Source organism: Perissodus microlepis, chromosome 3, assembly GCF_051167445.1.
Source record: "Perissodus microlepis isolate ML-2025 ecotype Zambia chromosome 3, ASM5116744v1, whole genome shotgun sequence".
Lineage (NCBI taxonomy): Eukaryota > Metazoa > Chordata > Actinopteri > Cichliformes > Cichlidae > Perissodus > Perissodus microlepis.
Genome location: NC_140463.1, coordinates 12,857,955 through 13,115,801, shown reverse-complemented (window position 1 = coordinate 13,115,801; position 257,847 = coordinate 12,857,955). Strand labels below are relative to the sequence as shown.

Sequence of the window (257,847 nt, the reverse complement as noted above, 5' to 3'; positions counted from 1 at the left end):
CTATTCTAACAGTCTATTCGGGCACGGATGGACTGGGACTGGCCCGTATAATTATATCGACAAAGAAATAAATTACATTCAACTATTAGTCCACAGGCTCGCCAGCCCAATAGGGGAAATGCACAATATGCAAGACTACCAGTCCAGGCCTGTAACCCTTTCACACATAGTGGTCACTACAGTGAACAGCTATTCAAAGGCTGTTTTCTGTATTTGTGTCAGTGTTGATGGTACACTTACACATGAACCACTACATTGGACGCTGATGTGTCACTCTATACCCTGTCACCCACTGGTCATTTAATGTTACTATAAGTGTATGACGTGATACATTGTAATTATTGTTATTTAACCCTGTCATGCATGAATTATGACAACCTCAATCAGGATCTTTTTTCATCTTTTCATGCCTAAATATGAATAAAAATACTTAAGAAAAAAAATCCTGATTCAGGTTTTCATTTGGTTTTATGTAAAAAGTAGAGTGTCATCTGTCAACTGTTTGACATTGTGTTTGTAAATGTTTTGCTTTTACATACAAGCCAGCAATTCAAACAGTTGTGTTTGTTAGGGGATCTTTATCTTTATAGGGTGGTATACTTGCTAATATTTCATTAACAGCCTTTAAAAAGGACACACTGTTTCATTGACCTTTAAACAAAATAACTCAACATTTCTTTTTCAGTTTTTAATTCACCTTGAAATGGCTTCATCGCCTTTCATAGGCACTCTGTCACTGTGTGTTAAAGGTTTATCACTTGTGGGTAACAGGTGAAGTTCTTCCTCCTCATCTTCCTCTCCTGTCTGTAAGATAAAAAAAACAACTTTACAAAAATTCAGAAAGTACTAACGTCATTTAAATCAGTTATTCTTCAAAAGTTTGTATTTGTTTTAGTTTGTTTGCATTTTACTCAATCAGAAAATGGTTTTAACGCAGGTCAAAGCCATTTGTTTTGGCTCATCTGACTTATCTCAGACAGACACAGTGGGAAAAGCTTATTTTAGGACATATTTCATCACCATTTTTGCCAAATAAACACAAACTTCCATGAAGATATCTCAATACTAACAGAACCAAGTTCAGAGCAGCAATTCAAGTTACAGTTGATCTGTTATTACAGTGGAAATGTTCTGCTCTGTTCAGTGGTGTGTTTGTGCTGTCATTTGTTTTGTTTCCTAAAAAGTCAGCTGGAAGCAGAAGAAATCAAACACACCATAAGAGGTATTTAGTTTTGAACACTTATTTATCATTTTTCCTTTAATGTTTTACCTGTAAACAGACTTTTCATGACTATAACTATATCTGTGGCAGCAGTGAGGAAAACTACTCTAGTGTTGACCTTAAGTTTGACATAGAGGACAGCCTTTTCAAGCCCGGTGGGCTTCATGGTCCTGTAGATCTCTTCCGGTGTCAGGGTCTTCAGCATGAGCCTCTGGAGTCTCTTACTGTGGTCAGACTTGAAGATGTTCAGCGGTTTGTCCCCGGCCAGCTGAGGGAACGTGGACTTGATCATGTCCAAGAAGTCACCCTCCTTTAGATCACGGGGACACTTCAGGTCCTCAAACAGAGTTTTTTTAAACCCTGAAAAAGAAGAAACCATCGTGAGATCAAGACTTTGCAAGCAGTGAGGAAGCAATTGTTATTCTGGGTGGCAGCATCTCAGAACTCTCCAAGTCCATCTGCAAATCTGCAAGTCCTTGAACATTTAAGGTTTTTAGTATTGTTAGGTCTGGCTATTTGGTTCAGGTGCTAACACAGGAACTTAAAATGTACCCATGTTTGAGAGCATACCACCTTGAGAGTCCTCCAGGAAACAAATCCTGAAATGTAGATGTCTCTGTGTGTCACTGAGCCAATGTTTGCTGGACTTCTTCCTGTCAGGAGAAATGGTAGTTGTGTTAGAGCGCTACATTCAGGCCAGTGCTGGCAAAGGTGACGCCTTGGTGTAAATGCAAAGTTCTTTGTTAAAACACGAGGCGTCACAATGTAAACTAACTGTAACATCCAAACTGTTGACATGGCATTTGTAACCTTGGCATTTCATAATCTGGGTGCATCAGATTTTCTCTTTTCCGCCTGGAACTCGTCGACATTTGGGCCATCCGCTGCTCATCTTCATCACGACGTAGCAGACTTGGACTTCCAGCACCCTCCATACCTGGAAACATTACACACCCTATTTTACTATTTACTACCATATGTAAGCCTGAACATCTTCTTTAGTGTTGCAGCAAAAACGTATTGTCCTTAGAGTCGTTCATTCACTCATTCCTCCTTTTTCTCAACATTTAAGAAAACAAGCTTCGACAGAAAACAAACCCGGCAGATGTGTGTGCTGCTGATCCTCTTTGTCTCCGGTCATGACCACCACCTCATGGATGTCCAGATCTGTGACAAGAGATTACTTTTGTCAGTCAGATCTGATCAGTTACTTCATGTATGGCCAAACACAATATTGCTATGAACAGCTGAAAGCAACATGTATTTTTAAAGAGCAGCTTTAAAGTTGGGATTTAGTCCTGTTTATCACTCAAATAACTGCAGACTGTGGAAAATCTGACATCCTAAATTCTTAAAACTGATAGAGCAGGCTCCATGTGAACTGTGAAAACTTCACCTTTATGTTTTATATGTAAGCTCATTTCCAACATTGAAAAATAAAAATTGCTGATCAGAGCCAAGTCCAAATTTCAAATCAGTATCTCAAAATTGCGACTAACTCCTGAAAAACTGGAAATTATGAGTCATTAAGTCAAAAATGTTTATAATCAACTCAAGTTTTGGGTTAATTAAAAATGTTGACAAGCCGACTTGAAAATGCAACTTACTTCTGAATAACTAGAAATTTCAGTTATATTCAATTCAATTTTATTTATTCAGTATCAAATTACAACATTTGCCTCAAGGCGCTTTATAATGTATGAAAAAGACCCTACAATAATACATAGAAACCACAATAATCACACGCACTTTGGTGACAGTGGGGAGGGAAAAGCTGCAAGTTATTAAGTCAAAATTTAAGAAACACAAGTGAAAATTTTGAGTTTTAGTAGAATTAATTTTTTATTAGCTTCAGGGGGTGGGCTGCCCATAAAGTTAAAGGAACCCCAAAAGCGTTGATTGTCTCACATTATCCTGTGAAAGCTGACTAAACGCATGCCGACTTGTTAATCCCATTCTAAACAATTGACTATGTGCACGTTAGCATATGCTACTTCCGGTGCGGAAACTCCTGTGGGGAGCTTTGTTTCCGGTGTCCTATTTGCGCCCTGTTTACGGTCCAAAACAAGTTAAGCAAATGAATGAATCAAGCGGCGATTTACATTTCTATAGATGTCTTGGGCATTTACCCAATATATCTGTAAATGATGTTCATTGACTTGTCGATATTTTTTCCCTGCGCCTCAGAGCAAAAGAGAAAAGGGATTCAAATGTTATATTTCTCAGCTGTCCCTCGTTTATCGCGGGTGTTATGTTCTAAAAATAACCAGCGATAGGTGAAATCAAGTAGCCAATTTTATTTTTTGACGGTGCAAAATGTTTCGTGGACATCGTGGACATACAGTACTGCACTTCAGAGTCACACTGCTAGCGATCGATGCAGCGATTCTGTACTGTACAGGAGAGACGTCACGGAGGAGATCGTCTGCAGCGATCAGGACGCAGGACACAATGTGATGTAAAAAAAAGCATGCAAACTTGCACTAAAAAATCCGCAAAACAGCGAGGTGAAAGGTGAACCGCATTATAGTGAGGGACCGCTGTAATTTTGAAGGTAAGTCACAACATACTCTTCGTAAATACTAATGTATAGAAACCGTTACCAACAATCATTCATTTTTTGTGTGGCTTTTTTCACAGTTTGTTAACATGCTGTGTAGGTGTGTACCTGACTAGCTGATATCGACATAACGGGAAACATCTGGTTTGACTATTCTTCACCTGTAGTTTGAATGCTGAACATTTGCCTGTTTAAATCATAAGAACTGTCACTATACAGAGATGTGCTTCTGAATGTGGACGATGTGTCTTCTGCTGCAGTGATGCAGTTCTGCTTGTGTTGAGTGATGTAAACAACTGATCGATCTAAACTCTTTAAACGTCAAAATTGATCATTAGATTTTTTATGACACAACAGTGGTGAGTGTTCCCACCTTCTGCTCTTTGTAACTTAACGCGATCTTTCCGTTTTCGATGTTTGGACATGATTTTGGAGTATATCTTCGCAGTAGTGATTGACCGCAAAGTAAAGCTACCGGAAATGTACAACCCCACATCCGGTCTCAAACCAGGAAGTTAGCATTTTCTCGTGCACAGGGTCAATTGTGCGGACATTTTCTTCTTGCACTGTGAAGTCACTATTGTGGTGTAATCTATATTGATGTACATCATGCGCCACTAGGCGGCAGTACTTACCCTTTAGTTAGGGAATGGTGGCATGTAATCGGTACGAGAGTAAGCTAAAATAAAAGATGGTTGTTGCTCCATGATATCGCTTGAGCGGGGAGTTTTATTCAAGAGCCCAACACAACATGGTGTCAGAAGTGCACTCGCTCTAAGCGGTGAACTGAGAAAATTGAAAAGAAAGTCAGCTTGGCGAACGGCTAGCGACAAACATGACGGAGCAAGCAGCAGCTCTACCGGCGGCAACTGGCCCGGTTATGGCAGCTCCATCAGCGGCTACTTTCACCATCAAGCCACCGGAACCGTTCAACTTCGCAAAGCCCCAAGAATGGGAGAAGTGGATCAGACGTTTCGAGCGTTTTAGAATGGCAAGTAATCTGAACGGTTCAACAGATGCTAACCAAGTGAACACATTAGTTTACTGCATGGGAGACTAGGCTGACGACGTGCTACGGGGACTTGACCTAACAGACGGGCAGCGCCAGCAGTACGATGCGGTCAGAAACGCTTTTGATAGACATTTTGTCCCCAGAAAGAATGTGATTTATGAAAGAGCAAAGTTTAATAAGCGAGTACAACAGCCAGCAGAAACAGTTGACTCCTTCATAACAGCTCCATATGCTCTCGCTGAAAACTGTGAATATGGTGAACTTCACGATGAACTTTTGAGGGATAGGCTCGTTGTGGGTCTTAAAGATTCATCACTGTCGGAGAGAATGCAGCTCAACAAAGATTTGACCCTAACCAAAGCTATCACAATGGCGAGACAATCTGAGGAAATAAAAAGACAGCAAACTGACCTAAGAGGTGAAAGCAGCACTGGCAAAACAGCCGTGGATGCCGTGCATGTCAGAAAATCACAGCCAAATAAATTCAGAAGCAGAGAGCAAAAGCAGTTCAAGCCACAAAAACCACAAATAACAAAACAAGAGAATAAAACATGTTCTAAATGTGGAAAAGCACAGATGCACCCAGCAGCACAGTGCCCAGCTAAAAATGCAGAATGCCACAACTGTGGGAAACGTGGACACTACGGGAGAGTTTGTAGGTCTACAACTGTGCATGAGGTGGCAGACAGTGCAGATGGACTTTTCCTAGGTGAACTGGATTCAGGAGAAGACCCGTGGCTTGCTAACATCTGCGTGAGAGGCAAAAGCATGACATTTAAATTAGACTCGGGGGCAGATGTCACAGCTATCTCAGAGGAGACATTCAAAGACATTAAGCAGCCAGATGAGCATTTGCAAAAAGCTGAAAAGCCACTGTATGGACCAGGAGGGGCAGCACTGACCGTACTTGGGTCCACGAAGGAGGACATTTCCTACAGTGACAGGAGCACTACAGAGACAATCTATGTAGTCAGAAATCTGCGTGTAGCTCTCTTAAGCAGGACAGCTTCTGTGAGACTGAAACTAATTGCCCGAATGGACAATGTTGACCTTGAGACAGTGAAGAAAGCGTACCCGAAACTATGTGATGGGCTCGGGCTTGTTCAAAAACCATACACGATTAAGCTGAAGCCCGACGCTAAACCTTATTCACTAAAAGTGCCAAGGCGTGTTCCGCTGCCACTACTGGGCAAAGTCAAAACAGAGCTGGAGAGGATGGAACAGTTGGGAGTAATCAGTCGTGTGGAAGAGCCCACAGACTGGTGTTGCGGCATGGTCGTAGCCCCCAAAAAGGACAAAGAGAAAGTCCGCATCTGTGTGGACATGACACCGTTAAATGGGTCAGTGTGTCGTGAAAGATATATCCTTCCCTCTGTAGACCAAACGCTAGGCATGCTCACAGGTGCGCAGTATTTCTCCAAGCTCGATGCTAACATGGGCTTTTGGCAAATACCGCTGTCCAAAGAATCTGCTCTCCTCACCACATTTATTACGCCATTTGGTAGGTACCATTTCAATCGTTTGCCATTTGGTATTTCCAGTTCACCAGAGCATTTCCAAAACATGATGGTGACGGAAGTGACAGCCGGCCTCGCGGGAGTCGTGTGCCACATGGACGACATCCTGGTCTGGGGATCCAAGAGAGAGGAGCACGACATGAGACTCCACGCTGTCCTCGACCGTGCAGAGAAGGCGGGCGTCACCCTGAACATGTCAAAATGTGAGTTTGGCAAAAGAGCAGTGAAATTCTTAGGATTCATTGTGTCATCTGAAGGCATGAGTCCTGACCCTGACAAAACTAGCACGGTGCAGAATATGAAAGAGCCAAGCACCGTGAGTGTGCTTAGGAGCTTCTTAGGAATGGTGAATCAGCTGGGGAAATTCATCCCAAACCTCTCCAAAAAAGACAAACCACTGAGAGACTTGCTTTCAACTAAAAACATGTGGTACTGGGGGCATGAGCAACAAAACGCGTTTAACAGTTTAAAACAAGAACTGTCATCTGCACCAGTACTACAGCTTTACAACCCAAACAAACCCCAAAAGATCTCAGCAGATGCCTCTTCATACGGGTTGGGGGCAGTTTTGCTACAGAAAGACAATGACGTGTGGTCACCAGTCGCGTATGCCTCGCGATCATTGACAGCCACAGAGCAGCGCTATGCTCAGCTGGAAAAAGAAGCGCTGGCGCTCACCTGGGCCTGTGAAAGATTCAGTGACTTTATTCTAGGGCTACACTTTGAGCTTGAGACCGACCATAAGCCACTTGTGAGCCTACTTGGAGGACAAGCCCTGGATTTGCTTCCACCGCGGATACAGAGATTCCGCATGCGCCTAATGAGGTATTCTTACACTATAAAGCACATTCCAGGCAAAAGCCTCACCACAGCCGACACGCTGTCACGGTTACCGCTGGCAGGCAGCGCGATGCCCAGAGACAATTATCTTATGGAGGACACCGATATTTACGTTGACGCAGTGCTGGAGGGCCTTCCTACTAGCAGCAAATACCTTACAGATCTCCGTGAGCAGCTACAGTCTGACAGCGTCTGTTCCCTAGTCATGAAGTTCTGTGCAGAGGGCTGGCCGGACAGGAACCAGCTGCAGGGAGTGGTGAAACACTACTGGTCTGAAAGAGCAGTTTTGAGTGTACACAATGGACTACTACTGCGAGGCACGAGGTTGGTCATACCTGCAAACATGCGAAATACAGTTTTGGACAAAATACACGAGGGACACCAAGGGGTAGTTAAGTGTAGAGAACGTGCGCGACAAGCAGTGTGGTGGCCAGGCTTGAGTAATCAGATCAGTGAACTTGTCCTTAAGTGCAGGCTGTGCATACAGGAGAGGGTTAATGTGAGGGAACCTCTTATGCCCACACGTTTACCTGAGAGGCCATGGCAGAATTTAGGAGCTGATTTGGCCAGGTTTCACAATGAACACACCCGAAACTCTGGCTGATTGGGACCCACACCCGCTTTCACACCTTGGCTCAGGCGATTAGAGGATCATCAGGGGGTCCTTTTGTCCCTCTGTGGGGGGATACTCCCACTAGGTTTATATCTGGGACTCTCCACCATTTGACCTTAGAACTGAAGAAGCTTCTCGGATGAGAGGTGAAACGTCTTCAAGTAACTTAAAGAAGTCCAGACGCTTTTCTTTGCAAGCTCCTTTGACTACGATGACCTGGATGACTGAGAACCTTCACAGACACTTAGGAGCTGATTTGTTCACACTAAAAGACAAAAACTATCTGTTGGTAGTAGATTATTTCTCGAGATATGTCGAGATTGCTCAACTCAGCCCAACTCGTTCAGCCAATGTGATTGTGCATTTAAAGTCAATATTTGCACGCCATGGAATACCTGAAGCATTGATTACCGATAATGGCCCATAATTTGCATGTCAAGAAATGAGAGACTTTGCAAAGGACTACTGTTTTGAGCATGTCACCAGTAGTCCCAGGTACCCGCAGAGCAACGGTGAGGCGGAGAGGGGCGTCCAGACCATCAAGAATCTCCTCAAAAAAGCTAGCGATCCATACAAGGCATTGCTGGCATACAGAACAACAGCACTAGCGAATGGCTACAGCCCAGCTCAACTTCTCATGGGGCGCAGGCTTCGTACTACCTTGCCAATGCTTCCTGAAACCTTACAGCCCCGTCTGCCTGATTTTCAGCAGGTTTGTTGTTCAGAGAGAGAGAAACGGCTGAGACAAACCGAATGTTTTAACAAAAGGCATAGAACAAGAGAACTGGATAAATTGTTGCCAGGGCAACCAGTCTGGATCACGGATGCAAAAGCACAGGGCACAGTGACATCAGTCCACCCAACTCCACGATCGTACATCATCAGTGGACCCCAAGGGACAATCAGAAGGAACCGCAGTCATCTTGTGCCGATCCCACAAACAGAGACTCAAACCGAAGCAAAACAGATCCAGTCCACTCCTACAGAGACTGTTTCTGAGCCTAGCGCACCCCATACACCAGGTGTGGTTAGAACCCGGTCTGGTAGGGAAGTGATTAAACCGAAAAGACTTGATCTGTGAAGCTAATTGTTTGGAAAGGGTAAAGTTGTATTTCAAATGCTAAGTTGTGGTTTTGAGAGTAGCATGTTTAAAAGGGAAAATGGTTGGACATCTGTTACACGAGAAAAGAAAGTGTTTATGAAAATACCGAGTTTATGTTTCCTGAAATGCTGGGGTATGTCTGTATTGAAAAAAATATTATGCAGTTATGTTTTGTTTGAAGAGCAAAAGAATGTACCAGCCTAACTTCAGTAAGGGGGATGTGGTGTAATCTATATTGTACATCATGCGCCACTAGGCGGCAGTACTTACCCTTTAGTCAGGGAATGATGGCATGTAATCGGTACGAGAGTAAGCTAAAATAAAAGATGGTTGTTGCTCCATGATATCGCTTGAGCGGGGAGTTTTATTCAAGAACCCAACACAACAACTATATTCACCAGCTAGCGAGGAAATATTAAATGAGTCATTTTTAAATGAAGTTCGGCAAATCCGCCTCTGTCACTGACCTGTCCTCTCAAGCTTAACCCGAGGCTGCAGGAGCTCCAGCAGTCTCCTCTGCCGGTCGATCTCCTGCCTGAAGCCCGCAGCCTCCTCCTCATAGTCTGTTACAGTCCTCTCCACCACCGCTAAGATCTCCCGGGCGGCTGTGCTCAGTTTCTCAGTGATGATTCCTCTCAGTATGTCGCTCTTGGACATGTTAGCGACGCTGTCGGGGGACTCCAAGTTGCCGCTCTTCTCGAGATAAAACATGTGTGTGTTTTCACGGGTCCGTCTCAGGGGCGAACGATACTGACCGGACCGTGTTCCTATCGTGCTGTCGCAAAATGTGTCCGGGGAGAAACGTTATAAAGAAAGCAGACTCAAACACTATATACACACACATTTACTATATAAAAAAACCCCGTAATGTTTGGAGCATGACAGTATCTATCTATCTATCTATCTATCTATCTATATAGATATAGATAGTGTATGTGTATATAGAAGTGTATGTATAGATATACATACACTTTTTTTTCGTTCCACTAAGATCCTCAGTTTGAATCCACTGGCTGACTTGGCATGCTTGCATCACTGTCGTGTTGTACAAACCCTTCTGAGAGGATTTGAACTTTGTGACATACTGAATAAACATAGTACTAAACATAGTACTGCATAGTAAATAAACATAGTACTGCAGATGGCCCTTTATGCAGTCAGTGTGTAAACAATGAACTAAGATAAACAGGAAATGTAAAACAATGCCCAAATCTTACCCCAGAAATGTAACTTTAATTACAGTAATTAAAAAAAGGTGTACAGTAAACAAAATATAGTACTTCAGAGTTTCTGCTAGAAAACAGCAACTTGCATTGGGGAACATAAGTCAACCCGAACAAAGAAAACAGCATAAAGTTGTATTTGTTCCTTGTTTCTTTCACACTTTGAATTTGCACATTTCAAAGTCTTAAGTAAGGCAAAGGGTGATCTGTATAAACAGTCTGCAGAATCTGTGGCACCAGAAACTTTTCTGGTACTTGGTGCATGCAGCAAGTCCGAATGAAGAATGAAAGACAAATGCACTAGTCAAAGTGCACTCTCAAAACAATCTGACGACATCATACCTCTTTAAAACCGACAATGTAGACTATGACCAGTGCATGGGACCCAAAGCTCTGGTCACTGCAAGCTCCAAAGTGTCGGCCGTTGCTCCAAGAGGTTCTTCAGACCCCAGAAATTTGGATTTCTCCATGAAAATAAACATGAATGTCAGTTTGATGTCCCCTGAAGTGATGGAAACATGGTTGTGTGGGTGTAAACAGCTGGGTTCACATTCATTAGTTCCTTTAACAGTTTTAAAACTTGGGGGTTGACTGGCGAAGTCTTTTCCTGTGTGAACTTCCCAGTCTCCTTTGACAGGAATTTGCCTTGTGGAACTTTGGTGCCTCTGTCGGGATTTATCCCAATCAATCGCCTGGAAAAAACAAATGTGTGGTCAGATCCAAAGTGACACAGGAACGGGTTCTTGCAAGCCCTTTAGCACAAAGACCTCACATCACAAATTAATAGCTGGAAAATGTACTCATCTAACCTTTGAATGAATTCCAGTGTGCATGCAGCATCGTCTTGATACTGAAGATTGAAGATGTAGTAAGTAGAAAAGACAGCAGCGAGGCCGGACAGAAAAGTCGGCTGGATGCCCTCGCAAATGATGTGCCCCTCAAGACTGATCATCCAGCGGCGAATGGAGCTTTCCGGTGATTTGGCTTAAAATCCAAATAAAATCCCACCATTAGTACTGAAATGGTAATGAGCTTATTTATTCAATATACTTCTGCAGTGCAAATGTGTTAATAAACACACAGAAGCATCAAGTACATCACTCAGTCCCTGTCAAGAACATTTAACATCTGTATCTGACCAGAATTTCGCAGTTAGGCATGAAAATTTTCCAGTCACACAGCGTGACTTCAGCTTCCGGAGTCGCGCCCATAAAATAATATTTTAATATGCCGATGATTGTGTAGTGTATACGACTGGGCAATATATAAAACATTGTTCATGTTGACTGAACATATATTTACAGGGAACTTTGGGCATACAACTTGCAAAAGCAAGCTAGATAAGCTTTGTTTTTGTGTTGTGTTTGTTTTCTTTGGGGTGCTGAAGAGTAGCTTGTTGCAGAAGCTGTTTTTTAAAACATGATTTTCTTCTAATTTATTGACTTTGACAATTTTTTGATTTGCAAGTTATACAAAGTCTGCTGGTGTTTTTTTCATCATAATAAAATAGAAAATGGAAATGGAGAATCTTCACCACTTGAAGGTGCTAAAACTTCTACTGCCCAGACAGAGTCCTCCAATATCAGAGGAGCTATGGAGAAAATTATGAGCTGGGGTCTTCCAGTGATCATCATATTGAATGTGAGTTGTGCCACATTTATGCTTTACAGCAGACAAACAGGTGAGGGTAACATTTTCTAATTCAAGATCAGGAACAACCTGCAATCTGTGAAGGTGCCAAAAAACGCCAGCATGACTCTGCCTTTTGTTTTAAGCTTCAGTCTCTGGAGACCAGTTGGTGACTTCCTAACTGGATGACGATTACTGCAGTTTGCATGGAAAATGTGCAAAAGAGACAAGGCAAGTGAAAGAAGCCAACAGCCAACAGTGAAACCGGGTGAAAAATATGGGGGGGGGGGAAGGCAACCGGTAATTAAAATTTGACCTCCTCTAGGGAGATGTTGTCGACCGAAGACTCATTAACTCATCTCGGTTCAAGTTGAACTAAATTTCTTGTGACTTTTAGCATTTGGCAACGGGTGAAAGTTCACTGTTGTAACAGGATTCTTGGGTAATAAGAGGGTAATAAAATCTTTGTTATGACATTATAAGTCATGAGTTATGAAATTATAGTGAGGCTATTTTTCTTCTCAAGAAGCACTTAATGCTTAACCCTGTTGGCTTTTGCAATCATAACAACAAAAAATAAATATGTATGTCATACCGAGGAGTATCAGTCGAGGAGTTGCAGGTAGTTGGAGTGTCGTCTGTAATTCAGCTGCTGTGGCATTTTCCTAGGACACAGAGTTATGACTAAATTAATTAACAAAAACATGAAACAAATAAAACTGCTGTCTTCCACAATAACAGAGACAACAGATACAGGTGTCACCTTTGAAGAAATCAAAAACCCCAAAATAACTCACATTTGCAAAAAGAATCAGTCCTCCGAGGGGTTCGGAGAAGTGAGACATCAGAAGTTGCAGGATGCAGAAGGATAGTTCAAGTTTTGGACCCACTGAGAGGATGGATTGGATATCTGGATTAGTGGACTTGCTGAAGACCTCCAGGATGGTTGGTCCACACTCCTCCATTGCAACCTCGAGAGTGCGAAGCACTTTGATATCAGTGAGTAGCTCAAAATGAGTATAAAGTCCATTGTGTGTGAAAAGATAAGGCCATCGGCCCCTTAAATCTCTAATAGCCGGTACTGGGAGTGCATTTATTTGGCGGCGCTGCAGGTAGAAGGTTACTTTCATGAGTTCTTTTACTTCGTCTTTTTCTACCATGCTTGAGCCATCCTGATGGTAAATTTCTTCCAGTCGCTGCCGTTTTCGCTCCACTGTTTCATTTGTCTCCTCCGGCAGCAGGCCAGGCTCAAGTCTGGCGCAGCCATAATTGTTGGTGGATTCTCTTTTCATTCCAGACAAACGGCTGTGGCGAAAGTTGCTGGTCCGTTTCAGGTTATCAATTCGGTTTTTGATTTGAATCACAAGTGAGATGTAATCCTCTTCCAGCAACTGACCGTTGTCACACAGATCAGCAAAGCTCTGAGGGTACTTACGGACAATGTTTCGGCAGATGGTTACACACTGAGCACGTGTTGGGTTTAGCTCGTGTTTCCTCATCTCATCTGCTAAAATCCTAACCATCTGTCTCCTTGCTGCAGGGGATGGTCTCTTGCCCTCAGCAACCGCTGCTTGAATTTCCATTGGCATGAGGTCCCAGGGCACCTGGAACGTCTCTGCCCACTGTTTTCTGAAAAGGGTGGTTTGCCCACAGCTTTCTGAGTTGTCATGTTCTTGATTCGAGAGTGGGAGTACACCGGATGGAGTGGAGCAAGGTGGTGCTGCAGGACTGCTGAGCAGTGAGCTAGAGGAAGGAATCACTGGCAGGTCCAAAGTAACCAGGTCTGTCTCTGAAAAGGAAAGGAAAAAAAACACACAGTGAGCTCAATTGTCTCTTATACAAGGGTGCGCTTAAAATAAGTTAATGAGTTAATAATATATATATATTTTTAAATACTGCTGACCGTCAGTGCGACCCCTGAGCCTCCCAGTATCCTCCTCCTATGGTATAATTTTCTAAACCCTACATCTACTTGTTCTTGAGTTATGGATTCTTAAGGTTTTCAGAAAACTTGACCTCTAACGGTGAGTTCAATTTAACTGGAAATTGAACTAATCCAGGATTTTTAGTAGATGCGCCTATGTCACCCTGTTTCCAAGTTATCATATTCACAAACTTTGGTGTCCAGAATGAAGACAATACCCCACCAGCCTTTTATCAACAACCAAACCAGGAACATGAGAATACAAATACTAGCAAAAATCTCACCAGAAGGTTCTGATTTTCCCCAGGATCTGAGGCTCCATAGACATAATGAATCCCCCTTAACTGTTTTTTTTTAACGGAGTAGCACCTCCATCCAGATAGATACCCCTCTGAATAGCCAAGTTACTCATTATATCTCTAAGGCCTTGGTCAGAAAGACCTAGACATCTATCTAACAGTCAACAGGGTGGTTGTCAGTAGTCTCTGGAAGTCGCTGGCAGTCGCTGTGAAAAGCTCCCTCAGCCACAGAGGGTCACCACACAGGTAGTTGATGTTTGATTTGGCAGATTTTTCATCCTGATCCTATTCCTGGAGCTCCCAAGGGATTTGTGTCTCTTTCTGGGATTGAATCAAGGATCGTTTGCTTGTTAGATAAATGTCTAAACACTACTAAAGACCCATTCATGCAGGTCCGGTTCAGACTGCTGCCCCTGATGTGAACCCAGATAAACATCACATAATGGATGGATCAAGAGCTGCATCATATTAAAAGGTTTTGGTAAAAAACACAGACACTTGGCTGTAGCACTCAGTGGGGAAACCAGCAGAGTGTTAGAATGACAAAATAAGTTAACAGAAGTAAAAAACAGTTTTAAAAACTTTCAGTACAATTTTACCATTTCGCTGTACTGACGGATTTAGAGTTCAGGGAATATATATTTTAAGAAAAAGGCTGTTAGAAATGATCAGATATACTACTATAACATTGTATAGAAAAAATAGTGTATTTACGTCAACATTACCATTTTTAAATGCTTCCAGGAGTGTCTGTAATTGAAGGGGAGGCAGCAAGTCAGCAATATCATCTTCAATGACAAATTTTAGGTCCTGGGTAGACTCCACTCCATCACTTAACAGCTTATGAATCAATGACTGTTGAGTGTCTTCAGAAATTAATGGCAAAGCTCTGAGGATGATATCCTTCAGGTCTTCATCCAAGGGTTTCATTTCATTACTGTGAGAAAAAAGATCCACGACACTCATGAAAATGTTTTCCTCCAAGACAAAATAGACTGAACATTTAAACACACATTTCCATGAAATGATTCTTCAGTAGCTAAGTTGGTAGTCAGTGTTGAATAAAAGTCAATGTAATCTGGAACAATCTTGGTTCACATTCAGCATCTCGTTTAGAAACAGGAGTTTTAATAGTGGGTTAGCAATCCAGCTATTAAGAATAAATGGAATAACTAATGCTTCCTGCATAAAGGTTATCATTAGCAGCTGTGCAGTTTGGTATTTTTTGTTAACTAACCAAACCTGACTCTCTTTCTCAAATCAGATTCGCAAATTAGCTTGAGAACAATTGACCAAGGGTCAATACATACTTTAAGATCAAAACACGCAAAAATTAACTTATAATATAATCAATAATATCAACAGAATGTTAAAAATAGAAATATTAAACATGTCTACATTTTACATCCACTGCTGATTAGCATGCTAGCTGGCATGCTAATCAGCAGTGTTTAGACCATCATGTCTTAAAATACACCTTTGTATCTTAAACAGCTACCTATCATCCATATAGCCATAGTCTAGTATAAGAGGAAAAGAAGTGATGACGCCACATCTTGCCAGTGATGCCATACCTGATAAATGGAGCGGTAATCATAATGTTTCATTACACTCTGGGCAAAGATCAGGTTGCGTTCAATAGCAATGAAAAGAAACAATAGCAGCAAAACTCTGCTAACATAACATCTGCCATCCAGCACTGGAGCTGCTCAAAGTCTTCAATCAATCATTTAATCAATCTTTTTAAGGAAGCCTGTATTTCAAGGTTTGTTATGATATGAGTGAACAATAACTTCCAGATAGTTCATTTTTAATTCTGTACATCACTTTAAGTTGCAGATCACCACTGCTGAGGAGTCACGCTTATGTTGACTATCAAAATCATCGACAAGTAATTTAAAAGTCGACACGTCATTGGAAGTTTTTTAAGATTCTGAAAGACGCAGAAGTAAGTAGTAGGTAAGTAGTTTAACGCGACGAAGGCTGTCCAAATTCGAAGACTCCTCGAAATATGGCCAAAAAATCCACCCTCTTTTTCCCTAGATTTGATTGATGGGTCGGGTGTATCCTTCGTGGTCCAACCTATCCCAGAATTCATAGCGCGGCCCAGTTTCCAACAACGGCAGCAGCTACTTAGTTTTAATGTTACTCTTTCTGGGTCGCAAAACTACATTCTCGCCTAAAAATATCTTAAAGGTTTATTTTGCAACCCAGAAAATCTGGGAATCCCCACCATTTGACCTTAGAACTGAAGAAGCTTCTCGGATGAGAGGTGAAACATCTTCAAGCAACTTAAAGAAGTCCAGACGCTTTTCTTTGCAAGCCTCTTTGACTACGATGACCTGGATGACTGAGAACCTTCACAGACAACCCAGAAAGAGTGTAAGAGTAACAAACTTTTAAGATATTTTCAGGCGAGAATGTAGCTGTGTAAGCTTCAAATATCTGCTCAATTTATCAAGACATCACATATTTGCAAAAGTGCTCCGACGTTTTCGGAGACGCCTGTTACGCACCAGCTCGATAGCTGACCAGGAGGTCAAGGCTCACTAGAGCCGGCGAGAACAGTCAACCCCCGGCACATCATTTTCGACTCCCCCGCGGTCTTTCGCTACTCAGCTTAAACATATATAAGTCACTTAGATAACTTACAAATGTCATTGTTTGGATTTTTTCAGTGTTTTATTTGTTCCTGAGTAAATCAGTTTGGTTGAGATTAAAGTTATAGTCTTCACACAGCTGAATAAACGTCAAACAGAAAACTGATTAAACAGAAGTGTGAGATGGTCGAGAATTTACTCCAATGCCCTGTTATATTTTAGGGAGCGAGAAGCAGACGGCTGAGTTTATTAAACTCCACTGAGACAATCTGCAAATTTCATTAAAAGTTTAATAAACTATCATCTTGTCTTTATTTTAAGTTAGCACATACCTTAAACACTTCAAGCTATAAGCTAATGATAGTTATATAAGAGCAGACACATGCTGATGCAATAAGCTGTACGTTATACATCCAATAGATGCACGATCTGATTAGTCGACTAATTGCAAAAATAATCCTTGGCTAGTCGACTATCAAAATAATAGTTTTGGCAGCCCTAGTCTACCCCTACAACAGGAAATATCAAACAGCTCAAAATATTAAAGCCAGAAGACAGCACACCAGGTAGGAGTGCAACCAGGAGAAAGCTTATTGTGTTTTTTGACCTTTACTGTTTCTGAACACCTTTGAGACCAGAGGTAAGCCGGTTTTCTACAGCAATGTCTCAAGGGAGAACATTGCAGAATATGTTTTTTGGCCACACCAATGCAGCCCTCTTCATTCTTTCTCCAAGATGTAACTTCTTTCATCTTCATCTTCAAAACGGTTTCTAACCCATAAGATTGAAGATGGGTCAAAGTACCATCTTTCGGGCAGGGCAGGGTGGGGAAGTGGTAGTAGAGCAGATCAGCTACTGATTGGAAGGTTGGTGGTTCGAGCCTTTGCTTCCCCAGTCTGTATGCCAAATATCCTTGGGCAAGATACTAACCCCAAGTTGCCCTCCGATGCGTCAACTGGAGTGTGAATGTTGGTTAGATTGCACTTGAGGTTAGAAGTCCTTGTGTGAGTGGGTGAATGAGGCATGTTGTAAACAGCGCTTTGAGTACTCCAGGAGAGAAGAAAAGCGCTATATAGGAATCAGTCCATTTACCACTGTCCATTCCCAAAATGCAACATAATAAATGCTATGAAACTGCGTTTTCATTCTCCACTTTTACCGTTTTTTATTAATCACTTACCTCCTGTGCAGTCTGGTTTGTTCAGAAAAGGATGAAGAGTCTTCAGCACCATCAAGCTTATTCACATCATCCTGAACATCCTCTGATGCCTGGAAAGTTTTATAGTTTTTATTTAGTATGGGTTTTGTAATTAATGGTTTCTGACAATGCCATGTGGAGGGATTAAGAAGGACAAAAGAAAAATCTACAAAGGCAGAAATGCTGAATCTGACACAGTACCTTCAGTCGAACAAAGAGGGTAGCACTCCCAGTTGACTGGACAGCCTCTTTGATCTCCTCAGTTGTCAGTGACTCCACATTTAGAGGCTCTAGTATCTTGTCGTCATTAGATATCAGGAGCTCCAGAGGTTCAGCAGCAGCCAGCTGAGGGAAGGTTGACCTCAGCTGAGCTAGGAAGTCAGCCTCCTGAAGACCTCGAGGAACCTGCAGCTGATGAGGCAGGTAATTCTGAAAAACTGAGATAAAACAGGAAAGAGTGCTAAGTTGCCACCTAACAGGGAGCATCACACCAAAACCTGACAATTTCATTCAAAGAACAAGAGCTCAGACGTCTTAGACAGTCTGTTATCAGCTGCACAGCAACTACAATATTTATCAGATATTTGCATTGAAATGGTCCAAAAGGCTCCAAGAGCACAAACACAATCCAGAGGTCCAGTTGAGGTTCAGGAAGCAGCTACAGCCACCTGTCAGTCAAAGAGACCATGTCCCCAACATTAAGCCTTACCACTGACACCCTTGCTTGAAGTCCTCTATCACGGTACCACTACCAAAAAATGACCACCATCAGCATTCTGAATGACTGCTGTGTAGTGGCTCGTGCTCCAGTAATCATGAAGTGCTTTGACAAACTGGTCCAAACTCAGGTCATCACAAGCTTCCCAAAGCATGATACACACACAGCAGCATACCTACAGAGCTCTACAGAGGACTTCATAGTCACAACTGTGTCCTGACCACCCTAGGAGCTATGCTCGGCTACTCTTTATTATTTCATCTCAGCATGTGATCACAGTGATGATAACTGAATATTGTACTGGACAGATAAATTAAAAGGCTTTGAACTTACGATTGGGCGAGATCGTATCCATCTGAGGGTCCTCCACAATGTGGACCTTGAGATGCACGTGAGTGTCTGATTGACTGATCTGAGGTTTCTCAGACTCAACTCTGGGGAAAAAAAACAAAATTGGATTGAACTGTTGACATAAATAACAAACTCTAACAGCAGCAGCTTACTCTTTTCTTTGACTCACTCAGTGGTCAGTGTGGTTGGATCCAGGCTGGGTGGAGGAAGTTCAGCAGCAGTAGCATCTTCTCTCTGTAGAGACGTTTTCTCTGGACCCTAAATTTCCACCAAAAAGTAAAAGAATAGTTTTTTTTCTGATTTTTCATTCAGAACAACATGCTCCACATTTATTAACAATGTTTTCACCCTGATGTTAAATTGGTTCTTGCAGTACCTTCAGTCGGATGTAAATACCAGGATTCCCGGTCCCGTTCTTGCAGATCTCTTCTGCAGTCATACTCTCCACTCTTGGAGGAATTAGATTGTGGTTGCGACCAATTAAGATGGTAAAAGGTTCACCAGCAGCCAGCTGAGGGAAAGTGGACCTCAGCAGAGCCAGGAAGTCAGCCTCCTGAAGACCACGAGGAACATTCAGCTCATGAGACGGGTGATTCTGACACACTGAGAGAAAACAGAGAAGCTCACAAAGTCAGAATCAGAGTGTCTTTATTGTCATTGTCACAGGTAGAACAGAATTAGAATTGATCTCTGATCAATGCATCATCCATACAAATGTAAAATTTAAATAAAATTTGTAAAATAAAATCCATCCCCACACACATGCCTCAGTCAGTGCATAGATCACTTCAGGAGTAGCGTGATGGACATTTTTTAGTAGCAGCATTAAGACATATTTTTGTGATTTGGTAAAAGCTGTGTTTGGGTCTGTTTGTCCTTACGCTGATTGCTTTGTACCGTCAGCCCGAGGGCAACAGTTCAAACGGGGAGTGGCCAGGGTGTGAGGTATCTTTTATAATGTTATGAGGTTTTTTAAGACAGCGGGTAGTGTGACTACAGTCAGAGCAGTTTCAGTCATCGACAAGTTAGAAGACATGTTTTCCTGAATCAACTAATAAACAGGTAACTCAGCAAACCTGCACAGAGAGCTGGATGACTAGTACGTTGGACTCTTGAGACATGCAAAGCCTCTAAATCAAGTTAAGGATCTAATAAGAGGCAGAAAACGTTAACGGCATCAAATCCTTCCAAATATCTTTGAAGGTTAAAAGCTTTAAACTTACTTATATATGTGATCTTATCAATCTTAGGGTCCTCAAGGATGCGGATCTTAAGTCTTAAATCTTCTTGACACAGTGACTGTTGTATGTAGAGGGTAGATCCCCGAGAAAGTCTGATGATTTCCTCTGGTGTCACAGAGTCTCCTTTCAGAGGTTTAAGTTTGTTGTGCTTGGCCCTTAAAAAAAGGTCAAAAGGTTCATCTCCAGCCAGCTGAGGGAAGGTAGACCTGAGTAGTTTCAGGAAGTCAGCTTCCTGCAAACCACGATGAACCTTCAGCTTGTGAAGCGGGCACGTCTGAAACACTAGAACACAGAGGAACGCTGAGAGATCAGTTCAATTTTTCCAGTATTAGGAGAAAGAAATCATCACTTTCCTGTTGTACTTTCACTAAATGGTCATCTGATACTACTTTCCAATTGAATCTGGAATCTGCTTTCACAGTTTGGAGGTACCAGTGGTGACATGGGCTCCTAATGTTCCAATCATCACAGTGAAATCTTCCACATCTGCTCCAGAGTTTCATGTGTACTGAGGTGTTTTCATTGTGTTTTATTTCTTCTTTTTCTAAAGGATTTTTTTTTTTTGAAAAATTCCACCACAACTTGTCATTTTCATCAAATGAAAATATTCTTGGTAATATAGTAGATATTTCTTTATTAATATGTTACAATTCTTAGACCAGGGAGGAGTGCAGAAAAATGAAGATGTCCATGTAGAGTGCAGGGAGGCAGCAAATGGTATACGTGTCCTGACCAATGTTCCCTCTAATTTTTCATGTGTCTGAGCGAACACACAAACTCCCTGAGCGATCCCTTGGACCACTGTGAGCGACATCAGACGTGTGCACTGTGGTCATGCCAGCATCAAATCCATCCAAGTTACATGGTTTATTAAAATAATCAAATTACAGCATTTACATTTACATACAAGCTCTGACTTGTATTATGGGTATGAGTCTGGTCTGGGAGATAGTCCTGTAACTCTCTGTCTGCAAAATACAGATGATGTTGGGCAATTAATTATATAGTTACTTCTTCAAAAAAGTTACTGAGTTTTGCCAACAACAAAGTTTTTTGCAGCTGATTACCTAAAGATGCAACTAAGGCATTTTTTTAAATAAACATTTCAAACTATTTACAGAACAGCCGGCTGTTATGCATCAAATTTGATGCCCCCCCATTCCTAAACCACTAAATGCCATATTGCCATATCATGTTTTGATTGGTCGACATGGTACATTTTTCGACGAATAGGAGGAGATAAGGAGGAGATAAGCACTTCAGAACTTACTTAGTAGGTAACAAGGTGATATACGGCTTACATGTGATGCATTTTTATAGCAGAAACATCTAAATTTCACATCATGTTTGCTTTAGACTTACCTTGGTTTGACAAAACATTAATCTTTCGCTTTTCCAGGATGCGGATTCTGAGATTTATATGGGTGTCTGTCTCAGTGGATGGAAGATCTTCATCAGCATCTTCTTTCTGTTTTACAGAAGGTCAGAATTTTTTTCTTAAATCAAGTTGTCAATGTGTTGTAATCTTTGGTAGCACTGCTGAGATCAGTTAAATCTTCTCAGCACAGTACCTGCAGTCGTATGTAGAGGGTAGATCCCCGAGAAACTCTGATGATTTCCTCTGGTGTCACAGAGTCTACTTGCAGAGGTTTCAGTTTCTTGAGGTTGCAATATAAGAAAAGGTCAAAAGGTTCATCTCCAGCCAGCTGAGGGAAGGTAGACCTGAGTAGTTTCAGGAAGTCAGCTTCCTTCAAACCACGACGAACCTTCAGCTTGTGAAGCCGGTACATCCGAAACACTAGAACACAGAGGAACACTGAATCAATCACAGTGAAATCTTCCACATCTGCTCCACAGTTTCATGTGTACTGAGGTGTTTTCATTCTGTTCTTAACATTTAAATTTCACATCACGTTTAATAATAATAATAATAATAATAATACATTTTATTTAAAAATAGCGCCTTTCAAAGCACCCAAGGACACTGTACAACAGATAAAAACACAGAACTGGAAATATACACAATAATAAGAATAACAGATAAAAGTTAAGAGCATACAGAGGTTTAAACATAAGCAATTTTAAACAGATGAGTTTTGAGGGTGGACTTAAAAAGAGTGAATGAACTAATATTTCTGAGGTCGGGGGTAAGGAATTCCAAAGTCGAGGGGCAGAGCAGCTAAAAGCCCTGCCCCCCATTGTAATCAGACGAGCGGAAGGAACAGAGAGAGAAAGAGAAGATGAAGATCTGAGGCACCGGGATGGGAAGTTCATCTGTACTAAATCGGAGAGGTATGGTGGAGAGAGAGAATGAATAGCCTTAAATGTATAGAGGATTATTTTAAAATGGATGCCAAATTTAACCGGGAGCCAGTGAAGCTGCTTCAGGATTGGGGAGATGTGGTGGGTAGAGGAAGTCCTAGTAATAATACGGGCAGCAGAGTTCTGGACACGTTGGAGCTTGTTAATAGATTTTTGTGTAAGGCCAAATAATAGTGAGTTACAGTAGTCAATTCAAGAGATAACAAGATTATGGACGAGAATGGCAGTGGCATGAGGAGTGAGGAAAGGGCGGAGGTGATTGATATTACGGAGTTGGAAATATGCTGCACGTGTGACATTATTGATATGTGAATTAAAGGATAATGTGCTATCAAGAATGACACCCAAGCTTTTCACAGAGGGAGAGATAGGGACCAGCGAATTATTGATGGTGAGAGAGAAATTGTTAATTCTGGATAGCAATCGTTTAGTGCCGACCAGGAGAAGTTCTGATTTATTGCTGTTGAGTTTAAGAAAGTTGGAGGAGAAACCGGAATTGAGTTCAGCTAAGCAGAGGGTAAGGGAGGGTGGCGGAAGAGTAGAATCGGGTTTGGTAGAGAGGTAAAGCTGGGTGTCATCAGCATAGCAGTGGAACTGAATATTATATTTACGAAAAATATGTCCGAGTGGAAGAAGGTAAATGATGAAAAGAAGGGGCCCGAGGACAGATCCCTGGGGCACCCCAGTAGATAGAGGAGAAGGCTGAGAAGTGAAGGATTTTAATTGAATGAACTGAGTGCGGTCAGACAGGTATGATTTAAACCAGGCTAATGGAGTATGAGAGAGACCAATAGAAGCTAATCTGCTAAGAAGAATGGGATGAGAGATGGTGTCAAATGCTGCACTCAGATCAAGGAGAATAAGGATGGAGAGGAGACCAGAATCAGCTGCCATAAGAAGGTCGTTTGTTATTTTTTATAAGAGCAGTTTCGGTGCTATGCAGAGGACGGAAGCCAGACTGGAACTGTTCGTAAAGGTTATTATCAGTTAGGTGTAGATGGACTTGTGAAGCAACTATTTGCTTTAGACTTACCAGTATTTGAAAGCACTTCAATGTTTGGGTTTTCCAAGATGCGGATTTTGAGATCTATGCAATTTTGTGATTTGCTGATTCGACGTTTGCCATGTTTTTTTCTCCTCTTAGACTGAACTGTTTGAGTCAAGAACCTAAGGAAGACATGGAAAAACGGGAGCTGGGATACAAAAAGATAACACATATACTTTTATCCACATAGTAGACATTTATGCACTTGTCTTTTAACCTTGATGTTGTTACATAATCCAGCTCTGTCGTGTATCCTTCCTCCTGCTCTAAATATTCATACTCTTCATCCTCTATCGGTGCCTGAAATCCCAGGCTCCTACTGTCCTCCACCCCTAGGAACAAATAAATTCTCATGTTAGTCACAATTATGTGTTGCCCAGCTCAACAAGAACTTGACCATTTACATAACCGAAAGGGAGCATGCTGCTACTATCTACTGTTTGTGCTTTAAGAGGACATGAGCTAATGTATCTTTTCCATTACAACCTTCTCGGCTCGACCCAACTCAGTTAAATTGTTTTTCATTCCAATCAAGTACTGCCTATGTGCGCAAGGTCATTACAGCAATGCTACTAAAAGTCCCATTTTGCATACAACAAAAGCACAACATCACACTGAAGAAACTTGAGGCGATGGTAGACCTGCTGTGTGGTCTATAGCTTTTTGTCAGATTTGGAGACAGGCTTTGAGGATTTGATTTTTGTGAATGACATGCTCTCATGAGTCATCGAGTGACAAAACTGACTAGCCAATCGGTGGAATGCAATCTGTTGACGTTACATTTTCAGATTGACTGAATTGCTGAATTGCTTTGGCTGAGTAGGTACTAAAAAAAGTACCTGGCACGAGAAAGGACCCAATGGAAAACCATATAAACTGAGTCGAGCCAGGCAAGCAGAGTACATACTAGTGGTGTAACACGCATGTGTTACACCATATATATATATATATATATATATATACATACATAGATATGTATATATACATATATATATACATACATAGATATGGTGTAACACGTGTGAAATGTGGGAAAGTTCAAGGGGTCGAATACTTTTGCAAGCCACTGTATATGTCGGATGACAATATAAAAACGTCTATCGCTTCATTTTACACTATCGTTTGTTTCGTGGTGTCGCAAAATAAACTGTTCACAGCAATATTTTTTCATTGTTTTGATGGCCACTGAAGTGGCTATATTTAATTTCTTAAAATTCTCTCTTTCTCTTATATTTAATATTACCACACTACAGACAGGCAAGCGAGTGATTTTATGCGTTGCCGTTAGCAACAATGACAGTAAAACCACTGCGTGGCTCCACCGTATGCCGTATGTTTATTTTCCACATCAACCTTTCACAATAAAGCTCAAGATCCTGTTGAGACTTTTCAAAATAAACCGAATCACTTGAAAGAGTATGCAGATTATTTACGGATGAGAAGCAACAAAGAGCCGTTAGGTGCTAAAAAATAAACCTTAGACTCAAACGTTAGAACAGGCTTTTCCCCGTACCATGCTGTGTAATAAATACGCACAAAGAAAACGGCGGCTGTTACAACTTATGTCTAAAAACGTATTGTTTCATGCATCGGTTAAAACATTCGACTCCAGGTACACGATGCCTAGCTGGAAACACTCATCGCAAGTCGAGCTGCTTGAGATTCACACAATTTACAGAAAATGTTAAATTTTTGTAATTTATATCGTTAGCTGGATGATAGATGTCTTATATCAGGATATGAGATTTTGGTCATATCGCAAGCTCTAATATAATATAACGCGGCAAATCTCCATTAACGAGTTACCGCGGATCGCCCAATTTGGATACGAGTATTGTTGCACCCCGCTCACCCATGCGGGCAGTCAATCCTTCAAGCTCTGGTCCTCTACCAGAGGCCTAGTTGCTTGAGGGTCCTACGCAGTATCTTAGCTGTTCCTGGGTCTGCGCTCTTCTGGACAGAGATCTCCGATGTTGTTCCCGGGATCTGCTGGAGCCACTCGCCTAGTTTAGAAGTCACCGCACCTAGTGCTCCGATTACCACCGTTACCTTCACCCTCCACATCATCTCGAGCTCCTCTCTGAGCCCTTGGTATTTCTCGAGCTTCTCGTGTTCCTTCTTCCTGATGTTGCTGTCATCCAGAACTGCTAGATCTATCACTACAGCCGCCTTCTTCTTTTTGTCTACCACCACAATGTCTGGTTGGCTAGCCACCACCATTTTGCCCATCTGAATCTGGAAGTCCCACAGGATCTTAGCTTGGTCATTCTCCACCACCCTTGGGGGCATCTCTCATTTTGACCTCTGGACTTCCAGGTCATACTTGGCACAGATGTTTCTGTACACTATGCTGGCCACTTGTTTATGGCATTCCATATATGCCTTGCCTGCAAGCCTCTTGCACCGTGCTGTTATGTGTTGGATTGTCTGAGGGGCATCTTTACACAGCCTGCACCTGGGGTCTTGCCTGGTGTAACAGACCCCAGCCACTATGAATCTTCAATCATTCTTCTATCAAGATTGGAACATGTTGTTGTTCTGAAAGGTACGGTTTTAACTTTGTTTAAATCCTACCTCTGAGAGAGGTCGTTCTTTTTTGCTATGGGGCAACACTCCTCGGCTTCTGCCCCTATTTATTGTGGTGTGCCTCAAGGGTCCGTGCTCGGTCCTGCTCTTTTCTCTTTGTACATGTTGCCGTTGGGATTAATAATTAGAAAATACAACATCTCCTTTCACTGTTATGCTGATCATATCCAGATTTATTCATCTTTGAAATCCGACGTGTCTGCTTCTTTGCAACCTCTGTTCAACTGTTTGCATGACGTTAAAATTTGGTTATCACATAATTTTCCTACATTGAACGAGAATAAGACCAAAATCATAGTCTTTGGTAGAGATACTCCGCTAGACCAGTTAGCTGATGCCCTAGGCCAGGGGTCAGCAACCTTTAACACCCAAAGAGCCATTTGGACCTGGTTTCCACGCAAAAGAAAACACTGGGAGCCGCAAATACTTGTTGACATCTAAAATGAAGATAACACTGTATATATTGTTTTTTTACTTTTATGCTTTGTGTGGACAACTAAAGTGTGTTGCTACAGAGAAAATTGCATTTTATTTATGTAGTTAACACATTTTGAACTCTTAAAGAAATATAACAAAAGGAAAGACACCCAGCTGAACTAAAATGATCAATGTAGCAAACAAAAACTGCTGTGAGCCGCCACCCTTATTATCGCCTTTGGGCTTTTGGAGCTTTGACCTGACTTTTAAAAAATAATTGGAAAAAAAGCACTATGCTGCTAAAAAAATGAAAAATTGATATTTGTAAATTCTGCCTAAATATGTATTTTACCTGGTTAATGTGTGTGGCGGGGCGTGGTCTGCAGCGTCGCTGCAGGGGAGTCGGACGCACCTGAGTGGCACCCGCAATCACGCCTCGCTGTCTTAAAGTCTGTGCTCTCTCTGCTCTTGTGTTGTCGGGCTGTGAGCTGAAAACCTACAGCCCGTTGTATGCGTACAGCAACCGTGTGTGAAAAGTGGTCAATAAAGAGATGCTGAAAAGCGTGTTCATGGAAACATCGTCAGGTTTGCCCTGGTACAATGGGACTTCTGCTCCTGAACCTCTGCACACAGCGTCTGCAAAAGCTGTCGTCTGTGAGGCATGAGTAGTGTTTGTTTTTAACATAGTTCATGGTGGAGAATAGCTGCTGACATAATGTGGATCCGAAGATCCATAACTGGCCTACCTGGGGTTGAAAGTCTTGATATACGCACGGCGTTTGGCGGGTATTCCGGCTTCCGCGAGTGTGACGCTTATTTTGAGCGATGAAAAAATAATAAAATATAATTGTATTTTTATATTTAAATATCACAATAATCTTCCAATTTAGAACTACAAGTTGAAAAAAAGAACTAAACACAAATAAAATACACTAAAGCTACATACTTCTAATTTATTTTCCCAAACCACCCGGAGCCGCAGTATAAGGACGAAAGAGCCGCTTACGGCTCCGGAGCCGCAGGTTGCCGACCCCTGCCCTAGGCCCCCTCGCTAGCCATCTCTCGCGCACTGTAAGAAACCTTGGAGTGTTTCTGGATAGCTCTTTTAAACTTGAGAAACAGGTCTCCACTGTGGTAAAAAACAGCTTTTGCCAGTTGCGTCAGATATCTAGAGCAAAGTCATTCCTTCCTTTAAAGGACCTTGAAAAGCTTATCCACGCATTTATCAAATCCAGATTGGACTACTGTAACTCCCTCTACTCGGGCCCCCAACACTCTTCTCTTTACCGGCTTCAGTTAATTCAAAATGCAGCTGCACGTCTTTTAACAGGTACGAGAATCTATGAACGCATAACTCCAATTTTAGCCAAATTACATTGGCTCCCTGTTAAATATCGCATAGATTTTAAAATTCTTTTGTTCACTTTTAAAATTCAGAATAATTTAGCGCCCAGCTATCTTTCTGAACTACTCCACTTGTACAATCCCAACAGAGCACTTAGATCGTCCAATCACAGGCTCCTAGCACAACCTAGGTCTCGAATTAAGTCAAGAGGTGACCAGACCTTTGCAACCGTGGCACCTAAACTCTGGAATAACCTCCCTGTTCATATTCGTACTGCCGAGTCTATCCAGTCTTTTAAATCACGTCTTAAAACTTATCTTTTTACTTTGGCTTTTGATTCTAACTAGTTGGCTGTTCTAGCTTGTTGTGTTGTTACCTATTGTTTGTTGTCCTGTTTTATTGTTTGTTTTAATTGTCTCATGCATTTACTGACTGTGAAGCACTATGGTCAAGACTGTTGTTTTAATATGTGCTATATAAATAAATTTTGATTTGATTTGAACTCAGAGCTTGTTCCTGTGCTGCCATGACTAGTGCCTCTAAATATTTTGAAAGATGAAGCCAATACCCTGTATGTTTATTGTCTGGAAGATTTCCAAGAGAGTTTTAAGCAAAACTACCGTGTAACCGTGTGGCCTGTCCTGCCATGATGGTTCCTCACCTTCCTCCTCTTTCTTGGGTCTCTGCTGCCTGAGGTATTCATTGAGCACGCTGTCAGTTGGGGCCATCTTCCTGATGTATTCGTGGATGTTCCTTGTCTCATCCTGGACTGTGGTGCTGACACTCACCAGTCCATGGCCTACTTCCTTCCACTTAGCGTACAGCCTCAGGGTGCTGGACTTGAAATGAACTTGCAAAGAAAAGCATCTGGACTTCTTTAAGTTACTTGAAGACGTTTCACCTCTCATCCGAGAAGCTTCTTCAGTTCTAAGGTCAAATGGTGGAGAGTCCCAGATATAAACCTAGTGGGAGTATCCCCCCACAGAGGGACAAAAGGACCCCCTGATGATCCTCTAATCGCCTGAGCCAAGGTGTGAAACTGGGTGTGGGTCCCAATCAGCCAGAGTTTCGGGTGTGTTCATTATGAAACCTGGCCCCACCTTATCATGCGAATTCCTGAGGTCAGATGGCCCAGGATGTGAGTGGGCGTTAAGGCGTCTGGGAAGGGATCTCAAAACTGGATTATAGATGGCAGAGAGTTGGTGTCGTAAACCCCCGCCTCTGTTCAAAGATGGTCGCTCACAGTGGACATAGATGGCTTCTTTCACTCCTCTTTCAAACCATCTGTCCTCTCTGTCCAAAATGTGAACATTGGCATCCTCGAAAGAGTGTCTTTTATCCTTAAGATGCAGATGGACTGGCTCTTCTGTGTTGTGCCATGCGCTTATGAAGTCTTCACAAGCACATGGCACAACACAGAAGAGCCACCTCCACAGGACAAGACTCAGCAGTCCATCTGCATCTTAAGGGTTAGGGTTAGGGTAACTTAAAGAAGTCCAGACGCTTTTCTTTGCAAGCTCCTTTGACGACTGCTCCAAGAGCACAAACACAAATCAGAGGTCCAGTTGAGGTCCAGGAAGCAGCTACAGCCACCTGTCAGTCAAAGAGACCATGTCCCCAACTTTAAGCCTTACCACTGACACCCTTGCTTGAAGTCCTCTATCACGGTACCACTACCAAAAAATGACCACCATCAGCATTCTGAATGACTGCTGTGTAGTGGCTCGTGCTCCAGTAATCATGAAGTGCTTTGACAAACTGGTCCAAACTCAGGTCATCACAAGCTTCCCAAACCATGATACACACACAGCAGCATACCTACAGAGCTCTACAGAGGACTTCATAGTCACAACTGTGTCCTGACCACCCTAGGAGCTATGCTCGGCTACTCTTTATTATTTCATCTCAGCATGTGATCACAGTGATGATAACTGAATATTGTACTGGACAGATAAATTAAAAGGCTTTGAACTTACGATTGGGCGAGATCGTATCCATCTGAGGGTCCTCCACAATGTGGACCTTGAGATGCACGTGAGTGTCTGATTGACTGATCTGAGGTTTCTCAGACTCAACTCTGGGGAAAAAAAACAAAATTGGATTGAACTGTTGACATAAATAACAAACTCTAACAGCAGCAGCTTACTCTTTTCTTTGACTCACTCAGTGGTCAGTGTGGTTGGATCCAGGCTGGGTGGAGGAAGTTCAGCAGCAGTAGCATCTTCTCTCTGTAGAGACGTTTTCTCTGGACCCTAAATTTCCACCAAAAAGTAAAAGAATAGTTTTTTTTCTGATTTTTCATTCAGAACAACATGCTCCACATTTATTAACAATGTTTTCACCCTGATGTTAAATTGGTTCTTGCAGTACCTTCAGTCGGATGTAAATACCAGGATTCCCGGTCCCGTTCTTGCAGATCTCTTCTGCAGTCATACTCTCCACTCTTGGAGGAATTAGATTGTGGTTGCGACCAATTAAGATGGTAAAAGGTTCACCAGCAGCCAGCTGAGGGAAAGTGGACCTCAGCAGAGCCAGGAAGTCAGCCTCCTGAAGACCACGAGGAACATTCAGCTCATGAGACGGGTGATTCTGACACACTGAGAGAAAACAGAGAAGCTCACAAAGTCAGAATCAGAGTGTCTTTATTGTCATTGTCACAGGTAGAACGGAATTAGAATTGATCTCTGATCAATGCATCATCCATACAAATGTAAAATTTAAATAAAATTTGTAAAATAAAATCCATCCCCACACACATGCCTCAGTCAGTGCATAGATCACTTCAGGAGTAGCGTGATGGACATTTTTTAGTAGCAGCATTAAGACATATTTTTGTGATTTGGTAAAAGCTGTGTTTGGGTCTGTTTGTCCTTACGCTGATTGCTTTGTACCGTCGGCCCGAGGGCAACAGTTCAAACGGGGAGTGGCCAGGGTGTGAGGTATCTTTTATAATGTTATGAGGTTTTTTAAGACAGCGGGTAGTGTGACTACAGTCAGAGCAGTTTCAGTCATCGACAAGTTAGAAGACATGTTTTCCTGAATCAACTAATAAACAGGTAACTCAGCAAACCTGCACAGAGAGCTGGATGACCAGTACGTTGGACTCTTGAGACATGCAAAGCCTCTAAATCAAGTTAAGGATCTAATAAGAGGCAGAAAACGTTAACGGCATCAAATCCTTCCAAATATCTTTGAAGGTTAAAAGCTTTAAACTTACTTATATATGTGATCTTATCAATCTTAGGGTCCTCAAGGATGCGGATCTTAAGTCTTAAATCTTCTTGACACAGTGACTGTTGTATGTAGAGGGTAGATCCCCGAGAAAGTCTGATGATTTCCTCTGGTGTCACAGAGTCTCCTTTCAGAGGTTTAAGTTTGTTGTGCTTGGCCCTTAAAAAAAGGTCAAAAGGTTCATCTCCAGCCAGCTGAGGGAAGGTAGACCTGAGTAGTTTCAGGAAGTCAGCTTCCTGCAAACCACGATGAACCTTCAGCTTGTGAAGCGGGCACGTCTGAAACACTAGAACACAGAGGAACGCTGAGAGATCAGTTCAATTTTTCCAGTATTAGGAGAAAGAAATCATCACTTTCCTGTTGTACTTTCACTAAATGTTCATCTGATACTACTTTCCAATTGAATCTGGAATCTGCTTTCACAGTTTGGAGGTACCAGTGGTGGCATGGGCTCCTAATGTTCCAATCATCACAGTGAAATCTTCCACATCTGCTCCAGAGTTTCATGTGTACTGAGGTGTTTTCATTGTGTTTTATTTCTTCTTTTTCTAAAGGATTTTTTTTTTTGAAAAATTCCACCACAACTTGTCATTTTCATCAAATGAAAATATTCTTGGTAATATAGTAGATATTTCTTTATTAATATGTTACAATTCCTAGACCAGGGAGGAGTGCAGAAAAATGAAGATGTCCATGTAGAGTGCAGGGAGGCAGCACAAATGGTATACGTGTCCTGACCAATGTTCCCTCTAATTTTTCATGTGTCTGAGCGAACACACAAACTCCCTGAGCGATCCCTTGGACCACTGTGAGCGACATCAGACGTGTGCACTGTGGTCATGCCAGCATCGAATCCATCCAAGTTACATGGTTTATTAAAATAATCAAATTACAGCATTTACATTTACATACAAGCTCTGACTTGTATTATGGGTATGAGTCTGGTCTGGGAGATAGTCCTGTAACTCTCTGTCTGCAAAATACAGATGATGTTGGGCAATTAATTATATAGTTACTTCTTCAAAAAAGTTACTGAGTTTTGCAAACAACAAAGTTTTTTGCAGCTGTTTACCTAAAAATGCAACTAAGGCATTTTTTTTAAATAAACATTTCAAACTATTTACAGAACAGCCGGCTGTTATGCATCAAATTTGATGCCCCCCCATTCCTAAACCACTAAATGCCATATTGCCATATCATGTCTTGATTGGTCGACATGGTACATTTTTCGACGAATAGGAAAGGGTGGGGGCTTTTTGGTTTTGTCTTTGCTCACAGGTGGAGAGTGCTTTCGAGCGTTTTCCTTATAAAACGCAGTTTTTACCATTTCTTCCCGCAGTAAATATAAACAACGATAATATTCAGGAAGAAAACCAAACATTGCAGATATTTTTGTCATAACTCTGGTTTTACGTGGCCTATCAACACAATTTAAAAACTGGTATAAAGTCCACACTTATTCCGTCAATTGTTCTGTCTGTCCTGCTCACATCTCCAATGGTTATACACTAACGTGGCTTCACGCCACATCAGTCACGCCGCTTTGCTAGCTAAAACACCGGTGTCGGCACATAAGGACGCTGTCATAGCCTGTCAGCGACGTTGATTAGCTGCTTATATACGAATGTGAATAGCATTATTGGCTGGACTATGGGATAAGGTGGCATCGTTCTAATCCCATACGGGAGCAGCCAGTCACTTACTAACACTGCAAAAAACAGGATTGTTAAAGTATTTACTTTAATTTCAATTCAGGTTAGATTTTTTTTTACGCGCGCAACATAGATTTTCTGTGCGCAGTGCGCACGCGCGCAGCTTAGAGGGAACATTGGTCCTGACCAGGGTTTCAGCTCTAGAGCATTACTGGCATCAACAATTGTGATTTACAAGGTGCAAATGACTGTTTTTGGTATAGAGGTGTGGTGGAGACCATCAGCTTCACCTGTGTTTAATAGACCGATCTCCGAGCAGGTAAAAGGGTGAAAAGCACTTCAGAACTTACCTAGTAGGTAACAAGGTGATATACGGCTTACATGTGATGCATTTTTATAGCAGAAAAATCTAAATTTCACATCATGTTTGCTTTAGACTTACCTTGGTTTGACAAAACATTAATCTTTCGCTTTTCCAGGATGCGGATTCTGAGATTTATATGGGTGTCTGTCTCAGTGGATGGAAGATCTTCATCAGCATCTTCTTTCTGTTTTACAGAAGGTCAGAATTTTTTTCTCAAATCAAGTTGTCAATGTGTTGTAATCTTTGGTAGCGCTGCTGAGATCAGTTAAATCTTCTCAGCACAGTACCTGCAGTCGTATGTAGAGGGTAGATCCCCGAGAAACTCTGATGATTTCCTCTGGTGTCACAGAGTCTACTTGCAGAGGTTTCAGTTTCTTGAGGTTGCAATATAAGAAAAGGTCAAAAGGTTCATCTCCAGCCAGCTGAGGGAAGGTAGACCTGAGTAGTTTCAGGAAGTCAGCTTCCTTCAAACCACGACGAACCTTCAGCTTGTGAAGCCGGTACATCCGAAACACTAGAACACAGAGGAACACTGAATCAATCACAGTGAAATCTTCCACATCTGCTCCACAGTTTCATGTGTACTGAGGTGTTTTCATTCTGTTTTTAACATTTAAATTTCACATCATGTTTGCTTTAGACTTACCAGTATTTGAAAGCACTTCAATGTTTGGGTTTTCCAAGATGCGGATTTTGAGATCTATACAATTTTGTGATTTGCTGATTCGACGTTTGCCATGTTTTTTTCTCCTCTTAGACTGAACTGTTTGAGTCAAGAACCTAAGGAAGACACGGAAAAACGGGAGCTGGGATACAAAAAGATAACACATATACTTTTGTCCACATAGTAGACATTTATGCACTTGTCTTATAACCTTGATGTTGTTACATAATCCAGCTCTGTCGTGTATCCTTCCTCCTGCTCTAAATATTCATACTCTTCATCCTCTATCGGTGCCTGAAATCCCAGGCTCCTACTGTCCTCCACCCCTAGGAACAAATAAATTCTCATGTTAGTCACAATTATGTGTTGCCCAGCTCAACAAGAACTTGACCATTTACATAACCGAAAGGGAGCATGCTGCTACTATCTACTGTTTGTGCTTTAAGAGGACATGAGCTAATGTATCTTTTCCATTACAACCTTCTCGGCTCGACCCAACTCAGTTAAATTGTTTTTCATATATATATTTCATATACATATTTCATATATATTTCATATACATACATACATACATATATATATATATATATATATATATATATAACGTATATGTAAATATATATATGTATAAAAAATTCCCCGCTCGCCCCTGCGGGCAGTCAATCCTTGTAGCTCTGGTCTTCTACCAGAGGCTTAGGAGCTTGAGGGTCCTAAGCAGTATCTTAGCTGTTCCTGGGTCTGCGCTCATCTGGACAGAGATCTCCAATGTTGTTCCCGGGATCTGCTGGAGCCACTCGCGTAGTTTGGAAGTCACCGCACCTAGTGCTCCGATTACCACTGTTACCTTCACCCTTCACATCATCTCGAGCTCCTCTCTGAGCCCTTTCTCGAGCTCCTTCCTTCTTTTTCTTTTGTTCCTTCTTCCTGATGTTGCTGTCATCCAGAACTGGTACATCTATCACTACAGCCGTCTTCTTCCGTTTGTCTACCACCACAACGTCTGGTTGGTTAGCCACCACCATTTTGCCCATCTGAATCTGGAAGTCCCACAGGATCTTAGCTTGGTCATTCTCCACCACCCTTGGGGGCATCTCTCATTTTGACCTCTGGACTTCTAGGTCATACTTGGCACAGATGTTTCTGTACACTAAACAGAAAGTGTTTAGTGTACACTTGTTTATGGCCACTTGTTTATGGCATTCCATGTATGCCTTGCCTGCTAGCCTCTTGCACCGTGCTGTTATGTGTTGGATTGTCTGAAGGGCATCTTTATACAGCCTGCACCTGGGGTCTTGCCTGGTGTGATAGACCCCAGCCTCTATGGATCTTGTGCTCAGAGCTTGTTCCTGTGCTGCCATGACTAGTGCCTCTGAATATTTTGACAGATGAAGCCAATACCCTGTATGTTTATTGTGTGGCAGATTTCTAATAGAGTTTAAGCAAAACTTCCCATCTGTGTAAAAATGTGGTCTTTCAGACCAGCTTTGTCCAGCCACTGGTAGGATTTCTGGATATCAGTCACCTCTGCTATCTGCCGGTGGTACATACCGTGCAGGGGCCTGTCCTTCCATGATGGTTCCTCACCTTCCTCCTCTTTCTTGGGTCTCTGCTGCCTGAGGTATTCATTGAGCACGCTGTCAGTTGGGGCCATCTTCCTGATGTATTAGTGGATGTTCCTTGTCTCATCCTGGACAGAGCGTCTCCTTGGTAGATGCTCTTGATAGTGACATGTGTTATGTACTTGAAATAGGCCTCTAGTGTTATACACCACATCTCCATTGAGTTCCTGATGAAGGCTCTTAGGGTCCTGTTGATCCAGGCAGTGCACACGTTATCCAGTCTGGTCTTGCAGTCTCAGCTGATTGTTCGGTCTACCGGTAGCTGGTGTTTTGCCCCTCGCGTATTCTTGCCCATCCCTTTCTGTGCCCCACTTATGTATTGACCAATGTGCCTGTTTATCTTAGCCGCTATGATGCCTAACAAGAGCTTCCACATGGTTCTGAAGCAGGTTATTGGCCAGTAGTTAGATGGGACTGGTCCCTTATGGAGGTCCTTGAGGATCAGGACTGCCCGGCCCTAAGTTAGCCATTCCGGGTGTCTCTCGTCAACTAGCAGTTGGTTAATTTGTATTGCCAGACGCTTTTGGAGTGGTCAGCTTTGTCAGCCAGTAGGCGTGAACCATGTCGGGGCCTGGTGCTGTCCAACTCTTCATATTGGAGACTCTTTCTTGGATGTCTGCCACCGTGATGGTTACTGGACTTTGTTCAGAGAGGGTGCTGTGATCTCCTCTTTCCCGGCTTCAGAGATAATTTTTTTAATCCAATTTTGCATGCTTTTTTTTTTTTTCCAGGGTATTGTGTATGTTGACAAAACGTTTTGCACAGCCAAAGACACGTGCAGTAGGACCCAAAAGGCAGAGGAATATGCTAACCATAGCACAAAAACTTGGACTTTGAAAGGAAGGTGGAAAGGTAGAAGTTACCATATTTTTCGGATCATGAGGCACACCAAATTATAAGTCCCATTAAGCGAAACAAAACCATCAGATAAGTCAAATTTTACTCAACCCATTCTTCTCATTCTTCCGTGATCACTGCTGCCATGGTGTAGATCAGCTTGTTAGTCTTGGTAATGATGGCGGTAGGTATCATCAGTAGTGTTCCCTGGTCCATTGGTTTAAAAACACCCCCAAAGCATTAGGTTCCCACCAACCTTTTTTGACAGTGGGGATGGTGTTCTTTGGGTTGAAGGCTTCTCCTTTTTTTTACGCCAAATGAAGGAAACGTCATTGTGACCAAACAATTCATTCAGAAGACCAGAAGTCTTGTTCTTTGTCCAGATGAACAGTTCCCAATTAATCAGGGTATTTAGGATGCTTTAGAACCGCTTGGATTCTTTGGAATGGTATGGAACTTTGGATTTTCCCAAAGACTGTGACAGTTTGTGAAGGGTATGCATAATTCTGGACATAACACTTTTTGCTCAAATGTAAATAAAAGCTGAGAATTTTTTTTTCCACAAAAATGCCTCGTGCACATCGTCTTATTATCTTTTGGGAAACACTGGTGTCATTTCCCATCAAAAAATAACTTGCTAGTTGAATAAAACTATATTATGGGCTAGACTGTATGCTTTCTGGCTGATGTTTTGGTCACTTTTCAATGCTGGCAGTGATTTCACTCTAGCGGTAGCATGAGACGAAGTCTACAACCCACACAAGTAGCTCAGGTAATGGAGCAATCCAGGATTGCACATCAATGCAGAGACTGTTCTCACTCCCGAGGCGTAACATCCCGACGTTTTGTCACGTCCCGCGGGGATCCTAAGGAACGCAAAAGGGGACCTTCAGCATTCTTATGGTACGCGCCGGGTTATGGATGAAATCCAGTGGAAGAACGCTCCCGCGGTACTAGACGTTCCAGCCCTATATTCCAGTCCTAAATCTAACCTTATTCCTAAAGAGGTCATAAGAGAAAACAAGTTACGTAAGACAAGAGAAAGTCACGAAAAACAAACAGAGAGAAAAGTAGTAAACAACTTAAGACAAATAGGTCACAATTAAAGGGAAACAAGCAAAGTAAGACAAGAAAGTCACGCAAAGAGAAAAACAGAAACAAAAGCAAGAAGGAATTTTTAAGAAACACAAGTTTGAAACCCAAGAGTGGGAGGAGCAAAGAAAGAGTATAAAAACCAAGAGAGGGACAGACAAGACAGAAGTCAAACAGACACAAGACAACACACAGCCGCCAGCCTGAAGAAGGCAAAGAAATGCCGAAACGTTGCGATGCCCCAATGATGTAAAATGTGCATACATCCAAGATGGATAATTTTTTGAAACAGGGCAGGGACATCACCACCCGGCCCCAATGATGGCCCGTTGTTGGCTCTTAGGTGACGGTTTCCTCGTGGCTGTGTGCAGCGGGGCTAGGGGAGGGTCTGTGCTGACGGACGTGGGTTACTGACTTGGTAGCCTGTCTGCCCCTGAGTAGTTCCGGGACAGGCGTGAGGTTCTGGGGGTGCTCTGTCTCTGGGCTGGGGCCCTGGCTGGGCCTTGGGTCCTGGTTAGTGTGTTGCCGGGGTTGTGGGCGGGTAGGCGTATGGGGGCCCAGCCCTGGCGCAGGGTGCCGCCAGTGCATCGAGCCACCTGGGGGGCTCTTCAACTGATGGGGGAGGCTGTTACATCTTGCAGGAGGTCTCCTCTCTTCAGGAACTCACTCTGCAGGAGGGGGAGATATAGGAGAGGTATATGAGCAGGCGGAGGGAGGTTTGGAGTCCTCACACACCCCCGTTCTCTGTGGCCTGTTGGAGCGGGGGGGCTAGGAGGAGGAGTTGGCCGTCCAATGGGGGTCTGGAACGTGGGGCCTCCCTGCTGCTGCCGAGTCGGGGCAGTCTGCTTCTCTCCACCCCAGGGAAAAGGGTAACACTACCTGGGTCTGGGTGCAGTTTCCCCCTCCAGGGGCCTGGGGCTCGGTCACTCTGGCACAGCTGGCTGTCGGCAGAGCTCACGGGCACATCACTGCAACCCCCCCTGGCTTCTGCTCCGCGGCTGCTGAGTGACCCCTCATCTGGGGCTCTCCTCAGCTCTTTCTGGGATAGTGGCGCGGCTGCCCCTCTGTTGGTCTTCCTTGGTCTCTTGTGCTCTGAGGGCCTCTGGATGTCTGGAGTTTTGATCTCCTCCATACCTGCTTCATGCCCTGGAGGACTGGGCTGTTTCTCCCCACACCCTCTAGCAGATCATTACATGAAGGAACCTTTTAAATACAAGCGTGCTCATGCTCACAGGTGTACACACAGGTGCTCACAGAGGAGAAAAGAAAAAAAAAGAAAAAGAAAGGAGAAAAAAAAGAAAAAAACAATACCTCCTAAATTACTTCCTCAACATGTCTCTAAGTTCTCCACAGGCCTGGTAATAAACTAATTATCTGATTCAGGTGTATTGACCCAGGGTGATATCTAAAACCTGCAGGACACTCGCACTTGAGGACTGCAGTTGCCTACCCCTGGTTTATCACATAATTATCAATGAAATGTTTTTATTAGACTTGTCTACTGATAATACATCAGAGACATGAAACAGCAGCCCTGTCTAGAACTGAACTTTATTCATGTATGTCAAAGTAGCTTCTTACTCAGCTCATATTTGTCCTGCTCCTGATCATCCAGTAATGGACCACCTCCATCTTCACAGACGGAAAACAGCTGCTGGTCGTCTGCAAAAGTATGTTTAATGTTCAATTTTTAGAAAAACCAAATGTGACATGATAGAAGATAAATGAAAAAAAAGTTTCTAGCAATGTTAAGATCTGCATCAAGTTGATGAGTATCCTGTACGTTTTATACACTGACCAGACACTTTATTAGGTACACCTTACTAGTACCTAATTGCTTTAATTCTTTGTGGCACATATCCTTTGAGCTTGGGTCCTATACCAGACGCTTTGGAGCTTGAGGGTCCTAAGCAGTATCTTAGCTGTTTCTAGGACTGCAGTCTTCTGGACAGAGATCTCCAACGTTTTTCCTGGGATCTGCTGGAGCCAGTCGAGCCACACTAGGTGCGGAGTCACCGATACATGAAGCTATACATTTTTAGACATAAGTTGTTGCGTAGGTGGTAAAAGTGGTTTTCTGTGTTTGATTCCGTGGTGGGGACCAGTTTGCATCATAATTTGCATAGTACAATTTTCTGGTCCGTGTCAGCCTGTTCATAACCAACCATGTTAATGCTACAGATGTAGTCCCTCGTTTAGGAATAAGGTGCTCAATGTGTTTTGACTGGTCCTTGTGTTTGGAGCTACCTGGTTTTGGCTCATCTTCACTGGCCATGCTGGCATTCTCTTTGTCTGGATCCTCTATTCCTTTGACTGTAAGTGCCATTTATAAGTAGTTCATGTTTTTATTTGAGGCAATTTGTTTAATGCAGCGGTCCCCAAACCCCGGGCCTCGGACCGGTACCGGTCCGTGAGTCGTTTGGTACCGGGCCGCGACAGTTGAGGCTCAGGTGTGAAATGTATGGTTTTCAGGGTTTTTATCAGTTTTCAGCGTTATTTTGTTATCGTTTTTATCATTAACTCGGTTTTCCTGGGTCTTTTCACGTGTGTTATGAATAAATCTTCTTTTTTTCGGTACCGGTACTAGTTTTATTTTGTTGTATTTATCCGCGACACCTTAAAGGCCGGTCCGTGAAAAAACCGGTCCGCGGCGCAAAAAAGGTTGGGGACCGCTGGTTTAATGTATTATCTGAAATTTGATGTTTGACAATAATGTATATCATTTGAGTTTATTTTTGAGTCTCGACAGAATATTGAGCTTTATTGCGAAAGTTTTATGTGGAATATAAACAAGCGGACGGCGGAGCCACACAATGGTTTTACCGTCGTTGTTGCTAACGAAAGTACGCATAAACAGTCGGTTGTCGGTCCGGTGTGTGATCATATTAATCATAAGAGAAAGAGAAAATTCTAAGGAATTAACATAGCCACTACAGTGACCATCAAAACCATGAAAAAATATTGGCGTACACAGTTTATTTTGCGACCCTACGAAACAAACGATAGGTACAAAAAAAACGACGTATCGTCAGTTTCAGGCCAATCTCTGTAAACCCTAGATATGGTTGCGTGGGAAAATCCCAGCAGACAGGCCCGTCTGGCACCAAAGACCTTTCTTTCTCACTCGGATTCTCATTTTGAGCTACTGTAGGTCGTCTTGGCCATTTGAAGACATCAAGTTGCCGCTATGTGATTGGCTCATTTGTTGTTTGCATTAACGAGAAGAAGAAAGAGTGTACCTAATATAGTGGCCGCTGAGTGTTTCAAAGCACTTCAATAAATGTTACAGGGGCTAAAACACCGACCTGCCTCCTGCTTTATCTCGGGCTGCAGGAGCTCCAGCAGTCTCCTCTGCCGGTCGAGCTCCTGCCTGAAGCCCGCAGCCTCCTCCTCATAGTCGGCTACAGTCCGCTCCACCACCGATAAGATCTCCCGAACGGCTGTGCTCAGTTTGTCGGTGATGATTCCTCTCAGTATATCGCTCTTGGACATATTAGCGATGTCTGGCTCGCTGTCCCAGCTCTGCACCATCGTCATCATCATCGAGTCGCTCGTGAAATAATTTCTTTTTTCCCGCGTGGGAAAATGTTTCTGTCGGATGTTTAACCCTAGAAGTTTTTTACCGAGCTAGTGAACGCGCAAATGTTGTCCGGCTGGAAACATCAAAGGAAATACCATCCTAGGAGAAAATGACACATAGCACAGTAATAGACTATCACACTTATAATTATATCAGTATTTATTAAAAAAGAAGACCCCCCCGCCGCCGCCGCCGCCCAAAAAACCCATTTAGGTTTATTTGGCACTCTAACTGCATTTCCATCACAATAACAGCAGGTTTTAATACATATAATAGGGAGAAATCATGATACATGTAGATTGTGCTCTGAGGGTTACTTAAAAAAGTGTCGCCCCTGTGTGTTCCTGTAGCCTAATTGTAACTTTATTGTAATTATATTGCTCCACTTTCTGTAGAGTATGCAGGAATATTATTTATAAAAAAAAAAAATTTTTAAAATTAAAAAAAAATTAGTATGGTCTTTTTCTCGTTTGTCGTTCATGTTTCCAGCCGGGCAGCATTTGCTGTTGTACGTCGCCTGTAGTGTAACATCCGTACCGCACGTTCCCCCACGCGCGTTAATTGTTTCATCTCCGGTAAAGAAGTGAGCGGGACCCACGGAGCCCCACCATGGAGCCGGACTCATCCGACCCCAATACGTCCAAAACTGACATGCTGAGAGGAGTCATCGCCGAGAAGCTCACCTTGGCCGCCCGGGAGATCTTAGCGGTGGTGGAGAAGACTGTAGCCGACTACGAGGAGGAGGCTGTGGGTTTCAGGCAGGAGATTGACCGGCAGAGGAGACTGCTGGAGCTCCTGCAGCCTGAAGTCAAGTTAGAGGCTTTAGGTCTGTGTGTGTGGATAACAGAACAGTGTGTTGTTTCCTGCGGAGAGAGCGAGAGCTCGCGTAATGACGAACCCCGTTTACAAATCACTAATTTAATATTTCTTTGCTTGACGTGAAGCCCATTGACATTCGAGTATTCATCTCAAAACCTGATTATAACACTCCTTAATTTGGTATACATGTAACACCCCTGAGCCATGTCATATTTCAGAATTGTAAGTTTTTATTGGCTCGTGGTAATGTCACAAAGCTAGCCTTTGCTTTCTCTTTAAGTGAAATCCGATGGGCTTTTAAAACCTTGAAATGTCGTTTAAAGTCAGCTACAGCTGCTATAAAACTCTCTCTAGAATCATGACAGAGTCACAGAGTCGTCGGGACTTAAAAAACCCATCCTAGTGACTGATTTAAATAAACATTTTAAATCGTTTCCCAAGTTGCGCCGCTGTTCCCGAATCAAAACAAAGATGGCGGTCTGCCGGCTACATGGACACACAACGGTGTTTGTTCAAGCGCTGTGGTGCGATTTTACAGCGCTTGCCATGACTGTTTCTATTGAAATTTATTTAAATCAACTATAAAAAATACTGTGCTACAGTTAACACACAGCTGTGCAACCAGCCGTTTTAAGCTCCCAACGTATATAATGTTTAGATATTAACCGTAACCTTTTTTTTTTTTTTTTTTTGGGGGGGGGGGGGGGGGGGGGTGTTTGTTTTGACTTCGTCGTTCATCTTCACATTAATGTCTTTGTGAACCTTCAAATAAGCATTGACTTCTCTTGCTAATAATCACAGTCCTTTATTTATTTTTTTGTAGACACCCATTTTTTTAGAACATATCCCATCCATCCATCCATTCGCTTCCGCTTATCCTTTTCAGGGTCGCGGGGGGCGCTGGAGCCTATCCCAGCTGTCATAGGGCGAGAGGCGGGGTACACCCTGGACAGGTCGCCAGTCTGTCGCAGGGCCAACACACAGGGACAGACAACCATTCGCACTCACATTCACACCTAGTGGCAATTTGGATTATCCAATTAACCTATCCCCACAAGCTGCATGTCTTTGGACGGTGGGAGGAAGCCGGAGTACCCGGAGGGAACCCACGCAAACACGGGGAGAACATGCAAACTCCACACAGAAAGACCCCGGCCTGATGGTGGAATTGAACTCAGGACCTTCTTGCTGTGCGGCAACAGTGCTAGCCACCGTGCTGCCTTATAAATATATCCCTTATATATTTAATTTTTTACAGCTGTCTATGTTTGGATCTGGCCTATGTCATGAAACGGGATATCCTTATATGTGCTCTCTAGCCTTCAAGTCTCTGCGAGGGGCAGCCAATAAGAAACAACTTGGTTAAAAAGGACTTGTGTCACTCAAGAACCTCTAGCAACCTGCCGAGGAACAGTCATGTTTCCCTAGGAACCAGTTGTTGCTAAGTGGTTGTCAGCTGGCCTGTGTCCAAGGGTTGTTCTGTGTATGTAGTTTGTGTAATAGTGTAATAAGTTTTGTCCACGCATTTGCTAAAAACAGTTCCACTTACCCTCTGACAATAAAATGTATGTAAGTTGGACCTGACCATTCTGGCTTATATCCACAAGGGGTTGAAACAACAGGTAGCTCCATGTGCTTTGATTTAGCAGATTTGACACAAATATAAAGAGACTTTTGTCTCCTCCTGGGATCATACTGGGAATCTTTGGCGTATTAGGCCGATGTAGACACCACTACACTACTGGGGACACCTGCAAGTGTAAGAAAAGGACTTTCCCCTGGAAACACCTGCAGGCACGCAAAAGCCTTTATGGACACCAAATAGCTGCCATATGTGAGAGCTATTTGAATGTGGGAATCCTGGAGTCTGCAGTTTGTTTACATGTAAATCAGGTGAATCTAAAGCTTAACTCATCTACTGCTGTGACTCAAGAGAATGAAACAGGTTGCTCGTTAATCAGCAGTATCATCTGCGCTCATAAGAATAAGAATAATTCTGACGTGAAATCTTTTTTTTGATTGTTTTGTTTTATTACTTAATAACACTAAAATGCTTCTATGGTGCAGATGACCAGCAGCAGTTTTCCCTTTGTGAGGCTGGAGGAGGTCGACTACCAGAAGATCAGGAGCAGCACAAATATGAGCCGAGTATGACTTTTAACCTACTTTGATATATGTAAACAAAGTCGTCATATTTATATTTGTAATGGCTCAAGATACACAGAAACATAAGAGATGTTATTATCTTTTCTTTCTTTCTTTCTTTCTTTCTTTCTTTCTTTCTTTCTTTAAAAACACTGATGTTCGTTTGTATAAATGCAGTTCAAATTAGATGTGGTGTACTGCAGGGATCCACTCTGGGACCCCTGTTGTTTCTGTTTATATCATTTGGTACTTTTTATTTGACTTTGTCAAATGCATTGCTGTAATGATCAGTTTGTTGGGCATTATAACCTCCCAGTATTTTTCTCTTAGTAATAAGTTGAATTAACTGAGCTTAATTTGAAGCTGAATTTCAAAAACAACATACCTTCCCAAATTTGAGACATAAAAGACCGATAGAGTCAAACATTTGGAGTTTTTTAGCGTTCAGGTGAAAAATATTTGACTGCAATTTGACCCCAGTCAATGGACAGTTTCAGTTGTAATCACATGTTCACGCACCGAAGGGGAGAGTGTAATTAACCGTCCTACAGAACTGCTTTAATGTTCAGATAATGGTTGGTTCAAAGCTCTTAAAACTGCTGTTCTGTGACCCTTGTAGGTTGTTTTTTTTTTTTTGAGAAGTGTTGCTGTTGTTGCTGATAAACTCAGACAAATGTGGACATTATCTTAAGTACAGCTTGAAAACGTTAAATATCAGAAAGATTGGCAGACTAAGTAGTGATAGAAGTGTTCGTTGGAGCCTCATATAATTATTGTTTTTTTAACAGCAAACAAAATTTGAAGACGAGAATTTAAGTAATAGTGTTTCTTCCTCTTCCTGACGTGGCATGTTAACTGTTGTTTATTCATGGTTGCACATTTGTATGATTAATGCTGTCATGTGGGAAAACTAAATAAATAAACTTTGAATTTGTTTCCAGGGGTGGAGGACAGCCAAAGCCTGGGATTCTCAGGCTACAGTGAGGAACAAATAGAGGAAGACGAACATGAAGATGAGGATGAGGCGGAGGAGGAGATGGCACAGCAATGTTATGAAGCAGCACCACGGTTACAAGATACAGACACACTGTAAGTGTACAGACACCGCTCTGTGTGTGCGTGTGCTGTTGTAACATTTGTGACTCATCTGCTGATCTTGAGGTTATTTTGTTCTTTTCCTTTTTTAGGCTCGTGCCTTCCACGGTTCAGACTGACAGACGGAGAGCAGACAGACCTTGGATCAGTGAAACGCAGAGTTTCGTGGACCTCAGGATCCGCATCCTGGACTCGATGATCGACGTGCTTTCAAAGAGGGGTGAGTGTGAGAAAAATGTAAATAAATAAACCATTACTGTTGCATCTTTAAGGGTTTGGATTTTACTCTGGATGTTTTTTCCCATATGATTTTAAACTGAGGACATGGAGTTTTATGGGCAATGTGACTGCTGCAGATACCTCATAATGTATTTCAGCTTATTTGGAGCATTTGTAAAATACAGCTAAAGCACAGGAATGAATAAAAAGTCACGTTTTTTTGTTTTTAATCAAAGCCTGTAGTCTGTGGGTGAAGCTTTTCCTGCAGTCTAGATAAAAACTTGTCTATCCCTCTGCATCACAGTGTTTCAGAAGTACCCACTTCATGAGCTGCAGTGTCGTCGTGGCCTTCAGGAGGCCGACTTCCTGCATCTGCTTAGGTCAACCTTCCCCCAGCTGGCTGCTGATGAACCTTTTGACGTTTTTATAACTGACAACACCAGAAAGCTGCAGCCTCTGAAAATAGACTTGTGGACTCCGGAGGCGATCGAGAGGACCATCAGGGCAAATGGGAATTCTGCCCTCTACATCCGCCTGAAGGTAAGGTGCCTAATGTGTGACGCCCTCGCTGGAGTTAACTTCCTGTAAACTATGTTCTTGACTTTGCTCGTTGCTCTGATGGTGTCTTTTGGAGAATGAATCATTCAAGCATAAAAAGGCTCAAACTCAAGGGATGAACCAGTGTTGTGTCTACACAGAACAGAGGACTTGGCGTAGAATCAGTTTTAAAATAGATCTGCAGGCTATTCATTACCAGCAGCCTGTTTCAAAAACACAGTTTGTTTTCATTTCTTTAGTTTTATTAAATGAATCTATGAAAAATGCCAAAAGTAAAGCATTTTTGCGCCAACAAGGTGATTCCTGAAGAGCTATTATGGTAAAAAAGTGTCATATCTCAGCATGGTGAGATACAACAGTGAGCATCCACAGCCGTCTGAAGAACACAGTGGAGGCTCTGTCATGATGTGGGGCTGCAATCCAGCCAGTCTAGTTGGGATCTTCTCATAAGGAAAGAATCGTGAACAGTCCTGCAGTCTGACTTGTTTTTGTGCAATTTTTCTAAAAAAAAAACTGTCAAAACATCTTTATTTCAGAATCAGCAGAGTTTAGAAGCTGAAGAGGAGCTTCAGCCATTGCACGGAAATAAAGCTGCTGCTGAGCACATGAGGTACCTCAAGTATTCAAACGCTGCTGTAAATAACCAGTACCGTCAATATAGAGGACAAAAACAAACAGATACGTCGTATATAAAAGGCTAAATTATTTGTTATAATGTTGTTTTTGACTTCTTTACTCTTTCAGGAAGAGGGTGGGCAGACCTGGGTTCAGGAAAACACAGACGCATGTAATGATCAGAATCCGCATCCTGGGTAAAATGAAGTCTGACGTCCTCTCAGCCAGAGGTGCGCCCAATAAAACCTCCAGTTTGGTGTCTCTTTGGCAAACTGTGTCTCTTTGTGACTGTGAAGTTAAATAATAAAAGCCTGTCCATGTGTGTTCATTGTTTTTCAGTGTATCAGATGTGCCCGCTTCATGAGCTAATGTGCCCTCGGGGTCTACAGGAGGCTGACTTCGTGGACCTGCTGAGGTCCACCTTCCCTCAGCTGACTGCCGATGAACCTTTTGACCTCTTTGTGAGTGACAAAAGCAGAAAACTGAAGCCTCTGAAAGTACGGTCACTGACGACGGAGGAGGTTGAGAGGGCTACGAGGACTTCTACGCTCTACATCCGACTGAAGGTGCTGATTCATAAAGACCTTTGTCTGCTACTAAAAAATCTTAGCAGACAAAGAAATAATCTGGTTTATTGTCTGTCTTTGTGTTTTCTGAGAATCTTGAGCATTTAAATAGGTTGTAAAACTCCATGTGTGACCAGTCAGGAGTGCCATTTTTACGGTGGCCCTGAGAGGCCAAACGGACTGCAACTTAAGAAAACACCAGCAATAAGAAAAACGCTGCAAAAGCACACAAAACACACAGAAATAGAAAAAACTAAAACAGAAATAGGAAAAATCAAATTTCCAAAAGCACAAGGGAAGTGTTTCTGGGGAGACAATAACCCGACGGACCAGTTGCAGGAACCAAAATATGCTAAGAACTGCACTGGGAGACACTTAAAAGAAGTGGAGGATCTATCGGTTTGTGAGGAAAGAAAAGATGAGAGTTAAGTGTGTTAGCCTAACTATTAGCCTAAAAATCCATCATCAGTATTAAATGAATCATGATAAAACACACCTAGCATGTTTTGGGTTCCTGCAACTGGTCCGTCGGGTTATTGTCTCCCCAGAAACACTTCCCTTGTGCTTTTGGAAATCTGTTTCTTCCTATTTGTGTTTTGTGTGCTTTTGCAACGTTTTTCTTATTGCTGGTGTTTTCTTAAATTGAAGTCCGTTTGTCCTCTCAGTATATTTGCATTTAACTACACAGACCAACAGTACACCACTAAATCTTTTCTTTCTTCTGTAGCCGTCGGAGGAGCTTCAAGCCTCAGCAAAACAGTTCCTGAGTGTAGGAGATGTTTTAGCTGAAACTCTTCCATTGACCCTAAAACCAACCAGAAAGAAACCCAGGTAAGTCGAAACCTGACTATAATAAATATTGGCTAGTCAGCCATAGCAAACAGATCTGTAAAAGCCTAATTTTAAGGTTTTGCATATCAAGACAGGATGAAAAACAAATTCAGTCAGGCTGTGGTCTGCACTTGACTTTGGTGACTGCAAAGTGGCCAAATCATCACCCCACTGTGCCGACTCTTGGTATGAGGTGTGTGTGAACTTTAACATGCTGACTGAGGCCCTTGGAGTCTGAGATGGAACTTTTTGGTTTCCTGTAGTTTCTCCGAGCATTGCACAGTCTGACCTTGTGGTGAATTTGCTGGGGCATTCACTCCTGAGAAGATCGGCAGCTGCTTTGAATGTTTCCACTGTAGAAAATGAAGCAGAATGATGGATGTTAGATTCTTTGGTAATTATTTTTTTCTCGCAGATACAGTTTCTTCTCTAAGATCGTTGCTGATGTTTTTCCTCCTCAGCATTCTGTTAACACACACCTGAATGCTGCGAACCATCAAACTGCCAAAACCTCTGCTTTCCTTTAAGTAAAATGCATAACGAGACAGTAGGGCTGTGCGATATGACCAAAATCTCATATCCCGATATTAGACATCTATCGTCCCGATAACGATATAAATCACAAAAATTTTACATTTTCTGTAAATTCTGTGAATCTCGGGCAGCTCGACTTGCGTGAAGTGTTTCCAGCTGGGCGTTGTGTACCTGGAGTCGAGTGTTTTAACTGATGCATGAAACGATATATTTTCAGACATAAGTTGTAACGGGCGCCGTTTTTATTACACAGCGTGCTGCGGGGAAAAGCCTGTTCTGACGTTTGAGTCTAAGGTTTATTTTTTAGCACCTCGCGGCTCTTTTTTAATTCTCATCCGTAAATAATCTGCTCTTTCACGTGATTCAGTTTATTTTGAAAAGTCTCAACAGGATCTTGAGCTTTATTGTGAAAGGTTTATGTGGAAAATAAACATGCGGATATGCGGTGGTTTTACCGTCATTGTTGCTAACGACAACGCATAAAAACAGGCGCTTGTCCGTCCATAGTGTGGTTATATTAAATATAAGAGAAAGAGAGAACTTTAAGAAAGTAATATAGCCACTACAGTGACCATCAAAACGATGAAAAAATATCGCCGTAAACAGTTTATTTTGCGACACCTCGAAACAAACGATAGCCTAAAATGAAACGATAGACGTTTTTATATCGTCATCCGATATATATCGTTATATCGAACAGCCCTACGAGACAGTGTGATATGTCATGTCTAGTAGTTCATCTCAGGTTGTTAAACCATAACGACCCCGTCATTTCCTCTTCATAATTAAACACAAGTATCCAGTAATCATCAGCAGCCACATGTGAAAACTTTTCGGTTTAAGCTTCTCTTTCATCTCCTTTCCTTCTCCTTTTTCATCTCTGTGTGTTGTGTCTCAGAGTACAGTCTGCTAGGAGGAAACCTACCAAATCTGAGCTCAGTGAGCCATTCACACATGTGGATTTCAGGGTCCGGATCCTGGAGGACCCTCTGATGGAGGTGCTCACACCCCAAGGTAAATTTAAAGCTTTTAGCTCTGAGGTCACATCTCCAGTTCCTGTATGAGGTGAGACAGTTTGTGTCTCTCTGGAAGCTTTTCTGCTGAGACTCTGAAATGTTAACAGTCTGTCTATAAAGAGGCTCTGTGAGTGCCTGCAGGCTTGTACAAAATCAACACACGGGTCTGAGTCATGTTAACGTATTAATCATATTTAAAGAAATTTCGCCTCAAATAACATTGGGTTATGACTGTAACTGATATATAACTGTGTACCTTTTAGATTGTTCTCGGTAATCGCCGGCTGTGACTGTGACCAGCACAAGCTACAGCAGCAGTATATCCTCTGTAACTCGTGTTATTAGTTCAGACTCTTACCTACTTGACTCTGTGCACGAGAAAATGCTAACTTCCTGGTTTGAGACCGGATGTGGGGTTGTACATTTCCAGTAGCTTTACTTTGCGGTCAATCGCTACTGCGAAGATATACTCCAAAATCATGTCCAAAACTCGAAAACGGAAAGATCGCGTTAAGTTACAAAGAGCAGAAGGTGGGAACACTCACCACTGTTGTGTCATAAAAAATCTAATGATCAATTTTGACGTTTAAAGAGTTTAGATCGATCAGTTGTTTACATCACTCAACACAAGCAGAACTGCATCACTGCAGCAGAAGACACAACGTCCACATTCAGAAGCACATCTCTGTATAGTGACTGGTCTTATGATTTAAACAGGCAAATGTTCAGCATTCAAACTACAGGTGAAGAATAGTCAAACCAGATGTTTCCCCATTATGTCGAGATCAGCTAGTCAGGTACACACCTACACAGCATGTTAACAAACTGTGAAAAAAGCCACACAAAAAATGAATGATTGCTGGTAAGGGTTTCTATACATTAGTATGTACGAAGGGTATGTTGTGACCTTAAAAATTACAGTGGTCCCTCGCGGTTCACCTTTCACCTCGCTGTTTCGCAGATTTTTTAGTGCAAGTTTGCATGCTTTTTTTTTTTTTACGTCACATTGTGTCCTGCGCCCTGATCGCTGCAAACGATCTCCTCCGTGCCGTCTCTCCTGTACAGTACACAATCGCTACATCGATCGCTAGCAGTGTGACTCTGAAGTGCAGTACTGTATGTCCACGATGTCCACGAAACATTTTGCACCGTCAAAAAATAAAATTGCCTACTTGAGTTCCCCTATCGCTGGTTATTTTTAGAATATAACACCCGCGATAAACAAGGGACAGCTGAGAAATATAACATTTGAATCCCTTTTCTCTTTTGCCCTGAGGCGCGGGGAAAAAATATCGACAAGTCAATGAACATAATTTACAGATATATTGGGTAAATGCCCAAGACATCTATAGAAATGTAAATCGCCGCTTGATTCATTCATTTGCTTAACTTGTTTTGGACCGTAAACCAGGCGCAAATAGGACACCGGAAACAAAGCTCCCCACAGGAGTTTCCGCACCGGAAGTAGCATATGCTAATGTGCACATAGTCACTTGGCTTTTGTGTTCCCAGTGTTTCTGAAAAGCCGCATTCAGGAGCTGCGGTGTCCTTATGATCTACAAGAGGCTGATTTCCTGGACCAACTGAGGTCTTCCATCCCTCAGCTGGCTGCAGGTAAACCTTTTGACATCCTCACTGCTGACAAAAGCCGGGTACTGCAGCCGCTGAGTGTGGACACGCTGACACCGGCGGAGATCCACAGAGCCATCACCTTAAGGAGAAACACTACTCTCTTCGTCCGACTGAAGGTACCGTGTAAACTTGAGACCAAGTATTTGATCTGTCGGTCATAAAAATAAGGACAGTGTTGCTGTTTTTGGTGGAAACACTTAAGATACAAACCTTTTTTGTTTTTACCTTCTGGGGGAACAGGGAGCCAGTCCGTCCACCCCAAATCCAACCAGACTGGACACCAGGTGAGTTAATGTTAACAAGCCTCAGTTGCTCATTAAGCAATTTAATCTCTCGTTTTATCGCCTGATCTCCATCACTAACGTTATTGTGTCCCAGAGTTCAGTCTGACAAGAAGAACCTGGGCAAGCCTCAGCTCAGTCGATCAGACTCCCACTTAGATCTGAAGATCCGCATCCTGGAGGACTCTCAGATGGAGGTGGTCGCACCCCAAGGTAAATGCACAGCTGCTACTTGTGTGTCCAGAAACGGCTTCAGTTGCCATCCATACACAGCAAGCTTGTGGATGCTAGCAGACAGCAGAGCTATTGTCCTCTGCCCGTCCTTAAAAATGTAAATGTAAATAATTAACTTTATTCCTTGTGCTGTGGTGACACGGCATGGTGTGGTCTATGACAAGTACTGCATATTGTATATTATTCGAAATGGTTTTGTGAAATTTTCTTTCAATGTCAACTCTGACTTTGGGCAGTAACCATGAAGGTCTAATGGTTAGCCACCCTAGGTACTAGAGGTGGGAATCACCATACATCCCACGATACGATATTATCACAATACTTAACTCACGATGCGATATTATTGCAATTTTTAGAAATATTTTTGCGATATTCAGATTCTGTACATAAAGGTAAACTTTATCAATATTCATTTTATCTAATATCAAAGTCTCGCACTCAGTCTTTCTCTCATTTCAGTCAGTTTTATTGTTGACAAACTGAACGGTTTGTATTACAGTCTAGTCCAACTTAACTGAATGCAACCATCTGGTACAATTATAGCTATTCTGAACTATGCAATTTATGAAAACTATGCAGCCCATTCAGCAACTGAAGAATTTGAAAGTAAATTAAAACAAAATATAATTTTACATTAAATAAAAAAGTTTTAAACTTAATTAAACTAAAACATGTCTTAAATTAAAATAAGTAAACTGTCATGTTTATTGCTGCCATAAAAAAAGTTAAACACATTTGGACAGTGTCAGGATTCTTGCTCAGAAAAAGGATCAACATGCTTTGAAGTCAGAGCACGAAAACTTTTTTGTAACAAAATATCGATTTCTGCTGTCCCTGTATCGATACATTATTAGCAAACAAAATATCACGATACTACACAGTATCGATTTTTTCCCCCACCCCTACTAGGTACTCATGGGTCTACTGTGGATGCTAGACTGCTAACAGACAGGCAGACGAACTGAGCCGATTACATACTCCTTCCCTGCGGGGCAGGAATTACCGTGGTCTTGACTTGTCTAGTCTTTGGAAATGAAACAGTCTTTAGAGACCAGCAGAGTGGGTTGAAGCTGTAAAACATGAATGAGAAATAAAAAAGTCTGATTTAACATTTTCATAAGAGCCCTGACTATGGTTGTTTGCTTCAGTTCAATAACAGTAAAGCAGCCAAAAAGCTTCCCAGCATCTTTACTGTTTTTAGTTATGTGTTGTACACGTCATGGATAACTGAACAAGCTGTGACTGAGTGGATTCATTTTTCCCTTTCCTCTTAGTATTTCAGAACTACCCACTTCACAAACTGCGGTGTCACCGCAGCCTGCAGGAGGACGACTTTCTGGAACTGCTGAGGTCCACCTTCCCTCAGCTGGCTGCTAACGTACCTTTTGACATCCTCACGGTTGACAAAAACAGGAAACTGCAACCTCTGAATGTGGAGTCACTGACTCCAGAGCAGGTCTACAAGGCCATTGATTCATCAAGGATCAATACCCTCTTCATTCGACTGAAGGTACTGTGACTCACTACATTTTAAAATACTCCTACTCGACATTATCCGGAAACCTTTAAAGAAACTACACAAACAACATGTACAGCAAGTACAACATTGCTATCTGGTACAAAAGTGAAACTAAATGTGGATGCCCTTATCATGCATTGAAGACTGTTTTCTGCTGAAGCAAAGACATTTTGTGATTTTTTTTTTTCTCTTTTTTTTTTTTTTTATTATTTTTTTATTTTATTTTTATTTTTTTTAATACGAAACTCTTTCAGGCACCAGAGAAAGTCCAGGTTGGTGCGAGGAAGCTTGAACACCTGCAGAAAAAAGTGGACACAGCTACAGAGTCGTCATTTTTACCTGAACAAACTGTGATGCATGGGAGGTGAGTCGGTCAAACTATCAGTCTTAGCCATTCAATAGAAATCTATAAAGAGGCAGGAACATACGTGTGATGATGCTTGAACCTTCAAACTCGCATGTGGTCGTAAGTGTTAGGTAGTAACTGAAGAAACAAGACTGTCACTGAAAGCTGCTGCACTTCAAGGCACCAGCATACAGCCAGGTTGGTCGCTGCAAGTGCCGCCCGTGATGTCGTCACCCAGCCGAATCCATTTATGCTCACTGTTACGGCACAGGAGGCGGCTGTTTTGTTTTGGTGTCCTCACTCAGATAATGTCAGCACTGTGTTGCAGGATCTCGTTCTGTATAATCTGTGACTTTGAGCTTCACTATTGATTTATCATTAAAACAAAAGTAAAAACCAACATTTCAACCCTGGAGCGGCAGCAGTACAGCTAGACCTAGTGACAGCAGCTGGTATATCAATTTGATGTCAGCTTTGTCATAATTTTGCATAAATTCCTTAGGGGTTAATAACATATCCTGATTCCAGTCTACCACACAGCAGGTATAAAAAGGCCCCTAGATTTCAAAGTTGAGGTGGTATCTTCACATGGAGGTTCCCTGGACCTTGGTGTTACCCAGTAGGCCATAGAAAACATACCTGTGGAAGGGTGCACTTTATAGTCTCCAGTTCTGTCATGTTTAGAAAAGTTGTGGTATTCACGCATGTACAATCACTGACAGTGAGTTGGAAAAATATTGTCAGTATTCCTGTGCATCAACTTTGTTGGGGTACTTTAATGCTCCAGTCAACACGACCTTGTTCCTTGGTGTCCTCCACCACACCGGCCAAAATGGACTAAATAATGTGGGGGGTTCATTGAGCCAGTCAGTTGCTGAAGATGGTGTGGATGAAAATTAAAACGTGCTCTATCCAGCTTTTTTGTGGGTTGTTCTTGGTGTGCAGTGGTTGGTAGATACGAAGACTGTTCCAAGGTGGTTCAACAATGGGCCCAGTTCAGGAGCTCAAGGACCTGCTACTGAAGTCTTGGGATCTTGATGGTTGTAAAGGCAATCTCTGCCTTTGTCACATGACCATCTGCTGGTTTGGGAACACCCTGGCATCCCCCAGAAGACGTCGAGAAGGTAGCCAGGGAGCTCTGCTTAGACAGCTATTCCAGCTTCTCAAACTCAGTTCAGTGGTAGAAGATGTATGATGGATGGAGGAAACCTCGCTTAATCTAAGGAGCTTGGAAAGAGACTACGATGACCTGGATGGCTGAGAACCTTCAGAGACACTCGCTTTTCCAACTTTTTTGGTCTAAGAAAAAAGTATTTTTTTGCAGATTAAAAAAACTTACTGAACATTGTCTTACTCTGCTGCAGTGACAGGACTTAAATTTGAAGCTAATCTTTAGTGGTTCCGGAAATATTTCTCACATTTGTTCAACTTATTAAAATAAATAAAGGTAATAACTGTAAAGGGGCCAGTGTAACGCTGTGGTGTCTGTCTTTAATGTTATTGTTTCCCAGGGATCAGTCCGACAGGAGGAAGCCTGGTAGGCCTCGGATTAGTCAATCAAGCTCCCATGTAGATCTCAGGATCCGCTTTGTGCAGGACTGGGATGTCAATGTGATTTCACCTAAAGGTAAATTTAAAACTGCTCATTCTGTGTTCAGATTTGTAACAAATGTGCACTGGTATGTATTTTTAGGGCCATACCTAAAAATTAGATTATTTAGATATGTGTTTGTTTAGGTTTTCAACTTTCATTGTCAGGATTTGGAAAATTAGGCAAAGTTGGACAAAATTGCCTTTAGGATTGCTGTCACTAGGGTTTTATATCAAATTTATTTTAAAAAAAAATCTGTAGGAGCCTAATGCAGCAGTAGCTTGTAAGGTGAGCTGTCTCTTTTTTTCTTGTTAATGTTAGTACAGTCAGCATACTGTTTGTTGTGTTTGTCTCATGGATAACTACCTGCCTGATTATTGGAGCTTCTCTGTTTTTTCTCAGTGTATAATAAGTACCCGCTTCATTACCTGAAGTGTCCTCGAGGCCTGCAGGAGGCCGACTTTGTGGAACTGCTGAAGTCCACCTTCCCTCAGCTGGCTGCTGATAAACCTTTTGACGTCCTCACAGCTGACAGGAACAGAAGACTGCAGCCTCTAAAAGTAGAGCCATTGACTCCAGAGGAGCTGTACAGAGCCATCAAGGCGAGTGGGAACATTGTCCTCTTCGTTCGACTCAAGGTACTGCATCTGACTGGGTAGATATTTGTGTTGTCCTTCAGAATGTCTGTGAAAGATCTAGATAGATTAATTGACCAAAATCAGAGCTTGAAGTCTAATAAGTCCAACAAAAACTGTGAAGTAACACTGCTCTCTGCTTTAAATGTGTGTCCTTCATTCTACAAAGGTAGTGCAAATCAAGATGCAAACTGTAAATTAATAACATTCACCTCCAAAGGAAAGGTTCCATCTTAATGCTGCAGTCAGCAAAAAATTTCATAAGGTGCAACTTTGAAGGCACATGTTCTCCAGTTCTTTGCATCACATCTTTCACAATTTTACTACCACTTAGCAAATATTTGGCAAGCGTTTGCAGACAAGTTGGCTCCTTCTGTGAGGTCTACTGGCAATCAAATCAATCGTAGGACATTTTTGTTCCAGTATTCATTTCGCAAATGTCGCCCGCTAAACAGCAAGTACCCTCTAGCAACCACTAACCAACCAACTGAGGTAAAGTACACTTTTCCCTAGCAACCAGTGATTACTAGTCTCTACGCCTCTGTGACTGATGCGTTTTATATTTGCCTCAGAAGTCAGATGTCTTGGACTGTGAAGTCAGGGCTAGTTCAACTTGAGATGTACATTCCAGTTCAAAATTCTGACTGGGAGCTCTAAAATTCTTACTTCTAGGTTCAAATGGAAATAAACATGGGGCCTTAACCCTCTGGGGTCCAGGGTATAATTGGCCGTTTTTGACTACTTTTGATTTTACCTCTATATTTCATCTTTAAAATATGTTTTTCTTACCTTGTTTGGTATCATTATTTTCAGCACAACCTCAAATATCTGAAATTTGAGTTATTTTTTCATTTTGGTATACTATATTAGCACAGTTGATCTAAATTCAGACAAAAAATTCTAAATCCGAGTAGAAAAAAGTTATATTTTTTACTGTAAAACCCACAAACACGTTTAACGAATCATTTTCATAACTTGAAATGCAAATAGAAAGTGTACATTTCTAAAAATTATGCACAAGTTTTGCAAACAACAAAGTTATCAGGTACTATTTACCTAAAAATGCAGCCAAGGCCTCAGGCGTTTTTTATATAACCATTTAAATCTATTTACAGAACAATCAGGTGTGCTGCATCAAATAAGAAGGCACACAAATTATTTGTGTCAGTCCAAAAAATGTAGTTTGTGTTCAGTATAAGACAGAGGAGAACACCACAGGCCTAAACCCTGCAGGTCTGACAGCAGGAGGTGCATCAGTCCAGTTTTCCATGTGGGAACAGCGTTTACACTGGAATCTGCCTTTGACGGCTTTTTTAGAGCAAATATGAAATTCAGCAGTATAACTGACACACAATACAAAACAATAACTACACAACACACTAACTATGGCCTCCAAACACGCTAAACGTCACTAATGTCTCACATAGGAAAACTCTCTCTCTCTGTCTTTCGCTCTCCCGCTTTCCTTTGTGGGTGTCACTCCTAAAAACTTCCCCTTCTCCCTAAACAACCAAGTGTCACATGTCGCCTTATCTTTTTTTTGATTGGCTGACATGGTAAACTCTAACACCAATAGGGAAGGGGTGTTTTTTCTTTTTTCACTCGCAAAGGGAGAGTGTTTGCTAACGCTGTCTGTAGAAAACGCTGTTTTTACCGTTCTTCCCACTGTAAACGCCACTGTTTTGTTCAGAAAAAAACATCGCGTGTATTTTTTATCATAACTCTGGTTTTACGTGGCCCATCAACACAATTCAAAAACTGGTATATAGTTTGAGTCCGCACTTTCGAGCCAAGTTGAAATGGAGACTCTGACATGCTGCATCTTGTAGCTGTGTCATCTTAAATTGGTCATGTGATTTTGACGCGCCGGCGCGTCCGGCGACCCCAGAGGGTTAAAAGTTATTTTGATGTATGCTCACGTACCAGAGGTTAATGTTTTCTAATTCGACTTTATGTTTTGGATATTCACGCAGGCACCTGAGGGAGTCCAGACTAGTGCGAAAAAGCTTGACCTACAGAGAAAAGTTGACGGCACTGAAGAGTCTCCGTCCTTTACCGAGCAAACTGGGCTGCACATGGGGTAAGCACCACCTGTTAGATCCAATTGTTAAAAAGTCTGAGGTTTGCTGAAAAAGTCTAACTGGACAGATGGCTTTTTATGAAACATTCACTCCCAATCAATTCATGCTCTTTGGTGAAGATGCTACACAGACACCACTTTGAATATCTCAACTCACCAGTAAACTGTTTGTCATTAATAACAACAATAAACCCTAAACTTTAAATTTCTGTTCCCACAGAAGCCCTCATCACCTGGAAGAAAATCCAGTGAACATTTTCTCCAACAGCTCAACATCACGTCACAAGGATGTGGAGCTGAAGGAATCTGAGGGTGGTTTGGAGTACACTGGTCTCTCGACCTTGCAATCTTTAATACTTTATGAACACAACGAGTTGAGTGATGGGCTTCCCAATGGGAAACCAAACATAACCAATGATCATCTGGTGAACGGTGAACCCGAGAAGACGAAAGGGAATCGACGAGTCAAACATTCAGTCATCCGAATAAAGAAGGCAAAGCAGAAAATGTTGATTCATAACAGCGAGGCTCTGCTGTCCTGTAAAGTCTGCCAGATTTTACGTGGGTCGACAAACATGCTGATCAAACACGCCTGGAGTCATGTGGATGAGCGAGAAAGGCTCTGTGGAGTGTGTGGAGAGCAGTCAGTGTCTGCAGAGCAGCTCAGGAGTCATCTTCAGACTCACCAGAAAACGCACACCTGCAACATCTGCGGGAAGTCCTTCCTCACCGTCGTCGGCTACAGGGGTCACCTCGCTCGACACAAGGGAAACACGCCGTACAAATGTAGAATCTGCCACAAAGCGTTCCCTGAGAAGTGGGTGCTGAAGAACCATGAGTCCCGGGTCCATGCAGTGGATAAGCCACACAGAAAAAACTTTTCCAAGTTGAAGCTCAAACTTCATCGGCCGACCAATCATGCGGGGGGGAAGCCACACAGCTGCAATGTGTGTGGGAAGCGCTTCCGCCACCTGGATACTTTGTCTCAACATGTGGCACTTCACTCGGGTAGCACGGCAGCCACAGACAGACGGATCCATACAAAGAACCACAGCAGGGAGAGGTTGTTCGCTTGCGATAAATGCAACAAGAAGTTCTTTCACAAGTCAAACGTGGTGACTCACATGAGAGTCCATACTGGAGAGAAGCCTTACAAGTGCACACACTGTGGGAAAGGTTTCAGCCAGGGCCACTGTGTGAGAAGACACCTCCTGATCCACCAGAAGAAGAAGTACCACCAACAAACAGAGCAGCTTAGTAGGGTTGAAACTGAAGACAGTTATGCTAAGGTGGACGGCATGCCCTCTCCCCAAAAATGAAACTAAAATGTGGTGGGTGTGTACAGTAGTGACCCAGAGGGGGAAAGATGTGCCTCACCCTCAATATCAACCGATCTCTGGGGAAAGTTAGCTTATAGGTTTCTAGATAGTTAGAAGGTGAGTGTTCAAGACGGCCCAGACGGTAGCGGCTGAAGTTCAAGGGATGACAGTGGTTCCTGATAACGTCACCAATGTAAGAGGGTACCATCCATTTATTCCATGTTTTCTTTCACTTTTTAACAGTGGGCTGCTTTTTTTATTCTTACTTAAACTAATGGTTACGTTCAGTGTTCTTTACAATGTCAGAAAGGCAACTTCTCAGGATCAGCTGAGGCCTTCGAATGCCTTGATTTGTTCAGACCAAAACTCTGAGACCCAAAGGTTATTCAGTTTACAAACAAAGTAAATATTGAGTATTTTTTGTGTTTACCAATAAAACTAGTGTTCTTAAAACAGGTTATCTTTTTTGGCCAGTATTAGATATTTGCCAGTAAATGAAAATTTAAAATAAAGAAATAAGTACATTAGTAAGTACACATAACAAATGTTATGTTTTGTGTTTCAAGTGAAAAATAAAAAATATCACCTGAGATATTAGAATATCAGTTACCGGTATCATTCTTAAAACTCCAATATTGGTCAGGTTCTAAAAGTAACTTTTTGGATGTAGTGTCCACGAATTTTCCAAGTTCCTTCACTATGGTTTTTTGTTTTCGACAAAGATTCAGCATATTAAGGCGTGTTTATGCTGCTATATGCTAGCAGCAATGTGGCAAAGGAATATCAAGGAAAACAAAATAATGGTTAGCGACTCAAAGGTTAGAAGAACTAAAATGTAAGGTTACTATGGTAAACAAAGCCTAGCTTCCCTTTTTTGGGATATAATTTGAGCTGGAGGAACCTTTTAGTCCTTGGAAAGATCCCGGACATTGAAGCTTAATTAGCAGTACTGCGCTGAACCTGCGCTGGCATTTACCTGCACTTGTGAAACTGAGTTGATTGTGATAAACCTGGAGCTGTTAAATCTTGACCAGCAGTTACTTTGAAACTGGGGAAGGACAAAAAGACTTCAAAACTGACTGAGTCTACACATGAACTGCCAGAGCTGTGAAAATGGGAGAAAAAAGGTACATTTCCACCTATTGTGTCAGCATAACTAGCGTTTACGGAAGTCATGCTAATCAGTACTCCACCAAATGTTATTAGTTACTTTTCTTGAGAATGAACATGGTGCAGATTTAACTCAGTACTACAAACAAAGCATAATGGTACAGGGAAATTAGTGTTTCTGTGACTTTTGGAGGGAAGTAATGGATTGATGCTAATCTGTAGGAAATGTTAAATATTTTTCATACACATTCAGATGATCTTGTACTCTGTTTGCACTTTTTTTAGATTTACATATTCTTTTAAAAAAAGTACCTCTGTGCCCTAAAGATTACATTATCTCATTGTCAACAACCCCCCTGAAAAAAATCATAGTTGTAACTCTAGCTGTCCTGTTTTTACTACATGTAGACCCCAGGATTAATGATAACTATAGTATCACAATAGATTACAAGTTTAGGGAATGATACTTTACAAAAAGCACTATCCATATAGTGTTCCTTAGCAGTCTAAATGGTAAATGGACTGGTTCTTATGTAGCGCTTTTCTATTCTGAGCACTCAAAGCGCTTTACACAACTTGTACATTCACCCAAGCACTTTTTTTTTTCTTTCAAACGCTGTATGCGAAGTGCTTTCTATCTAACATTCATACTCCGATGGATGCATCGGAATATGAACGTGGGGTTAGTATATTTCCAAGGATATTTGGCATGCAGATGGGAGAAGACTGGGATCAAACCATTAACCTTCCAGTTAATGGTTTGTGGTCACCTGCACCATTTGAGCTACAGCCATCTCAGCCAGTCTAGTGTCTACAGTTTTCAAATGTTGTGTGATGGTAGATACCAATAACAGCTCAACATCAGATCAAGGTCACACCAAACTTGAAAATCAGTTAATAAAAAAAGAAATAAAGCGCTATGTTACCCACGTTTTTTTTTTGTTTGTTTTTTTTAAGATGGTCTTCAAGCCTTGCAACAATATACTAGGTCTTGAAGGTTAGCAAACCCTTTTACCTTGACCTTCATGGTTAGCGCTCAAGGTCAAAGTCTTCTTAAAAAATTTCTTCAAGAAACCATACCGAGTATGATTGTATGATTTATGTTTTGTTTTCTTTTTTCCATTATGACGCCATAGCAGACTGACACCAGCGTGTTTTAATAAAAACATCAAACATAAACATTGTAGTATATAGTCCTCACTTTTTGGGAGGAGTTGCGCTCTCTGAGTGCTTTGTTAAAAAAAATTAAAAATTACATTTTTTAAATGTCACACATGTTGTTGATACCAGTAAAGAAAACATTGCTGCATTGAATACTTTCCAAATCCAAAAGTTTAATTTCCTTATACCACTGCTCATTTTCTATGGGCTCAAGTTGTTTTCAAAAATATTTTGTGCTTGTAAATCAAATGCGTAGTTGTGAACTGAATTTTGTAACCTTGTAAACCAAAATTTCTGAAAATGTTATGGTTGTGCGTCTATACAGGGTGGGACATTTATATGGATACACCGTAATAAAATGGGAATGGTTGGTGATATTAAAGTCCTGTTTGTGGCACATTAGTATATGTGAGGGGGCAAACTCCTCAAGATGGGTGATGACCATGGTGGCCATTTAGAAGTCGGTCATCTTGGATACAACTTTTGTTTTTTCAATACGAAGAGGGCTATGTGACACATCAAATTTATTGGTAATGTCACAAGAAAAACAATGGTGTGCTTGGTTTCAACATAACTTTATTCTTTCATGAGTTATTTACAAGTTTCTGACCACTTATAAGATGTGTTCAGTGTGCTGCCCATTGTGTTGGATTGTCAATGCAACCCTCTTCTCCCACTCTTCACACACTGATAGCAACACCGCAGGAGAAATGCCAGCACAGGCATCCAGTATCCGTAGTTTCAGGTGCTGCACATCTCGTATCATCACACCATAGACAATTGCCTTCAGATGACCCCAAAGATAAAAGTCTAAGGGGTCAGATCGGGAGACCTTGGGGGCCATTCAATTGGCCCACGACGACCAATCCACTTTCCAGGAAACTGTTCATCTAGGAATGCTCGGACCTGGCACCCATAATGTGGTGGTGCACCATCTTGCTGGAAAAACTCAGGGAACGTGCCATCTGCAGTGCATAAAGAGGGAAACACATCATCATGTAGCAATTTCAAATATCCAGTGGCCTTGAGGTTTCCATTGATGAAGAATGGACCCACTATCGTTGTACCCCATATACCACACCAAACCATAACTTTTGTTGTTCCAGCAGTCTTGGAGGGATCCATCCAATGTGGGTTAGTGTCAGACCAATAGCGGTGGTTTTGTTTGTTAACTTCACCATTCACATAAAAGTTTGCCTCATCACTGAACAAAATCGTCTGCGTGAACTGAGGGTCCTGTTCCAATTTTTGTTTTGCCCATTCTGCAAATTCTGTGCTGCAGTAGCTGGAGTTTGTAAGGGTGCCATTTGTGAGTAGCTAATATCAGCCGAAGGGATGTTCGACTAATGCCACTCTCCAGTGACATGTGGCGAGTGCTACGCTGTGGGCTCTTGCTGAATGAAGCTAGGACAGCCACTGATGTTTCTTCATTAGTCACAGTTTTCTTGCGTCCACATTTTGGCAAATCCAACACTGAACCAGTTTCACAAAACTTAGCAAGCAGTTTGCTAACTGTAGCATGGGACATGGGTGGTCTCGTAGGGTGTCTTGCATTGAAATCTGCTGCAATGACCCGGTTACTGCGTTCACCAGATATCAACACAATTTCGATCCGCTCCTCACGTGTTAACCTCTTTGACATGTCAATGGCTGTGAACAAAGAGAAACTTGTAAATGACTCATGTAAGAATAAAGTTACGTTGAAACAAAGCACACCATTGTTTTTCTTGTGACATTACCAATAAGTTGATGTGTCGCATGGCCCTCTTCCTATTGAAAAAACAAAAGTTGTATCCAAGGTGGCTGACTTCTAAATGGCCACCATGGTCACCACCCATCTTGAGGAGTTTGCCCCCTCACATATACTAATGTGCCACAAACAGGACTTTAATATCACCAACCATTCCCATTTTATTACGGTGTATCCATATAAATGTCCCACCCTGTAGATTAGAATGTGTGTTTGTATAAAAAAAAAAAATTACACAAGTTACACTTGTTATTAAGGTCTAATTACAGATACACAGCAATAAACAAAGTGTAAAACTTTGTGCCCAAGTTGCCTTGCTGTGTGTAAGTTTCAACTTACAAATATGAATTTTCACCCAATTGTTCTTCCTTTCAGCTAATTGGTCAATGTCATGTCAATCACAAATTTAACAATCCAATCAGAGAACAGATGGATGTGGTTGTCGGAGGGGTACCTTACTGAGCCTCAGGTCCTGGAAGGGTGATGGTCCTTTCACGTGCCAGCCCAGCGTTGTCCTTCATCACCACGAAGGAAAACATTCTGTGCGTGTCAGAGTTCGGTGAAATTCTATAGATGCACCAACCTAAAATGTTCAGATATTTTGGTTTACAAGGTTACAAAACTCAGTTCACAACTATGCAAAATATGTATGAGCACAATTTGAGCCCATAGTTTTCATTGAAAATAAATATTTAGTTCATATTTGGGAGAGTTGTTGACAATAAGAGAAATACAGATGATCACCAGATGCCATCAGAAGACTTTTCTATGGGAAGTTTAACAAAGTAAATGTGATTCCGTTCATTAGAGGTCCCTCAAAGTTAAAAGTCCTGTTTATGTTATTTCATCTTATTTTTATAAGAAAATGTGAGTTTGTTGTTACCCGTTTCAGATCTGAACCTTTATTTATTTATCTTTAGTATTTCAGAGTAATTTGTTTATGGAGGTAAAAATAATTTTGCTGGATGAGTTCTTAGCTGTTTACGTACTAGTCTCAAGAACAAAAACTATTTTTATGTTTACAGGAGATGTTTGATAAGTTTTGACCAGCTCTAATTGACGCCGGTTGTATGAAGGTTAGTTTTATATTTGATCATTTTACAGTAAATGTTGTTTTGGTGGGTTGTTTCCTATGTTGGACCTCGGTAAAGCAGGCCTACAGATCGGCCTGCACCTCTTTGGCAATCAGCGGTAAGTAGTGCAACCCGACTGTTTGCTGGAGGTTTCTGGCTGTTGATGGGTGAAATTGTTTGTAAAGAGCGCTGCACCGAAAACCTCCTTGTGAGATTTCTTTTGGTGACACTCAGGTTGCCACAGTCTCACCAATTAATATGGGAGACAACGGTTGTAAACTACTTGCAGAGTTGTTTTAAAACTGAAAAGTTTGCCTCTAAAGAAAAAGCTAACTGTTCCTGTAAGGTGCAACTTTTATTTTGAAGATGAATGGTCTCTGTCTCAGTACAGCTTGGGACTTAGTTAGCAAGTGTTTGCAGACCCGTCTGTATCTTCCATGCAACCTGAGGGAAACAGCAGAAATCTGCTAGTGACCAAAGCAATCACAAGCAGGTTTTTGGTGCATCACTGTGCAGTCTTTCCAATGAGTTTTAGGCAGACAACTCCCAGCGTCCTCCACGAACCACACAGCAATTGACTTGGGATTACATATGTTGGTTGGCAACCAGTCTGTATGCCTGTGTGACTGAGGTCTTAGTTATAGTTGTTTTGAATTAATTCAGAGGCCTGTATCACAAAGTTCGCTGTACTAACAATGAACAAGAACAAAGTGCCCAAATGCAAAGAAAGAAGTGAAAAAAAAAATTCAATAATGAAAAGACAACATTGTTTCATTTGTGTTATTTAAAGGTTCATCAACTACAGTTGACCCCCAGTAACCACATGTGAATAGTTTAAATCCACAAATACCTGAGATCCCTCTAAAAACACCTATAACTGCCTATTTTAATAGTTCAAACACCAAATATAACTTAAACTGTCATCCTAATGAAGATAACCTGATAATACTGAACTGTGAATAGGTGGGGGTCGACTACACTACTTTGTAAGTATGGCAGATTATTTGACAGTAAGGAGGCATATAACTGATGATTCCTCTGACTCCACATTAGATTGACAGTTCAGACTCTCATGGTGTGATTCACACTTAAGAACTCAAAAGCTGTTTGCTGCTGCAACATGCCGTGAAAAGTTGTTTGACATTTTTACTAACTGCAAAGCCATCCGGTGGGCCGGATCGGACACTTCGGAAAGCCGGTTCTGGTCCACAGGCGGTGTGTTTGACATACTCGCTACAGATATTCTACAGGGAACGTCAAATTGTTTCCAGAGTCTGTGAACACCCTTGCACCGCTCCCGCAATCTGTGGGACTTTTATCAGCACACAGTCATTTTAAAACTCTTCGGGGTTAATCATTGTGAATGTCATCCTGCTTGGATTGTCTTGACTTTTGTTTAATGTGTAATGTCTTGTTGGTTTGTTGTTGAAATTTGGATTAAAGTTGTTATTTTTCCACTTCATTATTTTACCCTGTGTGCACAATTGTTTTTTCTTCTATTAAACATTTTATTGGAAAATATTCTAGTTGGATCAATATTGTGACAGTGTTTGAGTTTACTGCAGTAATCCCACCTGTGCAGAATCTATCAAAAGATTGTGTTAGGGGGTTAGGGTGAAAAGTAACTTCATGAGAAGCCAAATTTAGATCAGTGCGTTGAGCGGGTGACCACATGCCACAGCTGAGAGCGGCCTGCCCGGGTTTGAGTCTGACCCGCAGCTCCTTGCCGCATGCTTTCCCCTACTTTACTCTCCTTTCTTCACTGAGTCTATCAATTTTAGCTGAAGAAGTCCAGAAAGAAAAATCTGTTAGACAGTTTTCAGAGATTTTATGTAATAAAATGACCTCCCTGTTTACTCTTAATTCCTCTCTATAATTTCTAATTAAATGGAAGTTTCTTGTATTAAATCCTAGATTTATATGTCAATGTGAATTTAAAAGTACAACTTACACTATACCCATTTCTTAACATTTTGAAAAATCATTTACATTAAACACCTTTTTGTTCAAAATTATACTTTCAAAATACCTTAAAATGTGAAATTTAATTTAAATAAAGTTATTAATATTTTAAAATTTAAATATAAAATGCAATTTATAAAATAATAATTAGAAAATACCTATGTTAAGAGTATTTTTGTGTTATATATTAGCTTATGTGATATAGTGTTAACTTTTCATTTTATTGAATTATTGAAATAATTTTTAACTGTTTAATGGAGAACATAAAAATAATGACAAATATGTTAATTTGTTTATTTGTTATATTACTTTTAATATAGCCAATTTAGTCTAAACCATTGGTTGTTAATAGTACTAAACTGAAATTTTAATGTTTGTTTTAATTATTTTTTATATTTAGTAATGTATATATGTATAACAATATGAATTAATCTAGAGGCTTTAGTGAATTAAAGTCAGAATATTAACAGACAACATTTTATTAGTAGATTTGATTTTTTTTTTCTTTATATTTTTTTTCCTTATGATTTTAAGCTAAATACCTGAATGTAACCATTTTAATAAAAGGGCAATAAGTTAAAGTAACCAAATAACAGAAATGACCATTTTTGTCATACTTGAATGTCACCTGTCATTTTGCTTTCGAGCAGCCAGACTTTCTTGTAATTTTTCTTATTATGTGTAGACAACGTCACAAAGCACCAATTTTAAATTATATCTTTAGTCACTTTGTTACTATCACCCTGTCACAAAAACACATATTTGCTTCAATTTCTATGTAAAATGACAAAAATCTAAGTTTAATAGATATAAAACTGTATTTTCTTATATTCGACTGTGCAATAATCACTGTGTAAAATCACTCAAATGTGCAATCCACTGGTATTCCTATATATCCATATTATATATTCTGTATTTATATATGTGTATATATGGTATATTTATGCCTATATCCTTACTCTCATTCCCCTTTATTGTATCTGTAACATGCTGTGCTTCTGTCGGTGCTGTGCTACTGGACAGAAGCCCCTAATGTAAAGGTCCCCGAGGTCACTGCAGACTCTGCATCATCCAATGCTGAGGGCTAAAAGAGGAGATAGAGCTTTTGAAGCTTGAGATCTATGAATTTGGTGATTTGTTTTAAAAGCAGCTAAAAATATAATCTTTTTAAGCTTGCTTTTGGGTAACTTTTTGTTCTAACATTTAACCATTTTTGTTATGATGTTTGTCCTTAAAGGTGCTACATTAAAAATGCTTTTCACTTACTTTACTATAATGCCATGATTTTCACCAGCATCTTAAATGTACAGCAGACATCAGTCTTACTGGGGTTTAGTGATGCGCGAATCATGAACGAATCGTTCAATACTCGAGAATCACTTTACTGACTCATGAATCATGATTCATAAGCCCAACTGACTCACTGACTCATCCCTGTTGCTGTTAGCAGCAATGTATCTAGCTTATAATTAAAATTGTGGAGAAAAACACATCATCCAGTATCGTAACAAAAAAATTTCTGCTCTGAACTGGAAGAAAAAACCCTGAGTAGAAGCTCACATCAAGAAAATAGCTCCTCGGTTCACAGTAGCATCGCTCTGCTAACATGCTAACAGCACATTTGAGCTACTCACCCCCTCCCTTCCTGTGCTGAATCGTAAGCGTAAGCGAATCACTCAGGACTCGCTCACCCCCTCCCTCCTGGCTCACAGCGTCTTCTTCTTCTTGGTTGGCAACCGATGTTAAGGCGCATTACCGCCCCCTGGCTCACAGCTCAGTGGACATTTAGATGAGAAAATATATATTTAACACATTTAAGGAAAATACTAATAAAATAAAATAAAATAAAATAAATGTTTATTAAGCAATGTTGATAGGAAATTGCTTAATTTTAGAAATGTTTTTGCTCTTTTTTGCTCTATAAAATAGTTGTTTTCTTTTAGAATCATTCATCTTAGCAGTAGGATTTACATGAAAAGAGAAACAAATTAAGTTTGAGTGAAAATGTACATTTTTTTGCACTCTCTGGTCAACTGACTCAGTGAATCAAATGACTCAAAAAACGCGATTCACTTTGGTGAGTGACTCATTAAAACTCGATTCAGTAAAAAGAATCAAATTTACCATCACTACTGGGGTTAGCTAGTAAAAGTCACACCAGCAGGGGAACTTAATAACGCCTGATTTTCTTTTCCGGACACAATTTGTAGCTGCACCAGAATCCGCCGGAAACGCACCCTGCGCTGTAGCGTGTGGATGTGTTCTGCGTCAAAACACAGCTGAGAAAACAAACAAACATGTTTTACTGGATGAAGAGCGGCAGCAGCGGCGGCCCCGAGCCGGTCGACAGCGTCGGTAACATGTCTAAGAGCGACATACTGAGAGGAATCGTCACCGAGAAAATGAGCACAGCCGCCCGCGAGATCTTAGCGGTGGTGGAGAGGACTGTAGCCGACTACGAGGAGGAGGCTGCGGGCTTTAGGCGAGAGATCGGCCGTCAGAGGAGACTGCTGGAGCTCCTGCAGCCTAACGTCTCTCTGGAGAAAAGAGGTGAGTGGACAAATAAAGCGAGAGATAATGTCGCTGCTCGCAGCCACAAAAAGCTGATTTGTAAATTTAGAATTTGCCGAACTTCGTTTAAAAATCGCTGATTTTACGTTTACAAGCTGTTAAACATACAGATGTGTAATTACAATAAAATTTGAATGCTGGGAAAATAATATTAGCGTTATTCGCAATTCGGCATGAATCTCTCTCAGCTTAAATGTAGAGAAGAGCAGATGATTCAATTTTTTTGTTTTTTTTTTCCCTGAACTAGACCTTGAGGTGTATAAAGCCTCTACTTGAGGTAGAACCTTCAGCCTGGAGTGGTTATGCCATACATTTTTTAGTGCCATGACCTCAGACTTTGAGGGACTAATTAGAATTTCTGCTGCTTCAGACTGTTCCAGTGAGATGGAGGTCTCCAACAGAAAACATCTGAGACCACCCAACTAAACTCTTCTTGAGCGTGCAATCTGACTTACTGCTTTTTATTATCCACGCTCTCATGGCTGTTGTACAAACAGGCCATATAACCCATAACCACGCCCTTCTTCTCACAGGATATGCCACTGGGCTTAATGTAGTTATCCTTGAGAACATAAGAATCTGGTCTAATTCTTATCCCAGATTGTCATTCTTTGTTTTGTTTTGGGTTTTTTTTTTTTGTCTTTTTGGAATCTAGAGTTAATGTTTTCTTAGTGGTTTACAGAATAAAAACAGGAGCGTCTTCGGAGCTGCAGTCAAACACCACAGTCACACAAAGCTGATATATTGATCAAATGTTCTTTTTGACCAAAAAACACAAAGTCCTACAGCCTGATGTGGAGAGGCATGAGGTGGAAGTCGTGCCTGAGGACAGAGAGGAGCAACAGCCCAAGCAACAGACAGGTACGTCTGAACAGTCTTACCATTAATTGTTTTTCTTTCTGGGGGCGGTAGTTCAAGGCTTTTATAAAGAATATTGCAAAATGACACAGGCACCCCATAACATGGGTAACCCCATATATAGGTATATATCCAGAATACAACCAGTTGGCAACCAGATGAGTTGCGCTTATTGGCACAGACTGATTAAGATTGATTGCAACATGTTGGCAGTCTGTCCATGTTTGTAAATTGGCCTCAAGTTATTTGCAAACATCACCAATTTGTCACCAGCAGTCGGTCAAAAGTCAGCCTGACTGTTTAGAAACAATTTGCCTCCTACTGTGTGTTAATAAGGAGGTTCAAAGTTTTTATTTTTTATCACCATGGCCTCATCTGGTCAGAATGCAAAGAAAACTGCTATCAATTAGTTGCCGTATATGTTGGTTTACTTCACTGTAATCAGTAGTAACTTAAAGGAAGACACGCATGGACTGCTAAACTGTGAAAGAGAAAACAAGTCATTTAAGTTAATGACTTTAAGTCATTAACTTAAATAAAGATTTAAACTGAGAACTACAAATCAAACTCACCTAAGCTGCCGCCCCATGTGGGAGTGAAAAGAGGGCCTGAAAGTGAGTGCAGTGCTTATATAATGTGCGCCAGGCGAGTTCAATTAATCAAATTATTACTAAAGCAAACTGACTAAACCACATGTATTGTGTCTTTATCATCATATGATTCAAATTAAAAACCATAACAAAAAGTGACTTCTGATGTATCCAGGTGTGGAGGACACTGAGAGCCTGGGCCTGCTTTGGTACGACGACATTGATGACGATGAAGAGGAGCAGGAGTTAGTGCAACCAACAAGTTCCCGACAAAAACGAGAAGATCTAAAGGACCCAGATTATAAAATGCCATCAAGGTTAGAAAAAACACCACTTTAAGGAACAACAAACTGTAGAGGTTTGTGATATGGCCAACAATATGTGGATGGTCCCCAAGTTTATTTGCATTTGCTTTATAGTCTTTTATGGCACTGACTTAGTTCCTGCATTTTCGCCAGAGTTCCGACTATCAGGAAGAAGCCCGGCAGACCTCGCATCAGTGACACAAAGAACCATATAGATCTCAGAGTCCGCATCCTGGAGGACTCTCACACCAATGTGCTCTCTAAGACGGGTATGAAATGAAATGTTAATCATTAAGGTTTTGTATTTGTCTGTTATGTGGTACAGTGTTAGCCGTGCTATTAATACCATTTTTTCTTTGTTCCTAATTCAAAGCATTTTCCAATGCTTACAAAAATATTTAATTACATTATTTATCATCAGAAATAGTCAAAGACTGGCCAACTAATCACTTGAACTAATGAATACTAGGGCAAGGTTTGGTTTTACTGACTGCCTAAGGACTATTGATCTTAAGATGAATTTCTTCTGTTCCAGTATTCAAGAAGTTCCCAGCACACGACCTGAAGTGCCCTCTTGGTCTACAGGAAGCTGACTTCCTGGACCTGTTGAAGTCCACCTTTCCTCAGCTGGCAGATGATGAACCTTTTGACTTGTTCACAACTGACAGAAGCCGGAGGCTCCAGCCCCTGAAAGTGAAGACTGTGACTCCAGAGGAGATCCACAGGTTTACTGGAAACTCTGCCCTCTACATCCGCCTGAAGGTAGACGCTGTACCTGTTTGTGCTGCTTTTGCCTCTGACATTGGTAGGATTTTGATAATTTTGCCTTTTTATACCACAATAACAGATTTAAAATGTAACAATCATGATGTGATTTAAATGTACACTTTAAGATTTTACAAAAATGTTAAAGAAATTTTAGCTATTTTACTCTCAGTTAACATAAGTACTGATAATAATTTGGAAATGAACTCTTGCAGACTAGTGAGGAGGGAGAGAAAGAGTTTCCCCCTTCACCAACAAACGATGACTGTCCATCCAGCGATGCTGACATAACAAAAAACAATGAAGCCGAACTCCAGTCAAGGTAAAAATAAAAACGGGTATAAGGATTTGTGTGCTCTTGATTGACCGACGATATCAAAAACAAGACTCTAGAATGTTGATGTAAATCTAGACGCTGGATTGTGATAATTCAATGAAAAACATGAAATTTAAAAATTATTGAGGGAACAAATTCTGATCTAACGAATACCAAACCCAAAATTCTGTGGTTCAAGTTCTCTAATGGATGAGTTTGTTGTTTTTAGTTATTGCAAGTAGACGAAACCTATGGCTTATATGTACAGACACTCAGTACTTAAAACTTACCTTTAACCGTTTTGTTCCACAGCAGCTCTGATCAGCATACAGACAGTCCCAGTGTGGACATGCTGGCCAGCAGCTCAACATCACAAAAGCAAGACCTGCAAACAGATGAAGAGGCCGGTGAGAGGGAAGTGGACAGCAAAGATGAACACAAAGCCTTGGCTGTAGACAAATGCTTTAAACCTGTTTCTGAGCTCCAGGTGACAAAAAAGATGAAGAAACAAGTGCGCAAAAGTGACATGAAGGAGATAGAGAAGAGTAAAATAGCCTGTAAAGTGTGTGGAGTGTGGTACTTGAACCTGGGCAGCTTGATCAAACACACCTGGAGTCACCTGGAGGAGCCACAGGGTGGTTGTGGAGTTTGCGGAGAGCAGTTTGAATCTGTGGATGAGTTGAAGAGACATATCAGAATTCACCAGAAAACTCACGACTGCTCATATTGTGGGAAATCTTTCTTCACCATCGTCGGTCTTAACAGCCACGTTTCTCTGCACACAGGAGACAGGCCATTCAAATGTAAGATTTGCAGCAAAACCTTTGCTTACATGTCTGGTCTGAATGCTCACCACTGGGTCCATGTGGAAGAGAAACCACACAAATGTGACATTTGCCCAAAATCCTTTGGTTTGAAGGCGCAGCTCCAAGCTCACAGCAAGATACACACCAGCAAAGACAGATACGTCTGCAATATCTGTGGAAAGTCTGTCTGTGACCTTCGATCTTTGACCCGCCACAAGTTCACTCACTCTGGAGAGCGGCCGTATGGCTGCCAAATCTGCGGGAAGCGTTTCAAACTTTCCGGCAACCTGAAGTCCCACGAGAAGATCCACATGGCCAGGGAGCGACCTTTTCTCTGCCACATCTGCTGCAAATCCTTCCTGTCAAACTGCAGCCTGATGACTCACATGAAGACGCACAGCAGCGAGAGGCCGCACGTCTGCGGCGTGTGCAGCAAAGGCTTCGTGTCCAACGGCGAACTCAAGGTTCACATGCGAGTGCACACTGGTGAGGCGCCGTACGGCTGTTCTGAGTGCGGCCGTTTCTTCAAACGCAAGACTCACCTGACCAACCACATCAGGAGCCACCTGGGCATCAAACGGTTTGTGTGCGCGATCTGTGGGAAGGCGTGCTCTCGCCAGGAACACCTGACGGTCCACATGAGGACCCACAACGGAGAGAGACCGTACCAGTGCACCATCTGCGAAAAAGCCTTCACCCAGAGCCACTGTCTGAAAACGCACATGAAGAGCCACCAGGTGGAGGAAAACTCTGTCCCCAGTCCATCCACAACCTAAACGACACTGAAAACAACAACTTTTTTTTTATCATAATATACTTACAGTTGCAGTTTGTTTTTGTTTTTTTTAAATCTGTGAACTTTATATTTCATTTTTTTAAACTGGAAAAAGTGTTGTGGATTTTTTTTCTTCTTTTTATAACTTTTTGTGCTAAAACACGTGGTTCTTAGATCATCATGTCACTTACAGCAAACATGTAGTCTGGTGATCAACAGTTCTACTAAATCGTTATTTGTTTGGGCATCAAGACCTAAGTTACTGAAGGACCTACTTATAAAATAAAACAAAAAAATCACAAAGTTCTGTAAAAAATTTGGTACAGTAAAATGTTAGTCGTGTAAACCACTCTGCTTTAAATAAAAAGGGAAAAAAAGTTAACTATTTGAATTCTTGGTTTGTTTCTTTTCTCTTTTAACACAGTAATACTGATAATCAGAAGTCTCAAAATTAGTTTAGTATGATTTTGGCCATCTTAAAAGTCTTTGAGTTTCATCTTGTTTCCTAATTGTTCCTCTTAATTGTGTTTCAGGGGAACTTTGTATTAATCAAATTGTTTTAAAAGTGAGCTGATATCAAGCCAACAGCCATTGTAAACAGATGTTCCCAGATTTTTTCTTAGAAACCACAGATATCCTCCGCAGTTGTTTTAAAGGAAAACGCACCTGTGAGTGTTGAAATGCCAGTGTACTCAGAGGCGGGGATTTGAAAGTAGCCAATCCGAGAGTGTTGTTCATCTCTCTTAATTGCATCTCCAGCAGATGCAGTCCAGCGTTCCCACATCATACATGTAGCTATCTCGAGTGTTTTTCATTTTGTTCTGCATCCCCAGATTTATATATTCAGGGTTTAAACTATAAAATCATTTATAGGCAATTTTGTTTTACCACATCCAAAATTCAAGGTTTTTCAAAATTCACGGGTGCTCTTGGACCGTAACCCCCCATCAATTTCAGGGCTCAAATGTACATTAGCACACACTTTAGATCAGCATATAACTGTAAAAGTGGGCAGTCAGAATAACGAAAACAAGTAAAAAGCTTTAAAAAAAGCCAAACATCTGCTGTCACCCAGAACTCCTCTGTATTCATACAGCGTCTTTCATCACAGCAGCCCTAACAGCATTAACTGCTGCAGTGCTTGTATCTACTAGGGCAGTAAGTGGAGGTTCTTTCCACCACAACGAGTCTCAAAATCATTTATGTTTGTGAGCTACAGTTTGACTGTAGCTGTTCCTTACCACTAAACTATTGCCTAATCTAATAAAACCAGCCTGCTATCATGAGGAAAATATAAAATATTTGCCCTTATTTGTACTGAGATGTCAGAAAAAAATTGTTGAAAATCTGAGAAAAAAAAAAATCAGTGGTTTTTCAGTCATGACTCATGTTGGTTCTTTAACATTAATTCATGTTGAAGTGTTATTGGTCATTCTAGTCTGATCACATATTGTTATGATCAGACATTTAAATAATATATTCATCCCACTGAATTGTGTTAATTTTGTTTAATTATTGTATTGGATGCGTCAAAGCTTGAAGGTGTGTTTTGTTGTCTTCATTACTGTAGAAAATAAAAATGGTTTAGTGGCAATTAAAATGAGTTCAGAACTTGAGTCATCTCTTAAATCCTGAAAAACTGCTCTACTCTACATACGCTATTTTATTTTATTTTATTTTATTTTATTTTGGGAAGCAGAAAAACTGCTACTGCCACTGAAATACTGCAGATGGCAGCAGAAACTTCCAACCTTGCAATAATAAACTGGAGAAAAACAAAAAACAAATGTTGTTTCTCTGCAGACGGAATTAGAGCTGCACCAAAACAAAACAAAAACCAACCTTGAAAAACATCAAATAAAAAATAGAAACACTTGAGTGCGCAATGAAAACATAATTAACTAGAGATAAAGGAGGGGATGAGAGATCAGCGAAAGAGTTAACTTAAACAGAAAAAAAAATCTCCACACAGAAACAACCATCCAGGTTTATAAAACTTTGAAATCCAGAAGCTTCTCTAAAGTTAGGAGCTGAAAAACAATCATTTTGGGGGGATTTCTGTCGTATTCTGTGTCATTTTACACTGTTAGTTTGTATAAAAATTGACCAATACTTTATTTTTTGTTTTAAACCTTTAACCCTGCAATTATATATATACAAAACTACCTTGTACTGCTATTGTTTTTAGTACAAATAGCCTAAAATATCACGTTAGTTACAGACATCAGTCATACAAATAAAAAAAAGACACTGGATGATCGCTTTTATTTCCTTTGGCTCTCAGGGTTCTTGTGAAGTGATTGCGATTAAAATTAGCACCTTGAAGCCAGAGGCATTGGTAATAAGCAGGAGAAAGATGAGGCTCTACTCAGGGTTGCTGCCTCAAGTTGAAGAGTTCAAGTAGCTCGGGGGTTGTGTTTGCGACTGAGGGAGCAGAGCACTGACTCTGTGATGTCTGCAGCGATGTGGAAGACCTGGCAATCTATCCATTCTTACAAGCACAAGCTGAAAGTAGAATAAAATCTTGATGTCAAGTAGTGGGAATAAGTAGGACTCTAAACTGTACAACGGTGTTCTGCGTTCTGCAGTGTTCTTATATTTTAAAAAAAAACTCCTATAAATCACTTCGAGGGATCAAACCTTACCTCTCTTCCCTCGCACGATCTGATATCGTCGTGTTGGTGTTGTTCATGTTTTTCCAGATCAACGTAGTAAATGTTGTTCCAGGATCAACATTGCAAGTGACCAATCAGAATACTATGTTGATCTGGGAACAACACCAACACGACGATATCAGATCGTGCGTGATCTCGTGGGCTGTGATCCAACATGTGACTGCTTTTAGTGGTAAAGCTACACAACATCAACTGCATGCAGTCTGACGGTATGTGACACACACACACACTCACTCATGAAATCTGCAAGTGTTTTGTTTTTCTTACTAAACTAAATCCAGCAACACCACCAGTCACACAGAACTGAGAGAAATTTCTGTCAGACATGTCTGGTTCTTTTTTCAAGTCAAGTGGCTTTTATTGTCCTTTCAACCATGTACGGAAATGAGACAACATTCCTCTGAGACCCTGGCGCTACATATGACATATAACAGACAGTCAACACAGGACTACATAAAGTCCAACGTGCAAAAATTGCAAAGAAACAAGACAAGACAGTGCAACACTGGACAGCACAGGACGATACACACACAAGACAGTGTAATGGAAATATGCAAAATACTGAGTGTTGTGCAAAAAGTAACTTGGTGTCTGAAGGTCTGCATGTGTGTGTTAGTGTATGTGTGATACTGCAGCTAAGTGTTTGGTAGTGATGTGTATGTAGCTCTGTGTGTGTGTGTGTGATACTGCAGATAAGTGTTTGGTAGTGACGTGTATGTAGCTCTGTGTGAGTGAGTGCCAGTTCAGTCACTGAGTGTTCAGGAGTCTGACGGCCTGGGGGAAGAAACTGTTTCGCAGTCTGGCAGTGAGGCCCGAATGCTGCAGTAACTCTTGCCAGAAGGCTGCAGGGTGAAGAGTGTGTGTGAGGGGTGTGTGGGGTCCTCCACAATTCTGGTGGCTTGTGGATGGAGCGGGTGATATAAGTGTCTGTGATGGAGGGAAGAGGCACGATCTGATATCGTCGTGTTGGTGTTGTTCCCAGATCAACATAGTAAATGTTGTTCCAGGATCAACATTGCAAGTGACCAATCAGAATGTTGTGACGTCATACTTTTGTGACTTCTGGAAAAACCGCCGTAAAACAAAAAACTGTACTTAAACTGCGAGAAACCGCCTCTGTCCGCCGATCAACGGACCCTGACCCTCACCCTAACACCCTAGATGGTTATACCCACATCGGCTGGGGGAGTGTTGGCATCAGCTCTTTCGATGGTGAAGATAGCAAGGGTAATTTGTTCCAGCTCCCTTTGAACAGCTGTAGCGTCAGAATCCTTTACAACACAGAGTACAAAAACCAAACCCATTTGTCAATTAGACACAAAAACATAGAAAAAATGGCATCCAGACTCAACAATACATTATATAAGATTCCCAAAAACATTTTAGCAGGTTACGTGCAAATGATAATAACAACAACATTACAACACGTGACAACATTAGTTATTCAAGATCTGGTTTAATACAGATAAAAACTACACTCAAATTACCAACCAGGTATTCTTTGAAGAGGATGCTTGGGTCTTCATTCAGGTAAAGAGGTAGTGCCCTGAGGATACACTCTCTGACAAAAACTGATCTTTAACATAAAAACATTCACTTATGGTTTAACCCATAATTGAGGAATAAAATTGTACTTATGATTAGGTAATTTTAATTTTCCAAAGTTTTGAGTACCAAACTGTGTCTTGCTTAACATAAATGTAAGTACAATGAACACTGTGCAGCTACCATACACTAGCTGTGTATGTATGTGTACACATATACATACTTTACAACTAAAAATAATATAGAAAGACCTCATCAAAGCTATAATTTCACACAAACATTTACACAAAATGCTAATGAAGCCATTACAACTTTTATTGTTATTTATCAAGATCCAAAAAACATTGATCACAGCTGATCTGAAAAGAATTTCATACCTCAGGTCTTTGAACTGCAACCTTTACACTGGTTCAGATCTGGAGAAGAAATAACAGGGGCATGGGATGGGTCACTAAAGAAAACTTAACTTATAAAACAGTTTTCTTTTGAAAAGTATAACAGTTCACATACCACATTGACTATAAGGCCATGTTGGATTTACTTGATTCAATAGTGGACATTGGTTGCACACAAATGTTTTGCTTTGGCAGAAACTTAAACAACTGAGTTAAATCAACACAACTTTTTCATTTTCAATAAATCTGTGCATTTTGTGTTCATAAAACGCGATTGAAACATGTTCAGATGAAGTAAGTTGTGCTCTTGGAATATTTTAATCCTTCACAATTTTGTCATTTTATTTCAACACTATTCAGTAACCTTTACCCCAATACTACTTGGTCACTTAAATACTACATGTTGTCTTCATATTACATAATGTTCAACAAAGTCTAGATCCTGGTTACCATAAAAATTGAATGGGTCTACAACAACTACCATCCTCCTATCTTTATCCTGGTTGCAGGAGGGCTGGGAAATAACCCTGAAGTGATAGGTTATGAGGCAGGCTACACCCTGGACAACTCACCAGTCTATCACATAGAAACAAACAACCATTTACACTTACATTCACAGGTAATTTAGAATCACCAGTTAACCCTAACTCTAATAACTGCATGACTTAACTATGGGAGGACACCAGAATACCCAGAGAGAAACCACTGCAAACTAGCCAGAATGTGGATTTGAACCCAGGACCTTCTTACTGTAAAGCAACTACTAACTACTACTACTACTACTACTAACTACTAACCACCATGCCAACAATCTAGGAAACACAGGAAAGCTTATTTCCTGTATTTGATGCAGAATTTTTTTGTTTTTGTCCTTGACAGGTTAATCCACAATAAATAGCAATAACATGCACGTGGTGCGTGTGTAGTTGTCTGCATCTCTTATATCTCGAGTGATTTTCCTGCAGTTTGAAATCTTGTGAATTTCATGAGTTCAGCAACTAACCACTCTTACTAGATTGTATCATGTCATCTCAACAAGTACAAATTAAGTTGTTGAATTTCGTACAGATCCTTCATGATTTAATTACGTTCATAGAAACATGAAATTATTGTGTTCAAATTACAAGTTAGACTTTTTTAATGTAACAACCACCCAATTTACTTTTTTTGGTATACCAAAAATAGTAGAGGCGGCTGCTCGACTTGACTGAGATAGATGCCTTCCTGAAACCACGATCCAAAGAGCGCAAGACTGAAACCCGTGCAGTGTCGCGGGATTTAACATTATTGACTTACTTCACCTGAACATGATATGAACAATTGAATCTAGCCTCCCTGCATATCATGTAGTTTCTACACGATATAGTTACACTTAACTTTAAAGCATGATGCAATTGTGTTAAATACACGCAAGATGCTTACGTAAATCCAAGAGGTGGCCAATCCCTTTTTTTCAGTGCATGTGAACTTATGAAGTATGTCAACTACGGACATGAGTATTCAGAAACGGCCAGACAGTCTGCAGTCTATCGCCAGCTAACAATGTTAGCTCGGTGGCGAGTAGCCTTCATTAATTGTAATAAAAGTCACACATGAAAAAATGTGGACCTCAGCAGGTCCAGGAACTCAGCTTCCTGTAGACCATGAGGACACTTCAGGTACTGCACTGGATACTTCTTAGTCACTGGAAGGGAAGAGTTCATCATGAGTTCATCATGGTTAGATACCATATTTCTAAGATTTTCAGGGTCGAGTACAATAACCTCAGTTCTATCTGAATTTAAGTTCAGTTAGCGGCCATCCAGGTCTAAATGTCTTTAAGACATTCCTGCAGTTTAACTTACTGGTGTGTATTATCTGGCTTCATAGACAGATAAAGTTGGGTGTCATTTGCATATCAGTGATAATGTATGCTATGCCTTCTTATTTTACAGCAGACACCGTCACTGTAAAATATCAGAATATTCCTGACGGAGGAATCAGTTTGAGTTCAGATTGGGAGAGTATGAAATCTTCAGACTTTTTATGTTTTTATGTCAGACTTTTAAATGTCAGTCATTTTCATCTCATCTTTTCATTTTCCTGCCCAAACCTCCGTCTCTGATAATGGGCTGCATCAGCACAAACTGGGTTTTGGCATAATAATAACACTCTGTATTTACCAAGAGCGCGCAGAGAGAGGACTATGTGTAGAGATTTTTGCGAGTGACCTTCTTGCATAAGCATTTCAAGTTCCTTTCTAAAGGTGCATAATATATGCTGGAGAATATTTATGTTGGGCGGAACTTAAAAATCAGGTGTAACACTTTAAAAGTTACTTTGTGTTGTTGGCATTCACATATAGACTCTCAGGGAAAAATATGTGTCCTCTTTAGGACAGTGTTGGTATGTGGGACTATAGCCTACAGGTTTATATTTTTTAATTATAGAGTAATGAGAATGTAACGTAATGAGTAGTGTAACAAATTACACTCTCCAGTGAGTAATTAAATAATAATGTGTTGCATTACTTTTAAGAAAAGTAATGTGTAGAGTGTAATACATTACTTTGAAAAAAATAATGAACCCCAACACTGTTTAAATCAAGGGCGCAAACTGATTTTCTAACATCTGCAACTTGCAGTTCACTGCTAATTACACAGATATTAAACGTCAAAAAAGGGTGCTTGCTATGGTCACAGTTATTGCTGCATGGAAGAAGCATCATCTACTCAAAGATGAGGAACAAACATGGAGAATACCAGCATGACAATCACAAAGAGAAATGGCTGCAGAACAGAGAGAGCAGAGCAGAGGGATGACATCACGGACTGTCCTAAAAATAATGAGCCCTTCTATGGACATCAGTCTGATCAATTAATTTATGTTATGTTATGTTAGCTTTAAAAACATGTGAAAAAAGTATTTAATTCAGTTCTGTTTTATTTATAAAATCAAAGTGCTGTTATTACACTCCTACGAAACTGTCATCATTTCAGGACCATGGACAGCGCATGAGTGTTTGACTGTGCCTCTTGGGATGATCTGATATCGTCGTGTTGGTGTTGTTCCTGGAACAACATAGGCTGTATCCCAATTCAGGGTCTGCAGCCTTAAAGGCTGCATTTTAAGGCCAATTACGTCACAGTGACGCGACGAAGGCTGTCCCAATTCAAAGGCCATATTATATTTACATCACCAAAGTGAGATGACTTTAGTCTCATGAACAACATTAGCTAATTGTTATTTACTAGCTAATCTTAAATGACTGTTCAGTACAGAAATGAAGCCCAATAATCATGATTTCACAGTCCTGTGGTCTCAGCCTCAGATACTTATCAAATCAAAGCTCATGTAGAAACAAACAAACAAATTAACAAAAGATTTTCTCCTTCATTTCTGTCAAACAAAGCTGGATGAAACGTTTCCAGCTGTTAGTGTCATGGCTGCTAGGCAACCTGGGCAGCGCGATGGAGGCTAGACCGTCCCATTTCACAAGCCTCTCACTTCCGGCCTTAGCGGTCTTTGAGTACGCGGCCCTTGTGGACCGTTAAGACTGCGTACTTTAAGGCTGCAGACCCTGAATTGGGACAGCCATAGTAAATGTTGTTTGAAATCTCATGTGATCTTGTGAATTTCATGAGTCCAGCAACTAACCACTCTTACTAGATTGTATCAGGTCATCTCAACAACAACAAATTAAGTTGTTGAATTTCGTACAGATCCTACATGATTTAATTACGTTCAAGATAGAAACATGAAAATTTTGTGTTCAAATTACAAGGTAGACTTTTTTAATGTAACAACCGCCCAATTTACTTTTTTCGGTATACCAAAAAAACGTAGAGGCGGCTGTTCGACTTGACTGAGATGGATGCCTTCCTGAAACCACGATCCAAAGCGTGCAAGACTGAAATCCCGTGCAGTGTCACGAGAATTAACATTGCTACATCATTGACTTACTTCACTCAAACATGATATGAACAATTCTTATCTATCCGCTCTGCATATTATGTAGTTTTTACACTATATAGTTACACTTAACTTTAAACCATGAGGCAATTGTGTTAAATACACGCAAGGTGCTTACGTAAATCCAAGAGCTGGCCAATCCCTTTTTTTTTTTAGTGTAGCTACAAATAATCATGTGCAGTTCCACGAGATTATTAAAAGACAAAAAGAAAAAATATTATTGATACAGAAATAGTTTTCTATACAAGATCGCAGCAAAAAGTGCAGCCTTAGCTAATGCAGTGGCGGAGCGGGCGGGGGGGGGATGGTGGCTTACTGGGCTTAAGCCCGGGTTGTTTTTTCAGAAGCCCGGGGTCTTTTGGAGTGTAATTTTTTCATAGTTAGATTCCTGGCTGACAACTGTATAAAACAAAAACTACACACAATATTCTAAGCACATAGTGCACACTGTGGGAATTTACGACTGTGCGTAAATCCCCCCTAATATTGGTATGATCCGAGCTCAGGCACTAAGCGGGGCGGGGCAGCTGCTGCCTGCCAGTGCACTGTTGGAGAAACGGAGCTAGACAGACAGAGGAGAACTGAAGTTCGACCAGGTACCAAAGCAAATCATTCGTACTGTACAAATAATGTAAATATGACGGTGAATCACGAAAGATTGATGTCAAACTGATCACTTGACCCATATTACGTTACTTGCTCTTCAAGTGAATCAACAAATGGCGAAATGAAAAGCCGAACAACAACAATGCTGTTTCTTTAGAGAGTCTTAGCTTACACATGTGTTTATTTCATATTTTCAGTTGTTACCCTCCACGGCTAAATAAATCGGTTTCAGTAATGCACTGATATACAAGAATGGACATAAGGGGCTTCTTTCAAAGAAAAAACTCTGGTAGATGTTGTCTGTGAAGGTTCTCAGTCATCCAGGTCATCGTAGTCAAAGGAGCTTGCAAAGAAAAGCGTCTGGACTTCTTTAAGTTACTTGAAGACGTTTCACCTCTCATCCGAGAAGCTTCTTCAGTTCTAAGGTCAAATGGTGGAGAGTCCCAGATATAAACCTAGTGGGAGTATCCCCCCACAGAGGGACAAAAGGACCCCCTGATGATCCTCTAATCGCCTGAGCCAAGGTGTGAAACCGGGTGTGGGTCCCAATCAGTCAGAGTTTCGGGTGTGTTCATTGTGAAACCTGGCCCCACCTTATCAGGCGAATTCCTGAGGTCAGATGGCCCAGGATGTGAGTGGGCGTTAAGGCGTCTGGGAAGGGATCTCAAAACTGGATTATAGATGGCAGAGAGTTGGTGTCGTAAACCCCCGCCTCTGTTCAAAGATGGTCGCTCACAGTGGACATAGATGGCTTCTTTCACTCCTCTTTCAAACCATCTGTCCTCTCTGTCCAAAATGTGAACATTGGCATCCTCGAAAGAGTGTCCTTTATCCTTAAGATGCAGATGGACTGCTGAGTCTCAGCAGTCCATCTGCATCTTATTGGGACCCACACCCGCTTTCACACCTTGGCTCAGGCGATTAGAGGATCATCAGGGGGTCCTTTTGTCCCTCTGTGGGGGGATACTCCCACTAGGTTTATATCTGGGACTCTCCACCATTTGACCTTAGAACTGAAGAAGCTTCTTGGATGAGAGGTGAAACGTCTTCAAGTAACTTAAAGAAGTCCAGACGCTTTTCTTTGCAAGCTCCTTTGTCTGGTAGATGTTATTTTATTTATTATGCTTTGTATGTTGTTCAGTATATTTCTATGCAAAACAAGAGGAATTTCAATACACAGCAATATATTCACAGTTTAAACCAGATATTTACATACACTTTAGGGAAAACACAAGAACATTTTTTTACTGTACAACATCAATTTAGACTAAACTTGTTTTGTTTTGGATAAATAAATATTGAAATATCTTTTGAATTAGTTAAAGAGAGACAGAGCTGTCTATTTTTATCACTTTCATCAAATTTAGGAGTACATATACACTAAGTTTATTGTTAATTACAGTTTTTCTCAAATGTTAAAACACAAAAGCCAATCCTGTAACCCAAATGACCAGTAGTCTAAACACATTTACTAAATGTAGCCACCATATTCCAGTACCATAAACACATTTCACATGAAGACACAATTCACAAAACACAACCCTCTGTACTCATAAATCTAAACACATTTTTCCTTGCTAAAACACATGTTGCAAAACAACTCTGCTCATATTCTCAAATGAAAGCCCATGTGATGCAAAATGCTTGCCACAGTCACCAATCTTTGAACACAGGGAACACACCTGGCGTCAGTCACTACACACAACGACTCAAAATTGAAGACACCTGTTGCTAATGATGTGACCCCACCTATAAAAGCATAGTTTGGTGAAGATGCCAAACAATCACAATGGATGAAGGCATTCGAGCGTGCGGAAGGAGAAGAGCTGCAGGCCAAAGAGGAAGAGGGGTTGAGATCAGAGGAGGAAGAGGTGAAGGCCTAAGAAGAGGAGTTCGGAGTAGAGGAGGAAGAGAAGGAGGCCAACAAGAGAGAGAAGGTCCAGGTGGGAGAAGAAGACAACCTCACACCATCATAACAGATGATATGCGAGCAACAGTAATTGATCATGTCATTGGCCATGGCATGACAATGGCTGAAGCGGGACGAAGAGTACATCCAAACCTGAGTAGGTTCACCGTGGCCACCATTATCAAGGCATTTAGACAACACAACAGGTATAGTACGCTATTGCTTTCTTTGTCACACTACAGTTTTACAGGCCTGTGAAAGTGGTCTGTTACTTTACATGTAGTTTTACATATAAATCAGTCAATTGACAACACATGTTTCTTTCTTTAGAGCTGAAAGGATGCCACATAGAGGTGGGAGGGTTGCCATATTCACAGCGGCACAAGAAACCCTCATTGCAGATATGGTCCGTGAGAACAACTGCATTAGACTCCGAGAGATCAGAGACAAAGTCATTGCAGATAATGTAAACTTTGAGAACATTGATGCTGTCAGCGTGTCCACAATAGACCGAGTTCTCCGGCGCCAACAGATGAGGATGAAACAGGTCTACAGGGTTCCCTTTGAGCGCAACTCTGCGCGACACATAGAACAACGTTACGAGTATGTGCAAGTACGTATACATCCATGTCCACAGTACAGTTAGTGGACATACTGTGTTGCTTAGTGGCCTACATTACTTCTGGACAATACTGTGCTACCTGATTGACCGTTCTGAACACCTGTACGCTTTTCCATGTTCACAGAGGATAATGCAGTTGGACGCGATGGCCAGACCCCATGAGTACCTCTTCCTGGATGAGGCTGGCTTCAACCTCCAGAAACGAAGGCGAAGAGGCCGTAACATCATTGGCCAAAGAGCCATCACTGAGGTTCCTGGCCAACGGGGGGGTAATATTACTCTTTGTGCAGCTATGGGTACGGAGGGGCTTGTCCACCGGCATGCTGTCCTTGGGTCTTACAACACCCAACGTCTCCTCACCTTCCTAGAGGAGCTAAAAGACATCCTCCTGGACCGTCAACAACACCATCCTAGGCTAGCACATCACATGTATGTGATCATTTGGGACAACGTCCGCTTCCACAAAACACACCAAATCAGAGAGTGGTTCACCACCAACAGTGACCACTTTTTAAACGTCTGTCTGCCACCCTACTCCCCTTTCCTGAACCCTATAGAGGAGTTCTTCTCATCATGGAGATGGAAGGTGTATGACAGACAGCCATACACAAGAGAGAACCTCGTACGGGCAATGGAGCTGGCCTGTGCTGACATCCCAGTGGAGGCCTTCCAGGGATGGATTCGCCATTCCAGGGCGTTTTTCCCGCGGTGCCTAGCAAGGGACAATATAGCCTGTGATGTGGATGAGGTGATGTGGCCCAATGCAGCTCGGCGACATGATGCCGCACAGTGACTGTGTGTAATACTGTAAAAAGACCGTGTAGACAATAAAAAAGACTTCACACCCTGATCATGTTTCCGAGAGTACTGTTGTGTGCGATAGATTCTGTTTTTGCATTGAGTTGTGTTACAGTAGTGTACGTACATGCAGGATGTTTTTATAGATTTATAGTCTTCACGTGAAACTCACAAATCTAAATGCCTAATCCTCTGCAGGGTTCTATGACGATCCGTTACTGTACAGTTTATAAAAATATGCATTGGCAGTTATGAACCAAAGAACCTTCATTGTGTTTTCAATTGTTTTGCTGTAGTGTGTAATGCTGTGTATAGTGTTTACAGTTTTGACAGCTTCGAGCTGCTCTCTTGGTGTGGGAGTTTGAGTTTTGCAGTGGGAAGGTGTGGTTGTGTTTATGTAGCTTTAGAGAAGGGTGTTGTGTTTGGACATTGGGGGACCTGGTGGTAACGTTTGTGACATGTGTTTTAGCATTTGAGAAAAACTGTAATAAGAAAACTCCAGAGGATTCCATTCTGAGCTGAAGAAGCTTCTGATAGGTTAGTAGAGTCCATGTGAGTAAATTGGTGGCACACCTGTGGATGCATATAAGACAAAACACAGAGCCTGTTTCTTTGAAATGGGAAATCAAGAGATGTCAACCAAAACACCAGGAAAAGAGTTGTGGAGCTCCACAAGTGTGGCTCAATTTTGAATACAATTTGGTGCCATTTACAATTAAGAAATACAGAGTTTCTCTCTTTACTCTTAAAGTTAACAAATATGTTTTTGATATTTATCAATCTAAAAAAAATAAAAATCTAGTCTGATTTGATGTTACAATTAAAACAGTGTTTGTGTTTTGATCTGAAGAGTTTGTAAATATCTGGTTTCAACTGTATATTTGATGATGTTGGTGTTTGGCTTGATTGTCAGCACAAAGAGGGAGAGAGAGGAACAGAGGGAGAGAGAGGAAGAGAGATGGAACAAGAGCAGGTGAGACAGACATGGTAGTCAAATGGTTGTTTGCCAAAGGTATCACCGTATCATAGGTACTCATGTATCTCGTACCTAGTGTTTCTTTTTAGGTTTGTTATTTTTCAAATTCTATATTTATTAAGTTTTGCAGGCTTGTTTGCACAACAAGGCTAAATAATTATATAAACATTTCTCAATCTAAATAGTGGACTTTGGTAGAATTAAAAAATAAGTGTAGTGCAGGTCTATGATGATTTTTAGTGCTACTATCATCTAGTTTTGATTCTGGTTCTGTCTTGGTTAAATCCTAAGTAGTCCTGATTTTGAACTGGAATTAAAACAGGACTACATCATGTTTTAATTCCGGATCAGTTCTGGGTCTGGTTGAATTGGGGTTTAGTCCCTGTGTCTTGATACAGCCCCGACTTTGTTCTGCCTTGCTGCTTAATTAAAAAACTAGTTTAAGGTGTCCTGCATATGTGATATATATTTTTCCCTATATGAAGTCATTCTTTTTTGAGCAAAAAAACAACAAAACAGAGCCTATTAATCTCTGTTTTACTCTCTCATTCTAGTCTAAACAACAGTGTCTCAGTAACTTTCCACTAGAGATGGTCCCCACTTATCTGCATTTTCCAAAGCAAGCGTGAGCGAGAGTTTGCAGCTTTCTACTCCCCAAGGACACATGGTCTAATGCCTTTATTTTTCAGGGCTCTGTCCACTCAATACTACACTATATAACTTTATTAACAAAAAGCATAGCATTATTGAGGGACTGCAAATTATTTAATTCCAACAGTCCCTCCTTTGATCTGCCCCATGGCAGATCAACACTATTAAAAGCCATCAAGCATCATCATGTCTGCTCATGTCCGATCCCCAATAGCCCCGTTTACCAATAATCCTCGGATAGACCACAAATGACCCAAATAGCTGTAAGTATGAATAAGGAAACCCTAATGAACCTAATACACACTTTCCTGTTCTGGTGTCTTGGGTAAACCACAGCCTGAAGCCTGCCCTGGGGTCCTGCCCTCCTTTTCAGGCTGTTTGCGACCATTGCTGCTGCTGCTCACAGTGCTGTCCATCCTGGCTCTGGCCCCAGTTGGGGCAGTCCTCTCTCCAGTGTCCATGCTCACTGCAGGTGAAACCTGCATCATGTTCTGTGTTTTGTCCGTTCTGTATAACTTGTATATTTTATAGTGAAATGCCATCTTGCCATCATCTTAGTGGTAGCAATGAAAAGCAGTTAAGTATTGATAATCAAACAAGGGGAAAAACGCTGGCTTTCAAATAGCTTTCTGTTAATGCTTGTAACAAATAAAAGTATTTCAGTTAGAGCACTAACAAAATTCTCCAAACAAAACATTATAAACTTCAGGCCCATGGTTGTCTGCAGTTTTTTGTGACCTTTTGAATGAATGTTAAACATAAACCATCGCAGCATCTTCAGTCTGTTAAAAAGCCTTGACCCTGGAACACGAACCTTTTACCAGTCATGGAAAGCTTTATTACATTTGTGTAAATTATTGTCAACAATAACTCTAATGAAACTTTGAAATTCTGAGTTCTTTCTTTTGATATTATTGCCGTCTTCATGCTCCTCCTCAGCGAATAACCTTTTTTCATTTGTTCATACAAACCTCTGTTCCTCATGTGTGAAAAAAGGGAACAAATCGAGCCGGCTTGTTTTCCATGACAGAATTTTATGTTCCAAATAAACCAAAGATTGAAAAATCCTAAACATGTCCAGAGTCAGAATAGTCCGTAGAATCCTCTCTGAATTTGTGAGGTGAAAGTTTTGTTTTGTTCCTGATGTTTCCAGTTTTTTCTTAGTTTGCCTGCTCACATCCATGGGTCCGTTGTGTTTTAAGCCAATGCATGATCTTTGTTTAAACCTAATCCATCATGCTCAAACCTAACCAAGTAGATCTACAATTGCTAAACCTTATAGTAGTGGTAGTAGTAGTAGAAGTAGTAGTCTCAAAGTTAGTTTCACACTTTACATTCTTCTCTCAGAAAAATGAGAAAATTCTTGTAATGAAAAAATAGGATTAAATAAGATTAAGATTAAATATTGTGACTGTCTCACAAACTGCCGTGAGACTGAGTTGGCTGGTCAGGGCAGATCCAGCATGTCTCGCTCGGCCAGAAGCTGCTGAGTTCGTGTGTGCACCAGCATCAGAGCGTGGATGATGATGCGCAGAATGGGCGTAGCCTCCTGCTGGTTCTGCACACACACCAGCTGCAGAAAGTACTGTCTGTCGGGAAGGGCGAGGAAGACAAATTCTGCCGCCTGCCGGAGCACCCAGGGGTGGTGTGGGGCCAGCGCCACCTTGTAGGCATCCCTGAACGGATAATAGTATGTATGTTAGTCAATTTTTACTCTAAACATGAGAGTTTGAGTCTGTCTGAGTACTTAAAAACAGACTGGTGGGGTTACCTGCTCAGCTCCCCCGGCGTTTTGTATTGTCCGTTTTCATCCGGTCCTTCAGCCAAACCCTCCAACATTAGCTTCAGCCAGAGGAGGGAACGGTGCAGCCGGAGCAGCGTCCTGCAGCCTGAGTCTGTGCGGTACGAGAAGTTAACCATATCCGCTCTCAACTCCGCCTCCATCATGGATCTAACAGAACGATACGCCTCCAGAGAAAAATAAAACCAAAAATGACAGTGTCACAGTGTGATGCCAGGATTTTGTGAACTTTGGCCTCACTATTTCTTCAGGAATGTCTTTGTTACCATTTAAAAACATCAACAATAAACCAAAATGTTAAAAAAACAAACAAGAAAATTAACATTTCTTTTTTGGCAGGTATACTAGAACATGGTTTGTGTTAGATGAAAATTTCACACAATAATCCTCAAACTCACCCCTGTTTTTAATCCAAATGCTTCTGGGGTTTGTAGTCCAGCGGGTTTCCCATTAGCCTCTGCACTATGTCTGAGTGACAGCTCTCGAATCAGCACAACCTTTTCTTGCACCTTCTGAGAGAAGAAACTGACCATCGGCCCAAGCGACTCCATGAACCTGAGGGCAAAAACATTGATGAGACCCTTCTGTGAAGATAACACGAGTGCTGTGAGAATCAGCTTTCACAGATTTTAGTATTTTTTTAAACTTTTTGTTTTTCCCTGCATCGTCATTTTAAATTTTGGACCTTGGTTTTATGTTAAATTAGTCAATCAAGAGCACATACCTAGAAAACATGCCCCTGTGGGACCACAGTGGGTAGCTGTGGGTAAACTCTGGGGCTGTGTGGGTAAGACAACCCAACACTTGTCCAATGCACCCCCCAATGGGTGTGCCCGCACTGGGCTTGCCCATAGAAAACATGTGGTGAGTTAAAGCTAACATGTTTTGTCTGATTGATTTTTAAACCCAGAAATGTTACATTTATTAGCATAAAATCAGATAGATGGACAGATAGATAGATACTGTCACCAATGGTGGATACTCACATGAAGCATGGCCAAAGTTTTAAACGATGACATCAGCACAAGTAGTTGCCGTAAGCCAAAATCTCAAACTGCTCTAAACACTTGTTTTCTGTGGGATTTCCTTAAATGATCACTTGTGAACCTTGAAGCCACACCCGCAATAAACTTTTCACATTATATTGTGATATAGCTCTATTTTTATTTTGCCTGGGTGGCAGCTCTACGCTTCCGTACTAAAAGGCCTAAAGTAAAACAAAAAGGACATTTTTTTCAACTGTGAATCATGCAAAGTCAAAGAATAAGAGTAATAATACTGTCGAGCTGTTTGTGTACTTCAGCAGCTGGTCCCAGCTCTTCAGATATGGCTCCAGCAGGATGTCATCGTCGTTTGCCAGGCTGGATTTCAGGTACAGCAGCAGATGTGAAGCCTGAAACGACTGGCCGGGGCACTCCTTTACGAGGGACAGGGCTCCATCTGGCTCCACCCACTGCTCAGGGGCCCACGGAGGCTCCGGCTAAAAGAGAGAAACTTTTTTTTACTGAACAACATGATATTTACTGTTATCATGATCATGTTAGTTTCTCTTTGTTTCTCTTCTTCATTTCTAGTCTCTTCATGATAGACTTTGTATTTGCTTTCACATGTCCTTAGTCAGTTTTAATAATTTAATTAAAAAATATAGTATTATATATATTATTAAATATCATTCAAACCTTTCTAGTTTAACTAAAACTATTAACCTTAGGTGAAGTATTGACTAATTTTATGTCCAAACATTTTGTTGAAGAGATATTAATCGAAACTCTCCTATGGCAGGCTGTACTTTCCAGCAGTACCAGTTTGTACTGCATGATGGTGCAGCAAGTCATTGTTAGCTTTATTTCACCAGGTAGGTCTTAAAACAGACATTGGTATTTATACAGGTGTTCTGGAAAAACAAAACAACGGTCCTCTAAGAAAAATTTGATTGGATCACTCAGAAGAGCTTTTTAAAGGTTTAGATTTTTTGTGAACATTACAGGTTTTTATTTATTGTGCAACTTACATGTATATAAGTGGAATTAATCTTACCTTCTGGTGGTAAAAACTCAAACATGGCTGCCAGGGGCTGCCACAGTCCCGGACTCCACCCTGGGCTGAAACAAACAGATGACAAACCAACCAAACAAACCTCTGGTTAGACAAATAAGATGCAAACCTCATCAGCTGTGACTCATAATAATTGCAGAGTTAATATATTAAATGATTGCATTTGGTAATAAAGTTGGTTAAAAAGAAGCAATGTTCAGTTAACATTATTAACTTTAGGATTTCTGGTAATGTAGTTTTGATTTTAGGGTTCATCATATGTTTATCAATGTAAAATAAAAATATAAAAGTAGCTAGTGCAGTACTTCCAAACCCTAAAAATCTAATGTGCGTTATTCTTACATTTTTTTAAATTTATTTTGGGACTCGTAGAGTAGCTCTGTTATTTATACTGGGCTTTTATACAGCCCGACTTACACGATGAGCTCACTTTCTTTTGACTGGCCAAATTCTGGAAGCCTGCTGAGGGGCAGCTGAAGTCCGCTTAAGTCTAGTTTTCTCTCTGTCCACACTTTATGTCACATTTTCTAAGTAGCAGGGTATTTTAGGCTGATAAAAAGCTAGGAAGACAGCTTTACCGGATAAAATTGTAAGTTAACATGAGCTTATCTGTAGAACATGTTATCATAACAAATGAGTTAAGGTTAGCTTGCTAGGGTTAGGGGGTACCTTAACTCACTTGCTAACATTGATGCTAAAATTACTTTATGAAGCCTTACTAACGTGATTATTTACTGAGGGTTATTTTTTTTCCCATAAAAAGTAAGCCAGGCAGGCGTTTATCAGATCAGTGATTCTGGCTGATATCAGCAAACATTAGCTTACCTGATATTATTTGATACCAATAATATCAGGTAAGCACTTACTGACTAACCTTAGCTTGCTTGCTAATGCAAATGATACAAAAACAAAGCAACAAAACCAAACACAAACTATCTCGAGCCTTCCTAAAAACTCACCTTCACCTGATTGGCCAACTTCTGGAAACCTGTTGAGGGGAAGCACCCAGTGCTTTGTAAACTTAAACAGAGTCTAGGAGTGAATTTTTGCTTCCCGAGGTTGAATTTATATACTTTCAACTCAATATTTGAAACTTTGACCATATAAAATGTATGGTCTTTCATATATCTGTATCTAGTTATTTATGACAGAATAAGCAGAATAGATCATCTTTAAGTGTCTTAACACTACATGAGCAAATATACTTTGTTACAGTCTATGGTAGAAAATAACTGAGAGTTGGAACCAACAGTGACGAAGGAAACTCACGCAGCCAGAAAGAGCTGATGAAGAGGAGCAGAGCCAACATGGCCGACAGCAGCACGTAACGAAGCAGCGGTGTCCGTCTGAGGAAAACCATGGTGACCAAAACACACAGACACACACACACACACACACACACACACACAATCAGCCAAACCACACAGATTTGCCTGGGATCCTCACTTTTTTCTCACACAAATTAAAACACGCACACATCATCTACCGTTACTTCATACCATGCTCTCTCTATCAGTCACTCTCTCGGGATCAAAGGTCGCTCACTCCCACAGGTGTAAACACACGGGGACAACCTTTGCTCCTGACCTTCTTTGTGTAGCAGCTTATCTTAGCCCATTTTATCTTAACTGCATGTCATCCGCAGAGCTTTGCTGACTGAAACTCATGAAACCTGCACTGATCAGACCTCACAGAGACAGTTTTTATACACTGATTGGATCTTTTTGTAACAAAAAAACCCCATCAACGCTGACCAGGTGATATTTGTGCTTCAGACTGTGTATCTCGGAAACTGCAGAGGAAGCTGGTGGTTCTCAATGTCTTTTACGGCGATTATACTCACCATTCTTGCCCTTGGTACAACAGTGCTGTATGGCAGTTCCAAATGGATATGGTTGTGTGATGACATCACTGCTCGTGCCCAAAGCAATCAATGTGGTGGGTATAATGTGGCCCACATTTAATCTTCAAAAAGCTGTTACTATGAATGACCCCTGTGGCTGTTAATTGAACTGCAGGCAGCGAGCTGCTATCACCCACAACATCCACTTACAACGTATTACTACTCTATACTGTATGTCATGAGTGTTGTACAGCAGCTGAAAAGGCAGCACATATTAAGGTTTCGCTGTCACATGACTTAAACCTGCCAGTTACAAAGGCCTAGTAACCAGTTAGTGACCCCCTTCCAAGATGGGTATTCCCCTCCTGGCTGGCGAAAACCATCTTGCGATTGCTTTGGTTGCTAGCAGTTTGCCATGGTCACCTGAATATTGTATGGAAGATGCCAGCTTGTTCCGAAACACTCGCTAACAACTCACCGAGCTGTAGGAAACTTGCAAACCAGAATCGGAGACAATGCAGAGGCATAACTTTTACTTTTAGAGTCCTCTATTTCCAATTTCCATTTCACTCTTTCTAACTTCACTAGAGCTCAAAATACAGAACAGCTGTTTGCCCATAGTTTGCATTTTCCACACACTCGTTTGGGCAACCAAACCAACAAGAATGAGGGTTTTGGTGCAGCACTGTACACCTCTTTGCAACCAGTCTCCCCCTGTAACTACTGGTAACCAGTCACCAATAAGTCAGGAAATATAAACTTTTCTCTATTTTGGAAGTGATTCGCCAATTGATCTGTAAGCCTCAGCAAATGTAACTTTAGTAACAGGTCTCAACCTCCAGGAATCACTTGGCAAATACAGTAGACCCCCAGAATTCACGAGGGTTACGTTCCTAGAGCACGCATGAATTGTTGAAAACCATGAATTTTGGATATGGTAAAAAAATGCTAATGTTGTCAATAAATGCCTATTTTTTATAGTTTAAACAGTTTAAAGATTCGGCAGGGGGTTCTGCAAACAATTATCGGTTAGGTTCTAAGCAAAAATCCCCAAATGACTGAGTCCACAAACACTGAGCCACGACTTCTCAGGGGTCGATTGCAAACAATTTGCCCTCACAACCCCCGATCTTTAAGCCTGTGCGACTGGGGCCTAAATCCTGTGTGCAGCCACATCAGGTTTTATTTTTGTGTTCAAACGTCACATCCTTTAGATTTCCATCTCACGTTCATCAGACAGGAATGAGTCCAAAGGCTGTTTGAGGTAACTGAGAGAGTCAAGGGACATTTTTATTTTTAAGTGGAAATGCAAAGTGTTTCACATGTGACAAAGCATTGCATAGGGCACAATTAAGGACAGCAGATTCCAGTCCAACATTAGAAACAGAAACCTTTGATTGTAGAAGACGAACATATCTTGATTGTTTTACAACATAATTAATCAAGAGGAGACACAAACCTGATGAGGAAGTGATTTATTGATGGGGAAACCACACAGGTAGCATCTGCAGCTTCTAGGGGTTGCTAAAAGACACATTTTTTTATCAACACATCTGCAGTTCTCACTGACAGGTTGATTCGACTGATGTCTTTGGTGCATAATTCAATGCGCCCTGCTTGCTTGTGCAAAAAGTCTTTGTGCATATGTGTGTTCTTGTGCTTATATTTAAGGTAAAAATAATGAACAAGGGTTCTGTTAAAACTTGAGGTAAGACTAAAGGTTATGATTACTTCAATACAACAAGTATGGCTCTTTTTTGCGGAACAACGATGTTCTGTTTGATGAGGGTAAATAAAGGTTTGTTGAGGTCTGAGTTATTGCAAAAATAGAAGAGATGAATAAAAGTTAAAGGGCTCTAAGATTCGTGAGGAGAAAGAGTGCTAAAAAAGAGGTCACTATGGTAGAAAAAGTTCTTATTCACACTTTTAAGTAAAAGTTAAAGGATCAAGATTTTAGTTTGAGGTCTTGCCTTCCCATTTCACTCAATGAGTGACTCATACAATTATTTTAAGTCTTATTTTTAATGTTAGAAGCTGTTCATAATAAAAAAAAGACCTGCAGGAAAATTAAAACTTAAGAAAATATGAAACCTCAGGTGTACTTTTTGAGTTTTAGTCTTTTGGAGTGAGCAAGGGTTAGCCTGCTTTAGCCTGATTGCCACTTAGTCTGTCCTATTTGTATTATTAATAGATTTTAAAAGCTTTAAGATGACCTCGATTAGCCCAGTCTCATTCTCAGAGTTCCAAATACTGCCATGTTTCTTAGCCAGTGGCATCTCAAAGATAAAATGAAAATTGGTGTTTGTTCTTCATGTATCGACGCTTGTGAAGGGCCCTTTCGTATCATGCCATTTAAACATAATTTTTTAACATAAGGCCATACTTATTGCTAGGGCTGTTCGATATAACGATATATATCGGATGACGATATAAAAACGTCTATCGTTTCATTTTACGCTATCGTTTGTTTCATGGTGTCGCAAAATAAACTGTTTATGGCAATATTTTTTTCATGGTTTTGATGGTCACTGTAGTGGCTATATTAATTTCTTAAAGTTCTCTCTTTCTCTTATATTTAATATAACCACACTACGGACGGACAAGCGCCTGTTTATATGGGTTGTCGTTAGCAACAACGATGGTAAAACCATCGCATGTCCGCTTGTTTATTTTCCACATAAACCTTTCACAATAAAGCTCAAGATCCTATTGAGAATTTTCAAAATAAACGGAATCACGTGAAAAAGTATGCAGAGTATTTACGGATGAGAAGCAAAAAAAGAGCCGTCAGGTGCTAAAAAATAAACCTTAGACTCAAACGTTAGAACAGGCTTTCCCCGCAGCACGCCGTGTAATAAATACAAAGAAAACGGCGGCCTTTACAACTTATGTCTAAAAATGTGTAGTTTCATGCATCGGTTAAAACACTCAACTCCAGGTAAAAGACGCCCAGCTGGAAACACTTCACCTACCCGAGATTCACAAAATTTACAGAAAATACTACATTTTTTGTGATTTATATCGTTATCGGATGATAGATGTTTTATATCGGGATATGAGATTTTGGTCATATCGCACAGCCCTACTTATTGCCTTTAAAAAAAACAAACAAACAAACTTGACCAAGTAGTTTTCTGTGCCTACAGCTAACTAACTTCTTTTAGCAGCCCCAATTTCCTTGAGAGGTTTTTTTTTCTTATATAACTTTAATCATTTTTCTGGTTAAAAAAGTCTCCACTGAGTCGCTGCACTCTCTTTGGGTATACAGTGGTATTACACCAAACTACTGCTTTTTCTTTAACACAGTGTTTAGTTCTGTTGAGCTTTTCAGCTTTAATTTGATTTTGAAGGATTTAAACAATTTTTGAAATAAGTAGCTTTAAAAGAGGACTGTTAGATATGTCAGGACAATCAAGCCAAAGGAAACCTATCAACAGGACAACAGCAGCATCAGATAGAGTGGCAGTATTTGACGCCATGGGACTTGACTGCTTTGCATGGGTTTAGCACAGACATTAAGGGATAAGTATGGTTTATTTTAGCCTAAATTCCTAAAAACACATTAAATACCTTTTATTCTTTTTCTTTTTTTTTAAATAAATCAAGCTACAGGTAGCCTATTTCCTCACAAAACAATTTCAGTTTGGGCCAGTGTGTAGTAAATATTGCACACATTAGTTCAGGGAAAGATTAATGGCTTCAGGTAAAAAAACAAAAAACAAAACCCAGTTTTAGACGTTCTCACGTATAAAAGAAAGCAGTTTGCGCTGAGGTCAGGAGAAACTGTCGGCTTTAACCCGCAGGACGTCACTCACACCAGGACGCGTCTGAAGAACCTGAAGGGACAGAAAAATGACAACATGAAGGTGGTCTGTGCTTAAAGTCTCTCTGAGTTTTAAAGCTGACCTAAAAAAAACTTCCTCTCCAGTTAAGTCGTCCAGAGTTGGGTTTATTTCCAGGAAATTAGATCCTTGGTAAATCCAACCATGACCATTTACAGATTTACAGGAAAATACAAAAACATTGTGGTTAAGTAGTACAAGCATGTTCTGACCACTGAGTCTGACGTTGTGGGATTGCATTTGTACAGATTTGTATGCCTACACCGTTATACGGATGTATCCTGAATTGTACTGAATTGGTCAGAGGGTTTCTGTCTGTAGACAGTTTGTCACAAATGTCCGAAAATCACAAGAGTGCAGAGTGAACTGATGCACTCTGCTTGTTGAAAGCACACTTCCAGAAGTATTTTGAGAGCTTGAAAAACTTGTAGAACTGCTAAAAACAAATTAAGTTGTAAAGTGACTGTCAGTGATGTCAGTTGTTTGTGATGTTTGTGATGATTTATTAAGTATTTAATGAAGCTGATAGTGACCAAAGTGTTTTTGTCTTAATTTGAGCAATTCAGAGCGGGGTTTATTTATGACTGGCATGTCTCAGGCACATCATTCCAAGAAAAACATCAAACCCAAGTCCAGAGCTTTGCAGACCCGTGTTGTAGCTATGCACAGTCACCAGTGGGCAGTGTCAGGAACTTGTGGGACAAGCAGCAAATGTGAGCTACTCTTGTTTATATTTGTGTTTTATTTGATGTTTTGTTTCATGTTAAACATAAGTGAAGTACATTTGAGGGGAACTATTCTGCTAATTTACTGTTCCACATTTTTATTCTAGATGAGCTTTTCATGATTCACAGTTAAAAATAATCCTTCTTTGTCTTATACTTGGCTTTTTTGTAGTTCCTCAAGGGTGATTGCCCATATTTGTGGAGCCTGCTGAGGAGCAGCTGATTTAGCCCCCTGTCCATAAGCCCAGTCTTATTTTCTCTCAGTGCACACTTTACATTGAAATAAATATTTGTCTGCTTCTCCTGACAGCCAATCAAAGAGCAGTATTTATAACTCACCTTCAGTGTACTGAGAATCTCTCCAAACAGATGTTGTGCTTCCTCAGTGTCCGGTTCTTCAAAGTAATCTGACGCAGAGACCTCGACAATGATTGACCTGATGTTCTCACACTCACCTGCACAGGTACACAGAGGAGTCATCAGCAATCATTGATTAATAATAATGTTACATTTCTGTGTTCCCTTCAGTTACAGAGACTCACTGTGGAAGTGCAGGATGGCCTGACCGCTCACGGGCGTGTGTGTCAAGATCAACGTCTGCAGGTTCTTCTTCAGTCCAGCCTTACACAGCTCTGTCGCCGCCTGCAGGCCGAGGTCAGTAATACGCTCCAACTCCAGCACCTGTAGCTGAGCACAGTTGCGTACTGCACACAAAACACACAACAAAAAAAACACACAGCTAATGGTATAATGCATTGTATTTTTACACCAAAATAAACTGTAACTTTACAGTTATTACGGATTTAATTTGTACAAGCATGTAGGAGATGAAACAAAAATGTCAATAACCATATTTTTCACTGACCAGCAGCAACCAACCCCTGAGTCCCACAGCCAGCTCCGCCCACACTGAGAGAGCGGAGGTGTGGCCAGCAACGGCCAATTGTCTGCAAGCAGCGGTTACCAAAACGAGTTGGCTGTTGGCTGGAAATATTGAAGAGAGAAAAAGACTGGTGTCAAGGTGACTCAAATCTGCTCATTTGTTCCTGCACTCTAGACTGGATTCACAGCAGACAGGACAGGAATTTTTTTTTTTAGAAAAAAGGAAAAAGGTTTGTTGTTTTTCAGTATGGAGCTATCACAGTGGACTGTGTGTGTGTGTACTAACCAGGGATGAGCAGGCGCCACCTGCAGGCTGGTGATGCTCCTGCATCCAGCACCCAAAGCCCAGAGAACCTCCTGACCGAGAGGATCTGATGAACTCCTGCAGATGACCAGACAGACAGTCGAGTAAGCGGACAGACAGGTGAAGAAGGGGACAGGTAAACAGTCTCACCTGTATGTGAGCGTCTGCAGGTTCCTGCTGTAGCAGCTGGCCAGCCACAGGGTCCTATCGGTGAGGATGTGGGGACACTGAGAGATAGACAGGTGGAGCAAGCTGCCCCCTGCTGACCGCAGCAGGGCCTCCACCCCGGGCTCCACACTCCCTCTGATTGACACACAAACAGACGTATGCCAACTACAGTACCCACAATGCACTCAGAGGACAGCTTTCTTCTCTTGTAACGTCTCAGAAACCTGTTAATGCACTGAGCACTGACCAATCAGATAACAGCTGCGTTACCATGACAACATGCATTTCAAAAAGATAAGAAAAGCTTGTACATTTCCTCGGTAGCAGCATTAATCCTTGAGAGCGGTGTGTGTTTGTGGGCTTGGATTTTTGATTTTGTAGGGACACAACTCACACAGTCACACTGTGGGGACAAAAATGAATCCTCAAAATGTAAATAATTAGGTTTGAATGAGGGCTTGACTCAGTGGTTATTTTTGGTTTAAATCATCACCGTCTGGATATTTTGGCTAGCCAGTAACATTAAAGACTTAACCTATGCTTGGGCTACAACCAGGGCCCTCAGAAGTACAGAAAGTCAAACCTTTGTGAGTTTAATTTACCGTATGTTTCTGTGGTAATCCTCTCGCGTCTCGTTGGCTCGACGACTTCGAGGCTTCAGGTTGCTGAGCACCACGGCCTGAGTTTGAGTGCACCACTGTGACAGCGTCGTCAGGAACTACACACAAAGAAACACATTTTAAATGTGAAATAAACATTTTAAAGTATAAACCTAGTAATTCCTGCATTTTTTCCCTGACAACATCTTTCATGTAGTCACTCTGCCACACAGTTTAATACTACAAGACAGTAACTGTTTATTGAATAAAAATCTGATTTTGGAGTATTACTGAATAAAGAATATTCTGCCATATTAAGGTTTCTATGTGTGAACACAGTTTTAAATTAGCAACAATTTTAAAACTGAGACAAAAAGCAAACACATATTTACTTTGTATAGATGCTGCTCTTTCTTTTATCTTTCTGTTGAAGCTACTATGCTCCATCTTGTAATCGCAAGGCTAAAATTATGGAAAAAAAAACAACAAATTTCAAGTATGAAGTCAAAAAAGAAAACCAACCAGCCAACCTTAAGTTTGGATGGAAATACCCAAACTGAAAGCATGAAGTGGTTAGTGTTGCAGTTTTCAGTTTCTTTCATGCAAAGTGGAGGTGACCTTGGCGTTCTGCTAGTGACTAAAGCAATCACATGTATGTTTTTGCGAACATGCACAATACACATTTTCCCCTAGCAACCAGTGGTTGCCAGGGGGTCACTGACTAGTTTCTAAACCTGTGTGAGTGGGACGTTATTCCCTTCACCCTACACTGTCACCATGACTGTCACATGTCCAAAATGGCGGACAAGTTAAATGTTACATGGCCAGCAGATTATCAGGGACAGCTATAAGAGGATGACATTAGTAACTATCTGAAGATGATGAGGACTTCGATACCTCTGTAGACACTCTGGCATTCTCCAGCTGGAGGCGTGTCCAAACAGCAGGGTGCCTGGCAACGAACCGCCAATCAGAGCACACCTCGGCTGCACGCAGCATTGAGCGCACGTCCAAATATGGGAAGATGCAAAAAAGGCCCGCCCTCAGCCGCAGGGTGTCTGCTACCAGCTGTCTGTCACCAAAGCAACGGGAGGGTGTGGAGCGGACGGAAGAGGGGGTATCTGGGTCAGGAGAGCAGAGTAATGAAAGGCAGAAGCTTTTATTGTGAAGCAGCCACAGGAAGTGTTGCATTAAAGCAGCCTGTAACAGCCAGAGGGGAAAAGAAAGACCACAGGAATGATGGGCAGAAATTATATACCTGATCCAGGTGTGTGTGTCCTGGCAAAGATGAGTCTCCTCATCTCAGCACTGGTCCACAGTTCCTCATCTTCCTCCTCTTCCTCCTCGTCTTCCTCCTCGGTGCTATGGTGACGAAAGTTTCTTTTCTTCCACGTTCTCCCCCATCCCTCTTCCGCAGCCCTGAAATCACAGCAGAAGAAAGACTTGCTCTTTAAGATTTTAAGCCCTGTTCAAAATAAAAGTCACAAAACAAACATCTGCATACCAGAACCTCTCCCTCCTCCCATCTTCTCCTCCTTCTCCTCTCTCTCGTTGAGTCCAGGGTTGGGCGTAGGGATTCGGATGGAGATGGGTTGATGCCGCCTCGCAGTTCCAACCCCCCGAACCCAGAGACGAGGTTCGCATTCGTCCAGCGAGACCACTTGATGACAGAAACCGAGAGGAGGTGTGAGCGTTTCACTGACACTGTAAACTCTTTGAAAGAGTCAGGTGTGTTCAGGTACCTGTAGCGATGGTGTCCATGCAGCTGCTCTCCCAGCCTGTAGGAGCTCGACACACTATAACTCCTCTGGAAGAGCAGGATGAGGAAATGTTGAGTGAGACCTAACAAATTCCAGGTCCTGCTCCTCTCTATAGACAATACATGCTCTCATGAATACTTTAATCAAAGGTGTTTGTTTGTATTTCCCACCCTGTTTCCAATGGTTTCCTGCATCTTATTTGCAATGATGTCATCAGTGCTGCCATCCAGACTGCGTCCCCCTTGGCTCCGTGCAGGTTCGTAAACCTCAGTGAGCACATAGGGCTCGGTGTATGCGTACCCGTCACTGTCTGGGAAGAGGTTGCGATGTTCGCGCGAGCCAAGCATCAGGAGCCGTCTCTCTGCGCAATCTGCTCGCTCCAGCAGTGTCTCAATGAACATCTGTAATCAAGCGAAGCACCACAACAGAAAGATTTTATCCGATTTGCCGACTTCTGTATGTTTACTGTAAGCTGCATCTGAATACCAAAGGTTTTTGATAGGAATTACTAACACACCCCACAATCATGAACTAACATGAAGTTGTAAGAGGTTCTCTTACACTATGAAGCACCAAGACATGACTAAAGAAAACTGAATTGAGTGGAATATCTCATTCCAGCTCTACAGTCCTTAGCATCGCCAGCAGCCAATGTCCTTGAGAAGAGAGGCTGTCTTTAGTTACACTTCAGGAAGAACAATGAGGTTTTCATCCTAGTCAGGAAGCACTGGACCAGCTCTTCTCAAGGATATTCAAGAATATGTGGGCGTTTGCCCAAGGCAATAAGACAGACTTGTGCTCAGTGGCTTTTGGACTTCACCAGGACATTTCTGGACAGTCTAGTTCTGATGGTTTTATTGAGCAATGAGCTCCAGCATGGATCAGGAAATTGGACCTCAAAGTCTGAGGACAGGTTGGAAATGAGTCGCTACCCCAAGTGGAAGAGTTCAAGTATCTCGGGGTCTCGTTAATGGGTGAGAGAAGAAAGCAGCAGGAGATTGATGAATAGACTGTTGTGGCATTGATGCAGACCCTGTACCGGTCTGATGTGGTGAAAAGAGAGCTGAGCATGAAAGTAAAGCTGTTGTTTTACATTACCACCCTCACATGTGGCCACAGGATCTGGGTAGTGACAGAAAGAATGAGGTTTAGGGTCTCTGCCGTTTGGTTGGTACTCTGAGTAGAGCCGCTACTCCTCCACACTGAGTTAGCCTTTGACTCGGATGCCTCCTGGGACCCTTCTGGGTGAGGTGTTTTGGGCATGTCCAACTGAGAGGAGGCTCTGGGACAGACCCAGGACTGGCTGGAAAGCTGTAGTAGGGGAAGAGGACGAGGCAAACAAGGCAGGGTTTGCCTTAGAGCATGTTTGATGAGTCACTTTTGGGTTTGTTATTGAAATCGAATATTTTGGGTATTTTTGTGAATGTCTATGTAGCCGGTGTATCAGAAAAACTTAGGAGAGTTTTCTCCAAGCATGACATCCCGGTGCATTTCAGACCCAGCAACACGCTCAGACAAAAACTGGTTCACCCGAAAGACAAAACGCCAAAACACAGACTTAACAATGTGGTGTATGCTGTACAGTGCAGCGAGGAATGCCCAGACCTCTACATTGGAGAGACCAAACAGCCACTTCACAAGCGCATGGCACAACACAGAAGAGCCACCTCCACAGGACAAGACTCAGCAGTCCATCTGCATCTTAAGGATAAAGGTCACTCTTTCGAGGATGCCAATGTTCACATTTTGGACAGAGAGGACAGATGGTTTGAAAGAGGAGTGAAAGAAGCCATCTATGTCCACTGTGAGCGACCATCTTTGAACAGAGGCGGGGGTTTACGACACCAACTCTCTGCCATCTATAATCCAGTTTTGAGATCCCTTCCCAGACGCCTTAACGCCCACTCACATCCTGGGCCATCTGACCTCAGGAATTCGCCTGATAAGGTGGGGCCAGGTTTCACAATGAACACACCCGAAACTCTGACTGATTGGGACCCACACCCGGTTTCACACCTTGGCTCAGGCGATTAGAAGATCATCAGGGGGTCCTTTTGTCCCTCTGTGGGGGGATACTCCCACTAGGTTTATATCTGGGACTCTCCACCATTTGACCTTAGAACTGAAGAAGCTTCTCGGATGAGAGGTGAAACGTCTTCAAGTAACTTAAAGAAGTCCAGACGCTTTTCTTTGCAAGCTCCTTTGACTACGATGACCTGGATGACTGAGAACCTTCACAGACGTCTTGTAGTTTTCCTTCCTTTGTGATTGTTCACGCCACTTCCACTAGTTTCGCTGTGTGTGTGCACTGTTATCTGCACCCGTGTCAGTTAAATTTCTTGTTTGCGCAGCATGTGCACCCCCGTGTTCCTTAATGTTCATTGTGCGCTGTTCCAAAAAACAGTAATGTCAAAGTATCTTACTGTATATTTTACAGTTTTGTACTGTCTTTCTAGAATATCACTAAATTTACATAAGTAGACTGTGATTTTACATGTCAAAGGTAAAATAACATAACATCACTGTAAATATAGTAAAACACAATTTACTTGTTTTTTAAATATATTTTTTTGTACATATGCATATTTAGATTGTTAAAATACATTCACAAATGTATCATGATCTCACAAATATCTGTCCGTTATTTGAAAGGTTGAACTGTTGAATTCAAATGTAATGCTATGGAAAAGTGTATAACATGATTCCTATAAGCTTGTGTTACATCACATAAGTATTATTATCATTGTTATTTAGGGCGATCGTGGCTCAAGAGTTGGCAGTTCGCCTTGTGATCAGAAGGTTGCCAGTTCGAGCTCGGACACTCTCGGTATTGTGTCCGTGGTCAATACTCTTCACCTACTGGTGAGGGGCCGATGGTGCGATATGGCAGCCTCGCCTCTGTCAGTCTGTCCCAGGGCATGCAATCCATTATTATTTAAACCAGCTGTTAACTGTATATTTCTGTACATTTACGTATTATGATTCATATTGCCACATTCATTGACCTTGTTTATAGGTAATTTCATTGTTTGATCCCGTTAAAATGTTCCTAATTTGATGTCTAAAAGCACTTGGAAAAGGCAGAATCCCATATGAAATTAGCGCAACAAACTATTTTCATTGCTGAAAATAGCTGTATTTTCATGAGGAAGTTATTTTCTGTTATTTTACAGTAGTATTTTGGCACCCCAGCTGCCGGAATATTACTGTTTTTTTAAGATGTTTTTTTTTAACAGTGGTGGGTCTCTTAACTCAGTGTGAGTTAAGATCCAATTTCAATGGATGTGTTTTAAAATTGTTTACAGTTCTAGTTTGAGTGACAACAGTGTTTGTGGGCCCACAGACTAAACAGCGTGGATGACACTAAGGCCTGAAAGGAGTCCTATGACAGATACTTACATATTTTACTTGCAATAGAATTAACATCTGTGTATTTTGCAGGAGTTTTCTTAAGTTGCCAACAAAAGCTCGCTTTTTGTATATTAACTCTGCCCCAGTGTCCTTTATTTTCTCTCTGGAATCTGAACACGTTCTTGTACATGAACTCTATGATTTTGACCCAAACTCTAATCTAAAAATCTAACCAAACTATGTGGGAATAAAAGGTTAAGTTAAAATATAAAGTATAATATAACACTTTACAGGTTTTGAATGACAAAGGATTATTTCATAGATGAGTGCACATGCTGCATACTTGCCCCCCTCCAATACGTAGTTTCTAGGGGTGCAACGATACTCGTATCGATATTGAACCGTTCGATACAGTGCTTTCGGTTCGGTACGCATATGTATCGAACAATACAAAATTTTTAATTTATTTTATCAACTTTCCTTCTGACGATGCTGTCTGTGTTGAGCGCTCAGTGGATCTGCGCTCGACAGTGCAGCCTAGGCGGAGTACTCGAACGCAGATTCACTGAGCGCAGGGCAAGCTAGCGAGACAGAAGTTAAGCTCTCCTTGCAACATGGCAAATTGAACCTCCCCCACCCTCATTCAGATCTGGCGTTTGGAACTATTTTGGTTTTCATGTGACGTATGACCCTGAAGGTAAGCGCGTCATGGACTAAAGTAAAACAGTATGTTGGATGTGCCACGCAATGCTCAATTACATGGGTGGGAGCTAGTGTGTTAGCGCAGTTAGCTCGTTAACGTGTTGGCCATCCAGCCCCACGCACGGGGCGATCAGGGGTAACTCGTTAATGGAGATTTGCCGTGTTGTGGCGTTAACGTCATTTCAACGAGATTAATGCTGACAGCACTAGTGGGAACACAACGAATATGACTGCACATTTACTCCGACATCATCCTAGTGCAAAAGCCAAGTGGAAGCAGACAAAAACAACAAGCAGGCATGCTACAAACTTTACCCGAGTCATTTAGACAGCTGTTAGCACATGATTCTCCTTATGGGGACCTGATATGTTTAATATGCTGCTGAGAATATAGCCCAGAAGAAGCTTATAGTATAGCTTTTATTTTGGAAAGAGCCATTTCTCTGTAGTAAACTCTCTTTTCCAAAGATGAGTGATTCCTCAATCAGATACAGGGCTCGCAAAATCGCTAGCCCGACGTCCCGGGGCTAGCGATTTTTCCAGTCGGGCTACCAAAATCTATCTCTGCCCTGCCCGTCGGGCTATTGTAGGAAGGAAAAATATATGTCAATGCTTTTGCATTCTTTCGGAAATGTAGCTGGGTAATTATGTCATTGGCATCGGTGAGCCACTGTCAATATGTGACATATTGAAATCGCGTTTGAATTTGCGCTTGTTTTTTGCTTTCACTTTGCAATCGCGCGAACTGTGTATAGAGAGCGTCAGCACTGATTGGTGAGTGATGATAATTTGCGCACCAATTCCTCTGACATCATCTTATCAATCGTTAGCTTACTACGCAAACATGAAAAGTGAAATCTCTCGCAGCAAGCTTAAACATGTGAGAGGTTGATCGCGCAGAGAATCGCTGAGCTTTATGTGAGTGCGTGTGTAAAAGCAGCAGGATATATATTTTAGTTCTGCTGAGCCAAATAAGACAGGTCAGGGTGAAGAAGTGACAGCCAAAGAAAAGCTTACCACCAAACGGAAAAGTTATGACAAATCAGACTATAAGGCAAAAAGAAAGTGCAGCTTTATGGTTTCATGGACAAAAGAATTTCTGTGGCTGCAATATGACGAGCTATATAACCAGGGCTGCACATAAGTGGTCCGCAGGTGAGCATTCGCTGTCAAAATAAAAAACACGCACAAGATAAGAAGTTAATATTATATAATTATACAATATTATACTTTAATGTATAATATTGTAAAGGAAACAAAACAGGAAACAAAACATCAATCAAAAAATTGCTCTCTTTTTTATTCGGGCTACTTAAATTTATTTTGGGCTACCAAAAACTGAAGAGTCCCTGCCCGAAGGGCTACCAGGGATTTTGAAATTTTGCGAGCCCTGCAGATATATTTATTTTTTTAATTACTTTTTTGTTTCAGCAACATAAAATTTAAAAACTGTACTTTTGAGTTAAAATATATATTTATAATTTTAATAAATGACAAATTAAAAAGGCATGAACATTTTTTTTTGTATCGAAAAAATATCGAACCGTGACACCAAAGTATCGAACCGAACCGAACCGTGAATTTTGTGTATCGTTGCACCCCTAGTAGTTTCATGTGTAAATAACAGCCTCATCTTGGCCAACCCCACTATAAAAACTGTCGGGTTACCCTGTGTGAGCTGGGTCAGATTAATCTCACGCATCGCTCTTGTCAAACAAATCAAAATAAACCACCCAGAGTTTAATTACAAAAGAACCAACAACAGAAGATCTCCTGCATCACCTGCAGCCTGGATTTGGCTTCGGCCTCTTTCTCTGCCGTCTCCCTCAAAAAATGCTCAATGTCCACCATCTCCCTGCAAAACACACACAGTTCAGAATGTACACATTATTCAGTGAGCCAAATGATAAATAAGTTAAATAAGATAGACGGCACAAAAAACACACAAAACAAACCGAGTGACCTCCCAAAAATACATACCCTCGGGCTGCTCTGCCTCATTGTCATCTTACATTTATCATCCCAGCAAACCGCAGCAGTGTGTGTGTGTGTGTGTGTGTGTGTGTGTGTGTGTGTGTGAGAGAGAGACAGAGAGAAACACAGAGTGAGGCAGATTAAACATGACGTGTCCTCTGCCTGTGCACCGTGTTTCTGTGCTCAGCGCGCTGTAGTTTCATGATATTACATTACATGCTGTTTGCTTCTGCTATTAGTGATTCATTTTCCACAAACAAAAACTGACCACACGACAAATTCTGCCACACTTCATCTACTGCTGCCAGAGGATACGAGTGCAAAAGATTTTAACGCTCAAAGCACTTCCTACTTGGTATTTAAATCTGACCCCATTCACCTCCACATACTTCCCTTACATTCTACACCAGAGTTCAAGTTTGCCACTGAGGGCTGAGTAAAATTAGCCAAAAACAACCTCAGCAGTTGCTGCCTGCAGTGCTTGGAGATCTATTACTGGATGAGTGTAGTACTAGAGGAAACTTTAAAGCTTGGTAAGATTTAGGTAAACGCTACACTAAGAAAAAGTATTTTTTTTCTATAATTTTTCGAAGAATTTATGGATGTCTTGGTCATTTTATTGGTGATAAATCAGAAAGGGACTCCAAACTTTAGTCCTTCATACAAAATAAAAAGGTGTGATATAAACAAATTAAAACACCCAACAGAAACTGGTTTTGTAGCAGGCTGCAGACATGTTTATTTCTGCTGTAAAGTTGGAAAATTTAACATGGAAGTCTATGGGCACTCATTTACTTTTACACCCTGCCCCAAGTGGACAATAGGGGAACTGCAGCCCTAAACTGCTGTTTAGTCTTTTCAACCTTGTCTATTTACAGAACAAGTTAAAAAATGTAAAACCAAATCCCCCCCCCCCCCCCCCCCCACACACACACACACACACACTCTGTTTAAAATAAATACGCTAACATGTTAAACTTTTTACCATTGTTATTGTGATGACTAGTCCATAGAACATAGAAAAGTGGCTGATCATAAATGAATAATAACAATGGTGCAATGAAGAAAACTTTAATCTAAAAATGTCTTGTTTGTTCCATAAAAAGAGGGAAAATAAATCCTGAAAACACAGTTTTATCCACTAAACTTCCAGATACTGACTGTTGTCGTTTGCTCAGCTCCTTCTCTTTCCCTGTAAGATCTTTCTTTAATTTCTCCATCATCTCCATGGCAGCTGAGACCTGCAGGAATACAAAAATAGGACAGTGAATATACAGCGACTTCAAAATCGTGTTTAAAACATTGCTTAAAGCCCCACCCACCTGTCGGGACAGGTAGGCTGCTTTCTCTTCCACTTCCTGTTTCTCACTCCTGAGTCGTTCCTTGTCTCGCCTCGCCCACTGTAGCTCCATCTCTCTCCTCTGTAGCTCCACTTTCAGTCGGGCCATGCGTCGGTTCACCCTCTCCTCAACCTCCGCGAAAGTCCGGGCGATTTTATGATCCAGCCCGAGCCCCAGTCGCTCTTCCAGCCCAATCTCCACCAAGCCTAGCTGGACCCTCACCTCTCCAAGGTTTTTCCCAGCAAAAAGATCCACAGATCCAGGAAGGGCCAGAGCAGTGGAGGAGCCTTCTGAATGTACCGTAGAGGAAGGCAGAGGGCAATCTGAAGCACCGAACATCTCCCTGAGCAGTTGGACGGAGGCAGATGATGAGGCGAGATCCAAGCAGGCCAGTGGCAGGGGCAGGCTTTGATGTTCCATGTCTAGAGAAGTGCTCTGACTTTGGGATACAGCTGGGCTAGGGAGTGGGAGGAGAGAACTGGTTCTGGAGCTTCTGACCCGAGCCTGAAACATTAAGACAAAGTTAATACTGGCACTGGTAACGCAGTTCAAGGGCTGGTCACATTAAAAAAAATTAATTAATTACAGGTGGAAGATCTGGATCGTCTCAATGGTCTCCAAACGATCCTGTAAATCTTCCTTTCACTCTTGCTGCTATCGTTCATTCACAAATTACCCCTGACACTCTCCCCCCACTCCACCCTACCTGCACTCTCTTCCTCATCGCTCTTGTGCACTGTCTGTTGCTTTGGATGGTTGACTCACCTTCACCATCTTTTCCTCTCCAGAGCATACCTCCACCTCTCCCTGCTCAAACTATAGAACACAGTGTCATCTGCAAACATCAGAGTCCACAGAGACTCCCGTCTGACTTCCTCTATCTTCGTCTACCTGTCTATCATAACTCTAAATAAGGGGGGGTAAAGCCAAACCCTAATGTGGTTCCACCCACCTGCCACTCCTACCACCACTGTCTCGCTATTTTCAAATGTGTCCTGCACCGCTTTTAGAATGCAAAGAACTAAAGTATTCTCAATAAAATGAAGGAGAAGAAACGAATAACACTGGTATAAATTTCATGGGTGTCTCAAACTCACAATATTAGTTACACCCCTGAGTTTATGATGCTGACATGAGGATCAGAGAGGTGATGCTTGACAGAATTCACATAAATCTAAACAGTTTAAGAGTCTTAATTATTTAGAAAAATAAAAATAAAAGCCTGTGTTTGTTTCTATTCACAAACCATGCACTAACCAGATTAACTGTCAGACACAGCCACTTATTTTCTTCGTTGCAATAATCTGGTCAGTTTTTCTCCCTTTCTAAGGTCTGACACGACCTCACTTCTGTGTGCAAACAGCACGAACATCCATCGATCTATGGTTTATTTTTGCAGTCCTAGCATGATCAGTTATGACCAGGCACATTATGTTGGGAATTTAACCATGTTTGCTAGGAAATTAAAGCTACCAAAGTCATGTATTGTTGGCTAGCTTCATTACCAGCAGGTGTCAAACAGAAACAGAGAAAATCTTAAATCTGAGAGGCTGAAAAATGAAACAGACAACATCAATTTGTTTTAATGTAGAGTAACTAACGAGTCTCTGTAGCTCCGTATAATTCAATTCAATTCAATTCAATTCAATTCAATTCAATTCAATTCAATTCAATTCAATTTTATTTATATAGCGCCAAATCACAACAAAAGTCGCCTCAAGGCGCTTCATAGATACAGAGAAAAACCCAACAATCATATGACCCCCTATGAGCAAGCACTTTGGCGACAGTGGGAAGGAAAAACTCCCTTTTAACAGGAAGAAACCTCCGGCAGAACCAGGCTCAGGGAGGGGCGGCCATCTGCTGCGACCGGTTGGGGTGAGAGAAGGAAGACAGGATAAAAGACATGCTGTGGAAGAGAGACAGAGGTTAATAACAGATATGATTCAATGCAGAGAGGTCTATTAATACATAGTGAGTGAGAAAGGTGACTGGAAAGGAAAAACTCAATGCATCATGGGAATCCCCCGGCAGCCTACGTCTATTGCAGCATAACTAAGGGAGGATTCAGGGTCACCTGGTCCAGCCCTAACTATATGCTTTAGCAAAAAGGAAAGTTTTAAGCCTAATCTTAAAAGTAGAGATAGTTTCTGTCTCCCGAATCCAAACTGGAAGCTGGTTCCACAGAAGAGGGGCCTGAAAACTGAAGGCTCTGCCTCCCATTCTACTTTTAAATACTCTAGGAACAACAAGTAGGCCTGCAGAGCGAGAGCGAAGTGCTCTAATAGGGTGATATGGTACTATAAGGTCATTAAGATAAGATGGGGCCTGATTATTTAAGACCTTGTATGTGAGGAGCAGGATTTTGAATTCAATTCTGGATTTAACAGGAAGCCAATGAAGGGAAGCCAAAACAGGAGAAATATGCTCTCTCCTTCTAGTCCCTGTCAGTACTCTTGCTGCAGCATTTTGGATTAGCTGAAGGCTTTTCAGTGAGTTTTTTGGACATCCTAATAATAATGAATTACAGTAGTCCAGCCTGGAAGTAATAAATGCATGAACTAGTTTTTCAGCGTCACTCTGAGACAGGATATTTCTAATTTTAGAGATGTTGCGCAAATGGAAGAAAGCAGTCTTACATATTTGTTTAATATGTGCGTTGAAGGACATGTCCTGGTCAAAAATGACTCCAAGGTTCCTCACAGCGTTACTGGAGGCCAAGGTAATGCCATCCAGAGTATGAATCTGGTTAGATACCATATTTCTAAGATTTTCAGGGCCGAGTACAATAACCTCAGTTTTATCTGAATTAAGAAGCAGAAAGTTAGCGGCCATCCAGGTCTTTATGTCTTTAAGACATTCCTGCAGTTTAACTAATTGGTGTGTGTTATCTGGCTTCATGGACAGATAGAGCTGGGTGTCATCTGCATAGCAGTGAAAATGTATGCTATGTCTTCTAATGATGCTGCCTAAGGGAAGCATGTATAATGTAAACAGAATTGGTCCTAGCACTGAACCCTGTGGAACTCCATAATTAACCTCAGTGGGTGAAGAGGACTCTCCATTTACATGCACAAATTGGAGTCTATTAGATAGATATGATACAAACCACTGCAGTGCAGTACCTGTAATACCTACAGCATGTTCTAATCGCTCTAATAGGATATTATGGTCGACAGTATCGAACGCTGCACTGAGGTCTAGCAGGACAAGCACAGAGATGAGTCCACTGTCAGAGGCCATAAGAAGATCATTTGTAACCTTCACTAAAGCTGTTTCTGTGCTGTGATGAGCTCTGAAACCTGACTGAAACTCTTCAAATAAACCATTCCTCTGCAGATGATCTGTTAGCTGTTTGACAACTACTCTTTCAAGGATTTTTGATATGAAAGGAAGGTTGGAGATTGGCCTATAATTAGCTAAGACTGCTGGGTCTAGAGATGGCTTTTTGAGTAAAGGTTTAACCACAGCCAGCTTGAAGGCCTGTGGTACATAGCCGACCATTAGAGATAGGTTGATCATATTTAAGATCGAAGAATTAATCAATGGCAGGACTTCTTTGAGCAGTTTTGTAGGAATGGGGTCTAAAAGACACGTTGATGGTTTGGAGGAAGTAATTATTGAAGTTAACTCAGAAAGATCAATTGGAGAAAAAGAGTCTAACTTAACATCAATGGTACTAAGAGTAGCTGTAGATAATATTACATCTGTGGGATGATTACTGGTATAGCTGCTTTCCATCCATATTCCGTATTCACCGGGTGATGTCAGACAGATTTCCCAGTCAGATCCATTATTATGTGTCCAAATTCCAATCGTTTCCACAATGTGGCCTCTGGGAGGACACATTATTTCTTTGTTCCACATGACAGTAAACTCAAATCTCTCTAGTTTGTCACATATCATGAAATCTTCCACAACAAAGGTACTTTAGCAGTTAATCAGTGGTGAAAATGATCACTTGCTTGGTTACCTGGGAGAGCACCAGCAGGGTCTCGTAGGTGTGTCGGCTGACCAGGTGCGCCCGGAGCTCAGCTACAGATGAGAACCGAAACCCATCCCCGCAGCGAGGACAGAAGTAGGGCAGCTCCGTGGAAGAGGAGGAGGACGAGGAGGAAAACATGATTCACGAGGAAGCAGCAGACCTGGAAGAAAAAAATATGAGCTCATTAGAGAACAACAAAGAGACTGCAACAGAGATAGTAAGAGTAGAAGAAGAAACACACAGAGTAAACCGGAGTGAAAACTGGGTCAGAGCGCGTGTGAGCTCTACATAATTGATTCTATGCAGATGAAGATGTAACGAGGCTCAGACCTGAACATTAAAGACAGCAGAACACGTGTGTTTGATTTATTCTTCACGGATAAGCCGGATCCATGCTGGAGCGTCACATGCGTGTCCTGTGGCGAGCTGCTGGGTCTGATGTTAGTGGGGCGCATGTGTGTGTTTGTTTCTGTGAGGCAGCAATCTTTCACGCCGCTGCTCAGACCCGTGCAGAGGAATTTAAGCACGCATGGATGAGCAGGAAGAAAGAAACGTCTGGGGCGTGGAGTCTCTGTGTTCGCCTACTTCAGCCTCCTCTTCCTCTTTCCATGCCCTCCATGTTTCATTCAGGAGTTTTTATTTGGTAAGGACTACAGCGAGGGGCTGCTGCATTACAGTAACTCGCCTGAGAGCTTATACAAATATAGAAGAAGAGCAGATTTGTGCTTTAAGCACACACAAACAAATTGGTGTGGAGGCCTTTGATGATTAAATGTATGTCACTCAGCTTAACAAACCAAAATGTTTGAGTCACCAAATCAAAATCATGAGATAAAAAGTAAAAGTGATCAGAAAAATTAAAGCTTTAAACGTACAGCAACATTTTTAAATGAAAACTGAAACTGAAAGAAAAGTATACATTTAAGAACTAACCACTAAGAAACAAGTGAATTTTGAGATATTTTGACATAAAAAGTCTAAATTATGCCACTAAAGAGTCAAATTATGACACAAAAATGTCAAAATTGGAAAATACTACTTACATTACAAAGAAAGGTCAAAATAAGAAATTAAGTAAAATTAGTTCTGTGATGAAAAAAATATAAAATGTAAATATATTTAAAAAAAACATGAAAAATATAAAGAAAATGTTGCTATAATGTATCATTATAAAATGTAAACATAAAAAAAACTAACAATGATGTAAATTCAAAGCTTTTAGAAAAAAAAGTCAACACTAACAAATGACAGATTGGTCAGAACTATTTTGGAAAAGTTTGATTTGTGACACGAGAAAACTTTAATTTAAGAATTTAAAAAATGAGACCTGAGCACAAATCAAAGAAAAGACTGTCGAATGACCTGCAGCATAAAGTACGAACACTGAACAGGATTTCACTGATTAATCAGCCCGCCCACTCTGTGTCCAGCTGTTAGATTACAGCTGCGGGCTCATTCACAGTTATTACACGAGCAGGTGTTAGAACGTAAAAGTTGAGCCACACAGACAGAAACTGATTGATTATTCGAACATCTGCCTGCAGCTGTGAGGAGAACGAGCTGCTCTTCGGGTTCTTACCGAAATATCGAGACTGATGACAGCTTCTGTGCTGCCACACACACGCGCGTTCACCTATCAGTACCTGTGACAATCGATCCGCGGATGTCTGGTCCTCGCGCTGCCTGAACCCACCCTTATCGACCGCCTGCGTCACTCAGCCCCAAAATCCCGTTGCCATGGTTTCCCGGTTCTTTCCCGCATCTCCTCGGATCGATGGTCCATCATCCCGGTACCGACCACGTTTTATCGTGCAGCAGCAGCAGCAGCATTGCACACGGAGCGAATGTGTGCGTGTCTGTGTGTGTGTGTGTGCGCGTGTGTGCGTGCAGCTGCTGACGTAGAGAACGCGTGATGTGGGCCATGATTGCCAAGGCTCTCTGGTTTCACACATTTGTGTTTTTATCGTTCAGATTAGACTGAATTGGACATAAAAGCATGAACACGGTGACGCGCGCGAGGCGATCTGTAGATAATTTGATATTCATTAACACACATCCACTGTGGCTGGCTTCAGTGTGTCTTTGGAAGTCACGGAAACTGTGTCATTCTCACAGCGTTCAGACCACTTTTTTTTTTCAACTGAGAATCAGTCCACTTTTTCACCCCTGTAACCAAGGAGACACGTGTACTCCAAAACATCTCTCCATAGAGGAAGAAAAAAAACAACTTCAAGCATCATGGGAATGTTTCAGAGTCTTCCAGCTCAAAGCATTCTTAATTAAAGTCATTTGTGTAATGTAGAAGGAGTGCAGTGACACAGTGTTTATTTTATAATGAGTATATTTGGCTTCACCGACAAGTTTTATTCTCCCAGAGTGACACTGCTGGTGTTTCTATTTGTCCGGGGGAACTTTTCATACCACAGAAATGACAGTGTGGGCTTAGTGCCGCTTTTAATAAGACTGGAAATAAATGTCTGTGTTTTATACATAAGCAGCAGCTTGCCATCATCATCATCACTACCCAGATTTCACTGTAATAACTCCAGCCACCAGCCAGTTCCTCTACACAGTGTCTGACCTTTAACCCTAACCACAAGCAGAAAGAATCAATTAAGAGATCTGTTTTCCCAGTCGAACTGATTAACTGATTAGGATGTCAAACACAGAACAGTCCTGCTGGATGATGTTTGAATCACTGAAACTCCTCCGTGTGAAGTTTTGTTCTGTAATCTGTAATCATGTTGAAATTTCATCATGAGATGGTTCCCTGTACAGTCTATATGACCTGTCACCGACCACAGAGCGACAGCGAGACTACAAGTTTGTGGATATTAGGTGGTCTCTGTTTTGCAATCTGTGTAAAAGGCATTTTTTCTGACACATTCTTTTGTGCATGAGTGTATTATTTTTCCTCCTTCTGTGATAATGTGGTGGCCACTGGAGGGCGCCAGAATCCTGCGGCCTTCAGGAAAAGCTTTTATCCTATTTAGTTTGCGGTGGAGGCCAAACATCTCTGAAAGCAAACATGTGTGAGGTGTTTCCAAACACGTCTGGTTTTAGTATCAGGGTTACAATTTGGTTATGTTTAGGTTTAGGCTGAGGGTAAGGCTTAGGTATTCATTTTTGATGGTTAGGGTAAGCGACTAGGGAAAGCATTATGTCAATGAGACGTCCTCACGAAGATATGAAAATGAGTGCGTGTGTGTGTGTGTCTGTGTGTGTGGGAGAGAGAATAAGACTGGGTAAAACTGCTGTTCCCATAGCAACATGACCTTCACTGTTCAAAAAAGTGTTGGCAACAGAAACCTGTTGATGCATGGAAAACAGAGAAATCTGGAGAAACCCGAGAACGACTGAAGTGATGATGCATAGATAAGTCATGAGGAAGATGAAGGTGATAAGTTGGTATAATAATTACCATTTAATTGGTGTGAATTGTGGACTTAATCGTATTAAGTGGCTGCTAATACAGTGGTTCCCAAACTTTTTTTTGCTGGGCCCCGCTTTGTTTTACACGAAAAACGTTCGCGCCCCCCCATCCACCCCCCCCCCGCGCGCGCACACACGCACTAACACATCCTCCAACCGCACACACCCATATTTTGCCCCACACCTCAAACATTTAGTAAACAATTAAGCAAATACAAGTAACCTGCAATAAATTACAGGTAGTAATAAAATAAACTGCTAACTCTTTTACGCTACGTCCGCACCTACACGGGTATTTTTGAAAACGCAGCTGTTTCATCCACACGTAAACGGCGAAAACGGAGATTTTTTTAACACTCCTTTTTTGCGGTTTACGTGTGGATGAGGAATACAGAGTTCGTCTGGTATGTGCCTCTTTTCACGTCACGCTGTGCGCCACTTATTGTTTACATGAGATGAATTGCAGAATGGCAGATCGAGACGAAATACTGTTAATCTGACTGTCTTCAGGCTTTACAGGCAGTTACTGTCCCTCCATTTACAAAGGCAGAGGCGTCACCATGTGATTATTTTACATGTAGTTGTTTTTTTTCTTCTGTGTAATAATATTCAACATTGCTATCAATACATTTTTCAAAAAATGCCTCTCTGTGCAAAATAGGTTTAAAAACATAAACAGCTGTGGGATACTGTTTGTCCGTGATTTGAACGGGGGAACAAATCATGGCAGGATCAGCCTGATGTTATTTGTATCCCACTGTAACTTTACTGTATAAAGAGCTAACATCTCCAAAATGTCAGGAGTAGTTATTCATTACAACAAGTGTTTGTGAACTAAAAATCGGGAATGTGGGACACTGTTTGTCTGTGATTTGAAGAGCCCAGCACGTGCTCCCAAGAAGGGAAAACCAATCCTACAGGGGAGACCTACCTCAGCACTTGTGCAGGTGAAACCAAAGGGAAGATATGCTTCAGCAGATTTTCCAGTCTTTGGCTTAGAATGAAGTTGGTTTGGAAACATATTTAGCTATGCTTCATCTCTTGCTTTGCGTTTCTGTGGGCGCCCCAGCAGTGTCCAAGAGTTTTGTTTTTTTCCTTTTCATACCGCGCCCCCCCTGCCATGGCTCTGCGCCCCCCCTAGGGGGCGGGCCCCACACTTTGGGAAGGTTTGTGCTAATAACACTTAAAAATGCTTATAGAGCAGAACAACGGAGGAACAACTGCCTGATAAACATAAGAGGACCGGGCTGAAACTCAACCTCCTTTTTAAATGAGTAATGATTAAATATAATTAAAGAAGTCGAGGTTGAGATCAGGGGTGTCTGCCCTGGTGAGTGGGTGGAAATCAAAGAAAAACACAGAGTGCCCCCTCATATCACCTCTGAGTGAAGAGAGCCTGAACCCCCCCCACAGACCCATATAAATTAGACCCTAACCTGTGGGCTGTGTTATGAAGCAGCAGAAGAATTAGTCGGACACGCTCACTCTTTGTTTGTTTGTTTATTGACAGCGACAGCAGCCTCCATGCAGAACGAGGGAACAGTAAACCTGCACAGCCATGTGTGCTACTTGGAGCTCAGCTCTCACTGAGCTGGTATGTGTTCAGTTTTTTTTCTTTTTCACCGTCACAGTACAAACAACACGATGCACCGGTGCAGCTCAGACCTGCACCCGCAGTAATATAAAGTTCAGTCAGCGTCCAAAGACGCGGGCGTTGGTTTCATAATCAGTCTCATAGAAAAGAAAGAGTGACATCGCAGCACATTCATCTTTAGAAATATATACAATCTGATTGTAAACACGAAGAGGTAGACGAGCCATCTAGAAAAATAGAGCTATCTTACAAACATAGAACTCCTCGAATATAAAGATGTTCACATAAAAATAGCAGTCAAAACAAAGCACGACATTCTGACGTCTACATTTCTTCACGTCCTCATGCAGAAAAGTCACAGGTTGGTATTTTACAGGAGAAACCTCCCAGCGGGCAGCGGACTGCTCCTTTAACAGTCCACCACAGTAAGCAGGCAGACGGGCGCAGACAGGAAACACGTCAGTGGCACCTGCGGTACAGCCCTCTCCTGTGCGGCCCTGCTCACAGTCCAGCTGCAGGACCGCGCTTGCGCATGCGCCCTGAGAGGAACCAAAACGTGCACTTGGTAGTCCCCCGAACACCTGTAAACGCCTGGCACGTCCTCCTCCTCTTTCGGGTCCAGCCAAAATCGCCCACGATGTGACGTTATGTGGAAAGGTGTCTCGGACGCTTTCCGGTCGACGGTTCAAATCCTGAAGCTCTGAGCGAGCTCGTCTGCTGTTGTTCTTTGCTTTTAGACGCCAGGCGCGTTCAGGGCCAGGGAGTAGGCGGCCATCATCTGTGCGCGCAGCTGCTGCTTGACATGCACGCGCCCGTGCCTTTTTCTCTCGTCGCTGCGCGCGAACCTCTTTCCGCACACGTCGCAGGAGAAGGGCTTCTCTCCGGTATGCGTGCGCGTGTGCGTGGTCAGGTGGTCGCTGCGGCTGAAGCTGCGCGCGCAGATGGTGCACTGGAACGGCTTCTGTCCCGTGTGGATGCGCACGTGCCTGTTGAGCTCGTCGGAGCGCGAGAAGCGGCGCTCGCAGCCCTGCACGGAGCACGGGAACGGCTTCGCCTTCGGCCCCCCCTTCGCGGGGGCTCGCCTGCCTCCGCGCGACAGCTTGGGGGCTGCTGCCGCGTGCACGCCGCCGATGTTGACTATCGGGAACACGCCCTGCAGGAGGGAGGAGAGCAGCTGGGAGTCGAGGGTTGAGGGGAGGGAGGAGGGGGCGCAGTGGAGGTCGCTCCCGCTCTGCACGAGCTCCGTCTTTATCGGCGGTCTGTTGATGACGTAGCTGCCGGAATCTCCCCCGGTAACGGGAGCGGCGGACAGGCTCTTCAGCCAGTCCTCCAGCCCCAGCGGCTCCTGCTTCACCTCGCATGCGGGCTTCAGGTCTCCCTGTGCGGCGTCAGCGCTCAGCAGCGAGTCGATTAGATCCGCCACATCTACCTGTTGCTCCAGAGCTGACAGCGGCAGAAGCGAGTCCGCGCTGGAAGGGTACAGCGCGTCGTTTCCGGCTGTGGAGAGCGGCTCACACCCGCTGCTGCAACTGGAAGCCACAAACTCGCTCTTGACCACAGCTGGCAGGGAAGCGGAGGTGGAGGGCAGCTGCTGGGCGGCAGGCAGGGGTGGAGGGAGGTCCGGGACAGGTGCTGGGGCGAAGCTGGAGGCTGCAGAGGTGGTGGAGGTGATGGTGTTGGTGGCGGGCTGCTGCTGCTGCTGCTGCTCCATCTCTGTGCAGATTCCCACGATCTCTGTGATCATGTTGAGGATCGCGTCCGCGGTGCTGCTCAGTTCCGCCGGTGCCGCCTCCGGCTCCGCGAAAAAGCTGCCGGTGTAGCCGAGGGAGGGCGAGAGCGTGTCCGAGGAGCAGTCGCTGAAGTCGGAGAAGAAATCTGAGTCAGAGGCGTCGGTGCCCGGAGAGAAAACTGGAGAGAGAGAGGGAGGGAGGGAGAGAGGGGGCGTTACTGTCTTGCATAATCAGCGGGCAGCCTCCTCGTCACACATCAGTCACAGGTGCAAACATCTGGCACAGCTGCTCTATCACACTCACCTTGGCAGAAAGGTGATCCCACGTCCGAGTCCGCGGGGTCGCTGAGGCTCGAGCCCACACTGTCCACCCAGGCGCTGCACGCGTCCTCAAACTCCGACATGAAGCTGTCCTCGCGTTCCAGAAGCATTTTTACACGAATCACAAACAAAAATCCAGTAAAAACGTAAAGCTGCTGGGCTCGTGCTGCCGGGATTCCCTTTAAAAACGATAATCCGGCGGTTAATCCGGAGCGGGTCGGTTAGTCCGCGCTCTGAGGCTGAGGATGCTGAAGATGCTGAGGATGCTGGGCTCCCTGCGCTTTTATACTATCCGTCTCCTAGGTAACTCCCGTCCGGGCCTTATTGGTCGACACCGGCGCGAGGGATTCCCCCCGCCGCGACGCTTCGTAGCTGCCCAAATATGGGCAGCATCCGGCCGTGACGGCGGGTATCCCCCATGCCTTAAAAGGACAGGCGGCAGAGCGACGTAGAGCTAGAGGAGAGAGGGGTTTCCTCCACTGCGGCAAGACAGGAGTTACACAAGCAGAGGAGGAGATGGAGGAGGAGAGGAGCGGGCTGTTTTTGAAGCTGGAGCTCCAAGTTAGGAGCATTTGGCCTCGCGGGGAGACCGAGGCTGTGACCGGTGTCAGTGAAGTTTGTTTTGAGGACAAAGAGGCTGCTGCTCTGCTCAGACCTGCAGGTAAACACAGTCCGCAGTGCTGCAGAAGGGTCGAGAGACACTCAGAGGAAACACGGAGAGCGATAAAGAGAGAGGGTGGCATGATTACATGTTAGTGACATTCCTGCACAGCCTAGTTCTGGCTCAGCTGCAGTGATGTTGTCTCCATGGAGATGAGGGAGATTCAGGGCATGCCTTATGTAAAAGGAGCAGAGTTTGCTTAGATTATTTTTTTTATTTATTTGATGTTGTTTGTACATTTTTCTACATAAAGCCACACAGACTGCAGCTCAATCACAACTACAGTAAAGCATTAAAATACTGAAGGTGGCTGGTGATATCAGTGCACAGGGAGGCATCCATCCATCCTCGATTCAGCTGTCACAGACAGGAGGACAAATAGAATCATTTACCCATGCCCTGCTGATTAAGATTCTGTTTGAGTGCTGGTTGGTGGTGTGCACATTTCTGTGTGTGCACATTTATAAAATAAAAGCACAGCAGGACCAGTGGACTCTACGGCTCCACACAGAAGTTACGTGGGTGTGACATGTCCACATGTGAGTGTCTGCCTCGGTTTAAAATTAAATTTAGTCATTAAAGGATGAACCAGAGGCTCCGAGTGGACATCAGTGACCTCTGCTATAAGAGTTTGAAGCCTAATTTTAAAAGCAGAGCTAGTGTCTGTCTGCCGAACCCAGTCTGGGAGCTGGGGCCTGAAAGCTGAAGGCCTGTCATTCTACTTTTTATTTCTCTAGGAACAACAAGTAAGCCTGCAGTCTAAGAGTGAAGTGCTCTAATGGGACAATATATTTCCATGAAGATATGACAGGGTCTGATTATTAAAGAGCTTGTTTGTGAGGAGCAGGATTTTAAATTCTGGATTTAACAGGGAGCCAATGAAGGAAAGCCAATGTGGGAGAGATTTTAGAAGAACACAATCAATAATTTTTGATGTGTGACAGTCAAAACATTATGACTCTTGTCCCCAATTACAAAGACCAAACTACATCCTCTGATAGGTTAGTGTTAGGGTGATCAGCAATGGCGACTGAATTACAAGGAGCCTCGATATACCAAATTTGGGCTAAGTGTGCTGTCAGGGTGAGGTAAAGAGAAGTAAATATTCGAATAATTTTAATAAAGGAGCCCATCTCACATTTTACAGAGACTACCTACATATACACATAAGTTTTACATCTTATCATCTTATACTAATATCACTTAAAAAAGTGAAACACATATAATATAATTAACTAATAGCACACTATAGTGCTGCATTATGATTATTTTAACCTGAAAGAAGAAATATAACATTAACTTAAAAACACAAGGTGGAAAAAGATTTTAATAAAAAGTTATTAGTTTCAAACTATGAAACAAATGACATACGGTCATGTTGAATATAAAGTTTTCACAGGACTCTTAACAGTCATGGCAAAACAAAATAGCTCCCAGGGGGTGATTATCAGATGCATTTGATTAAATGATCATCAGGAAGTCCGAGCACATCTATAAAAGCAGAGGTTTTACACATTTGCAGGTCTGGAGCATTCAGCTGTGTTCCCACATCCAAGAAATTCACTGTGAGTTCAGACCCTCTGATGATCAGGGAAACTGCAAAATATCCAACTCTACAGGCCTCAGTCAGCATGTTAAACAGTGAAGTTCATGACGGTACAAATAAAAAAACTAGTTGTTTGGAAGCAGAAAGCCTCTTCACTCTAAAAAGAACAGAAGGTGCTCCTGAGCAAACCGCAAAACTTCTGGAACTATGTCCTTTAGACAGATGGGACCAAAATGATGTTGTGTGGAGCAAATCAGCACGAACACCTCAGACCAACAGTCAGCGAGGTGGTGGGGAGGTGATGATTTGCGCACCTTGCAGTCACTTGGTCCGTCATGAATTTCTCTGTGTACCAAAGTATGCTCAAGTCTAACGTAAGGCCATCTGTGTGACAACTAAAGCTTGGCTGAAACTGAGACATGGAACAGGATGATGATCGCATGCACAGCAGCAAATCTACAACAGATTCCCTGAATATTAAAAGAGTCAGTGCAGCAGCGGTCAGGTCAAAGTCCAGACCTTCAGAGAGCTGTGCACGAACCTCAGTGACCTGAAGCGGAGAAGACAAAGTCATAGAGAAAATAATTACTTCAGCTTATTGCTGCTAAAGGTGGTTCAACTAAGCTATAAGCTAAGATCAAATCCAGCCCTCAATTAAAAAAACTGATTAAAAACAGAAAACTGTGTGACAAACATCAAACAGCTGCTCTGATTTCTGCTGAAAACATCTCTGACATATTTCAGAAAGGTCCCCAAACTTTTCAGATACTTTTTCTTTGACCTTCAGCATCGCTCTAAGTGTAAGCATACAACAAAGTTAGGAGCACAGCTCAATTTGGTGTATACAGAAAAACATAAATGAAATATGTTATATGCTATCATAAATAAAAATAAATGAATGAATAGGTAATATTAGTATAACAACACCCTGAATGTGTAACTCTTTCTGATGGGAGGGTTTAGCTCAAGTCTCTGAGTATGCTGTTAGACCAAACAGACAAGCTTAATTTTTTAGTTTAACTTTTACTTCCACACATTCAGAGCATTCCCCGGGAGCATCTGGTGGCTGTCAGAGGAACTGCGGCTTCGGGCATTTTTAGCATCCTCTGTTCTGTATATTCATATTTAATCAGCTCGGGTTCTGGTGCTGCTTACGTTTGTGAGTGTTTGGATCCCGGGCGACTAAAATAAGCCCGATCACATCGGCGTGAGAGCGTTCAGGCGACAGGGCTGCAAAAAACAGTCAGCTGACGATGCAGAGAGAAGAGAGAAGGAAGCTATATCAAGAAAGATGATGGAAGAGGGAGTGTGTGTGGGCGAAGTAAGAGAGGCTGTTGCCATGGCGCTCTGCCACCTCCTGTTTCCTCCACCTGTTACAAATAACACACTGCGATGGAGACATTAATGTGGCGTCAGAAGCGCTGTGGCCTTCAGTTTCTGTCATCTGCAGCCACTGACTCACACTCCGTACAGTATGTGGCTGCTTTAGATTTTCCAGATTCTCCTACATCGCAGAGGCATCTCATTGGCCACAGACTCATCCTGCAGCAGGACAGCAAGCCCTAGCATCCAGCCACAGTCACAAAGAACCAAATTCAACTGCGAGACGAATGAGATTTGTGCTCTTTCAGGTTCTCAAGAGCACAAATCTTAACATCATGGCGTCTAAAATCAACCGAGTCCTGCATGACGAGTCCACCACCAACTTCAAAATGTGGGGCACAAGTGTGTTTTGTACCTTACTCTGTAAGAAGGTGGTTATTTAATAAAAAGTCCTTATTTTGTTCTGAATTTACATTTAGAGCCTAAAACTTTCCATACTTCTGTAGCGAAGGACTATAAGGAAAAACTAAAGGAGTCCAAGCACTGATCCAAAAACCATTTGCTGACTCTGGATGGCATTACCGTCACCTCCAATACACTGTGAAAAATCTTGGAGTCGGTTTTGACCAGGATATGTCCATCAGTGCACATATTAACCCTTAGATGCACACGTGGGGTCAAAAATGACCCCAGGGGTTGTTTTTCTTCAAAATCTTTAAAATGCAAAGTTGTAATATATTCATATTCCAGGTATTCCTCATAAAACGTGTTTGTAACATGAGGCCATTTGCATTTTTATTTATTTTTTCATTAATTTAAAAAAAATGCAGTTTTTGTATCACTACCCCACTCTTCCACAAGCTGGGTCAAAAATGACCCCAAGCAGTTCCTATGGAATCTTCTATGAAACTTTCATTCTTAGCAACTCTGATTGACCCACTTACACTTCTGATGGATCAAGAATTAATTTTTACACAGTAACATACGTGATTTATAGTCAGGGCTGCACATAAGTGGTCTGCAGGTGCGCATTCGCTGTCAAAATAAAAGTATTCCCGGAAATTCAGAGAATAGGCGCTTCTTTTGTTGTGGAGGAACACCAAAGTAATTGCCTACGGAGCTTGCTTATTCGACATCTTTAAGAGTTCTGAACAAATGTCTGTCCTCCTCCAGAACATCTTATGTACGCAAACGAGCGTTCCAACTTCTTATCTGGTTCTGCAAATGCGCACCTGCGGACCATTTATGTGCAGCCCTGTTTATAGTTTCCTGTGCATTTCAAACATTGTCCTTTCTGATGTTTTTTTTTTTTTTTTTAATATTTAAAGTAACATGGCTGCTATGAGGCCAGCAAGGATCCCTGTGGACTTACAAATGATCCAGGACGGATGGGATGAAGAGCCCATCAGAGGCACTGACTCAGAATCTGACATCTCAGATATAGAGGACCCAGACTACTGTCCCCCCCACTTAACAAGGCTAGTCAGATACAGAGGAGTCCTCCGATGAGTCCTCTGAAGAGAAAATGGATATTGAGTCTAACAGAATAAGCCCCTCTTACTGCTCTAGCCACAATATTCTGAATTAGTCAGCCAGGGCTTGCACCTGGGTTTAGTACTGTCTCCCCAGTATATGCATAGAAGATGTTCATGTCTGATAATATAATAGAAGAGGTGCTGTCATACACAAACATGGAGGCACGAAGAGTAGCCACAGACAGGGGGAAAGAGTGGAAAAATGTAATCAAACATAAGCTCCTGGCCTTCATTTGATTGACCATTTTTGCAGGAAGTGAGAAGAACTGGGATGTACAAGTCGGTGTGCTTTTTGGGAGTCCTCTGCATAACCCATTGTACAAGGCCACTATGTCAATTCAAAGATTTAAAGATATTCGCCGTTTCTTGCACTTTGATGACAAGAGGACCAGAGCCTACCGACTGAAAACAAACCATATGGCAGCTTTCAGCTACGTATGGGACCTGTTCCTGGTCAACTGCAGGCAGAAATTCATCCTCAGTGATTGTGTTACAGTGGATGAATAACTTGTGCCTTTCAGAGGGAAGACCCAGCTTCTGCAGTATATGCCGAGCAAGCATACAAAAGTGATACAACTGATACAAAAACTGCAATTTCTTAAAATTAATGAAAAAATAAATAAAAATGCAAAGGGCCTCATGTCACAAACATGTTTTATGAGGAATACGTCAAATATGAAAATATAACAACTCTTCGTTTTAAAGATTTTGAAGAATAACAACCGGGTTTATAGCAAAATGCATTGTTTCTATTTGGGGTCATTTTTGACCCCACTCGTGGAAGAGTGTAGGTATTGGTAAGTTGTGCATCCAAGGGTTAAACAAATACGTAGGACTTCTTTCTTCTATTTGTGCAAAATTTCTAAAATTAGAAATATCCTGTCTCAGAGTGTCTACTGTAATTCATTATTATCAGGATGTCCTAAAACCTCCCTGAAAAGCCTTCAGTTAATCCAAAAGGCTGCAGCAAGACTACTGACAGGGACTAGAAAGAGAGAGCATATTTCTCCTGTTTTGGTTTCTCTTCATTGGCTTCCTGTTAAATCCAGAAGTGAATTCAAATCCTGCTCCTCACATACAAGGTCTTAAATAATCAGGCCCCATCTTATCTTAATGACCTTGTAGTACCATATCACCCTATTAGAGCACTTCGTTCTCGCTCTGAAGGCCTACTTGTTGTTCCTAGAGTATTTAAAAGTAGAATGGGAGGGAGAGCCTTCAGTTTTCAGGCCCCTCTTCTGTGGAACCAGCTTCCAGTTTGGATTCGGGAGACAGACACTATCTCTACTTTTAAGATTAGGCTTCAAACTTTCCTTTTTGCTAAAGCATATAGTTAGGGCTGGACCAGGTGACCCTGAATCCTCCCTTAGTTATGCTGCACTAGACGTAGGCTGCCGGGGGATTCCCATGATGCAATGGGTTTTTCCTTTCCAGTCACCTTTCTCACTCACTATGTGTTAATAGACCTCTCTGCATTGAATCATACCTGTTATTAATCTCTGTCTCTCTTTCACAGCATGTCCTTGTGTTGTCTTCCTCCCTCCAGCCCCAACCGGTCATGACAGATGGCCACCTGGGTGGTACAGGAAGTTTCTTGCTGTTAAAAGGGTGTTTTTCCTTCCCACTGTCACCCAGTGCTTGCTCATAAACAGTGTTGGGAAGGTTACTTTTAAAATGTATTCCACTACAGATTACAGAATACGTGCCCCAAAATGTATTTTGTAATGTATTCCTATTAGTTGCTCACTGAGAGTAACGTATTTTTGAATATCGTGAATGTACTACTGCTGTGTGATTTATTACTGTTACTGAAGGTTACTCCCCATACCAATACCAACTAGATTTTTTAAATCTTAACATAAAATGAGTAACAGTAGGGTGGACGTAAGGCTGCACGTTTTGCAGTCATCTCGTATAGAAAACCATTTCTGTATCAGTAATGTGTTTTCTTTTTGTCTGTTAATAATCATGTGGAACTGCACATGATTATTTGCAGCTAGCAGGTTGTTAATGCTATCCATCAAGTCTAAAAACAGCATGTTAATACATGGAGATCCTGAAGGCTGCTCCAAAAATGATCAGCTTATACTTTAAATATTTGTTCAGTTCTCTTCCAAACCAGCTGTCTATTGTAAGTTTGCTTACAATAGAGTGCTTAAAGTGTTCTAACATCCCATGTTTGTTTTTATTCAGGTATAAATTTGCACTGCTTTTATTAAGAGATGAAGCATGTGTTTCTGTCATGTAGTGATTGTGGTTAACTGTTTGAAGCTTATTAGATATTATGAAACCAATGATATTTTTAAATTATCTTTTTTTTTTTTTTTTTTTAAGAAACCTACTACATCATCTGTAATTTTTTTTTATGTCATGTGTAATTTCCATTGCAAATATTAATCGCAGTTAAATTACGAGTCAGTCTAACCTCAGCTAACGCCAGCTAACAATGGCAGATACTGAAGTTTCGCCCATCCCATTCATCTTATGAAGTGGTGTCGGAATTTCCAAGTAAGAAAAGCATTCCTGCCCGTGTACCGCTGGCTCTGAGTCCATTGTGTAACTGAGGCCAGCAACATTAACAGAATACTTACATTAGAGCCTCTTATTATGTCTTTTGTTTGGGTTTTGGGCAATCAGAATCCAAATCAGAGAAATTGTATTAATCCCAGATGGAAATTGAGTAAAAAAATAAATAAATAAAAATGACTCCGATTCAAACCCCAGCCAGCAGCCCTTAACCATGTGTCATATGAGTGCATGATCAGCCAACTGAGCTAAAGTGGACCCAACTCTGTTTAATCACCAAAATTGGAGAAGCGATAGAGAGGGGATAGCCTAACATATGAAACAGGAAATGACTGCAAAAGGTGGTATTCTAAATACCACCTTTTTAAACAGTAACTGTAACAGAATACAGTTACTCATATTTTGTATTTTAAATACGCAACACGGAACACAGAACATGTATTCTGTTATTCCCCAACACTGCTCATAAAGCATTGTCTGATTGTTGGTGTTTTCTCTGTATTATTGCACAATCTTTACTGTACAATACAAAACACCTTGAAGTGACTGTTGTTGTGATTTGGTGCTATATAAATAAAACTGAATTGAAATTGAATATGTGCCTTTTTGACTCTCTGAAATGTTCATGGAGTTAACCTGAGGTCGAGTAATAAGTGCTACACGGGTCTTTATATAAGAACAGAAACAGACTTTTCCCGTATCACTGTACCACAGAGTTACTCAAACAAATTAAATTCAAATTAAAAAGAGACCACAATGAAGCCAAAAACAAAGCTCAAAACTAGTTTTTAAAACAAGTTAATTTGTCAAACACAACATAACAAATATAATTAAGCAACAACAGACAGCATAATACAAACTCACATAAGTATACACAAACACACACACCATCTCATTTTGTGTCATTATAATAAATATAAATATATAATAAATATGATGTAAAATGGTAGTTTAGAGTGAGTCTCAAACAGCCCGAGGTTAAAGGCGTTTTATTTTGAAACCCTTCAGCTTTAGAGCAGCAGCTGTAAGTGTTTGCTGAGCCTCCTGTGGACACTCGGGTATCTGTGCTGCTGCTGAACAAACAGACAACGAATGACAGACTAATAACAGTAACAGCTCGTTAACACATTAATAAGTGCTTTGAAATGCTCACAAATCCACTGGGGTGCATCTGGCATGTGGTCCATTGATTTACAGCTAACCAGGAGATAAATTCGAATGTCACCTTGAAGTTTCATTCTGTGGTGAAACAGAACAAACTGACTTGGATGAAACCCACTGACGAGGTCGTATTCTCCTTTAAGGTTGCTATGGGAACCAGATATGCAGCTTGATAACATCAAGGTTGTCGAACCAACATAAACACCCGCCAGCGAGCGCACACACACATTCACGGTCATACATAAGTAATAAAAACAACTCCCGCATACACACACAGCGACCTCTCCAAGGTTTTTTTGTGTGTGTGAGAGGTTAAAGCCGGGGCTCTCCAGCGTCTCCCTGGACTCTCCTCCACCTCACCGCAGACATGCTCACCTGTCTCCTCTCGTTCCTGCTTCCTTCGCTCTCTCCCTCTGTCCTTATCACCCTTTTTACTGTCGTAGTGGTCGTCCTGTTCTTGACCACATGCCGGCTCGTTCCTGTAACCGAACCCTCGGCTCGGGGCTCCATCCCCTGCCTGCCACGGCTCCCCTTCCTGGGCAGTCTCCCCTGGCTTGGAGGAGGCCTCCCACCTCATCTCCTCTTCACGCAGATGTCCCACAGGTGAGATCGGCATGTTAATTTTCTGGTCGTGAGTTTGGTCAGGAGGAATCAGTCATGTTTACAAGACTGCAAACAGTCACAGGTATGGAAGGACTGGTTAATTTTTAGGGACACTTTGGCAGGACCTTTTAATGTGTAGTCATGTTTGAGAAGACTAGTTAATGTTAGGCGGCAAATATTCCTTCGGTTGGGGGACAAAATAAGTGGAAAACCTAGTGCATGTTTAGGAGGACAAACTATACAAATATGTATATCTTTGGGGGACTAGTTTGGGAGATCTGGTTAATGCTCAGAAGCACCTACTTATCATGGAATGAGTAGTTAATGTTTGAGAGGAATAGTTAATATTAACTTTAGTAGCAGGGCTGGACTGGGACAAAAAATCAGCCCAGACATTTTGACTGGTGACCGGCCCACCAGGTATTATAGGAAAAACCATAAATCCTCTGAATGAAAACAAACGCTGTTGTCACAGTGATGTACACTGTCTTGCTGGTATATATGTATCAGTCTAATAAACTTAAACCTACACCATCCTCCCTATGCTGGTATTCTAAACAGTACCCGAAAGTAGACTGCTTGGTCGAGTTAACCTCCTGAACTATCTACAACACATGGTGAAAGGGTTAGACAAATTAAGACAAAGAAGACTAGAGGTGAGACATGATCATTACTGATTACTGATGACAGATTTAGATATATTTTCATAAACCATTCATTTGCCACATCAATAAACAGCATGGCAGGGCAAAATATTTTTTTCTAACATGGCAACCTTTAAAAAGTGAAAGGAGACAGAAAGACAGGTGAGAAAGAATAAAACTTAACTGACTTTTTGATGGCATTTTACACACAGTACTGGTACAGTATCTAGAAAATGTGGGAAAATACTGGCATCATATACAGTACTTAGCTACTTCTGAAGAAATTATGTTGGGACCCTCAAAAAATTACTATGTACAATAATGGATTTCTATATTTTACATCAGATGAAAACGTTTGTTGTAAGATTCAGATAATTATTTGTTAAAAGTGAGAAACTTTAAATGAGAATAAGAAAGTATTTCTTTGTGCCCTCCTTTCCCTGTTAATGCCCTACATGGCCCACCTGGCAAAACTTTGCTAGACCCGCCCCTGCACAGTTACCAGCTGTCAGCTACTTAGAAAAGGATCCTGGTGTTATTTGTCTGTCAGAAACAGTTCATAACTTCTCTTCAACTCATTCATGTTAACTAAAAGGTAAACCTGTTTCTCCATCACCTGTTCAGCTCTGATGATTCAGTAAGGACATCTCCTGGTTTCATCTTCATGTTTCCCTCTCACCAGATAACCAAACCGATATCATGACCAGCAGGTTTTACAGCTGTGGCTCCAGCAAACATCAGCTGATACTTGAAATTAATATTAAATAAATTCTAGCTGATCAAGCTTAAACGTGCTGCTGTTGTTTAGCGCGACATCCGCTGGTTTCTTCTTTCTGGCGCAAAGTGGGAGATAAACAAACAAGAGAAAAAAGCCGATCAGCTGATCATTGATCAGTTTCATGATCGAAGTAGAAACAGGAGAGGGAGGGGAGAGAATGAGAGAAGAAGAGGCAGCTGTGCAGCAAAGACACAGAATAACTCCAGCTTTGTGTCCATGACAAACTGTTCCTTTTCACCTCAATACCAAACGCACAATATTTTCTCTGAATACAAGACGATTCCGTTTTTTACGGGACAGTTGGAAACTCTAATAACTAACCTTATAAATAAAATAAGATAAAACAAGTTCAACATCAATAAAATCATAGCACCCGCCCAGCAGTATATAAACTCCGTCATGCTAGCTACTCGAGTTATTGTAACTGACTGTAAAAAGTCAGCATAACGAAAATAAACTCCACTTAAACTTGGTTTATATCTGACCCAGATAGACTGCAGGTCATAACTTCTTACCTGAAGTTCAGTTCACCGCCTCAGGTCTCTGCTCCTCCTGCCTTTCCGTCATCCACCTGCCAGCGTGTTGCATCTGCTGGCCTCCACCACTTGTTAATGTTACTGAATCTGTGGAAGCTCCGCAATAGCCACCACCAAACAACTGAGTTATTTTTACACATCTCCCAGCATCTGGCCAATCCACCACCTCAAGTTCAAGTTCAAGTTCAAACTTTATTCGCCACATGCAGGTTGCCCTGCAGTGAAATGAACCCGCCCCCCGACCTTACACACACAACACAGACATCACATGGGGATACAAGTCAGAGAACGGTTGCATTACAGAAAAACCACTGAAGTGTACACTACAATGGGAAAAGTACAAGAGGAAAAAAAAGAGACCTCTACTCATGCTGGGCTACAGGAGGACAGCATGAGAACAGGAAACAAAAAAACTCCTCTGCACAGAAAGCACATAAATGTCCACAGTACAACATTATAGAGCACGTGACCAGCAACAGGGTTGGGTAGGGGATAAGGAGTAATCCCAGGCAACACAGCAGCCATCCTGTCACTGCACCGACTCTCCAGCGAGGGCCCAGACCCGCCTCGTGTTCCCAGGAGGCAACAAGCATCGAAGGCATTGGAAGGGGAGGGGGGGGATGTGTGAGTGCTTATCAGTGTAAGTGTATGTGTGTGCGTGTCCATAGTTCAGCTGAGACAGTGTCCTTCGCCCTATCAGGCTAAGTAAACAGTCTACTAGCTAACCCAGGTGGCCTTGCATGGGATGGGAAGAATAGTCATCACACAGTCGTTATCAGGGAGTTTTTGTTCGGCTCCAGCCTTGGGCCCGTGCAGCTGGCGCCGTGGTGTCCGCATGTTGATGTTGTTGATTTTTCTTTTATGCGAGCAGCTCAGGAGAATTTCAAAGCTGTTCTTTAACACTCCGACACTGGTCTCTCAATTTCCCGTTGGAGAACCGCGAGCCTCCCCATGATGGTATCAAACTTCTGCTCCGTGGTGTTGTCATTCTTGTGATTCTGAGACCCCACAACTGCAGTGAGCCATTCTGTGATGTGATCCAACTTTCGCTCAAGGGTCTCATTTTGAGCAGGCCTCTCTTTGATATATCCAAATATACGCTCAATGGTGTTATTTTGAGTCTTCACGGCAGCTGTAAGCGTCTCCAAGGTGTTAACCATGCTGCGTTCGTTGTGAGAGGTCGCGCCTCGTCCCATCGCTTCAATTCCAGCGGGCAGCCTTGGGGGTGGGGGGGGGGGGGGGGGGGGGGGGGGGCATACGATGCCCGATGGCCAGTCCAGCTATGTTTAGTAGGTAAATGTTTATGTGTGGAGGACTAGTTAAATTTCAGGAGTAATGTTCATCAGCCCATGTTCACTGTAGAAGTTTAATGTTTGGAAGGACTAGTTAATTTTTGTAAACAAGTATACATGTGTTGATAGGGACTAGTTATATATATATATATATATATATATATATATATATATATATATATATATATATATATATACACATACACATATATATATACATACACATATATATATACATACACATATATATATACATACACATATATATATATAAATATATAAATCCATTATGGAAGTACTGGTTAATGTTTGGGAGGACTAGTTAAAGGATAGGAGGACAGGTTAATGTTTGTAAGCATGCGTTCATTATTGGAGATCTAGATAATGTTGAGGAGGACAAGTAAATGTTAGTGATGTAAATATTAAATGTTAAATAAATATAGTAAATATTTATGTGTGGGGGAGGATGAGTTAGTGTGTATGAGGACAATTTACTGTTTACTATGACTAGTTAGTGTATCTCAATTCACTGTGGTCATGTTTTTATGCATCAGTGTCCGCACTGTTCCGTTTCAGGTATGGGCCTCTGTTTGGGCTCTACCTCGGTCCTCACTACACTGTGGTCATAAACAGCCATCAACATGCCAGAGAGGTCCTGATGCAGAAAGGCAAGGACTTTGCTGGACGACCGAGCATGGTGAGACATGCAGATGCAAAGACAGAGAAAATACCCACATGATACTCTGTTCCAACAATTGCCCAGATTCTTCAATTTAATTATGTTTTTGCAGCTTGAAGGGCATAAAGAGGGTATATGGAGGTTCATGATCTAAATTTAATTTTAACTGGACTGGTTAGTTTCTAAAGTGGGAAATGATTTTAGGCTCTTTAGTGTTTGATTTTCTGGATTTTTTCTGGAATACTTTGGGTTTTAGGCTGTTGGTTAGACCTTTTGGTACTTAATGACACTCATGTCTTATGTGATCTGTGATAATTGAGAAATAATTTTATTCAGTTTGATAAAATTTCATTTCAACAACTGCCCCCTCAAAGAGCTTTACATTATAGGGTAACAACTCTAAAGAGCCCCCAACAATCATATCGTTATCCACCAAGCGCTTGGCGAAGGAAGGAAAAACTCCCTTTTTGTAACCTGTATATATATTGATAATGACCAGAACTCTTCAATTCTTCACTATAGCTTTAGTGTACTGCTCTCCTTGTGTGTGCAGGTACACAATTCACGCAGCCAGCCAAACTCCATTTGAAAGAATACGTGAGTCAGCATATAGCGTCCAAGCTCCAGGTGCTTTATTTTACATTGCACCGCCATACACCATTGAATCTGAGTGAAACTAAAACATATGAAGAAAAAATACAATAGTAAGGTGATTAACACAATGATATATTACAAATGCCATTATCTACTCCAAAGCAAGTCAAGGCTAGCAACAAAAGACAAAGACATATTCATGTAATAGGTCATCCTATGTATACATGACATGTGGTTAGCTTAGCAAATTTAGCAAATGTTACTAAAATATGGCTCTATACTCTTAAGTCAACAAGTACTTACAGACGCTGCTTTCGAAGGCATAAACAAGAAAGAGGATTGCAGTGGATAACTACAGGAACCCTTCAGCACATGTGAACCTGCTTACCCTAACTAACATGGTCAACTTCCTGTTCTGGGTCAAAGTGCATGTCACATTAACAACAATTTACAAGGCCCAGTAGAGGGCACTAAACTCAAGGCAGAACATCCAGTTTATGGAACATTTTACCTAAATCAAAAAACTATATAACTCATATTTAATTTTACAAAAATTATTATTTTTTTTTTTTTACAAAGTTTATTTGAGGTTAACGCTTATCCATAATTATAAACCCTTCACCTTTACTGTACTTCCCACTCTTAATTAAACACATGTGAAGTCTTTCATTAAGATGCCCCCAGCTTAGTGAGAACCTCAGTAATGTAACTGTTACGTAATGTGGATTTTCCTATGTATATTTCATGCCTGTAAACCATTTCACAGCTACTCTGATGTGAAAAACACAACAGAAGAAAAACCCACTGCATTTTTAGAAAACCCTTCACAGAAATAATAGTGTTGGTTTTCGTCCTTGGTGTCAGGTCAATGTCATTTCCTGTCTCTGTGCTGCTCTCAGCAGTGTCCTTGTCTGAATATTTTTCTTCCATTTTATTTTGAAGTACTGTTTTGAAACTGTTCTTACATTCATCCTTGTTTTTCCCTGCAGGTCACCACCAACCTGCTGACCAGAGGAGGCAAAGACATCGCATTTTCAGACTACACCCCTCTCTGGAAGCATCACCGTCGCCTCGTCCACAACTCCTTCACTCTGTTCGGAGAAGGAACAACTCGACTGCAGGACATCGGTACTTGGCTCCATCCTGCCACTTGATTTTCATTCACCCATCTGTTTCGTAAAAAAACAACAAAACCCCACACTTCTAATAATTTAACAGGTTTAGCTGAAGTACACTGCTGTTTGACAGGCAAAGTAAAAAATATTCATCAAAATCAACATCAAGCTAACGTAAACTTAAATAGCCTTCAGGTTGGCATGGGAATTCAGAAGAAATGTTTAATATAAGGCAAAAAGGAAATGCTTTTTCAAATGTGCCAGTTTATGTTGATTGTTTGATGGATATAAACAGCATGTGACTCCATAGACTATAAATAGTTTATTCAGAATATGAAGAAACAGACTTTTAGTTTTTTTTTAAATGTCTCTGTATTGTACTGAAGCGATACTTACTGATGCTGGCAAAGGGTCAGGCAGTACTTTTATGTAGAACCACTTCCTACCACAAGACGGTGCAGCGACTCTCTGTAACCCTGATTTATGGTACCTTCAGAAAAGAGAAAAACCTTTAATTTCAAAAGTGTTTTGTTAAAATTCTGATTGTGCCATTTTCTGATCTTTTTTCTTTTTCTTTACATTTTTTTTTTATCATTTCTTTCTTCAGTTCTGTCTGAGGTGGACAGTCTGTGTGTTGAGCTGTTGTCCAGCGAAAGGCGGGGGTTTGATCCATCCTCTGCAGTAACCAGAGCCGTCACGAATATTATTTGCACACTAGTGTTCAGTGCCACCTATCGACACGGCGATGCTGAGCTGCAGGAGGTGATTCAATACAACAATGGGATTGTGGAAACAATTGCCAGGGGAGGACTGGTTGACATCTACCCCTGGCTGAAGGTATAATTCTATACTTGGTACTGAGGTGCTCTGTATACAATCTTATATCCTATATCTGTTTGAAAAAAAGAAGAAGAAAATTGCCCTTTTTGAAAAAGTCAAACTCAAACTCACTCAAACTTTATTTAAAGATATCAACTGACAAATTAACAAATACATGTAAATATTTAACTTTAGAGAACACATTTCTTCTCACTGTGTTGCTAAAATGATCAGCTAAAACTTTCTCAAGGACTTATTGTCACCATTTGGTGACAGCTGGAGCTGTATGATTCAACTTAACTTTTACATAGAAACAAACAAAAATAAAACATGAGGACTTACTGATAAGTTGTAAAAATATGATACAAGGCCCAAATATTTGGCAGTTAAAAAAAGATCCAAAACCATCCAGTGATGGCATTTATAGTAACACAAGCAAAACATTGCTTCTTTCCTTGTCTGAATAAACTGTAAGAGTCTAACTCTATCCCGCAGGTATTCCCCAACAAGTCTCTCAGTAAATTGAAGAAGTGTATCACTATCAGAGACCAACTACTGACCCGCAAACTGCAGGAACACAAGGTAATAAACAAACTTGCACTACTTTAATATAAGCAAACAGAATGGATTTTTATCATAGAAACACATCACGTAGCATCAGAGGGCAGGAGTCACTCATGGCTCAAAACTTGAAGATGGGTCTCTCCAGTAGGCAACGTCAGGATTTTGTCTTGGGGAAATAAGGAACACACAGCATAACAGTGTGGCATTGTGGGTATATTAAACCCTTAAATATGATATTAGATAAGGTAGGTTTCAATTTATAATGTATTAAGCACGTGTTGTTGCCTGTGTTTCAAAATATATTTACATATCTTCAAACAATTCTAGAAAATTGTCTTTGATCTTGCCTGATTTTTTGTTTTGTTTTACCCGATCTGTTTTCAGTTATCAAGAAGTGACGGAGAACCACGTGACCTCCTGGATGCCTTGTTAAAGGGCCAGACTGGTGGGCAGGGTCAAAAATCTTCGGAGCCAAAAGACAACGGGTTAACTGACGACCATGTCCTGATGACAGCGGCTGAGACTTTTGGAGCTGGAGTGGAGACAACATCCACCACACTACTGTGGATTCTGGCCTACCTGTTGCATCACCCTGAGGTAGAAACATAATGTTGGTCAAAGAAATGTAAAAGAAAAGGCATTATGAGGACTTTCTGTTTATCAGCCCAACAAGAAAAACATGAAGACGTTTGGGCAGAAAACTGGCGGCATATAAGACACTTCATCTTGTGCCCTCCATCATGCTGGATGCCTTTTCTGTAGTCTTTAATTATGAATGGTCAATTTGGTCTGCCAATATGCTTCACCCACTCCAGGTCCAGGAGCGCGTGCAGAAGGAGCTGGATGAGCATGTTGGCAGTGAGCGGACTGTGACCATATCAGACCGTGGTCAGCTGCCGTACCTGAACAGTGTCATTAACGAGGGCATGAGGATCCGGCCAGTGAGTCCCGTGCTGATCCCACACACCGCTATGACCAACAGCAGGTAGACCAGTTTAAATCTGTATTGCAGCCATTGCTGATTTGTTTAGTACATTAAGTTTCTTGTTATGATGAAAATGTGAACAAGGAAACATTAGCTTATTTTCTCCATCCATTGTTTTCTGCTGAACTGAAGCACTGTTAGCTAAAAAAAATTACAACAGAAATGCATTATAAGGTAATCTGATTGTTTTGTATAATAAGAAAACCTTAAAAACTTAAATAACTGGGGATCTCTGGTAGCATTGGAGGCCACATTGTCAGCAAGGGGACACGTGTTTTGGTCAACATGTGGTCGATTCATCACGACCCCCATCACTGGGACAAACCTGATTTGTTCAAACCAGGTTAACAGATGCACATAAACACCAACAATGTAACTCCAGCTTTTTTTTAAAAAAGAGCACCTGATCACACCACCTTCTCCTGTGTTGTCCCATCATTTCAGAACGTTTTCTTGACCACCGTGGTCAGCAGGTCACACCCTCCTCTTTCCTTCCATTTGGGGCGGGACCTCGAGTCTGCGTTGGCAAATCACTGGCTATCCTGGAGCTTTTCCTTTTCTTGTCCTCTCTGCTCCAGCGAATGAGCTTCAGGGTGCCACATGGTGCTCCTCTGCCCAACTTGCAGGGACGGTTGGGTGTGGTGTTGCAGCCATTGCCTTTTAAAGTTGTTGTTATTCCCAGGGCTGGATGGGAGGATGGAGGAAAATGACAGAGTGGAGGCAGACAGTCAGGCTGGGTGATGAGAAACAGAAACGTAAATTGCTCATTCCATGTCATTTCATCACGTGCCTCCTACTGCCCAAAATCCAAGCAAAAAAAAAAAAAGGAAGAAAACCAAATTCAGGTGAAAGATACACTTCTTAATAGCAACAGAGAGAGGAATACCAGTTTGTGGTGTCTCTGCTGTCATTAGTTTTCTCACAAAAAACAAAACAAAACAAAAACAGAGAAAAAAAATGTTTTTAAATGTTTTTGTTGCATTGTTTTTTTGAGGATTCATGTTTGCAAGTCCTTTATCCAATATGAAATTTTACATAAAGATGTGAATCTTAACCTTGGGATTTTTTTCAGGCAAAGGGGAGATTTTATTAAAGCTTATGAACTGTGATGGAGCCATACCATAACCATAATGCACATATAGCTAAGAGAGTAAGCTAAGCACTTCCATAACCATTAAACTAACCCATTAAACCATTATTCTAGTCAAAATATTCTATATTGTTGTTCTTTAGGAAGCTCTTTGTCGTAACATACTTCCATCATATTTGGATAAAACAAAAAACACAGTTATTTTGTTAAATAAACATTGGGTAGATCTGACCAATAAACGTGTTACTAATTAGTATAAAATTATTATGAAGTATACCATATAAAGTATTAGTATAAAACTAGCAACTATCACCTGCCACTATTGCCGTTTTTAGGGGGTTTTCCTACCTGTGCAGTTTGGTCAGTTCAAGTCAAACTGTGGTTGAGAGGTGTCACACTTTGCGCTTGGTAACAGGAATGTCCTGTGGATTTTTTCCCACATTTTGGCTCACATGATAACAGTGGTTTAATGACCCACAGGAACGCCTCAAAAAAAGCATGACCAAGAGGGGTTAAATATTCTGGGCTGTCAGTTATTTTAGAAGAATCCTCCTGGATGCAAGGCAAAACAACTTCACATAGTGCAGTTGACTTCATTTTAACCACTCAAGGTGTGTTCAGTTGTGAATATGGGCATCACACTTAGACGTGGGCCAATATGAGTGGACAGAGACCCTTTAGTGGTTTTGGTCGGGTTTCAAACAAACTCCAAAGCAGTTTTTTATAGAACCATCTGACTCAAGTACTAGGTCTATGCTGCAGTTTTGAGTTAGACGGCTTCCCGTAGCCAGCCATGGTCTGCAATCTGGTGTGCAGCAGAGCACTACAGACACAGACTACAGTTCATCCTGAAATATCATCTAATATAATGAGTTTGTAAACTACAGGTATGAAAATGCCCTGAGAAGATTGACAAGAAATTGTTTGACTTGGTAGTTTTATGCTGAATTCCCTTCCTGACACGACCCCAAAGCAAACTTATGTCCCCGGCTGGAATCAAAGTTTACCACTACACTATGAAACCACATACTGATTTCTTCTTTAAATAACAGACAAAAAATGTACAAGAACACTGTAAATCCTTAGAAATGTTAGTGTAATGGTGGAACCTTCCCTACAGCTTCAAGCTGCTAATACCTTCAAATTTTCACTACTTTTTTTAAACTTTAGTATTAATGACTATGTGATAATTTTATTACTTGTTCAATTATCATCTGTAATTGTTACAAAATACAGTCTGTCATTATTATTATTTCAAATGAATAAATGATGACTAATCTTCAGTGTGGTTGTAGCACTTCTTCATTTTCTGTCCTATATGGCTGAAATGTTGTTCTACTAGAAAGAGCAGAAAGACACAGGTTTTTTTTGTTTTTTTTTAGATTTGACAGTTTATTCAGTATATTTTCACACACTTTTAGAACAGGCTGGTTTAGTTGGATCACACACACATACACTCATACATACACGCTAGCTATTAATTTAGTATTACTACTACTTAGCTCCGTTGCCATTGTAATATTAATGGGTTTTAACAACTAATCTCTTCGGTGCTTCTTTCGACATCGCCGACAAACCTCATGCATACAGGAAGGACAGAAGAGATTACGAGAAGAGCATAGCATCCTTTAGACAGAGGGATGGATCCCTACAATAGAAGGAACAACAACACTTTCAGAAAATTAAATAATTTTGCTATACACCACAGGTGAAGCTGCTTACAGTTGCATTGTCCAAAAAGTGAAAATTGATCAAAGAGCCAAAAAGAGAGAAATTTGGTTATTCCAAATCTAAACTGACTCTAGTCATGTTAAGATCTGTGTTTGTTTCACAGGGTAAGATAATAATAACAGGGTACAGACTCTGCATGACCAAATACTGACTGTACCATGACCATGACCAAACATTTGGTCATCAGACTTTAGTTCCGAATTTAGTCTTTTGTTAGCATCAATGTAGGCAGTTTTACATAAAGAGAACAAGTCACCCCAAAAATTAAAACATGATTCATTGCCTCCAAATAGCTCCTGCTCCTGGATCTCAGGATGGACTTCCATTTATAGCCCCCACCCATTAGCAACTCTGATGAGAAGTTATGATGAGAATACAGAGTTTAGCTTGTAACATTCGCCCACAATCTTCACGTAATCATCAAACAAGCATGCGTCTTTCTCCAGAAGTTAAATAAACCTGGTCTCTTCTGACTTCAGCCAGAATGTCAATGACGCAATAGCTCATCTGGCTTACAATCCATCACAATTCACTGCTTATTAACTTGAAAATAACAAATTGATCTTGACCTTAAGTACAGTTTAGGTGAAGACACATTAGTTGATCATTTTGTGCAAGTTCCACTAAAACTTCACAAATACTTCAGGAAGAGCAGAGATTCTTGTGAACTATTAAGAGAAGGCAGATGCCTCAACATGGTCTAAGTTCAATGATCCTTTGGCCAGATGAGCTAAAATAACAAGATGGCATGGCCTTTAAGATAAGGAACCACAGAGTAAGATTACAGCAACTATGGTATACTTTTATAAAATGGTCTAAGAAGAAAACCATTTCAGTGGTTAGCCAATGGGCTGGGTAGGTGATCAGTTCCCTTTAATGGTTACACTACCTCAAATGTATGGAGTCAGAGAAAAACAGGAACATAAATGCTTTTACATGGATACTTTTTAACTCTGTTTGAGCTAAAAGTTTAAAATAACATATTGTGACACTACAAACATGTGACCTGTCGATGCAAAACCTGTCAACGTGCTAGTAAATGTAAAACTCGTCAGTGCAAGAGAACACTTGTTAACATCTGATGAAAATGATAAGTCCCGGTTTAACTCTAACAAAAAGACAGAGACTGGGGTTTCCAAAAGTTATTCAGCTCTAAAATTAGCCTCACATTCAAGGAGACTGGGTACAATGGGTCGAAGATTTTATCCCCAAAACGCCAAAGGAGACAGTTAACATGTTGGCTTCCAAGAGCTTCAGTAAAAACTCTTGATGGTCAACATGTCACAGCTCTAAAGTCACAATCACACAGCTCTAGAGACTCTTTGACACTGACTGGCAACTCCTGGTTGCAAGGAAATATTTAGCATTTCCCAACTGGTTGCAAGTGGCTTAACAACGGCAAGTGACTTCTGGTAACCACTAGTTACCAGGGTAAAATGTGTATTCCCCAAACGGTTGCCAGGTGGTTGCTTGATGCTGTTTGGTAAAATAAGTCACAAGATGGAGATGATGTTGAGTCTAAAACCTTCTTGCCTTTGCTTTGGTTGCTAGGAGATTGCAGTGGTTGTGTGATGCAGAATTATCTGCAAGCACTTATCACTGAGTGACTTCGAAAATGAAAAGTGCAACATAAAGTAGAATAAGATTGTTTCCCTCCAAAGTAAAAGTTATGCCCTTTCAAACAAGATGGTTTCAATGGTTTCTATTTCAGCCCCATGTTGCCCTGTGTTGCACTCTTCAGACCTTCAGAACCACCAGTGAGTAGTTTGCAGACAAGTCTGCATCTTCAGTATAAACTACAGGAAACTGCTGCAATCTGCTAACAATCAAAGACATCACAAGGAGATTTCTGTTGCTGTTTGTGATCAATTTCAATGAGTTACCTCCAGCAAATACTCGACATCTGGTTGGGCATACATATTTTTACATACTGACTGGACCTTGCCAAGGTTCGCCAAGTGGTCTCTTGGCTTGTGTGACTAAGGAATTGTGAGGCAGATCAAAGAGCTCCACAGCTTTGGGAACCTGGGCTTGCAGACAGATTTCAGGCAACATTTCTCCAGTCATTCTGGTCAAAAGTCCACACACACACACACACACACACACACACACACACACACACACACACACACACACACACACACACACACACACACACAGAGCAAGAACAGCTCTAGCTAATGCTAAGTAGTAACAGTTGTCAAGTAGAAATAGCACTCATTAACCATGGAGATATATAACCTTATTAGTTCAGGTATACAAAAAACTTCAAAACAAAACAAAATTAATAAACAAAACAAAAAAAACAAACACCACCAGTAACAACATTTACCACAACATCAACGGCTTGTTGTCATCCTTGAACTTTCTGGAGGTCCGTCAGCCACGGCAAACTCTTTGATCTCAATCCATAAGATGAATCCGTTCAGACTCACATAAGTCCAGGTTCAAAACCAGATATATGCACACTGATCCAAGTATTAATCCAGTCTTTTGTACGTTGGCTACCAAAACAGTCTGCTTCGTCATGTCCTTTGTATGGTGGGACACTGCTTCTGTCCATGACAGCGTCGTATATTGTGAGAGGTATCCGTATGGACACCTCTGCCAAGAAAGTTGTACATGAAGTACGTGAAATACATGTTGTAATGCAGCATGGACACAGGATTTAAGGATCAGTCCAGGAGACTCAGTGTCTGTCCATTTGATAAGGTTGAGTTAACATATCACCAGGTGAACCCTGCACCATGGGGACCTGACCATTCTCATGTCTTTACTTTTTTTAGGCAACAGTTAAACTTTCCAACCTTTAAGAGTTCTGGTTTAAGCATTCACCTGCCAGTATAATCCAATAACACCACTGTGCACTATTTCTCTTATTGGAGTCAACACACTTTCCAACACACTGCAAATTTAACGCACGTCTGTGAAAACTTTCAAACGCAGCTAACATTAACAGGCTGCAAAAACAAGTGCACTTTGTGGGAGCAGATATGAAGGCATCTCACCCTTTGTGCTCCAACCAGTTCAGTTTTAAGAATCCATGCGCTACAATGCTACAACACAAGATAACAAAGTGACAGTATACATTTTTGAATTGTATGCATTCGACTTGATGTTATACACCGACACACAGAGTCTCACAAATGTGTGATGGCGCACTTCCATCAAGCGCGTTGGAAATTACTTGTGTCCTTAAAACTGCACAATTATTCTACTGCTGTCAGGTGAAAAAGAAAAGAAAACACAGACAAAGGTAGGCAGAATTTGCTTGAACCACAGTAGAAATCCAAACCTTACAGATTTTACAATCAATGATGATGCATTCTTACTATGAAGCCTTTCAGAGGTGGTTATTCTGCAGCTCTCTCTCTGGCTATTTACACACAGACTCTTGCTGAAAAATATTGCTTTTCACTAATTTCACACTCTAAGGTGACTTTAAACACATTAGCCATTACTATACAAACATTATTCTGTGTCACTGACAAAATATACTCTACCTTCAAGTCTTTTTGTCACAAAATATCAATATTGACATGTTTATTATGTGAAGAGTGTACGAAACATTAATTGGTACCAACCGCTGCCAAAAAAATAAATCACAGTTCTAGCCAGATTGTGGGGCATCATTTCTAAGGCCTTAAAATATCTTGACTTACTGGCAAAACGTTGATTGCAATACATGTACTTGATCCCATTTTACCAGGACAAAGGATAGTTGTCTATGAATAAGAGGTGCATGAAGCGTAAAGCAAGATGCTACTGTTTAGATGTATTGTATCATCTGACCTCAAACTCAGTGAAAGAGGCAAAGAAGGCAAGACGGGAACCATGACGTGTTTCGTCTCTGCTGTGTTTGGCGCTTTGTTTCTCTCTAAACGTACCCATTGTTTGCGTTTATTTATGTAAGAGCTTTTCTCTGTTGAATGGTTGACGCACAGGAAGCCTGCCGATCCTGTCCACCCCGAAAATCTTCTACACACAATCAGGATCGCAGGAAAAAAAAAACATCAACAGAAAAAAGTAAATGAAAAATAAAAAAAGCGACCCATCTAATTCTACCCTTCTGACAGACTTCTTCATCAAAAACGTCCCCTTAATGAATGAATCAGCTTTCCTGCTGTCAGTCAGCGTGAATCATCCGCCTACATCAGCCTCTCTTCAATTCCAAACCAGCCAATTTGTCCCCAGCACATTGCCAAACCTACGTCATCACCCAAGACGAGCGAGGCATCTCTGGCTACATGTCCAACTATTTAAAGTTCCTTATTTTGTTTTTATTAACCGTGGACAACATAATTTCTGTGAGGGGTGTGATGCAATCTACAGCGACAATCTGTGCAGTCTTAATTCAGTATTAATGACGAATTGTGACAGTCATCGGATCGGCTGAGTTTCTCTCTGAGCATTTAAATCCTCTGCATCACTAAAACAGCATTAATCTGCTAGTCTGCTGAATTTGGGGGAAACAACCACTTTTTAAGGTTTCTGGTGTAGGCAACAAAAGTCTGTATCAAGACTACTTCTGCCCATGAGTCATTGGTCTACAAATGCACCAAAACTTAGGCTAACAAAAGCCTAAAAGCTAATGATTTTGTGGTTTTGCAAGTAAAATTACACAAATCCAATCCCTGACTGTTTGCCTTCATGCAACTTGCTGTGCAAACATGGTTAGAAAAAGAACCTGAACTTGAAGTGGAAACCAAAAGCATTAGCAATTATCATCAAGTGTTTGGTGACTGCATGCAGCATATGTTTTGTAGATATTTAATGGCATGTCCATCTGCTGTCACAACCAAACCATGACTGAGATGGTTATTTGTTTAATGGAAACTAATAATGTCATCAATTACTTTGTGTTTACAATTTTTGTTGCTGGCTAACAAATTACTCCATCTGTCGTGAAAGCCTCCAATGTACATGAGTTAAAATCACGTTGGAACTGAAAACGTCAACCTCAAGACGATCCTACAGTCAGAGTTAAGGTTAACTCTAACCCAAATTTTTTGAATAAAGAAAACTATATTTTTGCTAGTTTCAAGTTTTGTGTCAGTTTTTCTTTTGCCCTGGATGCCAAAGCTCAGGAGAACAACTTTCAAAATCTAAAAAAAACTATTGTTCAATACCACAGATTAGATTTTAAGGTTTAGTTCCCACTTTACAAAGACTTTCCTGTAACTGTGAACGCCACTTAATGGATTTGCAGATCCTTTACGATTGGGTGCTTCAGATAATGCTCCACAATCTTTGTTAGAGATATAGATTTTCTTCATAAATAGGCAACTGTCCAAAATGAAGTAATAATGGATGGGTAGAAATTTTAGAGGCCGCTTTTGCAGCACCATCTAAATGAGATAAAATTAGGGAGATGGGGCCCACCTAGCTGACAACAGCTCTGCAGTGTGGTAGTCCTAAAACTTTTCCAACATTGCATGGTATTTGAGTGAAAACCACTCTTGTACCTGGATATATCAAAAGTTGGCACAAGGACTCTTTATGATTCCAACTCATTTTAAGAAACTCTCAAGTCAGCCATCTAAAAATTGTGCATGCCTATTAACGGGACCTATTTTATCCTCAGTCAAAATCACATTTAACTAAAGCCTTTCCAGTTACAGAAAGATTTAAGGGTAAACACTATCGATCAGTTCTTGTTGTCTGGAACCCCTGTCTGGATGGCGAATGACCCTACTTATGTCAGTCACACTGTCTCCATGACAATGACGACTTCGCCGCTGTCCTCAGATGTTGGTGTTGTGGTGGCGGTCGGAGTACACAGTGTAAGTCCTTCCTCTGTGGTCACCTGACCCCTTGCAGGGCAGTCCACACTGTCATGGAGATCAGAGTCACTATTTCTTTTATCTCTCTCCCCTCCATTTCCTCTCCTGCCACCTTCCTCCTCCTCCGCCTCCTCTTCATCCTCCTCCTCTACACGACACCTGCACACCTCGATCCCAGAGTCACCTGTGAGTCGCCGGTGTCTGTACTGGCTCTCATCAGCTCCCATGTCCTCATCTTCGTCTTCGTCATTGTCCTTCTCCTCCTGGTCCTCGTCCTCATTCTCCCAACTGGGTGGTCCTGGCTCAAAGACATCCACGCAGGGGGAAAACAGAGTCTGTTTTGGTGGAGACTGAGTAGCACGAGGTGATGGTGAGAGGGAGGATGCGTGGCCAGAGGAAGATCCACCTTTGTCAGACTGGTGCAAAGCAGTAAGGGGGTCCAGAAGTAAGGCTGGAGCAGGAAGGGAGGTGGAAGAAAGGGCTTGAAGAGTTAGGGGAGGAGGAGGAGAAGTAGAAAGGGATGGGGGTGAGGATGGGGAGAGAGTCGCAAGGGGTGACTGACAAGTAGCATAAGAAGATTCAGACTCTATGGTTATGGCTGGGCAGGGGGACGCAGTGGACACTTGTTCTGAGAAAGTGAGAAGTGGTGTAGGGGTGGACAGAGGCTCAGACTCAGAACCAGCACCAGGGCGCAATTCAGATCCAGAACAAGAACCAGAACTAAAACATGCCTGGGCATTTGAAGGCAATGGAGGAATATGGTCAAACTCAGACAATCGAGGCGGGACCAGAGAATGACCTGAATGATCTGTTTCTGCAGTTGAATCCAGGCAAGATGTTGAAACAGCAATAGACCCTAAATGCTGGGATAAGTGTGACCCAGGGCTGGGATGACCCTCGACTAAACCTGATCCAGGTGATAGTTCTAGGTTCTGGCACTGAGTTAGGATGGGTAAAGTTGGTGCTGCATCTGTGACTAGGGCAAGATTTGCATGCCTTGGAGACAGAAGGCTATTAACTGGTGAATCTGCAACTACCCCAGCTTTAGGCTGTGGATTTGGAAGCAGGATATGATCTGAAGTTACCAAATCTGGAGGTTGTGTAAGCTTTAGAAATAGTGATTGTGGTTCCTGACCTTGTGTAAACTTTGTATGTTCTTGGACTGGAGACTGGGTAAGCTTTGTAGGTGATGGAATTGGTACAAGATTTGGGTCAGGAGTTAGGCAACCAGAAACAGAGCCTGCTATTGGAGACAAAGTTCTTCCAGCATCTGGGGATGGAACTGAGGGTGGGCTATTAGGAGAACTGACTGTATCAAAAGTCCTTGTTAAATTTAGTGTTTCCAGGGATTTTATGGTTATAGAAGAGTCAGAAGCAGTTGGGGTAGGAGGCCTTGACATTAAGGGAATCTTTGGGGTATCGTTTTGGACAGTATTGGTGTCCATTGCTGGGCTATGTATTATTTGGATGGAGGGGAGTGCTGTGTCAACAACATTTGGACTAGGGAGTGTACTTGAGCTACAGGTGCTGACTATTGGGGTACATGGTGCTATGTCAAGCTGCTGCTTTATGGGAGATGTAGTCCCGACTGGAAGGGTGAGCTGAAAACCAGGTGAGGGTGGAGGCTGAGGGGAGGCTGCCCTGGTAACAACCGCCACAGTAACAGTCTGGTTGGAAACCAATGAGTTTGTGGCAACTGCTGTATGAGCTCCAGCACCGCTTACGTCAGCAATGTCAAGGACCATCCTCTCAGAAGCAACCTGCGTCTCGTTTGAATTCAAGTAGGTTGCAGCTGCAGAGATGGTCTCCATGGTGACATCAAGGGTGAGAGGCGTGGCTTCGCTGGGTGTGGAGGCATGGCTAGTGTCAGTCTCATATGTAATGGGTGCCGACAGGGAGGAGCTACACGGAGAGGAGGGGCAGCAGGAATCACAGGAACAGCTGGAGCTACAGGAAAGATTTACAGATATTGAATAACACCTGAATATTATATACTAAAGCTGCAAAAATCCAACTCATAAGGTAAACACAGTAATCAGTGACAGAAAAATTGTTTGAATGGTATTATCAGTACTGAAAATGCTACGTTGATGAACAAAATGAACCTTCTGGGATTTTCTTACCTGGATTGAGCGTGCATCAAGACGGTATTATCAGTAGTTTAAACAATAGCGGTAGCAAAAATACTGGGAGTAGCTAGTATTTATGATAGTACCACTAATACCAGTGACACTTGATGTTACACTTGAGCTGAGGTAGGAAAAGCGCCTGGTTCCAAATCAGTAATTACTGCTACTTTTGCTGTTGTGGTAGTAGTTATAGTAGTATCACCACTTGTACTTCCTGTACCATTAGAAAAATTGTTACCTGTTGTCTGAGCTGAGGGAGGACGGCCCATCGCTGTGCGGCCGGTGCAGCAAGGGACCGTGTTGTGTGAGCAGATGGGGGTCGGCGGTGCGTGGAGGTTGAGGGTATCGAGGGGTGGTGAAGACGGAGCTGTAAGGAGGAGGAGGAGTCGAGGGCTGAGCTGCCACCTCCTCATAGGAAGGCAACTTCAGGGATGCCAAGAAACCTACAAGCAGAAGAGGGAAGGAAGGTTAGCACAAAGACACTGTTCAGTGGCCCTTTTCTTTTGTTTTTTTTCTACATTTGTTTTGATGTAATGCACCTAGAGGGCAGTGGGATTGCTTTTTTTAAGCAGTCCCTCAGCAGGTTGATAGTGGTAACTTTGTTAAACTGAACTTAATAAAAGCCCAACTCAACAAAAGTGCTCTCTCCTGCAGCCATGTCAAAAGGTGGAAACCAACATGGCGGTAGATTCGAAAACCTTGTCCTATTTAGCAATATTTTTCTATAGAATGTGAATGCATTTGTATTCCTAGACATGCAATATATCATGGTTTTCCAAATAAATAAACAATACCCCCCTGCCAAGGGGGGCGCTACAGCGAGTAGCTCCACAAATTTGATTTTTTACGCTGGACTCCCAAAGCGGCTTTTATCCCCTCATGGGTAATTATAAATTACGCCTGGGTGATCTACCCCCAAAAAGTCCAAGCCCGAGTTTAAAAGACGATCGAGGTGTTGTGGTCCAGCAAGCATCTGTGATTTATATGACGTAGCCTTGATCTGAATTACAATAATGACAAGTGGGCAGCTTGATGCCGAGGCTCTACAAACAAAACCTGATGCATTTACAGATGCACTTCTCTTTGGAGTGCATTTTAGCACAAAGTTTCTGAAAACCTTTGGTCTATGTAACTCATTATGCAGGCAAGATATATGCTAATGGAGCTTTTTCTGCCAGCTGTACACAGAACAAGTGATGAAGACAGTGTGATTTATCTGGAAGTAGCAAGACACTTAGAATTCTTTGATCATGCAATCCCACTGCATGGGGTGGGTGTAGCAGAGGAGGATGCTAGGGGATAGGATGAAATGGAGGAAGATGATCTGCTGTGACGAACCCCAAAAGGGTGCAGCTGCATAAGGCAAATTCATAAAAATCAAACAAACAAGAAGTGGTTCAATTGTGATGCCACTTCAACTCGATTAGCACAGCGTTAGTATGATCCAACATCTCCTAGCTCGAGTGACCCCTGCTTCTACTTCAGCATATTGGAAATGACTGACTGCATAATAAGACTTCAGTAAATTAACCATTCATTTGTGCTATTTTGCAGACACAGACCAAGAATGGGATGTGTGGAAGTGATGCATCACATGAAGATATACTGCAACTTTAATTTTTCTCTGCAACACTTCAAGAAATGTGCTGAAAACCTTTTTAAACACATAAAGAAGCAAAAGTACATAGACTGTACACAGCTGAAGCCTAATATGCATTAAAATGAGCTGATATGTAGCGCCCAGTGAATATTTTTAAGTCATGCAAAAAATTATTCCAACGTTTAAAAGAAAAGAGAAGAAAAAGAAGAAAAGAGGATAAACGTCTTCACAGGAATCGTTCTTTAAGGCCTCCACACTGTAAATTTCCACTGAGTCGTCACAGCCACAGATTACAAAAGCGGCACGTCACTTGACTTGACAGCCGAGCATCAGTCACAAACAAGAACAGGCTTCATTGTCTTGATGCTGTGAGTGGAGTTTAGAGGCAGCTCTCATACAGACAGAGATCCCACAGGTCCTAGAAAACCAGAAACCTATGGTTTTCCAGCCTCTGTTGTTTTGTAACAGTGCTCGGAGCTTCAGAACGAAGCCTGAACTAAAAAATGGCTCTCAGTTAAAGTTTTAATGCAGTTTAACAACACTTTGAAGAACAGTGAGATGTTCATTTATTTTTTTTCTCCAATCAGCCAGAAAAAGATGAAGTTTGGAGCATCTTATCTTTAACCTTCTGTCCAATTTTGACGAGTCTTGTTGTGGCTGGTTCTCGCTTTAGCCCTGCTGTGATGAGGTACGGATAGAAAAAAACAAACCTAATCTAAACACCTCATTTTTCAAATAGCCACTGAAAGCATCCAGAAAACACAGATTCGGGTTTCTTACTGAGGTCCAGCATAGAGGAGGGGTAGGAGTTGGCTCCATGGTAGGCCAGCAGGCTGATCTCTCTCTGTCTCTGCTGCTGCTGGACTCTGAGTTTGGCTCGACGGTGTCGGTACGCACAGCAGCAGCTGAACAGGATGAGGACGGTCCACAGCAGCCAGAACCCTGAACACATCACACACACAGAACTAAACATTTAAAAAGTCCTTATATACAGAACCAAATAAACCAATGATGACATGACGTAATGCAAAGCGTTGTTGTTCATCTGAAAATGTATGAAAGTAATTTACAAAGTGCAGTAAATGCTCAGAGTCTACAGGAGCTTGGCAGAGACATTCAAATATTCTGGGAAAAGTGAAACATGAGGAAACTGTTTTGTAGGTTCTTGTACAGTGAGAGCTCGGACCACCACCCTGTCAGATAAGTCTCATTATTGGTGGGTGTTGAACTCCATCAAGGGCGCCATTTGTCACCAAATCTTCTGTTTTTTTTAGGCGCAGCCAACAGCAGAGATGTGGAGGACCTCTCTGCTGCTGTGCTGGGTTTATCATGCGTTGACCTCCAGTAAACTGTGGGGCGGTTTGCAGTGGAGTGTAACGTGGCTTTAATGGGAAGTGGCACATCTAAGTCGAGGAGTAGGTGCTGCCCCAAGTGGAGGAGTTTAAGTTCCATAAGATCTTGTTCATTAGTGAGGAAGTAATCGAGCAGTGTCTGTAGTCATGTGGACGCTGCTCTGGTCTGTTGTGGTGATTCGATTTGAGCTACCAATGATTTCTGGGTAGCAAGAAAGAATGAATGAGTCAATGCAAGCAGCAGAGGCAAACTTCCTCTGGTAGAGCTATACTCCACTGCAGACAGACAGCTGGAAACCCCACGGCTGAGTAGATAATCTTGCTATGCTTGTTCTTCTGTTTGGAGCGCATGCAGACGCGTCTGTGTGGTCACAAAAAAAAAAAAGGTTGACCCTCACTCTCGCCATCTAGTGATTAAATTCACATCACTCAGATTCGCATGTACATAAACTGACTCGAGGACAGGAAGAAAAATTGAAGCTTTAGGAAATCAGCCATCTGGGAGGGACTAGGGGTTTCTACTTCTTTACATTTAAAGGAGCCATGAGAAGTTCAGGCATCTGATCATGTGATGCCTCATTGGTGAGTTCGGCTATGTTGGTTATGTCCAACTGGGACAAGAGCTGGGGGATTTGGTCAGGTCCTGTTACCTGGACGAGCAGCAGAAAAATGTTATCAAAGGTTGGAAATCACACAAAAGCTATCTAGTTTGCATCCAGAAGAATTAAGTTATGATAAAAAAAATGAACAAAAACATAATTAACTTGTTTTCCTAAATGCTAATATTATAACAGCCTTGTTTTGAAAGAGATAATTCACTCATACTTTTCTATAAAAAATTCAAGTCAGCCCATAAAGCGGTTGTTAGTGGTTTGATAGTCTTTTTCTGTTAAATAAATAAATAAATAAATAAAAATCAGCTAACTGTGAAGCAGCAGCAAGTAAAGCAGGCTTACTTTATTATTATTCAGTATAAGCACTCCTTCAGCTGCATACATGCATGTATAAGAGCGACAGACCCAATTAGGAGTGCAAAATGATGCTGAGACAGCACTTTAAGTCACCGCTACATTACACTGAGCCTTAATAAATGAACTTACACCAGAGTTCGTAGTAGTAGGTGCAGCAGCCGGTCTCTCCGCAGCAGTGTCCTGTCTCACACAGGTATCCTCCGTTAACGCTGGCACCCGGGCAGTACCGCGGTCTGCCCAGCAGGGGCTGGCTGCCACCGGAGTGGTACTCCATAGCACCCCTGCTTCATGCACACTTAGCCCCGAGCCACCGCTGCCTGACTCGCCGCAAGCCGCTAACTAGGCGTTAGCTGCTAAAACGTGTGATCCCGGTTGCAAATCCAGCTACATTTTTTCATGTAATCTGTTTTGTAGCCAAACTTTACTTCAGGAGCAGATAGCCTGTTATTCTTAAATTCTGGTCAGTCAGTAAATCCAAATAGCTTCAAAATTAAGCTAATCTACATTTTCAGCGCAGGTGAAACACCTGAAATGATAGATTCAGGCAGTTTCAGCGACGCTTCTGTGATAGCAAATTACTGAGCTTATCACCGAGAAGGACCAGAAACCAGGTGGGAACTTCTGCATCCAAAGAGAGACCGGCGGGGCAGGGAGGGGCTTCCTCATCCGTTAGCACCACTCATGCACGATGATTTAAAGGCTACAGAACAGCAGCACCTACACCACCCTCATGTGACAGCTACTAAATCCTGTTAGTACTGCAGCTGCAAGAGAGCGCCGGGGAGGAGACAGGATGACAGCCAGTAGGAGGCTCTGAACTGGAGAGAGAGGAAAAAACAAGAAGAAAACAATAGTTAATTGATAAGAAACAAGACAGGGTGTCTCTCTCTCTCACACACACACACACACACACTACTACAGGCCTGTTTGATATTCATTGCCGCAGCGAGTCAAAGCACAAGTGACACAAAGCTGCCACTCTGTCCATGTCACACACACACACACACACCCGTGTTTGCACTTGTATCCTTGTGAGAATCATTGCTGACATAATTCACCGCCAGAGACCCGACTCTGATGGACGGGCTCACACACAGGGACAGAGGATCAACATTTAAAAAAACTTCAGGAGGGAAAGTAAAAGTGGCACTGAGACATGAGAGTAACGTTAATGAGTAGCAATTAAAATAAACTGCTGATGTTTGCAGTCATGGTAAAAAGAAAGTACATCTTCATTCTCATTCTATTTTTTTATGAATCTGAGCATATAAAAATCTTCCAGTTCTTAGGTCTTAAAACTATTTAAATACAGCCTAAGATGAACAACGGCTCACAGCTTATTACACGGTTTCATTATTTGTTTAACGTAACTCTAGCAGTAATGCAGAAGCAGTGCGTGAAAAAAGTACACCCTTACTGCTCCCACAGGAATTCAGAGGCTAAGCAGCAGCCAGCTGCTGATAATCAAATGCACTTGATTAAAGTCATCATCAGGAAGCGTGAGCACCTCTCTGAAAGCAGGCGTTCTGGTGGTTTGCTGGTCTGCAGCATTCAGATGTGTGTTAACACAATGTCGAGGAGTAAAGATATCAGCAACAATCTTAGAGCAGCAACTGTTGATATCAAATGGGAAGGGTTATGAGGATATTTCCAAACAATCTGAAGTCCATCATTCCACATCATTTTCTGAAATGGAAAACATTGAAGGCAGCTGACAATCTTTCCATGAGTGGACATCACAGCAAATTCACCACAAAATCAGAGCAACATCTCAGACTCGTCAGGCCTCATTTAGCATGTTAAACATTAAAGTTCATGACAGCACAATCAGAAAAAGACTGAACAGGTGTGCCTTGTTTGGAAGCATTGCCAGGAAAAAGCCTCCTCTCTCTCTAAAAAGCACACAACAGCACGGCTTAGGTTTGCTTCTGAAAAAATCAATTTTTCAAGACTTCTAGAACAAAGTCCTTTGGACAGATCAGACCAAAGCAGAGACGTTTAGCCATAACGTAGAAAACCAAACACAGCACATCAGCACGAATACTGCTTCATACCAACTGTCAGCATAGTGGAGGATAGGTGATGATTAGGGCTTGTTTTGCAGCCCAGGACCTGGGCATGGTGCAGTCATTGAGCAAACCATGAACTTCTCTATATCAGTGTTTTCCAACCACTGTACCGTGGCATATAGGTGTGCCGTGGAAGATTATCTGGTTTCACCTGATTGGTACTCTAAGGCTACGTTCACACTGCAGGTCTTAATGCTCAATTCCGATTTTTCGATCAAATCCGATTTTTTTGGTCTGGTTGTTCACACTACAAATAAAATGTGACAACAAACGCCCTCTAGTGTGAACCCTCAAAGCGGCCCGCATGCGCAAAAGAAGACGTCACACACAACACGCTCTGTTTACAGAAGTAAAAATGGCGGCTACAGAGCTAGGTGTTGTTGTAGCAGTCTATCAATTTGTGCGCAGTCGTAACTGACAGAATTTTGACAAATTAATTAGAGAAAGAAGGACACTGAGAAAAAAGAGAGCCCGTGCTTTAACAATGGCCTTGTTTGATGCAGTGGCTGCTACTTCCGTGCAGAGGTTTGTCTTCTCTGGCGCTGATAATTGGCGTCTGTCTTGTGTCAGTGACGTAAAAGATGGATTTAATGCGACATGACCGTTCAAACAGCAGTCGCTTTGTAAAACATCAGACATGTATCGGATTCAGTACCACATACAAAAGTGACCCAGATCGGATTTGAAAAAATCAGATTTGTGCTGTTCAAACTGTCATACCATGATCATGGGTCGCATAGTGTCAAAAAAGTCGGATTTGATGCGCTTTCACCTGCAGTGTGAACGTAGCCTTAGTGATTGGCATGAGTAACAGGCAGAACAATTGCATTCTCTTCCACTAGAGGGCAGTGCAACTACCTGCTCTAATTAAACAAGTTGCCATCTGCCAGTAAAACAGAAGAAGATGAAGAAGGAATGACATAATAGTCATGCTGCAAGTGAGATGATGCAGCTCGTAATAGCAATAGATAAGTATTTGAAAAGAAAAAGTAGTCAATCTGACCTGGGTCCTGGAGAAAATTCTGACCCAGATGAAGGCCCTGGCATGAGTACTGGTCAGAAAAAAAGCAAAAAATGTATACTGGGGACAAGCCGAGCCAACTCAGCTATACCTGGTGTGCTGTAGGGCTGCCCAATTAGTCAACTAGTCACGGTCGACGACTAATTTAATAGTCGACGCATCATTTGAAGCTTTGTAAGATCCCAAAAGACGCAGGAAAAAGTAGTAGGATTTAAGCGTGTAATAACGGACTGAAACAGAAGATGGCAGCACTGCATGTACAAGGATGCCAGCTGCCGTTAAACCCCGAAGAAGAAGAAGAAGAAGCAGTGTCTGGTATCGTAGCTGTGTCCAAATTCAGGAACCGCATCCTCCTGTTGCCGCATTTGTAGGCCCATTACGTTACAGCGACACAACGAAGACTGTCCAAATTCGAAGACTCCAACAAATGCAGCCGACAAATGCGCCCTTCATTTCCCCAGATTTGAAGGATGGGTCGGGTGTATTCTTCGTGGCCCAACCTATCCCAGAATTCATAGCACGGCCCTGCTCAGTTTCCAACAATGGCGGCAGCTAGTTAGTTTTAATATTACTCTTATTATTCTTTCTGGGTCACAAAATAAACGTTTAACATATTTTCAGGCGAGAATGTAGCTGTGTAAACCTCAAATATCTGCTCAGTTTATCAAGACACCACATATTTTCAAAAGCGCTCCGACGTTTTCGGAAACGTCTGTTACCCACTAGCTCGATAGCTAGCCGGGGTTCAAGGCTCACTAGAGCCCATGAGAACACCGGATTCCCGGCAAATCATTTTCAAAACCACCGCCGTCTTTCGCTACTCAGGTTAAACATATATAAGTCACTTAGGTAACTTAAAAATGTTATTGTTTGGATTTTTTCAGTGTTTTATTTGTTCCTGAGTAAATCGGTTTGGCTGAGATTAAAGTTATAGTCTTCACACAGCTGAATAAACGTCAAACAGAAAACTGATTAAACAGAAGTGTGAGATGGTCGAGAATATACTCCAATGTCCTGTTATATTTTAGCGAGCGAGAAGCAGACGGCTGAGTTTGTTAAACTCCACTGAGACAATCTGCGAATTTCATTAAAATTTAATAAACTATCAATCATCTTATCTTTATTTTTAGGTAGCACATACCTTAAACACTTAAAGCTGTAAGCTAATGATAGTTATATAAGAGCAGATGCTGCTGGTGCAATAAGCTGTACGTTTTATGTCCAATGGATGCATGATCTGATTAGTCGACTAATCGCAAAAATAATCAGTGACTAGTCGACTATCAAAATAATCGTTTGTGGTGGCCCTAGTGTGCGGGGAAAATTATCAATATGGTTTTTGTGACATTTTTGTTTAGGTGGTGTGCCGTGTGATTTTTCTGATGTGAAATATGTGCTGTGGCTCCAAAAGGTTGGGAAACAGTGACCTATATAACAAAGTATTCTGGAGTCAAATGTGAGGCCATCTTAATTCACGCAACCGGACAACGATCCCAATAACACCAGCAAATCTACAACACAACAACTGAAAAACATAATAACCAGTGTGCTGCAGTGGCCCAGTCAAAGTCTAGACAGCAAAGTGGAAAGCTGCCATTAGTCCTAAAGAGTGCTGAAACAATGCTGTCAAGAAGAGGCGACGTGAGGAGCTGATAAAGTCATACAGGACATCAGAACCACCTTTGGCAGCAAACTATGAAATCATGGGGTGGGCTTAGATTCTCACACACTGCGTCTTCATTTTAGCTTTATTTTTGTTAAATAAAATGTAATAAGGAATGACAGCACAATCACATCACATGGTTTGTTTATCTGAGCTTGTAAATCCTTAAAACTGAAAGAGATTTTTTTCACATCTGCAGGAAGTCTGTTTTCACTGGTGTAGTTAAGGAAAATGAAATTAGCGACATCCCGATGTCTCTCTTACTCATGGCTCAGTTTTTGAGGAAGCTTTTCCTTTTTTGCATGTAAAATAAATGTTTAGCTAAAAATTTCTGGCAAGATTCACATCCCCCTCTGTACCGTCCGATGAGTGAGAGACACTGCGCTGCTTCTAACTCTGAGTCATTTCAGTATAGACCTGTTTATTGATTAATCAATAAGAAGAAAATTAATCTGTGTACGTAAAACAATCTTTAGTTTCAGGTTCTCAGTCGTGTCTAATGCTCCAGCTGGTGGAGAAGTAAACTGAAAAAAATAACCTTTTTAAAAGAGGTTTGATTGTGAAATTTGTTTTGTTTTTGGCGTTTTATTGTAACACTATATTACAGAGCAAACATATCACCATATTACAACAACAGTCACCTGAAGGCACTTTATATGTAAGGTAAAGACTCTGCAATAATAACAAATTATTCAGCAGCAGCTGGTTGTAGCCTGATCACATTGTACTCTGTATCAAACAGTTATGTCTTTATAATGAAGTAAATTTTCACGTTTCTATTATACACAAATACACCAGTCGAATATCATTACCACATTCTTGACTACCATCTATAAACAAGATGGCAGAAAAGATAAACAAAGCCAATGCACAGAAGTGTTGAAAACTGCTTAATTCAAAAGTAAATCAGACATCCAACTCTGCATTGGTTTATGCATCTAATTTCCCCATTTATAACTGCATTGCTATAACTCATTGATTTCTCTTATTTTAAGAAGGACGTGACATCTGACTGAGAGTTCCTAAAATGCGATCATACTTGTTTTTCTTCAGCAAGCAAAGGAGGAATTCATAAGCGCCTTGAGGCGACTTTTGTTGTGATTTGGCGCTATATAAATAAAATTGAATTGAATTGAATTGAATAATGCAAACATTAATAGTGATTCTTTTTTTGTGTGGAATAAACTTAAACCCTCAAAAAAGCCCTGTAGAAAGGTAAAAACCAAAATGTTCTCAGTACGTATAGATGTCCTCACTCCCTAAAACTCAGTGGTCCTCACACTGACAGATGGACAAGTGGACAAACACAGTGCTGCAGAGTTCACAGGAAAAACTGGTGGTCTGTACAGGACTTTCTTTACTGGGCCAAGTTCTAGCTGCATTCTGCAGTACTACAAACACGCGCGCGCACACGCACTCACACATTCTTTGCAGCCTGGTAAACATGATGGCTGATGGTCAGTGAAGGCAACACGCGCACACACATAAAGGCCATATGTGTCCATACAGAGAGACGTTAGTAGCAAACACATACACGTTATTTATGGCCGCAGAAGCCTGGAGCCGCTGACTGAACGCAGGTTTTACTCAGACCCAGGCAGCCTGTAGACGGACCCCCCTCAGCTGCCGTTAACGGTAAAACCCCCGGTAGCTCATAAACAAAAACAGCCCTACCGCTCCGTCCGTCCGCCCGTCCTCCACTGGGTCAGTCTGCGGGACTGGCTGCTTCTGCAGTCGGTGTGATTCCTGTTTGTCTGCCGCGGTGTCGGTGCTGGGTACGCCGGGGCCTCCTCTCTCAGTCTCTCTGGTCCCCCGCCTCCTCGCGCTCCCTTCTCAGTGCGACCCTCCGCCAGCCCCGCCGCCATCAGCGCCAGCAGCACGTCAAGCACGCACAGCGCGAGACCACACACCTCCGCCCTGTCACCACTGTTCCTTTCAAAGTAAATACCTCTTTTAAAAAGTGCAACAGAACTAATGTGTATTTTCATAACTGTGCCACAAAATGCAAATCAGTCAACTAATCACTTTTTACCACTTTACATACACATCTATGACAAGTCTCTGAAAGTCTGACCTGATGGATTTTACACTCAAATATGGGTTTTCTTGCATGCACCATTAAACAGAGAGCATTGTGAAAAACGAAAACAGGAATGAGGGGTGAATTTGTACAAGCCATGGAGTTCCACAGGGCTCTGATATAGAGCCTATACTTTTTGTTCATGTTTAAATTATATTCTTGTTAAAAAAACAACGACAACAACTCGTAACAAGTGATCGATGGGTTATTTTTCCTTCTATTCTTTTTAAATAACTACCTTATCAAATTATATTAAGGCTTAAAATGTACATGATGGGGGCGTGGTACTTAATTCTGATCTTATTCAATCAACATTATTGGCGGTACGCAGCCCCATAGACAGGAGGCAGTAGGGGCCTTCGACACCTACTAGTTTATTAGAAGATTTCTTTTAATCATCCATTCACATAGATGACCACTAACAGAGGTATAGGAAGACTCCATAATCTGTTGCTGCTGGCTTCCAGTTGATAAGGCAGTATTTACAGGTAAAATTATTTAAATGGAGAGCATAACGTCCATTGAATGGACTGATAATGATGAGCTAAAGCAGGTGCTTTGACAGTGGATGGCAGCACAGGCTGACTTCAGTTAGCCTGCGCCACCTGAACTGTGTTTGTGCTGTTGATGCCTTTTAATTTTAATGAAAGTGCATTTTAATGAAAGTATCTGGCAAATAACAAGGCTGCTGTGCAGTTGATTGTACTAAGAGGTCATCTAAGATGTCTGTGCTCTAGTAATAGCAAATGAAATTCTAGGATTTTATTCAGATCTTGTCTAAAACCACCATACTGGCAGTGAAAAAGCTGTGGCTTCAAGATTCAAAACCAGTGAGTGAAATCATGGTGGCTACATCATGTAGACTCCAAACATTTTGGTCAGCATTTGCCAAGCCAACTGTATAGAACAAGAGCCTGGAACAAGAGGAGACTAATGTGTAGAGTAGCAACAGCAAACTGTTTAGAAAGATATGCACAATATTAACTGCAAATACAGTATTAATACAGTATTAACAGATATACGGTTAAAGTAAAGTACCCCATGAAACTATATACTATATATAATATAAATATTAAAAATATAAAATATGTTTTAAAGAAGTGTTTGTATATTTTAAGTTATTAGTATAATATAAAAGAATAAATCTGTGTAGAGTCATGTTGTTTCATGTGGTTTTTTTTTAATATAAAATACGAGTGTATATCTAAAGTAAATATAATGTTTCACATGGCATCATCGAAAGTGGTTACAGTTTCACCTTTATTCAGTTTCACTGCAACAAAGTCGATACATTTGTAGCGTCGCCCATTGCGAGTTTTATTTTGTAAAAACCATTAAACTAGAACGGTAGTTGTGCGTGTGCGCTTTTTTCTGACTGCACCGCCACGAGCCAGCAACAGCTGCTGCTGCAGCACATCCCCATCGGAGTGTCGGTGAAACCAGGAGAGAGAAAAAACACACCTCACCGACGAGGACGTGTCTGTATGTTCATCAACAAATAATCAATTATGTCGACATGTCCTCGCGCGCAGGTACAGAAAACCTCAGACCAAAGGCACGTTCAGGTTTCACAGGAAATAAACAGGTCCTAACAATAAATCTTAGTATAGAAGAAAAAAAAGGACCATGGTTTCTCAGTACGGACGCACTGGTATCTGATTGGCTCGAGGTGGCGGGCTGGGAGCCAATCAGAACACCTTGAGGGATTTTGCCGGTCCTAGCAACAAGAAGAAACACCAAAGGGTTTCGCACTTTTCTCAAAAGAGTAAAAAAAGAAATGTGGTGAATTTATTGAAACTTTTACTGCTAAACTTTATTCTTCGCTGAATCACGTGCTCTGACACACATCTGAAAATCTGCTTCTCACCGTTTTTTGTGTCAGAAATGAGTCCGAGTTGTGAGAAATGCATTAAGAGGGTTGAGAAAACTCAGAGCTTTAACAATTCTTCTTTAACTGAACAAGGACTTTATAAATCTATTATAAACTATGAAGCTGTTTGAAACCATTGTTTGTATTGACAGCATGTCGACATATAGGGAATGATATATGGGGATTTTTAATATCACGTTACTTTGGATCTCTGACGTCATCTTCAAGGTCAAATAAGGTCAAAATTTAAATAAAATGTTTGATCTTTAAAACTTTTTTTTTAAAAAATTCTGCTCCTTATTTGTATTATTCACGTGTAGGAAATGATAGTGGCGATTCTAAATAATTAAGTCTGCATATCCAAATCAATCAATCAATCAATCAATCAATCAATCAATCAATCAATCCTTATTTATAAAGCACTTTTCATACAAAAATGTAGCACAAAGTGGGCAGCCCCCCCCCCCCCCCCACACACACACACACACACACTTAAAGAGTAAAATTGGGCTGGGCACACATGAGCCAGGTGAGGAAACACTATCACAGGCTGGGCACACAGCAGGAGGGAGGCAAAGAAGCCCCCCAGCCAGGCTGAGAAGACAGGCAGAGCCCCAGCAGCCACGGTCGATCACAGCCCCGGTGCAGAGAGCCCCCTCCGAGGAAACACTGGAGATATGACCCAATAAGAATATATACAGGATAAAAAGATAAAATAAATAAGAATGGGATACAATATAAATAGAAATAGCATAAGAAGTTAAAAAAAAATGAATAAGAATAAAATCAATAAATATTAGGTAAAACCTAAATTAATAATGTAAATAGAATAACAGGATAGAATAAATAAGCATAAAATAAATAAACGTTAGATAAAAGCTAAATTAAAAAGGTGGGTCTTGAGCCTGTTCTTAAAAACATGTACGTTCTCTGCGGCCCTGAGCTCCTCCGGCAGGCTGTTCCACAGACGAGGACCATACCACTGAAAAGCTGCCTCTCCGTGAGTATGTGTCCTGACTTTAGGAACAATCAAAAGGCCAGTACCAGAGGACCTCAGGGTCCGCGAGGGTTCATATGGTAAAAGCAAATCTGAGAGATAAGAAGGCCCAAGACCATTAAGACATTTAAAAACCAATAAAAGAACTTTAAAATCAATCCTAAAACACACAGGGAGCCAATGCAGCGATTCTAAAACCGGTGTAATGTGGGCCCGCCCTCTGGTCTTTGTCAGCACACGAGCTGCAGATTTTTGTAAAATGTCATATTTGACCTCTGACCTCTTTGAAGTTGACCCTAAATCATGTTACATCTTTAAATAAGGTATTGTCAAGAGAAAGAGAATGAGCTTCTCAGTTAGTCAGAAATATACTGAGTTTGATATGATACAATAAGCTATTCATGCCCACTTAACTAACCTTATTGCTAAACATTTATTGAATCCTACATTATGTGGATGTGTCTTATATCCACATAAATACTTTTTAAAGTATGTTAAAGTATGTTAAAAAGCGAAGAAATGGAGGTTTAGACTCTCTGAGTGTTATTTGTTCTTCGTATTCCTTCTGATTCACCTGCTTGCTGCTACTACTGCACATTCACCCAATGTATACACTATATATATATATATATATATATATATATATATATATATATATATATATATATATATATATATATAATGTTCTTCCTCTACACCCGCCCCCCCATTTTTGCACATGTCGAGGAGCGTGTCAGGCTACATTTCACTGTGTGTTATACTTGTATAACTAAGCATGTGACAAATAAAGAACCTTGAACCTTGAACCTTGATTGATTTATTACTTCACAGAAATGACATCATTGATGAAATTTATTCAGAAGGAATAGCGTGCATTAAAGAACACAATGATTTTTTATTTATTTAAAATGCTGACATTTTTCCTGAGCCAACTGTCAGAGACCTCAGAGGAGCTGAGTGTGTGAGATAGGAAATATAAATATATCCAAAGTGCAGCTGTGTTACACTCATTTAGTTTAGAATGTATGCTGCTAGACAGACATGCTATATTTTACTGCATTTTGCTAATTTGACAATTATAATTACAAATTCCTTTGCAGATTAAGATTTGTCTTAGAGCTTAAAAAAGTCAGATTCATTAAAGTGCGGGTTCTCAGCAATAAAGGAGTCTCTGTACTGTACAGTTTGCAGTGAATTGAATGCTGAATGCAAACATGACTATAAAATTAAACATCCACCATTCACATTCATAGTAATGGGTTTAACCTTTACATCACAGAGGTGTTGGAGGCTGTGAACCACTTTCTCTTCTTTGTGCCCATTTGTAGACACAAATGTTGTTATGCACATATAGTAGCTGCAGTTACAGATTAATGCATGGTTACACAGTCAAAATGAATGGTTTGTTGTTATTATAGTCATCGCCAGGATAATACGAGTCAATTCAATCTTATTTATATATAACAGCTGCCTCAAGGCACTTTATATTGTAGGTTAAAGACCCTACAATAATACAAAGAAAACAGAGAAAACCCCAACAATCATGTGAACCCCAGTGAGGAGGCACTTTGGCCACAGTGAAACCTCCAGCTGCAACCAGTTGGGGCTCTCGTAAGCCAAGTCAGACACAGGCAGTATAATCAATAGTAGTTGTACTAAAACACAAAAACACACAAATAAGTTCAACAAATGCACAAATGATGAACACAAAAACTATTAAGACTATTTATTATCTATTTATGAACTTCACTGCCAGTGAAGCCTAAAACACTGTCAATTTTTTCACAGCGGCTCCTCGACTTTTAGTTGAGTTTTGCGGCTGATGGAGGTGGGGACTGCTGAAGATTTGATTTAACACCTGGAAACATGGCTGGAAATGGAACAGCACCCTCTGCTGGCTGGACTGTATACGTTACTGTAAACGTTAACTGAAGCTCACTGATGTAAATCGAAGTTTTTAGTGGTTCATGTTTCCTCTTCCCAAAGTTAAGCATATGAGCAAAACTTTGATTAACTGAAGACAGAAAAAGGACAGTATACCCAAGCATGGACTGGACATTCACATACTAACATATTTGTCAACGTCATTTTAAATGAACACAAGTTACATGTGAAAATGCGGAGGGACATTTTTAGATCTAGAATTGAATTTGAAAAGGAAAGCTTTAAAATATGAATGCTATAAGTTTTAATGAAATGCCAGCGGGAACAAAGCGTACACCACAACATTGATTATCTCAAGTATCCTACATCTTCTGTCTGCATCCAAACAAAACTGCAACCTCAGCCGAACAAACACATAACAGCTGAAAGGTCAGCTGTGAGGTGTGATAGTACGTGTGTCAGGCAGAACTACGCAATACTGACATGATAATCTCAAATACGCCGTGTACTCAGATGCATCTTGATAAAGTGACATTGGGAGTTTTTCAAGCTCTTCTTTGCTTTAGACCCAACAGTTCTGACATGAAGGTAATCATCCAAATTTTACATCCAACTATGTTCTCTTCATTCACGTTACCATATCATAACCTACAGTTATTACAACTGAAGCTGTTGTATTAGCCACTGAAACAGTAAAGCATCTCAGTGAAAACAAAACTTCTAAGTCTCTAATTCTGTGCACCCGACACTTTTATTGTTTAATCCCACTGATCACCAGCCATTGCATCTTTCTCAGACTGCTCATATTCATTTTGCATTGCTGACATGTGTGTCTCATGTATGACAAAAGATTAATACAACAGTCAGCACAAGGAGAGAACTGATGGTAATTTTTGAATTTCTTTGATACAATATCTCTGGCTTCAAAGGCTCAAGCCTCTGGACTCTGTCTATGTCGTCTTTATCATGGTGGCCTTGAAGACGTTGTCTGTGTATTTGTAGCTGCACAAAGATCAGGAGATGCAGCTACACAGGGGAAAAAAGGCTAGAAAGTGCCCAATTTAAACCCAATATTTCTCATAAGAATGAAGATGAACCATAGTAGGAGGGTACACATCTGCAGATAGCCATTAAATTTCAGTCAGTACCTGTTGATCAAAATATACAGCCTCAAATCACAGCAACTGTCATCTACAAGTGTGAGGCAAAGACCCTCCAATAATAAAAAGAAAACCCCAACAATCAGATGAACCCCTTTAAGGAAGCACTTTGGTGACAGTGGGGAGGGAAAAACTCCCTCTTAACAGGAAGAAACCTTATGATTTAGCTTTGGAAAAGGTGGAATCTTTAGAGGGAGGTTTCCATGATTTAGCACCGCTGTGGACTTCACCTCCACCCCTTCACTCTTCATGGGTGGGGACAGCAGCGAGGATCCACGTAAAAACAGAGACAGCTGATGGCTCACTCCACCTGCTGCAGAATCACCAGAGAGCCTACTGAACAGTAGCCTTCAGCCACCTCATCCTCCTCATCCTCCATCAGAGCTGCAGAAGGTAAGAGGATCTGCACACCACTGACATCTGCAGACATGTCCACAGCTAATAGCACCAATTCACCAGATTTCATTCATGTATGATTGTTCATACATCAACTTTACCCCCAAAACAGAAACAAGTGAGAGGGACTGTAGGGTCAACAATAGCTTCCTGTAGCTTCATTTCAAAACAAAAGCCACCTAAAGTACCGTATCACACGCTGATGCCAATGTTTTCCAAACCTTATAGCTGGTTGCTATTAAAGTTTAAGACTCCCAACAAGCTGTGTGAGCAGAACAATACAAAGTCTGAGTTGAGGGCAGGCTTTAACAGGAAGAATAACAAAAATGAACTCAACTCAAGGGTGAATTTTGGCTCCTTTTTAAAAGCAGTAGTTCATAGTTGAATAGTTTGGAGTCAGAAATACACTTTTAACCTTTAATTTCAAACTCTAGTCCAACAAGAGCCTTTTTCCATGGACTCTGACACAATAAAACCTGTAAGACAACATTTTAAAGAAACCTAATTGATTCAGCAGTATTACATCATAAGCAGTTACTTCCTCAATTCCCAACAACAAGCATCAGCAGCTCAGCCAGGTTACAGACTCTGGTCAGACACCTACTGCAGTACAGCCTCCATGGACTTCACAGACAGTTGTCGTCACCTGTTGAGATTCATGGTTAAAGCAACTCAGTCTGTGTTAGCTGTTGATAAATACGAACTATTGTATCACCTCTCAAAACCATTTTTGCATTTCCTGTCAAACTATCCTGTCAGTTTAAGTCGGGGCTACATTATTGTGACTTATTTTTAGGAGCGCTTCGTTTTTGTCGTACAGTCACGCCCACCCATTAATTAACCACATCTTAAATGTAGGTTTGAAGACAAGGAAAAAAATACTTATATAGTGCTTTTTTACTATATTTGAGCACTCAAAGTGTTTCTTAACACAAGAACATTTGCCCGATTGATATACACATTTATACAAATGCTTTATTCTGTGCCAGAGTGCTTCTAAACTAATATAGATGCATTGAGGTCAACTCAGGGTTCAGTACCTTGTCCAAGGATACTTTTAACATGCAGGCTAGAGGAGTTAGGGACCTTCCGGTAGCTGGGCCAACAGTGATAAATGGATCTTTAAATTGGTAAATGACCCACTTTACCTTCCAAGCCACAGTGACCTGTATTTGAAATTTATTTTGTATGGCCACTCATGTCATATCAGATCTGTAAAACACTTAGGCATTGTGGGTGTGTTTTCACCACGTGTTGAGAACTGGAACAGCAGTCTGGAAATCATGTTTGAGCATGAATGAACTTAAAAACAAAGATAAGAAGGACATGTCTTGCATCAAGGTGACCCCACACATGAGCATGCTCACAAGATAAGTCATATTTTTATGACTAGTTGGGAAAACATTATAACAAAAGTTGTGGAAAACAGCGAGTATATAGTCATTCCATTATATTGTTGTTAAGAGGCCAGTCGTACCCTCTCTGTCATATACTCATTCAAGGTAAAAATGTTGTTTACACTGACAGTTTTTTTTTTTAGCCTACAGCTATTTCAGGTTCCATGGTGATGGAGTAAATTTGATTCTGTATAGGACTTTGATGTGGCTATGTTACAGTTTGATTGTGGCTGTTACTTTCTGTCCAATCAGAAAACTTGTGTCTTTCAGGTCTCTGTGAGCTGATTGTCCCCCCTCCAACATGCAACACCCTCTGCTCTTCCTGTCTGCTCTCATTGCACTTGCATGTAAGCATCGGCACAGCAGCCTAGAAGACCTGAATAGAAAGAGCATAATTAAATCTGAACAGTATAAGAATGAAAAAGCAGAAAGTGTTCATGGGCAGATATTTCTGCCATCTTCGTAAGAACTGCTAAATGATGACATCATGGTAGAAGTGTCGACCTTTCATGAAGTCGACACTTGAACGTGCAGTACTTCCTGTTAAGGTATAGCTCACACCCGTCGGCTCGTGTCTGTATGTTTTCAGGTGCTCAGCAGATAATTACACCGTCCTCAGTGTTGAACATCAGCTCATGTCCCATCACGTATTATGGAAAGAAGTATGAACAAATCTATGTGAGTAGAAACGTGATGTTTCAGAAGACCATTGTTATTTATTGATGAACTAAAGCAATCCTTGACTTATGTGTAACATTTTCAATTACAGCTCAGTAATAAAAATGGAAATAGTGGAGTAATATGGTGGAAACAAATATGTAAATAGCAAGTCATTTAATTACCATTATGATCAGTGATAATGCCCATGTAATTATCCTGTATCAACAGTGGTTGTAGACGAGTTGTAACACTTGTGTAATTGTGTAATAAGAGGCAAGAATGTGGCAGTAATGTGGAAAGAAACACACACCTATGAGGCAAAACAGTTACTAATTATAGAGTAATTTTTGTAACACTGTAATAACCTTGTGGTAATATAATGATACCATCTCTGCATTCAAGTTTTTATATACTGATTTGTGGTAGTAACCTCATAATAACAAGTTAATATTGAATGATGTTTTTAATATATAAGGAAACCATTAGCGTATAAAGTAAAGTTTGTTCTTGATGTTTGTCTCGGACTTCCCCAGGTGAACAGCACGACTGAAAACTTTGCGCTCTGCTTTGATGGTTTCTTCAAAACTCAAACTGGAGGAGATTGTCTTGTGGGGCCTGCAGCCAGCTATGTTACCTTACACATAAATTCAAAAAATTCAAAATTGGAACCACAAGTCCACCAAGAAGTGCCATCAATTAAGGCCAGTTTGAAATGCAACTTGGAATTCTTCATGGAATACACCAAGGCGACAAGTGTAAGCGTTGTTGATTGACATGAGAAGTCCACAGCTTACAATTAACTGCTAAAACAATGAAATCAAGCATCCTGATTGTGTCTGGATCTTTGTTCACCCTTTACAGGCCAATATGTATCTGTTAACTTTTGGGAAACAAGCAGCTCTATTTGTGTTCACAGATGTGACAACTAAGGTGGTGAGTATGAGTTTGTATGTAAACACTTGTGTGTGTACTTTAATATGAGAGAACCATTTTATGCACCAAATAATCTGGTTGATACTTTTCACTCTTGGGCTGAAAGGCACATATAGTTCACAAATCTCACAGCACATGAAAATGAAAAACACTAAATGGAGACTGGGCGCCATAACCAGCCACAGCTGGCTGCTTTGCATTCCCATACCACTGTTTGCGCATTAAAACGTGTCAGATATTTTGTGGTATTAGTGTTTTTACCCCTAAATCACTTTTCTGCATTAAGTGTAGGGTGTAAGTCTGCTGTTTACCTCAGCTCTCAATGCGTCCACATTTACTTACTCTTTATGAGTAAGTAAACTTTGTAAAGTTTGTGAAAGGAGTCCAATACGAGTTGATGAGTCAGTGAAGCTCATTTCTGTCTGATGACAGTATATTAAAAAGTAGTTTATAAGGTGTACTACGTATCTGGCTGGCCACTAATCAACGTACATCTGGAAGTACAACATTCTTCTTTTCTATTAGATGACCTACAGATTACTTACTGCACCTTTAATATGTCTGAAATGATTTGCCTCAACTCTGAGATCATGATATGAGTTTTGCGCGGTTCTGCTTAGGACTTGGAAGTTTACATCGGTGGTATCAAAGTGACTACAGTGTACAAGAATACAATACAAGATATCAGTGGATGCAGACACTCAGGTTGGTGAATCTCAGGCTCATTACTTATTACAGGTAGTGCTGTGCCTTTCTGCTTGCTCTTGTTGGTTTTTAAACTAAAGTAAACCGACCATCACTTCTCAGGTATTGCGTATGAACCTGACACTGTGGTGAGCTCTGATCCAGAAACCTGCTCCAAACTCACCTGCACTGAAACTGCAGTCCTTGAAACCATTGGTTGTGGTCCACTGGAGCGTTGTCAAGGAAACAACACGTGAATATAACCCCATTTATATTTAAAAGAAAGAGCTGATGCGTTAAGGGATTTTTTTTAATGTAATTTAATTAATTTTTTTTATTTTGTGTATTTGGTCTCTTCCTCATCAGCGGCTTATGAGGTTAGTGGTTGATTGTTTTCTTCTTTGCTTCCATCAGCTGTGTAGTGGACACCACCTGTACTGTGACTGGCCCAACTGTCATCAACGTCCACAGCCAACTCAACTTCATCAAGGATCGGTGTGCTTACTCTCTGGTTTCTATTCCGTCAATCCCAAACTTGTACCTCGTGGCAAATTTCAGAGACCGCCGTTGTGAAGATGTGAGCTTTTTGGACAGCGTGATACTGCGTCTAGATGGGCCAGGTGTTCATATTTACCTGGAACAAGGCGGGAGAGTTTGGGTAAGCTGCCTCAGGCAAGCTAAGGGTACATCTTTAACCATATTGCCATGTACATTGTTGCAGCCATTCCCCGACTCTCAATGGTGCTCACGGCAATTAATTAATGGTCATGACAATTCGGTCGATTGTTGGTCAGTGGTGCAAGTTTAGGTAATGCAAAGAAACTGCTGTGACGCCTCGCATCTTTCTTCTCAGGGCTGTTAGAAGCAGTTCTTTCAGAGCTGCTGGACTCAGTGGTTGTTGCTGTGAAATCAGCCCGTTTCTGTGTTTGATATGTTTCACTCAGTGTTTCCTCCACTTTATCTCTGCTGTGATGCAGCTGGACGACTCCATGTTGACCCTTGAAAGTTTGCCTCAGCTGGTTCATGGTGTGCAGCTCTCTAAGGACCAAACTGGAGTCACCGTGATGTTGTCGCTCTCCAACCTCAACATCTCTGTCTTCTTTGACGGCTACACTGCACAGATCCTCTTAGAAGGTACAGAAGATAAAGTTTGATTCATGTAACATAAACTATAAACTGTACTGTTATTTAATGATCTCTCTGTTTGATTATTGATGCTGATCTGACTCATTCTGTCCTGATCCTGTGCAGGACCTGCTGGTTCATCTGTGGAGGGTCTGTGTGGAAACTCCAGCAGGTCTCTGAGTGACCTGAGACTCTCTGAGTACAGCTCCACCAGGTAAGACCTCATCACAAGCTCAGAGTCCCTCTGACTGCTGCTGCTGCTGATGTTGCAGATATTCTGTTTGTATAAAGGAGCCTGAACTTTGTTGTTTGTTGCTCCCTAGCTGTGAGAGGCAGTACAGTGAGCCTGCTGACAGCACGATCAACTGCAACAGTGTGACTGAACGGTGAGCAGACTGATCCACACAGAAGGAAACATCTGTGTTGTACCTTGATCTCTGTTGTAAATTATATGGTCCTCACATGTGACTGCAGCATAGATGGAAGATAAACACAACTGATTACAGATTATTATTTTATTGTCTTCAACTTCTTCTTCTGTCTGTGGTACAGCTGTAATCTCCTGAAGGAGGCACCCTTGTCCTCCTGTAACAGTGACATTGACCCAGAGCCCTACATAACCGCCTGCACCGACACTTTGTGTAAATATCCTGCAGTGGACGGACTGAACTGTCAATTCCTGAAGGCCTACGCCAGAGCCTGCAGTCTACACAACCACACTCTGGATGGCTGGACATCAAAGACCGGCTGCTGTAAGACCTTAATAAGACATTAATAAGCTCTCCTTTGTTAAAGAACTGAACTCTGGAGTTTTAGAGCTCCCATGTTTTCAGGATAATACATCAGTGTGTTCCTCTGTAGCCTCTGAGGCCTTCTGTCAGGACAGGACCTGCAGCGATCACGAGTTCTGTGGTGAGAAGACGGTCGGTGGTGACACTCGCTGCTTCTGTCGGGCCATTTTTGCCTCCAAGTACCAAGAAAACAACTCTTTGGGTATGACAGCTGTGACATCATCATGACAACAGGGCTGAATAATGGAGGAAAACTTCTAACTGTGATTTTTCTGACTGATATTGTGACGTTCAGGTGATCCAACGGTCTGCAAGGAGAACTCTGCTTCACTCACTCTGGTCGGTTGTCTCCTGGAGGACAAAGACATCAACTACTCTGCTTTACAGCTCAACGACCCGACCTGCAGGGGTCAGATGGACGAGCTCACCCACATGGTGACCTTCAGCTTCAACAGCAGCAACAGCTGTGGGACGGTGGTCACGGTGGGTTTTATCTCCTGCTGTTTAAGCTTTGATCTCTGTGAATTCTAAAATTTTTGGTCATCTGAAGTTTATACCAGTCAGTCAGTCTCTTAAAAAGTTTTAGATGTTAAAGATAAAACGATAAAGAACTTGCTTAGTATCTGATTGTGTGACCCTGCAGACCAACAACAGCTACATCATCTATAAGAACACCATCAGGAGCCAGAATTACTCTTCTGACGTCATCACTCGCAATGACCAAGTCCAGAACGACTTCTCCTGTGTTCACAGTCAGCCAAACATCAACACTGCAACCTTCAGAATCAGAGACTGGTTTGTAGTGGCTGCTGGGTATTGTTTGAATATTTGTTAAAATGTGGGCATTGTTAACAGTGTAAATGTGTGCATTCTGCAGGTCCGTTGCACAGAAGATCTCATGTGGATCTTGGAATTACACTCTGATTATCAAGGCCTACACCGACGCTGGGCGGACACAAGTTGTGCATCTGAACAGTGAAGTGAGACTGAACCAGAGGATCTGGGTAGAGCTGCAGACTAATGGGCTGGATGGAAGCATGGTCACTGTGGTGAGCGACTCCTGCTGGGCAACCAACCAGGCATCACCTACCAGCAGTCCAAGACATGATCTGATCATTAACGGGTGAGAGAGACTCAGAGTCACTCATAAGTCCACTTTGATCACCTTTATCAGCTCCTCAATAACATGTATTTTCGTGGTTATGAAAAGCTGTGCGAACCCCGCTGACCTGACAGTGGCAGTGGAGGAAAACGGACTGGGAACCTCCACCTTGTTTTCGTTCAACATGTTCCGGTTCACTGGGGGTTCTGGTGAAGTCTACCTGCACTGCAAACTCCACCTGTGTCCCAAAGAGGAGACCAGCTGCATACCGGTAGGCCTCGCTGTCAAACACTCGTAGCAAGCTTTACCTATTCATCCCACCTGTTACAGGAGGGCTTGATTTTTTATGCAAAAACCTAACCATCTATTCATTGTTCCAAAGCACACCATTAACATATATGGTCATATATAATCATTTTGGTGCTTTAAGTAAAGCAGGTGCATGTGTTATGTTCTAACTAAACACCTGGTTTATTGCTAGATTATATTGTTCTGTACATTTTTATCCTCACTTAACTACACTCACAGCACAACACTGAAAACATGAAGTGAATTCAGTTGTATTTTGTTTGAACATCCAGAATTGTAATGCAGCAGCTCGCAGACGCAGATCTGTTGGATCCAAATACGAAGGTGAAGCCTCCATCGGCATGTCCTGGACTCATTAGGTAACTTCAGGTGACAAATCTAATGAGTGGTGTAGAAGTAAGATTGGCTGTGAACAGAGTCACGAGAGGGCAAGAGTGTTTTTCAGTCGCAGTTTGGTTTGATTATCTTTCCAGGTGGTTTCCATGCTGACTACGACTGAATGACCAGTTGCCGACCAAATGCTGAACATTGTTTTTGAGGACAGTGTTCAGCAGACACACAGAGAGACACTACTTTACTCCATCTTCTTTATTCAATTTTATTTATATAGTGCCAATTCACACCAAAAGTTGCTTTGAGACACTATATATTGTAGAGGCCCTACAATTATCTTTATTGTTGTACTTTCTGCCAAAAAAAAAAAAAGAATGTGGCAACAACCAGCCTGAGTTTGATTCTTGTTTTCTGGCTCAAACACCATTCAGGTAGAAATCCAGTAATTATCCAGCTGACGATTTCTCCTTTTACGCCACCTAATGGAGTCAAAAGCATACAGTGTATCACGGTCCTGGGTGATTTGACCAAGTGTTTTTAAGTTTTTGGACTTTCGTTTTATTTATGTAAATATTCTATTTGACTCTTGGTTTACTTGTTTATGTGGTTTCCTGCATTTTCCTTGTGCCTTGATTTTAGCTACCCTTTCATTGGCTCATCCTTCAATTTAGTTTACCTGTGTCTCGTTATCCCCGGCTTTCTCCACTTCCCCTTCTCCGTGTACATATATTAGTGCTGTATTGGACTTTGGAGTCTGTTCATCTCATCTCGGTGTTTCTGCAAGCTTTACGTTTCAGTTGTTTATAGCTTCCCCCTCTTGAGCACACAGTTTTTTGATGAAAACAGAGAGGTGTGACCATAGCAAACAGGAAACTAATATTGTAGGAGATGAGGCAAGCACTGAATTATTAACAGGACTCTAACAGTGTGAATACACAGTCATCCCAAAGATGAGGTGCAGTGAGGGTGACACGAAAACTTTCAGTGCATGCAAAATGACATCATTGCACTGAAAGATCCTCATTTTACACTCGGCTCCACCAAAATCCCATCTCGATGCAGTCTGGCCAGTTTAAAATACGTGTTCTTGCACAAAAGCACAACCAGAATACCATGGTAAAATGTCATGTGATTGAAAAAGTGAGACTGTGATGAAGATGATGTACATATGACAAAAATTAAATTTTTGCAAGAAATGCATTTTGAAAGTACACATAGTGTACTTTCTGTGGTGCAGTTTGTTAGCCCGAGTACATAAGCATACGCCGACAGATGTTCACCATCAGAGAAGCATGTACAAACTTAACGGTTCTTGATTCAGAGCCCAAATGTCAGAGTAAAGGAAGGCTTTCAGAATGCAAAGTGCATGTTGTTGTTAGCTGTAATAAAATCCCAGTGGGAACAAAATGTACACTAAAGTCCTTATTATCCAAACTGTTCCACATCCTGTATCTGTGTCTACACCGAGTCAAAGCAACATGACGTATAATGGGGTTTTTCAGATGAGTGTGTCAGGGACTGATAACAACTACGTAACACTGACACGATAACCTGTAAACATGCTGTGTACTCAAATGCATCTTTTGATATTTCAGAGGGCTGATAAAGGGACTGTGGGAGCTTTTCTATCTGTTACACCCAATAATTCTGACATGAAGCTGATGCTAATGACACTTACTAGAGATTTTTGTCAAACATCAGAAAACCTGCTCACAAAGGATTGGATCAGTGGGTCAGTGAGTCCAAAGACTAAGCACAACGATCCTTCTAACATCTTTAAATGTAATGACCAATATTTTACATCCTGTTATGTTCCCTCCATTCATCCGCTAAAATTTAAAATTTGGGTTAAAACTTTTCAAACTTCAGCATGGCATGTGTAAACATACTAGTTTTCTTAAGTAAGCCTAAATTATTTCTGTTTCAAAATCAGAATGAGAATCTTTATTGTCAAGAACAACATAATTGTAATCAAACCCATCCTGAAAAAAAAAAATTTTTTATTAAGCCACAGCTGTGCAAATGATCTAGTTTAACTTTAAATCCACAAAACTTGTGAAATAAGTTAAAACTGAGGATTATCTTTCAACTTACACAGACACATTGTGCCAAAACCAAAAGAAATCAGTTTAGACTTGAGAAAAAGACTTGCTGAGGCTCAGAAAGCTGGAGCTAAAAATACAACATTAACAAAATTTTTCCAAGTGTCAAGAACTGGAGTGAGAAGGATCATCGATACATTACGGTTCAGGCTGTTATCCAACAGAGACCACACACAGCTGACTGTTAGCATCAGTGACGCTAATAATTCTGACCCTGCTAGTTTTGTGTTTTTGCAAAGTAAGAAGTAATGTGAGCATTCAAAATAAAACTAGGATGTTTGAACACGCTGTTTTAAACATTCCTGCTCTGTTTAATGAAATGTTCATTGAGCAACTAATGACCTACAGTGAAGTGATCATATTAGCCAGTGAAAGAGTGACATTATTCCATTTTTACCTATAACAGCTGTGACCGATCTGTGTTTAATTCTGGGTAACTCACTCTTACTGCTTAATCAGTCTCTCTGTAGCTACTCAGAGTTGTGTTGCTGGCATATGTGATGTGCTTCTGACAAAAATTGATTAGTGTATTAATCTTTTGTTTATCTGTCAGCACAAGGAGTGAACTAAAGGCATTTTTGTTTGATACGATATCTCCGGCCTCAAACGTTCCAGCCTTGGGACTCTCCTCCATCTCTGCTGTCTCTGTATCTTGGCGGCCTTGACGACTTTCTTGCCCATGTGCACTTGTGTTTGCAGCCACGTGGTGATTAGAAAGCTGAGATTACGAACGGGACCGGGACAAGATGTTGGTCACTAGAAAAATCTCAGCAAGCAAAGTTCAAAAGAAATTATTTCTAATTTTATTCCATTTAAGAAGACATAAATGTTATATGCTGAAAGGTTTCAAAAAACACCTGAAGCTCTCGGGGGCTTATTTTAGGTGTCTCTCTGTAAGAGGCTGATTCATCAGTGGGAGGTTCCCATCAGGTAGCTCCTCCAGCCCTCCTCTCTACCTGGGTGTGGACAGCAGGAAGGATCCAAATAAAGAGAGATGGACTGCTCACAGAGACACCATCACCAGAGAGCCTCCTTAGCAGCAGCCTCCACCCTCCTCATCCTCCAACAGAGCTCCAGAAGGTAAGACGAGCTGCACGAGTAGAACAATAAAGAGTCACTGACGGGCATCTCTGTGGCTTTAACAGGATAAATAACAGACAGACGAAGGAGTGGGAAAAACTCGCACACTGACTTTTAGAACTTTTAAATGCCGAGTCCTCCTTTTAAAGGATAAATTCAGGGTTTTCTTTGTTTTTTTTTGCTCATGATACGCATTCCTCCAGTCTTTTATTCATATTGTTATGTTTCTCTTCTTTGAAGTTTGGTGTTTAATGAGAAAATAAACTTAGATTCAGAGAGGAAATGTACCAAGTGTTGATGCAAGGAGACAAATTTCACTGACAGCTGAAGGAGCATGGAGATGTTTAAATCGCACAGTGATGATTGTTCAGTTAGTCTGTTTCTGTGAAATCTTCAGAGTTATAATTTCAAACATTCTGCCTGCTGGGATTTTCCTAACCTTACAGATGATGTACAGTAATAACCCCAAGTGTTACCATTTGATGTTTGTGCTACTTTCTGTCCAATCACAGATGTCCAACTGTGTTTTTTTTTTTTCTTTCAGGTCTTTGTCAGGCAATTGGTTCTCTCCAACATGTTGTGCCCACTGCTCTTCCTGTCTGCATTCATTGTACTGGCAGGTAAGCATGCACCGCAGCTACTTTAAAAGTATCCTTACTAGACTTGAGTATTTGGTGATTAGTATTCAGGAACTGATAATCAGAGACTGAGGAACAAAGACCAAATTACCTGAAGGGAGGAGGGACAGTGAAGGACATTTGAAGTGCTGATAATCTGACAAACATGGACAGATTTTCCTGGGATCCTTGCTTTCATATCTTTATTTTAAAATAAACAATCATACAAACAAACAAGCATTTTTAAAGAGTTCAAGGGATGTAGATCTCTGTCATCCGCCCATCCAGCAATCTGATGGTTCATTAATTACATTCAACACGACTCCCTGAACTCTTTCAAACGCCCTGTCTTGTCTTTTAGTTTCTATGTTTTTCTCGTGGAAGGTTTGGTGCGTTTGACAATGCTATGGTCTTTTTTGCATTGAAAACACTGAGATTTACTAACATTTTGCTCACATTTAACATGTTTGTGTCCTTCAAGGTCCAAACACAGTAAATATACAGGGAGTGCAGAATTATTAGGCAAGTTGTATTTTTGAGGAATAATCTTTTTATTGAACAACAACCATGTTCTCAATGAACCCAAAAAACTCATTAATACCAAAGCTGAATGTTTTTGGAAGTAGTTTTTAGTTTGTTTTTAGTTTTAGCTATTTTAGGGGGATATCTGTGTGTGCAGGTGACTATTACTGTGCATAATTATTAGGCAACTTAACAAAAAACAAATATATATCCATTTCAATTATTTATTTTTACCAGTGACACCAATATAACATCTCCACATTCACAAATATACATTTCTGACATTCAAAAACAAAACAAAAACAAATCAGCGACCAATATAGCCACCTTTCTTTGCAAGGACACTCAAAAGCCTGCCATCCATGGATTCTGTCAGTGTTTTGATCTGTTCACCATCAACATTGCGTGCAGCAGTAACCACAGCCTCCCAGACACTGTTCAGAGAGGTGTACTGTTTTCCCTCCTTGTAAATCTCACATTTGATGATGGACCACAGGTTCTCAATGGGGTTCAGATCAGGTGAACAAGGTGGCCATGTCATTAGTTTTTCTTCTTTTATACCCTTTCTTGCCAGCCACGCTGTGGAGTACTTGGACGCGTGTGATGGAGCATTGTCCTGCATGAAAATCATGTTTTTCTTGAAGGATGCAGACTTCTTCCTGTACCACTGCTTGAAGAAGGTGTCTTCCAGAAACTGGCAGTAGGACTGGGAGTTGAGCTTGACTCCATCCTCAACCCGAAAAGGCCCCACAAGCTCATCTTTGATGATACCAGCCCAAACCAGTACTCCACCTCCACCTTGCTGGCGTCTGAGTCGGACTGGAGCTCTCTGCCCTTTACCAATCCAGCCACGGGCCCATCCATCTGGCCCATCAAGACTCACTCTCATTTCATCAGTCCATAAAACCTTAGAAAAACCAGTCTTGAGATATTTCTTGGCCCAGTCTTGACGTTTCAGCTTGTGTGTCTTGTTCAGTGGTGGTCGTCTTTCAGCCTTTCTTACCTTGGCCATGTCTCTGAGTATTGCACACCTTGTGCTTTTGGGCACTCCAGTGATGTTGCAGCTCTGAAATATGGCCAAACTGGTGGCAAGTGGCATCTTGGCAGCTGCACGCTTGACTTTTCTCAGTTCATGGGCAGTTATTTTGCGCCTTGGTTTTTCCACACGCTTCTTGCGACCCTGTTGACTATTTTGAATGAAACGCTTGATTGTTCGATGATCACGCTTCAGAAGCTTTGCAATTTTGAGACTGCTGCATCCCTCTGCAAGATATCTCACTATTTTTGACTTTTCTGAGCCTGTCAAGTCCTTCTTTTGACCCATTTTGCCAAAGGAAAGGAAGTTGCCTAATAATTATGCACACCTGATATAGGGTGTTGATGTCATTAGACCACACCCCTTCTCATTACAGAGATGCACATCACCTAATATGCTTAATTGGTAGTAGGCTTTCGAGCCTATACAGCTTGGAGTAAGACAACATGCATGAAGAGGATGATGTGGACAAAATACTCATTCGCCTAATAATTCTGCACTCCCTGTAGTTTTGGGTCTATGTGGAAGAAATTATTTCCTGTTTTCTGTTCACATTCAATTTAACTCACTCATCTTAAACTTTTCACGTAATAACTGAACATTTCAAGTCCTGTTTTTTGTTAATATTGAGTTATTTTCATGGCATTTTGAACTAATAAGACTCAGACAAATTATAACCCCTAGTCCTGATCCTAAATTTGAGTTACTAAATTGAAATTTAAAGACAATAAACCAAAAGTGTAACTTGCAGATAACTGACAGCATTTTTTTTTCAGTGGCAGAAACAAGCTTCCATATTTACTGGATGCAGGAAGATAAAACTGTACCATGGGGAAAATATGGATCGCTATATACAAAAATAGCAGTGTGTGTGTGAAGAGAAAGGCACTGTAGAGAAATATATAGTACTAAAAGTTTATACTTTAAGCACTTCAGTTAGTAAAACTGAAAAATGTTTAACAAGGTCACCAATACAAATATCTGCTCTCTTTTAGAATAATATATTAATGCTTATAAAACAGAAAAGATGTGTTAAGATATCTGCAGCTAGCCAGGAGAAAATCAGCAAATAAAGTTGAGAATCTTTTTTTTTCTTAACTGATACTCAGAGAAATACAAAAACATTAGATGTCATTGGAAAAGTTTAGACCCTCCTTACTCGCCATAAGAGATGGGCAGTAACGCGTTACTGTAATCTGATTACTTTTTTCAAGTAACGAGTAAAGTAAGGGATTACTATTGCAAAAACGGTAATTAGATTACCGTTACTTTCCCGTAGGAACGCTGCGTTACTGCGTTACTAAAACCGTGATTTTTTTGCAAGAATGTCTCATGACAGTGACGTAAGCGAGTGCGACGTTTGTGACAACAGCTGTGTGCAGATCAACAATGGATAATATATCAAGTGCGGGAGAGATTATGAGCGTGCACCGTTTAAAGCCTGGAAGTACTGACCTTACTTTGAGTTTGATTCCATAAAAAGTGACAAAAACATTAGTGTCCGTTGTGCGTGGGAAGAAAACTTCTTTTTACAGCGAAAAAAAAACCCCTAAACAAGCACCGAGTGCGCTACGACGTAATGGGAAACTCACAGAGAAACTCGCGGATTCTTCAACTGACCGCTGCGGCACACCTGCACCAGGGCAAACATCCGCCTACGCCACTCCTTCTTTATAGGTGAAAATAGAGCAACAGGACCGCTAGTCTTTGATTTTATTTATTTTCTGCTGTGTTTTACTTGCATCTATTTGAAAGACTGAGTGTAAACACAAAAAAATATTTTATTTTATGTGCTGGAATGTGCAGAAAATAGGTTTAAAAGTTAAACTAATTTCTTCAAGTCAGAGAATGGTGCATATAATTTAATTTTTGCTTGATGCATAAAGTTAAAAGATTAAAACTGATAAAACAAGTTTAAAAAAAGAGACTTTTCCATTTGATTACATTTTGTATGATGGATTATGCAGAAAAAGTAGAATTGGGCTGAAAGATCTATCACTTTATCACCTATTCAGGTTGTAAATCGTGTTTTTAAAAAGTAACTAAGTAACTAAGTAATTAATTACTTTTGAAAATAAGTAATCAGTAAAGTAACGGCATTACTTTTTTGGGGAAGTAATCAGTAATTAGTTACTGATTACTTTTTTCAAGTAACTTGACCAACACTGCTCGCCATACAGAGGTCCGAGGGATCTCCCAGAAATGGCCAAGCTCATTTCTGGAGAATAGGTGATTGATTTCATACCTGCTGATCTCTTACCCAGTGCAGGTTAGGTTTGCAGTATTAGTTACCATCATGATATGCCCCAGTCACACTTTCACAGGACAGGAAACCCAGCGTAAATAAGATTGAATCCTGCTTCGTAGTGGACCTCCAGTCTTTGCATTTGGAGTTTTTTCCTCGTCCATATCTGTCTGTTACTGATTTTTCAGCTTCACCCTGATTATCTGTGAGTCCCTGTCATGTATTTCATACATTTTGTTTTACTTTGTTTTAGCCTCACTGGCACTCTGAATGTTATCAACTCATCATATTCAGATCAAAACAGCTCTCATTCTCTTTTCCAAACACTGCATAGCTGATCTATACGATGCAATATCTGAAGTTACAACATAGTAACATTTCTGTACTTTAGTGTTTAGGCCTGTCGTGAGAGTACATGTTAATGTACTACCGTAACATAGATAAGACTTCATAAGTCCCCATATATCCATCAACCCTATTTCTTTAGCAAAATAATTTGAATAGTTGTTTTACACCAGCTATGAGACTGATCATGACCTATCCGGCTGTCCATCGCTGCATCGAGTATGCTCTGCTATTACAAATGAGAGTGTAAAGTGAGTAAGTAATAAAAAAGTTAAGTCTACTATACCCATCCATATAAGTTCCCCAAGTTTAACTTGTAATCTACCCTCCTTTTCCAAGATTTTGGCAACGTGTACGAATACTTTGTTTCTACAAACGCGTGAATGTGAACCTTTGTTTGTCCTAACAGCTAACAGGCTGCAGCTCACACCTCTCACGTGTGTCTGTGTCTTCAGGTGCTCGGCAACAGACAATCACTGAGTCTTCAATGGTGGACATCAGCTCATGTCCCATCACGTATTATGGACAGAAGTATGAGAAGCTCTATGTGAGTAGGATGAAGCCTGATGTTTTAGAAGAGCTTTATGTGTTGTTGCTGTTTAATCTCCACCTGTAGCAGAGATGATGTTTGCAGACTGAGTGAAGAGTTCAGAGATCAGCGTCTTATTAATGTCCTCTGCAGTGATGCTGAGTATGTAACCATCACCTGATGCAGCTTCCTGAAGCAGAGCGAGAGCTCTGACTGAAACCTGAGCACCAACAGTTCAGCTGTACATGACAGAAAAACCCACAAAATATTTTGCTATTTGATTTGTTGTGTCTCTGATTTTTACAGGTGAACTTCACAAGACGAAAGATTGCGTTCTGTTTTGACAAGTTTTACGACCCTGGGAATAAAGGCGACTGCATCATGGGGAGCTCACCTGACACAAGGAGAGCAGATTTTGATATAGTTCAAGCAGATTCTTTTCTTGAACGTTGGATTAGAAATAAAACACAAACAATTCAGAACAGTTTGAGATGCAGTGTGCAAATAACCATGAAGATCAGCAGTTCAAAGGTGAGTCCTGCTCTGTATCACAAAGCCTGAAGGGTGTGCCTAAAATTAATAGTTTCAACACTGAAAACAAACATAAAATGAAAAATGTTTTTTTTTTATTTTTTATGTTTTAAAGGGACATTGTAGACTAATTAACATGAGTATGTCAGATGCAGCCGTACAGGCTAGTTTTCACCTGAAGGGTGAAGGAAAACCAAAGATGCAAAGGCATCTAAGCGTAGACAGGAGACAGGACCAACGCATGTGAATGGTAAAAGTAATGCATAATCATAACCAAACAAACTAAACATCAAAAGCAACTATAAAACACTGAAAACAGAAGCACGTTAAGACAATACAGACCATGAAAACAGAGACTTGCATGGATACCACTTCAGTATATGACAACATGTTGGATTATGATCGTGTTTGTTTAAAAATCACTTTTTCTGCTATTTTTGTTGCTAGCAGAAGGATTGGTCTGATGATTGGTTATATAATCACCTGATTTAAAAACATGTGTGATGACTGTAGTTTTTATAGCATATGGAAACACTCCATTATGAAATTCAAAATGTTTTAGCAATGCAGCTCAACAGGCCCAATGTTAATGTTGTGAACCTGAGCTTTTCTAAACACTTTCAGATGAAACTTCTTCACAGTGACTGAATCTTTCCTGTTAACCTGTTTACAGATTAGCTTAGACCTATTCAACTTTGGGACAGAAGCAGCTCTGAGTTTGGAAGCACATGGCATTGGTTTAGTGGTGGTGAGTCTGTGTGTATATGAACAATAACACTTTGACGTAATATGTTAAATACTTTATATTTAATGCCAACATTTGTGTCTGTTTTCAGCTTGATGTCAGTTCTTTCTGCTCTGTGATTATAACATTAGCTGTGTTTGTTTCTGTTTAGCTCTATCGTACTCGGGTCAGTGATGTCATAATCAACAAAGTAGAGGTTAATAACATTCTTTACAACTATCAAAATGATGATACCATAGATATCAGTGGATGCAGACACTCAGGTTAGTGAATCTTAAACTCCTACCGTGACTTTGGGATTATGTAATTCTGAAAGATTTGATTGTTACTGTTTTATTTGCACTTACAGTTGGAAAACTGTTGAACTAAAGTGAAGCCTCTATCTCTTCCCAGGTACTGTGTATAAACCTGGTACTGTGGTCAACTCTGACCCACAAATCTGCTCCAGTGTCACCTGTTCTGAGACTGCAACCCTCCAGACCTCTGGTTGTGGTCCATTGGAGCATTGTCAAGGCAACGGCATGTAAATATTTTCTCTTCATATTTTGTTACTAAAAGGTTCTACAGTGAAATAACTTAAGAAATAGAGGGTCCCCTGGGGTAACCTTCTTTGGCAGCAACTCATGGTGATGTTTGTGGTTGGTTGCCTTTGTTAGCTGCGTGTTGGCCTCCACCTGCACTGTGACCGGCCCCACTGTCATCGACGTCCACGGCCATATGAACTCCATCCAGGATCGCTGTGCGTACTCTCTGTTCTCGACTCCGTCACTCCCAGATTTCCATGTTCTGGGGAACTTCAGGGACAGACGTCGTAAAGATGTGAGCTTTTTGGACAGTGTGACGCTGCGTGTGGACGTGCATTACATTCACCTGGAACAAGGTGGGAGAGTTCAGGTAAGCGACCTACAGCCACAGTTCATGTGTCAGAGTGGAGTCTGATCCAAAGTCCTCCCTCATCCTCTGCTGTATCTCCTCTCATCTTTCTTCTCAGGGCTGTTAGAAGCAGTTCTTTCAGAGCTGCTGAACTCAGTGGTTGTTGCTGTGAAATCAGCCTGTTTGTGTGTTTGACATGTTTCACTCAGTGTTTCCTCCACTTTGTCTCTGCTGTGATGCAGCTGGACGACTCCACACTGACCCTCGACAGCTCATCTCAGCTGGTTCACGGTGTGCAGCTCTCTAAGGACCAAACTGGAGTCACTGCCAAGCTGTCGCTCTCCAACCTCATCATCTCTGTCTTCTTTGACGACTATACCGCACAGATCCTCTTAGAAGGTACAGAAGATAAAGTTTAACTCATGTAATGTAAATTCTAAACTGTGCTGTTATTTATTGAGCTGTTGTGTTCGTCCAGTTTGAATATTGATGCTGATCTGACTCATTCTGTCCTGATCCTGTGCAGGACCTGCTGGTTCATCTGTGGAGGGTCTGTGTGGAAACTCCAGCAGGTCTCTGAGTGACCTGAGACTCTCTGAGTACAGCTCCACCAGGTAAGACCTCATCACAAGCTCAGAGTCCCTCTGACTGCTGCTGCTGCTGATGTTGCAGATATTCTGTTTGTATAAAGGAGCCTGAACTTTGTTGTTTGTTGCTCCCTAGCTGTGAGAGGCAGTACAGTGAGACTGCTGACAGCACGATCAACTGCAACAGTGTGACTGAATGGTGAGCAGACTGATCCACAAGGCAGGATCTGTTTACCCTTTGACGTAATAAAAAACACGTGTGTTGATCTGTCTTGTAAATTACATGGTACATCACATGTGACTGTAGCATAGATGGAAGATAAACACAACTGATTACAGATTATTATTTTATTGTCTTCAATTTTGTTTCTCTATCTGTGGTACAGCTGTAATCTCCTGAAGGAGGCGCCCTTCTCCTCCTGTAACACTGACATTGACCCAGAGCCCTACATAACCGCCTGCACCGACACTTTGTGCAAATATCCTGCAGTGGACGGACTCAACTGTCAGTTCCCGAAGGCCTACGCCAGAGCCTGCAGTCTACACAACCACACTCTGGATGGCTGGACATCAAAGACCGGCTGCTGTAAGATGTTAATAAGACCTTAATAAGACGTCAGATCGTCACTGATTTCTAGAATCGATTCAATTCTGATTCGATTCGATTTGATTTGAATCGGGGAAATTTGGCCTCAGACAGTCAGAAATATTATAATTCAGATCATGCATCGGTACATTTCTATATTTTTATATCTATAAAAAGAAAGCTGACACTTGCGAGACTTTATCAAAGGTGTAAGCATCACAGCAGATACCTTTGTGTCAAAGTAACTGAGGATAAAACACAGAAAAACGCGAAGGTGATTTTCCTGGCCTGAGATTTTATAAAAATATTCTGTAGTAGATCAAAAACGAAAGAAACCCATTAATCAGCATATGAACAGTACCTGATGCTGCTGAAGTGAAGCAGAGCAAAGTTACAGAGGTTTTATTAGAGACACAGCTAAACGTTTTGCAATTTTGCATAATTTTAAAAAGTTTAAATTTGTTCAGTAGCCTATTGAACAGCAGAAATTAGGTTTTCTTTTCGGAAGGAAGTAAAAGAAAAAAAAAAAAACAGCGGCCAACAGCGCTGTAAACAATGGTAGACTTGTGCGCAAGCGAATAATGAAGAAAACAGATTTTTACACTGGAAACTTGTTAGCAGAGACGGGTCTTCCAGCAGAATCTGCATGAATATTGAAGATACTTATTATCAAGACGGAGGAATAATCACACGTGGGGCATCGGCTTTTATCGGAACATTCACACCAAAAGGTGACTTTGTTTATTGAACTCTCGCGTATACTCCGCAGCATAACAGGAAGCATCCTTTCAAAATAAAATCACAACAGATGACAATGAGGGCATACCTATTAACTAGCTCAACAAAACTGTTCTTGAAGTAGACTGAGAGAGAGAGAGAGAGAGCTGTGCATGAAGTGTGATTGTATCGTGGTGGAAGCAAAACAGCAAAAGTAAGAGGGAATTCACGTCGATGTTTATCAAATGTGAAGCGTAGTTTGCTGCTTCTTTTGCTGCTGGTTCAGTGAATTTTGGTTGGAGAGAGACAAAACCTGCAGCTTCGGAATCTAGCGCAAAAAATACGTACACACAAAGCGCGGACCCGCCGAAACATCAGAATCAGCAAGCTGTCGGCTTTCAGCCCCAGTCCGTGCCGTCGGGTGAGAAAGGCAACATCTCACTGATTCTGATCCTGATCCGCGGGTCCGCGCTTTGTGTTTACGTCTTTGTGCAGAATCTGTGTACCTGCTCTCATTTACTGTTTTAGCTGTTTGGTGGTTGTTGAAATTGTGTGAGGTTTAACCTGAGATTCTGGCTTTTCGGGCAAAATAAATTTATATTAAAAAATCGATTCAGGATTTTAATGAATCGATATCACGTTATCCAAGCTAGAATCGATTTTAATCGATAAATCACTAATCAAAACCCACCCCTATTAATGAGCTCTCCTTTGTTAAAGAACTGAACTCTGGAGTTTTAGAGCTCACATGTTTTCAGGATAATACATCAGTGTGTCCCTCTGTAGCCTCTGAGGCCTTCTGTCAGGACAGGACCTGCAGCGATCACGAGTTCTGTGGTGAGAAGACGGTCGGTGGTGACACTCGCTGCTTCTGTCGGGCCATTTTTGCCTCCAAGTACCAAGAAAACAACTCTTTGGGTACGACAGCTGTGACTTCACCATGACAACAGGGCTGAATAATGGAGGAAAACTTCTAACTGTGATTTTTCTGACTGATATTGTGACGTTCAGGTGATCCAACGGTCTGCAAGGAGAACTCTGCTTCACTCACTCTGGTTGGTTGTCTCCTGGAGGACAAAGACATCAACTACTCTGCTTTACAGCTCAACGACCCGACCTGCAGGGGTCAGATGGACGAGCTCACCCACATGGTGACCTTCAGCTTCAACAGCAGCAACAGCTGTGGGACGGTGGTCACGGTGGGTTTCATCTCCTGCTGTTTAAGCTTTGATCTCTGTGAATTCTAAAATTTTTGGTCATCTGAAGTTTATACCAGTCAATCAACATCTTAAAGAGTATCAGATGTTAAAGATGAAACAATGAAGAACTTGCTTAGTATCTGATTATGTGACCCTGCAGACCAACAACAGCTACGTCATCTATAAGAACACCATCAGGAGCCAGAATTACTCTTCTGACGTTATCACTCGCAACGACCAAGTCCAGATCGACTTCTCCTGTGTTCACAGTCAGCCGAACATCAACACTGCAACCTTCAGAATCAGAGACTGGTTTGTAATGGCTGCTAGGTATTGTGTAAAGTATTTTAAGATGTTGGGATTGTTGTTAACAACAGTGTAAATGTGTGCATTCTGCAGGTCCGTTGCACAGCGCATCACATCTGGAGCTTGGAATTACACTCTGACTATCAAGGCCTACACTGATGCTGGCCGCACACAACTTGTGGAGTGGAACAGTGAATTGAAGTTGAACCAGAAAATCTGGATGGAGTTGAAGACCGATGGCTTGGATGGAAGCATGGTCAGTGTGGTGACCGACTCCTGCTGGGCAACTGACCAGGCATCACCCACCAGCAGTCCAAGACATGATCTGATCATTAACGGGTGAGAGAGACTCAGAGGTGGTGGTTGCTCACTGCTGCTCAGAGATTAATTCAACTCCTTTTGATCGCTATTATGGACTCCTGAACAAAGTTTATTTTCCTGCTTATGAACAGCTGTGCAGACCCTGCTGACCCGACGGTGCAGGTGGAGGAAAACGGACTGGCAACCTCCACTTACTTCTCCTTCAACATGTTCCGGTTCACTGGGGGCTCTAGTGACATCTTCCTTCACTGCCAACTCCACCTGTGTCCCAAACAGGGGAACAACTGCATCCCGGTACGCAAATGTTCATAGAAAGAATCTGAATCTGAGAAATCAGAAAGAATCTGGCCATCTTTTCTGATTTCATGAGACATTGCTCTGCACATAGACGTTTCTCTTCAGTGTGCAAATGTTCAAGCACTGAAGCGCATTATTTACTGTTCCTTATCCATAGTGTCTTTTGCTATTGATGTCCAAATAGCTTCTAGCTGTCCACAGAGAATTGGTTTGCATAAAACTTTAGCGAGCTGTCTTTGAATACATTAAATCTCAAATCTGCTCAACAGAACTGAAGTCTGACCTTTCGCTTCGCCATTTCATCAGGTCCAGAACTTCACATTCTTTTTTCTTGGTCAAATAGTGTCTGCGCAGCTTTGACTTATGATTGGGGTCAATGTCTTGTTGGTATATGAACCCACGACTAATCAGCTCCGGTCCAGAAGAGACTCCATAATGCACTAAAATGTTGTGGTAGACTTTCTTGTCCATGACACCATAGATTTTTTTCCTAATTTGCCCGTGCTGTTAGATATGGGTGCAGTGCATCAAGCATTAACCCTTTAAAGCCGGTCGGAGCGGCAACGCTCCGTTTTGCGTAACTATTTTTAAATCCCTGTAGAACCGGAACCATGTAAGCTAGCGCAATAATTTTGTTTTGCATATGAAACCGGAGGAGTTGTACTTACATCTTATGCCATCAGCTTGTGCTAGGTCACGGTTTCCTTCCACATATAGCTTTGCAAAAATTGCATAAAAAGCGCTTGCAGGAACAAAAATGTAATATTCCAGAAACACACTTTGCCAATCCGATCATCTGTTCGTAACACTTCCTACATTGAAATAGACGTCAGCGCGAACGACCGCATTTCCGCCATTACCTGCCCGAAACCGGAAGTGACGTCATTTTGCGGAAAATGTAGTTTTTTATTTGTAGGCCTTAAAAGCCTATACTGGTGTTTTTAAAAGTCATGTTTGACTTTATGCTTTTCTGAATAGTTTCTGGGATGCTTAGAACTCAAATTGCACTGCTTTAAATAGTTTATTTTGATGCACATGCTGTTTTCTTTGCAAATTTGCATTATAGGATTGTTTTTCAATTTTTCTGCAGTATATAAAAATTGGTGTATCTCAAAAATAAAACTATGAAGACACTCAAAATAAATTTCCTGTGGTTGTAAACTATTTTTTGCAACTTTTTTGTATTTAAAGTTTTGAGGGATAAACCTCTTAAATTTCTCTAATTAGAAATATATGTAAAAAAAAACAAAAACGATGTTCAATTTTTCTGTAGTTTATTGCACTTTTTTGCAATTTATGTGGTTACTATGGATTTAATGCATAAATATTATTAAAATTTGGGCTATAACAGTTGTATTGATGTATAGCAACTTGAAATGCTCCCAAAAATGGCACTACAGCATGTAAAAATATAAAGTAAGCTTTGGCGGACTTGGTTCTATAGGTCTTAAAGGGTTAAAAGGTTCTTCAACTTTTGAAACTGCTGTTGCTGATGCTGTTCATCGTTATCACCGGAATTCATCATTTTTAAAAGATGAATCGACCCATATATAATAGATGCTGATCGACTTTCAGAGACTACTATCATCAGATTCAATAAAAATGTTATAATTGGAGGGTTTTGACACAAAAGGTCAAATGTTTGCTGTCAGTGGCTTCAGTCCTAAATGAATGGATCACTCTTGGTTTTGTAAAGCCTGGACTTTGTCTTTAACTTCCAGACGTGTAACACAGCTGCTCGCGGACGCAGATCTGCCAGTTTGACATATGAACCTGAAGCTCCAGCCTTCATCAGCGTGTCCTGGACTTATTAGGTAAGGTACAATCGGCTTTTGTGATTTACCATCATATATGTTATGTGGTGATTGCTGAAGAGAACAGTGAAGTTTAAGTAAGAAATTCAGAAAGAGGAAACATGCCTGAGGAAACATCACTGGTGGAGGTGGAAAGAGACATTACAGATATGTTAGCAATTTTTACTGGAGTTAAGTTTTCTGCCCACCTAAACTGATGGGTTTGTATTTCCAACTTTGCCTGATAAGCTGTTGAGTGAATAAAATGTCCTAGTTTATACAGTGGTTCAAAAAGGTGTTTCCCCCCCTTCCTGATTTGCTATTTCCTTTGTAGATTTGTCACACTTAAATGTTTCAGATCATCAAAAGAATTTAAATATTAGATAAAGATAACACAAGTAAACACAAAATGCAGTTTCTAAATGAAGGTGTTTATTTTTAAGAGGAAAAAACCTACATGGCCCTGTGTGAAAAAGTGATCGCTCCCTTAAACCTAATAACTAGTTGGGCCAAACTTAGCAACAACAGCTGAAACGAAGCGTTTACCATAAATGGCAGTCTGTCTTGTACAGTGCTGTGAATGAATTTCGGCCCGCTCATTTTTGCAGAATTGTTGTAATTTAGCCACATTGGAGGATTTTCAAGCCTAAACCACCTTTTTGAGGTCATGCTACAGCATCTCAATCGGATTCAGGTCAGGAATTTGACTTTGGCCACTCCAAAGTTTTCATTTTGTTTTTCTTAAGCCATTGAGGTGGACTTGCTGTTGTGCTTTGGATGACTGTCCTCCTGCAGAACCCAAGTGAGAATATACGGCCATCTGTTCATGATCTCAGCTTGAGGTCAAGAATCGTTCTTTTGTGACCTCCTGGATGAGTTGCTGATGCACTCCTGCAGTAATTTTGGTAGGCTGGCCTGTGAAAGTTCATCACTGTTCGAGGTTTTGTCCATATGTGGATAATGGCTCTCACCGTGGTTCACTGAAGTCCCAAAACCTTAGAAATGGCCTTCTAACCCTTTCCAGACTGAGAGATGTCACCTACTTTGTTTATCAGCTGTTTCTTTGGATCGTGGTATGTTGTTTTGCTTTTTGAGATCTCTTAGCTTGCTTCAGTTTGTTAGAAAATTTCTGTTTAATTACAAATACTTTTTCATACAGGGCCATGTTATCTTTGTCTAATATTTAAATTTGTTTGATGATCTGAAACACTTAAGAGTGACAAATACACAAAAAGTAGGAAATTAGGAAGGGGGCAAACACTTTTTCACACCACTGTACGTCGCCTGACAGTCCAGCATCAGGGCAGAGGTCATCCTCAAACACAGATGATTCCAACAGAAGAACTGGGATATGATTTGTGAAAAGGAGCCAAGGTCTGTGACAGAAAGAACAGCAGTCAGAGTTTACGCTGGTTGTCTTCTCAGGTGGTTTCCACGGTGACTTGGATGGACTGACTGACCAACCGAGTGCTGACCTAATGTGACAGTGTTCGCAGAGACAAGAGACATGCTGCTTTTATCCATCTCCTTTATACTTGTACTATTCCTGCTAAAGGATGGAAAAATAAAGCGTGTGGTAACCAACCAGTCTGTGTTTTTCCAGAATTTCATTACTTCTACTTTTTGGCTCTGAAACTGTTCAGCTTGAACTCCAGTCTTTTCAGCTTTAATGAATATTTCCTGCAATACATTCAGAGGCTTTGAAAAGCTGACAGGCTTAGAAAAATGAAAAGATGTGCACTAATATTAGTGTTACAGACACCACCCATTCATTCCACATTTAAACATACAGTTGTGGTCAGAAGTTTATATACACTCATCATGAATGTCATGGTAATTTGTTTTTTTTAAATAATTTATTGGAACTGACCTTTTTCGATGGTGGAATGATGGTATAGCATACATCTTTAATTACTTTAAAAAACAAGAGCCGGGTGCTTAAGTTTGAATTTATTTGGAATTTTCTCTAATTCACACAGGGTCGAAAACTATGCATAAAGACTTAAATACATACTTACATCCTCACTAGTATTTGGTTAAATGTCTCAGAAGGTTTGACCTCAACCAAACACTTGGTATCCATCAACAAGCTTCTGGCATAATTCAGGCTGGATATTTGACCATTCATCATGGCAGAATTGGTAGAGTTTATTTCAATTGGTTAGTTTCCTCGCAAAGACCTGGCTTAGCTAATGTGAGCTAATGTGCTTTATCCATTTGAAATCGAGTTTTCATTTGTGTTTGGGATCGTTGTCAAGTAAAAAAAAAAGGAGAGTCCTGTATTATTGCATCCACATTGTGTAATGTACCAGTAGCAATAGTGTAAAAACAGCCCCAGAGCATGACGCTACCACCATGCTTGACGGCCGCTGCAGTGCTACTCCTCCAAACACACCACCTGTCATTTTGGCCAAATAGTTCAACCTTTGTCTAATAATAATAATAATGGATTGCATTTATATAGCGCTTTTCGACACCCTCAAAGCGCTTTACAATTCCACTATTCATTCACTCACACACTGGTGGAGGCAAGCTACAGTTGTAGCCACAGCTGCCCTGGGGCAGACTGACAGAAGTGAGACTGCCATATCACGCCATCAGCCCCTCTGGCCAACACCAGTAGGCAGTAGGTAAAGTGTCTTGTCCATCGAACCGGCAACCTTCCGGTTACAAGATGAGCTTCCCAACCCGCCGCCCCGGTCGTCTAGTCTCATCATAAAGATGTTCTGCAGAATGCATTTGGCTTGTCCATATGGGCAGCTACAAATTTCAGTGGAGTTTGAAGGTGTTATTTTTGGAGTAGGGGTTTGTTTCTTGGTCAGCACCCTCTCACTTAGGCTTTCCCATTACAAGCATTGGTCAATCCAGTGAGGGCTGTTTAACAAATTCTTTTTATCCGGGCAAAGAGAAACTACCATTTGCAGCCCACAAGTTTTTTCTCTTTTATTTTCAGGTGCTTACTTTACCATGTAAGCACCTTGAGGTAACTGGTGCTGTGACTTAGCACTACAAAAATGAAACTGAATTGAATTAGTTAATCCTGATCACTAACAAGAAGAATATACCTTGGCCAAGTTCAGATATTTTAGAATCTTCAGCGTCAAGATGTGTGAATAGATATTATATAGAACACACAGGGAGTGGGCAGTAGTTTTAACACTGATATCCCTCTTCTAGCCAACATGCAGGACAGTTTATATGGCCAAAATATCTTTTTGTAGCAGGCTGTAAATATCTTTATTTCTGTTGTAAAGTTTGACATTTTGCATCTGTGGGAACTGACTCACTTTTGGTCACTTTTAGAACCAGTCTGAAGTGGATATTAGAGAAACTGCAGTGTTCAGTGCTTTAACATTAGCTTTATTTGTTAGCCCCAGAGGTTGATTTTGCATAATGCAGCTTGGCATGCTGCAATATTAACATACACCAGGTTACTGACAACCCTTTTTCGAGCTACCAAATGGAAAAATGGGAAAGCCAAAACGGATAAGACTACATCTAAAACACAATATCCTCTTTAGCATGAGACAAAACAAAACTCAACTCTGACCTTCCCCTTGGTCTCAATGGGTTGGCCAATTATCCAGAACATAAATCTATTGGAATTTTAAGATCAGAGCCATACCACCAGAAAACAAACATCTACTCAAACTGGCATATGGATACTATGAAACATGCATTTCTACAACAGTCTGATTCTAAACTACCTGAATCTGATGTAAACCCGTTCCTATTGATAGAAAATCTCTTAAGACGTTTACTGTGGGAGGTCCCAAAGAAATCCAGGATGACAATAATCATTCAGAGAATTCTACAAAATAAGATAAAAAACTATTTCCATATAAAAATATAAAAACAAAGATAAGAAAAGTCAACATAAACTTAAATTATTAACTTAATATCCTGTTTACATTACATAACTGACAAATTACAAACTGCAAACTTCAAAAAAAATAAATTACTAAAACTTTAATAAGATGATTAAATCAGTCCCAAGGAATCCTGGGAATTATTGTAGTTCATTGGTCTGATTGGTGACTTTGAAAAGTAATCAGTATCAGCTAATGTGTCACCAATCAGAGCTGAGGATGAGTGGATGCCCCACCGTTTTAGTGCTGCTCTTCAAACGAGCCACAGAGATTGAAAATGTGACGTCATTCAGGGGTAAAACCGCAAAGGATTCTGGGAATTCGTGGCAAGAGGTACTAGCGCACGCAGGCTTTCAATTGAAATCAGTTACACAGTGATAAAAAGAAACACAAAAAAATGTAAGAAGCTGTTGTATTATTAACTGCAATAGCTGGTCGCATGACAGCCACGGGAAGTCGACGGGTAAAGCAGATAAAACAGTTTTTTTGTTTTTTTTGTATCACTAATTGCCCAGTACGATTACAGCATACAATATTATTGTCACTGCTACATTTCTGTAATCCGTACCAGAAATTATTTCCACTACTAATTAATTACCATTGAGCTTAAAGGTCCTATTAATAAACGGTTAACGAATGTGTATTTATGAAGACGATTTGTGAGACTGGTAAACTTACCTTTGTTTGTACGATGGTCTTTCGTTCTACACGGTGCATTTCAAGGTCCTGTACCCATCCGTCAGTAAACTGTACCTGGGCTTGTTGCAGTGACCTGAAGTTACTAAACTTCATGAGTGTATGCACTCACTCCAAGAACCGTATAATTATAAATATGAGCCTGGTGAAAGTTGGGCAGCACGCTAACGTATTTTGTCCACTCTATGTGCTCGTAAGGGTCTAACCCTTTCACTCCTTTGATTTTTTTTCCACGTATCTTTTCTTTGCCTTTTCGTCGAGTCTGTCTTTGTACGGACCGGCATTGTTATCCTTCGTTTTGTACATACCTTTTTTGGGGGGCAAAGAAAAAGCAAGAAGGTATTGGAACCAGAGAATGAACGTTTTGCGGTGCTGCAAATGCTTGCATTTGATACGGTACTTGGATTGTTTTGCCACGAGTTCCCGGCATGCAATGCGCGAAAGTCACGTGGTCTGTCAATCTCTATTGTGGGCTTGTTGTTCCCACTGAGGTTCAGACAAACTGTTTGGGTTTCTGGTTGGGGGTCGGCGTGGCTTGTGGTGGGAGGGGCTTCTGCTTCTCTGATGACTCTCCCTGGTCACTAGCTGTGGATAAATAAAAGTAGAAAATGAGGAACTGTCACACTGATCTGAGCCCTGAAGTGAAAAATAAACTGAATATGAGCATAATGGAGCTGAAAATAGGTTTAAGGTTTAAAACAAGAAAAGAAAATGCACAGTTCTCACACCCAGAGTGTACCGTCGTCTTTTACATGCAATCTAAGGTTTAAGTTCTAATGACCGAAAATCAGGCTGATCTAAACTACATCTACATAAAAAAAGTCAAAAGAGAAGACTCATATGACATTTGTTATTCATATTTTAATAAATAAATAAAAAATTGTGAATCCTGTGACCAAATCTAAAAATTTGACATCACTCTAAGCCACCACCAAAGGTGTGCAATACAGTAAATGTTGGTCTCAATCTGATACCAGATTGAGACCAACATTTAATGAAATGCTCTAAAAGTTAAATTAGACAAAGATAATCAGAGAAAATAAAAACCATAGTTTTTAAATGATGATTTCCCTTTTTAAGAAAGAAAAACAGTGGTTTTGTAATAGGCTGATGTTTGTTTTCTTGGTTTTAACTGGATTTCTTTTTACAGTTTCAGGACTTTTGTACAAAAACACATAACTTCAATGGTAATTAAGCTTCAGGTTTTGATGAAGCCCTCAGAGGTGAAATACAAATGTGTGTGTGCATGTATTTGTGACTTACTCTGTAGCTTGGAGAGAGAGTACTCCAGCCCTCTCATGGCTTTAGCTTGGTTACTTTTAAACCTGGCGAGACCGAATTCCTGGCGGAGAAAGACAAAGAATTAGTCAAAGATAAATACCCGCACCATACGTTAGCTGTATATAGATACTGACGAAGTGTCACATAGTTGGTTTTGATATCTTGGCTTGGGTTGAGAGCCAGGAGGTATTACTTCACAATTTTCTGAGTGTTTGCAGACAAGTCAGCATCTTCCATGCAAACTATGGGCGACAATGGACAATCTGATAAGAGACCAAACCAATCGCAGACAGAATTTTGGTGCAGCACCCTCTTTGCAACGAATTTCCCCAGCAACAACTCGCTAACTAGTCAGGGGTTTTATTTATGACCTGCATTGCCAAGGAGTAACTGAGATATTAGCTAATCCAACATGAAGCTAAGCATAACATGAGCAACCCAACTGCAAAAATAATGGAATAAAATTATAATCGCGAACGTGCAGAACATTAAGGCAAACTAAGCAGCCGTTATCAAGTTAGTTGTTGACCACACCTCCAGCCATTACTGGGGATCTTTTATAGAGATTGAAAATGTGATGTCATTCTGGGGTAAAACCGCAAAGGATTCTGGGAACGCGTGGCAAGAGGTACCAGCGCACGCAGGCTTTCACATGAAAAGAGCCACACAGCGATAAAAAGAAACACAAAAAATGGCGAGAAGCTGTTGTATTATTAACTGCAATAGCCGGTCGCATGACAGCCACGGGAAGCCGACGGGTAAAGAGATAGTTTTTTATGGGATTACGTCGTGGAAGAGAAATTGTTCAAGCCATGTTTCCGAAGTAACAAAGAGCCGACGGATGGCCTGGATTGCAGCAATTCGAAGACCAAATATAACGTTTCAGAACACTCCAGCTCACATGTTAGTCTGCTCCAAGCATTTCCACAAAGGTAGGTCTTCTGTTGTAGTTATTACGTAATTTATCATAACATAATTGTTGATGTAGGTTACGAATAAGTCTTATATTGATTTGAATTGAATTTGTTGCGCTATGCTGCTTTGTTCACTGTGGCTTTGCGGGCTAATGTTTGTTGTGTTTTGTAGGAAAACCAGCCTAAAAAATGCTGGAATGCGATCCAGACTGGGCACCCTCTATCAGCCTGGGTCATACCGAGTTTAAAGCTGCTACCACAGCCAGATTTGATCGGTTAAGAGAGAGCGAGATCAAAACAGCCACGAAAATCCCGCATATATGTGCCCAAGTGTTGTTTTGAAGCAATCAAGTGATGAATAACTGTTTTCTAGTATGCTGGTTTGCAATGTTGTTGTTGTTGTTGTTTTTTTGTTTTTGTTTTTTTGCATTGTTGATTTGTTTTTTATCGAAGCAGCTAATAAAGCATAATGGAATACAATTTTGCCTCTTTCTTGTAAGATTCTATAATAGAATGAAACAATAATGCCAGTTATAAAGAAAGACAAATTGAATGAATTATGAAACACTTATTTTTTTTCTATTAGATCTGAAAATGTGTAATACTACAACCTGAAACGACAAATAGATTGCGTTGGCCTGTACAGGAGAAAAAGGGAAAGAAAATGTAACAACAGCTGTCAAATGGAATAGTCCAAATCACCAAAGTAAACTGGACCTGGGCTTGTTGCAGGGATCTGAAGTTAATAAACCTGAAGTGCATACACTCACACTTAGGACCATATAATAATAAATATGTCCGTGATGAAAGTTGGGCAGCACGCTAACGTCCTTACTCCACTCTGTATGCTCGTATGGGTCTGACCCTTTCAATCCTTTGATTTTTTCCTCGTCCTTTTTGCCTTTTCGTCAAGTCTGTCTTTGTACGGACCTGCCGTGTTGTCCGTCGTTTTGTACATAACTGTTTTTGGGGCAAATAAAATGCAAGTAGGGATTAAAACCGCAGAATTAATGATTACCGGTGCTGGAAATACTAGCGCTTGATGCAGTGTTTTGATTTGGTTGCCACGGGTACCCACAAAGCAATGCACGAAGGTCACGTGGTCTGTCAATCTCTATCAGAAATACACTAAGAGAAGCTGGTGTGTTCTTTATACTTTAAGTGATAGTAGGTTGAGTTTGGGCTTTGGTGGCCAATTTTCCTTAGGACTGAAACATTTGTATGTTTGTATATACCTGTATGGGTCGACCCAGTCCATATACAGCTGTGGAGATCCAGGCCTCCCTCCTCAATTTGGTCCAAGATGGCCGACCATGGTTCTCTTCAAACAGACACCGCTCCACAACAGTCTTAGAGGCAGAGACGGTAGAAAAAAGCCAGTTTTTACTCCAAACACAAACTATGTTCAAGCATGGGAAAAAGTATTATATTCAACTTAGTTAAATACTAAAAATGTCAAAACCAACCAGACTGTAAGAGGCCTTGTAGTTTGCCTTGTAATCGGAAGGTTGCCGGTTCGAGCCCCGCTCGGACAGTCTCGGTCGTTGTGTCCTTGGGCAAGACACTTCACCTACCGCCTACTGGTGTTGGCCAGAAGGGCCGATGGCGTGATATGGCAGCCTCGCTTCTGTCAGTCTGCCCCAGGGCAGCTGTGGCTACAACTGTAGCTTGCCTTCACCAGTGTGTGAATGGGTGGATGACTGGGTGTGTAAAGCGCTTTGGGGTCCCTAGGGGGGACTAGTAAAAGCGCTATACAAATACAGGCCATTTACCATTTGTAGTTTTCTAGTCAAAAAGCATTTATACCTGTGTTCAGTGCAGTTCTTTAAATCCGCAAATTCATCCATTTTCTTGTCCCTTCTGAGATGAGCAAAAGAGGAGAGAATGGCCTCATTTAGGCAACTACCTCCAGCCTTTCCAGCAAGGCATTCCCAGTCCAGTCCTGTTTCTGTCCCAGGTCTCCTCACAGCTGGACATCCCCAAAACCCCTGACCTAGTCCATCAAAGTCTAGATGTGCAGGAGATCTCCTATTCAGGTGCTCAAACAATGTCAGCTGGTTCCTCTATTACAGTGGTTCCCAAACTGTTTTTGCTGCCTTTGTTTTACAACACGCACCCACACGCACAAACACATCCTCCAACCACACACACCCATATTTTGCTCCATTGCGGTTTCTTTCACACCTCAAACATTTAGTAAACAATTAAGCAAATACAAGTAACCTGCAATAAATTACAGGTAGTAAGAAAGTAAACTACTAACTCTATTACGCTACGTCCACACCTACACGGGTATTTTTGAAAACGCAGCTGTTTCGTTCACACATAAACGGCATTTCGAATCACCAAAAACTGAGATTTTTTTAAAACTCCTTTTTTTCCGTTTACGTGTGGACGAGGAATACAGAGTTCGTCATGCAACGTCAAAGGTATGTGCCTTTTTTCACGTCACGCTGTGCGCCACGTTATTGTTTACATGAGATGAATTGCAGAATGGCAGATAGAGACAAAATACTGTTAATCTTACTGTCTTCAGGTTTTACACACTAACATATACAAACGCAGTTACTGTCCCTCCATTTAGAAAGGCAGAGGCGTCACGGTGTGATTATTTTACTGTATGTGTAATAATATTCAACATTGCTATCAATGCATTTTTCAAAAAATGCCTCTCTGTGCAAAATGGGTTTAAAAACTTAAACAACTGTGGGATACTGTTTGTCCTTGATTGGGAGAGCACAGTGCTGCTCCCGATGCAGGGAAAACCAATTAAGCACGGGAGACCTACCTTGGCACTTGTGCAGGTGAAACCAAAGGGCAGATATGCTTCACCAGATTTTCTAGTCTTTGGCTTAGAATGAAGTTGGTTTGGAAACATATTCAGCGATGCTTCATCTCCTGCTTTGCATTTCTGTGGGCGCCCTGTGCTAGCAGTGTCCAAGAGTTTTGTTTTTTCTCACCCCCCTTTTCATACCGCGCTCCCCCTGCAATGGCTCGGCGGGCCCCACACTTTGGGAAGGTCTGCTCTATTACATCCACCTCTTATGACCATGATCTCATGCTTTCATGCTATTCACAGCTCGTGGCCATTTTCTGATTGGTTATCTCAAACTGCAAACTGCCCCATTCAAAGTGGGAGAAATCGCTTGATGACAATAAGACCATCAATCTGAACTCGATCCTATCTGTCATGGGGTGGGGGTGGGGGAGTTAATTAACCACAGTGATCTAATCAGAGCGCATCTCACCATCAGCGTGTTGTGGTTCAGGTTCCAGGTCTTGGTGATGAGCGTGTGGGCCTGAGGGTCCACGATAGAATCTTCCAGGACGTAGACCGCCCGAGCCATGTGCATGGGGAAGACCCGCTCCGCCCAGCCCGGCAGGCGGTTGGTCTTCGTCAGCAGTCGCCTGGACAGCAGGTGGTTGCTGGAGGTGACCTCGCGGTATAGGACATCTTCCGTGAGTACATGGGTGCTGGTACACCAAAACAGATCTATTTTTTTGAGGACACTCACACATTCTGTTTTTTTTTTAAATGTCTTTTATTGTTTAAAAAACTGAAGTTCTCCAAACAACACCCAGGGTTGATGCAGTCAAGATAAAAGCACTACAGTTTGGTCCACTTCGTCCATTGTCTGGAGAAAATGGACTAATGTGTTTTTTTTTCTTTTATTGTACTAGATAATAAGGTGACATTTTTCACTGTTTTATAAGGAAAAAATATCAGATTCATTGATGAGAAATGACTTTGCATATTCACTGAAACAATCATTAATTACCTGTATGGGTTTGGGTAGCGCTGCCAGAAGGCAGCCAGCACCTGATGCCACGGGCTCTTAATGTCCACCTCGCTGTGGAAATACCTCCCCATGTCGGCATGTACTAACAGAGCTCATTCAGCAGCTGCAGGAACAACATAAGAGACAAGTTATATATTTTTTAAATATATTTTGTATTTAGTGTCATGAGTTCCTCTTCATGTTTAAGTTTGTAGAATAAAATTTCTGTTCCCGTTGCTATGAACACTCACTGAATTTGATCACGGCAAGCAAGAGAGGATAGGACAGTCTGCCAAAGTCCCCATTAACAGGACATAGACAGCTGATTGTGCCTGCATTAGTGCCTGAAAATCCGGGTAGCTTTAAATTCTAAGAGTGTGTTTAAATGACTTTAGTTTTCATACCACAAAAAGCTTTTCCCCCACGAAAAGTTTTCAGACACCAAATGAAAACCGTTGGGGTGAGCACGTTTTTAAATATGCAATTGTTAACAGTAGAATCTAAAGTTGCCACTTTAGTGAAAAAATGAATTTGCGTTGGCCGGGAATCGAACCCGGGTCAACTGCTTGGAAGGCAGCTATGCTAACCACTATACCACCAACGCTCACATCAGTAAAGGGGAAAGTAGAGCAACTTATCCTGTGATTAACACAATACTAGTACTTCTATGCAATGTTTTTCATCATAGCATTTGTTTACTGTAAAAACTGTTAGCTGCGACCGTTATTAGGTGTTGCTACAGCTCGAGGCCAGCATTGCTAATCCCTTTGTTTTATAACCGCACTTCACCAGCGGGCTCAAGCTAGTTAGCTGTTTAACGCGGTCGCTGCTTCGTCATCGTCTTCTTTTTTTTTTTTAATCTAAATGCTGAAGTCAGCGTCCGCGGCTGCTAGCACAAACACCCTCTACCGTAAACGCCGCAGGCTGTTGTAGCTGCTGAGGAAGCTAACAGCTTCGGCTAGCCAAGTAACGGACGTACCTAAAGCGCGTGTTTCTCAAAGCCCGGCGGACCGTAAGGGAGCCGGCATGGATAAAACACAGCAGCGGGGCAGTTCGGGGGTTTCTTTGTAGCAGCTGCTTATTTGAGACAGAAACAAAGAAGAAAAAAAGTGGACCCAGGCGGTCATACGTGCACTTACCGCCTTTTCCCACCAGATGGCAGACTAGACAAGCAGAAATCAGGTCGCGCTGCTTGGTAAACGGTTCACGACTAAATCCACATGATCTGCAGACCGCATGAAGTTTGGAGGTCTGTGGCGACTCTGCAAAAATTTGGTGCCCTCTGTGCACTCACTTTGTCAATTTTCATGATTTACATATTTTAGTCTAGACAACCCAAAATGTGACGTTCACATATGTGGACGCCAGGTTCTAGGAGGTTAAAGAAGTCCAGACGCTTTTCTTTCCAAGCTCCTTAGATCACAATACAGTTTCTCTCAATCCTTTAAAGTGTAAATCTGTCTGTACTTGCTGGTACCACTTCTGTCTGTTGCACTTATTTACTCTAGGATGGGTGTCAGCTAACAGAAAAGGAGTAAATACTTTTTTCCATTGTTACAAAATAAAATAATAAATAAATAACTATACTGTACAGGCAAAAATATTCTACAGACACTTTTCAGTTGTGAATTGAAGCAGGCCTGGTCAGATTTAGATCAAATCTAAGTTTCAGGTGATATATCCACTTAGACTATGGTTTAAAGATCTAATGTTTAAGAGAATAAAGTTGTTATGATGAGATTGAGCAGTGATTGATCCCCTGGACTTGCTTGATACCCTGCACTTGCCACGGAATTCCTATCACATAAGCTGGCCCTGAAGACCTGCACTTCATGTTGTTGATGAAAAAAGACAGCTGAAAAATGCAAGAAATGTTTAAGAAATTCTAAGATATTTTTTTTCTTTCGCAATAACTGTTTAAACATAACTACCAAAAGAGCTGTACGGGAAAGGAGTGTCTCCTGTCTGGTAAAATACCATGAATTCAGTCCAGGTTAAATGACTCAATAATATGGGCTGCACCCCATAAAGTAAAGCAAACTTGTCTTGTAAAATTAGGGTGACCATATTTTGATTTCCATTTGATTTCCAAAAAAGAGGAGATTTGGCTAAGTCATGAAAAACTTTAATAATACAATTGCTTAAAGAAAACTTTAACATATTTAAACGATAGGCTTTTACAAGTCAACAACTGCAAAAAAGAGGACGGTTGGTCACCCTAGTAAAATGGTGAAATATTATCCGTTCATCCATTCTCTTCTGCTTATCCAATGGGGAAATATTGTTTTTCTGAAAAATTCTCAATAAATTACTTAGTACAGTGGTCCCTCGTTTATCGTGGTAGTTATGTTCTAAAATTAACCCGCAATAGGTGAAATCTGCGAAGTAGCCAACTTTATTTTTATACAATTATTATAGTTTTAAGGCTGTAGAACCCCTCACAACACACTTTATACACTTTTCTCAGATGGGCATGAACATTTTCACACTTTTCTCTCTTGTTTAAACACTCTCAAAGTTCAAACCTTTGTAGAAAAATAAGTCCAGTATTATAGAATGAAACCAAAGACACCCGCAGGTGACTTTGACGGTGCAAAACGTTTCATCGACATTGTTGTGTTTGTTGGCGAGAAAACTTACAAACACACAGTACAGCACTTCAAAGCCACACTGGTAGCGATCGAAGATTTATTTAAACTTGACAAGCTGGACACATTCTGTAATGTACAGGAGACATAGCACGAGATTGATTGACAATGGTCACCCTGTACACCTCTGACTTCTGCTACAACTCTGAATTATGCCACATTCAGAAGTTTGCAGATGACACAGCCATCATGGGGTGTATCTGGGATGATCAGGAAGAGGAGTACAGAAGTCTGGTGAGGAACTTTGTCACATGGAGTCACACAAACCACCTGCAACTCAACACCTCAAAGACTAAGGAACTGGTTGTGGACTTCGGGAGGTCCAGAGAAGGTCCACTGCCGGTTCAGATAGAGGGGGAGGAGGTGGAGGTGGTCAACAAGTACAAGTACCTCGGGCTGTGGGTGGACAACAAACTGGACTGGTCAAGCAACACAGAGCACCTGTATAAAAAAGCCCAAAGCCGACTGTACTTCCTCAGGAGGCTGAGGTCTTTTAACATCTGCAGGAAGCTCCTGAGGATGTTTTACCAGTCAGTGGTTGCTGGAGTACTTTTCTATGCTGTGGTGTGCTGGGGGAGCAGCACAGCAAAGGACTCATCCAGGCTGGAGAAACTGATCAGGAAGGCTGGCTCTGTGGTCGGCATGAAGCTGGACACTCTGGTGACAGTGGCAGAGAAAAGGACACTAAAAAAAACTGCTGGACATTATGGACAATGCTGGGCATCCTCTGCACACGGCCATAAACAACCAGAGGAGTCTGTTCAGTGACAGGTTGCTTCTCCCAAAGACAAGAACCAACAGACTTAAAAACTCCTTTGTCCCACACGCCATCAGACTGGTTAACGCCTCTCTGGAGGGGAGAGGGAGGGGAAACAGGAGGACAAAGGAGGGGGGAACAACTAAGCTGTAGTGCCTCTTCACTTCACTGTGCAATACCTTTTGTGCAATACTCTTGTTAATAGTCAACGGTGCAATAGACCTCAATACTTTAAATGTGCAATTCACTTGTATTTTTATTTTTATTCCTATTTATCCCCTTCGTATATTTTATTTATATATGTCTCTGTATTTATATATGTGTGTGTGTGTATATATATAATATTCTGCTCACGCTCTGTAACTTCTGTCGGTGCTGTGCTTTTGGAAACCGAATTTCCCAGAGGAACCCACCCGAGGGATTAATAAAGTTTTATCTTATCTTATCTTATCTCTCTCTTATCTGGTCTACACCCAATCAGGATGCAGAACACAATGTGCTGTAAAAAAAAAAAAAAAAAAGAAGAAAAAGAAAAAACTACTGAGCCCTGCAAGGGACATGGGAGAACAAAAATGAAGATGAACTTTTGCGAGATTTCGCAAAAGCAACTCGGGATCTCGCAAACGTTTTTGCGAGATCTCGCAAAATAGGCTGCATCCTTCAGAGGCTGCCAGCTTGAAGCTGACGACCCAGGCGACGAAGGCTGGCCCAATTCGAAGGCTGCTCCAAATGTGTCCTTTGTGGGCCAGCCTTTTCAGGCGAGAATGTAGCTGTGTAAACTTCAAATATCTGCTTGGTTTATCAAGACATCACATATTTGCAAAGGTGCTCCAACGTTTTTGGAGATGTCTGTTACCCACCAGTTTGAAGTTTTGCGAGATCTCGCAAAAGTTCATCTTCATTTTTTTTCTCCCATGTCCCCTGCGGGGCTCAGTAAAAAACAAAGCATGCAAAATTTCATGCGAAACAGCAAGGCAGCGAAAGGTGAAACGTGTTATAGTGAGGGACCACTGTATTGAAAAATTAATTACAGTATAATTTGTTTCTCCTTTCCTGTAAAATACCTACAATTTAGGCCTTATTTAAAATTATTTATGCAGTACTTAAATGTAGTTAAATAAGAGTTATCCTCTTATTCGAGTGTACCTATTTTGCCTGGTGATTTTGTGTCATTATACACATTAGACAAAGAAATTTAGAACCAAATTTTACATTTCACACTGGTGTTTACTATAGTATACTATGTGTCTGTATCAAGTATCAGTGTCTCCTTTGTCTCCTTCTTCTTGGCTTGGTAACATGTAACAACTGAACATGTTGGCATTTTACAATTATCCCCTCTTTCTGTCAGCATTATAGATTCAGCTGTGTTGTAAAGTTAATAGGCTAAATAGGATAAGTGATGTGTCCTAAAGTATCCTTTAGATCAATGACTAGATGCTGAAAAAATAAAAAGAGCCCACCTCTTGGGTCGCAGTTGCCTTTGTCTTCATCCACACGTACACGGTTAATTTTTAAAACAGCTCCCCCAAGTTTCTTTAAATAAAATACCCCCATCCACATAAAACTAAAAAAAAAAACCCCATCTCAAGCGTTGTCAAGACCCAAACAAACATATAACCCTAATCTGACTGAAAATCAGAATCAGAATCAGAATACTTTATTGATCCCTAGGGGAAATTATTTTTTGTTACAGTGCTCCATTATAAACAAACATTAACAAGACAGACACTACACTAACTAAGAATAGCACAATATATACATATATATATATATATATACATAAAAGTCACTTATTAATAAATAGCTGAAAAAGAAACATGTGTAGCTGTAGCAGTAAACAGTGTGTTAAGTGGATGCGTTGTACAGGGAGATGGCCACAGGCAGGAATGATTTCCTGTGTCGTTCAGTGGTGCTTTTCGGTACTCTCAGTCTCTCACTGAACGTGCTCCTGTGACTGACCAGCATGTCATGGAGTGGGTGGGAGGTGTTATCCAACATTGTCTTTATCTTGGACAACATCCTCCTCTCCGACACCACCTTGAGGGAGTCCAGCTCCATCCCCACAACATTACTGGCCTTACGGATCAGTTTATCGAGTCTGTTGGCATCTGCGACCCTCAGCCTGCTCCCCCAGCATGCAACAGCATAGAGGATTGTACTGACCACAACAGACTTGTAGAAAATCCTGAGCATTTTCTGGCAGATGTGGAATGCCTCAAAAAATAGAGACGACTCTGGTCCTTTCTGTAAAGTGCTGTGGTGTTTTTAGCCCAGTCCAGTTTATTGTCAATGTGTACTCCAAGGTATTTATAGTCCTCCACAATGTCAACACTGACCCCCTGGATTGAAACAGGGGTCAAGTGTTTCCTGGTCTTCCTGAAGTCCACTATCAATTCCTTGGTCTTTGCCATGTTGAGCTGCAGATGATTCTGCTCACACCACGTGACAAAGGAGTCGACCACAGCCCGGTACTCTGTCTCATCATCCCTGCTGATGCATCCAACCACCGCAGAGTCATCAGAAAACTTCTGAAGATGGCAGGTCTCTGTGCAGTGGCTGAAGTCTGTGGTGTAGAGGGTGAAGAGGAAGGGGGAGAGGACAGTCCCCTGTGGTGCCCCTGTGTTGCTGATTAACTTGTCAGACACACACTGTGGGAGATGTACATATTGTGGTCTTCCTGTCAGGTAATCAACAATCCAGGACACCAGAGAAGCATCCACCTGCATCGCTGTTAACTTATCACCCAGGAGGGTTGGCCTGATGGTATTGAAAGCACTAGAAAAGTCAAAAAACATGACCCTCACAGTGCTCGCCGGCTGGTCCAGATGGGTGTGGACACGATTGAGCAGGTAGATGATGGCGTCCTCAGTTCCGAGATGAGGCTGATAAGCAAATTGAAGGGGATCCAGATGTGGTCTTACTATGGGTCGCAGCTGGTCCAGGATGAGCCTTTCCAGGGTCTTCATGATGTGGGAGAGTGCCACGGGCCTGTAATCCTGGGGGCCACTGGGACGTGGCGTCTTTGGAATAGGGACGAGGCATGATGTCTTCCACATCACTGGGACCCTCTGCAGACTCAAACTCAGCATAAACAATTTATGAAAGACTCCACACAGCTGGGGGGCACAGGCTTTGAGGACGAGGGGACTCACTCCATCTGGTCCAGCAGACTTGCCTGAGTGAAGTCTCCTCATTTGCATCTCAACCTGGTATTACATAGTAGAAAAAGTAGATAAAGGCAAAAACATCGCAAGACAGCATCTCTGTTTTCCTTTTTCGTGTGTAAATGTAAAAACCGAGTCTTTCATATGCTTCATTTACATGTGCACAAAAACATATAGCAAAGAAAAAGCCACATTCGCCAAAATACAAGTGTACATGTGGACGTAGCTTTTGTGTCTCTGTTTTTTGCTGCAGGTGAGAGACGAAAATTGCTGCTCAGTCCTCCCTTTGCGCTTCTTTTCTACACTCAAGCAGCATTTCATTTATCACAAGTGCTCACATGCAAACATACCAACACTACTCACTCACTGACATATCACATAATTTTTCCATATAGTGTTTTTTTACATCCCATTATTTGTTGTGACCTTTGAGCTACTTGTAATACCGCAAAGTGTTTTTTACGATAGCATCAAGTGATTTCAGTTTGTGTGGCGGGAGGAGGAAAACAGTGGAGCAATCTACAATTTTTGAGGAGTGGACTTGCAGGCTTTTATTGCATAAAAAGAGAGGACTGTAATGGTAAAGTGCAAACTGGATCACAAAACAACTACATTTGATTGCCAACACAACTTTTAGCATGTGTTAGCATGTCTGTGAAAGCACCTGCACAGACAGCCTGCTAACACAAATGTAGCCAAGAGTGTATGCCAAGCTGAGCACAGCAGCCAGAGCCTGAACTTAAAAAGGTAACAAAGGCAGTAATTAGCAGTTCACCTTGCAGTGTTGTATGTCCCATTTCTATCTGTATGTTTCAGCACTGGATGTATAGTTAGCTTAGTTGCCTTCCAAGCAGTTGACATAGGTGTGATTCCTGGCCAAAGTAAAACTGTTTTGAGATTGTAACTCGGGAGGAAGAGTGGGTTGTTTACCGATCAGTGAGTGAGTGGTTACTCTGGTTACTCTGCATATCTAAGTGAGCTTGGGCAATATACTGAACCCTAATGCTTTCATGTGAGTGAGTGCAAATGTTAAACAATGTTGTCTAACATGTTGAATGTAAATGTTGAATGTCTGTTACTTGGTGTAAAAAGCTAATTTAGAGCTCCAATTGAGTGAAAAGGTTTTATTGCTTTTATTGTTAATGTACAAAAAAACAAGAGCATGCAAACTGTGTCAAAAAATTCATTGTGCTACTAGCACAACCTTTGTCCTCAGCAGATATCTGCACAGACAATAATAACATAAAGCTAGCGAAGATCCTAGAGTGACATCAAAGCTGAGTGTATGCAGACCTGAGCCCAGCAGCCAGAGCCTGAACTTCAACGGGTAACAAAGGCAGTGATGAGGAATTAGGCTTGGACACTGGAGCCTCCATTTGACCTGCATTTTTAAGTATTGGTGGTATACTGGTTAGAGCTAGGGCTACAGCTATTGATTATTTTGGTAATCAAGTTAGTTATCAGTTAGTCCGTCTTTTAATCGGATAAGAAATGCTTTTGTCTTATTGATGAGCAATAAAACCCATTCAAAGCAAAAAAAAAAAAACAACCCACAGGTCTTTCAGAATGAACTGCATATTAGTTTGCATTTTAGAAATTACAATGTTTTAAAGTTTAAGTGCATAAAATATCTTTTTTATAAAAAAACCAACAAAACTAAACTCTTTGACTGGATGTACATTTCATACTGAAAACATTTTCTTAAATTCAAAAATATATAAATAATCTCAAGTACGATCAAAGGGCAAAGTCAAATAAAATAAGATATATACGCAATCGAAAATAAAGCATACCTTTACTCTTTTTTCTTGCCTGTTTTCTTGGAGGCAACTTTTTGTCCTGCGGAAAACAGACGCTATGATGATATAGACGTTAACTAATAGCGTCCAACCGAACAACAACCCTCACGTCAGTGGCTCAGAGTTGCCCATGTACATTTTTATTGGCCTGTGAAAAAAGCTTTTATTTTTATATTTTTAAACACGAATCCAGTTTAATTGATAAAATATTTTATATTACTCCACTTTCAATCTAAAAAAAATGGTATGAAAGCCTTGAAATAAATCTGGACTAGTACACCCCATGCCCCCCTTTAGAGTCACCACTATTTGCTGGAGGTATCGCTTCCATATAAAATTTGAATACACCTTCTGGAGGCATACTGCAGACTTTTTGCTGTGTAAAACAAACAGTGGTGGAGGGAAATGCCACAAAGTTTCCTTTTCTTCATGTCGGAGTTTATTGATCAGGTGGTTTGATGAAGGACTCCTGCTAGCTTTTTCCCAGTTAAGGTTTTAATGGTGATTACAGGAACAGGGCCTCTCTTTTAAACACTAGAAACACTCTTTCTTTTACTCAGTTTGAGCTTACCATCTCATTAAAAAAAACTGTGGCAGCGTCATCATCACTGCTGCTATGTTATCTGTGTTTTTGTTTAAAACTGGGGGCTGTGTGGGCTTAACGTTTTCAGACTTTTTATTCAAACACTGCTCCTAAATACGTTCCTACTGCAGAGCTGTTTTTAGTTACAAGAATGAAATGTTTATCTTTTCATCATTTAACACAGCGGTCCCCAATCCACCAGTCCGTGAGGCGCTTGGTACCGGGCCGTGACAGTTGAGGCTTGGGTGTGAAATGTACTGTTTTCAGGGTTTTTATTGTTTTTTATCGTTATTTTCTTTTAATCATTTTTATCATTGACTCGGTTTCCCTGGGTTTTTTCCTGTGTGTTATGAATAAATCTTTTTTTGGGTACCGGTACTGGTTTTATTTTGTTGTATTTGTTTGCGACACCTTAAAGGCCGGTCCATGAAAGTATTGTCGGACACAAACCGGTTTGTGGCACAAAAAAGGTTGGGGACTGCTGATTTAACACATCGGCATACTGCAGAGTCATGTGTTAAATGAAGCACTCTCTGTGTCAAGAGTTTTATAATCAAATTACTGGAATTACTCGATGAATCGTTGCAGCCGTAGTTAGAGTAGTTCATCCGGGTTCGATTCTGAGTCAATGCAAAGCTGCTTTGCTGCTGTAGCGGAGAGGAAGAGCAGGTTGTCTACTGTCCTTGGCTGCTCTACTCTTTATGTAAAAAAATATTTTTGGGCAAGATACCGTACCTGATGAGCCTGTGTGTGTGTTTGTGTGTGTATGTGTGTGCAATTGTTAGACAAGGTGTGGGTGAAATAACTCCCCAGACTAAGCGGAAAGGTGCTTTATACGCAGCAGCAATCACTTCAAAGTTTGCTTGTTGTTGTTGGTTTTGTGTTTGTACTATAAGAAAAATCATATGCGTATTCTCATTAGCATATATGATGAGGATAGGGGTTTGTGGCGGTGCGTGGAACTGTAGCCTCAGGTTTATATTGTTATCACGTTATGTGACAGTGTGTTTAAGTTCATGTTACAGAGTTAAGCAAAAGTAACAGTAACCAAATTAGTTTCTCTGGAGAGTAAATAAGCAACACACTGCATTGCTTTTAAGGAAAGTAACAAGTGATGTTTAACACTTTAAACTTTTTGAGAAACGACCACAACATTCTGATAACTTTACCCTCCGACCTCTTTAAATGTGGGCACATCTGGGTCCAACAAGTCCACATTAACAAAAATGTAGTAAACAATCGCACTAATAATACAACAGCAATCCAACAAAGTCACAGGACTCAGTTAAAATCATCCACACTGTCACAAAAATAGCGAGTAAATTCATTCAGTGTTTCCTCGCTCAGCTCTCTCTCTCCGTGTGGTTTCTAAGGTCTCTCCATCTCTCTCTCGGTTACCGGCAGGCAGCCAATCATCTGCAGGGTCTCGCGCCTCCTGTTTTCGCCTCACCTCGCCTCAGTGCCAATCAGACCGTTCACACTGCGCACACGCCACGGCACGTCGCCACGGGCGCCGCTGACAACAGGAGACACGGCGGAGGGCACAAGCCACCACACACACACACCTCCCCTCCCTGTTACTGAACATCAGCGTTGTGTGTACCCCCTGCCACCACCCTCCCCCCTCCCTCGCTCCCTTCACTCTGTCGCAAGAGCGACGCACGTATCCGTTCATAACCTCCGCCATTATTCATCACCCCCTACCCCCTCCCTCTCCCCCGTCCTTCTCCTTTCTTCCCATGGTGCCGTTTTTTTTCCCTTTCCTCGAGCTCGTCTCTTTTTCCCACCCCTGCAGGGTCTCCACAGAGCTGCTTCCTCCTCGCCTCACCCGGGCTAATTTAACGCCTCTCTCTCTCTCTCTCTGTGTGTCTCTCTCTCCCTGCCTCGCACTGGCTTGTGCCAAGCCCAGGTGATTATCCATCCGCCCCCCGTTATCCGTTACCCCCCTCCTCCTCCCCCCCCTCCATTCCTCCTCCTCCTCTCCTCGGTACCAACAGACCGACAAATCCCTCCCGGTGCTCCTTTCTCCCCCCTACCCCTCCTCTCCTCTCCTTTCCTCTCTCTCTCTGTCTCCTTCCCGCCAGCCATGATCCGTGGCGGGCTAATTCCCAGACGGTCTTCTTCCTCTTCTCCTCCTTCCTCCTCTTCTTCTCATCACCCTCTTCCTCCACCACCTCCTCCTCCTCGCGGGCCCGGTAAGTAGCAGCAGCAGCAAGCGCCGTCCATCTTCTCGTTTACTCCTCCTCTCTCTGTCGGACTGCATGCTGTGTTCACGGTATTTACCGCTCGTTATCGAGTCTGGCTATTTTTTTTTTTTTTTTTTGATTGACCCCCCTCCCCCCCAACACTCCCCCTCCCCCTCCCTCTCCTCCTTCTTCCCCTCCCTTCCCTCCTTCCTTTTCCTTTCTCGTGCTGTGCCGGGGGAGGTGGGGGGGGGGAGGAAGGAGGGGAGGTGTTAATGTGTCGCGTGGGAGAGCCGTTTTCCCCCCTCGCGGCCGGTGGCCACCATGACCTTCTGTCGGAGCTCGCGCCAGCCCGGTTGACCAGACAGGGTAATTAGTTACGCCTCGGGGGAGTGGGAGAGTGGTGGTGGTGGTGAGGAAGGGGGGGGGGGGGGGGATGTTGCGAGAGACACACACACACACAGGCTTGACGCACACACTGGCTGCGCACACGCACGCAGAGCAGAGCGCACGGACGCACACACACATTTGAGGCTGCGCACATTCAATTCTTTTCACATAGACACGCACACACACACACACAGGGACACAATTTCAGTCTCTTTCTTTCTCCACGCACACACATTTTCAAGCTCACACATTTGCAGCCCGTTTATTCTGCACACGCTCACAAACGACAATGACTCCTTTACAGTTGGACTTAACCATTTGTGTGTGTGTGAGTTTGTGCGTGTGCACACCGAGAGGTCAGAGGTCACTTATAATCAGATTATTCCACCCTTTCTGATATTTCGAGGCCTCTGCTTGGACCTGAGATCTGCCTTACGTGAACTTTTTTGCCTATTGAGTGCCCTCCGTGGAAGCACTGGGGTCACGACCTGGCCTTGAAACTGACGCTGACGAGCTACAAATAGCGGCCTCAGTTCACTCGATGTCGGATGTTGTGGTGTCCCTGGTGGGGATTCGGCGCTTGCTTGCTCAGGGGCACGTCATCACCTGAGGAAAAGGGAATTCCACAAAGGAAGACGAAGAAGATGGCAGCTTGTTCTTTGTTTCCTCTTTTGTTTGCAGCCTTGTGTCATCGCCATCTCCATATAAAAGATAAGACGTAGCCACCGTGATGTCACCAGGTAGTTTGTTGGAGCGTTTTGTGCGCTGCCATCATGGTTTTTGAAACCAAGTGAGCTGTTGATGTGATGATTTGAGGAGAGCTTATTCTCGACTAAATTTCCTATAATTTTCTAAATTCATTAGGAAAGCATTAGCCGAGGTCAGACATCGAGTTAGAATCAGACTTCTACACAGTTAGACTTCTTTTTGCAGCTATGAGCAGTCGCCCCCTGCTGAACCTCAGAGGGAATGCAGGCTTAAGGGATTTCCCCTCGCTTGCTGTCACAGGATAGTCGGTCTTTCATGTCCTCTGACGGCTTTACTTTCTGGGTTTACTTTCAGATTAGACGTGAATAACTGAGGGTAATGGCCTGCCGACTTAACTGACCAATCAATCAGCTCCATTAAAATACTCTCTGTAGATCATTTGTGGGACTAAAACCACAGAAAATCTTGTTGCTGAGCCTGAAAAAGATGATCCACGAGAGTGAGGGTTCTCTTTATTGAATGCAGCGCCTTCACCTGACTTTTCTTTTTACTTTCAGAGCAAAACGTGGCGACCACGCAGAACTAACTAGCTTCCTGTGCAACAAAGCCCACCCGAGTGTGTGTGAGTGAGTGTGTGTGTGCGCTTGTATGTATATGTGTGCGTGAGGTCATGTCGGGCATGACGAGTGGCGTGTGTGTGGACAGTGACCTCTCCTCGATGCTCCAGAGAAGCTCAGCCCCCTCGCACCATCACCCGAATCACCATGGCTACGGCGGACAAGGACAGGTGAGTTGACGTGTAAACTTTTGCATCCATGTTGGTCTCCCAGTGCAGGGCTGGAGAATCAGCGGGTGAAGTGAAGGTTAAATCAAATTAAATTTAGAAGGTTCCTGTTGAAACTAGCCTCGGGTCATTGCCAAAAACTCAATTAGATCATCCAGGTAGGCATCAATTACAGAACCCACCGCTGCTCTGCTGCGAGGGCGCCGATCTCAGGGTCAGCTGGTCGATTGTTCGGTCAATACGCTTTCTCATTAGTCCAATCCACTGCGTTACTTTCAAAGAACGAAACAAGCCTTTTAAGGATTGATCCATTAGCTGTGAAAATGACCCCCACATTTTCACAGCTAGGGGGGGGACTGCCAGCTTAATTAATGCTCACATTTACAGAACTTTTACTTTTCAGTTTCCTTCTTGTCACTCTGCTCCAGAGAATACAGCGACGGTGTGGTCAGACCAACTGCAAAATAAATGTTTCCTGCAGTGAGACGACAGACGAAGTCTAGGCAAAAATGGATTTACTACAAAGACAGAATGTGGTACTGTTCATTAAGAGTTGTACTTTGGAATAAAGTAGTTCTTAGATTGGCTCTTATGAACAAATGTTTGTAGGCAAATAATAGAGATGAATAAAACTGCACTGGTGAATACAGCGGATATTTCTTTGTGAGCTGTGAAGGCAGGAAAACGTGGAACAGATCTGTGCAACAGTATTTGCTCCCTTCCAGATTTTGTAGCGATTTGCATATATGTCTTGGATTTTTTTTTTAGATTCGATTAGATAAAACTTTATTAATCCCTCTGGGAAATTCGGTAAATCGTTTAGATTTAATGTCAATATTAGACAAAGATAGCCTGAGTAAATACAAAACACAGTTTTTAAATTATGGTTTCATTTATTAAGGAAAAAAGCTATCCAAACCCACTAGGTCCTTTGTGAAAAGTAATTGTTCTCTAAACCAGGGGTCCCCAATCCCAGTCTGCGAGGGCCGGTGTCCCTGCAGGTTTTAGATATCACCCTGGGTCAACGCACCTGAATCACACGATTAGTTCATTACCAGGCCTCTGGAGAACTTCAAGACATGTTGAGAAGGTAATTTATCCATTTAAATCAGCTGTGATGGAACAAGGACATATCTAAAACCTGCAGGGACACCGGCCCTCGTGGACTGGGATTGGGGACCCCTGCTCTAAACAGTACCTGGTTGTTCCACTCTTGGCAGCAACGACTGCAATGCCAATGAGTCTTTCGTGTCATGGTGGAGGAATTTTGGCCCACTTTTACTATGCAGCATTGTTTTAATTCAGCCACACTGGAATGTTTTCAAGCATGAGCAGCCTGTTTAAGGTCATGCCACAGCAGCTCAATCTGGACTTTGGCTAGGCCACTCCATACCTTCATTTTGGTTTTGTTGGGCAATTCAAAGGTGGACTTGTTGGTGTGTAGCCAGCTTTTAGCAGTCGTCATTAGGCATAGTATCAACTCTGTCGCCTTGGTGTTTGCTGATATTTGAGGCTCCATTAACAGGTGAACCGCTCTGTCCTTTGTATTTTGCTCCATGAAGACAGCTCTGCCCACCAACCTCCCTGTAAAGCCACTTTATCCGTGTGCTTTTTTAAATTGATTATGGCTGGTATTGATAACAGTGATTGGTGCTATGTCCTGCAGGTGTCGGGCCTGGCTCCCATGCTGGACTACACTACAGAGATGGATCGTTACCGCTCCTCCATCGCCAGTTTCTACAAGACCAACGTCAACATGAACATGAACGTTACAAACTTCCCTCAGTCAGCCAAACTTGCCGCCCGCTTGGCCGCGGCCACCCCCATCTTCCCTCCCACCGCTGCCAGGCTTGGGGCTATGGCAACGACGCCCTGGGGTTGCCACGACAACATGAACATGAACATGAACCACCCGGCGGCAATGTTCTGGGGCCGACCTAAACCCGTGGCGGCCACGCCGACGCACCACCCCCACCACCATCATCACCCCTCTGCGACGCCGGGTCACATGACCTCCTCGCACCCCCATAGTACCAGCATGCACCAGAGCAGCAGCAGTGGGTCGGGAGGGGGAGGAGGTGGTGGGAGCAGTGACGGTGGAGGGGCTGAGAAACACGGACACACTGCCTCGCTTCCTGTTTCACAGGGAACGGCACACCATCACGCCATGGCATCAAGCAACGGGAACTTCCTTCCTGGATACAGTGGCGGAACAGACTGTGGCGTCATGAACAAGCAGGGACACACCCACGCGGACATGATAGGCCTATCAGAGGGTGGCAGCTGCAACGGAGGAGGGGTTATGGGTGGCAGCTTCCTGGGGGGGCTGGGACTACCTCCCGGGGTCATTGTTATGGCGATGGGGTCAGCAGGGGGCGGGATCTCAGACGCTAGCAGCGCCTTTCAGATGACAGGCGGCCAGCGGGCGCTAACAGACTGCCAGCAGCATGCCAACTCCTCCCCCTGCCCCTCCTCCTCCTCGCCCCCATCATCAGGCGTGACAGCGGCGGCCGTTTCCCTGTCGTCATCATCATCTTCGTCATCCGGGACGGTGGCTAAAAGAAAGAGGAAGCGGTGTGGCGTGTGCGGGCCGTGCAGGCGGCTCATCAACTGTGGCGTCTGCTCATCGTGCCGCAACAGGAAGACGGGTCACCAGATCTGCAAGTTCAGGAAGTGCGAGGAGCTGAAGAAGAAGCCGGGGGGAGGAGGGGGGGTGCTGGAGGTGAGTTCATGCACGCACACGCACGCACACACACGTGGACGCACACAGCATTGGCTGGACGTTAGCAAATGTCTCATCTTCTCTTTCTTCTGTGCGTGTGCGCATCTCTGTCTGTGTGTATGTGTGCATCTCGGTGTGCGTGTGTGTCTCGGTGTGTGTGTGTGTGTGTGTCCTGGCTCACTTAACCCAGATCACTGGCAGTGATGCTCGAGCTGGAAGGCATCGCTCACCCTGCTGAGTGTGTGTGTGTGAGTGCTGTGCAGATGGTGGGTGGTGAAAAGCGAGAGCTCGGTCCCTGCTGAGGTCTGGCAATCCGCCAGCAGACACACACACACACCAACACTGATTCACGGTGATAAAGCGGCCAGGCGAGAGGGAGGGAACGGCGAATATTTATGTGATCTACCACTGCTGTGTGCGTGCGTGTGTATAAGAGTGTGTGAGCGCAATAAGAATTAGTGGCGATCAATAATTCTTTGACACCAGCATTCGACCTCACTGATGACTCTATATATCTCTCTCCCTTTCTCTCTCTCACACACACACACACACACGCACACGCACTTCCTGTGGGAATCGCTACAAACTATCACTAATTATTCCCTCATCTGCACACATGTGCTGTGAGGACACGCGCTGAAACACTGAGAGTGCGTGTGTGTGTGATGGGAAGAGAGTGAATTAGCAGCCATAATCTTCCTCAATTACACGCTAATTGGACCTGTGGAGGCTAACGGCAAGTGACAGCGGCGTGTGTGTGTGCGCGTGTGTTACAAAGTATGTGAATGTTTGTGAGGGCAACTCTCTCTCTCTCTCTCTCTCTCTCTCTCTCTGTGTGTGTGTGTGTCAGCAGGTGGTTTCACACTCTTGCCTCATTCTTTCCGCTCTCTTTGATGTCGACCTGACAAACTCTCAGCCTGGCACCAAGTTTACTCTGTGAGATGAACAGCAAAGCACCCTGGGTTTTCTCCACCTTTCTCTGCAGCAGGATAACCTGTCAGAGCCCAGAGCAAACTGGCCACTAACTTCAAAGTGATTTCAAAACCAGTCAAAGCTGATTTCAGTGCACTCGATGCAACATATGCAAGGATATCATACCCCGCATATGTAGGCGTCGTCACTTTTAAGAAGTCCAGTTTTGAAGCCTTAATTTCAACTTCATGTCCATCGTCATGTTGGCGGTTGTGGAGCTAGAAGTGACCATATTTGGATGAGATGATGTAATTGAGTTATCAGTTAACTGTGCTAATTAGTGAGTGTCACTGACCAAAACTGAAGCACAGACTTCTTCGATGGTCAACTCTTAGCAGGTAGGGTGACCACATGTCCCTCATTACGCAGAATTTATGGTTCGAGTCTAAGGATGACCCTTCTACCTGCAGTGGCGCCAGTGTACAAATAAGTGGTACAACTGGTCTGTGGGCCATTCTTGCTTGTTTTGTTGTTGGTCCGTTAGCCAGCCAAAGAGAAGAGTGAAGTTATAAAATACAAAGAGAGATCATGGCAGCGGTGGAAACTTTTCATTGTTTTTTTACACTCGGTTTCACTTCAAACATTTTTCTATTCACGGAGTGAGCAGAGAAGGGTTTTCAACCGCAGACGTGCTCCCATCCTGGCCTCCAAAATCCTAACTACAGATTGCTACCATATGACATTTGCATCTGCCAAATGCTAATTGGTTGACAAGTAGGTCAGAATAGGACAGGAGCAACAGGAGTTCACCAGGAATGGGAGAACTGTGAAAAAACCCCATCGAAGATTAAAAAAGAAAAAACAAAACAAAACACAGCAATGTAACAATTATGCAGATTGAAAAATTATGCTTCAAGTGAGACTGCACAACATCTTAAACATCTTACAAAAACCTCCCACATTTTGACTGGTTCTGCACTTTTCTACGCCTTCTTTTACCCAGAGCATATGAAGGGAAAGCATTTTATTATAGTCACATGAAACTTAGCCAGTTTAATACTGAGCTCATATTTTGTTGAATATGATGGAAACCACCATAAAGGAAATGAAGTGGTAGTATATTCTGAGAAGTAACATTTTTGTCTTTCAGGTTTTTTTCTTAAACATATTTTTCAGTTTCGCACAGAAGAAGAGTACATGTGTCATAGTTGGTTAAAAATAGCGAAATTGTCACATATGGCTCTGTCAATCTACAATGTATCGCTACTGAAAACCACAGACCACTGACCATACAGAATTGCAGCTGTACAGGGGTGTATAAAGACTATTTCATGGACCATAAAAGAAACTTATTATCTTACTATCTTATTAAAAGATCGAAAGCAACAGGAAAAGTTGCATTGAAATATATTAGTCTGTTACGACTATATTAATCATCAGATAATTGCAATAAAATCCTCCAAAAGGCTCAAAGAGATCAAACAGTCCAAATGTAGCGGAGCTGAACCTGTGTCGCCAACCATCTCTCAAAGAGGCCACACCCCCAAAAATGCTGGGGACTGTTTCATTATTGGGGTCACCTTTTAATTTATATTAAAGAACTTGTTTTTACATGCTTTTCCTTTACCGATGAATACTTTACTTTGTGACTGGTGGCTCTACTTTCGACAAACCCTCTTTTTTAAGATTATCTCAGTATTAAACTAAACCAGTGATAGTTTGTGTATCCACACAGTCAAAGAGATCTGCTGTTAATTTTTCAAAGTTAATTTATATCCCAAACCCCAAATTATAATGAAATTAAACTTTATCACAAGGTGACAAGACAGGAAATCTATATTGACTCTATGAAGTTCTGCTGGCAGCTTTTCAGAGGAAGGCAGAGTATAGTCGCAGCAGACCGACTTTGATCTACAGCCTGCATCACTGCGGATGTGTTTACCCACACAAACGGTTCAAGAAACACAGCAGAAACTGCGAGCCAGCGCTGATGCTGATGTGATCCAATATTTACAATATCAAAAAAAAGTCAAAGGTAAAAGACTAAGATTCAGGAAAGAAATAGTAGAAAACAGACATTTAGGTGTGTATTTAATTTGTCATTTCGATTTTACTGTCAGTTTTCCTCTGTCTCATGCCACATTTTGTCTCCTATTCTTAGCGGCCTCCCTCTGTCCCAGCCAGTGAGGCATTTCGTTGGTTCTTCTAGCCTTCCCTCCGCCAACAGAACCAAAATCTGGAGGCCTAGCAGGAAGTCACCATCACACGGACTGCAAAATCAGCAAAAGGACTACAACCTCTGGAACTGAAATTGATTCTCTGCAACAGGATTACAATTTCATACTGTATGGATGACAGTTTGAGACTATAAATCCCACCTCAGCTGGAACAGGGAGTAGCTAGACAGAAGGAGAGGAAGAGGGGGCAGTTTGGTCACAGGCAACCGGACTTGGCCAATTGATGTGGTGATGCCATAATTGCATGTTTTTCCCAAGATTGTGTAAAGGTAAATTTATAAATCAATTCTTAAAAAGGCGCACACAGAATGTCCAGACCGTAGCAAGCTAACTGGCTAGAACAGATACTAGTCTGTATTTGTACTGGCTAAACAAACTTGTTCCAGACCTCTAAATTGTCTATCACTTCTCCTGTTTGCTTTTCTTAACAAACAGTTCAGGCCTTGACTATTGAAAGGATAGGCCGCTAAGTAGCCACATAAAAATAATATATAAATTCTGTAGCTCTAATCTATTACATAAAAATTTCGAAAAGCTCAGGTTGTTCCATTGCAAGCTTGACTGGATGAATATCGAAACATTAACGGTTCTCTTACGGCTTACTCATAGAGTTGCAATCAATTCAAAGACTAGTGCTGGAACAAAGCTGCCACTATGTCTGTAGCTAGGCTGTTCTTAAAATTACATGAAATTGTATCAAAACTACATCTTTGAGGGTATATGAAATCTGACATCTACTGGTGAAAATGCAAGAGTATTGCCCTGTACCTCTACTTTTAGCAGTTCTTTGTGTCAAGATCTAATCCACTTTTTATGGACTGATTTTTAGACTTTCTTTCATCGGGTCTCAGCCTTATAGGTAGGGTAAGGATCTCGGATGCTGCTCTTTTGCATCAAAAGCAGCCAGCTGTGGTGGTTTGAGCATCTAATTAGAGATTCCCTCTGAGTACTGTCCTTTGGAAGGTTCCAGTACAATCCAAGCTTGAAGGAGCCATGCAGATTGTAGATCCCATTTCAGCCAAGAGAAAACTGGGAACTCCCACGGGTAACTGAAAAATGTTGCAGACATTGGGAGAATAATACCCTGCATAGTTTGCTATCAATGCAACCTGACCCCGAAAAACAGAAAATGGAGGCATGGCATCAAAGATCAATAAGCCAACAGCAGAGAGAGTGTTCTGTACCTGCTTTCAACAGTAAATGTTAGATTTGGGAAGTTGGGCTTCTTTGTAAGCTTGACCAGATGTTTTGGCCAGATGTTCCGGTCACGTGATTGCTCTGGCAAAAGCGGGTGGTGTTATCAATAAGGTAGATTATCCATTTCAGATCCCAGTATGGACCTCAACATGAAGTTTACCTTAGCCTGGTGTACCTCATGTAGCCTTGATTTAAAAATGTCTGAAAATAAAAGAAAAAAAAGGATGGAAAAAGGCAATCAAAGCAGTGTTTTTGTAAGTTCCAGAACAGTCTTGACAATCTCATTCACATAAACATGTATTAATTACATAGAAATCATTTTAAGTGCCAACATTGTGACCGTTTTATCTATTTCCTCTAATGTGTTATGTAGCTTTTCTGTAAAGGTCCATCAAGTCACAAAGCCCAAAGTCCACACCAAAGGAAGGTAGTCTCTCCCAGAAGAAGAAAAGCCCAGTTTGTAGCCCAGGATTTCCTGTTGTTACTTATAGACATCATTCTGAAATAACAATATATGCCAGTTTGGTCCTGTTAAACTAATGACAATGGATTACTCTCACTGTAATCCCCCTGACAGTAGGAAAATCATGTAGCTAACATTACCTCACTTCTGACTGACCACCCACAGGAAAGAGCTATCTGGAAATAATAATCTTCAGTAAATATAAGAAATTATACAAACTTTAGTACCAAATGTAAACCAGTAAACAGATTTCATGAAATTCAGCAATCTTGCTGACAAACATATTTTGCTAAGAGAAAAAGTATTATGTTAATAGTAACATTATTGCAAGAATGCTTTGTGTACTGTGCAATGTAGCAACTTTTTTTTTTCTTTTTCCATAACACTTATATTACCAGGAAGTAAAACAATTGAGATGAAACATCTCTTTCTGGCTTCCTGGATTTTGTGAGAGTGTCCTTATCCTAAACAGGGAGCATAAGTCTAGCCTGGTTTTCAGTTATGGCAGTTATGACAAAACCATAGTTCTCAGAGAAAAGCTGTTCAAACATGGGGAGAACATGCAACAGGGCTTACCACTGAAGCATCGTGCTGACGTGCTTTTATAGAAGACTGTTCTTGTTCTGGGTCAAGGTCCAAACTCCTTAATCTGGATTTCTTTTATGAATAACACATCTTTAAGGTATGTAAGCGGTGTTCACATAAACATCCAAGACATTACCAGTGAAAAGCTGATTGTCTGAAAGTTCGAAGTAAATAGAAAAAAATAACTATACCTGATTAAATTGGCTACTCTTCCTTTCAGGGTGTTCAAATTCATGTGCAGCCCAACATGGCTTAGGTTGCATAGTGGAAATCATGCTCTAACCCCTCAGGACCCTGCCTCGGGATGTTGGAGCAGAACTCTGCATTGGCAGCCTGACACCTGAGAGTGAACTCAGGGTGCACAACACACAGTTTGCCATAATATCAACTAGCATGGTAGTAGAACTCCTGATCTGACCTTTGAGCTTCAATTCTTCCACATTCTGCTCTCTCACAGTTGCACTTTTTGATTTTAGTACATAAAGTATAATTTTGGCCAGCTGTAGTCTTGCTGTCTTGAGATGTCCGATAATGTGAACAGAAGCCGTATATATGGTATATAGTTTGTGATCATGGCACAGATTATGTATGTTTGTGTACAGCCTTCACAATCTGTGATAAAACTGTCACCTGCTTCCTCTTCTTCTTCCTCTTCCTAGCAAACCACAAACCCCATTGTAGCCAAACCAGGAAGATTCAGGACTTAACCACAGAAACAATTACAGTCTGACCAAAACCGGATGACACGTTAACCTCAAAGGGGAAAAAAAATCACCACAGAGAGGATACAAACTGACCTCAGCAGGACGTGATTCAGGACTGTTATTAAGGACTACAACTTCACCACAGTAGGACTACCACATCACTGTTATCTGTCTCTTCTGTCTACCTCCTCCTCAAGAACATTAAAGGCACCTTGATTGATTCTTATTGGCTCTGTTCATGTTGGTACGGCATGATCTGCTTCTTAACTCTCTAGATGGTCCGGAGCTGATCTGCCTCTTGTGGAATCTGGTGTTTAGATTTTGTATTTGCAAATGTACTCTGCTGTCTAAATGAGTCGTGAAATGTCTGAATTTATTTTATTTGTCTAGATTTAATGGAAAGTTCTCAGGGTGCAGTCACACTTCTGGTTTATATGAACTACAGTAGACTGAACACAAAACTCACTTTGTTGCATTTTTTTTTTACATTTGATTAAAAGGTGGCAGTTGAAGGTTTGAAATTCCTGTCTTCACTAAAAGCTTAAAATGGCAAGATGCATTTTTAGAGAAGTATGGATCAGAAAATCTGCTCTCAAGTTACACCTCCAGTCCTGAATATTCAGATCTCTAAAGTTCATATCTATGAGACCCCTGCCAGGACCTCCAAGAGAGTTCAGAACCAGTTTCTCTGTACTTGTATCTGGGCATATTGTACCACACATGGTGACCAGTAGGATCCAGAACAGAAGACCTCACCTGCAGTTTATTTGTGGCACAGGGACTCACCTTTGGATCATCTGGAGAGCTCTGAGGTTCTGAGTATAACTCTGGGACTAAAAGGAACTGAACTGAACTAAAAGATCAAATCAGAACATTCCACACACACAGAAAAAAATAATGTTATTTCCAACACGTCTGTAGGCCATTGATAACATGCCCTATGAGACTTTGTGCACAAAAACCTTTATTACTGTTAACAATAATTTGTCTTATAAAATGATTGGACGGCAGAATCCACAGCCTTCTTTAAGTCTTATTTTGAAATATTATCTTCACGGATGTTGAGCAATCTGCCATCAGCAGACCTTTGATATGCTATATGGATGAAAGTACTGGGCCAACCACACATTAGGAGCTGCTCGACCATGGAAACCCATGCCATGAAGCTTCTGGTGCCGTATTTTGCTGATGCTAGAGGCCTACTCTTTGTAATGTTTAAAATGTTTGTAGAGGGACGCTGCATGGCTAAGTGCTTGATTTTATACACCTGTGGCAATGGAACTGAAAAAACCTGAATTTACTGATTAGGAAGTGTGGCCCAGCATTTTTGTCCATATGGTGTATCTGGAAACAGTCAAGAATGTTAGCCATTTCACATGTTTTCTGGGTTGGATCACATAACATTTAGAAGATTTTCATTATAACACACTCTTATTACTTTATCATTTATCTACTCAGTAGATAAGTGATTTGTAAATAAGAAAGGAGAACATTAACCCCTGAAATACATAAATGTGATTCCAGCCAGACACTAAAAAGGTGGATGTAGATACTGTAATGCCATCCACTGGTTTTTGAAATCCTGGGAAAATTATTTCTAAATCCCCAGTCACGCTTGTCTACAAATGGTTCAGTGACCTGATGGCAACCTGATGGTTAGCAAAAACTTCCTTGTGATTGCTTTGGTCACTGGCAGATTGCAGTGGTCATAATTTGGATGAATGTGACAGACTTGTCTACAAACAGTAGTCAGTTACCGTCCGAGCTACAGTTAAACTGAAAAGAAGGATGCAAACTGGAACTGGATACTATTTGCCTTCATGAAACCGAACTTTTACTTTAGAGGCAAACATTCTCCCGTTCTGGTTTGCTTCAAACTTTTTCAAGTTTTACTACCCTAGCAGCCTAGCAGTTAGCAAGTATTTGCAAACAAACATGAAAAACTTTAGTCAACTGAGGAATTTGGTAGCAACCAAATTTAACATCAGGAGGTTTTTGGTGGTGGACCTTTTTTTTTTTTTGCAACAGATTACACCCAGTGTGCAGCAGAAACATTGAGGAACCACTACCAACTAGTTGGGAAAAACAAATTTCCTTAGCTACCAATACAGCAAAATTGGTTGTATCACATCCAACACTGCAGACAACTCTCGAGCAAAGTGTGCATAACATCACATAAGAAACTTCAACGGGACCGTAAGTCTTTCTGCAACCCTAGCTACCACCATCTAGTGGCTTTCAGATAAATTGCAGTGTTTAGGTACTTGGGCATTGGCTTCATTTTTCCAACCTGAAAATACATCCGTGTTTTATACTATGGTCCTGTGTAGCTGATCAGTACTTCGACAAAGTGGTCTTTAGGTGAAACACAAATACTGAACTATATTTTCTAACTCTATATTTGTTGAATTTTGACCAGAAAGAAGAAATAATACAAGACAAAAAAATAGTAACCACAACCTGATCCTTTTGTTCCACAGACAGCAAGCCCAAAAATTCAGATTTAATAAAGAAAATCTTTGTTAATTTTTAATTATTTCAAAGAGCACATATTTATGTTAATTTGTTGCAAATAATCTGACATCATCAGCATATAGCCATGTAGCTTTATGCTCAATGCATCCTCCTATTATTCCATAAATATATGAGTGTGATGCCAGCATGATTGCTTGTTGACAAATCTGTACCTGACAAATATGGCGACAGCTTCTTGTAATAGAAACTGGCAGTAAAATATTTTAAATGTTTTATTTGGACGTTCACATCCATAACAGACTGCACCACTAGTAGGTCAGAATTGCAACTTCAAAGAAAATGTCTTGATAATTACTGGATGATTTGGTGTTAAATTTGTACAAAGATTCAGGTTTCCCGCTGAATGATTCCTATTAGTTTGTTTGTGGCTGGTTTCAGTTACTACCATCAGTGTGTTTAAGTTTCTGCACCTGCCGACGTGTTGGAAATACAGATTACTTTTATTTTGACGTAAGCCTGTCTAATTTATTTTTGGAGGAAAATGTTCCGTTGCCTCATTGTTGGAATCAAACATCCCCTTTTTCTCAGGTTGGCTGAGGTGTCGAAGGTGTTGAGAGGGGGTTTGAGGGAGGAAGGGGGCATTTGTTTTGTATGTGTGTCCTCCTCCTCATGTATTCTGTCTCTGTGACCTCCTCATGTACTGAATTATAATAAAGCATTTCAAAGATTAGCTGCGAGTGTGTGACAGACACGCAGTGGATGTCAGGTGATTGCATCATACAGTATTGTTTGTAATGATGTGTGTGAGAGGGAGAGTGAGAGAGCTGGAGGGGAGGGGGGAGAGTGAGAGCAGGCAGGCATGAAAATGAACAATATGTTTTCTTGTGTTTGTGTGAAATTCTCTGCCAGTGTACTGCTGCCACAAGATGGAAGCTGAGTGTGTGTCTAAGAGTGTCTATGTGTGCGCGTGGGCTTCTCATCTCAGTAATGGTGTTGCTATCAGAAAAAGAGAGAAAGACTGAAAGGCTGGTTGTCCCTGACGACAGTGTTCCGTGTTGCCTAGCAACAGCGCTAACAATGGCCCACCACCAGTGTTCTAGAATGTGGGCGTGGCCTGACAGATAGAGAGGGGTTGAGTGATAGAGGAGGGCACTTTTCTCTCAGCAGAGTTTTCAGCCCATTAATCTCGTGATAAACAGCTGTGACATGAATGATTGATGTTTATTACAGTCTGTTGCAAATCTGCGAATAAAGCAGCTTTCCTTAAATCTGTCAGAAATCTAAACAAACAAACAGCATGCAAAAGGAACGCCATTACACAAAAAGAGATGACAAATCTAAAGGCACATCTAGAGCTTTAAGAGCCACTTCGTGCTTATGCAAAAAACAAAAAACGAAGTCTTTAAAACTCTGACGTAAATAAAATTCTGCACAGGGTTGAGGTGCAAAAGACATGGTATGCTGAAAATGACCAAATCCAAACAAAAATCATAATAATAACTGCACTATTGTACAAAAAGTCTTGATCCACTCTTCGCTTCTTTATTTGCTGATAGGAAATTAGGAATTACAGCAGGTTAAAAAAGTATTGAAGAAAATATATTTCTAAAGTTGCTATTGACATGAAATTCTCACCAAAGTCAGCTACAACCCATCCCATCTGCACACAGAAAGAAGTAGAACATAGATGTCCATAAATTATGTGTAATAATGAGGTAATAATGACGCTCACCACGCAAGACTCCAAAAAAATCTCCCTGTTGGAGCTCAGTCTGGGGCGAGTTATTTTTTTCTCCTTATCTTTCCTCGTGTGGTGCATTTTTCCATTGTTATACCTCTCTGACCTGTCTTCCCCATGTGATGTTTTGTGTAATGTATGGTCGTGTCCAAATTCATGGGCTGCATCCTCCTGAGGACCCGGCCTTCGCGGTCTACGTGGGCCGGGTCCTCAGAAGGTCGGGTAGGCCGGAAGTAAACGGCTGGGGAAATTGGACGGTCTAGCCTTCAGATTTGCGTCACCGCTGTCTCGGTGGAGTTTAATAAACTCGGCCGTCTGCTCCTTGCTATCTAAAATATAACAGGACACTGGCGTAAATTCTCGACCGTCTCACACTTCTGTTTAATCAGTTTTCTGTTTGACGTTTATTCAGCTGTGTGAAAATCCCGGAGGAACCCACCCGGGGGACTAATAAAGTTTTATTTTATCTAATCTAATAACTTTAATCTCAGCCAAACCAATTTACTCATGAACAAATAAAACACTGAAAAAAACCCAACAATAACATTTTAGGTTGTCTAAGTGACTTATATATTACGTTTAACCTGAGTAGCGAAACTCCGCGGTGATCTGAAAATGATGTGTCGGGAGTTGTGCCGTTCTCAGCGGCTTCAGTGACCCTCGAGCTCCCGGCTTGCTATCAAGCTGGTGGGTAGCAGATGCTCCGAAAACGTCAAAGCACTTTTGCAAATATGTGATATCTTGATAAACCGAGCAGATATTTGATGTTTACACAGATACTTTCTCGTCTGAAAATATGTTAAAAGTTTATTTTGTGACCCAGAAAGATTAGTAAGAGTAATTTTAAAACTTAGTAGCGGCCGCCATTATTGGAAACTGGAGTTTGGCTGGGCCGCGCTATGAATTCTGGGATATGGTGGGCCACGAAGGACACACCCGACACATCCTTCAAATTCGGGGAAAAGGAGGACGCATTTGTCGGCTGCATTCGGAGGAGTTTACGAATTTGGACAGCCTTCGGCGCGTCGCTGTGACGTAATCGGTCTACAAATGCGGCCTCAGGAGGATGCAGCCCATGAATTTGGACACGACCTATGTATGGTCGGAGGGTAAGATGGCGCCGCCATTGCGTGCAATAGGTTGGCAGCCTTATGAAATTTCCCCTTGTGGGACTAATAAAGGTATATCAAATCAAATCAAAAAACAAACAAACAAAAAAAGCCTGAAAAAGCACATTTAAAGTTTACTGAAGAACATTTAGACAAGCCTGTGAAATACTGGGAGAATACAGGACGACGAACAACCAGGGCCATGAAGAAATGAGGGTGGACATTTCAGCAAGATGATGATCCCAAAAACAGAAAGGAAACTCTCAAGTGGTTTCAGAGAAAGAAAATAAAACTACTGTACTAGCTGACCTGAATCCAACCGTAACTTCTATTCAATGACTGATAGTGTCCCACTATCTGTTTTTTTTTTTCTTTCTTCATCCAGGTATGCCTTTGCTGCATTGGCAGCGTGTCATGCTGCAAAATTAAACCAATCAGATGCTTTCCAAACATTGCATGGTGGATCAAAATATCACTTTATGTTTTTGCATTCATTATTTTATCAATGTGGAACAATCCCCAACACTACTAATATGCCGACTCAAACCATGTACTCCATAAACTATAGCAACGATACACGGTGGTCCCTTGTTTATCGCGGGACTTTCGTTCTAAAAATAACCCGCAACAGGTGAAATCCGCGAAGTAGCCAACTTCATTTTTGTACAGTTATTATAGATGTTTGAAGACTCTCAAACCCCTCACTACACGCTTTACACACTTTTCTCAGACAGGCATGAACATTTTCACACTTTTCTCTCTTGTTTAAACACTCTCAAAGTTCAAACCTTGTAGAAAAATAAAAATAAGTCCAGTATTATAGAATGAAACCAAAGACACCCGCAGGTGCCTTTGACGGTGCAAAACATTTCATCGACATTGTTGTGTTTGTTGGGGAGAAAACTTACAAACACACAGTATAGCACTTCAAAGTCACACTGCTAGCGATCGAAGATTTAGGTAAATTTGACAAGCTGAACGCATTCTGTAGTGTACAGGAGACACGGGACGAGATTGATTGACAATATTCTACAGCCAATCAGGACGCGGAACACAATGCGCTGTGGAAAAAAAAATGCATGCAAAATCACCCCCACCAAAAAAATAAAAACAAATCTGCGAAACAGCGAGAGGTGAACGGCGTTATAGCGAGGGACCACTGTAAACCAGAAATGTCAAATTCCCTCCTGTAAGACCTGTTACCAGTCATTTTCAGTCCGGCCCTTGGGTAACATGGCGCACAGTGTGACGTCAAAAAAGGCGCACACCTTTGACGCTGCGTTTTCTCAGTTTTTCTCGTCCACACGTAAATGCAAAAACTGAGTTTTCGAAAATATCCACCCTGGCAGGCGTTTTTAGAAATCTCCATTTTCAGTGACCGAAAACGCTGTTTACGTGTGGACGAAAGGTGCAAACGCATAGAAAAATCTGCGTTTTCAAAAATACCCGGGTACGTGTGGACGTAGCCTTAAACCAAATGGTACCCTGTCAAGAGCTGGTTACCTGGCCAGTTCATATACTCTGGCACCTACACTGGCCAGTGGCATCTCTCAGGTCCTGAGTCAGGTTTATTATTTTTGTGAGGGGGAGGGTTGTTTTTTCCCTGTACTCAGGAAAAAACTGCAGACTTTTTTTTGTTTTTAGGCCTACAACTAGGGCTGCACGATTTTGCATAAAACGAGAATCACGATTTTTTTGCTTAGAATTGAGATCACGATTCTCTCACGATTTTTTTTTCCAATATAAATATTTATTGCACTTATTAACTGCACATCAACTTCGCAACAGTTGAGACTGAACATAAAAACAATAAATGTCTCACTTGTCTACTCCTACGTACAAAACCTTAAAATACTTTACTGACTTTAACAATACTTTAACAATAACATTTTGAACAGTATTCTTTGCGTGTGTAAGGTGATGACAGAGGTAGGTAATAGGTATGTTTCTTAAAATGTAAACCACAAATATTAACAAAATATAACGCTTGACATGACAATATGATAGTTGACCATGGCAGGACCATAAGTCTGTCGTTGCCGCAAAATGTTGTACTGCTTGTAATTCCGTCTCCACCGTTGCTCGACACTGCGTGTATAGTACAGGTAGTGCAACATTTGAAAAATAGTTGCGGGACGGCACTGTGTAGCGTTTGTCTAGGGTGTTGATCATTTTCCTGAATCCCTCGTTTTGCACAGTGTTGATGGGAGCCATATCTTTAGCCAGGTGATAAGTGATAGCCTCCGTAATTTCTTTGTGCCTGCGGGAGTTCGACGGGTATGGAGAAGCGCTGTATAAGGTTCCCGTTATTGATGTTTGGGTGGTTGACGGGGACGGATTTTCCCCTGTCACTTTCTTGGCCTTTACAGCTTCGTCATATTGCACTTTATGGTGATGTTTGAGGTGGTTATACAGATTTGTAGTGCTACCTTGCGGTGCTGCTACTATGGCAAAACACAGCTTGCAAATTATTTTTTGACTCTCATCGTCTTCTTTGAAGCCAAAAAACTTCCACACGGAGGAATGAGAACCTTTTCTTGGAAGTAATTTTACAGTGGGGTTGTCATTCTCACCGCCACCAGCGAGCTTTTCCTCTGCGCTCATTGTGTTTTCTCCCCTCGGGCAGTTTCTCTCACGTGCTCTCCGTTGCTTTTTCCCTGCCAGATGGCTTCTGTATCACGTGGTATAAGGCTCCGCCCTTGTCATTTGTTGAGCAGGAAGAGTGAGCGCTTGTTTTCAAGCAGATTATGTCCCAGATCAAAATGCGGTACAATCGTCTTTAGATTAATCAGTTCTTTCAGCGTACGGGCCGTACACTGCCTCTTCACACTAATGAGTTACACTACTTCTAGTGCAGATGACATTAGTTTTCCTAAACTTATAGCATCATAGTTACACGCACCACTTTTGTGAACTGCCTAAATCACAAAAATACATAACATGTATTTTAACGTGTATTTAACATATTTCTATAGCATTCACCCTTGATTAACTGAACATACAACAGTTTTCTCTTATTGTGTAAAACATATAAAGTGTGGCTTTAACCCAAAAATACCAGTATGAAAAGCATAGACTTTCGGTCCAGTCTAACAACTGGATTAGCACAGGCTAACAACTGGAAACTTGGAAATTAGTTCTTTAGCTAAACATTGCAAACTACAAGACATTTATCATCAATCGCCGCTGCTGTCTGTCACTTTTATAAAATATGCCACCCAGCTTACCTGTGGAAAAACAGAGAAATGGCAGATTAATCAGTTAATTCGGCGCGCGGCCCGTACGCTGCCTCTTCACTACTCACTTACACTTCTTCTAGTGTAGTGTCAGCTACTGAAGCGTACGACACGGAGCGCCCTCTGCTGGCGCACCTTACATAACAGGAAATTGACATTAATAGTGTCCTTACCAAAATAAAGTGTCTTTGGGCATAAAATAAAATGGGGGGGCGACTATTTTCATGTGTTTATCTTTATCATAGTGCCACCTATGTGCAGACACAACACAGGTTCATCCCTTTTTACGCTTGTATGATTCATAGGTTAGTGGCTTACCAAACTAAAAACATTCTTTTGAAAGTGGTTGTGTACAAGGACTGGACTGAGAATGAGTGAAAAAGCAGCCAAGGGACAGACCTTTGGAAGACCTTCAGAAAGCCTGGAGAACAACTGCTCAAGACGACTTTAAACAAAAAGAAACATGTAAAGAAACTAGGGGTGGCTCAAGACTTTTGCACAGTATCTTTCAAAACAAGACTTTACAAACTGTGAAATTGTACTTATAAAACAACTTCATATTTATGCTGTGCAAAGACATGAAATTCACTTCTGAAGAGTAGTTTTATGGGTTTTCAACAAGCAGTTTTATTTTTGAAATTTAAAAAATGTAAATGCAGCGTTATGCTGCTGTCTATACTGTCTGAGGTTCATTTCAAATCTTTCACAGCACGTTTTCCAGTCTGGACATGAATGCTGGAAAAGATGCTGTTTTCCACTTGTGTACTCAGTTTTTTCTTTAGGTGTTTTTGTACAGCTCATCATGTCCTCTTTTCTCCTTTACACTCCTCATTTTCTTCGACTGTAGTAAGGAGTTGGCATTGATCCATCACAGTGTGTAACTGTGTGTATTTAACAGCCATTTAGTGGGACCCCAGTGGCTTTAATTAGTGTGGGAGAACCTCTGTCGCTGGCTCGGTCTCTCTCGGGGCTCATTATCCCACTTAGTGTTCTTGCTCTCTTCTATGGGCCAGTGAAGAGGAGAACACGGAAATTGGGAGGAAGAAGGAGAAAGTGAAAGATGAGGATGTGGTGAGAAAGTGAAAGATGAGGATGTGGTGAGAAAGTGATGACATGATGAGGAAGAGGAAAAAGGGGGGGGGGGAACCACTCTTCTGGCTCCATCTGGTGGTGAGAAACATAAACTGCACTGACTTTTCTGTTACTCTTTTTTTCTTGTAAAAATGTAAATCACAGAAAAACGTTGTTTTTTCTAACTTTATTAAATTATTTGATGAGACGGGTGATGAACTGTGGGGGAACTGATCCACTAGTCCTTCACAGTGAAGGGATCTGGAGGCTCTGTCACTGTTGAGTCAACTTATCCCCTTAGACTGCAGGCCGAGGTTCTACCTGTATCTGTACCTACCTGTATTGTACCAAATATTGACTTGCAAGCTCGTTGACAAACTCTGTCTTTGCCTTATATTTTTTGTTTTTATGTTTTCCAAGAGCTGCTACTCTGAAAAATAATTAATTGAAAATTACGGAATAAATGAGATCTAAAAAGGAAAAGTTTTATGTGTTTTTATTCTCCTGTTTTCCACATTGTTGGTTTAATTGTCCTTCACTCTGATTTCCTGGCTCAGTCTGGTGACTCATTTTTATTTTCCTTTCCTTTTTGATTTTTATTCATTTTATGTTGTTGCCACCTATTCTGTTTTACTGATTTTTTTAATGTCACCTTTGTATAAAATAATTAAAATTTACTCAGATCACAGAGATCTGGAGAGGCCTCCCACCTGTTAATCATAACAATCACACAGCTACAGATAAGTTTTTCCAGTATTGATAAATTCGTTAATAACGCACTAAACGTACTCTGTATATATAATGTCTGTAAGCAGTAATTTTATATTCTTTTTCATATATATATATATATATATATATATATATATATATATATATATATATATATGGGCTTAGCAAATTCACTGGGCCACCTTTCACAGAAACCAGAGGACACAAATATGATTCCTTAATGCTTTGTAATTTCAGAATACATTACCTGGTTATGTTTAGACATTACAAATAACGTTTAAGTTACAAAAAAAAAATCCCATGGTTTGGCCTGATGTAGCACAATTACCACTTCTTTGTGTCTGTGAAGGTTCTCAGTCATCCAGGTCATCATAGTCAAAGGAGCTTGCAAAGAAAAGCGTCTGGACTTCTTTAAGTTGCTTGAAGATGTTTCACCTCTCATCCAAGAAGCTTCTTCAGTTCTAAGGTCAAATGGTGGGGAGTCCCAGATAAGAAGGACAGACGCAACAACATTGTCAACCCCTATGTAGCTGGTGTATCAGAAAAATTCAGGAGAGTTTTCTCCAAGCTTGACATCCCGGTGCATTTCAGACCCAGCAACACGCTCAGACAAAAACTGGTTCACCCGAAAGACAAAACTCCAAAACACAGACTTAACAATGTGGTGTATGCTGTAGGGCTGCCACGATTAGTCGACTAGTCACGATTACGTCGACTATCAAAATCGTCGACGACTAATTTAATAGTCGACGCATCGTTTGAAGCTTTGTAAGATCACAAAAGACGCAGGAATAAGTAGTAGGATTTAAGAGTGTAATAACGGACTGAAACAGAAGATGGCAGCACTGCATGTACAAGGATGCCAGCTGCCGTTAAACCCCGAAGAAGAAGAAGTAGCTCTGTCCCAGAATTCATAGCGCAGCCCAGCTCAGTTTCCAACAATGGCGGCAGCTAGTTAGTTTTAATGTTACTCTTATTATTCTTTCTGGGTCACAAAATAAACGTTTAACATATTTTCAGGCGAGAATGTAGCTGTGTAAACCTCAAATATCTGCTCAGTTTATCAAGACACCACATATTTTCAAAAGCGCTCCTACGTTTTCAGAGACGTCTGTTACCCACTAGCTCGATAGCTAGCCGGAGCAAGGCTCACTAGAGCCGTGAGAACACCGGACTCCGGGCTTCAAACCCACCTCTGTCTTTCGCTACTCAGGTTAAACATATATAAGTCACTTAGATAACTTAAAAATGCTATTGTTTGGCTTTTTTTAGTATTTTATTTGTTCCTGAGTAAATCGGTTTGGCTGAGATCAAAGTTATAGTTTTTACACAGCTGAATACACGTCAGGCAGACAGCTGATTATCAGAAGTGTGAGATGCTCCAGAATTTACTCCGGTGTCCCGTCATATGTTAGATATCAAGGAGCAGACGGCTGAGTTTATTAAACTTCACTTAAACAATCTGCAAATTTCATTAAAATTTAATAAACTATCATCTTGTCTTTATTTTTAGTTAGCACCTTAAACACTTAAAGCTGTAAGCTAATGATAGTTATATAAGAGCAGATGCTGCTGGTGCAATAAGCTGTAGTTTTACGTCCAATGGATGATGATCTGATTAGTCGACTAATCGCAAAATTAATCGGTGACTAGTCGACTATCAAAATAATCGTTTGTGGCAGCCCTAGTATGCTGTACAGTGCAGCGAGGAATGCCCAGACCTCTACATTGGAGAGACCAAACAGCCACTTCACAAGCGCATGGCACAACATAGAAGAGCCACCTCCACAGGACAAGACTCAGCAGTCCATCTGCATCTTAAGGATAAAGGTCACTCTTTCAAGGATGCCAATGTTCACATTTTGGACAGAGAGGACGGATGGTTTGAAAGAGGAGTGAAAGAAGCCATCTATGTCCACTGTGAGCGACCATCTTTGAACAGAGGCGGTGGTTTACGACACCAACTGTCTGCCATCTCTAATCCAGTTTTGAGTTCCCTCCCCAGACGCCTTAACGCCCACTCACATCCTGGGCCATCTGACCTCAGGAATTCGCATGATAAGGTGGGGCCAAGTTTCACAATGAGCTCACCCGAAACCCTGGCTGATTGGGACCCACACCCAGTTTCACACCTTGGCTAAGATGATTAGAGGATCATCAGGGGGTCCTTTTGTCCCTCTGTGGGGGGATACTCCCACTAGGTTTAAATCTGGGACTCTCCAACATTTGACCTTAGAACTGAAGAAGCTTCTCGGATGAGAGGTGAATCGTCTTCAAGCAACTTAAAGAAGTCCAGACGCTTTTCTTTGCAAGTTCCTTTGACTACCACTTCTTTGCCTTCATGATAAGATGATGCAACTTTAGACCAGATGTGCACTTCCTGTTGAAACTACAGTCTGTTGACTGGTATAAAAAGCAAAAAAAACAAACAAACCCAAAACCCGATGATTCATATCCGTGAACACAAATGCACAGGTGGCTATTTGTGACTTTACCCCCCCCCACATTTTGCTACTAGACTGGGCCAGACCCCAAACACCCCAAAAAACTACTTTTTTTTGCTAGCTTGGGAGTTGTGGAGGGTTGAGCTAACCCTCTTCCCTACTGTTTTCATTTGGTTGTAGGAGCTGGAGTGGGCAAGTTAATGACTTGCATGTCTTTGTTACCTTTCATTGTCAGGCATGTCAGATTTCGTGTTGTTGGTTTTTTTAAAAATCTTAAGTCAAATTTGTTCCATGTAAGTTCGTACTTTATGTTTAATGTGAAAATAAATGCAGCCGCCCTTTTCTACAAATCCCCTGTGGGAGAGGAGCTGGAGTGGGCAAGTTAATGATTTGGAGGTCTGTGTTTCTTTTACTTTTCATTGTCAGACAACGCAGGAACACACCAGTGTAACCGGTTTGAAAACAGAAAAGAAAAAAGATCCGTTACCACGATAAGCTAATGTCACATATTTTAAGCAATGTACCCCAGTACATAAATCCAAATTCCATTCAAATATATGATGATTCAGAAAGCTTTAATGAGTCATTACTTTCTCCCATCAGTTTTACAAGCCACTGCCAACATTGCTCATACATTTGAGTAAAAAAAAGAAAGCATTTTTTTTTACATTACTGTAAAAGATTTTTTTTTTTTTTTTTTTTTTTTTTAAACCAAACTTTTATTCAGATTTTTTATTTTTTTTTTGCACACAGAACATGTAAACGCACAAACATCCACTCACTTACACAAGCATGTGTCCGAGTGTCATTATCAAATTTAGTCATCATTCCCCTGAAAAGGCCAGTTTTGTTCAGTTTTACACCTTGTCTTTTACTTTTAGTCTAGAGCTACCGGTTTTGTGGACTACATGTGATTGAGAGCGCTTCACTCTGGACTCATCCTTACACTTTTTTTTTCTTAAGCAGTTTGAACATGGAAAAAAAAAAAAACCCAACCAATTGATAGCGAGGTTTGGAGGGGGTTTCACCCGCTTGCCTCAACGATTAAAATAATAAAAGTAATACAGAAGTACATGACAGTGCTCATGTCTAAACAATCAGTTTATTGGTGCTGCCTCAGAAAACAAGTTTATCTTGAAAATCAGTCACTAGGAATGTGTTTGTACTCGAGTTAAATTCTGAATAAACACAAGTTTATAAATGATTCATGAAAAATGATGCCAAAAGTATAATGCAACAGTTTGTCCCTGACATTTATTCCGAACATTTAAATCTCTCGTTTCATCGTGTCCTACGTGGCGGAGCGTTCGTATGGATGGGTGTCAGTGGTAGAAGTGGAGTTATACTCCGAGATGATGTGATTGTCCGTGTGGGGCTCAAAGTCCCTCTGAGCGTATTTTGGTGGTGGAGGCTCAGAGTCAGAGGGGAGGTTATGTTTTGAATCAGGATCAACGTGGTTGGGGGGCCGGAAGAGATTCGGGTCCATGCCGAGTTCGGACTTTCTGTGCGAGGCGTTGAGTGTAATGCTGTGTTCAGAGGGAGTAGAGGAGGAGGAGAAGGCTGTGTGGTTCAAGTGTCCGTCAATCAAACAAGACGAATGCAAGTTAACAGGTGCAACAAGACCCACCGAGAGTGGCTTTCCCTCGCAGTTCACCACTGACACCGTCTCCTCGCCTGTCCGTCCTCCCGAGGCCGGACTGGAGGAGTGGAAGTCAACAGGAAGGAGGTTCACGGTGGACGGCGTGGCAGCTGTTGTCAAGCCAATTAGAGTCAGATTACTGGAACAGGGGGAGTTAGGGGGTGAGACATCATTCTGAGTCCTGGAATCACTAACAGAAACAGGAAGTGATGTGTCGTGAGAGTTGACTCCTGAGTACATGCCGCTACGTGCCGGGGGCCCTCCAGCAGCACTGCTGAATCGATGAAAGTCAACGGGTGATGCCCAGAAGGAGTTGTGAGTCTTATTCCTGCAGCTGGCGGAGGTAGAGTGAGCAGGAGCTGGCTTCTCTTTGGACCAGCCAGCAGCTGAGTGGAAATCAATGTCCGATGAAGAATTCACAGGATTTAAGTCGACGGGTGAGAGGATGGAAGATATTCCCATCGTGCTCTCCCTGGTGGAATGTAAAGCTGAGGAGTTTAAGGAGTAATAACGAGAACCCGTGGGAGTCGAATCACACGCAAAAGAGGAAGAGGGAGCGACAGGAGGTTTGTGACCGGAGTGATCAAAGTCAGTGGTCAGTGCTCGGACTTTAGAGAGAGCAGCTGAAACGCTGCTCATGTTGGCCGGCTTGCTGCTCAGTGCGAACGTGCTGGTCAGATGTCTCTTCAGTGTAGAAATGGGCGGGATGGACTCGCTGTCGTCGGGCAGCTTCGCGGGCGAACAGGAGTCGGTGGGATTTAAACTATGCAGAATTGGTCCGGCAGAGGTGTGATCTGAGTGGAGGTCTTTGTTAAAGATAGGGGAGCGGCGTGGACTCCCAGCATCTTTGTGTTTTAGTGGTGGCGGCGTGTTCCTGTTGTATGACCGAACCGGGCTGGCCTGTCTGAGGAGCGGAGGGGCATCCCTCCCCTCCTTCCATTGCTTGAGTGGAGATGGCGAGTTTATGGACGAAGCGTCCTGATTCTGGACCGGCTGCTCCTCAGGGAAAGTGGATTTCCAGCTGTCCTGCTGTTGATGAGCCTGACTAACGCCACATGGATCTCGGTCGCGCCTTTTTTTGGAGTCTGGGGAGCAGCTGGCGTCAATGTCCAACGGGGCTTCACGTTTAGGTGCAGCGATCCTGTCCAGGTCACTTAGGATGGAGGCCAAGAGGTGGCTGTCAGAGGTTGAAGCTTCAGTATGTCTTTTATGAAGAAGATCCGTCATTACGCGGGCAGCATCCTGGTCTCCCATTGGTCGAGAGCCCACGCTCACAGAGCCCATGTTTCTGTGACTGTCGGCGTTGGGTGTCTTTGGATCTGTTGCTTTGATTGGTCCTTCTACATCAACATCCAGGTTCTCCACGTCCACCTCGTGATCGCTGTTGTCAATGGCGATCAGTCTAGCTGCCTTGGAACGGCCTGCCAGCTCTGTGTCCGACCCATCGTATCCTCGGTCCAGAATGTCAACGGGAAGCTCTCCGATTTCAGCGTCCAAAACGCCGCCCACACTGGCCGAATGCACCAATGGAAGCGGAGGAAGGTCTGAGAAGTCGACGGTCTGCTGGCTGCTGAGCGGGCTGCTGCTGATACTGCCGCTATTTTTGTTGTTGGCGTCGTCGTGGGTGCTGTCGCTGTCCAGGGTGATGATGACCGGAGAGCTGACAGAGAGAAAGACAAAGGAATAAAATCAGCACGAGTATAACAGCAACAACCCTCATCACTTGAGTCTTCTGTTATCAATAATGGTGTTCTTCTACAAAGGGATCAATACATAGATCAATCCCACCTGAAGTACATATTGTGGTAAAAATCTTAACGTTATTAAAGATTTTATTCAGCATTTGTGAGCATTTATAGCCTTATTAGTGCAGAAGATACCCACATGACATTTTTTGGACTGGTGAACACATTTTAGCTCTGCAGTAAACACAAAACTGAGTTTGTGTCAATTTTTAGCCGAGGTTAAAACTGCTTTTTTTTCCTGGAAATTTCTACTGTACTTACGAAGCTTACAAATAATACTTATTTAATCCTGTAATGTGTATCGTATCTGAAGTTCTGTGAAAAACCCAAATAAAACTTTTAAGAAACCATCTGCACAAATAGCAAAAATTATTCATTTAAATTAAAATTTGTATCTGCAAAATGATATTTATTTTCCTTTTTTTCCCCTAGTAAAAGGTTCAACAAACAGGTTTTTTTTTGGCATTTATTTAATTGTTCAGGCTTTACAGGGTGAAAAACCTCAAATTTGGACGTTTTATTTGGGGAAATTGTAAAGTTCAGCCATTTCTTTTGTTATTAACCTCCTAGGACCTGCCGTCCACATATGTGGACATCACATTTTGGGTTATTTAGACTAAAATACTCAATTTTGCTCTACATGGGCCTGATATCCACTTACGAGGACATTATACTGCCACTGTTCTATCAAAATTTGAAACGAATATCCTCATATGTGGCTCTTATTTTTCTTAAAAACAAAAATAAGGTAAAAAAAAAAAAATCTTTGTTTTTACATTCATCAGGCCCCAATATACCCAAATATAAAGAGAAATTAAAAATGCATGTCGTGGAAGAGTTCGGGTCTTAGGAGGTTAAAGTAACGTTTTGAACAAAACAGTAGATTCTATTCATATAATGTTTGCATCACCAGAAACAAAAATGAAATTGGACAAGAAAATTGCAGTCTCTGCACCTACGTGAATGTTCCCCACAGATGGCTATAATCAAGCTTTTCTGCAGACACAGTGTCTGAAGGTTAATAACGAAACAAAAGATGGAAGCTCTGCCAATGAAATTTTAATTCACACTGCAGTCAAACAGGCAGATTTCCTCAAGAAGGCAACAGAAGTGGAGCCATCATCAGAGATGGATGAACTCTCTAAACACAAAGGAAAGGAGCTTCAATGCTTCCTTATTTACCTCATTTAGCAGAGGATACATTGAAGCATCATTCATGAAAGGAAAAGAGATAATGACATCACAAAATTCCCAGAGACAAACAAAATACCTGCTAAGTGTTAGATGATGTTAATGTTTACTATCCGTTACACGCTACAACCTGATGTTGACCCTTAAACAGCTGAACTCTGAACGCCACGCTGCTGCAACCTTAAAAATTACCGTATTTTTCAGATCATGAGGTGCACCGGATTATAAGGCGCATTAAGGGAAAACAAAACAGTCAGTCAGTCACTCAAACTTTACTCAACTCATTCTTCTTGCCTTGTCTACTTCCGTACCATTGATTCATTAATGTTGAATTCTCTCGCAGCTGCTCTATTCCCATGTTGTTGCAGTATATTAATGACCCAAATACATGAATGTACTATTGCTGTGTGATTTATTACTATTACTGAAGGTTACTCGCCATACCAATACCAACTAGATATTTAAATTTTAATATAAATGAGTAACAGTAGAGTGGACATTAGGTAAGGCTGCACTTTTTGCAGCGATCTTGTATAGAAAACTATTCCGCGCGTATATAAAACAGGTCCGCGGCTCCGAACCGTAGTAAAGGACCTCTGACTAATACGGTGGGTTCCGTGTCGGGCTCGTAGCCGAAAAATAGCTTTACTTTTTGTCTGGGTCAACTTTGCTAGTGAGAGACAGAGAGAGGCGTTGAAATGCTACTCCACTGGAACTTATTGTTTCACATGAACACCGTGTACAGTCAAGTCTTAATAGCTTACTTACAACTGGACTTGTCAGGCACTGTTTTTGGATGCAGTGGTTATTATTATATTTACATGCTTCCAGCTCCTGTTTCTGCTCGGTGACAACTTGTACTTTTCAACTCTCCTTTTTTGCACACAACAGGTATGGCAGTCCATTCTCCCTGCAGCATGGACTAAACTGCCCATGAGGCTACATTCTTTAGGGCTATGCCTGTAACACTCTGCCTATTGCCTTGATATTAAATTTTTAGAGTAATAATTTTCGCAAGTAGAGGTGACATGGGCCGTGAGATTGAGACACAGGCATTAGAGCCTGCTAATGCGTGTTTTGTTCGGGTTTCCACCGGCGTGGAATTACCAAAAACAGAGAGAGCATAGCCTAACATATGAAACAGGAAAAGATTGCTGTGTAATCCATTTATTTCAACAAAGTAACTGTATTCTAAATACCACCTTTTTAAACGGTAACTGTTAGGGAATACAGTTACTCATATTTTGTATTTTAAATACATAATACCAGCACATGTATTCCGTTACTCTCCAACACTGGTCACATCTTTCCTCCAGCTTTCATTGAGGACAAAGGAAATGTGATTAAAGGGAACCCCGACTATTATGACAAGTTACTCTAAATATGTTACAAATGATCTCCACTACATAAAAACATACTTGAGAATAACTACAATTTTTTTGTTATTCATTAAATCTTTGTTGTTTAAAACTATTTTGGAGCCGTGGGAGCAGCCATGTTTTTTCGCACACAATGCATTCTGGGACGAGGACGTGTATTGGTTGTTGGCAGTTTTCTGTCGGTGCTTTCGTTCAGCTAACCTGTTTTGTTTTTTAAAGTGTAGCAACCGTATTAATTAACTTGCCTATTAGTGACCTGGTTATGACTTGGTAGACCAGCACTATCTGGTCTTTGAGGCTGACGTTATTAGCCATGTCTGGGCCCAAACTCCTCTGCAAAAGTCAAATGATCACTGCAGCATTACTGAGAGTTGAAAAACTGTATAAATTTGTTCATCTGTAATAAAATGATCAGTGTGGCTGCTCTGCCAGGTGTAACAATTAAGTTTAACATCCAGGCATCCATGAAAACGGAATTTATGACATTAACTGAGTTAGAAGTTAGCAGGTAATTAGCTTGCTAGCTTCCATCTAAATATAGTATACCATGTTCTGACTGAGAGATTTATTTAACAAATTAAAACGTACAGCTCTGCTACCACTTCCAACATAAATGACAACAGGAAAGTAAACAGCAGCGACGTTTGTAGGGTTACTGGAGTTGGGCTAACTGGTATATAATGATGTGCTACGTGATCGCTAGCGCGACAAGCTATGTTAGCATAATATAAACAGTAAAGCTGGAGGACGAACGCTAACGAACAGAGGACTTATGTTTGCAAAGCTTGGTGTAAATGTTACAGAGCTGCGGTGATGTCACCGTTTGCAGGTCCTTAAACTTAGGCTGCATTACTGGATATAATGCCTGTGTTACAACTGTTGCAGTATAATACTGCTGCTGCTGGCACTTTGTTGGAATTGGACGTCATCACTAACATTGCAGGGTGGAAATCCGGTCGTTAAGTCTGACGTCACTAGCCGTGTCTGGGCCTAAACTCCGCTGCAGGTCCATATATCAAACGATCACTATGGCATTACTGAGAGTTGAAAAACTGTCTAAAGTCTTTCATCTTTAATAAAATGATCAGCGTTCTGCTCTACCAGGTGTAACAATTGAGTTTAACATCCAGGCATCCATGAAAACGGAATTTATGACATTAACTGAGTTAGAAGTTAGCAGGAAGTTAGCTCGCTAGCTTCTATCTAAATACAATATAGCATGTCCTGACTGCTGGGTTGTGGAAACAAATTAAAACGGACAGCTCTGTTATCACTTCCAACATAAATGAAGACAGAAAACTAAACAGCAGTGACGTTTGTAGGGTTACTGAAGTTTGGCTAGCTAGTATATAATGATGTGCTACGTGACTGCTAGCGACACAGCTATGTTAGCATAATATAAACAAGCTAACTTTTTTTCCACTTGATAAAAGTTAACGTGAGTGTTCTCGGTGGTCAGGAACAAATGTAATCGCATGGCAGGATGCTGTAAAATGACCAAACTTCAGCCAGGAGAACAACTGAGATAATCCATCCACAATACGAGGTTAGTCATTCATATACTGCTGCATGGGCTGGGCTGTAGTTACATCCTAAGGTTTTAAAAACTGAGCTTAAATAAATGATTAGCGGTAATAAAAGCCGAGGGAGGTCAACAGTGATCACTGACTGTTTTAGGAGCTTTTTGAGATTAAATAGAAGAAAATACAAAAACATTAAACATGTTAGCAACACAAAAGCCATATTAAACGCAGCTACTTTAGGCCCGGAAGTAGGATTCATCACGTCATCACTTAACGACCAGATACCGATCATGGCTGCCCAAAGAACATCTGGATTAAGACAAACGGCTTCAAAAAGTTTTGGTACTTTACAACAAACCTTCTCAGTCGCCGTTGCCATTGGCAAGCAGTAGCCGCATAGACACCAGTAGTTTTCCCTCACTCTCTCGTCCTCGTGTGACGGATTGTTTTCATCTTCATCTAAACTTAAGTACTTGTTGACTATTTTCATCTGCTCTCTCGGTTTGATCTGGTTCAAACTGGAAAGGTTGAACAGAAGCCATTTCCAGTGCACTGCTAACTGTGAACTCAATGCGGTGCAACCATATGACGTCACTACCCAGAGTGCATTGAGAAGTAAATAACAATGGCGGCCTACTGGTAAATGGTTTTATATAAAATGTGCTTAAAAGGAAAACATTTGGCGTATTTTAATACCACATGTGTTATTGAAAGCACAGTACATATTTTAACGCAAACATGTCTTAATAGCCGGGGTTCCCTTTAAGAGAAGACGCAGTGCAGCAGATCACTTTTGGACTAACGAAGAAAGTAATGTCTTGATGCATTCTCAATAATCCAGGAAAGTAAATCTCCAAAAACTGATTCTGTTCATCTGGATGTAGCGTTTTGTGGGAGAAACGTTTCGTCACTCATCCAAGTGACTTCTTCAGTCTCAGCTGACTGCAGGTTTCCCCAAATCTTATAAACCAGGGGTGGGCAACTCCAGGCCTCGAGGGCCGGTGTCCCTGCAGGTTTTAGATGTATCCTTGAACCAACACAGCTGATTTAAATGGCTAAATTAGCTCCTGCAGTTCTCCAGAGGCCTGGTAACGAACTAATCATGTGATTCAGGTGTGTTGACCCAAGGTGAGATCTAAAACCTGCAGGACACCAGCCCTCGGGGCCTGGAATTGCCCACCCCTGTTATAAACAGTACATTTGCATAATGACTGAAACCAGCCCACTGAAGGAACAATGGGCTGGGAGGTCAGTTCCTTAATCATAATTATGCAAATTCTCATGACCATTGATCAACAACCACTGACCAAAACCCACTGATCAAAGACCACTGATCAATGGCCATGAGTACCATTCACAGAGAGTTGGGGAATGGCTGCAATCACAGCATTGTAAGATGGCGAAAGATGTACCCTTAGGCCCCCCCCTTGAAAGAAAGTAATATATCCTAAACAAACCAGAGAAATACAGGCAGAAAAATCCACCTTTAGGCTGGAAATGTAGCAGCAGAAATGTAGCAGCCTGTAATTTCTAAATAGCGTCTCTGTTCCCCGTCTGTGAGCAAAGTGTGATGCAGGGATTGACAAAGACTTGTAGAGTGGATGTGTAACATCTCACATTCAATAACTGATATCACCTGTGCAAACGGTACACCTGATAATGATCAACAGAAGTGTTTCATCACTGTGTTCATTTAAAATAACTGATTTCACAGTTAATCAGGTGACGACCGCTTCGCTTCGTCTCAGACTCTTCTTTACGTGTTAATTACTGTCAGCTGTATGAATTTGTGTAACGTGCTAAAACAAAGCTTTTTTCCCCTCCCAGCAGTGTGACACCTCGTACCTGCTGTGCTGAGCCTTGCGATGACGTTTCCGGCGCCGTTTGTGGGAATGAGGCTGCGCCCCGTCGGCGGTGATGGTGCCCTCGTAGATGATCTCCACGCTGGGGCTGCGGTCTTGTCTGGACCTCCGGCTGCTGCAGAGAGAGAGCATGGAGTGAGCAACTTCTGGAAACGTCATTAAAACACCTGAACCACAGGAAGCTATTGAGAGGTCTTCCTCATCTGTTGAGCTGAGCACTTCACACCCAAACAGCTGGTGAGATGTTTCAGCTGACAGTTTTAGAGTCAGGAAAGCGACTCTAAAAAAAGAAATCAACAGTAAGAGGAGAAACAATACGCGAACATGAAGCCTTTTCATTGCTGAAAAGAAAATCCCAAACATTAATATTAGACTGAGGTTCATTTAAACTTAAGAAAATACAACACAACTCTGTCTGTTTCCAGAATAAAGAGGAAAACGTTCATGCTGATCTCTCGTGGTAAAGGGTTCATTTTTCGTGCATCGTCCCCTGAATAAAGAGCTGCAGCTTAGTGATTAGCCAAAGATAACAATTTTCAAAACCTCAACACTTGCTTCTTCTTTTTACCTATCAATCAGATCTAGCTAGCTCTGGCTCACGTTTAAGCACCCAGCACATCAAAATGTATAAACAATGTTGCTAGGCACCACTGGCCTGCGGGAACGCTTTTACATTAATATTTATGGGTTCAAAATCACATCCTCTGTGGGGAATTCATTTACATGATTTTGAAAATCACAAAAGGTCAAAACGATGAGAACCAACAGGCAACATCCCAGGTAGGAAATGTTTCTTAGTTTCACCGTACAACCAGTGACATCATGTCTGCTTGTGCAAGTCGCGCTTTGTGGTAGCTTCAGTCGGCAAAATAAATGTGTCAAATTACCGAAAAACTTAGTAGCTCAAGTTTTTCACTCACAGCACTGTCCTGTGATTTTAAAACAACCTTTTTGTTAATTTGAAGAAAATCCCCCCACCCACTGTGGATCCATTTAAAAAAACAAACAAACAAACAAACAAAGAAGTCACTTTTCATTTCTTGTATTATTATTGCTAAATTATTTAGGGGTAGCTATCAGGAGAGGTCTTTATCTTTAGGAAAAGCTGTAAAATGTTTAAAAACACAGACAGAAATACAAAAGTTATTTCCTTGACATTTTCTTCTTTGTCAGGCCGATTCTGGACCCCGAGCCTTATGTTTACAAAGCTTGGTGTAAATGTTACAGAGCTGCGGTGATGTCACCGTTTGCAGGTCCTTAAACTTAGGCTGCATTACTGGATATAATGCCTGTCTTATAACTGTTGCAGTTGGAATTGGACGTCATCACTAACATTGCAAGGTGGAAATAGACAGGTGAAACACGATATATCATGTTCTGACTGAGAGATTTCTGAAAAAAATGTAAACGTACAGCTCTGCTATCACTTCCAACATAAATGAAGACAAAAAACTAAACAGCAGTGACGTTTGTAGGGTTACTGAAGTTGGGCTAGCTGGTATATAATGATGTGCTACATGACCGCTAGCGACACAGCTATGTTAGCATAACAAACGCAGTGAAGCTGGAGGATGAACGCTAACTTTTTTCCCCCACTCGGTAAAAGTTAATGTGAGGGTTCCCAATGGTTGGGGACAAATGCACTCGTATGGCAGGATGCTGTAAATGGATCAAACTTCAGTCAGGAGAATAACTGAGATAATCCATCCACAATACGAGGTTAGTCATTAATATACTGCAACAACATGGGAATAGAGCAGCTGCCAAAGAATTCAACATTAATGAATCAATTGTGGAGGAATCAAGAAGAATGAGTTGAGTAAAGTTTGACTTATCTGACTGTTTTGTTTCGCTTCGCTTAATGCGCCCTATGTATGAAAACAGACCCGTTCATCGACAGAGCGCCTTATGGTCCGAAAAATACGGTACAAGTCAAATGAAACCCAAATCAGAGGTGAGGGTGGTGGGTGAAACCGGCTTATCCTGCAAATCAAAATTTGTCAAAAACAGTCAATAATAGACCACTGATAATTTACACTCTTCTGGAAAGTCTAATAATAATAAATCCAGTGGCCTCTTACCTCTCGCCACCGTAGCCACTGCTCGCCCGCCTGTGCCTCTCCCTTCTCCTTCCTCTGTCTCGCTCCTTCCTCTTCCTCCTCTCTTTCCTCTTCTCCTTGCGAATACTGCCACTGCCGCTCGGCCTCCACGTGGGATCCTTGACATTGTTGTCCAGGTGGCGGCTCTTGCATTTCCTTTTCCCGCCGGGTTTCTCTCCGTGATGAGCGCTGTCGCTGGGGGACAGCGTGGGCGTCGGTGGCGTCCGCGGTGGTGGTGGGGGAGGACGTGGTGAGGACGAGGAGAGGGATGGTGAAGAGGCGGAGGAGGTGAGAGGGGACACCTGGGCGCAGGGGTACTCCCAGCTGGAGTCCGGCGGGCTGGGCGACGGCGGGGAGCTGGAGTCAGCGCTGGAGTCAAACGGAGGCGAGGAGCGGTGCCGCATCATGGCGGGATAAATGGAGCGATTTGGGTTGAACAGAGTGCCACTTTTCCTGTGCTGGTTGCTGCTGCGTTCTTGCCTTCTCTTCCTCCTCTTCTCTCTTGCTGCCTCACTGGTGGACTTCCTGTCTCTCCAGCTCCCCATCTCCTGCTGCCGCTCAGTCTCTCCAGGCGTCGCCGGGCTGAGTGTGCACACAGAGCTCCTGCTCCGACCAGAGCTCCCTGACCATGAGCGTGCACGTGAGGGCTGTCCTGCCTCCTCGCCAATTTTCTGCCCCTTGTCCTGCTCCTCTCTGTAAGTACCTGATGTGGAGGGAGGGATCGTTGGTAGGTAAGAGAGGGGAGGTGTTGCAGAGGGGGGAGGAGGAGCCTCCTCCTCTTTCTTCTTCTCTACCTCCTCTTCTTCTGTGTCAGAGGAGAGCTGCACCAACTCTGGCGTCCGTTCTGCAATTGGCTTTTTGTACCCAACGATGAGACACTCATCCTCTTCTCCCTGCCTTTCTCCTCCATCCTGATTGGCTGCCTCCGGCAGGGCAGGACTGAACGAAGATGAAGGCTCGGTGGTGGAGTAGGAGGGGCCTGGGGTTTCATCGTCCCAACCCGAAAGGCTAAGGACACTCGCTGTTTGGATGGGGTCATCTTGAGCTCCCACCTCCCTCCCCAGCCTCTCCTCGGACCCTCCCCCTGCCCCCCTCTCTTCATCCTCCCCCTCGGAGATGGCGATGACAGAGCTGCCATCGGACGAGCTGCTCATCCCATCCAGTTCCACTGCAGCGTCCGGTGGCTCGTACACCGCCTGCAGGTCGTAGTTCTCCAGGCTGAGCGACGAGCGGGCGAAGCTGATGAGCTCATGCAGGAAGTGCTCAGTGCGTGCCAGCAAGAATGGCCGCAGCTCTTCTTCTATGTTGGGTGTATTCTCCAGGCCATGGCGGGCGAGCCTTGCCATGATGATGCGCTGAACGATGTCAACCAACGAGGTGTGCGAGCCATACAGCACCGTGAGCTCCCTCCGCAGCCAGGGGCGGAGCCTGTTCAAGTGGGCAGGGTTCCGACGGAAGCTATCTGCCGTGATGTCACGCTGTCCCTCATTGCCGTGTACTCCGGCAACCCCACGGACCCGAATGCCACAGCGATAGAGTCCACGGCGAAAAGCCACCGTCTCTCTCTCCCTAAGTCGGCGCACGGTTCCACCTTCACGCTGCAAACGCTGCCTTGCCGCTAAGCGAGTCATCAGTCGCCGTGATGCCCGGTCATTGGGGGCAATGGGTGCCACTGCCCCTCCAAGGCCTGTTAGTCCTTCAAATATCACACCGCGCTCCACCAAATCAGCGCCTCCTCTTATCCTCTGTTCCTCCCCATCCTCACTGTCCTCAGCAACGACTGGAGGGTGAGGAAGAGGAGGGAGTGGAAGGGGAGGGGAATCGAGGTACCACTCCCAACTCCCTGCCCTCTCCTCCGCCCTTCTGGCCCCTCTCTCCCTCCGCCGCCTCCTTGTAGTTGTCTCGCCAGCCTCTGACACCCGGTGCCGTCTCAGCATTAGCCTCATTTGATGGCTGCTTCTTGCAGCCGACGCCATCGCTGCCACCATTGCCACAGTAGCGGCCACGCTGCTGCTGGGGGGCGCTGAGCGCAGCGTATATTCCTTGAAGTCATCCTCAGCTTGGTTCCGGTAAAAGATTGAGGCAAAGGGCTGCTTGCAAAGCGGACACTCTGGCTTTTTGTGAGACCACTCCTGGATGCACGGGAAGCAGAAGCGGTGCTTGCAGCGGTCCAGGAATGCCAAGTTGTTGAAACGGTCCAGGCAGATGGGGCACTTGGAGTCAGGCGACGCCTCCTCTGCTGCCATCAGATGGGGGCGTGCTGACGTTGAGGCAGAGGACGCGGGTGGAGACAAGGACGAGGAGGATGTGGCCGCAGTAGAAGATCTGCTAGCGTTTTTCCTCCTGCTGCCACTCTCTCGACTCCTCTGCTCTTCATCTTCCTCCAGCGCAGCGCCACGTCCAGCAGCACCTGCGGCTGGATTGTCACGGCGGCGAACGCGCAGCTTCATTCGCGTCGGTGCCATCACCTGAAAACAAACAATGCAGGAAGAAATGTGTCCTTATTCAGCTTTCAGGATTCAGAACTGTTGAGTACAGGTGAAATGACACCTGCTGAGAACAACAACAAAGTCCTGGATTACAAATTAATCAGGTCACATGGCTCCCCAGTGCTTCACTTTGATCTAAAAACACAGGAAAGCTGTGGCACCAACACAGCTAGCAGCTACTGCTTCTTTGTCACTCTTTAAATTTCGCTACCCATTTGACTTTCTGCTTTTATATTTGACTTTTTATTGAAAAATAACTTAACCGTAAATCAAAGCCCCTCTTGTGGTGCTGTACTTTAAAGATTTATACTTCACTGATGCTCCTTGTCGCCACTATGTTAGCGTGCTAACACTGACTAACTGAAGCTCACAGTCAGGATTGAACACTGCGGTAAACACTTTGCACCTGTCAGAGCCTCTGTTTGTTTAAATCATCCGGCTGTTTAACCCTTCATCTGTGGAAACCCTTCACACAGTTGTGTAAATATTAACACTGATTATTATTCTAATTATTCACCCAATTACCGACACGGAAGGACTCCCCTGAGTTTGTTAGCCTGCTAACACACCAGCTAGCTGTTGCCTAAGCCTTCCATTTGGTTTAATTCTATAAATTCTATAAAGACCTTTAATTTTGCAAAGATTATTCGCGAAAAATCTAATTGTTTAAGTTAAATATGTTTTTTTGTTTAAAGATTTTCAAGCTAGGGATGCTCATCGTTGCTTAAAAACCCTACATGCTATCTCTGGCTAAAAGAAGCTCTCTGCCTGTTAGCATTTAGCCCACATTTGTTATTTTCTACGGTCATTATAAAAATCTGCGTTTAATTACTTGGCTTTATTCTTTAATTCTTTCTCCATAACAACAATGATGTTTTAAAACATTATCCTGTTTATTTTATTACTTACAACATATTCTAGCAGGACCGATGCCCCCCAGGTTGCTACCCGACCAACATGCTAACCAAAGCTAGCCGGGTTCAAACAGACGGCTTCCCCCAGCCTGTTAGCATGCTAACACTGTTAGCTTCGTACCCGAGCTGAGGAAGCAGCAGGCTCCGCGGGTTGCTCCTCATCCGGATTCTTTCTCCTCCTCCGGGTCGAGCTCCGCGCTTTCAGCGGCATCCGCCGTCAGCGAGCTCAGCGATGGCCCCGGACACACACTGTATCGATCCGTTTAGAAACCGACTGCTGTGAGAAACACACACATCTGCCTGTCACTGTCCTCAGAAGCGACGCTCCTCACAGCTGGAACGAGAAAAACGCCGCGATGGATGATGGGAAATACAATGACAGTCGAGTTTTCTTCCTCTTCTTCTGTGGTCAGCCCCCACAATCAGTTTATCACTGCCACCTAGTTGGGTGGGGTGATGGTACGAGGATTCTGAATGCGATCTGCAGCACAGGGTGTGAGGGACAGCACGGGGGGATCTATGGGCTCAAATTGTGGTCATAAATATTTTGTACTTGTAAATCAGGATTTGTATGTGTGTAAAAAAGATTTGTGTGTGGACCCATCTGTTCTCTGATTGGATAGTTAAATTTGTGATTGACATGACATGGCCAATCAGATGAAAGGAAGAAAAATAGGGTCAAAATTCGTACTTGTAACTTGAAACTTGAGTGCAGACTTTCTCATGTATTTTTTGGCTAAGTCCACACACAAATCTTTTTTACGCACACACAAATTCTTTTTACACATACAAATCTTTTTTACACACACACACAAATTCTTTTTACACATACAAATCTTTTTTACACACACACAAATTCTTTTTACACATACAAATCCTGATTTACAAGTACAAAACTGATTTACAAGTACAAAATATTTATAACCACAATTTGAGCCCATAGGGGATCACAAGATCGTTTTCATGATTAGAAAAATCACTTCAGAGCAAGAGAAGAAGACTCTCCGGGGAGTAGGCATATTATCCCACTTGGGTTAGCGAGGATCAAGGCTGAGATTGTGCATGTGTGCAGGAGGGATAGTGGATGTATTGGAAAGAAGAATGTTGATAAGTGCAATCTAGATGACTTGTATACCCCCAGTCTATATTTGAAATCAACTGCAGGACTACTGTACACAGCAAAATCTCCAGTGTTAAATTAACACTAGAGAGTGTCTATATGGGTCCACACCTCTGAGTGTTAAATACAACACTGTTGAGTGTTAAATTAACACTTTTGACAGTGTTATATGTTTAAAAGTAACCTAGTCAGTTTTGAAGATTAACAATGGCTAACACTGAGCAGTGCTGATTTTCTAACACTGGAAAATAACTCAAAATGTTAGAAATATTCCAGTGTTAGAAAATCAGCACTGCTCAGTGTTAGCCATTGTTAATCTTCAAAACTGACTAGGTTACTTTTAAACATATAACACTGTCAAAAGTGTTAATTTAACACTCAACAGTGTTGTATTTAACACTCAGAGGTGTGGACCCATATAGACACTCTCTAGTGTTAATTTAACACTGGAGATTTTGCTGTGTAGTGCTGATCTTTAGCCTAAATTTAAGATGTTTAACAACAACTATTCATGAGTTACAGTCATTTCTTACACCGCCCCTGAATTCTCAGTAAAGTAGTTTGCACACTAACAAGCATTTGCCTGAATCTGATCTCTGTTCATGGGGACAGAGGCCAATATTAGGCTGCAAAAAGAAAGAAAAAGAAGGTCCTTTACATTTCTATCTACCATTGCAGAGTCCACAGGATACCTGGCTCCTCCCTTAAAGACCCTACTCACTACCAACAAACTGTGTTCACACTCCCAGCCTCATGCTGGAGGTGTAGAAGTGTGTGACTGAAGAACTCTTTCTTCCTGCCATCAGACTCCTAAACACCTGACAGGAGTTTGTAAACTTGTTTTACCTCCATCCATATTCCTCTGTTTGCACACATGCAATTGCACACTCACTGCTGTCTACTGTACGTACAGCTGAGGTAGCATTCTAGATTGATATTTACATAGTATTTGATTTTATTTGTATATATTTATATAAAAATAGCATACATTTTTTTAAAAAAATGTTATATTCCTATTATTTTATAACCTATTATAACCATCCGTTATTCTATTTATCTAATTTATTTGATTTTTTTATTTGACATCTCCTGTTGATTGATTGAAGGACCTGAAGGGGCAGCAATACGCCTTTTGTTGAGTCTGCCGGAAATCCAAGAAGAAGCAGCAGCAGTCGAAGAAGAAGAACCGTAAACAAACTAAACTGAGGCGGCGTTTGTGTTTAGTTTTTAACAGAAGATGGAGGCACTCAGCAGACGGGCTCTGGACCGGATTTACTCCGCGGTAAATTTGCTTTATTTATTCTATTGACTTTATTCGTTTTGAGCGCGCTTCTCAGTCACCGGGACTAGAAGCGGTAACCGTTAGCAACAAGCTACAGCCTGGAAACAATAAAGCTAGCGAGGAAGACACTAACAAGCTGACATTTAACATCATAAAGACCCAAAATAAATGCATAAAAATTTTCACTCACATCTTTCATAAAAATAGAACACGTAGAACATTGGAATGCCTGTTTGATTGTGAAAACACAAAATTACCGACATGTAACAAATTGCTTTATCGTGTGCGTTTATTGTGGTTCAATTTTTGTTTATTACGTACGACAGGAAAACAGTCATAGTCTGAATGTCAGCATCATGTGAGTTTGTCACAGAAAAGTTGTGTGTGGTCTTATACACTCATCAGCCAATATATTAGGTACAACTTGCTGGTTGGACATTATTTTCTTCTTCAGAGCTGCTTTAACTCTTCATGGCACAGATTCAATTGTCCAAAATGTGTTTAAAAATGCTGCTTAGAGCACGTTTAACCATCTTTCCAAGGTTTGAAGTCCTTCTGAATGAAGTCTCTCTCCGTCCTTCAGGTATTGCTGGCAGTTGTGGTTTTGTCCTGGTCTTATGTGATCTACGCCAGCAGGATCGCCTCCGTTTGGCTGCTGGAACAGAGGACGCGTCGTTGAGGCAAGACTGACCGTGCGTCAGAGTGCAGGCGTACAGGTCGGTGTTCTGGTCATGATGACATGCGGTATCATAAATAAAGTCATCTCCACGGACACCTGCACAGTGTAAAGGGTGTAAACTGTGGTATTGTTTAAAGCACAAAGTGAGCGTCATGCATAAAAGACAAAGCATGTTAGGAAGAGCTCTTTTAGCTGCTGGTACAAATGGGAGAAACAGACCCTGTTTCCCTGCTCATATGAACACCTCACTGCTCTTTTCACATCCCTTTAAACCCAGCCGTCTGGTTGAAGTCACTGCAGCACCACCAGGGGTCAGTATATGAACTGTGATCTGCTGCAGATCTCAGGCTTCAGTCAGATTTTTGCTTAACTTTTTAAATTTGCTAATTAAAGTTCCTAACTGAATGACATGACCCTAAATATGAGCCTGGTTGTGGGTTAGATTCTCTAAGTACATAACAAAAGACCCTTTAGTGCTTGTTTATTGCCTCCTTAAGTGGAGTTGAGGTGCCGAGACACATTTAGGTGAGCGAGACGCTTCACTTGAAGCTTGAAGATCAGGCTGGTCATTTATCCCCGCACGAGAGGATGTTGTAGGATTTTTTCCTAAAGTCTACAGTCGTTTGTTTAGTTGTGGATGTATTAGTGTGTCTGGAAGGACTTTCTTTGAAGTGAAGATCTTTGGGTTTCAGAAGGTTAAACCTGTTCCTCCTGCTCTGGTCTCAGGCTGATGGACCCCTTTGAACCCTTGTTCCAGAGGTTCAGACCTGAACATATGGTGACTGTTCAGGTAGGAGAGGACAAAAGCGGCTGAAAGCACCAGAGGTTTCCAGGAGGTCAGATCTGAAAGGAGACGACACAAACAACCAAAAACTGGTTTAAAAGCGGGAAAAGACGGCGTAATGAGAGACACAATGAAGACGAGCTCCGAACTTGAGCGGGTTCTATGGGGACTGCGTTTAGCCCACAACACAGTAAAACCCCACAACACCCACTCTGATACTTTATGTTGTAATTACTGCTGAGTAACTTAGAGTAATTGAACTATCCAAAGCTGGATTAATGACTTCTTGGGCAGTCAGACCAGATCTCTCTCTTTAATTGAGACTTTTATTCATTGTCCCACATCTGGCTCACATTTTGACTTCTTCTGCACTTTTTCTAAAGTGTGGCTTTTACCCAGTGCATATCAAGGGAAGGCTTTTTTATATGTGTCAAATAAAGATTAGCCTGTTTAATGTTGTGAATGTTACAAATTACCAGAAAGTCATAAGATTTTCACATTTTAGTGATTATGATTGGAACCACCACAAATGAAATGGAGTGTCAGTATATACTGATAAATAGTGTTTTTGTTGTAGTTGTTTTGATTTTGCACGGAAGCAAGTCTGGTGTGAAGTGACACAGTATGCTGTGCCACAACTGACTAAAAATAGCTAAACTCTGGTATACTTTTTATTGACATAATCTATGGATACATCACTGCTGACACCCACACACAGTTTCAGTTGGAACAGCAGGAGTATGTAAAGACTATCACATGAGCGCCCTTTAAATCTTATTATATTTACTTAAAAAAGAGTTGGGAAAATTGCATTCACATATATTGGATTACCTCCCAGCATTTTTAACACTTTGTCCCACACTTAAATATATCGTTTATTGGGATCTGGTCAGCCAATCAGGAATCTGTATTTTTTTTGTCTTATAATCACAATAAAAATGCTCCAACAACATAAACAGGGTCCAGGGGTCCAATTCAGGAACTCCAATTAGCTGAGGTGAAGCTTAGCCGTCTGTGTCATCATCCACCTGTCAGTCAAAGAGGCCACGCCCCAATAATGCAAACTTTAAACCTTAATATAATTTAAACAGATGACTTATAAAAATTCACCCTCCCTTAGAGTTGTTAAGAAGAGGGGAATTAGCTATAGGGTTCAAAACCTTTATTGTAGCAGGGTGTAAATATGTTTGTTTGTCTTGTAAAGTCAGATGTTTTAACACAGTCACTCTAGTGGACATTAGAGGAACTGCAGGCTTCACATTCACAAAGTTATTTATTCAGTACATGTAATTCTATAACTAGACACTACGGCTGAATCACCAAAAAGTTTTCTGCAGTTTTTTTTTTTAATGTTTGTTTTTTAAAATTCAATTTAAACTCCCAAGTGTGAACTTCCCTAAGGTCTAAATGTGTCTTTAACATTGGGAAACCTGATGGTCTGATGCTTTGTTTGTAGTTTAATATTACCTGATCTACCTCTAAATGAATGTAAAAGCAATAAAAACGAGTATCTGGTCATTTTTCTGTATATTTCAACATTAAAGATTAGTTTCTTCAGCTCATGTGTGTTGAGATGTTTCATTTTCATGCCACCAGGGTTGAACAGATTTATGTTAAACAGAAGCAGGGATAATAATGGAGACGTGTGTCCTCTGATGTATTCAGTAAATAAACCTCAGACACACACACAGGAGGTTGATTTGGAAGGAAGAGGTTTGCTCTTTGATGTGTGCCCTCAGATATGTAAATGCTCTTAACAGAATGGGTGAGTGAGGGCAAGTGAGGTAAGGAGAGAATGAGAAGCAGAGAGAGAGAGAGAGAGGGGGTTCTCTTTATGTAAATACTCATTCTGTTATCAAAAACCACTTCAAGCACACACACACCTGTCATCTGTAATTAAAATCCTGCTCATCGTGTCTCCATCTGCTCTCGTGTTTGAGGCCCCGAGACCTTTTCATGGAAAATTAAAAACATTGATGGGAATGTGGGCACGATCCCACCTGCCAGAAAGATCCAGAGCCCTCTGGAAACCACTGGAAATATGTGATAAATGTGAGGGGGGTACATAAGGGTCTCCTAGGAACTACAAGTGGCGTCTGGAGTCTAAACAGAGTCTTTCTCGGTTAGGTAAAACACTTGTTGACCTACTTACTAATTAACCAAGGCGGTATAGTTCCAAAAGTATTTGGACAGAGGCAAATGTTTTGCTTCTTTTTCCTTCTACATCACCAAAAATCTATTTGAAATCAAGAAAAGGAGTACTGAAGTGTTGGTGTGTTCACATGTGTTTGCAGCCCTTCGTGCTTTTTAGTTTTCGTGTTCAGCAGTGAAATACAGCATGTTGAGATTAGTTGGTGTACTCAGCTGCTTTCCAATAGTCTTCACTTTCAGAGTGCTGATTTAGGGGATTTTTGTCCGTCTAACCCAGCCTGTATGATTTGCATCTCAACTGTCTCTTATGAAGTCTTCATGATACATTACTGATATGTCAAGTCTTCTTTTAGCTGGATGTTATAAAAGGCTTTTATTTTATTACAATGGAAAAGATTCTGTGATCGTCCACCACTTTTGTATTCCCTTCTTCTTGGTGCTCTTGCAGCCTGTTGATTTCATCTTTCACCTGTAATGACACCTCTTTGAACTCCATACAGCATTAATGTGAATGCAAAACTAGCCATCCATCTCTTTTCCTATCTGTTTACCCATTCGATTATGGATTTAAATCAAAGTGTTGAATTTTTAAATTGAACACATAGAATTAAATCCAGTTTATCTCCTTAACCTGTTTTGAATTAATCAGAAATGAAACGACACCTTGTAAGGACATGTTATGTTTTTGAGGTTTGGTTACTGTTTTGATCTTTTCCTGATTTTTGTAGTCAGTTCATGTGCATCTCCAAAAAATCTTTTTTTGAAATACAGCATTTTTACATTTTATATTTCAATATTGATGGCCATTAACTGTTTCTATTTAATTAAAAAAATAAATAAATACATGGTTGCACTGAGTCCATTGGATGATGAATACCTGTTAAATTAGCACGATGTCCTCTGAAGTGAGACGTCACTGCTCTGCATGCTGGAAAGAAAAAGCGAGCTGCCTTCTGCAGCTGTGCTTGTATTCAAACCTCTCATGCAGATGAGCCATAAAACACACAAGCACTCGTGTGAGGCTGCAGGACTCTGTTTATTCACTCACTATCAGCCACTTTGTATACACACACACAGCATGTAGAAGTAAATCATGAAATATATATTCCTTTTTTGATAATAAGACACACGGGAGTAGGATGTCTTCACAAGTTGTAGGTCAAAATTATTTGAAGCATTTCAGTCAGGTTTCAGGACTAATCACAGTCAAGAAACAGCGTTAGTGAAGGTTACAGAGAGAGTGCATATTTCTCCAGTATTGGCTTGTCTTTATTGGCTCCCTATTAAATCCAGAATCAAATTAAAATTCATCTCAGGAGATAGAAGCTAAAAAACTGTAAGTAACACTTTTTAATCAGATATATCATCAAGTCAGTGAAACATCTGGGATATTGATCTGGTCTGGCAAGTTTCAGCTGCTTTGGTGCACTAGAGGGGCAACAATGAGGCATCCCTCAAAACAGGAATGCTTTTACAGGTGGAGGCCACTGGCAATTTCTCCATCCTCATTTTTTCTGACTGTTTTTTCACTAGTTTTCTATTTGGGTAGGCTCAGTGTCACTATTGATAGCATGAGTTGATACCTGAACCCTGCAGAGTTTGCACTGTTAGTCCAACTCCTCCAGGGCAGAACATCAATTTGTCCAACTGACAGAAGGTTTGCTGTCTCCCAGCACAGTCTCAAGAGCATGGAGGAGATTCCAGGAGACAGGCTCTTTCCACACTAGGAGAGCTGGACAGAGCCATAGATTGCCCTAAACCCTTTAGCAGGAAGGGTATCTTCACCTTTCTATACAGTGGCTTGCAAAAGTATTTGGCCCCCTTGAACTTTTCCACATTTTGTCACATTACAGCCACAAACATAAATCAATTTTATTGGAATTCCACGTGAAAGACCAATACAAAGTGGTGTACACGTGAGAAGTGGAACAAAAATCATACATGATTCCAAACATTTGTTACAAATAAATAACTGAAACGTGGGGTGTGCGTAATTATTCAGCCCCCTGAGTCAAAACTTTGTAGAACCACCTTTTGCTGCAATTACAGCTGCCAGTCTTTTAGGGTATGTCTCTACCAGCTTTGCACATCTAGCGACTGAAATCCTTGCCCATTCTTCTTTGCAAAACAGCTCCAGCTCAGTCAGATTAGATGGACAGCGTTTGTGAACAGCAGTTTTCAGATCTTGCCACAGATTCTCGATTGGATTTATATCTGGACTTTAGTTGGGCCGCTCTAACACATGGATATGTTTTGTTTTAGACCATTCCATTGTTGCCCATTGTTGACCTTTATGTTTAGGGTCATTGTCCTGCTGGAAGGTGAACCTCAGTCTCAAGTCTTTTACAGACTCCAAGAGGTTTTCTTCCAAGATTGCCCTGTATTTGGCTCCATCCATCTTCCCATCAACTCTGACCAGCTTCCCTGTCCCTGCTGAAGAGAAGCACCCCCAGAGCATGATGCTGCCCCCACTATATTTGACAGTGGGGATGGTGTGTTCAGTGTGATGTGCAGTGTTAGTTTTCCGCCACACATAGCGTTTTGCATTTTGGCCAAAAAGTTCCATTTTGGTCTCATCTGACCAGAGCACCTTCTTCCACGTTTGCTGTGTCCCCCACATGGCTTGTGGCAAACTGCAAACGGGACTTCTTATGGTTTTCTGTTAACAATGGCTTTCTTCTTGCCACTCTTCCATAAAGGCCAACTTTGTGCAGTGCACGACTAATAGTTGTCCTATGGACAGATTCCCCCACCTGAGCTGTAGATCTCTGCAGCTCGTCCAGAGTCACCATGGGCCTCTTGGCTGCATTTCTGATCAGCGCTCTCCTTGTTCGGCCTGTGAGTTTAGGTGGACGGCCTTGTCTTGGTAGGTTTACAGCTGTGCCATACTCCTTCCATTTCTGAATGATCTCTTGAACAGTGCTCCGTGGGATGTTCAAGGCTTGGGAAATCTTTTTGTAGCCTAAGCCTGCTTTAAATTTCTCAATAACTTTATCCCTGACCTGTCTGGTGTGTTCTTTGGACTTCATGGTGTTGTTGCTCCCAATATTCTCTTAGACAACCTCTGAGGCCGTCACAGAGCAGCTGTATTTGTACTGACATTAGATTACACACAGGTGCACTGTATTTAGTCATTAGCACTCATCAGGCAATGTCTATGGGCAACTGACTGCACTCAGACCAAAGGGGGCTGAATAATTATGCACACCCCACTTTGCAGTTATTTATTTGTAAAAATGTTTGGAATCATGTATGATTTTTGTTCCACTTCTCACGTGTACACCACTTTGTGTTGGTCTTTCACTTGGAATTCCAATAAAATTGATTCATGTTTGTGGCTGTAATGTGACAAAATGTGGAAAAGTTCAAGGGGGCCTATAAGTAGCAGGATGAACACTGCCAGCAGGCTGCTAGTGTGAATGTCTCTGATCAAACAATCAGAAACAGACTTCATGAGTGTTGCCTGAGAGCAC

At 41.7% G+C, this 257,847-nt stretch overlaps 14 protein-coding genes, 2 long non-coding RNA genes and 1 other non-coding gene across 27 annotated transcripts in view; 8 read left to right on the top strand and 9 right to left on the bottom strand.

The window, feature by feature from the left end:
• The window catches only part of LOC146390005 (uncharacterized), an 11,445-nt gene extending 1,773 nt beyond the window's left edge, over positions 1 to 9,672 (bottom strand). The window contains exons 1-6 of the mRNA XM_084923111.1: positions 9,334 to 9,672; positions 2,321 to 2,389; positions 2,033 to 2,159; positions 1,796 to 1,875; positions 1,341 to 1,582; positions 698 to 804 (exon numbers count right to left, since the gene is read on the bottom strand). Coding sequence (XP_084779237.1) covers positions 698 to 804; positions 1,341 to 1,582; positions 1,796 to 1,875; positions 2,033 to 2,159; positions 2,321 to 2,389; positions 9,334 to 9,577 — 869 coding nt within the window. The 5' untranslated portion in view covers positions 9,578 to 9,672. The remainder of the gene's footprint in view (positions 1 to 697; positions 805 to 1,340; positions 1,583 to 1,795; positions 1,876 to 2,032; positions 2,160 to 2,320; positions 2,390 to 9,333) is intronic.
• Positions 9,673 to 10,079: 407 nt separating this feature from the next.
• Positions 10,080 to 40,870, bottom strand: LOC146390004 (uncharacterized). Of its 2 annotated transcripts, none has more exons than XM_084923094.1 (25): positions 40,529 to 40,870; positions 38,805 to 38,885; positions 33,887 to 34,001; positions 33,658 to 33,791; positions 33,299 to 33,525; positions 33,090 to 33,195; positions 30,982 to 31,281; positions 30,135 to 30,361; positions 29,928 to 30,016; positions 29,741 to 29,841; positions 23,634 to 23,748; positions 23,405 to 23,538; positions 21,621 to 21,847; positions 21,412 to 21,517; positions 20,032 to 20,331; positions 19,185 to 19,411; positions 18,978 to 19,066; positions 18,791 to 18,891; positions 17,941 to 18,176; positions 17,722 to 17,810; positions 14,667 to 14,878; positions 12,516 to 13,507; positions 12,314 to 12,383; positions 10,899 to 11,073; positions 10,080 to 10,781 (listed from the first exon to the last, which is right to left on the bottom strand). In XM_084923094.1, the coding sequence occupies exons 1-25, from the start codon at positions 40,764 to 40,766 to the stop codon at positions 10,577 to 10,579; spliced, it is 4,896 nt and encodes a 1,631-aa protein (XP_084779220.1). In that variant the 5' UTR covers positions 40,767 to 40,870; the 3' UTR covers positions 10,080 to 10,576. The 2 variants fall into 2 exon arrangements, with proteins under 2 accessions (XP_084779220.1, XP_084779221.1); XM_084923095.1 differs by lacking the exon at positions 40,529 to 40,870 and adding an exon at positions 35,260 to 37,891 and having other exon boundaries at positions 38,805 to 38,889.
• A 437-nt stretch (positions 40,871 to 41,307) lies between these two features.
• On the top strand, positions 41,308 to 62,859 carry LOC146390003 (uncharacterized). Its single transcript, XM_084923091.1, has 19 exons — positions 41,308 to 41,629; positions 43,690 to 43,770; positions 44,709 to 44,856; positions 44,955 to 45,082; positions 45,386 to 45,621; positions 46,176 to 46,249; positions 46,384 to 46,484; positions 46,594 to 46,820; positions 47,548 to 47,651; positions 49,084 to 49,199; positions 50,714 to 50,949; positions 51,074 to 51,117; positions 51,212 to 51,327; positions 52,623 to 52,858; positions 53,122 to 53,231; positions 54,725 to 54,840; positions 55,207 to 55,442; positions 57,413 to 57,519; positions 57,740 to 62,859. The coding sequence occupies exons 1-19, from the start codon at positions 41,413 to 41,415 to the stop codon at positions 58,836 to 58,838; spliced, it is 3,732 nt and encodes a 1,243-aa protein (XP_084779217.1). The 5' UTR covers positions 41,308 to 41,412; the 3' UTR covers positions 58,839 to 62,859.
• A 5,235-nt stretch (positions 62,860 to 68,094) lies between these two features.
• Positions 68,095 to 73,262, top strand: LOC146390002 (uncharacterized). Of its 2 annotated transcripts, none has more exons than XM_084923093.1 (7): positions 68,095 to 68,444; positions 69,246 to 69,326; positions 70,089 to 70,230; positions 70,372 to 70,487; positions 70,754 to 70,980; positions 71,199 to 71,305; positions 71,615 to 73,262. In XM_084923093.1, the coding sequence occupies exons 1-7, from the start codon at positions 68,192 to 68,194 to the stop codon at positions 72,879 to 72,881; spliced, it is 2,193 nt and encodes a 730-aa protein (XP_084779219.1). In that variant the 5' UTR covers positions 68,095 to 68,191; the 3' UTR covers positions 72,882 to 73,262. The 2 variants fall into 2 exon arrangements, with proteins under 2 accessions (XP_084779219.1, XP_084779218.1); XM_084923092.1 differs by having other exon boundaries at positions 71,612 to 73,262.
• Positions 73,263 to 87,619: 14,357 nt separating this feature from the next.
• On the bottom strand, positions 87,620 to 93,874 carry LOC146390001 (ceramide-1-phosphate transfer protein-like). The gene is made up of 6 exons (XM_084923090.1): positions 92,134 to 93,874; positions 90,847 to 90,911; positions 90,108 to 90,289; positions 89,208 to 89,364; positions 88,780 to 88,976; positions 87,620 to 88,684 (listed from the first exon to the last, which is right to left on the bottom strand). The coding sequence occupies exons 1-6, from the start codon at positions 92,222 to 92,224 to the stop codon at positions 88,456 to 88,458; spliced, it is 921 nt and encodes a 306-aa protein (XP_084779216.1). The 5' UTR covers positions 92,225 to 93,874; the 3' UTR covers positions 87,620 to 88,455.
• Positions 93,875 to 93,965: 91 nt separating this feature from the next.
• Positions 93,966 to 114,274, bottom strand: LOC146390000 (F-box only protein 41). Of its 2 annotated transcripts, none has more exons than XM_084923087.1 (17): positions 113,983 to 114,274; positions 112,328 to 112,499; positions 108,337 to 108,858; positions 108,176 to 108,255; positions 106,823 to 106,895; positions 101,158 to 101,388; positions 100,970 to 101,034; positions 100,732 to 100,887; positions 100,486 to 100,646; positions 100,125 to 100,348; positions 99,231 to 99,346; positions 98,611 to 98,763; positions 98,443 to 98,538; positions 98,140 to 98,258; positions 97,817 to 97,978; positions 97,614 to 97,729; positions 93,966 to 96,543 (listed from the first exon to the last, which is right to left on the bottom strand). In XM_084923087.1, exons 2-17 carry the CDS (start codon positions 112,475 to 112,477, stop codon positions 96,481 to 96,483), a joined length of 2,487 nt encoding a protein of 828 aa, XP_084779213.1. In that variant the 5' UTR covers positions 112,478 to 112,499; positions 113,983 to 114,274; the 3' UTR covers positions 93,966 to 96,480. The 2 variants fall into 2 exon arrangements, with proteins under 2 accessions (XP_084779213.1, XP_084779214.1); XM_084923088.1 differs by lacking the exon at positions 113,983 to 114,274 and adding an exon at positions 112,670 to 112,800.
• A 2,982-nt stretch (positions 114,275 to 117,256) lies between these two features.
• Positions 117,257 to 119,669, bottom strand: egr4 (early growth response 4). The gene is made up of 2 exons (XM_084923086.1): positions 119,399 to 119,669; positions 117,257 to 119,273 (listed from the first exon to the last, which is right to left on the bottom strand). The coding sequence occupies exons 1-2, from the start codon at positions 119,523 to 119,525 to the stop codon at positions 118,099 to 118,101; spliced, it is 1,302 nt and encodes a 433-aa protein (XP_084779212.1). The 5' UTR covers positions 119,526 to 119,669; the 3' UTR covers positions 117,257 to 118,098.
• A 114-nt stretch (positions 119,670 to 119,783) lies between these two features.
• On the top strand, positions 119,784 to 127,601 carry LOC146389998 (uncharacterized). Its single transcript, XR_014799781.1, has 2 exons — positions 119,784 to 120,076; positions 125,997 to 127,601. It is a non-coding gene; the product is annotated as an uncharacterized LOC146389998 (long non-coding RNA).
• An 841-nt stretch (positions 127,602 to 128,442) lies between these two features.
• cyp17a2 (cytochrome P450, family 17, subfamily A, polypeptide 2) lies at positions 128,443 to 141,908 on the top strand. Its single transcript, XM_084923085.1, has 9 exons — positions 128,443 to 128,770; positions 132,597 to 132,717; positions 134,283 to 134,421; positions 135,016 to 135,245; positions 135,723 to 135,809; positions 136,176 to 136,388; positions 136,607 to 136,776; positions 137,016 to 137,119; positions 137,221 to 141,908. The coding sequence occupies exons 1-9, from the start codon at positions 128,535 to 128,537 to the stop codon at positions 137,484 to 137,486; spliced, it is 1,566 nt and encodes a 521-aa protein (XP_084779211.1). The 5' UTR covers positions 128,443 to 128,534; the 3' UTR covers positions 137,487 to 141,908.
• LOC146389996 (uncharacterized) lies at positions 140,434 to 158,077 on the bottom strand. The gene is made up of 5 exons (XM_084923084.1): positions 157,860 to 158,077; positions 151,562 to 152,250; positions 149,890 to 150,051; positions 147,748 to 147,952; positions 140,434 to 147,327 (listed from the first exon to the last, which is right to left on the bottom strand). The coding sequence occupies exons 2-5, from the start codon at positions 151,704 to 151,706 to the stop codon at positions 145,302 to 145,304; spliced, it is 2,538 nt and encodes an 845-aa protein (XP_084779210.1). The 5' UTR covers positions 151,707 to 152,250; positions 157,860 to 158,077; the 3' UTR covers positions 140,434 to 145,301.
• Positions 158,078 to 167,496: 9,419 nt separating this feature from the next.
• Positions 167,497 to 171,932, top strand: LOC146389995 (alpha-tectorin-like). The gene is made up of 14 exons (XM_084920257.1): positions 167,497 to 167,562; positions 168,183 to 168,267; positions 168,370 to 168,499; positions 168,661 to 168,904; positions 169,224 to 169,380; positions 169,498 to 169,585; positions 169,695 to 169,757; positions 169,924 to 170,123; positions 170,233 to 170,364; positions 170,458 to 170,645; positions 170,806 to 170,957; positions 171,040 to 171,285; positions 171,373 to 171,535; positions 171,846 to 171,932. The coding sequence occupies exons 1-14, from the start codon at positions 167,497 to 167,499 to the stop codon at positions 171,930 to 171,932; spliced, it is 2,001 nt and encodes a 666-aa protein (XP_084776383.1).
• A 3,070-nt stretch (positions 171,933 to 175,002) lies between these two features.
• Positions 175,003 to 189,841, top strand: LOC146389994 (uncharacterized). The gene is made up of 19 exons (XM_084920244.1): positions 175,003 to 175,088; positions 175,644 to 175,708; positions 180,309 to 180,400; positions 180,689 to 180,913; positions 181,587 to 181,658; positions 181,810 to 181,921; positions 182,052 to 182,181; positions 182,315 to 182,552; positions 182,774 to 182,930; positions 183,058 to 183,145; positions 183,255 to 183,317; positions 183,505 to 183,704; positions 185,208 to 185,339; positions 185,433 to 185,620; positions 185,781 to 185,932; positions 186,020 to 186,265; positions 186,379 to 186,541; positions 188,266 to 188,358; positions 189,763 to 189,841. The coding sequence occupies exons 1-18, from the start codon at positions 175,003 to 175,005 to the stop codon at positions 188,356 to 188,358; spliced, it is 2,502 nt and encodes an 833-aa protein (XP_084776370.1). The 3' UTR covers positions 189,763 to 189,841.
• A 1,835-nt stretch (positions 189,842 to 191,676) lies between these two features.
• Positions 191,677 to 200,161, bottom strand: prelid1b (PRELI domain containing 1b). 3 transcript variants are annotated; one of them, XM_084923082.1, is made up of 6 exons: positions 200,016 to 200,161; positions 198,877 to 199,000; positions 198,346 to 198,571; positions 196,333 to 196,446; positions 194,166 to 194,244; positions 191,677 to 193,487 (listed from the first exon to the last, which is right to left on the bottom strand). In XM_084923082.1, the coding sequence occupies exons 2-6, from the start codon at positions 198,966 to 198,968 to the stop codon at positions 193,396 to 193,398; spliced, it is 603 nt and encodes a 200-aa protein (XP_084779208.1). In that variant the 5' UTR covers positions 198,969 to 199,000; positions 200,016 to 200,161; the 3' UTR covers positions 191,677 to 193,395. The 3 variants fall into 3 exon arrangements, with proteins under 3 accessions (XP_084779208.1, XP_084779207.1, XP_084779209.1); XM_084923081.1 differs by lacking the exon at positions 200,016 to 200,161 and adding an exon at positions 199,856 to 200,006; XM_084923083.1 differs by lacking the exon at positions 200,016 to 200,161 and adding an exon at positions 199,856 to 200,006 and having other exon boundaries at positions 198,346 to 198,523.
• On the bottom strand, positions 199,409 to 199,480 carry trnag-ucc (transfer RNA glycine (anticodon UCC)). Its single transcript has one exon. It is a non-coding gene; the product is annotated as a tRNA-Gly (tRNA).
• A 9,171-nt stretch (positions 200,162 to 209,332) lies between the features above and the next one.
• On the top strand, positions 209,333 to 223,920 carry LOC146389991 (uncharacterized). 6 transcript variants are annotated; one of them, XR_014799780.1, is made up of 5 exons: positions 209,746 to 210,025; positions 211,669 to 211,898; positions 213,562 to 214,617; positions 217,691 to 218,035; positions 220,671 to 223,920. XR_014799780.1 is itself a non-coding variant. In XM_084923078.1 (4 exons), the coding sequence occupies exons 2-4, from the start codon at positions 211,782 to 211,784 to the stop codon at positions 215,555 to 215,557; spliced, it is 1,260 nt and encodes a 419-aa protein (XP_084779204.1). In that variant the 5' UTR covers positions 209,333 to 209,739; positions 211,669 to 211,781; the 3' UTR covers positions 215,558 to 216,720. The 6 variants fall into 6 exon arrangements, 5 of the variants coding, with proteins under 5 accessions (XP_084779204.1, XP_084779206.1, XP_084779201.1 ...); XM_084923078.1 differs by lacking the exons at positions 209,746 to 210,025; positions 217,691 to 218,035; positions 220,671 to 223,920 and adding exons at positions 209,333 to 209,739; positions 215,471 to 216,720; XM_084923080.1 differs by having other exon boundaries at positions 217,691 to 223,920.
• A 10,153-nt stretch (positions 223,921 to 234,073) lies between these two features.
• On the bottom strand, positions 234,074 to 248,730 carry toporsb (topoisomerase I binding, arginine/serine-rich b). The gene is made up of 4 exons (XM_084923074.1): positions 248,480 to 248,730; positions 244,938 to 247,423; positions 242,840 to 242,971; positions 234,074 to 236,816 (listed from the first exon to the last, which is right to left on the bottom strand). Exons 1-4 carry the CDS (start codon positions 248,567 to 248,569, stop codon positions 234,809 to 234,811), a joined length of 4,716 nt encoding a protein of 1,571 aa, XP_084779200.1. The 5' UTR covers positions 248,570 to 248,730; the 3' UTR covers positions 234,074 to 234,808.
• Positions 248,731 to 250,627: 1,897 nt separating this feature from the next.
• On the top strand, positions 250,628 to 253,780 carry LOC146389989 (uncharacterized). The gene is made up of 3 exons (XR_014799779.1): positions 250,628 to 250,760; positions 251,344 to 251,476; positions 252,166 to 253,780. It is a non-coding gene; the product is annotated as an uncharacterized LOC146389989 (long non-coding RNA).
• The last annotated feature ends 4,067 nt before the right edge of the window (positions 253,781 to 257,847 follow it).

Coding starts and splice junctions, on each gene's coding strand:
- LOC146390004 (XM_084923094.1), bottom strand. CDS start 40,766: ATGATGATGACGATGGTGCAGAGCTGGGACAGCGAGCCAGACATCGCT. Junction 38,886..40,528: donor CGAGATAAAGCAGGAGGCAG/GTCGGTGTTTTA, acceptor ATACTTTTGCAG/ACGACCAGCAGCTGTTTTCC. Junction 18,177..18,790: donor GGATACGATCTCGCCCAATC/GTAAGTTCAAAG, acceptor GTTTTATCTCAG/TTTTTCAGAATTACCTGCCT.
- LOC146390003 (XM_084923091.1), top strand. CDS start 41,413: ATGGAGCCGGACTCATCCGACCCCAATACGTCCAAAACTGACATGCTG. Junction 51,328..52,622: donor GGAGGTGGTCGCACCCCAAG/GTAAATGCACAG, acceptor CTTTCCTCTTAG/TATTTCAGAACTACCCACTT. Junction 57,520..57,739: donor CAAACTGGGCTGCACATGGG/GTAAGCACCACC, acceptor CTGTTCCCACAG/AAGCCCTCATCACCTGGAAG.
- LOC146390002 (XM_084923092.1), top strand. CDS start 68,192: ATGTTTTACTGGATGAAGAGCGGCAGCAGCGGCGGCCCCGAGCCGGTC. Junction 68,445..69,245: donor CGTCTCTCTGGAGAAAAGAG/GTGAGTGGACAA, acceptor AAAAACACAAAG/TCCTACAGCCTGATGTGGAG. Junction 70,231..70,371: donor GATTATAAAATGCCATCAAG/GTTAGAAAAAAC, acceptor CATTTTCGCCAG/AGTTCCGACTATCAGGAAGA.
- LOC146390001 (XM_084923090.1), bottom strand. CDS start 92,224: ATGGTTTTCCTCAGACGGACACCGCTGCTTCGTTACGTGCTGCTGTCG. Junction 90,290..90,846: donor TGAGTTTTTACCACCAGAAG/GTAAGATTAATT, acceptor TCTCTCTTTTAG/CCGGAGCCTCCGTGGGCCCC. Junction 88,977..89,207: donor CATTTGGATTAAAAACAGGG/GTGAGTTTGAGG, acceptor TTTTCTCTGGAG/GCGTATCGTTCTGTTAGATC.
- LOC146390000 (XM_084923087.1), bottom strand. CDS start 112,477: ATGTTTTCCTCCTCGTCCTCCTCCTCTTCCACGGAGCTGCCCTACTTC. Junction 98,764..99,230: donor GATTACCACAGAAACATACG/GTAAATTAAACT, acceptor TGTGTCAATCAG/AGGGAGTGTGGAGCCCGGGG. Junction 97,979..98,139: donor TCAGGGGTTGGTTGCTGCTG/GTCAGTGAAAAA, acceptor TTTTGTGTGCAG/TACGCAACTGTGCTCAGCTA.
- egr4 (XM_084923086.1), bottom strand. CDS start 119,525: ATGCTTCTGGAACGCGAGGACAGCTTCATGTCGGAGTTTGAGGACGCG. Junction 119,274..119,398: donor GGGATCACCTTTCTGCCAAG/GTGAGTGTGATA, acceptor CTCTCTCTCCAG/TTTTCTCTCCGGGCACCGAC.
- cyp17a2 (XM_084923085.1), top strand. CDS start 128,535: ATGCTCACCTGTCTCCTCTCGTTCCTGCTTCCTTCGCTCTCTCCCTCT. Junction 135,246..135,722: donor ACATCTACCCCTGGCTGAAG/GTATAATTCTAT, acceptor TCTATCCCGCAG/GTATTCCCCAACAAGTCTCT. Junction 136,389..136,606: donor ACCTGTTGCATCACCCTGAG/GTAGAAACATAA, acceptor CACCCACTCCAG/GTCCAGGAGCGCGTGCAGAA.
- LOC146389996 (XM_084923084.1), bottom strand. CDS start 151,706: ATGGAGTACCACTCCGGTGGCAGCCAGCCCCTGCTGGGCAGACCGCGG. Junction 150,052..151,561: donor CTACTACTACGAACTCTGGT/GTAAGTTCATTT, acceptor TGATGTGTTCAG/GGTTCTGGCTGCTGTGGACC. Junction 147,953..149,889: donor CTCCTCTATGCTGGACCTCA/GTAAGAAACCCG, acceptor TTCTGCTTGTAG/GTTTCTTGGCATCCCTGAAG.
- LOC146389995 (XM_084920257.1), top strand. CDS start 167,497: ATGTATCTGTTAACTTTTGGGAAACAAGCAGCTCTATTTGTGTTCACA. Junction 169,758..169,923: donor TGCAACAGTGTGACTGAACG/GTGAGCAGACTG, acceptor TCTGTGGTACAG/CTGTAATCTCCTGAAGGAGG. Junction 170,646..170,805: donor GCTGTGGGACGGTGGTCACG/GTGGGTTTTATC, acceptor GTGACCCTGCAG/ACCAACAACAGCTACATCAT.
- LOC146389994 (XM_084920244.1), top strand. CDS start 175,003: ATGGACTGCTCACAGAGACACCATCACCAGAGAGCCTCCTTAGCAGCA. Junction 182,182..182,314: donor CATTGTCAAGGCAACGGCAT/GTAAATATTTTC, acceptor TGCCTTTGTTAG/CTGCGTGTTGGCCTCCACCT. Junction 183,318..183,504: donor TGCAACAGTGTGACTGAATG/GTGAGCAGACTG, acceptor TCTGTGGTACAG/CTGTAATCTCCTGAAGGAGG.
- prelid1b (XM_084923082.1), bottom strand. CDS start 198,968: ATGGGGAGGTATTTCCACAGCGAGGTGGACATTAAGAGCCCGTGGCAT. Junction 196,447..198,345: donor TGAACCACAACACGCTGATG/GTGAGATGCGCT, acceptor TCTGCCTCTAAG/ACTGTTGTGGAGCGGTGTCT. Junction 194,245..196,332: donor GACTGGGTCGACCCATACAG/GTATATACAAAC, acceptor TTTCTCCGCCAG/GAATTCGGTCTCGCCAGGTT.
- LOC146389991 (XM_084923078.1), top strand. CDS start 211,782: ATGTCGGGCATGACGAGTGGCGTGTGTGTGGACAGTGACCTCTCCTCG. Junction 211,899..213,561: donor GCTACGGCGGACAAGGACAG/GTGAGTTGACGT, acceptor TATGTCCTGCAG/GTGTCGGGCCTGGCTCCCAT. Junction 214,618..215,470: donor GAGGAGGGGGGGTGCTGGAG/GTGAGTTCATGC, acceptor GTGTGTCAGCAG/GTGGTTTCACACTCTTGCCT.
- toporsb (XM_084923074.1), bottom strand. CDS start 248,569: ATGCCGCTGAAAGCGCGGAGCTCGACCCGGAGGAGGAGAAAGAATCCG. Junction 247,424..248,479: donor CTGCTGCTTCCTCAGCTCGG/GTACGAAGCTAA, acceptor GTTTGTTTTCAG/GTGATGGCACCGACGCGAAT. Junction 236,817..242,839: donor CGCAAGGCTCAGCACAGCAG/GTACGAGGTGTC, acceptor TCTCTCTGTCAG/CTCTCCGGTCATCATCACCC.